The sequence below is a fragment of the Gallinula chloropus genome (genome assembly GCF_964237585.1).
Source record: "Gallinula chloropus genome assembly, chromosome: 3".
Classification (NCBI taxonomy): Eukaryota; Metazoa; Chordata; class Aves; order Gruiformes; family Rallidae; genus Gallinula; species Gallinula chloropus.
The window spans coordinates 52,196,394-52,483,408 of record NC_140087.1 but is presented as its reverse complement, the minus strand read 5'-3'; the positions used below and the strand labels follow the sequence as shown (position 1 = coordinate 52,483,408).

The 287,015-nt window shown below is 48.6% G+C and overlaps 1 protein-coding gene across 1 annotated transcript; it reads left to right on the top strand.

Moving 5' to 3' along the window:
• Positions 1–64,128: 64,128 nt before the first annotated feature.
• On the top strand, positions 64,129–203,247 carry MDGA1 (MAM domain containing glycosylphosphatidylinositol anchor 1; the record flags this gene model as incomplete). Its single annotated transcript, XM_084261932.1, has 17 exons — positions 64,129–64,255; positions 109,598–109,737; positions 111,884–112,058; positions 116,443–116,639; positions 119,484–119,616; positions 124,647–124,916; positions 125,310–125,639; positions 128,929–129,222; positions 152,728–152,997; positions 156,321–156,472; positions 174,337–174,514; positions 175,135–175,158; positions 182,795–182,947; positions 184,235–184,369; positions 200,804–200,934; positions 201,722–201,830; positions 203,156–203,247. 17 exons carry the CDS (start codon positions 64,129–64,131, stop codon positions 203,245–203,247), a joined length of 2,910 nt encoding a protein of 969 aa, XP_084118058.1.
• Between the last annotated feature and the right edge of the window lie 83,768 nt (positions 203,248–287,015).

The window sequence follows — 287,015 nt, the reverse complement described above, 5'->3', positions numbered from 1 at the left end:
GATTAAACAAATGGTTCGTCTAGCCCGGAGCTAGACTCCCTGGCAGTGGTCAGCAGCCCAAATTCGGCCTGCAGAAGTGGCCAAAACAAAGTGCTGGGCCTGGATCCAGAGCTGGGCAGTGATCTTACTTTGCATTTCTGAATATTTGCTTGCTATTTTGATGTCATATGTGATCTAAAAAGCTCTTCCTTATTCCCATCTCCAGAATCTACCATTCCTCCTCCTCCATTTAGCTGATATATCAGCAATTACAAGGAAATACATATATATCAGCACCTGAAGGCTGCATCAGAGGGAAGAGCCAAGGGGCTGGAAACACACTCTGCCCAGGGAATGGTACTTGGTGCCAGCTTTTACCTGACTCACAGTAGAGCAGACTTTCCTTATCACCCAGATTAGGGAAATTTAGATGCAGGACTTAATCTCCCATCTCTTTTTCCTATAACACAGAACATCACAGGTAACAAAAATATCCCTGGATGTCCAGGCATTCCTCTCACCCTGCTCTGAAGCCCTGTCTGGACAGTAATTCCTACAGGGAGCTGCTGTCCGCCTTTCTTCTGTGGTGGGCTCCTCCTTTCCCTTTCAAAGTTAACAAAGTGCCCCAGCCTGCGCTGGTGTTAACTTCCCATCTGGAGCATAACCCTTTCTGCTTTCCAGGCTGGAGCATAAACATTACAAATGAAATCTCCAATGGGTAAAGAATGAACAATCACTTTCTTAATTTTTTTTTAAAGGCACTTTAGGGCTTTTATCAGCAAAGCATCGTGTCCATTAAGAAACAAATTAAGTCGTTCTGCAGGCAAGCTAAGTGCTGTTCCCATGCCAGAATTAATACTGCCTCTTTCCACCGGGGATGTTTAAGGGTCCCTCCCCCATGCCCTGGGATTACAGCTACTTTTAGTTCGCAGAGGGAGGATTAATCAGTGGAGCTCCTTTGCAGAGCTCCTGAAATAGAAATCACAAATCAGGGAGCCTGGGAAGGAGCCTGGGAAGTGACAAATGTGAAATTATGTTGCACTTTGTTTGGCGGCTGTGCGGGGAAGATGACTGCACTGACTTAGAGCTGCTCTCCTGATGCGGGGTGCGGGTACTTCCTTCGGAAGGAGACCCGGAGTTTGGGGCGAGGGGGAGGCAGGGCAGAGAGGGTGGAGGGACAGCTACAGATTTCAGCACTCAAACAAGGAGTTGTGAGACGCAGCGGGGCTCTGTGTAGGAGGAGATATTTAGAGGCAATAGTTGAAACCACCACATTGTTCTCTGCCATCAGGAGCAGAGATCCTAATGCCGGTGTGAGACCAGAAGCTGTAACTGCCTCTTTCTTTTGGGGCTGTCTTGACACAGTGCCCCAAATCAAACTTCTTTTCCACACTCTTTTTCCTCAAGCCCAGAGATGCTGATTCTCAGTCTGTCCCACTAAGTGCAAGACCAGAACGTAGGATGGTCTGCCTTCTTCATTTTATCTACTTACACTTGGACCCATTTAACTCTGTCAGAGGGGTTTCGGTATTTCATCCCCAGTCCATCCCCTGGAGATGCTGCAGCTGTCCAAGTGTAATACAGGTGTGCGGAGAAGGAAGAATTAATGCAGTTAATTTCCAGGTAAGCGGTACCATTATAAGTCCCTTTATACCAGTTAAATTGTGTCTGTGGAGGAGGCGGGAATACTACTTTAATTACAGTGGCTTTGAAGCTAATATAGTTAAGTCAGTATGAAAAATTATGCGCAGACTATCCCTAAGGGTCTAAATTGAAACAATTCCTATTGAAGAAAAAGTCTAATAGAGAAAACCATTGACGAAATGGTGTAAGAAATGATAAACCTTCTCCCAGCTTCCCACTCGGTGCATTTTTCCCAGCTCAAACAGTTGTATGTGGCTATACTGTGTGGGGCTGAACATCTCCGATAGCTTAGCTCAAGGGAAGGCAGTTTGGCAGGGAGTATCTTGGAACTTTGGTTTGGTTCCCTTGGGGTATTACTTAGAGCAGGATGAGGTGATAGTCTGACCCCTAAAAGAAAAGGTATACCACCACTTTACAAACGTGTCTGAAGTTGCTAATTGGGACTCATGACACTGTCAAGAAAGTCAAACAATTGCTGCTGGTGATACCTGACCACATGTGGGGCTCCAGCACTTGCCCCATTAGAGCACCAGGGGAGTTTTGCATTAGCTATTGGGTTTCCCTGAAAACTTAGGAATTTCTCTCAGAAAATTGGATCAACCCCAAACATACACACAAAACCAAGCCCCAAATGATTCTTAGTCCTTGCTCTTTTCAATGCGAAGTAGAATAAGAAATTTGTCGAGAATCTCCCTCAGTTTCTCCAGTCTCAACTGCTTGTAGCACCAGGTACATTCATTTAACCCCATCGTCCTAGACAAGAAGGCATGTTTGAGACACCTGCCTTCCCTCAGGGATGGTTTATGCACAGAACCAAAAGACTCCCAGGTGTGTGTCAATGGCCAGGCACACTTCCACTCTGGGTATAAGTGCAGAAGAAAGCAGGTGCTCTTCCTAGGCTTTCAGGGGACAGCAGATATCCTGATGTGCTCTGCCAGTTGCATAAGCCACATCCATCCATGCCAGGTCGGCGTGGAAAGCCGCAGCAGTACCTGCCACCTCCCTTTGCCTGCACCTCACAAACCTTCAGTTGTGCCTGGGGAAAGATGGCTTCTTTCTCCTCCCCTGTACCCCAACTATTTACAGCAGGTACCGAGTCACAGGCACACGTAATCCCAGATACAGACACCCTTGTGCAAAACTCATAGCACAAATACAGGAGCTTCTTTATTTTCTCTGCGCTGTCTCATCATAGAAACATAGAACTGTCATGGTTGGAAGGGACCTTTCAGATCATCAAGTCCAACCACCACCCTAACCTGCCAAACCCACCACTAAACCATTCCCTAATCACCGCATCTACCTGTCTTTTAAATACCTCCAGAGATGGAGATACTACCACCTCCCTAGGCAGCCCGTTCCAATGCTTAACAACTCTCTCAGTGAAGGAGTTTTTCCTAGCACCCAATCTAAACCTCCCCTGGAGCAACTTGAGGCCATTTCTTCTTGTCCCTGTCTTACAGGCAGCTCAGGTTTTTTGCAGTGTGCACATTCAGGCTGGCACCTTCTGCACATGGCTCAGGGAGACCCAAGTGTCTCAGACTTTCAGCCATTTTTGTCTTGCTGTGAGGATTGCTCTCCTGCCAGAGGAGTGTCAGAAAATGCTTCCCCCAGTCTCCAAGGGAGTTGAAGATGGGGACAGGAGGGGAAAGCATGTTTTCCAGGCTGTATGTGAAGATATTAATCAGGTGGCTCATCCCCTGCTGTCAGGCCCACATGACCGTCCCTTTACACTCCTTTGCAGCATCTCTTCATCAGCTTTCCACACTCAGCAGCGGTGCATAGGTGGGAGCACAAGGCATGTTTATTACCCATTATATGCACAAAGTGGGAGATTTGTTTGTGCCACAGCAAGAGGTGAGGTCAGGCCTAAGAGAAGGGGAGCTGTGATCTATGGATGCACACCCAGCTGCTGGGATTAGAGGTGCCTTATCCTTGGCAACCTTAAGCAGAGAGCTCAAAGGCAGAGACACGTGAGGCACTAAAGCAGCCACTCTCCAGAGCAACTGGCTTCAGTTTGGCTGCCCCTGCAGAGCGTTTAAGGAGCCTCCTATCCAAATGTGCCAGGACAAAGGATCTGGGTTGGCTTGACCCTTGAAAGGAGTGGACTGGTGGTGCTAAAAAGACTATTTTAATTTTTATAATGCTATAAATACACATGATGCTATGCTATTAAAAAATGTGGTGGAAGTTTTAGAGTTTGAAGCAAAGGTTTCCAGGAAAAGACCCCTCTTGGCACAAGTGCTGATCCAGAGTGAGTACACCACAGGTTGTGCCTGATGGCCTCCCAGGAGGGAATGTTGTGCTTCATAAGTAGTATCAGTGACTTTGGGGGGAGCATTTGTTTGAAGACCAACTGTACTTCCAATTAAAGTTGGAAAGATGCAACACAGCAGCTGCAGTCTTGTGAAAGCTGTCTAGGCAAATACAGCTTTAAGCAAGGTTTGTAGCCCTGAGTTCTGGACTGCTAGGGGTGGTGGCCCCAACCACTTGGCTCAGTACCCACAGTCTTACACAGCCTTGGCTAAATAAAGGGACCTCATTTTGCTGCTATACTGCTAGTTTCCATTTCAAGATCACCGATGACTATGTTAAATAATATGACTTGCTGGTACTACACCTTATTGTATTTCACTAATGGTGTTTTACCATAATGAAAATTGGCTGTTTATGCCTCTTGATTTTCTTTCATTTTGCAGCCTTGCTCTAGTTTATGATGTTGCTTTGCCTCTGGCTACTTAATTTATGCAGTTCTGTCTTAAGAAAGACTTTGTCAAAACTTCTGTAGGAATCCAATAGCCTGTGGCAACCAATTCTCCATTGCCCTTTTATCGAAAGAAGTCCATCCAATAGACCAATGAAACATGATTTTCCTGCGTTGAAAATGTTCTTGTTAGACCTGAATGTATCTCAATCAGTAGCACTGTAATTATGTTTTAAATTTTCATTACAAAACTTGTTTATCAGAGTAAGATGTATTGATTTATATTTCCTGGGATGAGTAACTCTAGTGTTGCTGAAAACGGTGGACTTGATGTTTGCCCTCTTCCAACTAGCTGATGTTATTGAGAGATTATGTATTTTCCTTCAAAGTTTCTTTGTGAGGAGCCTTTGGGATTTTTTAGCCTGGGCCATCAGAGACCAGCAATTTACAACTCTTTAATGTAATGCATTTATTCTCCTGTCTTTTCTTTTGACACATCAATTCCTGACAGTGTCTCATCTTTATGTGCAGATTGTTAGCCTCACCTATAATTAAGGTTGTCCAGCATTTCCCATCATAAGATCTTATTTTTAGTTATGTAAGACCTTTTCTAGGCAGAGATTTTTCATGGTTACTCAGGCTTCCTTTTTAGGGTACATGTATTTGTGACTGCTTCAGCCAAAATGATGTCACAGTTTTCAAGAATGAAGACAGAAAAAGGAAAAAAAAGAAAAGAAAAAAAGAGAGCCTTGTCCATGTTAAAAAATAAAGATAACCTTTTTTTTTCCTTTAAATGTTCTGCATCCAGCATACTGTGGAAATAGGACTTGAAATTGAGCAGTTGGTTAGTCGCTGAGTTGGGAATATTCCCTTTGTCTCTCCATGAACCTGCACCAAATCTGGCCTCCAAAACCTGCAGTTTGCACATGCCTACTGGGAACTACTTAGACTGTAGAAGCAATGTTCCCAGAAGACTCTGTCTGTTCTGGTCGAGTTTGATGCCCCAGGCTATGCAGAATTTGCTGTACATGTGGAACCAGCTTTCAGTGTCTGCTCTGGAGGGGGGGAGCAGATTTGCACAGGAGCCTGGTTGGAGCTTCACCTGGGTGAAAGCAAGAGAGAGAGAAAGAAGGAAACCAGCCTGAGATCTGGAGAAGGGTGAGAGAGCGAGACACGGTGAACAAAGAGACTGGAAAATAGTCTGGATGAGGGAAGTAGGATCAGGCAGTCAGGCTGGGACTGGGACTGTGGAGACAGACTGTCTAGGTGATGGTGTGATCTCCCCCTCCTGGCCACCAGAGTGGCATTCATTTTGCATAGCTTCGTACGCTGTTTCTGTTTATAGGCAGTGGCACTTGCAGGGCCTTTATTTTAAGTCTCTGCTTAGGATGAATCATTCCCCAGGATTGTGCTGTTTTCTCTGCCTTGACTACAAAAGGCTCATCAGATGATTAGTTCAGGTGGACACCTCTGCATTTGATCGTAGATGGTGGCCAGGCTCACAGCCTGCAGGAGGGATGTCAGCTGCCAAGTCCCCTGGGTGTCTTAAGCTTTTGGAGGCTGATGAGAACAGGGGATCTGTCGGTATTGCAGAGACCTGGGCCCACACTGGCATGCAGACAGACCCTCTGTAGGGCATCTCCCCATCTCGCAGTTCAACCCCTGCAGCCACTGGATGGAGTGCAGACTCCTTGGTCCTTCTGTCCATCTCCCCTCCTGGGGTCAACAGAGGCTGGCTGGGTGAGGGTCTTGTGGGAGGCCAGACCTCAGTGGCTCAGGTTGGGTGGGTGGGAAGATAATTGTGGGACCTTGCAGGGATACCAGCAACCCTTGAATGTGGGTTGAGGGGGATATAGAGGAGTTGAGTTTTATGGGGCAGGGTGTCTCAGAGGTACTGAAGGGGAAGGGGAAGGGGCAGCAAGACTTGGTGTTGAGTCTAAGGAGAGGATCTGGCATGGGACACCAGCAAGGGAAGGGAGTATAGCTGGGAGCACAGGGACCAAGAAAGGGGAGAGGGGCACAGGAGGTGAGGAAGCCAACCATGCAAGCAACAGAGTGAACGCCGAGGAGAAAGGAAATACTGAAGTGCTATTTATTAAGTTAGCGCTGCCTACCTTATGCAGTGAATAAAACAGGGCGCTGCAGGGAAAACACTGTGTAGCCATGTAGTTAACGCATAAGGGAGCAAACTAATGGTTGCCTGAAGATTCCTGCCTTTCCCTAATTTTTCAGTGCTTGGCTTTGTACTGTCATTTTAATAAGTTTTGTTATGTGTCAGATGTACGTACTCTGCTATAATGTTTCTGCAGTGAGTGATGTGCATCCTCATTTTCATCCTGTTGCATCTGACAGTGTTTCTGTGTTTAATGCTTGGTCCAAAAAGCAACTTATCCCTCCAGCCCTTCGCTGCTGTCCTACAAGCAGGTACGAGCTTGAAGGAAAATCCGAACCTCTGACGCTCCTGCCTAGAGGCAGGAACATTGCCCACTGAGTTGCACTGTCACTTAATGCCTTACCCTAGATGCAAATGCTCATGTGGTTTAGAGAGCACATGCTACAGCAATAAAACACAAGCAAGGAAATCAAAGGCATATCTCTGCTCTGGTTTTTTGTATTACCAGTTGTGTTTAATGCAGTGCACTTAAAACGCCTCTAGAATACATTAGAGTGTTTTTGATGGTAAATTTAACTGCCAAACTATTGCCTGCCTCACTGGGATCCCTCCTCATCTTCGCATCCACATACTCCTTGTCTCACTTCACCACTAATGGGAGAAGGGTGAAATGTGCCGCCAGCCTAGCGAGAGCAAAGCCTGAGGAGTTTGGAGTCGTTCCTGGGCTGTTCAATATCACCCAGGAGACGAGGCTCTCGCCTGTGCAGCGAACATCGCCAGGTTAACGCAAGAGGACCGGCGCTGACCTACTATTTTCTTCTTTTGGCAGACCTCTCTGAATCACACAGTGCCAAAGTCCGGGTTCATCTGGTGATTTGAGAACTAGATGCCCTGATACCAAGCAAGGCAGGCCAGAAATAGAGATTAGAGACTGTCAATATCTGCTCTTCCCTTCATGCCCACAGCAAGCCTGTGATAAATGTTTTCAGATTCATATAACTATTGCCCAGGGACCACCACTTTAAGTGAAGCACCAAGGCTACCAAGGCTCAGGCTTAACCCCCAGTACAGCTTTTGCTGGAAATAAGCCTGCCCAGAAAATACCAGAGACCAATAAAAGTATTGCACAGCAATTCATTAAAAAAATCCCATGAAAGAAACATTCTTAAAACCAAGGAAAAATCCCCTTTGGGGGCTCGCAACAGGAACGTTACTCTGTTAGTGCACAAAATTCAGAGTAAACCTGACTAGAAACTGAAGTGAAAGCTGGGTGTCTGTTTTCATTGTCCACCAGAGAGAAATGCCAAGGAACAAGCAAACAGCCGAAAGTGAAAAGCAAATTGGATTCCGAAAAGCCTCGCAAGGTTAAGCCTTTGAGGTATAAATCAGAGTACGCAACGTTTAGCATGCCAGCATCCATTCAGGTTAATTAGACTAAAGTCCTGTGCCATTAGCTGTGTGAATAAGCAAAAATCACAACAGATGAGCCAGTGGTACCCACAGTGTCACAGGTGAAAAAAATACAAATGTGGATGTGATGGGGCTGGGAGGATTTGCACCTTCATAGATAATAAAGATGATGCTTGCATGCACTGGTCAATTGGTTGCAGAGAAAGTGTTTCTCACCTGCACGAGGCTCCTGGGAGTGCCAGTGACCAGCCTCTCCTGCACAAACCAGCTCTCAGGCTATGCCCGGCACTTGTACTCTGTGCTACGTATCATTAGCACGAATTAGCATCATGCATTAGGAATTGCTGGGTTTTTTCCTCCACCCTCCCACCCCCCCCCCCCCCCACTGTAAAACAGATCTGTGAGTAGCAGGAAGGGTCTGTCTGTGGGAATGCAGAGCGGGCAGTGTGATGCAGTGCCTCTCCAAGCTCCAGAGCAAGATGAGCTGTGTCAGGGCTGGATACCAGGTCTCGAGCACAGTGAGAGTGCTGGGCAATCTGGAGATCTGAGGTGGCAGGCTGGGTCTACCACAGGAAAGGAGCGTGTTACATGAAAGGCACTTGAACTGAGGATCTTCAGGAGCAATTCTGTTATAGCTAGTGATGAGGAAAGGGATAAAATTTAAAGAAGAAAGTGTCTTCTTGCAGTAAACAGAGTTTTAATCATCATGGAAGTGAGGCAGACAAAAGGACTGGATAGCTCAAGGAAATGGTCTGAACTGAGTCGAGATCAGCGGTGATTAAAAGCTGCTACCACTTCATGGCAGTTTGGGGGATATTTGAGATGAGCCGATAGATCTCCGACCACAGGCATCAACATCTTTGTAGCACCACCTAATTGGGTCCCACGTTGGTAGTCTCAGCAGTGATGCCATGGTTTAAAGGGGTTGTGGGGAGTAAATCCACAGCTCTGGGTGGGGAACAACCCGGGGTGCTCCGTCAGAGCAGGGGATGGAGGCGTAGGTAAACTTGTCGTGCCAGTGGCTTTATTTTCCTTGCTCTGAGGAGAAATAAAAGCTCCCAGCAATTCCAGCCCTGAGCCCGATCCTGCTCGGAGAGCTGAGATCTTCCCAATAAAGAAAGCCAACAGCAAGGCAAGAATTTGTAGCCCTGCTCCTCTAATTGCAAGGCTCTTCCCCAGCCCCATTAATTTCCTGTGCAACTGAGAAGTTTAGTCAGCATTAAATCTGAGAGCATTGCCTTCCACTGGGGCTCTCAGTTATGCAGCAGACAGGCTTACATTTTTGCTGTGACAAATATTTTATTGACATTGATACAATATATACATTGCGAAAGAGCATTCAGGATAAAGTATTTCTCTATTTCAGTGGGGAGACATGTTTGCTATACAGATGGCTGGAGTAAATCTGGCCTCACAATTAAAATCTGTTTAGAGTTTGTAGCAAAGTGACTGATGGATTAGGCTCAGCGCTCCATCAATCCCCCCACCCCATGCCTCTCTGTAGAACAACATTGATGGCAGGTCATAAATAGCCATTTGTACAAAGTGCGGGAACTCTTTAAGTATCATTTTATAGCTAGTATATATATTCCAAGTGGCTGGCAAAATGCAAAGTGCTCGGGGTCTTTAAGTAGCAAGGGCAGCAGACCGTGGGTGGCAAGCAATACCTTTCTATTTGTACCAAGGATGTGCTGTCACATGGAGATGGGGATATTCTTAATATTCCGATAAATCCGTTGTTTGCTGCACACAGAAAATTCATGTCCTTTCCTAAAGAGAGTAGGCCACCAAGCAGAGGTTCCTGGCCACATTCCTGCCCCACTAATTACAGCCCTGCTCTCTAGATCTCCCTAAAACTTGTGAGTAGCGGGTTTTCACTTTGCTTTTTGCCCTATACTCTTGCATAATTTCAGTGGACACCACTAAATGGCCACTTAGTTCCTCTCCACTAGACACTCGTCTCAACTCATCTTCTCTCAAAGCTGGGGGCAAATTGCGTGTTACATAAGGGCAGGCGGGCTCTGCCCACTGTGAATTATTTCTGTGGCACTTACCATTGCTCTGAAAGGGGCCCGTGGCTCATCAAAAAGATGTTAAAAACTAAAAGCAGGGTAGGAATGTGAAATTTGAAGGTAAAAGCATTGCAGCAACAGTAGCCACACGCTATAGGCAGGGAAGGCTGGCAGAGGCATGGAGCAAAGTCCAGATGCAGCTCCTTGTCTCACCAAGAAGTGCAGCATCCTGAGCAGCCCTGAGTGGGCAGAGGTGGCCTGGGCACCTTACTTGCTGCAGCAGGACCGTTGTATGTCCCCACAGGTAGGGGGGTGTGTGTGTGTGTTCCCAATTTATCCGATTTCTAAAGCAATCACAGCCAAGAAGGTGTCTCTGCAGTGCCCCCGGAGTGCAGAGAGCTCAAGCACAGGACTACAGGCTACTGCCCAGAGAGAGGTGGGTGCTAGCAACACATGCATCTCCATGGATGGGACACAGGCTAGGCTCCCAAACTGCCTGTCTTCTGCCATGGTGTACAGAGACCACGGAGACTCCCTTCAGCTGCCAGAGAGAAAGCAGCCTGCACCAGAGGAGGCTCTGTCCCAGGGAAAGCTCTCCTTTCTGGGCTCACCATGGAGAAGCAATGCTCACATTGCTGGGAAATGTCCCCACTCTTCAAACTGATTCTCACCCAAGATGTAAAGCCAGGAGTAAATTTCCTGGTGATCAGAAACTGGATCACAAGGTATAGAGCTTTTTGAAAGCACCTACAAATGAAGAGAGCATATTGGGCTGCAGCTACCAGCAACCCCTGTTGCCTCCTACTGTGGTGGTAAAGGAAGAAGAGCTTCAGACAGAGGTTGTGTTTCAGATCCCATGGCTTTACTGAGGCAGTGATGCTCTGTTGAACACTAACTTTCAGGTGCTTCTACATGGAAACGTATGCATTCAGCTCACAGGCACAGTGCTTCCAGACATGTTGTTGCTAGATTTGCCCCTAAAGCCAAGAGTAACCTCTAACAGCTTCTCCATGGGGGAACCTCGATGGTGTCTGAAGTGGGAGAAAACTCTGAGAAAGGTCTGCATCTTATCTTCTCTGTGATTTCTGGCTTAAAGCTTTCCACTGCTTTAAAAAGTAGCAGTGACACTCCAACCACTTGCAGTTAAGGGGCAAAGATTACTAAACACTAGTGTAAATTAAAAAGAAGAGCACAGGTCCTTTTCCCACTCTGGAGTCCTGCCATTTATTAATTTTCTGTAATACTGAGTAATATTTTCTTTGAGGCACAGAGAGCAATTCTCTTCCCTGACCTGTTATGGCCTGACAACAGCAGCAAAGCTTAACTGAGGAATAAACAAGGAATTATTTATTTGTTCTTGGCTCAATTAATTCCTGGCTTGGAATCCTAATGCAGAAATCAGGCTATTTTCACATATGCACTGTAGTAAAATCGTGTCAGCCTGAGCCATGCCTGGCAGTGCCTCATGCCTGAGAATTAGGAGGGTACCATTATATTTGGAAATAGATCGAATCCCATTATGGCACTGGAAAATACATTCCCTTCACAACAGGATGCAGTAGTCTCCAAAAGCCCAGGAAACCCAGTGCCAGGAAAACCCATCTGCTTTCCTAGGATGCTAGTCCAAGGTGTAATCACGGTTGGTGTTAATAACATATCTGCAGAAAAACATGGAAATCGAGTTTTAGGCCCTATCACTTAATACTAGCTAAGATCAACATCTCAGGAGCACCCTGGAATCTGTCTCCAACAAATGCATTTGTCTCTTTTTTTCAAGGATCACTTTTTCAGTCGTTGGATGATCAGTTCAAGTCCAAGCCTGGCTGAACACCTCCTTACACACCTGGTTATGGAGAGCACTGCAGAGAGGACACACACACACACACACACACACATGCAAATGTCTGTGGGCAAATACCTGTCCTGCACAGAGGAGAGTGAGGAGCAGAGGGCTCCCGGGCTCCAGTGGTGGTTTGGTTTTCAGTGCTCTTGCACTGAGTAACTGTACTTGCTGCTGTGACTTGATGTGAGAATGAAAATAATCAGTTTGCTGCGCAGATGTATAGTGTAGCTGGTTTCTCACCCTACCAGAGGCAGCTGCATTCTAATAGAAGGAAAAATTAGGAAAAAAAAAGATGGCAAGACATGAAGGGACTGAGTATGTGGAAGGACTTTTACAAGGCCAGACTGAGACATCTTCGAACCAAAAGCTCACACGTAAAGGATGCTGTGCATTCATCTCCTGCTCTGGCTAACAGACAGGAAGCAGTTCATCAGTCAGATGCTAGTCACCTTCAGTGCTGCTCTAAAAGTGTACAGCAAAGAGAAGGCTGTGCGACACTGACCTGTGGGCTCCCAGCTACCACAGAACTGAGCTAATGGGACCTGGGAGTAAAATAGCCTCAGACACAGCAAGAAGCTCGGAAGGTTCCTTTACTATGCATAACACACAAATACCCTGTACATCCCCCTTAGGCCCAGCTTTGCTAAACAACACATTAACAATTCTGGCAACCGTCTGGATGAGCCTTCTCACTTTCCCTTGCTGCCACTGAGGGAGCCAAAGCAGCCTTAGTAACAGTGGGAAATTTGGGCCAAAAAAAAGGCCTTGGACTCTATTTGACATCAGGTATATCGGTTCATTTATTATTTGTTTGGTTGATTGGCACTAAAGGGACCGGAGCGAGGCTCACAATGGCATGTTGCTGCTGCCGCAGGTCATTCCGGGCTGTTAGCATGGACAGAAACAGCCATTCCGTGCTGACGCCACAAGATTTTCAGGCATCTGTAACATTTAAGCCTTTTGCTGTCCACTGTGAAAAATAGCACAGGGAAGACAGGTAAGGGAACAAATCCTTTGGCTCCTCTTAGCAGCTAGGAGAAGATGAGAAGGCTTGGAAGGAGGGATTGCAGATGTTCTTCTCTTCTGTAATGCTTCACTTCAACGAACCCAGCGGGGCAGAAATCCAACTGAAAAGCCCTATTACATCCATAGTTGCTAGTAAGAAGGTAATCTTCCCAGCCTGCCAATGCCCAAGAGCCAGAGCTCCAAGGGAGGAAGGACTCTTCAATCCACCTACTCAGGTAGAGGAGGAAATTACTCTATTTCCATTTGTATGGATTCCCTACCCATAGTGCTCTGTGTGACAGGGCAATAAACCACTATAACCTTGGATTTTAAAATTAAGAATATTTCTTTTTTTAATCACAGAAGACATTTGCGTTTGGGGGCAACAGTTAATTAACTGCCCACTCGGCAGGTCTCCCTGGATGCAGGTAAAGGGACAGTGTTGCTTCTACCTTGGAGGATATTGTGTTTACCCATGATTTCATTGATCTGGATCCTTGCTTTGCTAAGCACTTTTAGCTTTCATCCTGTAAGGATTTGCTGCAGAAGATATAAATCAAGCAATTCAGAGAGCCAACATAGGCTGAAAGCTTAACAGTGACAGCTGTCACAGAAGACTTTGAGGTCTTGAGATGATGGTCAGGCCATTATTAGAGCAGAAATGCCTCTGCTAAATCCTCCTTGTATGGATGCTAATTGAGGTGAATAATTAGCTGGATTAAGAAAGTGAAGACAGGTGATTTTGTGGGGATTAGAGGAAGACCTGCAAAGGAATACCTTAACTGATATGCTTAGCCATGAGTGGAGTTTGGCAGATGGGTGTCCAGAAGCTGTTACCCATAGGACATCCTCATCACTGAATGAGAAAGGAATTTGATGGTTGACTCTGTCATAGGGGTTCCTGGGAAACTGGGGGTTTAAGTCTTTCCTGGCACTAGTATTCTGTATTTTCCTCAACTGTATACACGTGTTCTTCCTCTTGAGTATGTTTTCCTTCCTCGTACAGCTAACACCAAGGGACAGTACATTTAGCTTTATGATCACCAGGACTGCAGTGAAAATTGGCTTCTTTTGGAGGGCCAGATTCACCACCATCAGGAGGGGGAGGGCCTGGTGCCAGGCAAGCGCTAGCCAACAGCAATGGTTCCCTCCTCTTAGCAAAAGGTCCCAGAAGGCATGACACGAGGAGGCTTTGTCTCCAGGACTGAAATTCTGGCCAGTCTCTCAGCATTTGATATTTCAGGTGGTCAGGAGATGTTATTGAAAATGTAGGAAATCTTGCTTTTTATTATCCTGCCGTTTTCAGTAATGACTGTGCAGTAGCCCTGGACAGAGACATATGGTTTACAGTAGAATATCCATCTCCATAGATTTCTTTTCCATGGTTATTTATCATATTTGTCCTTCTTTAGCAGTACAACCATCAGTTATACACAATGTAAGAGAGGAGGTAATAAAGTGCCAAGTGCTGTGCTCTTGTCTTGCCAGCATCAGGACTGCTAACGGGACCATCTGGCTCCAGGGCTCTGTTTACTACTAAGGGACACAAAGGGACACCTCAGGGTGAAGGGTAAAATCCCCTGTAATGGACAACTGTGAAATAGCAGGCCCAAGTCTGCCCTGAGCACTCCTGTTTCATCCATATTACAGATGTTATAGATCTGTTTTCCACTTCTGCCCCTCAAAGATTTCATCACAGTGTCTCTTATGGCTGATATCAATGACATTGCTGGTAGTTTATCATTGAGAGACTGCACATTGCCTTTGGAAATACCAAGGCTAGGTGCCACAAAACCAGAGTTTTTCCATCTTCTACTACTCAAACAGTTCCTCCACCCCACTTGTTAAAAAGCCACTGACGACTCACATCACTGAATCACCACACAGCTCTTATGGTTCTCATCAAACCGTGCCAAATTCTTGCTTCGCTGAGGACTGCTCTACCATGCTTTCCACACTAGGCTGGTCAGCAGACAAGCTTCAACACGCCTCCGCCCTGACTACATGGCTCATCAAGGTTACAGGCACATGTCCCTGCTGCTCTCAAAACTGTTTTTTTCCAGGAAACTGGTAACCTTTCTGGGAACCTCCTTTTTATGGGGAGAAGAAGAAGAGAAGGAGCATCTCATTCTCTGCATGGCAGAGAAAGGCTGATGGTATTTCTATCTTTTCAGTGGCATCTTTCAGGGCTAGAACACCAGAGCTGATCAAAACAAACAAAATCATATCCTTTTATTTTTTCCAGTGTTTTTCTGGGTCTCGTGAGAAACTATTTGTAGATATGGTGTGATCCTGGTGACCTCCTCATTTTGGTGACATAAACTTTGGTTGTTCTTGTAGCTCTTCTGCTGTTTCTTCTTTGTGTGATCATACTCAGACCTTCCCATTCATCCTTCACGCACAACTGCTTCTATAACAGTTTTCTACACTGTATAGGGACTAGATAGTTGTCCCTTCAACTCCATCAGGTGCCTATCCTGTTACTTATGTCCTGAGGCAACTTCAGTCAGTGTTACAGAACTGTCTTCTACTCCAGTCTGTGACCTCCAAGCTTTTGGCAGGTGCATTCCTGCTACTGGCACTTCTCTGCTGCTCAACCCTGAATCTTTCCGAAGCAGAGACTGCCATCATGATGGTATTCTGGTGCCTGTTAGTAGTGGTCAAGATGAGACCTGGTGCTAGCCAGGATCCATATATGCAGAAGTGAAAGGCATTAAACTCTCCCGAACAGGTGCTGGCTCTCATTTCAGGCTTGGTGGCTGCTCCATCACTGAATGGACTCTCAGATTGTTTTCCAGAGAGAAACCGTCAACAGGCTTTCCCCTCCACTCCTAGCTGCAATCTGCTGTTTATTTGGAAGGACAGAAGGAATCAATAAACTAACTGCATGAGAAGAGGCAAAACCCCAAAACAGCCTGCCTGAAACTAAAATTCTGGGTGGTTAAACTGGACTCTGCAAAAAACACTGGGGCACAAAGTGAAAAAAACGAAGTCTACTGCCAAGGAAGACAAAAGACTACAGGAGACATAGATAATAAAGGCAAAAAGAACAACCCTGGAGGTGAGAGACAAAGGGAGAGAGACCACAACCTTTTTGATGCTGAAGGTACTTCTGAAGATAAGGCTTGCTTTTGCTGTCCACGTAAGGTCACTTCCCAGCTTGCTTTCTGAACATTCGGTTTTGTCTGTTGGGGTTCCTATGGGGACCATCAGTTGCAAGATCAAGGGGAACATGTGAGCATAATCCTGGTCTTGGTAAAGCAGGCATAAAAGGTTTTCCCAAATCTGGGAAAATTGCTCTGGCTTTACATCCATACAAGTAAGAGCAAAATTTTACAGATGATAACAAATGATTCCAGATTAAACTGTGAGTCAGATGCTAAGCAGGAGGCAGGTGTGACTTACATCTGAGCAGTGGCAGACAGCCAGTCTTTAGGGGGAAAGGAATTATCTGCCAACAAAATTAAGAGCCCAAGGGAAGAGAGAAGACCACTTCATTTTAGAGAGCTAAGATATTTTTGGGAATGGGGATTGTCTGGGGTAAGCCCCAAAGCAGAGTCTGAGAAAGAGGAGGAAGATAAAAAAGTCTACTCAGGAAATATGTGTGAGAGGGTAGTGAGGGTAACTTTGAGGCTAGAAAGAAATAATTTTATGGTATATTATTTACTTCTAATCCAAACCCTTCAAAATTATTGGAAAGTACTTTGTTGTGACAATTCTCTTGTAGTATCAGAAGAACACTCTTGCTCTTTGTCTTCCAAACTTGTCAGAATCATACCCAGGTCTAGACCTGCACCAAGCTGAAGGATATTCAGCTGATAGACTTTAATTTAGCTTGAGATAAGGGAGGGAGGTGTTCACCACTCTACCTATTGCTTCTGCAATGGAGGAGTGAGAGAAGTCCTGGAGGCTTGGCTGCTAAGACACCTGTGCCCTTTTTTGTGTAGAGGAAACCTTGTTAGACTGCATTGGTGGGTGGAAACCACTCTTGACTATAAAGTGTCTTTCCTTCAGGGTAGTAACTTGAGTTGTTTGTTTGCTGGAATTTCTGTTTTCCTCCACCTGAGAACCTCCTCTCCTCCATGCAATGCTGGTATGGGAGGAAGCTGTTTTGTCATTTAAAAGAAAGAAACAGATGGAATATGTGGCAGTGTTAAAAAGCTCCAGCTTGTTGCCATGGTTACTGAGGGGGATATATTTTTTAATTATTATTTTAAATTCTTCATTGTCTTCATTAAAGGTAACAATGATAGTGGAGAATAAACAAAGTGATGCCCTGCTGTGCAAACCAGTCCCTCAATAAATAAAATTAAAGGAGTGCTCTGCATTGCAAATGTTTATACAGCCATCAGAAGGGTGGAAGGACTGCAGGTTAGCTGAGGATGATGAATTATGCATGCTGGGATGTTAAGGACATGTTAGAGTCATTTGTACCTCTGCCCTATAACTTCTGCTGGATGGGTTAGGATAAGTCTGCTAGAGCAAGGGACAAAGACCCAGCCCTCCTGAATCAGGAAATTATCACAGAATCATAGAATCACTAGGTTGGAAAAGACCTTTGAGATCACTGAGTCCAACCATACCCGTCCCCATATCCCTGAGCACCTCATCTACCCTTTTTTTAAATACATCCAGGGTTGGTGACTCAACCACCTCACTGGGCCTGTTCCAATGCCTGATAATCCTTTCAGTGAAGAACTTTTTCCTAATCTGAATCTTCCCTGGTGCAGCTTTGTTCCATTTCCCCTTGTCATATCTCCTGCTACTTGGACAAAAAGACCCATCTCTCTACAAACTCCTTGCAGGTGATAAGGTCTCCCCTCAGCCTCCTCTTCTCCAAGCTAAACAGCCCCAGTTCTCTCAAATGCTCCTCATAAGGTTTGCTCTCCAGTCCCTCCACCAGCCTGGTCGACTTTCTCTGGACACACTCCAGGACCTCAATATCTTTCTCGTAGTGAGGGGCCCAAAATGAACACAGTACTCAAGGTGCAGCCTCACCAATGCCAAGTGCAGGGGCACAATCACCTCCCTGGACCTGCTGGCCACGCTATTTCTAATACAAGCCAAAATGCCATTAGCCTTCTTGGCCACCTGGACACACTGCTGGCTCATACCCAGTCTGCAATCAACCAACACACCCACGTTCTTCTCCACCAGGCAGCTTTCTGATCAGCCTTAGGGGTCAGAAGGGAATCCTCACAAACCTTCGTCATAAGGACCATTGGCCAAACAAGCAAGTGCAGTAGCTGTTTGCTCCTTTGAGCTGTTAAGCAGCAGCACTCTGGGATGGAGGATGTCTGACATCCTGAGCTGATCACCTGAGAAGTTATGCCTAGGTATATGATGAATGAATGTCTTCCACCCAAGACATCTAACACATGAGATATCTAACAAGCTTCACCAACTTACTACGCTTTACACATACTGGTATTACTCTGCCCAGCACTGAAATTCAGTTATCTCATCTTTTCAGTTCATAGCTACACACCAGTTAAGAACATGAAGAGCTATTCTTGGCCATCTGAAACTATAGAATAAATCCGGAGTGGGCTGTAACTCTTCTGGCATGGAATTTGGCCTGGGCAGGGAAATAACAAGAGCATCAATACTAAACAGACTCAACTGGGGTTTATGAGACATTTCATGTTAAAGAAAACATCTCAGGCTGCTTTGACATTACTTGTTGACTCAACCAGAGTTAGGTAGGTGTGGTTAGGCATCCACAGACTAAAGAGGTAGTTGCAAAGGGAAAGTGCTTAGGTGGCTGAGTGAAGAGCAGGCCACCTTTGGAAGGAAAAGTTTTCCTCTTGATGAGCCCAAGGTCAGTGAAGAGAATGTCTGAACACAGCTCTAATTTGATTGAGAGATTACATTTTGTGATAACAAGTTCATACACAGCAAAATCCCTGCTATTACTTCTTCTGACTGTGTTTGTTATTGCTGATGGAACAGATTAAAAATACGTCCAAGCCTGGGGAGATTCTCCCTGGGGATGAGAGTGGGTAGAGGTCCTCCAGCTTTCCTGCCTTTGCCCCCAGCCCTAGTCCTTTCCCAGACTTTACGGATGCCCAAGCATCCAAGCGTGAGGGAGAGACAGCTCAGATGTGGGATCCAGGGCATAGGCAGCTGCTCCCTCTTCCCTCAGACGGCAGAAATGAATGTGATCTAAATTTAACACTGCTTCTGCTCCCTACATTTCCAGTGAAATCTGAGTCTCCACGGGCCGTGGAGTTGCCACCAGCAGGGACGGAAGAGCAGCCCTAGCTCTCCCCAGTCTGGAAGCCTTTGGTTTGCTGGGCAGCTCCTGTCACAAATTCTCTTGGTTAAATAAATGGACAAGGGAGCCCATGACCCTTTGTCTTCCATGCATCCCCACTGGGAGGAGCACAAGTAAACCTCAGAAAATTAGCATCCTTTCCCCCTCTGCACATAACTCTGTATCAGCAGGACGGGGTCAATTATTAAGGCAGAAGCAGCCTCTGGAAGATGAGAGCTATTTCTGAAATCATACGAGCAAGAATGAAAATCACAGTTTTTACTGGCTTTACTAGCAAGCAACCTGTCTCTTCCAAGTCCCCTAATGAAACAGAGTTGTCCAGGGGTCCTCTCCAATCAGTTTGGTCCTACTTTCTTCACCCCTACAGCACTAGCAGCCCTCTCTCCCTAAGAGCCAGAAATGAGGAGGTATCTGCCTGCTTGGTTTCTCATGACTACAAATGCATCGGTCAGTCACACCATATCACTCCAGCAGTCTTCCTGATGCATGGGGAATAGCATTATCCATTTTGATAGCTGTTCACATGTCATTTAATCCTGACTCTTTTAGTAGGTCTAAGTATAGTATTAAGCGTAAGAGAAAGTAGGAAATATTATACAATAATCATTAGAGATAGAATACGATAGGAGTATAGGTAGCAGTTTCACACATATGAGTACCCATTACCAAGACAGCTTTTGTCAGCTCAGCATTAGGTAGGCTAAGTGGAAGTTAAATGTCCAGGAAATATTGGAGGTGTGAGACAAATGACTTAAAGCTTTCCATGGGCAAAAGGTCACGAGAAATTGCCTTATTGCCAAGAAACCAGTGGATAGAATTTTTTACTTAAGTTATAACATAACTGAGGACACAGTTTAGATAAAGATTAGGTGGTCTGATTGTAACTGTATTGCATTGCTCCTGATTTACTTGTGGTATCACATTGTAAGATCACTAAATATATTTATTTCTACATATTACAGGAAAACCTAGCCTCATAGAGGAGGTTCCTTCAACCTTTTCCTGCTAATGTCTGTGGGGATATAGGGTAGCTGGGTCCATCTCTTCTGAACGATGTAGTACCAGTCCTCATGCACAAACATGTGCTTCTCTCTTCCCCTTTAATCTAAAAATCCATTTGATTTCCACTTGATACACATCAGTGCTGTGGCTTTCTGAGAACTGGCTCAAGGAGGGCATTCAACTTGTATCTGGGAAAGAATGCTTGGGTACCTCTCTATTTTATCCTATCCAACTGATCCTTGTGGTGATAGCCCCAGTCAGAGAAGGGCTATGTACACATCTCACTCGTTTCTTCTAGAGGTCCTGATCTCTTTACCTAGCCACTACTGACAGACACAGCAAGGATTACTGGTCTCTCATGACTGTTGTTGATAGCTTACAGTGACTGAAAAACACCAAAACAATAGCATCCTGTCAAATATACAGCCTAGAGAAAAGAAGACTAAGGGGGGACTTTATTAATATTTATAAATAACTTAAGTATGGGATGCAGGGGGAAATGGCCAGCCCCTTTTCAGTGCTCTGTGGAGACAGGGCAAGGGGCAATGGCTGCAAGTTGGAGCCCAGGAAGTTCCACACCAACATGCAGAAGAACTTTTACACAGTGAGGGTGACAGAGCACTGGGACAGGCTACCCAGGGGGACTATGGAGTCTCCTCTGGAGATATTCAAGACCCATCTGGATGCCTATCTGTGCAATATGAGCTAGGGAGCTGCTTTGGCAGGGGGTGTTGGACCCGATGATCTCTCAAGGTCCCTTCCAACCTCTATGATTCTGTGATTCTGTGATTTACCTTGGGAAAATACCCTCTGTTTTCTTGATCTGGGTTTTGTGACTTGACAATCAAGTCACAGCTGCTGATGGGCCCATCACACTACTGATGTGCCCGTTGCAGATGTTAGAATTTCTGCAAGGTCAGCCAGGTGGAGCTGTCAGGAAATGGTATCCCACCCTCCAACCATTTTCAGGATTTCAGAAATATCCTGTCTTCACAGTGGGGAAAACAAGCAAAACCATTCAGCCTTTCATGATTTTTGGTGAGACACAACAGGCTGGAAGCAGACCTTCGGAATATCTTATGTGACAGAGGTTACAGCGCTGATCACAGATGAGTAAAACTGGGGTCCAGGTTGCCAAACCTAATCGGAGAGGCCATGGTTTTGAAAGGTGGGCCCTTCCCATTGAGCACGGCCTCTTGTTGAGCACTGTGAGCTTTGTATATGCTCTCTTGAGCTGCCTCTCTCACATTTCACTTAGAAATCCCACCCAGGAGCCAAAAAGGATCACTCCTGAGGCTGGGAAACTCTCTTCTGGAGAGTTGAAGTTTTTCAAAATTAAAAATTTGTTACCAAAAAAAAATGTTGAGCTAAAAAAAATCCCACCAAGGCCTGTTTATAGCAATCCCCAGTGAGTGCTATTCATCCCTCCAGAGCAAGGCTGACTTTGGACTGTAACACCGCTTTAGGAATTGGACTTATTCCTGAAGGGAGGAGGAGATCACAACTTTTTCTTTCTATGAAGTTAGTTTTAATGTTTTTCTTGTGCATATCTGAAACATGCACTATATATATTTAAAAAAATGTATAATATTGTAGATATGTGTGTATATATCTATATACGTATGAATGCATATATAGATATGAATACATATATATTTATATATACACATACATATACATCTCTATATATGTATGAATGCTTGAAGTCCACACTGAGCTTACCCTTCCCTGAAATCAGCATGTGGTCCCTCTGTTTCAGCATTCCCTCGCAGCAATGAAAAAAGCTCTAGGGACAGAGATAGATTAGTCTTTGTATGATTGTTTTTCCTGGTCCTCATTTCCAGGAGGGCCCATCCTGTGCATCCATCTGCCCTGTGAGCTTGAAATTTTCCATATGGACTCATTCTCCAGGTCCTTCCAGCATGGTACTTGCTGGGAAGTGCAAAGGAGTGAGCTGGAAGAAAAGAGTGCATCCTTGATCTCTTTTTTCCTCTGACCAACTTCAGTGAAGGAGCAGTTTTCAGAGGGTGGAGCATCTGACCTGTCTAATTTTATCTATAAGGATGCAGATCTATCTTTTCAAAGCTGTTTTCAAAGTGACTCTGATAACAGGACTGCCTACAGATAGGGCTGCAATGATTATTCAAAGCATTAATCAGGGAAAAAATTATGCCAGTTACTGATTAACTAATTACTGCAATCAAATATTCACTCTTCTCTTTGGAACGATGGGCACGGCACTGGGAAAAGATGACAACAACAACAACGAAACCCCTCAAAACAAAAAAAAAGTTGCTTTACTCTTTCATGAGCTGGGGGAAGGGTCCAGCTGCAGGAGGCTGAAGGTGCTGAGGGAGGGAGGGAGGGCAGGGGGCTCCAGCTGGGGCCCCTCTCTCTGTTTCCACCCCAGCACATCTTTGCTTGCTCCAGCTTGCACTTTAATGAACTGCCAGGAAGGAACGGCCAAAGCTTCATTAAGGGAGAAGACTGAAAGTGATCCCTGCTAATGGCAGCGAATTAGAGATTCAGCAACTGCCACTCAGCTCCCTGCTTCTGCCCTCTGGAAACCACAAGGGAAGGTGCATCCCTGCAGCAGCGGAGGAGAATCCTGCACTTGCAGAAAGGAAACTTTCCAGGAAACTCTTCCATCCAGATACCCCCCAGCCCCGCGCCTGGCAGAGGGCAATGTGGGCTCAAGCAGGAAAAAAGACAACTTAGCCTTGAGTTCAGGAGGGTGTTGCACACACCCCAGCGTGTTTCAGAGGAGGGCTGGAAAGTACACACGGAGGCAACATGTAAAACAGGGACAGGGAGACAAAATACAGCAAACTGCCCTATTCAGTCTAAAGGCAAATCTTGCCAGAGAATCTGTCTGTCTGGGGAACAGTCTCCCAAGGAAAGGGGTGGAAGATCCTTTGTGTTTATCTTAAAACAGCCAGCACAGAGCCTATTTGCACTACTTGCTTAGTTAATACACCTCAGGATCAAGTGGCCCGTAGCACCACTACTTCTTCTTCAGATGTGAAACTCATAGAAGTCCTGCAGCAACAGTGCTTTCTATTAAACAGAGGTTAGTACTGAAAATACTCTGTTCAGAGGCTTTCATACCTGGCTGAGTACCAGTCCAGCTGCTGCTCTGCAGCCAGTGTCTCTATTCCGTGTACATCACCGCAATGGTTTTCAGTCTGAGCTGTGCAGATTCCTGGGGGTCCACAGACTGTTCCTACAGGACTTGCAGGTGATAACAAAGAAACATGAATGTGGTCTTCTTTGGGACATAAATAACACTTACACTGGAATTTTTTTAAGGAGTTTGTAAATGAAAAAAGAAAAAGTATCATTCTTTGGTGTGGACATTTCATCTCATCTTCAAGGTTTTTTTCTATCTGTAGATGTTAGACATCCTGACTGCAGACATTAGAGGAAGATGGGTCAGAAAGATGGTTTTCCAGTGAAAGGAAATGGTATCACCCAAGAATTAGGTTTGTTTTCTTTGGTAACTACATTCTCATTGAGTTTTCAGTGCTTGGTCTCCCACAGTACCAACACAGAACTGGAAAGGTGACCTGAAGCTCCAGCTCTCCATGCTTCATTTCCACACTGCATTTGTACAACTTCCTACACCTGCTGCTTCAGATGAAATCTGGAGACTTAAATATGTGCCTGCATCACTGGCAATGAATTGCACAAAGGTGTTGAGAGTGGAACATGGTCAGCAAAACTTTGCCACAGGTCTTATTGAGCAGCTAAATGTGGCAGTGAGGCACAAGAATGAGAAGCTGAAATAGAAACCAACTGCAGAGTCAGTATGGGATTTGCAGGCATTTTGCACTGCAATAGATGACAACCCATGGGTGGTCAGTGCATGTCAGTCCAGGAAGATACAGCAAGATCTCAAAGTTGTACAACATGGTTTGGATTTTTTAAATTTTTTTTTTCATTAGTGGTGATGTAGGGGTCTTGACATTCTCTTTGGAGGTATTTGAATTTTAGAATGGCTTAAGGTTCTCTGTTAGCCAGGAGTTAAAAAAAAAAAAAAAAGAAGAAAAGAAATAGCAAAGCCTTAGATGTTAATTGCTATTTATTCAAAATGTAATAACTGCAGAGCCTGAAATCATACCAGATTCAGAAATGAGATCACGCTTCATAATAATTGCTATTTCATACTGTTAGCTCCTTAATGTTTTTTTATTTTAAAAAATCATCAAGAATTCCTTTCTAGTGCCACTGACACCCACTCAGCCACCTACTCACTTATATCCCACATGCACATACACACACACAATTTGCCCTTAACTGTTACTGAACATTTAAAATTTCTTCACTCTTGATAAATTTCAAATATTAATTATTTCAAATGTTTCCATTTGTTTGGTATAAAAAGAAATTTTGCCTGACACTCACCAGTAAACTCTCCCTTTTCTAACATGCATGTGATGCATAGCACAGAAACGCAGAGGACACATCCAGGATGTGGATTTATTGCGGGCAAATCTGGAGAACTGAGGGAAGTAACTATTCCCCTCTATCTGGCACTTGTGAGGATGTTATCTGGTGCCCAGTGTCTGGGCTGTGATTTCTCAGTAGAAGAGAGAACTTGGAAAAATGGAGGGAGGCCAGTTCAGGGCCACCAGGACGGTTGGGAGCTGGAGCACACGGTGCAGAGAGAGAGGCTGAGGGAACTTACTTTGTTTAGTTGCAAGTATAAAAAGCAAAGAGGAGATCTAATTGCTGTTTTTCTACTACTTAAAATGGTTGATGGTGAATATGCTTTTCCCAAAGGTGAGAAGGCACGAGGAAGTCACCACAAGTTGTAGCATGGAAAATTCCAGTTGAACACAAGGAAGAAATTTTTCACCATGCAGGTGGTCCTGAGAGATGTGCCCAGGCAGGTTGTGGGATCTCCATTCTTGAAGATAGTGAGAACTCAAAGCTTTGAGCAATGTAACTCAGCCTTGAAGCTAACCACTCTATGAGCAGGAATTGGAAGGTCACTTCAGTAATTCATTATTTGGTTCCTTTCTCCTCCCTCTGGCTACTTGTAGGTAGCCCTAGATTACAAAGAAGAAAACTAGACCATGCTAGCACTTAGAGAGGAAAGAGGGCTGCAGGAACCCCATAGGTGTCCCGTTCCCTACTGTATGTCTCCTGTGCACAGGTATTACCTGCCCAGCATGAGCATGGCTCAATAATTTTGGCTTATAATCACAACTGATAATCAAACCAGGGGAAAAGGGTCTTAAACCCAGAATGTGGAAAACTTCCCCTTTCTCCACACACAGACAAAATACTTCCCCACACACATACCCCAGGTGCTGGCTGCTGCACCCGCCAATGTGCCCGTACGGCCTGCATGCCTGTCCTTCCCTCTCTCTGGCCAGACCAAACCACTGGAAATCTTTCTGTCTCTTTCCACTATCCACAATTCATTTTGACCCAGCTTGGTCACCTATATTCATCATACTGGTACTGGTCCGTGCTGGGAGTTCTGGGATGGAGCCTGGGACCTGAAAGTGCCTGGGGAAGAGGAGAGCAGAGAAACTGTCTGGAGAATGCAGAGTTTTTGTGGGAGAGAAGTCGTCTGTGCACCCTCTCTCCACATGAGGAATTCCCAGACAGAGGGGAACGTGGACTGTGTTGCAAAAAGTGGAAATTGATTTTATTTAATTTTAAACAGAGTATTACTCTATTACAAATCCATAATCTCCACATGATCCTGCCTGTGGAGTGAAGGGGAGTAAGAATAGGAAGTGTAGCCATAGCTACTGCTTAAGCAGAATATATCCTCCCAACAGGGCCCCATGGGGTTATGGCTACGGCTGCCCACTGAAAGGACTCCCATGTGTCTTGGGTGTAGCTCCACGCTCACCATCCCAATGGGGGAAGAGGCGGGGGGATCTTTGCCTCTCCGAGCCACATTTTGCATCTGCCCTTTATGCACTGCTCCCTTCTGAAAGGCACTGTAGAAACATTAGGGATTATTAGAGAGGATGAAGCTGCATGACCAAGTATTAAATATTTATTCCCTTGTATTCTTCATTTGGATTATTTGAAAATCCTTTCCTTAATTGTCTTGTTCTGCTCCAAAAGTAGGGCTGTGCTGCTGGCTACAGCTCCCACTCTTCATTGTTATTCTTACTTACCTCTCTTGTAGAGCAAGGGCCTGGTCAGGACTGGGACAGATTGCACAGGGGACCCTGCAGATACAAGTAAGAAGACACTGTCCTTTTGCTGCTGGAAATTCACAGACTGTAAAAACAAACAGATGGAGCGCGGCAAAAGGGGTCACAGTGTACAATCAAAGCGATCAGGGCTGTTGCTGGCAGCCACTGGGGCAGCATAATTATAGGCTCTTTTTGGATTATTTTTTTTTCCCCTAAAGATAACATATCACTTGCCCACCATTTGGAAGGTTCATCTGTATTGCTCAGAGATGGAGAAAGACATGTTGAGGCACTTGGAAGGACAACAGCAGAGAGAGGAGGAGTTGGCAGGAGGCGGGAACAATGGTTGGGGTCAGGTAACCATCAACTTAGACAGATACAAGAAGGAGAAATAAAGCCACGTTCAAACTGCTGAGATGAGGAAGGAAGCTGAGGGAGTGGTGGTGCTGGGCCTGCAAAAGGCTGAAGAAGGCTGCTGGGTATATCTTCCTCCTTGACTCCTGACCTAAGGCTGCCATGCATGCTGAAGAAAAACACCAAGATGATGGATCGCCTCTGACTGCCTTTGCATGTGCAGGAGCACCAGTGTCTTCAAGCATAGTCCTGTGCATGGAGCCAGTGTGGCCCCAGAGGGAAGAAACAGAAGGGGGGTATGAAAGAGAAGGGAGAAAGTGAAAAGATATGGGGACATATCACACTGCGGAAAAGGGTTAGGCCCTGTTTCCTCACCCCGGCTGGGAAAGGCTGGTGGCAGTGGAAATGAAGGGGGTGGTGAGTGGGGAGTGTGGAAAGAGCTGAAGAGGCAGAGGCTTACTGTGGTAATAAAGAGGAAAATGACAGATGAAAACTAAAGCCCTAGAGAGGGATGAAAGAAGTTCTTTAACTAATCAGCTTGTCCAGCTGAGCAGGAGGGTTAATCCAGCTGTGATGGACTGAAAAGACTAAGCACATGGGGCAGGGCTGTGGCTGGAGCAACACCATCTACTTTCCCATCCAGGGCTGGAGACAGTGGGACAGCAGGGCTGGGGCAGGGCTGTAGATGTCTCAAATACCCAGAAGCTGGGGTGGCTTCCCTGACTCTCTGGGGAGCAAGAGGCTGCATGATCTTTGTGTGGCTATCACCCTCCCTGCCTGAGCAGCAGGCATCACAGACCTTTCCTTCACAGCTGGGAGAAGATGGTCCTCTTTGGGGCTCATAGCTAACTATCTTGGTTTGGTCCTAGGCAAAACAGAAGTAACACCTCAGGTATTACAGAGTAAATGGTGAATTTGACCAAGGTATCAGGGCAGCTGGCAGAGATCCTGACTCTCTGTAGGAGCTGGAGGTAATCCCAAGGGGGCTGCCTGTGTGCTCGGCCATCGCCCCAGCCCCTGTGCTAGGCTGTCACCCCTGCAGATGTAGTTTGTGCTCGGGTAACTCCAGCTGATCTCAAGTTTGGGGTGGCTGCTCATTTCAAGCTGCATTTGTGCCCCTAGGATGTGTAGCCAGGCAGACTGGGGAAAGGAGGAGTTCACAGTAGATTTAATAATTATTGTTCTCACAAATGATAATGGGTTTGGTTTGCTTTGGTTTGGTTATGATCTGCTAGAGTTCCCTTCAGTTCTCCAGAGTGCCTTCAAGGTAAGGGGGTCCCATTCCTCCACCCAGTTGTGACTGGGCCACACAGGGAATTGGCTGCTTCTTCCAAGCAGCTGATGGTGAGAGCACGTGAAGGAGCAATCTCCCTGGCAAGAAAGAAAAAGAGGAAGGATGGATGATGCCTTTGGGGGGGACAGTTGCCAAAGAAGTAATGTGAGTCAGTCAGGCAGGCAGTCTGCTATTTCTCTGGCAGCAACCAAAAGGGACTAAAGCCTCTGGCAGGGAACAGGGACAGGGAGGGTTATCATTTTGCTGTGCTTTTGCTGGGTTTTACTGTGATACCTATTGTCAGCTAAGCTGAAAAGGCAAGATTTACAATCCTGACTTAGGATATGTGTCCAAAACCAGGATAATATGGGACTGCTATGATCCCTAACTATGCCTAATGTTGAAGGGTAAGATGTAGGAGATGTGATTACTGGTACTACAGTATTTCAGTCACCATGCTGGAGGGAAGGGTTGTCATCTAGAGGGATCTTGAGAAGCATGAGATGTGGGCCCATGCAAACCACATGAAGTTCAGCAAGGCCAAGTGCAAGGTCCTGCACATTGATCGGCGCAATCCCAAGCACTACTACAGGCTGGGCAGCTTCTCTGAGTGAGAGCAGCCCTCAGGAGAAGAACTTTGTGATGTTGGTTGATTAAAAGCTCAGCATGATTCAGCAATGTGTGCTTGCAGCCCAGAAAACCCACCATATCCAGGGCTGCATCAAGAACAGCATGGCCAGCAGGTCGAGGGAGGTGATTATGCCCCTCTAGTCTGCTTTCATGAGCTGACATGGAGCTGTTGAAGCAAGTCCAGGGGAGGCCACAAAGATGATCAGAGGGCTGGAACACCTCTCCTATAAAGATGGGCTGAGAGATTTGGTGGTGTTCAGCTTGGAGAAGAGAAAGCTTCAGGGAGACCTTATAGCAGCCTTCCAGTACCTGAAGGGGCCCACAGGAATGATGGAGAGACTCTTCATCAGGGAGAGAAATGTTAGGACAAGGGGTAATGGCCTTAAGCTGAAGGAGGGTAGATTTAGATGAGATATTAGGAAGAAGTATTAGGAAGAAAGGGTGGTGAGGCACTAAAACAGATTGAGCAGAGAAGTTGTAGATGGCCCCTTCTTGGAAGTATTCAAGGCCAGGTCAGATAAGGCTTTGGGCAACCTGACCTAGTGGAGGGTGTCCCTGCCCATCTTTGAGGTCCTTTCCAAACCAAACCATTCTGTGTTTTATGATTTATTTTTTAGCTTGTGCTACAGAAGATGTGTGTGAGAATGAGCAACAACTGGGAGCAGAAGTAGCCCTCCAGAACACAGCATTATGGCCAGAGTGCGGTAGGCATTGTGATGCAATGATGGAGAGGAAATGTGTTCTGCAGCAACTTGAAACAAAGCGCTGGATCTTAGTAACCAGAGGCTGCATCACCCTGTGTGCACAGAGGACACGGCCCCGTGGGTGACTTTCAACACGCAAGTCGCTCACCAGTGGATAATGCACTATTTTCTAATAATGGAGCCAGCAGCTGAGCGCTAGAAATGTTTCTGAGCACAATGTCGTGCTTCTGTACTTGCAGCCCGGGAGGCATGAAGCAGTGAATTAGGATGAGAGCCTCAGCAAGAAATTCTCTCTCTGGGAGGCAGGCTGCAAGAGAGACAGCTCCTCTTATTGCTGTTATTACTTCTTCTCTGCAAGGATATCAGACCTTCTCCATCCTAGTATCCCGCCAGAGGGGATGGGTACCTGACTGCTTAGGAGTTCCCCATACTCAGCTGTCACAGGTCTTCTGGATTAGGTCATCATCCCCAGTGCATCTCCTGGCACTGTGCATGTGAGGGATATGAGAAAAGTAGGGAATCACTGTGCTTTCACTATCCCCTGCTGGGTGATAATCCCTTGAGGATTACCTAGGTTTGCCATTTGGTGACCCCCAGGATTTCTCTTCTCCACCCCAGGACCACAATCAGTGAAAAACTAGTCAGAGAATTACTCTGGTTTAGCCACTTCCTTCACGGTCTGAGTCGTGAAAGCGCATCTGCAAATCTGGGTCAATGCATTATCTGTCCTTGCTCCAAAAGTTCTGCAGATATATAAGCAACGTCATCCTTTCTTTACAAAGGGAAAAACAAAGGGCACAGACGGTGTTTTTGCCTGATGTCAGTTGGTAAGTTGGTGACACAGCTAGGATACAAATTTTGCTGTCCGGATACAACTTCACCATCCTCATGACATGGTCCTTGCACTTTAATTAGAGGTGGCAGACAGTGGGTAGGAGGAATGAAAGCCACAGGGATTTAAAAGAAAAAGCTCCCTGTCTTTGTGTTTGGTCTTGAAGACTTTTGTGACAGCAAAGAACAATACTAAGGCCTGGATAGCACCAGCGGGACTGTGCAGCAGGTGGACTTCATAGGCGTGAAGCTCTGAATTTTTGATTGAAAGTCCAGTTACTTTATATAAAATTTTCCATAAAAAGCTTGGGCAATCCTGTGGCCCTGTGAGGCCATATTGCCATTGCTCATAACAGATCAGACTTTGGACTGGGTCTGCGAGACCTGGAGGTTGCGGTTTGCCAGGCCTGCTCTGCCTGAGCTTTTCTTGACCTGCCTGCAGATTTGTTTTACTTGGTTCAGCTCTAGCAACAGCTTTGCCTTGCTAACTGACCAGGTAGCTGTGGCCAGTTTCTTTTGCTTTTGTTTATTTTTCCATGGTATAACCATATTTCTGACTCTAACACCATGACGTAGCACAGAGAAATGTTAGGTCTGGTTTGACAGCAGGCCTTGGGAAGTGGGGGCAAGGGATGTGGTTTAGAAGAGTGCAAGTATGGAAAGGCAAGAGACAGGGCACAGGCTGGTGCTGGAAACCACATGGCTGCAAACAACTCCACAGCAGCCAGTTAAAGGAATGCAGCTAGATAAATGTCCTGGAGCTGGACAAAAGCAGTTATTCTGGACCACAAAGAGAACAAGGAACAAGTATCTAGCATATATAAAATGCAACATACATAATAAATTTGGATGTAATGTGGAGTAGCAGATCAGTGGAGAAAAACAAGGTGTGAAAATAGAGATATTAAAAAAGACCCCAACAGGACCCCAGAGTGAGGAAGAAGAAATCGTCAACATCATGTTCTTCCTTGTGAAGGACTCCAGATGCTGTTGACACACCGTGACAACCCCCATCTCTTCCCACCAGAGAGAAACCACCAACATCAAGACCCAGAAGAGCAGTGGAAGGGTGAGCATAACACCAGGAAAAGGGGTGCAAACTGAGATCAAATGCATCATTTCTATTATTGAGAGGGTTTTATTCTGTACAAAAGTATACTTCAATTTTCTGTTAGAGTCAAATCTGGAGCATTATTCTTGGATTACACTGTTAAGATTTTGATTATATGAACAACGAATTCTTGGCTTTATATATACATTTATATATATACACATATATACACGTATTTCCACTGTGCCCATAAACAAGAACTTGGATATAATATCTGATTTTGACTTCCTGCAGATGGAAGATTATTCTGGAATTTAAATGTAGTCCTTTTGCTACAGACTAACTAATGCATTCAGCCCACAGGAAAATCCAAAGAGGTATTACATCACTAAAAGAAGAAACCTGGAAACTGAAACGAGTTTAAAAGGTAAACTTTAACTGCTCTTTTTTTTCTTCTTCCTTTTCTTTTTCTGAAGATAATTGAGTAGACTGTTTCAGAAAGTGACCCTTGCACTTTTTTCTGAAAAGACACGGTTATATCTAGGTGAACAGGAGCAAAAATCATCTGCATAAGAGCTTAAATGGAATAGTCCTCAGCCTCATGCAAATTGAAACATATGTCATTTAGCCGAGATAAATTCCCTAATACTCCTTAGTTATTTTGACACTTAAATCCTCTATCACATGCTTCCGAGTCCTTCTGTCTGGTGCTGGGAGGAGTCCAAGTACACTTGAGCAAGATATGCCAGGCCTTGCAGTAGGCTTTCCAGGACCAGAGTGACCTATAATGAATTTGCCCTGCTGCACCTCAGTGACTGAGCAAGGGAATATTCTTGAACAAAGGATGCATAACTACAACCACATCCAACCACCAGTGGTTCACTTAGGATTGTTCTTCCGATTTACCTCAGCAGCAGAACATCCTTACTGCCTTATAGGAGGCTGCTCCATAGCCCCAACAGCTCTCATTGCAAATCTGTGTGGCTCCTGAAATCTGGTGGGATCTCAGTGCCGTGTAAGCTGGCTGCAGTGACAGCAGGGACCTGGAGCTGGTGCACTCCAAACACCCTCTCTCCTCCTTGAGCTGACTGACGAGGAAGTAAAGGGCTGGGGATGTCGCTAGATCTGTTTGCCATCCACACTCTAGTCCAATCCTCCTTTCTCTTTCCCTGGTACTCCCAGCAAAGCCAAGGTGCCATGCAGGGAGGGCTGCAGTACTGCCTTTGTGCAAGCAGGGGCTTGGGGATTGCTGTAAGTGCTAGGTGCTTGATCTGCTGTTCCACGCTCCCACCCAAATGCAGTGAGCCAGATGGCTGAGCCTCTTCTGCCTCCTGTGCAACCACCGAAGCATTCGAACCATGCACCCTGTCACTGTAGCTGTGTATGGAAGCTGGGGAAAGGCAGGAAACATAAGGTTCAAGCTTATCACAGAGACTCCTCCAGATAGCAGTTGAAACGGGCAACATTTGTGCACAGAATGAGCATGCATGTGCTACTCTGTATGCATTAATCATGAGGTGGGGAGCAGGGGGATCCCAGTGGCTACTAAATCTCCACTCTCTCAGCTGGAGCGCTGTTCTGGCTCGTCCTTTTGAAGTGTGTGATGGAAAGCTGTGGTGCCTGGTGCCTGGCACGGCCAGACAGTGGTCAAGATAGCTGGCCTTTGCCCTCAGCTTTGCTGCTGACTGGCTGAGTGACTTTGCATATACCCAGCCAAGAGCATCCATCAATCACCTGCTTCATTTTTGGGGGGCTGGCTATATGGGACCCGGATGCTCCCTGGGTGTCCTTCCTTTGGTATTGAACAGCCTCTGGAGCAGAACGTGTTACTTTTAAAAGAAGCCTTTCTTCTTCTGTCACAACACACCACTTGTCAGCCAAGATGAGAGGGAACGAGCACTTGTCAGCACGCCGTGCCTTCCTGGCAGCCCGAGTGTGGGTGAGTGTGTGTACATGTGCCTGGGAAGCACTGTTAGGTGGTAGCTTACACTTCTCAAAAAAAGAAGTCGTGTGTTACCTCAGAAAGGTCTCCTTAAATCTCTAGATAAATAAAGACTCTAATGTCTGTTATCTGACTTCACAGCCTTTCAGTTTCATTAAGTTAATAGCCTCCATCAAGGGGCCAGCCCGGATGCTTGCAGTTGATTTAAAGCCTGTGAAATCATCAATCCCAAATTGCACTTCAAGCAAAGTCAGCGAACCGCACCCCGGGGACACACGGAAACCCTGATGCTCAGCGTGGGACTTTGATGCCAGCACGACAGGGACCAGATAACCAGGGTCCTTTGTGCAATCCTTATCTGGGCTTGTTCAGCTGAAAACTCCCATCGCTGTGCTGGTCAGACACATTTCCCTCATGCACGGTGGGATGATTTGTCTTTGCAGGCAACAGGGTAAGCAGACAGTCACGGAGGGGGCTGTTCTGGCAGACAACCGCTTACAGATGCATGAGCAGAGGTGGACTGGTCTGGAAGATGGGACAGCTAAGCATTTTGCGTTGAATTCTTAGTTTAGGTTTGTCCAAATTAGCTTCCACTCTTGCAAAGACAATGCTGGCTTCTCTTCTGTCACCACATAAATATGGCAAAGGTATCCTTGCTATTTCCTAGAGGCTTCTGAGAAATGCTTCTTCTGCAGATAGCAATGTGGCTCTTTGTCATAGGATTTCTATGGACAGGCAATTGCCAGGACCATGGACAGGGATAAAACCCCCAAGATTCTGGAGCAGCTTTGGAAATGGTACTATTCTTAATCTTGCTGAGTATACCAACAACATAAAGTGCATGCCCTTTGGGTAGGCTTAGGCCCACCTGCTAGCTCTGGGCTAGCAGGTGAGACCTCAGCCAGCTTGTAGTTGACATTGCATTGATGTTGCACTGCCAGTCAGGGCAATATAAAAACAGGCAATACGAGTCACAGAATCACAGAACATTACGAGTTGGAAGGGGCCTTGAAAGATCATCTAGTTCAGCTCCCCTGCCAGACCAGGATCACACAGACTAAATCATACAGGAACGCACTGAGGCAGGTTTTGAATGTTTTCTTAACTCTCAGGAAGGACTGTTAGAAGAGAAGCCAGGTGTATCTATGGATACATAGGGACAAGCAACATTAATTCTACTTCATGCCTTTAACTATTTCAGTCTAAATCGAGAGGTTAGGACAATCTCTGTCCTAACTTGACTGAGATTTATGATTTTTCATCCTTTCACTTCTGTGCTTGTGCAAGTCCTAAGTGGATCATTGAGACCTGGAGATCATTGCAAGTTAGCAAAGGTCCCTCCTCTCAACTCTGAGACATTTTGGTACTCATTAATGAAGCTTGTAGTTCACTATCAATGCCAGAGGTATAAAAGTAATCATTGTCTTTTCTGGATATTTTCCCATTTTTTAGAAGTTCTCCAGCCTCAGTCTAAACTCACTGCATGGATTCAGAGGGGTTTTGGGTGCATTAAAGAAACAGAGTCAAAATGAAGGTAGAGCAGAAACTTTGGGGTACCTTCAGTCTTGGGTCCCTTGGGCTGTTGGTATTGCATCTTTCAACAGGAATAAAGAAACCAAAACTAAATCAGAAGGAGAGACAGAGAAACGGAAGGACGGAGAGGCAGCCAACTCCACATCTCCATGTACAAAGCTCCTTATTTGAGCTCCAGTTTCTGAAAGTGTTCAGACAGAGAAGGAAGAGTGATATGTGTCTGTGTTTTTATCCCAGCTCTTTCTAATTTGTAGTTTGTAATGATATCTTATTTTTTATTCTTGGATGCTTTCCTCCTTGCCGAGTCCTTGCTGCTGCCTGCATCTCATACATAGCAAGGTCCTCATCACATCAAGAATTCATAATCATCTGAAAATATTCAATAGGAATATAAAATATTTACATGTGAAAGACCGTCAGACAGAATGAATCACTTGTGTTACTCTGTTGGAAATTGTTCGCTTAGAGAGGGCATGGATTGTGCCAGGGCACAAGATCGTGTGATCCTGGATGAGCTCTCTGGGCACGGTGTGGATGAAGCCCCAGGGTTCGCGCAGCTCCTGCCCTTGGCTGCTCTGTGGTGCGTGAGGGTGGCTGGGAGCCAGGTGTCTCTCTTCCAGGATGGGGCAGGCTCCAGGTGTCTTTGCATTGCTGGCCAGACCTTGTTCTGCCGAGCGCAAAGTAACACTATCAGACAGAAGGAGGCCAGGTGGCCAGGTTTGGTCCAGGCATCTGACACAAACGGTATTTACAGCCCAGGTTCTCACCTTCTTTTAAGTGCCTTGCTGATTCTTTTTCAGCGAAGGTGCAGTTTCACTATCCTCTGTTTCTGCACTGAATCTGGCCCATGTACGGACCTTTCTCCTGCACAGTGAAATCCCCACAGAGACTGTTTCCAGTCTCAGGCTCCTTTCTAAGCTCTGCTCATGCTCTGACTTCCTCGACCCAGCCCTTCTCCTGCTCAGGCTCCTAGAGACTGTCAGTAGCATACTCTTGTAACTGTCTTCTTTTTCAATAAACGCAGCTGGATGCTGTGTAGTTGCCATGGCGTGAGCTGGGAGGAAGGCGATGACTTTGGCAAGTGACCCGAGGGCATGTCCACAGCGCACTGCTGTGCTGGAGTGCTGAGAGCGCCCGACAGCAGGGTACTGCATAGAGACATCAGCTCAGGTCATGGAAGTGGCATAGCAATACTGGCAGAGTGCTCCCAGCAGGACCAACTCCCTGGAGCCAGCACCACACCGTGCAGCTGCCGTGCCTTTGAAACCATGGTTAAGGCATGGCGTGCAAGCCTGGAAATCTCTGTGTGAGCTGCCCCGCATGATGGACGTATGCTCTCTAGTGTAAGTGAGAGCAGAAGATGCCCCATGTTTTTCAGCACACACTCTAGGATCCATCTACATGCACTATCACAGCAGTGAGTAACTCAGTTGTAATTCTCCTTCTGAGCACACCTGGCTACCGTATGAGACTAGCCAGCTAAGGTCTATTTATAAAGCCAATGTCTAGAATTAATTGGCAGGAACCCAGTCGTGAATCAAACTGGGCCATGTCTGGGACAGTAGTCCTGGCCATTTTACATACTCATCTAATGCTTCTTCAAAGCTGAGGGATTTCAGCGTGTCTCTCTGGAGGAAGCTGTATAGTCCAGGTCTGTTGTAGCACAAGAGCTGGTAGCAGGAAGGGGGAGTCTGATACGAAGCAGTGTCTGGTAATTGCTGCTGGCTGTTGCAATGCTTTGTAAATACAGGGTATTGGAAAAGAAATAAAATGCATTTCTGTAAACTGGTCATCCCTAGTGTAGTTTCTGCTCCCATTCCCATTCAGGTACTAAATAGCAACAGCTGTCAGAGCGCTTCTCGTGAGGCTACGCAGGCTCCAGTTTTCATCTGTTTGTTGATTTCATATTGACACAAGGGAAAGACCTATTCTGGAAGAAATACCATCATGTTACAATACTGGGGCAATAAATCCAGCACTCTGGCAATTTAAAAAGGGAGAGAGGGCTAAGAGGAGATTGGAATCCCGAGAAATCTCTGCAATGCAGGATTTGATTAGGACTTCATATTCCTTGGATGACCAGTTTGAACCCAGGGTTCCTCTGGTCTTAGTGCATTGGTATGTGACCACCACTCTGTTATGCAGAGATTCAATGGTAGTTGAGTTTTACCAGTACCCAAAGAGGCTTTGAGGGATTGGGTTAGAAAGTAGGGAAGGATCTAGACTCATTTCACCAAGTGGGAGATTGGAAAAGTCACTTAATCCCCCTGTGTCTCAATTCTCATTCTTTAAACAAAGGCAAAGTTGCCATGATGAGTTCTCAGGGAAGTCTGCTGTTGAAAAGGTGGTGGTCATCTGAACAATACCAGTCATGTATTAGCATTAGGGCAAGGAAGGAAGAGAACTTTCTTTGATCTGAAATCTCCCTTGATCTGAAATCACTGGCCCACAGAAATAGTTATCTCACAAATATGATTGCAAACTCTTTTTGCCCCTTCCCTGATGAACACAGGGAGCCTGGAAGGTGCACATTCACACTCATGGAGGCTTTTTTTCTATGGTGAAGAGACCATGAGGTTCAGAGCTATGCAGCAAAATGGAAAAGACTTAGGGATTCGTATTTAAGAGCAGGGGAGAACAAGGCCCCGGGAGGGTAAAGGGGGGAAGTGCGGCAGTCACTTAAGAATATATTCTAGAGAACAATCCTGTGTTGACAGAGGAATGAACTAGGTGACCTAATAAAAAGTGTTGTTACAGATTTTTTCACTTCTGTCACATAATAGAGGACTTCAGTCTTCAGAGCTGTCAATCAGACAACTTTCACTGGCAGAAGTATTCACTCAAAAATAATCTTGGTGAAAGGAGGGAACCTCAGTTAACTGCTTGCCTGGGGCAGATAGAATGCAGCCAAGAGGCTTGTTTGGCAAGTAATTATAAATGCACTTTTGCTGCCCAGGTGCAGGAAGCACAGCTTAAGCTTTTATTCATTAACATCATTAAAATTTCCATTTCAGCTGTCGCTCTGGCATTGACAGTGCTTGCAAAATTGTGACCAGGTCAAGTCAAACTTGGCAGTGAGCCTGATGCTGGTCACCATGAGTTCAATTGCTTAAAAGAGCCAAAAAAACATTGATAGAAATGTTAAATGATTCACTGGTACCACCATGCACTTTAGATGACAGGAAGGGTGGCCTTGAGGATAGAGAGAAACAGAGGAGAAGGAGGTTCAAGAACAGGGGAAATGCCAATTCTGATCTGGCCGATTATCCATTTGTTTGGTATTTTGACTTAGATACTGGCAAGTTCTGGAAGATACAGAGGAAGGCTGGCAGGATCTCACGCTGAACAGCTAAGGATAACCATTGCTTAGGGAAACATCCTCCCTAGCACCCTCATTAGTGGTCGGCTTACATGCTACAGTGTGAAGCTTTTGTAGTCATCATTTGTATTTTAACTTCCCTATTGTAAATCTGGAAAATTTCAATATCCACAAGTATCTTCTTCTTATTTGAATCCTTCCACACCCTGCACCTCAGAGATATCTTGTAGCAGAGACTTCCACAGGTGAATGAGGATGCCTGAGGAAAAGTATTCCCTTTGATGGAGTACTTTCCCTATCGCTCGGTTTAATGAGATGTGCCTTTGGTGCTGGAGTGTGAAAGACAAGGTAAATAGGAACATTGAATTTGCTTTTCTACATAATTTATTCCAACTATTTTGAATGCCTATTTTATTCATATGATTTCTAAAATAAATACACCTGCCATTTAATTTGCTTCCTCCATGGGAGTCATGCTATGCCTTGAAACAATCGTGTTGACTATTTTGGGACCCCTTTTATTTCTGCTATAATTTTCTTTGAATACAGAACTGAACACAACGTTCTGGACATAATGTACTTACACACTGATCGCACACCAGCTTAAGTAAGACGCTTCACCCTATTCCATAGGCACGCCCCAACAAGTGGAGAGCACTGTTTGACCACAGAGGAGCACGGTGCTACAAGGATGTAGACTGAAGCCTTGGAGGGCATGAAATCTTTCCTGGCTTGAACCTGGGAACTTGTATGGATACTAATTCTTCCAAAGTGCATTTGTTACTAGGAAAATCTACACTGTTCTGTGACTGAGATTCCTCATGTCTTTCTTTAGGTTTGGCAAAGAATACTTACCATTTACAAATATTGCCACCTTATTGAATATTTGCCTTGGCCACATTGTCCATTAATCTACAAACCAACACAGATCTTTCCAGGAGCTAGATGCACACCGCTATTAATATTTTGCTGCGTTAGAAATGGCAAACTTGATGCTAAATTACATATTTATTTTTTCAGACGCTTAGCCAGCTTGTCTGCTTGCTGCAGCATGATGTTCTCATTAATTGAGTACCTGATTGCCTACCCCCTTGTTTGGGTCTTGTCGAGAATGTTTTGAAAATCCGAGTGAAAACAGGCAGACAATTTTCATTTGTCCCATATTTGCTGACACGCTCAAAGAGTGCTAATAGATTGGTTTTGCAAATGCCCTTCCGGAGTCCCTGTTATATCTGCAACTTTCAGATATTTTGTCATTCCAGTCTTGTTTTCATCGCAGGTAACCAGCACTTCCCGCTCTGCTTTCCCAAACACCTATTTCAGAGGGTGGCCACAACATCTGCCACCCCCTCGTTCTCCGTAGAGCTGATAGCAGCCATTCTGGGTGCTTTCTGAAGCAACTTCACAACTTCAATCTTAAATTCATTCAGACCATCAGATGTACTGTGCGACTTCTGTCAAACTGCTTAACTATTCTGTGTTGCTGGTTCCCCTCCTCCCCTTTGTATAATAAGGTAAGAGTAGTTATCTCCCTCACAGTGGGTTGGAGGAACTTAATTCATTCATTTTTGTGAAGTCCTTTGAGTCCTACAGAAAGAAGTTGCTACAAAAGTGCAAAGTACTATTATTCAAGGACTTATATATACATACACACACACTGTAGAAAATTTCAGTCCACCTTTAAAAATGTGACTGAATGCTTCCGTGATCAGCCCTGTTTCTAATGCATTCACATGATACTACACATAGGAAAGAATTGCCTCTATTTGGATGGGTGCTCTAGATTAATTGTTTTATCCTATCTGTTCCCTGCAAACATCCCGCACATATTAATATGTAATAGCAAAAGGATTATGATACCAGGCCAACTGAAAGCTCTGGTTTCAATTTTTTTTTCATGTAATCTCCCCTTTTTTTTCTCTCCTCTTTTTTTTTCCCCAATTCCATTTTTAATGCTTTTCCTCTTTTGTTCTTTTCTGCTTGCTGAGTAGATTATGTGGTTTTCCCCCTCCCTGAATTTCCAATTAAGCTGAAACTAGGGTATGATTGCATCCGTGACAGCATCCCAGCTCAGAGAACAGGGCATTCCCCACCACTGCACACACTGGGCTTTGGAAGTTACTCTAGACTGTCCCAGCCTCCCTCACCCAAAGTCTTCTCACATTTTCTCTCTGTTCCTCTGCTCCTCGCTGCACGTTCCAATAATCCCTCCTTTGTATTTATGCATTGCCAAACAGCTACCTTTTGACCCCAGAAGTAATTTCTTTTCTGTTGTCATCTCTACCCCTCTGATAATTGCTGTGGCATTTTTTTTTCTGGGACACCTTCTTGCTTTGTTGTAGAAATGCTGATGACCATCACGTCATAGCCCTGAAAACATATTGCTTGTTAACCAGATGAATGGGTCTGTGGCATTCTCTGAGCCTCAAACAGACACCCAGTCAAGACAGATGATTTTCCATCCAGCCACACCCATCTCTGGGGCTTCTTCCAGGAGCCATTTCTAAACTAATGGCTCTTAAAACTGGGAAATCATAGGCTCATTAGCCCTGAAGTCCACCCACTCTGCCTGGGCTATCCACCCAGCAAGACATCCAGTTATCAGTGCAATTTAAATATGTGTTTAACTGTGATTAACACACTGTATCAGTATTGCTTCATCATACAGTGCTGCCCAAGACCGTGCTGGATTTTAAGAAGCTTGTTCCACTCTCGGTGCTTACCCTGGCCCTTGCTCCACAATAGCTCAGCAAGTTCACCTTCCTGTGGTGCCTTGCAGAAGCTTCCCAGACCACAGTTCACTGCATATTGTTTCCCCGGACCTCAGAGGGTGGATATATCTTCTACAGCTCTTACATCAAGGGTATGTTGATGTCCTCAGAGGCAGGCTGGGGTCGTGGTTGCAGGGAGACCTTCAGCTCCCAGTGTGCCTTTGCCCCATGCTCTCCAGCTCATGCCCAGCCAAGCTACACCATCCTCAGGGACTGGACAGCATTAGCTCAGCAGTTGCCTTTTATAGCTTTATGCAGTAACTCAGTAATTGATGTCATCATCCCAGCTCCTCGAAGAGATGTTTTCTGATCCACCTATCCCTCTCGCAAGTGGGATAGATGGGAGCAGGAAAAGCCAGGTGTCTGCAGCACCAAGAGGCAATTTATAAACTGTGGGTATTTTGTCTGTTTACTTGAAAGCACAAAATTTGTCACTTGTGTGAGTAATTTACTGCTAATTATGAGCTTACAATCTGCAGATAAGAAAATCAGAGCCAATGTGCATTTTCAGAAGAGAAGGAAAATTACTCCGAGTACTATATAATTATGCACTTAGCTGGGACTTGCTCCTGAGCCTTTCTAGAACATTGCTTTTCAACTTGAGCAAGTTTACATACAATTGCATTAGCATGTACGTGGGAAGGGAGAGTAGCATATGCCAGAGAGAGCAAAAACCCAGAAGACTAATGGCAGAAAGAACAGGAGGATAAACCCCATGGTGCTAAATAGTTAAAATTTCCTTCTTAAAATCCAAAAGAACCATAACTCTGGGCCAAGCCTGTGCAGTACTCACACATCACTGCTGTACATCTTGCAACCCTTTCCCTTTTTGCTGTTCAAGCCCTGAATTCCTCATGCATGGCTCTCCTCCCATGTGGCCCACGCCACAGCCTATGTCTTCCCACCCTAAGCTCACGAATGCACACTGCTAAAGTCTGCCCCATATGTCATACTCAGTATGTGAACACCAACAGTGGAAAGGAAAACTTCATTTTCATTCCTGACTTAATGCAGCGTTGGACTGGGGTCACCATGGCTGCCAGGCCAGCATGCTAAGTACTTGCATCATATGATTGCACATCCAGTAGCTGTGAGCTGGTCTTTGCTAATCCAGTATGCTGCAGCCTTATTTTGTCTCTCCTTCGTGGGAGAGTGAAACCCCCAAATTTTCCAGTGGATTAAATCACCCAGTTACTGAATTAATAGTCTAAGGGGAAAGACATGTGAGCCAGAAAGGTAAGAGATGTTGGCAGCTGAGATTTGAAATGGGATGAAGAGTCAGTGGAGCAGGGAGCTACAGGAAGGAAAATGTTAAATACTTAATTGAATTTGCATAAGTGATTCCTTAATGATAAACTAGGGATAGGTGAAGCAGAGAAATTAGAGATGGAAAAGACTTATTAGGTCATGTAGCCCATAAAGCAGTTCAGATAAAACAACAGTCTTTTCTGCTCACCCATACTCCCACTCTTGTCCATTCTTCTCCTTCTCCCTTTGGCATACATATACGAACTCCCTGGATTTCACTGACATCTCAAACCTACAGCAGATATTTTCAGAAGTGTTTATTATTTCTCATTTTTCTCTGAATGAAGAGAATATGGTGTGGAATTAATTAGCATCCTTGGAGATGGGTGATGTTTGCTTGTTCCCACTACAAGCAGAGCAGAGGCAACGCGCACTTGGGTTTCCTTTGCTGTCTTTCCCTTTTACCGCAAAACAGCCTTCTCTGGATGTGGGGTGGAAACTGAACTGAGCCCTGAGGCTTCCCGCTGAGTTCCCTAACTTGGCAGGCACCTCGATGCCAAGCAGGGCTTCTGTTTTCACTATATGGACATTTATTTACCTGGAAATGGGCAGACCCTGACAAAAAAATCATTAGGCGTAGGCCTCTAAGAGCCGTAAAATTATCAGGATTAAGGCGTCCTGCTTCACAGGGATGGTTCCTGGTTGCCAGAGCTCTGTTATTACACAGAGATCATCATCCCAAGACCTGCACCAAGCTCTTGCCAGCAGCTCCAGATGCTCAGAGAAATCTGGTTAACCTTTGCAGCTGTTTTATCTTGGAGCTTGTGGGAAGGGCTATGCCAGTTGTCCTATCTTTCATAAGCTGGTGTGTTTCTGGGAGGATCTGAGCCTGTGGAGACAAACACATATATATGTTTGGGCAGGTAGTGGAATCTTCTGGGATTTTTTTGTTTTGCCCATGACAATAATCAGTCCCTGGATAAAGCATCATCTGTCAGGTTTCACTGCAGAAATATGAATGACTTATGCAGTTCTCCTTCCCACTCATCAGAAGGGTAGTTTGGATCAGTGCCAGCTTCACTGGGGACAAGCTAATGCAATAAACTAATTTTTCATTAATAATGTTCTGAAAAATTTAATTAATATCTTTCATTCATGTTTGCTCTGGTTTTGCCCTCTGATTTGTACCTGCAGAGGATGAGCAGGTTGAGCTGCCAGGTCTACCTGCGGAAGCAGAAATTTTAAGCAATTATTGCAGGAGAATGAGATGTTAAATTTAGATTCCCAGAAAAAAAAATACTTGAGGAGCCAGTCTGAGATCAGAAACCTACTGGGAGATGACCTCCCCATCCGAGCATGTTTCCATTTTATGCAGTAACTCCTTGCCAGAAACTGGCCACTCAAGGGGAACCGTGGACCAGATTTATTTCAGTAACTTCAAACTATAAGTGCATTTGCAAAAAGAACAATCTGGCCATTAATGGCCTGAAAGAAAGGACAAATTAATCAAATGAATGATTGAATATGAATTATTCTTCCAGTCCTTCAAATCTCCAAATGTCGTGCAAGTCCTTTCTAACCCAACCTCCTCATTGAATCTTCTCCCCTTTAAAAAGCTGTTGTATTATTTGCCTAAATTATTCATGTGCTGAAATAAACGTGTTGGTTATGGACTTGTCCCATCTCCCTTTCCTTCTGCTGAAAATATTATTTAACTTAAAGGTGGCAGTTATATAATTTAATCCTTGCCTTCCATTATTAATGAATTTTAACATGAAATATGTAGGCATTTTCCCAATTCTGCCTTACGGAGCATTGGCCATAATTATGTCAGATGGAATTTTTTTTTTCTCCTTTTCTTGAAGAAGTATTTATTAGAAACTGTCCTCCATGGTGCTGACAGAGGAAGTTTAAATGGAAGAGTAATTTCTGCCTCCTTATTTTTAGCCTTCTTGTAGGCCATTTTCAGAAAGGGACCTTTCCAGTGCCTTATGGCCTATTGGCTTGAGGCCTACAGTGCTTTCTGGGGTGATGGATCTTTGCTCTTGCAAGCAATTCTGATAAAATCAACAGATACAATAGCAAAGGTAAGTTTGGTTAGATCCTTTCCTGAGTTTTCTCATGAATTTTCTCACTTGGGAGACAGCTATAGTTCTTGGTTTATGTGTCTGGAAATGGAAGTAGAGTGTGGGGAAAATATACACCCATTCTCAATGTGATTGCTGCCAACAGCACCTAGTTTCTCAGCACCAGCTCCCCCTTTTCTGATGAAACCACCCTCCACTTCACAGCTGCCAGCTCCCCCAGGACCCAGAGCTGCCCACACTGCATCCCCCTTCCACCCCTGGTGCCTGTGTGCCAGGAGCCCCAGAGCTGTCACCATCTCTTCTCCTGTTTTCTGGTGTGATTATTCTCACTCCTGTTTGCACACACAGATGGAGCTCAATGGATCTCTAATAGCATCCTTTACTTAATTAACATGCAATTAGCTTAATGAATATTTTAACCTCATTATGTAGCTACTCATCTTTATCTGTTGTGGGTAAGTCTAGTGCCCGGCTCTGGCCTGTCATAAAGACAAGCCAAATTAGCCTGGTTCCTCAATTATGTTCGAGGGGCCTGTTTATACGGTTCTTTCTCCCTCCCTTTACTCATCACGTCTATGATGGAAGGGTTAGGGTTTATGGAGGCAGAACATGTTTTTTTCTTCGTCTTCCCCTGAAGAAACAGAGTTTTCCTTAGAGATGAGACAAAGGCAGGGGGTGGTGATATCAAATTCTGCTTACTTAATCTGGATGAACCCTGTTATTCTATCCTTGGTTTTCAACAAATTCTCGGCAGCAACATCTCCTGGATGTGTGTCTTTCCCATTTTCAGCCTGCTATTTGATGTGGGACACACTTCATAATGTGGCAAATGCCCTTCTCCATCATGTTCTTTAAGTTCAGGATTTGTACCTCAACAGAAGCAATACCTATGCCTTGCAGGCATGGGGTGGTTGTCCCACAAGCACTGACTAGCATGTGGAAAAACCTCCTGAGAAGTGTCTGAGGCTGGTAAGAAAACCACCATCCTTTGGGCCCAGACAAGGAAGGAGATGGACTCTTGCCCAGGGGGGCAATAAGGAAGGGTGTCTGCTTTCCCTCAGGTAATCTTGACAGATTTCACCCTCTTCAACAAGGCAGGTATCTTAGCAAAGCCTGGCAGGAGCATGCCTTGATGTGAAGTTCTCATCATCACCTCCTCACAGCAGTTAGTCTGTAAACGCAGCTGGGGTTGGGGAAAACCAGTATGAGTGGGGGAAGAAAGTTTGCTTGAGTCAAGAGTGACCTCTTGAGCTGAACACAAAGCAATATGAGAGAGAGATTTGTTGAGTCTTGCTAGATAGGCACAGTGGTGACCTAATAGATCATATCCTGGCTCTCTAAATGGGAAACGCTGCTGAAGAAAGGTGTCACTCCCACCATTCTCTGGGAAGAAAACAAAACTCATCTCTGTGTTGGCTTGTTTACTGTTGGCATCTCAGCAGCCCACTCACTGACTCTTCCTTTTTGTTATGACCTGGGGAAGGCACTCTTGCTTCCTACCCCATGCCTGGGGAAGCAGGTTGGTAAGAGCCATTCAGTCTCAATAGGAATCCACACAGGAAGAGAGGAACGGACTTCAAAGATCTTAACAAAAAGAAAACATCTCCAGTAAAATGCCATTGGAAAGTTAAGAAAGCAGTGAGCACTATTCCCTTCAGGCTATGCTTTTTGTTGTTTTGAGTCAGCAAGGTTAACCAGAGAAATAGAGCAGAAAGTTGAGATTATTTGGAACAGCTACAGTTGGGTTTTCAAAGCTTTCCCACATACATCAAAGGAAAACAACAAACTTTATTTACACAATGCATACTCCTGCCTTCTTAACCCAGAACTGCCTGTGCCGTGAAGGGGAGAAGTGAAACACTATGAGTGTGCTAGCAAAGAACAAGTGAAGGATGTCTTAATGATAGGAAAGCTATGGCCCACCTCCCTCCTCTGCAAAGCCAAGGGTCCTGTACAGCAGGGCTGCCCCTTCTCCTTGAGGCTGCATTTTTCTGACAGGGTCCACCTCCCTGCCAGGCCGGGGCTGGAGCTCTCAGTCAGCTATTTCTAGCTCTGACTTAGCATGTCATGTTCAAATTCTGCCGAGGTATCACCCGGCTCCTGTCCTTACAGAGGAGCAGCCGTGTTCAATGAGGTAATGAGCTGAGAAGATTTGTGGGTGTGCATATTGCAGCAGGGTCAGCCCATGCAATCCATGTAAAGAGCACTAAGTCTGCATTATTTGTCTTAATCTGCCACTCTTACAGAAGCAGCTGTTACTGGGGCTGAATACTGTATCGACAGGACAAACACAGCTAGAACAGTCATCCATCCCAAAGTCAAGTGGACAGGTTCATACCACTCAGTGCTGTGAATGCTGAAGCCTAAGGATCAGGATTAATATTCATTTGTCCTCATCCTTTGGCTTGATTGAAGCAGCCTTGTGTTGCAGGGTAAGGTGGTAGTTCAGTCCCAAACTCACCCTGTACCTGCCATGAATCATTTCCTGTGCTTCCCCAGCTCTAGGGACGGTATGGTGCCCCCCTACTCGAGATGAAAGAAAAGTATCTTTCTGGAAACAGAGGATGTGACTAATAAGATCCACATATTGCAGAGCTAAAAGACCATGATCTCTGGTTATCATTGATTTCTACACAGGGATTCCCAAAAAGTTTCTGCTAGTTGGTGTAACTGAGACAAATTCTCAGACAGGATAAACTGAAGTCAAGCTGTTGACACCAGTGGACATGAGACATTATAGCCCCAGGCAATTTTTTTTGCAAGATACCCTACTACAGTCAGGAAAAGGACTCAGCGTGTTGTTACTGCTGGAGCGGGGGCTATATCCAGCTGGCAATATTTATGTGTGCACCAGAGAGCACAGAGTCTTCCTTTCACCTTAGTCAAGAAGATAAAGGCTTTCATTTTGGGTGTGAAGACCCCACCATGTAAACTTGCTCCTGATCCTTGGGTGTGGAACCAGAACCAGGTGGGTAATGGAACCCTTCATGTGTGCAGCACAAATGTGAATCCGACCCAACCGAATCACAGTTGCTTTCTGAAGGATTTTGGGTTGCCTTTGTAGGAAGGTCACAAGCCTGCTCTGAATCAGCTGGCAGGCTCAGAAGAGGCCAAGGGCTGGCACCCTCACTGCTGGCCCTGGCTGGGGAATAACAGCAGAGCCCTGTGTGGGAAGCTGTCCTTCTCCTTCTGCCTTGTTAAAAAGACGACTTTTTTCACTAGGGCTGTCAATCCAACACCTTTCAGCAGCAGGAATTCTGTTTAGAATAAAACAATACTCCCAAAGTTGATAATCAGATGCAAATTATGTACCAGTATGCAGAAGACAAAGACAAGATTTACATAAAAAGTTTGTATGACAGCAGCTAAGTATCTCTAATTTTTTCCCAGACGGTATCAAAGCACAGAGAGCAGTAATTCCTCACCCAGCTAATCTCCCCTCTAGCACAGCCCTCAGCCTGCAATCCTGTATTTGAGGACAAACCAGTTCACCAGGGAGGAAGGAGCCCCTTGCCTTCCCACGTGCCAAGGGGAGCAGCCTGCTGCGGGGAGGCTCAGGTCAGGCGTGGTGGTGAAAACAGAACTGCTTGTTTCTTTCCTCAGGAATCTCTTTTCCAGGAGGGAAAGCCATTAGCTAAGAAGGTGAAATAGATTTGCCGCTGCTCTTCTCTGTTAGCAGAGCTTGTTCAACAACTGCTCTCTGTGGAGCTTAAAATAGTCTTTAGAGGATAGGAAACCGCTCATCAGCTTCAAACCAACAGCCAAGTCTTGTGTAAAAAGAGCAACCCAGGGTGCCGCTGCTGGCACACTTTCTCTTTCCGAGCAGCCAGCAGTTTGTTGTGTGGTGGGATAGAGTGGAAATGCGTTTGGGCCCTACTACATTTCAGCATCTCCTTCTGCTTCCTTTGTCCATTGGGGTTGGAGCAAGCGCTGGTCAGGGAGGGGCTGAGATGTCTCCCAGAGCCCACGGGGACCATTCAGCAGTGTTAATGGGTAACCAGGAGGTTTAAGTGGGTTTGCCAAGTTTTGCAAAGCGGCAGCTGCCCATCTTTGGGTTGGCAGGTGGAGCCTGCAGGTCCTCTTCAGGAGTGCAAGCAAGGTGGCTTCAGCATGGGTGTCCTCAATTGCTACTCCTCCTCAGCGTGGCATTGGCTCTGGACTTTTGGGGCAACATTTGGAGGATGCACCCTTGTCTGGAGACTGTAGGGGTTTGTCCTGCACAATGCCATCCAGCCATGCTGCGCTGACCCAGTCTAGCCACGGATCAGACATTGGGAAAGACACCATGAGAGGGGAAAGAACTGCTCCTTGCAGGGTGTAGGGGCTGCGCGACTCATTTCAAACCCTGAAGCAGTGTAACACAAATGAAGGGAAAATCTGGGGTTCTCCAGAGACGCCTGTACAACTCACATGAGTCTGACTCATCTCTGGCTGCCCAGAGGCCCTTCTGTCAGACGGAAAAGAGCTGAGTTGTGGCAGTTGCAGCAGCGGCTGCAATGGCAGCAGTGCCCTGTTCTCATAATTCATTGCCATCTGCTTCTCCCAGCCAGAATCTATAGCTATTCCCACCCCTCCAGCCAGTTAAAAACGTGCCCTGTTTTTTTGTTTTCCATGTGGTGTTTTATTTCTGATAATTCTAGACTGTTCCTGGCTGTAGTTCACCAAGACAACTGCAGAGTAGTCCCCTTTCTCCAACTCCATCTTCATGTATTAGGAGTCAGTCACTGATATGTGTGAATGTGGCCTCTCCTCAGTACCCCCTGTCACCCGTATATGTCCCCTGCCTCTTTCTCTCTCTCTCTCCCCCCTCCTGCCCCGGGTGTGTGTATATATGTGAACCAGGGCAAGAAACAAAAAAAAAGATGGTACATGGAACAGATTAGTTTGTACTACACAGCTGACAGGCTTTCTTGGAGAGGGATAGATACAGTGAATTCAGCATTTGCCCTTCATCAGTGATTGATTGTCTCTGCGTCTCATGGGGATCAGAATTCTGCATTTTGAGTCACTCTTGGCAAGTCCAAAAGTCGCAGAAATGCACCTGTGACATGAAATCAGGCCTAAGAAAACTTGTCCTTTCCTTCCTTGGCTTCATAAATGTGACTTTTTCATCTTCATTGCTGGCTACTTGTTTTAAGACACTCAGGGATTGTGGCCTTTTTCATCCTGAAGTACTTTAAAAGGGGTAAAGGCAGTGTTCACCCAGGCTGGACAGACAAACTGCGCCCATGTGCCCAAGACTAGAAACCTCCCATTAACTGCTACCATCTTCTAACAACTCTGCTTGACAATGTTTTTGTGTTCTTTCTGCCACACAAAATATTTTTAGCTTGGTATTAACCTCTCTCTGCTCCTGTGGGTGGATGTGTGTGTGTGTGTGTGTGTGTGTGTGTGTGTGTTATTACTCTTAGTATTAACAACTGGAGAATGCACCTGCTTGATTCACTTTAAAAACAGCAGAAATTGCTGAAAACCCATGAGCTCCATGCTGAACACAGGCCAGGCTGTGCACCTACAAGAAATGAGGAATCCCAGCTATGAGGAATGTGTAATCTTGCATTCACGTTATTGCTTTTAAAATGGTAAGAATAAGGTTACAATCTATTTCTCTTTTAAAGGCCCATTACAGTTCCTATACAATTTTGTCTTGTGAAATGTGTTTGGTTTAAAAAAGACCAGGCTGACTCTGAAATCAAGGGAGAATATTTGTGAAACATCTGAAGGAGAGCTTATCAAACGATATTGGAGCAGTAGTTTATTAAAGATTTAACCCCTTTGACATTTTCCTTTTTGTTTACTGTTTGTTCACATCCCTCTAGCTCACAAATACACTGTTTATTGTCCTTCACATTTTCCGTATCATTAATTCTGGCTGGAGGCTCCAACAACAGCTGTATTTGAAGAAACTAGATTAGAATTGAGAGAAATTATTAATGATTTTCTTGATGCCCTCTACCTTTCTTATTGATTTCACTGGAAATCATCAGCTTGATTGTATTCCCATGGAGCTGAAATGGGGAGGGGGCATATGGATGAATGTCATGATCCCTTGATTGTGTGAGCGCTAAGGGCACAGAAGCTCTCTCCTGCTTGGGGTGGGTAAGCCACCCCCATTCCCAACACCTTTCTTTCCAGCCTGTCATCGTGAGATTGCATCATGTCTACTGGACACAGTTTATAGGGCAGAAGAATTTATTTTATACAAGATAACGCAATTATCTGCATCCTTTCATTTAAGTGGGCGGGCACATTTGCAGCTATAAGATAACACTTGGAGGCTCGGCTTTGCAGATGTACATTTCTCCATCTCATTACAGACAGGACTGGTTTCAGGCATGGGCAAAGCTGCTGGCTGCCAAAGGTGGGAGCCTGCCAGAGGCAACCAGCAGCCCCGTTTGTCAGGGCTGAATGAGCTGGGGATGGCCATAGCTCCAGGTACTGGACCAGGTCATTGGGTCTGACATTGCAAAGAACTCCTCCCATTGCCCCTGCTCCAGTTTGGACTTGCCCACAGACTGCAGTCCTTTAGGGGCATACCTGCTTCAAGTGGAGCCTGATTTGTGAGCCACAGTCTCTCCAGGGGTACACCTGCTGCAGCATCGACACATCCACAGCCACAGTTCCTGTGAGGTACACCTGTTCCAGTGTGGTCTTATCCATGGGCCACAATGCCTTCAGAGATGTGACTGCTCTGGCATGGCCTTATCCACAGCCACAGTCCCTTCAGAAGCAAACCTGCTCTGTTGCGGGCTCATCCGTGGCCACACACACAGAGGTGCTCCAGCATGTCCTCATGCACAGCTGCTGATGGTTTCAGGTGCACCTGCTGAAGCACAGAAACAGCAGCCATGCCCTGGCCATCTGCCAGCCCAGGCACATCAGCATTCCTGTTATCAAAATGTTCCCAGGCACAGCGCAGTAAGACGATAAGCAGTACAGCACTACAGCGAGCGGCGAAATCAAAAACACAGCCACTAATGAGCACTAGACTCTAATATATGGTAAAGCAAGCAAGCCCCATGGCAAGCACAGAAGCCTGTCAATTAAAAGCTAAACAGCAATAACAGCTATAAATTTGATCTAGCACAGTCCAATCAAATCTGTCATTACTGTGAGCCCTTGGTGCGCCACCTTGGGTGTCAAAAAGGACAGTCGCGGTTTCACCTCAGCTGGCAGCTCAGCACCACCCAGCCACCAGCTCACTCCCTCCACGGCAGAAGGGGAGAGAATCAGAAGGGTAGAAGTGAGGACACTCATGGGATGAGATACAGACGGTTTAATAGGCAAAGCAAAAGCCACACACAAGCAAAGCAAAACCAGGAACTTATTCCCCATGGGCAGGCGGGTGTTCTGCCATCCTCAGGAAAACAGGGATCCATTACATGTAACGGTTACTTGGGAAGACAAACGCCATCACTCTCAATGTCCCCCCCTTCCCTCTTCTTCCCCCAGCTTTATATGCTGAGCATAACACCATATGGTATGGGATATCCCTTTGGTCAGTCAGGGTCAGCTGTCCCAGCTGTGTCCCCTCCCTACTCCCTGTGTACCCCCAGCCCACTCACTGGTGGGATGGGGTGAGAGGCAGAGAGGCCTCAGCTCTGTGCAAGTGCTGCTCAGCAGGAACCAAAACACCCCTGTGTTATCAGCCTGTTTTCATGGCCTGGCACCAGCTACTGTGAGGAAAATTAACTCTGTCCCAGCCAAACCCAACACACTGCAGCCCGCACAAGCCAACTGCCCAGCCTTTCCCCCTGAGCTGGGATTGAAAAGGAGAACTAAATCCTGGGAGAGACCCTCTCTGCTGCTGCCACGCAGCTGAGTTTTGCCTGCCCGAGGGTGAAGAGAAAAATCTTTGGGCTGCAAAATTAAATTTTGCCTACCCTGCTGATAAGCCCTGAGCCAACTCTGATTCTAGAGGTATCTTCACCACCTCCTATTTTGACTACAAAGAGAGGCTTATTGAAAGGTTGATTTTGATCCCAGTTAAGAAAAAAAATAAAGGAGAGAGACATAAAATTCCTCTTGCTTCAAGATTTTAGATTTAAGTCTCACTGACAATACAATATTTTCTGCAAGTGTTTAGTTACTTGAGGAGGAATGTTTTGAATCTAAAATTATTTACATTACCTCCATTTCAATATGTTTGCAGCATTTGCCACTTCTTTTGTGACCCTCCCTGGGTCCAACATAAACACATTATCTTGCAAAGTCTTAAATAAAGGTAGGTTAGACACTGCTTCTGCAAGAGGCAATTTAGTAAATCAGGGATGATAAATGTAGAACTGCGCTTTGAAAATGAAATGTGATTCTCCACCAAGACAAGCAAGGGAAAGAAGGAAAAAAAAAAAGAAGAAGAAAAAAGTGCTAATACAAGAAATTTCTATTGGTAATTTCTTGATCGGCCAATGCTCATTTTCCACAGAGACAGGTTATCTCTGGGTTCCTGCAAAATACTATTTCTCAGGCATCTTCCATCAAAATATCTGCTGTTTTGGAGGTCTCAAAGGTAGTTTTCCTAGACATGGTGAATGAAGAATATTTAACATGAGACATCTCACATGGGATGTTTGGAGCAGGGACAAACACACCCCTGTCAGCTGAGGTGGTGAAACTCTGTATTATGCCCAAGATCAGGTGTGCCCAGGGCAGCTGGACTGGCTCCTCAGACAGATGAAGGCAGATTTCATCCTCTACCTGTCCCACCTTCCCATTGTCCCCTCCAACCACTATGACTCCCACCAAGAGCAGGACCATAAGGGAAGTCTAGTGACAGGGGGCCAAAAAGTGGGATGGAGACAAATAAGGGATGACTGGGCAGAAAGAAGGTGCAAAGCTGCCAGAGTCCTGAGGACCCTGACCTGCTCCCCTGGCCCAGGGCTTCCCTCCACACCACCCATGGACCTCATTTCAGCCTGTCCCTTTGCCATTGATGCCACAGCAATGAAGGTTTACATCCTGGCTTTCCCCAAGTTTCAGTTGTCCACTTGCCCATGCCATCTTTTCAGCCCCTGCTTCTCTTCCCATGCTTCCAACTGCCCCAGTGTCCCTCTTTCACCTCTCCCCACCGGGCACTTCCCATCCCTCCTTTCTCTGCCTGCCCTCATTACTTCCTGAGTCAGTCCTGCCCTGGCTTCCCACCTGCTTCTGCCTCTCTCCTGGATCTTGCTGGTTCCCCTGAAGCAGAGTGGAGAGGTGACTCCCATCTCCCTCAGTTTCCCTCAGATGCCAGAGTCCAAGGAATATCAGAGGAGGAAAATCAGAGGTATTTATTCCTCAGTGCCAGCATCACATGCCACGAAACCTTCGAGCAAGTCCGATATTGCAGTTTACCTGCAAATCTGAGGGCTACTGAACAGCTGTAAATCTGATCCCAAATGCGTATTGTTCCTTCAGAACACTGGTTTGTGCATCCTGATGGAATATGACACCGCTCTGTGTGAAATACAAATGAATGGTTTATTATCAGCTTCTCAGAAATCAGGGCTGGAGGTTGTTCCTCACAATGTGCTCTGATTAGAACAGGTCAAACCAGCAGTGTTTCCTTCTGTCTCCGTAATCTATGAATGATTTGGTCCATATAAAGATTACACCATTTCCCACTAATTTTCCTGCTTGACTTTGCAAATAGGGAAGTCTGCTGTTGTTATTCTTCTCTGGTTTTCCTGGGGAAGTTTGGATGCAGGGCTTGGTTTAGCAAGGAGAATCACTTCACCCTTCACCGGCATGCAGCCACCTGGGGAGCTGCATGGAGAAACTTGTTTGGAAACCCACTGGGTGAGTGTGCAACACTCCAGACACAAAGGGCCGTGCATGGAAATACTGCAGCACCTGGTGAGCCCCCCGAGGGAGGCTGCAACAGAGTGGATTACGTTCTCAGGTTTTAAAAAACCATGCTGCCTATGCAATCGGTAAGCCAAGCCCCCTACCTTGGCTCCAGTGGCCCTGTACTTCGTTTTACCTCAGGTTGATATTCTGTGTTATGTTCCTCCCACTCTGAGAGGTACTGAGCAATGGTGTGTGGTCACTCCCAACATCTTCATGGCTCAGTGAGGTCACCTGTTAGGCACATGTGCCCAGCGCATCACTCTGGAAGCAGTAATAGCCATGGCCATCAGAGTCCCCAGCTCTAGTATCAGGCTAGCACGATTAGCTCTTTTTCTCTTTCTTCTGAGGACTAGATGTAACTAAGAAATCAATCAAACTTCAACCTCTGCCAGCCTATAAAGGGTGGAGGAGGTGGAGGTTCCCAGCAGGTTGTATGGTCTGTCATTTCTTCTCTGGTCTGAAAGACAGGGAGAGGAGAAATGTCTTTGCTCCACATTCCTGCTAACTTTCTTGGCATGACGAGCTAGCCAACTAATAAGCAAGTAATTACACACCAGAATACACAGTTCAGTGGCAATTCTGTCTGTCTGCAGCTGCACTGAGAAACGAGGGAGGAAAGCACTCTGTTCCAGCTCTGCTCATGTCTCTGTCTTGCTGTCTGAATTTGGGTGAGTCACACCTTGCACTTTATTCTCCCCCCCCCGCCTCACACAGGGGAGCATCCCCCTCGATACTCGCTTTTTCATCAGGTGTGCAATCCATGACTGAGGCGGCTACGCCAGCAAAAGCTACCCACCTGAGTATGGATCCGTTTGTCACTTTGCTTGGAAGCAACAGGGAGACAGGTGATCCTGGCAGGAACAGCTCTGCTGGTAAACCGTGCTGCTCCACCAGCCGCGCTTCAGCGCTGCCCAGCACCCGCACGCTCGTGTCGTGTCCCTGGGTACCCCCAGCCCCAGCTTTTCCTAAAACGACTAGAGCAGCCTAAATGAGAATCACGTCGGTGAATGCAGTTGGTGCTTCTGTAATTTCCTCCCAATAGGGTTCTTCTGTTAATCTCTTGTACGTAACACATCTCGTGTTAATTAGTTTTACTCTGTTGGTTCTGACTCTGGTTTGCTGGAGAGCTGTGTTATAAATAGTCACCGTAAGTTGAAACAGAGCCTTTCACCGTGTTTTTCCTAAACCAGATCAAGTTGCAGGGGAAAGACAAGGATGCCACTGTGCCTTAATGTGAGTATACTTCAAAAGAGAGACAACATGGAATTGTGTTTCAGACCCACCTCAAAGACAGGGACCAGCAAGCCTTGGGGGATGACGAAAGTGTTTTAGAGCATCCCTCCAGCAGGCACAGTTCCAAACATTTTCTCTTCTTTGCACACTATTTTTCCCCCCAACTTCTGGATTTATACAAAGAATTGTCTAAGATATTTTGACTTGAACAGAGGGGTTGTTAAAAATGCAACCTTAGTGGGTCACTGGACAAGAGGGAAAAGGATGTGTGTGTGTGTGTGTGTGTGTGTGTGTGTGTGTGTGTGTGTGTGTGTGTACAGGTTTATGCAAAGACAAAAATCACTGGATTCTTGAGTTGGAGCTCCAGCAGCCAACACCACCCGAAAAGGAAGAGGCAAGAGTAACTTGTAAGTGTAGCTCATAGACAGTATATACAGCTTCCAACAGGGAAACTACTTCTGCACAAGTTAACCATGGAGGTTTCATTCTCAAACTCACTTAGAAGAGCCAAGCATTGTGGACTACTTTTGCACCAAGGGCTGGATTTGAATCCTGAGAAGACAGTTGCTTTTGGATTAAGTCAGATTGGCCATCTACGCTTGTTCTTTTGCATTCCACATTTCTCTTGACAATTGGACTTGAGGCATACAAATTTCCTTAAAGTCATATGGGGAGATGAAATAGTATGTATGCAAGTGGTTATCTGTGCAGAGACTGATGGGGAATGCAAATGAGGGCTGTGAGAACCAGAGTCCTTGCAGATGAGCTCAGAGGGTCCACCCTCGTGGGGGTAAGACTTGCAGCATTCTATCCCTTCACCAGCTTACAGACCCAAAGAAGGAAAGTCTGGAGGCACTGAGACACAGATTTCCCCATAAGGCAGCTCCTTACTTTCTCTCCTTAAACCTGGAAACCCTCTGATGGATTTACCCACCACCCTGCTCTACAGGGAGAAGCAGAGCAAGGTGTGACAGTGAGACAGGCCATAAAAGTTATTTTGAACTAAAACATGAGTGTTCACATCCAGATCTGAGTACCTCTGGAGGAGATAGGTAAGCTGGGGTCACTACATTTACAAGAGCTCTGGCTCCAGGATTTCCAAAGCTCAGGTTGAAGCTGTGCTTGTTTATAATTCTTCTGGAAGGAGTCTGAGCAGAGGGAAGATGGGTCAGGCTGGAAGAGTGGATTTGTGGTAGTGGAGGGAAATAGGGATCAGTTAGAGAGCTGCCATAAAAAAGAAAGCAGGAGGAAGCTTCCTGTCCTTGTTCTGGTCAGGCCAGAGTTAACTTCCCCAAGCAGCCAGCACAGGTGAGCTGAGTTAGCCAGGGCTGTTTCCACACCACCTGACATCACTTCTCCATAAAAGCAGCTGGTTGAGAAAGGGCATGGGTTTGTTGCTTCCAGGACAGTCTGAGTGGGGCTGGGGTGTTGGGCCTGTTGGCTTCTGCCATTGGGCAACACACTGTAATTGTCAGGTCAGTAAGGTACTCTGTGTTAGCACTGGTTGTGAGTGTAATTGGCTGTTATTCTGTGTTCACAGTGATTTTTGTCAGCAAACTGTTTTATCCCAACCCCCGGAGGCTCTGCCTGTCTCTCCTGTGGGAGTGAGTGGTATGTGGTGCTCAGCCACTGCTTGGGGCTGGACTGCCACAGTCCTTTTTGGTGCCTGATGTGGAGCTTGAGGAATTTGAGATAAGGACAATAATTGGATGAGGGAATGGCAAGTGCATACTGAACATAGCTGTGTGGTGGAATAATTGTAGAGAATTTCTGTTGGGATGAGGATTTTAAGGATGATTCTCATATATGTGAGAACCAGGACACTTCTGCTGGGAACTGGGCTGGCTCAGGTATCTCCATCTATAACAGTGGGTGGTGCCCAGGTGGGCTGGGGACTGCATGCCCATTCTCCTGAGTGGAACAAAGCCCATACCAGTAAAGGTCTGTCTGAGTTGTTTGGATGTTAGCAGTGCACTTAAGCTCCTGACAGCTTTGGATTTCAAGCATTTTTTCACCAACATGTTCCACTGAGAAGCTGGTGGAGAGCTGCACTGCTGATGGGCAATGTATGGCTCCCCAAGAATGTAGCAGGGCTGTGAATTGCATGCTCTTTCAGCAGCCTGTCTGGCACACTGTTGAGTCTTTCTGTAATGATCTCTCCAAACTCTTGTGGTCTGGGATCAGTATCAAGGGGGGGGGGGAGGTTCTGACAGAAAACTGGTTTTCTCTACAGATTCCTTTTTACATGAAAACACAGACAGTTACTTTCCCAAAGTGAGGGTGGCTCTGCCTGGGAACAAATAAGGACTTGAGAACTTCTTGGGAATAATTTTAGATCAATGGATTAATAATAGATCAGCTTCCCAAAACCAAGTGTGGCCACTGGGCAACCAAAGTGAGGTGGTGCCAACTGGGCTGTTTTCTCACCGACAAGAGGTCTCGGGGCATGTAAGCTCCCAGCCCTATCTCATGTCAGGCTGTGGGAGACACAATGTGCTGTCTGTGGCCAAAGCCTGTCTCCAGCAAGGTCTCATGTGAGAGCTGTCCTATGTAGATTTTACTTTGATTCACACCAATCCATCGTCCCCATGCTGTGAGTTGAATTTAAACCCTCTCAGGGGAAATTCAAGTAGCACAGTCTCCTGGGAGTGCTGACAACTGGTTCAAACAACCCTCTGGCTGAAGGTATTTGCTTCAGGAGTAGCTCCTTTACCATCCCCAGCATCACCACCTCCACCACAGGGCAGAGATCACATGTTTCAGATTGTCTGCCTAGTGCCGACAAAATAGCAGCTGATGCACCCTTTGCCACCGGTGGCAGAGAGCATGAACAGGGGAGAATCATGCCCAAATCCTTTGTATCTGCTCTCTGTGAAGAAGCATCCCTCTCCAGTGTACTCTGGGAGATATGTGCTAGGAGAGGGAGGGCTGAGGCAATGAAAGGGAGTGGGGGAAAAAGGGAGAACAAGTTCCTTTGACCAGCACCAGCTTGACATTTTTTCAACTCACTTTTTATACATGAAAAGGAGGGTGGAAAAGAAGAAGAAAGCATGAATGCAGGAGGAGAAGGAGGCAGAGAGGGAAAAAAGATCAGAGAAAGGGTGAAACAGGAAAAAGAAGCTCCCAGTGATGCTGAGACACTTGTCTGTGCCCCTACACCAGCCCCAATCTGTCCTAAAGCACATGAGCAAAAAAACCAGCAGGATCTCTGGCAAACTAGATATATAGGCTAAAAATCATAGGAATTGGTAAAAAATGTTGAGTTAAAGGCCTGTGGGTTTAGTGGCATGGGGGGAAATGTGTGTGTGAGCTGAGGAAAGAAGAGTGGCCACACATTGAGATCACAGGACCAAGGGATTGTGATGGCTTTCACATAAGCCTTAGCCCGGAAACAGAAGTTTATCAAAGTTGAGTAAAGGCAGGAATAGCAAAATCCAACACAAAAGCAACCAGCTGCCAGAGATCCCAGCATGGCCCCAAGACTGGCTGCATCAGGGAAGCGAAGGGAGGAAGGGTGGTGAAGCTCAGGCAGGATGGATGCCTTGGGTGAGGAAAAGCGATGGACTCCCTCTTCATCACTCCTTTCAAGCACCAAACACTCTGTGTGATGAGGAGAGCTAATCAAAAAGGTAGCGAGTACACAAGAGGCTCTGAGGTACTACTAGTGGTATAGAATGCATCTGGAAAGAAAGCGAACACAGCATAGGTGTATTCCCTGGAGTGGAGATGAGGAGGACTGAGGACAGCAAAGCAGAGACCTTGGGATTTATAGCCCTATCTCGGCCAGCTTCATACAGAAAATAGGAGGATCTGGGATATAAGCAGCACCAGCCCAGTGTTAAGGATGTGCTGCTTTTTGTTTTTTTTTGAAGGGGAGGATGATGTGCCCCCTCAAGAGATGCTGCTTCCAGCACTTCAGAATGACAAACTAGCAGCCAGTGGACAGTTTAAATGAATCCTGTCATTGTAGCTTAGCTCATGCTTTCCCATCTTCCAGTAGCTGGTGCTTTGCAGTGTACCTGGTGCTGTTGCCCCTGGTTCATTTATAGCAGTCTCACACACATGCTGGCTTTCCCTTGCCATTCCCAGCTTCCCCTCTTAGGCTCTCTTGCTGCCTTATCTCACTGCTGTGGGTCGGACCCTTGCCTCCGTGTCTGCCCCATCTCAGCCTGGCACCACAGCATCACAGGAGCAGCTCTGTGTGCTCCTCTCCTTGATGCAGACCTGTGCTGCGCTTAGAATCCCCTTGTTTTCCCATCTCCCTGCTAACATCTCTGCTGCAGCTCTAGAGAGTCCTCTGGCTTCCCCCTTCTCAACTCTCCCCTCTCTTGAAGCATTTGGAGTCTCCCAGGCTTTGCCCATTGCCATCAAGGTGTCCTGTTTTGTTCCTTCTCCCTTCTTAGTTTCGACTTCTACCCCTTTTTCAAAAGCCATAGGAAGGGAAGCACTGCAGCAAAGCTCCCAGCTGGGCTGCACTCCCTTCTGTGTGTGCAGGGAGGGAAGGAGGGAGGAGGGGGGAGGAAGAGATCAGACCTCAAGGATCTCAGTGACGTTCTTGGATGTGGTGTCGAGAAGAAAATGAGCAGGAAAGAGGTGACAGAAATGTCAGGCCGCAAGCTGAAGGGATCACTGGGGCCCGGGGTGGCTGCATCATCCCAGGGAAGAAAATAACTGGCAGACTGCACTGGGCTAGGGCATGAAAACATTGACACAAAGAGAATTAATGTTCTTGCAACTGGACCTTGGCCTCACACAGCTCTTGAGTCGTCTCTTGCCTGGTGACATTGTGCTATATATGATTTGCTCTCTTTGAACACCACATCTGTCCCAGAGACTGTCTACCTCTTAACGTAGCTGTGAAATATAGATGATGTAGTACGTATAAATATTTCAAAGAGACAGGACTCATTTGACAAGTGGGGTCTTGAGAAGTGACCGGAGTGACTGGCTCCCAGACAGAACGATGGGACAAATATGTTCTGGAGAAACAGGTTGGGAGGGGGTGTGGGGGGGGTTGGAAGGGGAGCGAAGACATCCCTCATCTTTGCTTTTTGACAAGCAGAATCCCTACAGGGCATGGTTTCCTCACAAGAAGTAGATTACTTAGCAAGTGTGCATGGCATACTACTGGCTTGTAGTCACCCATTGGAAATGCCATACTTACAAATGTCATGATTTATTAGGCCTCACTCAACCAATAATTATTAATTACCTTATATAGCAAATGCAGTTATGTATTTGGGTTTTGGCAGTACTTTTTTTTTCCCACTCAGAATATACGTGGACAGATGACAGCTCTTTCTAATTATTTATTATCCAATTATTTTTCCCTTTAATTCAATGGACTGCTCACAAACAGCCTCACTTTATAGTTTTTTACCGTTCCCTAATTGGATGAGTTCAAAGGTACCTTTGGCACAAATACTTTTATTTGCTAAGAGAAAGCTGGGTTGTTTCACATCCTTTGGCAGTTTGCTTGGAAATTCAGTTTTCACAAGCATTTGTGCCAGAGAAAAATGAGCACGTGCATTGAACATTAACACAAAACAGGGGTGTGAAGCACATTTTTTGGGATTCATTTTTTTAGACTCAATATCCAGATATGTAACTCATTTAGAGGCACTAATCCAGAATCCAATGAGAAACCCGGGAGGGGGGGGGGGAGATAATGGAAAGGCAACAAAATGCACCATAAAATCCTTAGTGCAAAATGACAGATAGAAAAAAACAAGACTTATTTCTCCATGCTTTCTCTTCTTTTTTTAATCACTGTGAAGTTTCCTGGACCTGCAAACATCTCTTCATCTCATTTCCTTGCATCGCTCTCAGCCTGCTTCGTGCAGATGTGAACAGTTTTACAATTTTACTTTGCTTCACCGTTGTGGAGCCCCTACATCCCCCCCAAGCCCTGGGAAAGGGGCTACTCCGCCTGTCCTCCGAGTGCCGGCTGCCGCCTTCTACCTGTACATCCTTTATTAACATTGCCGCTGCCCACTGCGGGAAGGATTAAATCTCTCTCAGATAAGGGTTTATTGTATTAAAAAAAAAAAAACAAACTGGCTTTCACTAGGTGCTCTCGTAAGTGCCCTGCTCCGCGCTGCCAGCTTTGGAAAGGACACCTCAGAGCGCGAAGCCCACGGTTTCTTGGCAAGTGTTTCCTCAGCTCAGTTAAAGTGTGTGTGTGTGTGTGTGGGGGGGGGGGGGGGGTGGAATGCAAAGCGGGGAGAGGGGAATCCCAAACCAAACAAAGCAGCTTTCTACTGGCGGCATCCTGACAAGCGAAGGAGCAGGGTGCAGCGGGAAACGCGGCTGCCGTGCCCCCCCTGCGCGCAGGGATGCTGGGCACTGCCCCGCGCTCCCCTCCTGCTGCGCGCTATCGCTTTCCTCTCCCGCTGAGCACCGCTTACAATGGGAATAACCGCTTAGTAATTAGCGGCTATATCTATTAATTGCTTGTTAGAGCATGACTGAGCAGCCAGTCGCTTTCTGGGCGCGCTCTCTCTCTCTCCATATATATTTATTTTATTTTTTTTAATAACATTTTTGTCCAGGGAGTGGCTGGCTCACCCGGCGATCCAGTGCCTGCGGGGGCCACGTCTTCCCATCCGCTTTCCCTTCGGGCGACAGCGCGTCTCGCCAGCCGCGGCGGCGAGCGGACACTGATGCCGAGCGGCGGGGCAGGGCCAGGAGCAGCAGGAGAGCACCCGGAGCGGCGCGGGGCCCCCCTGTCCCGGGGGGGGGGGGGTAGGGGGTGGGGGGGAAGGCACGCAGGAACCAGCTTGGGGGTCGAGGACCCAGTGTCGCTAAGGGACGGGGCGTATCAGTCCGGGAGTCCCGCGGAGCCGCGGCGAGAGCAGCGCCGGGGGAGCGGAGTGCCGGAGCCCGCCTGCTCCCCCGCGAAGAGGGGTTTCCACGGCGCTGGCTCCGCTTTACGGTCTGGGCTCGTTGCTGCCGCCCCGAGCCCGCCACGAGTGGGCTCTGCGGCTCCGGAGCCCCGCGGGGCGAGCGGGTCTAGGCTTTCCCCGAGGCTGCGCTTCATGCCCCTAGCAAAGCAGGTGGAGATAGGGATGGTAAAGCAGGGCTCCGCACCGGCGCTCCCGGGGCGCTGTCGCAGCCCCCCGGTGCCGGTGGTGATGCCCGGGGCGGTCGCGCAGCATCTCCTTCCTCCTCCCGGCCGGAGGTCTCGCCCCAGGCCCTGCGTGGGGCGTGAGGAAACACACACTTCCCCCCACTCCGGGTTTAATGTACGAGCATCAACACAGCTCGGGGCCGGCAGTCCCGCAGACGTCGACGACTCCCGCAGCCACGCACCAGGCGGGTGAGCCGCACAACACCCCCCGCCCCACCTCTCCCGAGCAGCATGCACAAGGCAGCCCCACCAACCTGCGACCTACCTGAGGGGGCGGGGAGGGGGTGTAGGAGGGTGGAACTTTGCTGGCCCCAGCCAGCGCTGGCACAGGAAATCCCCCTGGTAACCTGCGCTGCCTCCCACCCTAGGCTCGCTGCCCATGCGAGCCAGGAAGTCCCCTACCCCGAACCCACCGCTGCCCCTGAGCTTTTCGTATCTCAGGTCCCACCCTGGAGAAGCCGACCTTGCCGCGAGTGTCCTCAGGATGGAGGGACCCCGGGCTGACGGTTGATTTCTCCGCCCGAAGCAAGTCCCTTTTTCTCCCCAGCCCTGCGGTGTTGTCTCTAATTGGGCCGGGGCGAGGGGAGGCTCGCAGAATTGGGCAGGAGGCAGGGCTCTTCCGAGCACGGCTGCTTTAATTGGCTCCTTTTCTTTTTTTTCCTCTTTTTTCCTTTTTTTTTTTTTTTTTTTTTTTAAACGAAGAGAAATTAAATGGTGAAGAGGGGAGGGGAAAAAACCTGGAAAGCCGAAGAAAATACGGCGCGCCCGGCTGGAGCCAGCAGGCGGGGGGGAGGCGGCCTCAGGCCAGCCCGGCGCCGTGTTCCTCGGACGTCCCGTCGGGGGTCGGCGGAGCGAAGGGCCCCGGGGCCGGTTGGGGAGCGGTGACGCTCCCGACAACTTTTGCAGGAGATTTTTGGAGCTTGAGGAAAAAAAAGCGGTGGGGCAGGGACCTGCCAAGCGGTTTCCAGCCGGCGTCTAGCAGGAGTGACCCAACTTTCTTCAGCCGCTTGTCACTCCTCGTCGCCTTCCCTATTAGTTCCCACCTGGAGCTCCGGCAGCCGTCGAGGGAGAGCGACACAGACCTCTTCACAGCTGCACATCATCTGCGAGGCGGGCGGAGCAGGCAAGCGGCGGAGGCGAAGCACCCGCCCGAGCCCGGCACACAACATCAGGGAAAGTTTTGAAGGAAGAAGGAAGGACCTGGCTGGCTGGGGACAAGGCGAGGAGAGCCAGGCTGAGCTGAGGCGCAGGCGAAGCGAGGGTGCGTGGTCTGTTTGCTCCTCGTTTGCTTCTCCCTTCAGGCTGGCTGGGGCGATGCAGTGCAGCTGGGGGAGCTCTTGGGAGCCGCTTTAAAAAAAAAAGAAAAAAAATCCCTCCTGGATTTGATTAATTACAACAATCCCCTCCCCAGAAGATCTGGGAAAGAGGAGAGAGAATCACCTATCCCTCCCTCCCTCCGCCTTTCAGCAGCTGGCTCCTACCCCCCACCCTCGCATCCCCCCTTTTTCTCCACCTCCTTCTCCTTCCCCCCCGTTCGCTCCTGGGGCTGTGGCCAGAGCCTCGTCGAGAGGAGGGAGGGCGAGGACTCTCCCAAGTTGGCCCCAGTTGGCAGCACTTGGGGCAGCGCGGGACTTGGGGCAGCGCTCGGCGGCTCCCGCGGAACAAAGAAACCCCCTTTCCCGCAGCAGCCGGGGGACAGCACTGGGCTGGCCCGGGCCCTGCCCCTGCCCCCGGGCTGGCCTTTCCCCGTACCCCGAGAGCGGGCGAGGCTGCCCGTTTTCCTGGAGATCCTTGAGCAACCTGGCGAAGGGAAGCAGCGCTCCGCTTTACTGCCCTCCCTGTCTCCTTCCCTCGCTCTCTTCCCTCCTTTCCCCCCACCCCTTCCTTTTTTTTTTTTTTCTTTTTTTTAATTTTATCCTCAGGCTGTCCCGGTGTGTGGGGGGTCCCTTCATCCGCCCGGGGGGCGCCGGTGCCCGGCGCGGAGCGGGGCGCATGGGGCGGCGTTTCGGGAGGCTTTCGCCCGCTCCTTGCTCCCCCGCCGGATGCTGCCTGGGCTGTTTTGGCTGCTTTTTTTCGCCGGCGATGAAGGCTCTGCCTTGAAGATGGAGATGATCTGGCTTTTATTCCTGTCACTAGTGCCGGTGTACAGCAGGGGACAAGGGGTTTACGGTAAGAAACGTTGTCGCGGTCGCTGGGGTGTTTTTTTTTGGGGGGGGGCGGGGGGAGGAGGGCGCGGGCGCAGACGGCGGCGGTGGGATCAAAGTTAAAAAGCACCTGCAGGAGAAAGTAAATGATGCCGGCGAAGCTCGTCGCAGCCTGAGCGGGGAGATTTATGTAGCAATAGGGCTTCCAGCGCCTGTAGCTACTTCATAATTCCTCGCCGTAACCCCTGGCCGCCTCCGATTTACGAGTCCGCCGAGATGGCACGCAGGGACCGCTGGCGAGGCTGCCTCCGAGCTGGCCGCGCCTGGAGCTGGGGGGAGCGAGAGAGAGCTGCCGGGGGGAGCGAGCTGCCGGGGGGAGCGGACCCCGGCGCTGCCTCCCTTCTCCCCCACCCGCTGATGCCGGCGTGAGAAAGGCGGCGGCGCGGCTCTGGGAGCATCTCCGAGTTGCAGTTTCTTTGGGGCGGGGGAGGGAGAAGGGGGGAGCGGGTGGCGGAGGATCCCCTCCCCGCGCTGCCCTTGCGGGTTGGCTTCCTTGCAGGAGCCCCGGTACGGGGAAGCCAAGAGGAGGGCGGCCGCCGCTGCCTCGCCGGGCTCCGCGCCGGGTTGCCGGGGGTCTCCCTTGGTGCCGGGGGCAGCCCGCTCCCCGCCGCCGGCGTGCGGGCCGGTTCTCGGCGGGGTCGGCACCCCGCCCTGCCCCAGCTTCCCCCACGGCAAGCCCCGCGGGGGCGGGGGGGGGGAGGCTGCTTTTACACCCTATTGAACTTTGCTGCCGGTTCTCTTAAGCCCGTGGGGGGGGTGGATGGGTGGGTGGGTAGCGGTCTGTGGTTTAGCTGATGTCGAGCTGCTTGATTTTTATTTTTTTTTCACCCTCTCTTTAATTATTTTATTGTTATTATTGCAGTTACGGCGCTTATTTCCCCTCCGTGTTTGCAGGCAGGGTGGCAAATGGCAAGCTGAGTGTCCCCCTGAGAGGTTGGGCTCCCGCAGCCCCTCATCTTCCGAGGGCAGAGAGGAGGGCAGGGGGCAGAGGCTGGGGGTGGCACCCCGTGCTGCCGCCGAGCACAAGCCCTGGGTTGAGAGAACAGCCGGGATTTACTTTAGCCAGCCGCGCAGCCCCCCTTTCCCTCTCCCCAGCCCTCTCTTAATTCTTGCTTTACAAGATCTGCATTTCCAATACACTGGGAAAAAATAAATAAAAGCAACCCACAGGACTTGCCTCTCATAACAAGCCGGCTTTATCTTGGCTTACAACTCAGTTGTGCGTTGCTGCAAAGTCCTTCTGGAAGGCATGCCTCTGCCTCTAACAAGCCAAGCTCTCTGAGCTCTGAAGAGAGACCCCAGTGAGAGAATCCAGCCCCCCCGCTCCCCCTTTTTTAACAGCACGCAGCCAGTCTCTTGTGTGAGCTCTGGCAAAGATCAGTTCAGTCTCACTGACTATGGGTAAGTCTTTGTAGGTCACTTTTTAATGATGTATTTCTTTAATGGAAACAATTCCTCCTTTCTCTTTGAGAGCTGGGATGTTAATTTGAGTTTGGGTCCATTTTGTAAAATAACCATTTTAAATAGAGGGTGTTTAGCTTTCTCTTTTCTTTCTTCCTCCCAGTATGTATGTTTTCTCCCAGTCTGCATGTCCGGAGGAAAATTGTAGGATGCTCCGAAGGCCAGAAAGACAAGGAGTAGAGTGAATTTGTGGTGCAGAAACCTGCTTAGGGCAGGTTATTTAGTTCTTTAAAACAGGTGATCTGCTTCTAGCCAAACTTTTATTATTTTGGTTTAGTGTGCTAGCTGCTGAGTGGCTGTCACTTGCTGTGGAATGGTCTCTGTGCTCAGGATCGTAGCAAGAGGAACAGAGCTTAAAACTGGTTTTGCTTAAATGTGCCTTAGAAGGTTGCCTGGTTTATTTTTTCATCCACTTCAGTGAACTTGCGTTTGATAGAGTTGATGGTAAATTAGATCTTCAGAGTAACTTACTGATGTTCGTGTCGTTTTCTCTCAGAGAGACCAGAGAAGCTGTGTACAAAAGGAAGCAGAGATACAGGGGTGCACTAAGATGAAGGCATCCTTTTAAGCCAAAATGGTACACTACCTCTATCCTTTTATTTAACTGTACAAAGGAGAAATCCAGTCTCTTCCCTCCCCTCCTTCTTCAAACTCTGTTGAGCCCGTGGGGAGCCTTGATGCACAGTTGTCTCTGAGTGCAGCCCAGAGCAGCGTATCTGCAAACTTCTACAGTGACTAATAGTTTTCATATTGCCTTTCCTCATCCTGCTGTACCCTGTGCTGATATCACGCCTTGTGCAGCCAGTGCTGTTTGTTTGGATGTGAGATTGCTGCTGTCGATGGCTCAAGCAGAGCTGGACTGATAGTTTTATTTGTAAGGATAACTAAAGCAGGGTTAGAAGCTAGCCCTGTTCCACCCCTCCACTTTGGTTTGTCCTAAATGTTAGTCTCCTGCCGTAGCTTTAAGCTGTACTTCAGTGTTGTGTGTTGTGAATGTCAGTCTCATGTGGCACTTTAATGCAGAAATTATGGGAGCTCAAGTACCGTGTTTCAGATCTGTTTTTCTGCTTTTGAATATTTATTTATGGCGATGGAGATGGCAAGAGGCATCTATATGAGTCTATAAATATATTTCACTTTAGTAAATCTGCTGAGATTAAATCAGATTAAACTAGATAAAGTATCCATGTGATGTACCCTTTAAATAATACACCCACATGGCTGTGCACAAAAGACCTCTGTCTAGGAGAGCGGAGTTGTTGGAGAGGTTTATTGAGATGAATGGTATAAATAAAATCTGTGTAAGGGGGTTTCTGGGAAAGGAGCATTTGCAATGGAGGTGCAATTTAATTAGGAGTCAAGGTGCTTTTAGCCTGCTACCTGAAGAGGCTTGTTATATAAATTGGCATTTGTTGTAATGACTGAAGTGTGTCTGAAACCCTCTTCTCATTAGCTGATCCCATCCTTTCAGCCTTGTTTGTTGCAGGAAGACAAAGATGGCCTGATAGGGAAGGCAGTTCAGCAGACTGCCAGAAGGCAACTTTTGCTAGCCTTTTGTGGTACCCCCATCTCCTGAACTGCACGTGTCTTTGAGTCCTGCTGCAGTAATGCTGCTGGTCGAGTGGAGGAGGAAGCTGTAAGAGATCTCTAGGAAATCTCAGAATTTGTGGGTGGGGGTGAGGAAGAGGTAAGGCGAAAGGAGACTTGCCTTTCCAGGCTTGGAGTTATCAACACTTAAATTAGACTGATGGGGAGAATAGGGATGGTTTCCAAAGAGAAGAGTATGCTTCTTGCTTGCTAGTCAGCCTTGCAGGCTTCAGGACTTGAGTAGCTCTACACTGCTTCGCTTGCCTCATGTGCAGTATATAACTAACACTTCTGGGTTGTCTTGCAACTTGTACAGTCCAGCTGATCAGCAGCAGCCTTTCCTGATGTTTTATCCGCTGCCTCTCGTAATTCACCTGCAGAAAAGGCATTTCAGGAGCAGGCATCACAGTGTGTTGCAAGGGGCTACAGCAAGGTGATAGAAAGCGAATAAAAGACATGTGTAGGCTGGTCAGCAGGGAAAGCTGCCTGGCACCATGATCAGGGGGCTGGGTGGGCTGAATTGCATCAGGCACTTGACCCTGGTGGGGGTGAAGCATTTAAAATATGGACTAGCCCTGTCCTGGCCTCTGTGGTGGGGAATAAATGACCCAGTAAAGCTCTTTAAAGAAAGAGACACCATCACACTGAATCACCTGTGAAATGCCACTACAGCCAGCCAAGAAATCTAGTGGAAGAATGTTTTCTTGTGTCTGTGATGGAGGAGTGTCATAGTAAAACATATCCCAGGCTTAGGCCATAAACATCTGCACTTTTTCATTTCATGTCCACGTGACATGATTGGTTTCTTGCTCCTTTTACCTGTAGAGTAAAAGCCACTTTTCCTTGTGTTTTTAATGTCGGACGGATGCTTCGCACCCTCTTGCAGCCTGTGTGTGTGCCTGTCTCTTGCTGCCAGTTTCTGGGGGCACAGATGCACTCTAATGTTAAACCCTGTGACTTGGATCTGTCCTTCTCCCCTGCCTATGGCTGTTTCGCCAGGGGAAGCAGGAGTCCAGATGAGCTCTTCAGCTATCTTGCTGTTATCCCAGGGTGCCCTGTGCCCGACCCCATGCCCTTGGAAATGGGTGAGCAGATCGCTGGCTGAAGTAGTTGTGGAGCTGGCTCCTGGGAGCCACTTCTTGGCTGATTCTGTTTGGAAAATGTGATGTATAAGAACAGCAGTCCTACAAACTATTTCTGTGCATGCATATATATATATATATACACACACACATACACATGTACACGTATCCTTTCTGCTCAATTATCTTTGCTGTCCAGCCCTTAAATCTATGGCAGCTTAGGCTGCAGACTTCTGGTTACAAAAGTGAGTTTTGCAATTGGAGGGCTGTAGAAATAGTCTTCCCAAAAGACAGGGTCGGTCCAAGATTTGTATGGTTCTTTAGCAGCTCTTGAAGGTCAAGGCATTAAATCTGTCCAGCCCTGTGCTTCGGCGTGCCGCCCTGTTCTTCAGCGGTAGCGTGTCAGATTCACCCTCCTGTGACACCAGAGCCTCTGTTTTTAGGTCAGGTCAGTAGCTTCACACACCAGATAAGCCCTCAATTGGCTTTAATATGCAGTACTAGAAAACTGACATTATCCTCTTGACAGGTTGTTTGCAACTTGCTGGTAGAAGTCAAAATATTTCACTATAGGTGTCATCAGAAACCACCATCCTATGCTAATTTTTGTGGGAACATGAAGACAGATGTTGAATAATTTGACAAGAGCAGCATAGCTTTTAAAATTATCACCGTGTCAGGTTTGCACTGGATTTTTTTGAAATATATATATATTTCAGATGAGTTTGAGAGAGGGAAGTGAGAGATAATAAGTGGCTCCTGATAAGTGGGAGATGCAGCAGCAGATGATGGCCTTGGAGGTTCAGACAGCAATTCAGCAGTGGCAGTACGGGATGCTGTGCTGCTGAGGCTGCTGTTCTTATTTTTAAGGTGCAAGACAAAGTGAGTTCCGTGCTGGAAACTCAGAGATCTTGTGACGCTTCCCATCAACCAGAAGCCCTACTGTTTTGCCTGTGTTTCTGACTGAAGCTGCTGCTCTTCTGCTTTCTTGAATAGTGCAGCTTCAGGCTTCCCAGTCCCTCCCTCCACACCTACTGTGCTCTCTTTGTTTGTTTAAGCACAGTCTAATCCCAAGAACTTTACCTTCCTGCATATGGCTTGTTAGGAGAAGGGCACAGTTGAGGGTTGGGGAAAAATGGCATTCTCAGTGGGCTGGCAGAAGTGATAGAGATGTGTTTCTACTACTGACAGACTGATAGGGGTGGAGGGTATTTCTTACTCTCTTTGTGGAAAAGTCCCAAAGCCTACCTGTGTTCTTTAGCCAGCAAGTGAACTGGTTTGCCCTGTGTAGCTTTATAGAGACAGTTCATTGGTGATGTTCTCATCAGGGTAGGTGAGATGCTGGTATTTTTTTTTGTGCAGAGGGGTTGCTGTGTTGTATTCTCAGAGGGGGTTGCGTTTTGCTCTGGGGAAGATGAGAGTTCAACTTGTGATGGGCTACTTCCAGACAAGATAAGGTGGAAAATGTTGGTTTCTACTCAAAAGTTCTGTGAGTAACTGCACCTGGTAATAGAATTTGGTTTTCTTTAGGCTACACTTGGTAGCCCAGGTCTAATGTAGACTGAAACTGCTAAGAAAACTTTGAGACCACTTCTGCTCTCAAGCAGTTAAGGTGAACGTGTCAGACGTTCGCGTCTCTGCCACCTTTCGCCAGTCATCAGCTGCTGGTGTTACACAGGTCTAAATTCAGGAGGAGAAAACACACCGGTATCCCCCAGGCTTGTGGAGAAAGGGGAGGGATAAGGCACCGGTAAGCAGAACGGGGATCTGGCAGGGCCTCCAGGATTTGCCAGAGAAGAGGGTGTGTGAGTTTTATCTCTCTGTGCCCATGTTTAACTGGTGAGATCTCCACTTTGTTAGGATCCAAACTAAAAGAAAAAAAAAAAAAAGCTTTCATTTGGCCTTTATTTGGGGGAAGGGGTCAAAGGAACAACAGAAGTTTGGTTTTATTTTGTAGCCAAGTGCTCGCTTAGTGTTTAAAAGAAGAAATTAAATTAAATTTGTGATAACCCATAGAGTTGACGATCAAAAGTGCTGCGTTAAAGATCTAGGAAAGGAATAAAGAAGCAGAGCCAGGAGCAGGAGATCCCAGATACCAACTCATCTTGGCTCAACAAAAGTTAATCCCGAGAAGGGACGTTACCACCAGGAGAGCTGGCGCAGGACTCGATGGGAGGCACTGTTAGGCGTTCCTTGGAACGAAGGCTTGGAGTCCCCGCTTGTTCTCCTGACTCCTGCTTTCCCTCCCGCCCAGGGGAGTGGGGAACGGAGCTGCCCCTCCTTCGCCGTCCTGCCTGCGGGATCCTCTCCAGCTGCGGCGGCACATCTGGGCGGCGGGGCCGTGCCGCTCCGCCGCTGCCCGGTAGAGGGAAGCGTTGCACCGCCCCGGAGGGGGCGAGGGGGATGCCCGGGGGTGCGCCCCTTCCCCCGGGGATGGGCGGCGGGAGTGCCCAGGGCGAACCCTGTTGCAGACCGAAACCGCGGGAGGCGGGCGCGGCGCTGGGTGCCGGACACGCGTGCTGCGGGCTGGCGGCGCGTCCCCGAGGCGCCGGCCGGGCCGGGCCGGGCTCGGCAGCGTCGGCCGAGCGCCAAGTAACGCCCGGAGCCAGCGCGTCCTCCCCCCTCCCGCCTTGGCGGACTCGGGGATAACCTTGTCTGTCCCTCCCGGCGTCTTCCCGAAAGCCGGAGGGACGCCGGAGTTCAGGGCAGCGAGCGCCCGGGACGGGGCTGCTGCTTCCAGTTGGCTCGGTGCTGGCTGCCCGGACGCTGCTTTGCCCCCCTCTGCGGCTTGTTTTAGGGTCTGTCACGTTGTGCCCAAGCATTTCATTGATCCTTCCCCTCCCCCTCTCTCTCCTACCTGTGGAGCGAGGAAGTACAGCTCTTTCCTTCCAGGAGCATCTTGTGTGAGTTCATGACTCTGGGGTCCTGAGTTAGCTTTCCAACGCCAGTCTCAGTTTGGCTTTTAATTCGTGTATCCCTGTGGTTGGCTGTTGGGTGGCTTTATTTTTTTGTTGTTTGTTTGGGGGTTTTGTTTGACTTTGGTTTAGAAGGAAAAAAAAGAAAGGTAGAGTTAAAGGACTCTGAACAGATATGAGGGGAGAGGGACCCTGGTGCATGACCTTGCAGCAATGGAAAACAGCAAGGTGGTGGTTAGTCAGAGGGGCCTCTAATGTCCTCAGGTGAGGGTGTTAGTGCTGGGATATATATATCCCCTCGGCTCCGTGAGGCAGCATCTCTGAAGGTGTCACAGCAGAAGAGTTTGGTTGATGATGGTGCTTTGGCCCTTGGGAAAACCTGACTTGGGCCCTGGTTTAGTGCAGTGTTGTCTTCTGAGCTGCCTATAGGGAGCCCTTCACACTGGTGCATTGGCTGTGCCATATCCCAGGTCAGATTCTGACTACAAATGCTCTAAGTTTCAATGCCCAAGTACTCTGGTCCATGGCTGGCCAAGGGAGATAGATGTCTGAAGTAATTAGACAGAGACAGCTGACTATGAAATATTTCTTCAAATTTTCTACTTGTTCTTCTAGAGTAGGCAATATGGTTACTCCAGCATAAGCTTGTATGATTGTATTCCCAAAATCTACAGAGAGCTTTATGGTGTAGTAATATTTAAACTCCTCTGAGAAGGATACTCCCTTTGTATGCTTCGTAAAGCACTCAGCATTCTTAGTATCGTGCTAGTAATGAGCAGCAGCATAGATGCAGTTGTGTATTTCAGCAGTGGACAGTAAGGTGGGACAGCCATGGTGCTGGAGTGGCCTGGTGGTTTGGAGTCACCAGCTCTGGTCTATGAGAGCTGCAGGGAGAGGGTGCAGCAAGGTGGTGGGCAAGGGTCTCGGGCAGCTCTTATGGACCTCTGGCTTTCTTGTTGCTGTTTTCACTCATATTTAGATCACTCGTGGACGTGGTGTTGGCAGTTATCCCTTTGCTTTAACTTTCATAGGGGCGATATCACTGATGTAACTAAAAACACGCCTGGCTGTGATGTGCTGGCATGTGGTTTCTCTCTGCTGTGAGCTGTAGTGCAGGACAAATGGCGTGCAGATACTTTTGCTGGGTTCATGTAAATGAAAATGATGGCAGAGTGGGGATAGCAATCGACAAAGGTGCAGTAAGAACAGCAGTTTCTGAAGACAAATTAGCAAATGCCACCTAAAGAAGAACTGGCATAACGCTGCAAGCTAAACTCAAGCTGTGAGAAAGGCTTTAGGATGTCTGCAGGTGGACGTTTAATACAAGAGTAGCTGCTTGCCATTGCTGCTCCTGTTTTTGGAAGGAAATGGGCCTTCACTAATTGGCATAAATTGTTTTGAAATAAATGTGGATGGGAATCTTGTATGTCTCTTGTGTGTCTTTGTGATGGAATAAAAAGGAAAAAACAAGGATGTGATTCGGACAGATGTTTTGAGGAACGTGGCGAAATGGCTTTCACTTCCAAATGCCGTCTCACCTTCTGGCGCTTGTGGCGCGCCTCGCACGGTGGAAAGAGGCATTTGCAGAATTAGAGTGAGGAACGGCTGCCTCTCGCCAAGTTTAATAAATGGATTATTCTCACTCAGATCATCCCCTGGCATAGCGGAAACGTGAGTGGCTGAGGCTCACAAAAGTAACCTGAGCAGCCAGATCCCGGTGGGGATGGGAGACTGAACTCCCCAGGCCAGACCAGTGAATCCAGCTGGGTTGTTTAGGAAGTTTAACTGGCCTGGGGTGTTTTCCACAGCAGTTGTTGAACCCTGAAAAATCTCTCTGAGTGCACAGGTAGGACTTGTTAGGGACTTACATGTCTCCCATCACTGTAATATCTATGAACTTCCACCTTTACAGTGCCCCTGTTGCCTAGAGTTACTCCGCTCTGCATGTGGGGAAATGAGATGGAGATTAAGTGATTTGCCTGTGGCAGAATGGAGAATCGAACGCAGCAAAGTTAACCATCCTTTTCTCTCTGGTAAAGTGCAGGTGGAATTAAGTGCAATCCCTGTGGCTGATAGATCCAAGGTAAATACATCCTTGATAAGAGGGAATGAGCCATTGAAAACAAGCTCTGATCCAGTTACCTCAGCATCAAGTATTCTGGATGCCAGAGCGGAGCACAGCTTTTTGAAAAGCAAAAGGAAAGTCTGAATATTCCAACACGTTTTGTTATTTTAAGTATGTGCTAAGCCATATTCCTGTTTTTCTTACAAGTATGAAGATAGGGAGAAGAAATCTCTAGTGTTTGTTTCCCAAATGCTGATGAAGGCCAAAAGGAATTCATGTCAGTGGTCTTGAGGTTTTTTGGTTGGTTTGTGTTGGTTTTGGGGTTTGGTTTTTTTTGAAAAAGACTTTTCTTTTTATGCTTAGTGCAATTAAAATTCACAAGTATGTGTTTAAGAAGATTACATTGCTCAATCATCAAACAATGGTTGAATAAGAAGACCTTCTAATGTCTGGAAATTGGGACTCAGAAGTGGGCTGTGGTGTTAGCTGCAGGTTGGGAAGATCCCCATTCTGAGGTGCAGTGAAAGATGGTGCCTTACTATTGCCTCTACCTCTACAAATGAGAAATACTTGGAAATTGGGTTAAGATTAAAGGAGTTTTCCAGCGTCTTGAGATGGTGGGGTTAGGGGAATGGTTTTGCAAACAAATGGACTTAAGGTGCGTGTATGCTATGGTTATACACAAGTAAGGCTAACTTGGTGCACTCAAGCTAGCTTTAGATTAGCTGTTGCAGCTGCTGATCACAGTACAGCTGCCCCATGCTCCAACCATTTCCACAATGTCCCACACAGGCCTTTTCAGCGTGTGACAAGCCCCCTGCACCCAGCTGTCACCCCGCAGCACCGTATCATGCTCAAGTCCTTGATAAAGAAGTCGTGGGGCACCTACACCAGGTTCACGCTTGCTTTTTGGATTGCAGCACAAATAACTATACTCAACCCCCGTCTGTGCCACCAGGTAGTGATGCTATAAACCCAGCTAAGGGTAATACTTAACGTGGGGTGCCATTTGGAGCTTGAGGGCTGCAGCAGCTTAGCTATTGCAATCCAGTAGCTGCTAACTGTCGCACGACCAACTCCAGGATGGTACTCACTCCATGGTAGCATTCAAGGAAGCATAGTTTCCAGTGCAGGGATGAAGCTAGCTTCATGCAGCTTGCTGTTGTGAAAGAGAGTCTCTAGACAACAGGTCTAGAATTAGTATTTAATTTTGAAAAAGCTATTCCTGAATAATTCCTTGTGTAGACAAGCCCTGCATTTAGCCGTGATTAAGTTTCTAAATTGTTTTTCAAAATGGGATAGTCAAGCTCCTGAACCATGTAGCTGCATCTGAAGACGTTACCCATAGAAACTAAGCTCCAGCTTTGGTTAAAATAGTACAATAATAGTTTGTTTTCTGGCTGGTCAAATGATAAGCAGCTCAAGACTTTCATCCTTATTCCAGCAGAAAAATGCAATCGACAGTAGAGAATGACTGTTTACTATGATGTGCATGATTAATACCATAAATCTTTCATGTTGGGATGTTGGGTAAAAGGCATGAATATCACCACAGCAAATTGAAAGGAGCAGTTCGTTACTTATTCACGGCTGGTAATCAGTCTTGAAACTCCACGTAAAAGGAGAAATTAGCCAAACTGAACGGTAGTTTCTGAAACCAGAAACGGCTCTGGCGTTCGCTAAGCCTTGGCAGAGATGCCACGCGGATTTTTGCAGATCACAATGAGCATATGTACCTACTTGTGGCTGATGGTTATTCCAAGTGGCCAGCAGCAGTGTGTACGCTATTTGACAAACAGTTCTGCTTCTCAGATTATTATGGAGACATTTCAAAGTATGTTTGCAGCATATGGCTTGCTTTAAGGAGATGGGTTTAGATAAGAGACATTCGGTAAAACACAGTAGATCAGCTGCTTATCACTCTGCTTCAGATGGGTCAGCGGGGCATTTTGTGCAGACACTTAAAAGAGCAGTAAAGAAAAACGAGGAGAGCACCCTGCATCGCAGCATCGCAAACTTTCTTTCCTTGCAGAGAGCAGCGTGCAGGAAAGCTCCAGGAGAGCTAGTTCTTAATAAAAGGATTTTAATTTAAGAATTGCATTTGATTGTCTCAAAGCAAGTCTAAAGGAAGTAGTAAATGAGGAGGGTGGGGGAAGGAAACCACCGTATTGAGCTTTTTGCTTGTTAGGCCTAAATAAAATCTTTGCAGGAGGAGGAAGCAGGGGAAGGTGCTAAAAAGCACTAGGATCTGTGATATGCTTGGTGAAGTAGACAGGGAAATGAGAAAGAAATGTGTCTAGCTATTGCTGGATTTGAAAAAAAAAAAAAGAGGGAGAAAAGAAATGGATGCTGTTGATGGTGTGTAAATTCTAGGAGTGAGAATATTTCTCTCTTTCATTGGCCTCGTGATAATACCTGTGACATTGTTGCTGTTGAAAATGAGGGATTGGAAGAACAAGTGAGAAGCGTCGTCCCTGCCATGCAGAAGCCTTGCCTGAACAGGATTGTGCATTTCCCAGAGGCCCATCACTGTAACTCCAAGGTCACGTAAAAGGGGGGTAGTCTTAGCACCCCTGTTGCAAGGAACAGGAGGATTTAATGTAGCTTTTGCATATGTGCTCCTATACGCTTTGATTTTTTTGTCAAGGACCTGGATGCTCTATGAGCATTGTCACTGTCTGTGGGGAAACAGCTGTGGGTAACACAGATCCCAAATCCCAGGGTGGTGTGGAGTGGGTGACGGCTTGTAATTAAGGGGCTCATTTGCTGAACTAACTCCTTCTGATTTTCCCTCCTATTTTGCTTCTCCCTTTTTGTCCTGAGCGGTTCAAGTTGTTGCAGTTAGGTTTTCAAGGCATATTTGGCTGATTGGATTTTTTGTCTGTCTTCTCACACGTGCTTCACTACACCTGCTTGCCTTGCTGACACAGGCGACTCTTGAGTCATTAGCCCAGGAGGAAGCCAGGCAGCTACGTGGTGTGGGCAGGCAGCGACCCCAACATGATCCACCAGCAAAAGCTGGTGGCCAGACCCTGACTCCAGCCTCTGCTGCCGTCTGGCTGGGAGGGATGATTGTGCTTCTTCAGATCCGCTGTGAAAACAGAAGTTAGGAACAGGGAGGGGGGGAGGGAATCATAGAGGATTTGCTTTCCTGGCTATGCTTTTTGGCTTGGCTGCGCTACTCGTGTCGATAGCATTTTAATTCTAAGGCAAGGGAGTTAAATCCAGATGAGCTGTTGCTCTGGTAAAAATCTGGCCTGAAATGCTGCACATAATGGCTTGGATCCTGTCACTGTCAGGCCGTCTTTGTGACTAGTTTTTTTTTTTTTTTAGAGACTTCAATGTAAGCCAAGTATGTTTAAAAAAAGCCTTAAAACAAACCACAGAAAACCCTGCCAGTTCTGTTAGTTTCTCCTGGCCTTAGGCTTGTGCAAATGGAAGGTGCTGCCATTTGTCTGCCTCGGGCAGGTGTTTTGAGGATGAAGCTGGTGATTTTAGTGAGGTATTTCGATCCGGGTGTGAAGGGAGGGCGCAGATAGGCAACCTCAGTTTTTGTGTGGTGTCCTATCCATGAAAACCTGTGAAATACTAAAACATCTGATTTTTTTTCTTTTCTGTTTTTTTTTCCTCCCCATCATCATTAAATTTTGACTTAAGACTTTATTTTAGTTTTGCAGCAGTTTCCACTTTGATGCATTGGTGAGCACCTTTACACTGGCAGCTGGTTGCTGTGGTCACTGAGCTGCTGCCACTCTCTTGGGCAGCCCCTCGGTGAGCTGCTGGTGGAGAATCTGGGAGCAGATCAGTCATTAAAGCACAGAAAATCCTCGAGTGTGAACCCTGTTCGCAGAGCAATGGGGTGGTTGCTTTGTACACCCAGAGCGCAGCGTCTCAGCTCTCAGCCTAGCTAGGTAACATGCTGCCAAAGAGCCCAAGCTCCGTAGTCAGGGTTTGCTGGATCTAATCCCTGATGTGGTGGTTTCTGTAGGGGATTTCCTCATTTCCCTGGGCTTGAAAAGGGTCTGGGCATAGGGGTTTCAAACCCTACTCTGGAGGACTTGGATTATGCTTGAGATTATTCCAGCACGGCATATTCCTTGCTGTACTTGAACTAGAGCTCAACTCACAGCGAGTCATGCCTCTGCTCTTGCTGGTCAGTCTGGAATAGTGGGCAAAATAACCTTTCCTGCCCTACAAGTATTTTTATTTTCTCTGGTATGCAAGTATTACTTGAGTATACTTTCCTACAGACTGCAGGCCTGTTCCTTTTGTGACCTGCTGTCTTGAAGTGAATTAAAGGTAGCTGGCAAGAAATTTTTGGGTTATGTTTGTGGGGTTTTTTTTTCCTCCATCCTTTGGTTTCCTGCCGGATTGTTGTGTTGGGATGAGAGGAATTCTTCCTTCCCGTTGCTTAATTGCATTACACTGGTTGAAATCTTTTCTCCTTGCCTTTGTTACCTACATTTGTTCCCTAACTTTTCTAGTGGCCTCAGAAAGTATAGCTGGAAGAAAGTGACATAAATAGAGTTAGTGTTCAGTATCTCACTAGGCTTTGGAGATAAGGGCCTGGTGGTGGGGAGTCTTTGTTCCATTGTCCTCACCATCTTCTCTGCATTCTGCCTTCCCCTGGTTCCTGTACTTTCACCTTCAGAATCCTTGCTGAATTCACTTTGTTTAAAATAATATTTGTTTGAACGATAAAAGCTGTATTAAAGGGATACATTATCACTTAGTTTAAACACACATATTGGCTCTTGCAAAGAAAACCTTACTGTATGCTTCTGCACATACAATGAGTATGCAAACAAGATCCTGCAAGAGGTCTGCAACTGAAGAAAGCCCTTTTCCCCTGCTTCCCTGCATGCAAATATCCAAACATGACAGCAATTCCTTCTGCTGAAGCAGCAGCAAGAGAAAACCAAGCAGCATGGAAATGCTGCCACCGATACCTTTATACTGAGCTATAGCACTGAAGGCAAACAGCAGCTGGACACTTGGTTTGATCTTTTTGTGTGAATTAAGTTAGGTAGCAGGCATGGTGCTGGTGAGGGGTGCCTTCCTGACCCTCTTCTACAAAGCTTTTGAAGGCTTCTGGAGAAGCACAGAGTATCTTCAGCACCTGCTGAAGGAATGGCAACTGTGCAGTGCTATGTCCCTCTCCCTTACTGGGGTATAGGTCTACCTTATGGTCTTCAAGCATGAGGCTTGGCCAGCTGTGCTTGTAACTGGTCTTTGGGAAGGTTGATACTTGCAATTTGAGCCTCCTGAATGGTTGACTCGTAAGGGTTAGATACAGACCTGTGGCAACTCTGTGTGTGTGTGGCAGTGACTGCCCTTAGAACCAAGGGATATTCCCTCAGGTAACGTCTTGCATGACAATCTTCTGTCCTTCTCCACCTCCTGACATTACGGATGGTTTGTGCTGGCTCATGTGCGTGGGAGGCGTAAGGGTCCTCGCAGTGCTGTACGTCCTCATCCTGCCTCTGCTTTTTGTTGTTTTCCAAATACCCTGTATGCTGTGGAAGCTGTGCCAGTGTGTATGGGCCTACAAAGTTGCTGTGAATCTAGGCTCTTTCTGTCAAATGTAGCCAGGCTGTATTTGTCACTCTTGGAGAAATATCTGAGAGAGACCAAGGCATAATGCGTTTTGATTGCCCTGCTAACTGCTCTAGAGCAGGTGGATTTCCTGCATGTCTATCCTACTCCTTTCCTTCCTGTCAGTAGTTTTGTAACTGTTGATACGTGTTTGATGTTAAATGTATCATCTTGCTGGGATGAGAACCTAGCTTGGTGGCCACCAGGGAGCTGGGAGTTTGGGTTCAAGGGTCAGTCAGCTCCTGGGTGTCTTGTGTGTGAGACCAGATGTGAACTGCGTAGTCACCCTAACACGCTCTGCTCTTATGTTCACTCTGCTGGTATGATCTGTCATCACTGCTTCCGTTTTAGAGCAAGGCTGAGAGAGAAAACTTACTTTCATCTGGTTTTGGGGTTTTTTTGTCAAGTAGCTTTTCAGATTCCCAGTGCTCCCCCACTCTACTTTCCTTCCTATGTAGAGACATCTTGCCAGCCTCACCCTCTTCTTTGGCCAACTAAGTGTGTGGATTTATGTATGAGAATTCAATCCATGATATTCCCAACATGGGCATTATTGTCGTCTTTGTCTTTTTTCTTTTTCTTTTTCATTTATTACCTCTTTCTTGGGCAGATACATTCCTGCATTACTTGTCCATCTTCTTGTCACCCTCCGAGAAGAACTGTGAACTCAGGGTTTGTCAGTACTGGAGTGCCTGGGGGGTTGGTGTGTCTCCTGGAGTGCTGCCCTTCCTAGTGGGGGGGTCACATGGGCCAGGGACCTGTCAGCCCAGTGCTGACACTGAAATGAAGCCAAAACTCAACTCCTCCAAGTTCAAGGGCACAACAGCCTCTGAACACTAGACTTCCCAGGATGGAGGGAAAAAGCTGTTTCCTTGTGATACTTGCGTGTTCCTACTTAAACCTTTCTTTCCTTTCAGTCTGTTAGGGATATGACTCTTCCCCTTTCATTGTTGGTATAGATGTCCTCTCCTGTATTTGGTGGCTCTCCCCCAGGAGCACGCATGCTCACAGATGAGAGCAGCAAGGTGCCAATATGGTTGTAGGCACTGCAGCAAAGGCATCATTCATCCGTTTGGGGAAGAAATGCTCTTGTCTCTCTGGTAATCTGCTCCATTCCCAGGGAATCCTTGCCTGGGGAAAGCTGTGACCTTTTTTGCATTGTTTTGAGGAGTTCTGCGGTCACCTTCCCTGAAGCTCTTTCTGGGTTTTATGGCCCTCGAGGAGGGAAACACTACAGTAACTTCATAATGGTGATAATCAACAGTGTATACAGAGGGGAGAGGGAATTCTGTTTGTTTTTAAAGGGATAAGCAATAGTACAATTTTGTTTCCTTGGGACTAAGCTTATCTAATTTGTGGCATCTTTCCATTCCCTGTACCTTTTTCTGGGAGACAGTAAGGCCCAGAGATTTATCCCTGTCCCAAAGTAACAGAGTATTCAGCTTGAATCTCGGTGCAAGAACAGACAGAAATTCCTACTGCCTGGGCTGCAGCCTGGTTTAGAAGCCCATAACCATCAAACCCCTTGTATGTCTCTCTCAACACCTACAATAATGGAACAAATCTTTAAAAACCCAACCCAAACCAAAAAACCCAAAAACCCCTCTCCTCTCCAAAACCAACCAAAAAAACCCAAACAACAAGCCACACAAAAATAAAGAAAATCCAATGTCCATGACAGTCCTCCTTGGTTTCTTTTTTTTTTTAATTTTACCTTGTTTCTAGATCTCTAAATTGAAATCTGTCAGCTTAAGTCAAGGTGTGCCTGTGTACTTTTAAGGTGCTATGGCCTCCCTCACTGGAGGGGACAAGGGCACAGAACAACCCCTCTTGTCTAGGTACCAATCTAGCATTTTCTTGCCTTGATTACTTCATTTGATAATTGAGGTTGGAAGGTACCTCTGGAAGTCACCTGGTGCAGCCCTCTGCTAAAAACAGGGCTAGCTTGAAGTTAGAGCCAACTTCTACGTTAAGGCAGGTTGCCCAAGACCTTATCCAGTTGAATTTTAAGCATCCACAAGGATGGAGCATGAGTACAGTCTCCAGACTCTGCTACTGCTGTTTGACCACGATGAAATATCTGTTGTCTTTCTAGCCAAAGGAAACTTCCCGTGTTGCATCCTGTGGCTTTTGCTGTTCTCTCACCATGTACCTCTGAGGAGAGTCTAACTCTGTGTCCATCTTCCCTCTCCCCAACCCCTGTTAATTGGGTAACAGTAATAAGATCTCCCTTGTCTTTTTTTTTTTTTTTTAAGGCTTTGGGGGGAAAAAACAAATAAACCAACAAATAAAACCGCCCAAACTTTCCTTCACCTTTCTGTATGTGCCATAAGTCTCACCTGCCTTGCTGTTGTGGTTGTCCCCCACTAAACTTGCTCCAGTATGTAAGGTGCTGCTTAGAGTCTTTCCTGGTTTTCTTTCAGTGAGATGGTCCTTGCTACATGGTGTTTATGGAAGGGATTGCTTTATAGTCTACCCTTCTCTTTAAAGTTGTTTTGATTAATGCTGCTGCAATTAGCACAGTCCTTGGCGTAGCCTCCCAGCAGAGGAGACACACTGGTCAGCATTTGTACTTCTTTTTTTCCCCCCTTATGCACGGCGTAATCTCTGGTAATGGTTGTGTAATGTGTAACAGACATTAAACTACCATGGGGTCAGAGGTGTTAGAAAAGGGTAAAAAAAAAACCCCACTGCATTGACAGCATACCACAGGGAGTAAAATCTCTGTGTGTCTGCATATATTTATATATATATTTGTATATATATGTATATCTGTGTGCACACGTGTGTGTGAGTGCATATATATTATGTGGGCTGCTATATTTATTACTCTCACAAATGCATTCTGCAGGGTCTCTCTTGGGATACCTGGTCTGTGTGCTTGATGAGAAAGCGAGGAGCTTGCTTTCCCAGTACGTGCCCGTGGTGTCCTCTGCACCGTGTCAGGAGGGGAGGGGTCCCCGTCACCGGCGTGTGGCAGTGAATGGGTGGGAAGGAAGACGCGCAGTTTCTCAGGGAAGCTTTGTGGAGGGGATGTCAGGTCCCACTCAGACGCTTCAGTTCGAAGCCGCCTGCTGCGTGCTAATGTGACAGGGGGACCTCATCTCACGTCGAATGCTCTGGGGTTTCTTTACGCTTCGAGCTCTCCATAGGCACCCGGCTGGTGGCTTTGCTTCGCAGCGTGACGTGCTGGAGCAGGAAGCTGAAGATTGAGCCGTGCTTTCTCTCTTCATTTGACACAATTGTAGGTGGCATGGAGAGTGGGATGCTGGGGTAGGAAGTAGAAGGCTTTATTTTACTCCCACTGAATTTTATCTGGGCAACATGCCCTACGTGAACAGTTGGTTTGGTAACTTTTTTTTTTTAATGTGCTTAGTATCTGCGTTCTTTTTCTCTGCCTCTCCCTCTCTTGTAGGGCCGTTTCCAGATTAAAGTGAAATAGGCTCTAACCTAGCAAGAAGGGATTGGAAAGTTGGGAAGGTCCATGTGTTCAGCTGCCAGAAACAGCGCTGAATCCCTGTGAAAGGCATCAACTTTGCTCGTTACCTCGCTGGTGAAGTCATTAAGAACAGGGATGACTTGTAGTGTCTGTCACTCTGTGCATCTGAAATCTAGCCCAGGTGTAGTTACGCATCTCCATCGCTACCCGTACTGAATGAAAGGGCTGAGCTGCTGCTATTATTATTATTTATTATTCATTTTAAATTTTTATTTTGCAATGTGGAAGCCTCACTGCTAACCCCTTGGGTTTATCTGAAGGAGAGTGTGCAGGCAGTCCCCACTCCTGCTCTGCAGTTGGGGTTTTTTTTTTACTGTTTGTGTATGGCTTTTTTTGAGGGGGGGTGTATGTGAAAAATCTCGCTGTTGCTCCCGAGCTGTCTCCTCTGAGGGAGTGGCTGTGCTGCAGTTTCACTAGGAAATATTAATGCATGTAAACAGTTTTCAAAAGGCATTACATCTTCCTGCACGTACTTTATTATATTCCCACAAATCTGACTAGATTTGATAGATTGGTAACCAGGGAGCAAGGACGGGGGAAGCGTGCTGGAGAGGGAAGGAGGGAAAAGGGAGCGAAGCAAACACAAACCTGCTGTAATTCAAAACAAGGCAAAATCAGATTGTGTGCTTTGGCTAATTTTCTTATTCAGGTATTGATCCAATGGCTGCTCCAGAGTCTATTAGCAGTCAGCCAGTGAAAATATTTCCCATCGGGGGCTCTGACCTAAGACGGGGGTGAATCTATAGCAATTTGTTCAAACAGAGGAAAGCTTTTTCCTCTGATTTGTATTCCAATTTGCACAGTATACAGGGCGGGGGGGCATGGGGGGGGGGGGGGGGGGTTGCAGGGTGGTGCTTCTCAAGTGGGAATTAAGCTTGATCCAGGTAACTGGCTGAAAAAAAAATGTCTGATTAAGCTCTGCGCTGGGCATCCTCCCTCTGTCTCTTTGGGTTACCCAGGCACTGCAGCAGGCTCGCCTGTCAGGGGAGCGTGGCAGCCTTTTGCATCCCCTTGCTGGGAGGAGGTACAGACCTGCCATCTCAAATCCTCCCCCCCAGTAAGAGAGAGGAGGTCCCTTTCCTAGGAGGATTTGTGCTATTAGAGCATATGCCTTAGCTCATGTACTCCTCTATATCCTATTGGCTTTTCATGCTGAGGTGTAAGGTACCAGCCTGGCAGCAGTCTTGGAGTTTGAAGTCCTCTTTGCTGGAGTTTAGTCTGCTTACATTTGCCTGCTCTGAAGGACAAGGCTTGCAGGAGAGGGTTGAACCACTTCCTTCCTTATAGCCTTTTAACAAGCTGGGGAGAGGGCAAAGGTGGTCTCTGCCTACACCTTCCCTCTGCACACTGCTGGTGCTGGCTGAGGAACAGGTTACCATGGATGGATGGATCCACCAGCAGGCTTCACTTGTGGGCCAACTGGTCTCACAACTGGTTTGGCCCAATTGTTCCTGCTGGAGAGGGACAGTGCTGTTTCTCCAAGAGCCCGTTGCAAGAGTTGCTGAATCCTGATGCTTTCTTGATCTTAATAATAACGAAAAGCAAGGTTATCAGGGTTTATTATTTCAGTGTCTGTGGGGTCACCGGCAGGTCTGATGCCATCTACTTCCGTCTGGTCCCTGTGCCAGCCTTGAGACCTCCAGGCTTGGGAGTTAGCCTGCCTACGTTGGTAAAGAGACAGCTGTAAAGTTGTGGCTGGAGAGATGGGGAGGTGATTTGGAAAGCCCTTGTTTATGCATTGGAGCATGCACTCTGCCTCTGAGATGGCCAGAAAAGTCAGGGTCATGTCTTGAAACGTCCCTTCCAACCTCTACAATTCTGTGATTCTGTGAAACGCATCACCTTGAAGTATGTAGGAAGGGGAGGAGGCCTCTAGCCTCTAAACTGCAGCTGTGACCACATTGGGTTTCCATATTAACCAGTGACACCATGCTGTCTGTTTTCCACCACTTGTGCAAATACAGGAGCCTAAGGTGGAAAAATCCTTTTAGTTGAGAGGGGAAGAAAACTTTCCTTTGTATAGAAGCAAACGGTAGCGATAGGATGGGCTTTTTCTTATGCTGGTTTTAGCTTTTGAAATTGGCTGGAATTCTCAGCCTTGTTATACTTGCTTTAATTTAGTGATGGTCACAGAGACGCTTGCAGGGAGGTAGAGGGTAGGACAGCAGAAATAAATAAGCATCTTAAATCTTAAGTCTCTGCAATTTTTAAGCCACAAGTTTATTTTTGACTCAGCCATAACTTTTTGGGAACCAGCCGGGGTTCCAGGGAGAGCAGTAACTCCAGCTTTGAGAAACAGTGGGAAAGTTTATGAGATTTTTAAAGCAGTCAAGCAGAGGTCCCTGCAGTCGATGGCATGAGGGGAAGCCTGTATGGGGACGACGACAGCAGCATTTTGGAATATTTAAGAGGGTATTTAACAGCGTCAGGTCTGTGGAGTGTGCTGTTGCTGCTTTTATGGACAGCAGAGGACTTGTTAGGGTGCTGGCGGGAGAGCAGGCTCCTCTGCCCAGCTGGCAAGGGCTCCAGCTGCTGCAGGAGGGCTGCCCAGCCGCACAGCCAAGGGAAAGAGAGCCTTGTTCCTCTAGCTTGTAGTGGGGCTTTCTGGACAACAAGCAGAGCAAGTGCTGTGCCAGGCTTTCTGAAACCACACAGGCTAGAGGGAGACAATTAAAATCCAAGGTGCCACTTGCTTGACAGGAACCAGCGATTGGTTCCCATCAGGTGCAGGATTTTAAGCCTTTCAGGCCAGCTAATTGGTCCGATCCCTGCCTGAAGCATGACCGGTTCCCAGGGCTTGAGCAGAAAGGAGAATGACTCATGAAACAGAGTTGTCAAGCTGCAGGTCCTTGGCATTGCTTTGGACGCGTGTTGCCCTTTCATTCCACTGTCTCCCTCCTCCTGGGCTGTGGCACAGGCTGTAGGAGGGATCTGAACTCTTCCTGTTGCCTTCAACACTTTGCCTGTCCTCTGTGGCATGGGTTCTGGCCGTGAAGCCAGCAAGCTGTGCTTTGCCACTGTGCCGAGGAGACAGAGCAGAGCTGGTGTCGGTCCAGTTGTGGGCTTGCTCCTGTGGGGGTTGCTTGAGGTTCCTGGGGAAGGCCATGTGGGACTGCTTTGCCTTGGTTGTAGGGAGAAAATGCTGTGAGTGACCCTCACCTGCCGAGGGAAGGGGGAATTGGGGGGTGGGGTAGTACTCCCAAGTTATCATAAAGACTGAGGCGAGCTGTTTTCTCCAATTAACGTTTAAAGTTTTGTAGCACATGTTGTGGAGCATGGCTTGGAAATGCCTACTGGGAAAGTGTATGAGGTATCTATAGAAACCTAGCGTGTCCCTGGGATGCACAGCAGTCTGTGGCAGGTCCCCAGAATAACAGCCTCTTGGTGTCCCTGCTGTTGTGCAAGACTGATTCATTGTGTTTCTCCTAGAAAGCGTTATTGGGCTCTGTCTGGTTCAGGACTATGGAAAACAGCACCTGCCTCTCAGTACTGTCTCTGGAGATGTGTATTCTTGTGTGCTTCTTTAATGGCTTGCACAGTGTATTTTTTTAATGAGGGAACACCACTGGCAAGGTGAGCTCCCTGAAGTGCTGGAGTTCCTTCCTTAACACCTTCCCTCCCATCTGCCTGTTTATGTGCTTGCCTGTCCACCTTGCTGGGGGCTTGGTGTGACTTGGCAGGAAGGGGTCCCATTGATTCGATCTCTTCCAGCTCTGAATCTCATGCTGGACAACCTGTGTGAACCAGTGGGCTCCAGGGGCTGCACTTCCTCCTCATCTAGGGGTGATGCCACAACACCAGAGGAATCAGATCCCTCCGCTGGTCCTTGCTGCTGACCCTGGCAGCTCTCCTTGGCGTGAGCAGCAGTTTACATCTCAGTCCTCAGACCACAGATTCCATCAAGTCTAGTGGTAAATTGGCGTCAGTGTGGGGGGTGGTCTGTATTGTGGTCACCAATGCAGCAGACTGTGGCCAAAACACTGGCTTCCTACAGGCCAGGAAGGACTGATGATCGGAACTCCTCCGTTCTCTCCCTGTGAGTTAAGGGCAAGTGTGTATGAGAAGCAGAGGGGACTGAAGTGAGCAGCTTTGCCAGACAGCGTGCTCTAGCCCAGACAGCTTCAGTGGACTCAAAGCTGTCTCTTTGGCCCCTGCGCATTGCAGGGAGCTGAAGTTTTCGAGCTGCTGACTTGGATGCTTTCTGCTTCTTCAGCAGCCTTGCGTCTGCAGATGAGACTTGATTCAGTTATGGAAGGGATTAGTGGGATGGAGGGAAGAAGTTTGAGAAATGCAATCCGAAGAAAACCGAGATAATTCTCACTCTGCAGGATGAAACTTGCTCCTGTACCACATCCGTTCCTGTCTTGGATACAGAGCACAAAACTGAGTTTTAATTGCTCTTTGGTCTTTGAACAAAATACCATCCCCCCAGTGAGCAGAGCCTTGCTTTTCCCCAGGCAGGTCTGGTGCTGCTCCCTGATGTTTCGGCTCTGAGAGTAACTTTAATTCTCTGCAAACAACTGCAGCAGGCTGCTCCTTTTTTTTCCCCCCATTACTCTTCACCAAAACAAACCCCATCATTTTGCTGCCTCGTTTGGGCTTGGCAGGAAGGTGTTGGAGGAGGGAAAGCAGCATGTGTGTCTCCAGCTAGATGAACCTGTAGTTTCCCCTTGTCATGGTGCCCTGGAAAAGCCATTTACAGACCTGGCCAATTCTGGTGGCCTCCCAAGGCAAGTCCTTCTTAGAGCATACTCACACCCATGTGAATGCTAACAACTCATGATGAGGCTGCTTCTGGGCTGAAAGTCCCCTCCTCAGCCCCTGGCACACCAGCTGTCCCTTACAGCTACTGAAAAGCTGCCTTACCTGGGTCTCTAACCTCCGCCTTGTATGCAGGAACTGTTGTAAAAGCATCTGCCCAGCAGTGCTGCTGCCATCAGTGTGTATACAAGGGCACTCTGCCATTAGCTACCAGTTTGGTTTTTCTTTTACCCTGTCTGTCTTCAGCTGCGTCAAAGTCGGGCTGTGCGCATCCTATGCAGTGCTGTGGGGCAAGAGCACAAGATACTAGCAGGAAATCCCAGGTTTGGGAACAGATGGGGCTATCTCCCAGTACTTTAGTAGCATCAGTGGGAGGTGAATGGCATAATGCTGTCTTGCTCGCTGTGCTGGTGTGAATATCCAGTGTTGCATTAGTCTTTTGGCTTGCCTGCTTACCTAGAGATATAAATAAAAAATGAAAAAACAAACCACCATGGGTTTATGCTCTATTCTGGGCTTTTTTTTTTTTTTTTAATTTTATGACTGCAGAAGGATTTTAATGTCTGATGTGAGACATATTTAATGTTCCTCCTTCTTGTGCCCTACTCAAGTGGCACTGCAACACACCGTTAACTGCTGCTGGGCTCTGCCCCCGCCTGGATGCGTTTCTGTGGCAAGTAGACTGCTTTGGGCGAGACAGACCATGAAACAGCCTACATGTGTTTAGTTTTATGAGGAAGGAGGGAACATGCCAAGGGAGAAGTGGTAAATGCTAACATGCAAGGATCAGCCTCCACTTTGAGGAATCTGGCCCGAGGGATGAATAGGAAGGAGTCTGTGCCAGGCTGTGTGTTTAGTGGCCTGAAACCTGTTGTTGAAGAAGCTATGTTGGAGACCACCTACCTTCCCTGTTGAAGGATCCAGCCTACTGTAATGTGCATTTTTGGGTTAATAGGAGGGAAGTGCTGGCTGTTATGGTGTCAGAGGACCTCCCCAGCTGGCTTTCAGTGCTGGACTGGCCACATGTCTAGCTGGAAAGGTTTGCTTTGCTCCTGCTGCTGCACCAGTGTCCTGGGTCTGCAGCTGCCCCTTCCCCTTGTTCCCCTCCTTCCCATGCCTGGGTGTTTCAGGCAATGTGAAACTGTATCCCTTCCTGACAGGCAGCACAGTCTGCAGAGCTGGTTGGTGGGGGGGGTGGGGTGGACAGTGAGACAGGGGTCCCCAAGGCTGAGGGGCTCTGTGTCTGGGCAGTTTGGAAGTGAAAGATCTGCAGCTGAGGAGGCAACTGGCAAGGGTGTGTGTGCTCCAGTGGTGCTGATGTTACTCCAGGAGTGCTGGCTTTTGCCTCAAGGCACTGCTTTACACCATAAATGCCACCACTGCCAAGGAGTTGACTAGCAGATGCTATTTTAACAAACACAGAGTAAGCTTTCTGTCTCCATCTCCTGTCTGCTCATCGCTTCTCTCCCTTGTGTTATTCCTCAGGGGCTGTATCTCTCCAGCAACGAATCGGGCCGCTTGTGAGTGGAGTAAAACCCTCTGTCTCGTCTCATCGCACCTCTTTTTCAAGGCTGTTGGGGTGTTGTGTGGCACAAGCTGTTGTAATGAGCAGTTACTGTAGAGCAGAGATGCACCAGCCAGACCGTGCTAATGTGTGCCGGATACCACACGGAAAACACCGCAGCCCTGGGGGCCTGTTTTCTGCACTGTGATTCCCTGTTATGGGAGGCTGGTAGACATGTAACTGGGCTGTCACACTGGAAATTGCAAGGACAAGCACCAGAGAGGCTGTTCCTCACCCGATGTTGCTGAAGATTGCTACAGCTGTGGGAGCACCTGAGTGTAGTAAGCTCCTGGACCGAAATGCTGACTTTCTGAGCATCTCAGTCACTACCTCTCTGTGCTTGGTTCCCTTACCCATGCGGCTGCTGACCAGTCTGCTGGGAGGGTACAAGTGTCTGTGCCTTTGCAAATGAGAGGTCTGTGTAAGGCTATGAGGAAGGGCAGTGATCAAAATCACTTCAGTCTAACTGCTTGCCCTTCAGAGAGAAGGGATGATGCGTCTGTTTCCCTTCTCTCCCACCTCCCTTTCTCCAGATATGGTGCAGTCTCCTGCAGGGTGTCACAGCACCTCTTTTTGCTGTCTGTCTGTGGAGACAAGCAGCAGACCACAGCAGAGCATGTTCCCTGAAAGCTGCCTTGGCTCCCCGTCCTAGTGAGCCACCATCACTATGTCCAAGAGACACCAAAATGACGCAGTTTGTGACCAGTGTTCCTGCTAAACAATCTAATTTCTGCGCAGCAGGAACAATGCATCACCCAGGTCCGCAGGGTCCACTGGTATTGAGTTACTGTTAATGGAGAAGGGATGCTGAATTGAATGCAGTAACGCTTGCTGAGTGCTCCCCAGAGAGGAGGAGAGCTGAGGCTGTGTCCTGCAAGGAGAACAGGGATTGCAAGCCAAAGTCTTGCTTAACCACTCTTAATCCATCTTTAGGACTCTAGGGCAGCCTTTCGGTCTGGAGCAGGCATTGCTGCTGGGATGGCATTTTGAGGAGAGCCCTGGTGATCTCCCAGGCTGTGGCTCAGCATGGCTCTAGCTTCTCCTCCTCACTGCTGCATGGGGGAGAGGTGGCACTCCACATGCTCTTCCAGCATGGCGAGGCTTCCCATGCCACAGAAAACGTTAAATGTGTTGGGAGAAAAGGAGGAGTTGCTTGTCCTCGTGGCTCAAGTCTTTGTCCTGCCCTCTCCATCAAACTCCCCAAGCTGCCAGGTACCTGCTGGCTCCAGCAGCAGCCTCTTGCTCTCAGCTTGTGCTAGGAAGCTCAGCAAGGAGAGCACAAAGGCGGAGCAAAGTGAAGGAGTCTTCCCATTTCCCAGGGGTGCTTAGATCAAGGTGCCGAGGCCCACTAGTGAAATACATATCCATGACCCTTCTTTGCTCCTGTCAGGCACTTCACAGTCCTCGACGTGACACCCACTAAGTTGCAAAGCCACGTCTCGGCAGGTGACGGCTGCTCCTGCTGTCGTTCTCACTCTCTCTGTCTGTTAACAGGATCTCCTTAAACACATCGCTGCGTTTGCACTGTGACAAGCAAAGCTTGCAGAGTAAAGTCAAACAGCTTGATGTGAAGCATGGGCTCAGCTCTTAGATGGCAATTGTAGCTCTGTGTACACATCATCCCCTCTGCGTCTTGCCCAAGAGCAATGGGGTAGCGATAAAAATATCCCTTAGGCAGCAATTCTCATGACATTAGTCCCTAGCCTGGCTGGAAACGTCCTGATCTGCGACGTTTCTGGCCTGAGGTAATTTAGCAGAAGCCTGTGATTGCGTTGAGCTCCAGCCACCCCTGAGCTTTGTTCGGTGAGGCAGTGTTTGTGGAATCTCAAAGACTTCCTTATCTTGGGGTTTGCTGGATTTTTATCTAAAGTTATGTGGGCTGGAAATCTTGCCAGCCCAGACACCTGAGATCACAAAATCAATTCCGCCGTCTATTAAATAGGTGTAATTCCCATCGACTGCAGGGAAAGTTACAATTTTGCAGTGGAAGGTGGAATTGGATCCATACGTATTAGAGACAGAAAACCCATCATTGGCTTTCTCTGGACCTTTTTCCAAGGTCAGTGCAAGACACTTTCCAGGCATTTGTGACCTGCACTGCGCTCAGTGTGCAGCGGACTGGAGATGCCAGCCTCTCCCACTGCCTGCTTTACCATTAAGAACTGGAGCATAAGAGAGAGTGGAGAGCAAAGCTTATACTGCTAATGGTTTCCTTTTCACTTCTTCAGTACATGTTTAAGTGTTTTAGCTTGTGGAATTTCTCTTTCTGTGGATTTTTCATGAAGGCTGCCTGTCAAAGCTCTCCGAAGGTAGGGCTGGTGATGACTGCCATGGGGCAAGCCCCCTCCACAGGGGAACAGGAGAACAGGCTTTGCTTTCCAGGGTCTTCTGTGAATTCCAGCCTGCTCCTGCTGTGTCCACACTGGGAATAGTCAAGGCTCAGACCTTGTCAGATCTTGAGTTTTGCCTGTTACTCTATAAGCAGGAGCAGAAGGGCACCAACCTTGTCTGTACTTGTTCGCAGGTGTTTGCGAGGTTGGAGGTGGAAAAGGGCCAATCTGGCATCACTGGCAGTTTTTTGTGAGCAGTGTATTACCCATGACCTGTCTTGCATACAGTCTTCATGTGAGCTGCAGGCAGCTGTGTAGTCTTTCAGACCAGAGTGAGAGTCTGGCTGTCCTTTAAAACAGACCAGATTTGGCTTGGCTGCCTCTCACAGCTTGTAAAATACCAAGGAAGCTTCAAAGTAACAGCATGCCAGAGCTAATGAGATTGAAGGCTTTGCAGCCTCTATAACGCATGCTTTTCTGGTACCTTCTCACTGTGATGCTGGGTCTGCCAAGAGCAGTGCTGACACATGCCTTGTGGATGCAGGTTTGACCGAACCCTTTGTCACACGCTGCTGTCCTGCTGCATGGACACAGAGCTGTGCAGCCAACAGCTGGCCATAGGAAACCCTCTATTCTTTGGTGGGTGCTTTGTGCAGAGCTTTGAGATGAGAGTTGTGGGATATTCTGAAAACCAGTGGGCTGCAGTTGGCTGGTGAGGGCGAAAAGTCTGTATGTACTTTATTGAAGATTTGCTGGGGGATTTTAAAACTTGTGAGGCTCAAGAACTGAAAATCTGCGTACTCCAAAGTTTGAGGACACCTGAGTGATGTGAGACACTATGGTCCCTCTAGCAATAATTGACAGCTATGTTGGTGTAAAGACAGCACATCTTTCTTTACCTCAAAGGTGCTTCTTAAAGAGCAGCACTAGTGTGAACAAGATCAAATGCATGCCTGTACCACTCTGGAAAGGAATGGAAAACTAAGTTGCTGATTGTTTATGGTCATTAAAGACCAGAATCACACTTTCTTCTTTTTTTCTTTTCTTTTTTTTTTTTTTTCCCTATGAGTTCTGGCCAAATTCCAACTTAGGTAATTATATTCTGCCTCTCTAATTCCCTCTGAAGCTTCAAATCAGTTTAGATTGCTTTTCCCTTTCTAGCCCGAGCAATTAGATAATGTTCCTGAGTCCTGTTAACTAGCTATGTTCCTCCTCAGAGGAAGCTGTGCTTTATTGCTCATAGAAGCAGCCCCTTCCACCCACCTGTGTACTTACAAAGTCTTTCTGATACGATAAACATTAGCAAAAGTTAGATAAAGTGACTTCTCATAGCTGGCGTGTCTGGCATTTCCACTACTAAGGGCAAGCTGCTGGAGGTGCCAAATTCTCTGCTTGTTCTGCAGCGCTTGCTGGCTGCTCTGGGTGGTTTTGATGAGAGTAACATGCTCCACAGCCATGCAGATGGCAAGGGGTGTTGCTTGTGTTTCAGCAGAGGGAACGGCACTTGGAGTAACAGGCTGCAGAGGAGGAAGGAGATAAAGGCGGTGTTGAAGGGGAGGGCAGCGGGCATAGCACGGGGAATTATGAACAGCAATATGGGGAGGGGGAGGTGTTTCAGGCAGTTCTTCCTAATGGCTCCACACTGCATATATGCATCCAATTTTCCACATTGCACTTCCTAGCAGAGCAGCTGGCGATGCTAATCCTTTGCCCTTGCCGGTCATGTACAGCAAGGATTAGCAGAGCTTCCTCCAATGAAGCGTACCCTCTCCGACTCCTCCTCTGTAAAACTGAAGATGGTGAGGAGATGTTTGGCTTGATCCTTTGCACCAGTGAGAGAGAGGAGAAGGGATGTTACTTTGCTGCATAGTGCCATTTTGTATTCCTGTTGCGCCTCCAGGAAGTGGTTTCTCAGGATTTAAAAGTGAGTATTGAGTGGAGCCGCAGATGTGAGGAAGGGTGCTTGTTTAGCTTCTCATTCTCCCACCCCATCGCTTCCTCAAGTGGCCGTAGTCTTTCTTGTGGTGCTGTAGTCTGCTACCCGTCATCACTTTGAGCCCTCTGAAGAGAGGGTTGTGTGTCTTCCTTGCTGTGGTGGTGTATCGTGCCCAACCACAGTTGTTGATAATCACACCTATTACTGCAATATGTGATGTAAGCTCAGATCCCCTTGCCATGTGCCTTCAAGTGATAAACGAAAAGATGACAAGCCTGCTACAAGACAGGTGCTTTGGGTGCTGTTTTTCCACCCTGTCTTAAACTCTCTGTCTGTGGGGACAACTTGGGCTGAATGCCAGAACAAATTCCTTCATGCAAACATGATAGTAACTGTGGAGATGCTTCTCTGGGGACACTTTAAAGCTCGATCAGGCTCATCACTGTGGAGCAGGCTGTAGGGAATCCTTGCAGATGACCTGGCAAGTGCCATGGGACTCTCCTGCTTGTAATATGTGTGGTTCTTTGAGCTCTTTCTGTAGCTCCTCGGGAATTTTGCTGTTGGTCCACTTGCTAATGGAAAGTGATGACATATCTGTACACACAGATGCAGGAAAAAAAATCCAGTATCACTTTCATTGCTTTGGTATTAACCAAAGAGAATTGGCACTAGAAGAAACCATGTGGGCAAATGCAGTAAATAAGAGTGAAGCCTAATTAATGGCTGCGCACAAAAAAAGTCTGTGCTGCTTTGGCATCCCGCTGATTTTTAGAGTCTCCCAGGGAGCTGCTGTTGCATCCTGTGTGTGTAAGGGCAGGACAGCCCGTGCCTCTACCACTGGGTACATGTGGTATGTTTGGTATCCCTTGCTGCAGTGAGAGTCGTTCTGGGGTACCTGAGTTCTGGTTATCCAAAATCAGCTTTGAGTTTAAGGTATCATTATCACCAGGAACAAGAAAATACTTGGCAGTGTCTTGGAGACTGATGGTATTTGGCTTAATTAATGGAGAACGATTTGTCCTCACATGCATCCGGCCCTGCCTCCTCATCCTTCCTATCAGTATCAGTTTAGGTTTGGTTTTAATTATTTTTTTATTAAGTGTTGCACAGAACAGTAAAACCCACATCGGATCACTGAGGATATTAATCCTTTGAGCTTCTCTAGCCCATTTCATCCGATGACAGAGGTTTGCTTTACAGGCATTAATTGCGAAGCTTCATAACCCCCCTCTGAGGAAGGTAATAACCACAATAATACTTAGCACTCTTATGGTGTTTTGCATCTTCAAAAAGTTGTATAAACAATAAGCTTTAAAGTACCCTGTGTGACATGGTAGTGCAATTATTCAAATGACACATGGGGAGATGAAAATACACCAAGGAGAGAATGTGCTCACCCAAGGTCACACATCAAGTCAATTATTGCCTACTGCTCACTGAAGATTATTCTTAGAGTAGGAAAGAAACCCAGGAACTCTGTTTCCTTTGGTGTCACAGTTGAGCACTGACAGAGCAGTAGAGGATGAAGGCCATGAATCATTAGGTCCATGTAACTGAGCTAAAATACAGGATGCCATGTCTCCTGGGTAGAGTTGGGATAGTTTGGCTGAAAAACTTCATGGTTAGCGGGGTCCTGAAGAGCTATTTGCTGTTAGTGCCCGATGGTGGCTGGTGGTTTGGAGCACTTCTGCTGCAAGTGAAATCCTTTCGTGTTTAGTGAGTAGCTCCCCAGCTTCTTCAGTTGGCTCTTTGCCCCCTTCCTTGGCAGGCAGAAACAGGGAAAGTACAAGGCTGATAACATGAACTTTTTTGTTCCTTGCCTGGTTTAGGATATGCTAAAACAGGGAGAGAAATCTGAAGGCATGGTGGCTGTGAGTGCCAGAGTGGCTTGCTTCTGGATGTTCAGCAGTACAAACCCTTGTTGTCCTGTGGAAGGAAGAGCAGTCAGCCCTGGTTGCACCCATTGCTGGAACAAGGCACAGCTTCTCTTATTCCTTAGCCAATTTCATAATCTTGTGCAGGCCAACTTTTGTCCCTCAAGATGAGCATTTGAAAAACCCGTGTTGTTCTTGGTTGTTTCCCCAACCAATCTTTTGTCACACTGGCCTTTGAAATGCCCCAAGATAGGTGTGCTGACAACCTCAGTGAAACAAACTGGTGGTGCCTCAGTAACCGGTGATGTGTCTTGTGGGACCAACGCTGGGAAATAGTTCCACAACCCCTGTCAGCTGTCTGTCTGGTGGGCTACTGGAGAGCTGCACCCCTCTGGGGCATAAGCAGATCTGTACTCTCCTTTGTGTAAAATTGGAGCAGGCTGAAGCTGGGGACAAAACTAGCTTTTAAAAGGTAAACCAGTTCCCTGCCTGGTGGGTGGCACAAGAAGCTTGCTCCTCATCTAGAGGGGGTGGCAGTTCGAGTTTGCACACTGTGGAGGTTCAGGTGTGTGTCTTCAGAAACCGTGTCTCTTTCCCTCTTCAAACACTGTTTTTTCCCTTGTAAACGGGAAGCCCACTGGCTAGTTTTGTGTTCATTTGTCCAAGGGTGCTCTGCAGCAGGCTGGGTTGGTTGAGGCGGTTAAGAAAGGAGGCTGGTTTGAGGTGTTGCTCTCCTTGGGAGTTTGCTTTCTTCCCGTCCTCTTCAGAGGCCAAGGGACTGTCTTGTTCTCCGTGGGATGGGCTGCTCTGTGTCATTCCACAAACAGCCGAAGGCCCAGGAGTGCTTTAAATAAAATGAAACTTCTTACTAATATCAAGAGGACATCAAATGGAGCTGAGGATAAGTGATTTTAAAATATGATGAGGTCTTAGCCTGCCCTTGGCCTTGCTTAAGTAGGCCAAAGCCTTTTCTCTTGCAGAAGAGAGTTTGAGAACAAAAGTCTTTAAAGAGCTTCCCTCTTCAGACACGCTTCAGCTTTGAGGCTGGTGCCTGTCAGCATTTCAATCTCTCCGAGCTTTATTTCCTTAGTGTCAAAGATCATCTTGCTTCCTTTGCAAGGCTGTCAGCTAGACCCCGTCTGCTTTGATACGGCTGCGTTAGTCCCTGAATCCCCTGTTGAACAAGCTGCTCAACAATGTTTGCACAAATGCATGATCTCGGGTAGAGAATTAATCTCTGTCTCTACCCCCTGTGCAGTCAGCCAGCTGAGAAATTATTTTAAACACCATCCCATGTGCATTAGCGCTTCCCCAATTTCCTCTGCGATTCTCTGGTGTTTCAGATGATCTTTTGACTCCGCACAGATGCAGAGTAATAAATTCATAATCTTGCTTTGTGGAACTTTAGCTCCCAAGTTCATTGCCAGCAGTCTCTCACCAGGGAGCGGCCAAGGCGGTAGCAAGCCTGCCTTGCCTCTTCTTGCTTGTATTTCAGCTCTAATCAGGTTTTGTTGAAAAACTCTTTACCAGTCCATTTTCCTTTTCCCCACCTTCTTTTTTGTGTGTGTGTTTCTTTGTTTCATTGTTCTTTAGGTTTGTTTTCTTTTTCCCTTCCACCAAACAGATTGAGCTGCAGCAGAGGTTTGTCAGAATGAGCCCCATCGATGTAGCCGGGACGTGGCAATGCCAGAGCTCCTCTGGTTTTGTGGGGGGTTGTGGATGCTCCAGAGTCTAATGCCTGGCACCTGTGGTTGAGCAGAGCTCTTTGTAGTAACAGCCCAAAGCCCATCCTGTTTGAGGGAACAGCCTTGCAGTACCAGGTGAGCTAATGGCACGTACATCCAGAGAGTGGCCCTATCTTGCTGACGAACAGCTGCAGAAAGAAGGGGCACTACAGGAAGCAAGAACTGGCAGCTTGATGCTTAAGGTGCTGGAAATGGGCTTGTGGTTTATTGTCTCTGAAAATTCCTGGACATGCAACATGTCCACTGGGCTTTTGCTTCCCCAATCACCTCCTAAAGTCTCCTGAGCAACAATAAGCAGAATATTGAGCTGAGGAGTACCTGCCCAGGAGAGGCAGGGTGGCCAGATGTTGCACAGCTGGAAAGAAGTAGATGGATAAACTATTAAAGGGAAGCAATGCAAATTGTTTGTTACGGTGTCAAGAGTATTTCACTGCGTGAGCAGCATGTGGCAGATGCTGAGTGACAGCAAATGCTCCCTGTGTGCAGAGCCTCAGATGTGCAATGAGGGGTTCCCCATCTTTTGCCAAAGCAACTGGCAGGGGTTACCCCGAGTCTAAGAGGGTCACGAAAGACCCTCCTCCAGAACTTGCTTGTAAGTGGGGAGAGAGTGTAGCAGTTACCACATCCGAATTTCCCAACCTTAAAATGAGTCCTAAAAGTCTAGTGGGCAGACTCTGGTATGTGCACCACTGCCCTCTCCTGTGTGCGTGGGGGGATGCTGGTTGCGAACAAGGCTGTGTTGCACACCTCTGCCACTGCTGGGCTGTAGGAGGGGTGCTCTGCCCTCTCCCGTGATCCCGAAGTCCTTGGGTGCAATTGCAGGTGGGGACCCCCTTTGCCGTGATGCCCTGCCTGGCAGGCTCAGAGCGGTGACGTCAGTGCTTTGTGGAAATGCTGCTCTGCTGCTAAGGATGGACTTAACCTCACACGTAATCTGGGAATCCGATCTCTTTGTTATGTGTGGGAAATGCAGTTTACCCTCTGCAGGTTTACAGCACTCCGGTCCTCACTGGAAGAGTGAGTTAGCAGAGAATTTGCAAGTCAATCTATTAATTGGCATGAATTAAGATTAATTTTTTTTTAAGTGTCCTCAGTAAGGAATTTAGTGTTTGTCAGTCTCTTTCTTTGTCTGGAATTAACTTAATAATGCAATAGCACAGGCTCTTCAAACGTGGCATGTAATTAAAATTCATTGCAATCTTATGTCTAGGCTAAATTTGAAGAAAATAGGTTGTAATTAAACTAAGTTATTAACATTTACTATATCTAATTATTGTGACTACATAGCTTTGCTCTGGGTCAGGTGGGAGATCATTATCCCAAACTCAAACCAATTCAGGACTTAAAATAAGACGTAACAAAGAGAGGAGGAATGCACAGTTAAGGCAGCCCCAGTAACACCGACTCTTTGCAATCGCGACGCCAAACACCAGCAACACTACGAGTAAGCTGCATCACTGCCATTGGCTCCATCTGAGATGAGACTGAGGTTTAAAGATTATTTAGAGAGTACTTTTTCTCATTCTCAACCTTAAGCAAAACGAGCAGAAGAGAAATAAAAGTGCTCTCCCTTACCCTGCTACACCTGGATTCTAGTATTATTTTTTTTAAGTATGATCTTAAATTAATTTCCCGGATTAGTTATTCTTGCCCCAGGGAATAATTGCAAGATTTTTGTGCTGTTTGTAACTCTTCAATTAGCTGTGCATACTTCTGAGCTCAGTTTTGCCTGGTTGCAGGTGTTGCAGGGTGTATCAGAAGGCTCCTGAATCCACATCTGCGCTGTATTACGTGGGTGCTGGTCACCAGTGTGATGGCACTTTTTTCAGGGGAGGATTTTTTCTTCTAGTCTCTGCCCCTCCTTCCTCTCCCCTCTGTCTTTATTAGAAGAGCAGAAGGGAGAGAAAACAAAGGGTTGACAGAGATGAATATGTGCTATGAATCAAAGCCTCTGGAAACGATTCTGTGGGTTAGTTACCTTCCTAGTGAGAGAAGACGACTTGTATAAAATTTCCCTTCAACCGTTCTTTCCCATCCCTAGAAAAATGCCAGGGAACTTGGTTGAGAGCATTTTAAATGGCATCTATCTAGCACTCCTTTGTTGCCTATTTTGCTACAGCTAATTAAAAGAGAAAAGCCTTTTAATATTTAAGCACCATTAACTCAGCTGAATTATTAAATGTCAATTTGCATTATGTGCATAAAAGGATCAATAAACAAAGAGAATAAAACAATGGAGGTGGCTGGGGTTAGGGAGATGTCAGCTCCTCTTATCGGAACCAGAGGGAATCGCTTGCTTGTCTGCCAGGTTGCGGTTATTAATTATTGGTACTCGAGAGGGGATGAACTGGGGACTTTCTAGGACTCCGCACACCAAAGGCAGAGCGGGGATGTAAAGGATGCTGTCAAGATAAAACATTACTTGGCTTGATTTCCAGGGGTGTCAGGCAGCCCCCGTTGCCTCAGCTTTGCTGACAACTTGCTGGCATTTCCTTTCAGTGCTCTCCCTCTCTCTCTTTTCCTTTGGGGTGGAGTTGAGCTGCCGTGTTTGCTTTTCCCTCGCTAGGTCATTTTGCTTGCCGGCCATAGTTTCCAGGCTCGAGTTTCTTGTGCTGGCAAAAAGGGATAGGGGAGAAAATCCAGAGGAAAACATTATTTCTTGAGTAAACCCTTCTGTGTTGTGCAAGAAGTTTCCTTCCTCCGCTCCCTGTGACTGTGGATTATCTTAGTGCTGTATTAGGCAGTGTTGGAGGCTAAAGCTTGGCCTTTGCATTATAAGGTGCTAGACTGGAATTAGGTACAGGCTGATCCCTGGCTGTGCTTCAGGCTTCCCGCCCGCCGACGGGCAAGCCGTTTCATTTCTTTATCTTCCCCGGCTGGCAGCGTGCAATAGCAGCATTTCCCCACCTCACAGCACTGCTCGGGGGATAAAAGCATCCTTGTTTTGTGAGGGCCTGGATGGGAGCTCATTTAAGCACAAAGGCTTCTTTCCACTGAGGGGCTGTATCACCAGCAGCACCCTGTCTTTAAATCCTGCTCTTGCCGGGAGCAGATAAGCCCCCAGCAGAGAGGCGCCAAGTCCTGGCTGTCCCCCGGGTCCTTGGCATCACTGCTAGGGTTGCCAGGGAGTGGTCATGCCAGGGTTTGCGTCGGAGCTGCCTGTCGCCCACCAAATGTCTTGGGGCTCAGAGCTGGTCTCAAGCAATCACTGTGCTTTCATCCCGCGGGAACTGACTTCGCGGGGGGCCTGGGGTGCCTGTGGGGTGGGTACTGCTGTGCAGAGCTTCGGACAGAGACACGTCCTTGCTGCCCACCACTTTTCAGTAGCAAAATTGGATTTTAGACACGTGAATTAAGAGCAGCTTTTGTATTTCCAGCTCTTTCTAACTATGGGGAGAACAAAACGGGCTTTCAGTGAAATTTTATTTCAGTCTCTTTCTTGTGGCTCTTATCACTCTCTGACTCCTGCAGTGATTTTTTTTTTTCCCCACCCCCCACCCCTACTTCGTTTCACAATTGAAATAGCCTTTCGGTTTCTGTGGAGGCTGGGTATAGCAGCAGGTAAACATGGCCATTTGTTGAATCTTTCCTCTCCTACGTGGAGGGAATGTTTGCACTGCCATCACGCCGTGATTGCCCTCACATCCCCAGCTCCCTCTGAGCTGCCTAGATGGGGGCCTGGAAGCAGCGGAGCGGTGACAGGTGAGAATTTAGCATAGATTCAATGCTGGAGTGTTTACCCAGCTTCTCAGGTGGGCTTTGTGGTCCGCACCGAGCTCTGTGCTTCTGCAGGAGCTTGTCTGACAATGGTGGAACTGCGTCAGTCACATGGACGGGGAAAACTGCAGGGGAGCCAGGGCACCGGCTAGGCAAAGCCCCAAGTCCCTTGCTTTGCTAACCCCACAGTCGGACACCCACCCTCTGGGGTTAGCATCCCTGAGCATATGATGTCCCTTTTGGCTCTCCATCTGGAGCTAAGCCCTCTCATTGGATAGCTCTTCTCTGCCAACCCTTCTCCTGCTCACCAGACCCTAGTTTTCCTAGTTTATTGAAGAATTTGGACCTCGAGATTTAGCATGGCTCCTATTCTTACCCTACTTGGGTTAGGGTGCTCTGATGGCTTGCTGGTTTAGCTTTTGTTATATTTTTTGTCTATTGGTTTTAATACACTTGGAGCTTGGATCTGTCTCTCTGTGTTTCCAGGAGTGGTTTTTTATCACGTGTGTGACTTTGGAGTCCCCACCAGCACAATCTGAAGCATCCTGCCAGCCAGGGAACCCAGTCTGAAACGACTCCCTCTGCCCTTCCTTGCTTTTCATGATTCTGTAGCCACAGCTGTTGCCTGATGTGGTTTGCTTTTTTCCCCTCCTTTTGATATGAAAAGGAGCCTGTAGTTACTCATTGATTAGAGTTCATGTACCTTTGCTGATAATCTAGTCGACAGATGATTAGCAAATTGACATTTTTTTCCTCCCTTTTGAAGGGATGAAGTGTCTGTGTTGTGCTCTCCTTTCATCTCCTGTGTTAAATGGTCCAGCAATGAAACAACAGCTGAGTTTCAAAGTACGCTGGTTTATAGATCTGTGTGCGTGAACCTCTTTGTTGAAGAGTCGGTGTTGTACCAAAGTGGTTTAAAGTATAAAAAGGAGGTGGAACAAGCAGCACCAACGGTGACTCTGGGAATAAGCTGATCTTGAACTCAGTGAAAAGGGAGGGGCAAAACCCTTGGGACCATTCGAGCAAAACTCATTGCCAAGGTTATTAGCAGCAGATCCTGGGGACATTGCCTGTTGGGCTTTACTACCTGCACTGACAAGCTGCAGCATGCCCATGAAAGGCAGTTTTCCTGGCCATGCAGCTTCAGTGGCTCCTGCGTGCTGCAACAGAGGAGTGAGCAGGGAAAGTGGGAGTGTGAAATGCATGAAGAGTACCTGACTCTCGTCCATCTGAGGCGGGCATGGCTCTCCTGTCAACCGGCTGCTCGGAGGCCCCTGGTGATGGGCACGCTGAGAGGACCAGGGCTTACAAAAGCAGGAGGGTCAGCAGGTCTTATGAATGCCTGTAACTGTTTGCTGTCCTCTAGAAGATGATGGGTGCACGGAGCTGCTGGAGATCAGCTTGGGGGACTGGAGACCTGGTGGGAGAAGCAAGGGATCAAAGCTGCTGAGGAGCCTGGTGCTGGCCTGTCCTCTGGGGACAGCTCCTGCAGCACATGGGCAGGATAAGTGAGTGTCTGTGCAGTCCACGTCTAGTTGAGCCCTCTCTTTGCAGCCCTCTTTTTGTTTCCTCTGACTGGACTGTTTCATTTTACCAGCTGACAAACAAGTCAGTCTGTCAGTAGCCTCCAGAATGGAGGATGCCTGATTTCTCCACCAAGCTGCTTGTCTCCTTTGTGTTTTCCCCTAAAATGCTTAGGAGCTTTGAGTAGCAACCAGACAAGAAATGAGTTTTGAAGTGCGATGCTTTGAGCACTGAGCTTGGCAGGATCACCTCACCTGAGCGTGACTCTCCGGCTCGTTGGGATTTGCAGCAGGATTTAGAGACAAAGGTCAGGCTCTGAAGCTAGCGCGTTGGCAAGTGGGTGGCGAAAGATGATGAAGTCTCTTTTATGGCCATTATGAGGAAGACATGCTTTTCCCATTTCCCAGCCAAAGCTGGAAGCTTGCAGGACAGTATTGCTGAGGTGCAGGCTCTGAATGCCACCACATCTGGAAGCTCTAAAGATCTACTTCCCAGCACTGGCACGGAGTCATCTATACTAGTTCCAGTCGGGCACATGAGTTGTGCAGTGATGCAGAGTTTTGCCAGCAAAACATTGTGTGTGTGACATTTGTCCCTTGATTCCTGTCAAAATTGCCAATTGGTTTTGCTCTTATGACTGATACTCTCCAGTTAGGTGTACCTACATAAGAAAATTTTGGGAACTGGGAGGGAAACTACTGAGCTGCTGCAGGCAGGGGAGTTGGGGAGGGGTGTCAGTGTTGTTGATCTGGTGACTCTGCTACTCTAGTAAATCCCACAATACCACTTCAGTTTGAAATCGAATGAAGGTCTCAGGAGCAAGTGGTGTGGTCACTGGGGGTTGTACCTGCTACTGAAATCTCATATGATTTTGTTGCATTTTTCTAAAAGAAAGCAGGCTAGAGATGCTTGAAGGAAGTGGCATTGATTAAGCAAAAAGTTATTTTAAGACTGTGCAAATCATCTGGCTGAGCTTTCAAAAGGAAACTGTTTCTGGAGATGCAATCAGCCAGAGATGTAAAGACAGTCTTGGTCTCTTCCAAATAAAAAAAAAAAAAAAAAAATCCCATGCTATTTTAAGTAGCCAAGTTTCATGCTCTGTGATTACATTCCACAATTCTGTCATTTCTCTGTGCACTTCCATTGAAAATTATATTCTTCTTTTCTTGTTCCAGAGTGCCGTGGAGTGTTGTGTAGGGTTAGACGTGGATGCTTTGCAGATCTCGGAGCGGCTGTGTTTCTTTTGTGGGTGGATTGATGTTTGTGTTTTAGTCATGATCAGTGTACAAATACCAAAGGAGTCAGAGACATTTTGCTGCTGAAATCTGACATGTTCCCTGCTGCAAATTTAGGCTGGGAGTACAGTGAGCAGATTTCTTTGGATTTTTTTTCTTCATACATGGTTTGGGCTTCAGTGAGAACACTGATGCATGGGAGCAAAAGAGCCTCAATGGAGATCTGTCTTGCTTGGGGTTGTAACCCTTAGTGCCAACATGCAGGGAGGACTTCCTGGTGGCTTTTGCTTTAGGACAGCATTGTGGCAGCACAAAGCTGCCCAGGCAGCACACCATGTTGGAAGAGCCAACAGGAGGAGCTTGGGCAAGAGAGAAAGCTAAGAAGTGGCAACACACCTGGGACCATGGATGCGCTTTCCTCCTTACTTATCCCTGGAGACTTCTGCATTGCCTCCCTCTCTGCAATGGGACTAACCTGGCCTTGTGTTAAAAGTTGGGGCCTAATGAGGTTGAGCTGTACTAGGCAGCTTCAGCTGGGGAAGTTCCTGCAGGGAGTGTGGATCCTTTGCTGTGGTGCTGGGCAAAGAGGCAGGGAGTGGCTGAGGTGAGGAGGAGGCTCTCAAGCAAGCACTCAGGGTTTCTGTGTTCAGAACGTGGCAGTGACAGGGGTTCCCTTGGGCAGGCTGCCCGAAGACATCCAGTTCCTGGGCTCGATAACACCCGCCCGCTGCTATCTCCCCTTCCTCTGCTGTTGTGCTGGTCTTCACTGCTGATAGGTGCGGGCGGTCTTTCTTCAGCCATTAATACGCTATTGATCCACAGCCCTGCTGATGATGTTAATGGACACTGATTGTGTATTATTATTTCCATAATTGTCCTCAAGCTGGAGTGAATTTTCCTTTTCAAAGGGCCCATCAATATCATGCCCTGCATTGTGGGCTGGAGCTGGCCTGGTTAATTTGTTTTGTTGAAAGTTTCAGCAAAGCTTGTGGTCTTCATCCACAGCGAAGCAATCAGTGAGGCCATCTGAATAGTGATGGAGCACACAACAAGGCAGCTGCCATCCCCTTCCAGAGCACACATGACGAAGGTGTTTGGACTGTCAAGGATGCTGCCCCGGCAGACCCTTCACGTCCTACTAGACCTTCTTCGCTCCTGCTGAGTGTTGCTGGCATGTCTCTTCCCTGTGTGCTGTCTTCAATTTTGTACTCTGCTAAGAGGACATGACCCCTTCCTCAAAAGTCTTCATGTTTGTATGTCCCTGCTCTTCAAGCAGAGTTGTGCATTGCATGAGCAGATGGGATAAAATGCTAACTGAAGCAGTGACTTCAAGGCCTGAGCTGCTCCCTGGGTGCTTTGCTGTGCAGGGTCTGTAACTACTGGTGCCGCAGGGCAATTCCACCTGTGGACAGGCGGTTACTGAGAGTGGCTGTTCAGCAAGGAACGCCATGTGTGCATCTCCTCAGTCAAATACGTACTCAACCCCCCATGCTCCATAAACACCAGGTATTATTTCCCTTTCTGGGAACTGCCTTCAAAGTGCATCCCTCACATGCTGCTTGCTAGTGATGGGAAGGGTGAGGGAAGGAGACAAGCAGGTTCTTGAGGGGTTTAAGCAATAGATTATGAGCCAGTGCTGCTGCCTTGCTCCCAATGCAAGTTCAGAGATTCTGTGAACAGGCATGGGGAAGGAACCTGGCTTGTTTGCTTGGCTTATGTGCGGAAGAAGCTGGATTATAATCACAGCAGATGTATGGGAAGGCATCACTTGACTCCAAAGCAGGGTGGTAGATGAAGCCTGAGGAAAAGGGAAAGCTGCAGCTGCAGATTTCCTTCCTCTTTACCATGGAGGTGGGTGGATTCAGTGTCCCTGTGTGTAGCTGCAGGTATTGGGTCAGCAGTTTTGGAGGTGAATGTTCTTCATCCTTGAGGCCATTTTCAGGACGTGTACAGGTGGCAAAGGTGGTGGTCGGCCAGAGTCTAACAGTGATGGCCTATGTTCACTTGCTGAGAAGGCAGCAGTGAAGTGCAACAGATGCTGTGTTGCTAGCGGGTTGAGCAGCCTGCCCTCACAGTTGCTGACTGACTGAAGGAGTGTCAGTGCAGTATCTGTCAGTCATCAGCCTTTCTGTGAAGGAGCTTTCATCACTGCCATTGTAGTGATGGGGTCTCAGGCTCCAAAAGATGCATGGAACAGCCTGTGAACCAAATACAAATGACTCAGACCTCTCCAAAATACCATTCCTCTCTCCTTTTCTTCATTTTAATGATATTAACAACCACTAAGCACCAAGTGTCTCATAAACTTTCCAGACTATGGTAATAATAACATTGTACAGTACACTGCACTGGGAATAAAGTGATTCTATTCACTCCAATTTTCTTTTGTTTTAATATATAAATATATCAAGTGAAAGCATAGTAGGAAATCTCAGTGTAGAGGCCAAACGCATTGCAAGCCAGCCCTTTCCTGAAGAAGGGCTTGAAGCTGCAGGTTCAGAGCTGGAATTTTTTCTTTTTAAAGCATCTGACACTTGATATTTGGCTGGCCCAGTTTCTCCAGAGGATTTTTTTATTGGGAGCCTTCCTTAAGTTGATCTGTCACCTGGAAGTGGAAGGAAAGTGATGAAGCATCTGTCCCTCAAAATGTTTGGGGGAAAAAGGGTAGGGAGCAACCTGCCCTCTTTCCCTGCAGAGATCATCAGAGGCCTTTCTTGGACCTCTGCTTTGGGGTCATAAGTAGAGGGTTTGTGTTCCAGCAGGACTTAGCAGGGCAGGTTGTATCTGCACAAGGGTTTTTCTCAGAGGAGCACTGCTGAGGATGGCTGAGATTACTGCTTCATCTCCAGCACCTGGCCTCCTGCTCTGGCCTTTCTTTTCCCTCCTAAGGGCCTTCTGTGAAACTGTTTACTCTGACAGGCACAGTCCTGCCGTCCTGTTATGCTGGCAGCACGCAAACCGTCTGCATGCTGAAATCCTCCAGGAGACCTGGGATGATGTCAAACAATAATGTATTCTTTCTGTTCAAGCACATTAAAAGTGCAATTAATCCTCACCATGTCTCTGCCCATCTGTAATGCGGTGTGAGGTGACTTTCCCAGCCTTTGTGTGCTGTGGCAGGCTAAGCATGGAACAGACCCTCTTGGGTCTCATCTTGTGATTTAATGCAATCCCCTAAGAGCTGGGTTGGTTTGGGGCTCAGCCCCCACCTCTCCACTAATGTCAAGTTGTAACCGAAAAGCAGGTTTTGGATTTCTATGCCATCCACCTGTATGCTTCTCTACCTAAGACAACCCCAGGCTGTCTGGGCTCCCTTTTAAGAGATCTGTGTTCAGATGGAGCTTAAGACGTAGAAAAATGGTTGTTGCTCTGATGGGGGACCTGGTGGTGTAATTGCAAGAGAGATGTTGCAGCTTAAACAGTGGGGATTCACTTAAAAGGTGTGTCTCTTTCCAGTGGAGGTAGCTGAAAGGTATTAGTGATGGTAACACAAGCAAGACAACAGCTATGAACAAAGCTGGATGTGTGTATCCTTTCTCATAAGCTTCAATGCAGCCTGGGGTCCCAGGTAGAATCTGGGGGAAGAGGACAAAACTGATACAGGGCTTACCCCTAGGGTGGTTGTTTTGCCTTAGAATAGTGCCATTATAACACTTTGTGGTGCCAAATAAGGATTAGTTTAATATTTCTATTAAACTCAGAGACACCAACAAATTACCACAAGGTATTTTGGCACCAAAGTAGTTGCACAAAACTCCTCTAATCCTGTACCACTGTACCTAATGATTTCGCTGTGGAAATTCCCCATGTAGAAATGCCTTCAGGCAAGAGGCAGGAAAGGGTTACAGAAGACAGGTTAAATTATGGATGTTGGATGGCCAAAGGAAAAACAGTCTTAGGTTGAATGATTTGGGCTGTATACCATGTGGGGTACAGCAGAGCGACTTAAGGAAACATTTAACTGGGAGCTAGAGCTGCGGACAAATACTCTGATTCTCCTTGGGGTGGCTGGAAATTAGTTTTTGCACAAGGTCATGTTTGCAAAGGGAGAATAGAGCCCCCAGCAGGCAAATGCAGCCCAGAGACTGTAAGAGAGATTATAAGAGCTTTGCTGCTGCAGGGTGCCAGGACCCCACAGAAATGCAGGCAACACAGGTTGGTGATGGGGAGGAATATGGTGCAGGTGGAAGGGACAGAGTATCTCTTTGAATCATCATAGAGCAGGGATTTTTTTTTTCAGCATCACAGCCTGGGTGTTGGCACTGTGAATGATGTTCTGCAGTGCACATGGGGTTAAGGGTATGATGGCAAGTTTTCAGAGGACTGATCTGAGAGCTGAAACCGCATAGGGGACTGTCATTTGGATTAAGGTATATTGGCAAAGATTACATAGGCTTCAGGATTACTCCCTGCCACTGTTCACTTGACAAACATTCAGATGTCTTTTCCTGATAAGTCATTATTTTACTTAATGTACTTGCATACCTGTATGGATATCTATACGTGTATGTGTATACAAACATGTGGATGTATACAGGTTTCTGCTTTTTCATGGCTTCAACAAGACTCCTCTACTCTCCAGGCACGGGAATGTCACTCATCTGCTCAGTCATGTCAGTGAAGCTTTGACAGGCAGTTTCAGGTGCTCAAGTGATGGTGGGCACAGTCCTGGGAGCCCAGCAGAGGCGCAAGATGTGAGAGGCTGTAGGATTCATCTGTGTTTCTGCCATCGTGTTATTCAAATACACATTGTTTCTGTTACCACAGTTTGGACAGTAATGGGTTCAACAAAGTGCCACCGCACTGGGAAGATGGAAGAGATGCAAGAAAGAGGGAGTTGCTTGCTACATGTGCAGTGCTGTTGCCTGGTGTTGGGTGGCCATGGCAGGCTTGGAGCTCCACCAGCAAGAGCAGTTTGCTGCTCACTAGCCCACTAGCCCTGTGCCCCCTCTTGTGTCACTGGTGCTTGGTCAGGGCATGGTGTTGATATCAGTTTGTATAGGTTGACCTCAAAGATAGATCCCCTCCGCTGCTTGAGCGCAGCCTGCCCTAGGTCTGTGCTGCTGGTGGATTAAACCAGCATAAATCTGAGCACTTCCCTTGCCAAGTGATTGGGCTTAGAGTGTTTTGGTTATGCTAAAAGAGCAAAGGAAAAAAAAGAGTAGTCTGAAGCTCAACTAACCTTGAGGAAAGAATGCATGCTCAGTTCAGCTTCAACGAGGTGGTGCAAAACCTGTGCTTGTTTCAGGAGGCTCACTAAAGCTTGTTGCTTTAAACTCTTTGATCATCTCCTGGGTGTTTTGTTCGTTTGCGTTGTATTTCGCTAATGGGAGCTAGAGCTGTGACTCCAGAGCTGGAAGTATCCTAGCAAGACGGGGAGGTATCCTGGGGGGACTGTCAGTGCGGTGCCGATTCTTAGACGCGTTTGTGGGTTTCTCTGTTCCTTGAAGTGCAACTGGAGTTTTCCCCTCGAACAAGCCCAGGTGTCCCATTGGGCTGCACAGTCACCTTCAATACATCTCAGCCCATTTCAGTGATCACACAGACACTTTTGGAGTAGAGACCCAAGGGCTGTTTGCACAGGACTCTGGAGCTGAGATATTTTTCTTTAAAAAAAGAAAAAAAAACACAACCAAAAAACCCCAAGCAAGCAAAAAAAAAATCCACACAAAAAAAAAAAAAACCCAACCCTGTGTTCCTAGAGCTTGTCTCTCCCTGCTGTTGGCCAGTTCTACAGTGGGACATAATTGCCATTTGAGGGGGCATGAAGTTTTTAAACTTTGTTCTGGGAACCTTCTTTCCATGTATTTTTCCACAGTACTGGCCTTCACTTGTTTTGCTGGCAGTAACTGGGCTCTGCTTGGAGCCCTTGCTGGAGACGTTCCTAGAGATTACAAGTGCCCTGATCCTTCAGAGGCTGTTCCCTCTGGCTCAGGGCTGAGGTAGGTTGCTGTGTAATTTTGGAAAGACTTGTTTCTCCTGTAGCCCTGTTCTAGGGATGTGTGCTGTACAGAGTTTCATGCCCCTTTCTGTGTCTGCTCAGTAGTTATCCCCATCCCCTGCAAGGTCAGTCATAGTAATCAGGCCTGGTTTTAGACAGGTGTAGAGCAGTTACGAGTTGACCCCGTCCCTGCTTTAGCCACTTTTACTTGCTTTTCTCTGGGAGAGGTGAGGCGTCCAGACAGGTCAAAAGTTTTAGAACAGCAGTTGACACTAGCTGCCCTGGAGATGGGGAAAATGACTTGATTTTATATCTCCTGAGGCCTTTGTGTCTCATATCCAGTGCTTCTTGGCTCTTCCCCTCTGTGGTTCAAGAGGTGGCTTTTCCACACTGCTGTGGGAGCAGCTACGCTGGGCAGTGGGCATAAGGGGCCGAGGTGTTGTTTGTTTCCCTCTTTACCTCTTTCCTCTCCACAGCTCCTGCTCAGGCCCAAATCATCCATGCTGGGCAGGCATGCGTGGTGAAAGAAGACAACATCAGTGAGCGCGTTTACACGATTCGGGAGGGGGACACGCTAGTCCTGCAGTGTCTGGTCACAGGACACCCCAGGCCACAGGTAAGCTTTCAGTCTTGCCTGTCACCCATGTTCTCCATGGCACTTCTTTGTGACCTCCACGTAAAGGCTGTTGTTAGTGCCTACAGGCGTGCTGAACCAGGGCACGGTTCAGCCCACCCTGGGACAAAACGTGGTAGGAGTAGCAGCTGGTGCGTACTACATGGCTGGATGTGCCAGAATACAGACGAGGCAGCCAAGCATGATACGTGTGCCACCTTGGCTCCCCTCCCCGATTCTGCCAAAGATATTTGTGCTGAGAAGTTACACGTCTGCATACACCAATCAACACCTCTGTGGAGTTGCTTGTGAGGAGCTACTTGGCTAAGAGGCAGTGACAAAGGAGAGGGAGAGAGACTCAGCCAGCAGGATTTGAAATGGTTTATCTATCAAAGCATATCCTGGAAACAATAAGAGGGAAACGATGTGAGCCAGGCCAGCAAAAGTGACCAGCCTAGGTTTGTGGAAGTGATAGGCAGATGATAGCTGTGAACTTCAGAAGCGAGGAAGATGTCCCTGCCTAAGAACGTTGAATGTGTGGGGAGGTGCTGGCAGGATGTGGGGATTTGAGCCTGAGTAGCCAGAGAGGTATCTGGAGCAGAGCCTGATGCAAACAGCATGCTAGTGGGCAACATCGGGGCTTGTCATTGCCCAGACATGTACGCAGGACACCAGAGCGTGGAACCAAGTGTGACTGGGAAAGCTGGAACCTGTGCCTATAAAACATGGTGTGTGTCCTATCTCTGCCCTCCCTGCTCACAGATGGATTTCTTCCCCAGCAAAGCTCTTATCCTAACCTTTGTTTAATCTTTTCTTTTCCCTTCTATCAGCCAGTCATTAAAGCATGAAAATGTGGCCAAAATACTTAAATGAGATTGAAATTGAGAAGATTAAAGAGCTGGCTGAAGTGTCCTTGCAAACAGGAAACTCTGAGAGTCCTGGGGCCCTCAGACAATTTCATAATAAAGCCTACAAAGGCTAAATAAATCCATGGTCATTAGCTCTGAAAATGTGCTCAGCCTAGTGCTATGGGAATGGGATGTAGACACTCCTGATCTTCCTAGAGTATCGTAATCAATCAGGTGGTGGCAGTGAGCTTTAGGCAAAGTCTGGAGGAGGAATCAAAGTATCTGGTCCATCTCATCTGTGACCAATGTTGATTGGAAAGTCTGTGTCCTTCCTGTTGGCTGATTTTGATGGATCTCACTCCCAGAGTCTAGATGGGCACCAGACTGGTCAGCAACCTTTAGAAGGGAGGCTGCAGATGCAGGAAACCAATGGGCTGAGAAAAGCGCTTTCTTTCATTTTCTGGACTGCAGAAAACAAGGGGGAAAGCTCGTACCACCGCTGCTAGGACTGTACCTTGTTCCAGACATAAGAATAATCAATCAATCTTTAGGAATTCTGTCCTCTTGTCACCAGTTACCATGAAATATCATGCGGCTCCATGGCCCCTGCAAGCCAGGCTCTTAAGACACGTAACATAAAGACAAAAAATGCAAGATAGCTTGAAATCTGAAGGGATTTTTTTTCTTTTCCCTTTCTGTATCTTTAAAATCAAAGTAAAAGCTTGTGTACTGCAAAAGGATGACTTATAAAAATAACATAGGGGTTCCCTGTGGGAAAGGAGCAAGAGCCTGACAGCAACTGCATTCTCTCCCTCTTACTTAGAAAAGCAAACAGCAGAAATAGCCTTGCTGTCCTGAGAAAGAGGAGAGAGTGCTGATTGCAATAAAAGCTTTGTACCTGTGAGCTGATGTCTGCTGCTGTCCTACCAGCCATATGGGGTTCCAAGGCTCAATGCTGAAAGTCCTGTGCTATGCAGGTAGCACTATAAAACCAACCAGGTTCCTGGGTTTTCAGGACCAGAGCATAAGTGGTAAATATATGGTGTGTGTCTGGGTGAGGCGAGGGCTTGTCCTGGACACTCGGGCGTGGAGACTGGTGATGGATAAGAATAATCAGCTGGTCTACTGGGACTTACTCAGATCTGCAGTTGAACTTTGGTGAGGTCTGGTGATGCTGTATGGCCCATTTTTGAGAAGGGGTAGGCAGAATGGGGAAGAGGAGCAAAGGGAGCGCTGCTGTTCCCTGGGATCTCTAGTTTGTGTCACTGATGGCTTTCATTTCTCTTGCTCTTCTCATGCAGGTGAGATGGACCAAAACCGCCGGCAGCGCATCGGACAAATTCCAAGAGACGTCAGTGCTTAACGAGACCCTTCGGATTGAGAAGATCCAAAGGCTGCAGGGGGGCCGCTATTACTGTAAAGCAGAAAATGGGGTTGGGGTCCCTGCCATCAAGTCCATTCGAGTAGATGTGCAGTGTAAGTCGTTTAGCGGCAACCCAGACCTTCCCACAGTTCTACTGCGTGTCTCTGCCTCGCTGCGGGGCCGGCAGGGAGCTGCATTGCCCTAGGATCACACGCACCTGATGCAGGAGCAAAGGGACTGTTCTGGTGTCCCCAGGGTCCCTTTCTCCTAGGAGATTAGATCCATCTGCAAAAATAAGATAGCTCTGCCTGTCCACAGGGGTCATTTTTATTTAGGTGCCGTGATGTTTGTCACTTCCAGAGGTCCCTAGCACTTGTCTGAGATGTAGCGTTGTAGATGACTTCTGTTTTCTTTGTCTTTATTTTGAAGCTGGCAATGCTTGAATCAAATGAATGCTTCTTAAAATTGGTAGTGCCTCAGATGCTCAGATGTTCCTCAAATCAGTACCCCCTTCCCACCATTGATACCTCTGCAGAAACAGAACAAAAGACTCTGGAATGGACCCAACAAGGCTGAGCTGTGAAGGGGTGAATGTGAAGGAATCTGAGGACACCTTCATTTCAGTGACTTGGTGTTTCTCTGGCTGGTTGCAGTGTCCATCCTTGTTGTGTCCTAGAGACACTGTTAGTGGTTCTTCACCTTGGCCACCAAGTTTTCAAAGGGTTTCTCGTGGTGATTTGATGTTGTTTGTTCTTGGGCTGCTGTGGCCAAAAGGGAGGGAGATTAAACTTACCCTGTAACTCCAATAATAGGAGGAATCTAAGATTTAAGGTATTGGCAGCTTTTTTCTATTGGGGAAGATTACCCAACAGGGTAAGGCTTGTTGTTTTGACTATGTGCCATTCCCATTTTCTCCAACATGAGAAACATTAAATCCCCCTCCTCACTCATATCTTCAGAGAAGGCCTAGCCAGCAAGAGGTTGATGCTAAAAATATATAAAGTCTGTTAAAGCAGCAGGAAGTATCCCTGAAACCATCATCACCAGTTCCGACGCTCTTAAGCAATACAGTCTTCTGTGCTGAGGTGCACTGTGGCTATCCATCAGTGGAACAACCTCCAGGCTTCAAAACCCCAGTACCTGCCTGGACCCCAGGCAGAGCTTTGCTGACAGAAACTGCTGTCTGACTGCTTCCCCTTAGTCCTAGTGTCCAGCCCTACAATGATGTGACCCTCACAAAGTATGACATAGACTTGAGCATCCTTAGACTCTGGTAGGTTCATGATCCAGAGTTGTATTGCATGTCTTGGCACAGGTACCATCTCAGTTCCTTCCTTGCCCTACCCTGTACTGGAGTAGTGTCCTTCAGGCTGGAAAAATAGACTGCTTCAGCAGCAGTCAGTTTGGATAGGATGAGCATTTCTTCACGGGCTTTGTTTGGTGGTGTTCTGACACCCATCTAGATCAGCTTGGCTCTTCTGCCCCTTACTTCTCCTACGTGTGGTGGAGACATAAGATAGCTCTCCAATGCAAAGGGTATGTGCTTTTCTCAAGCCTCAGTATGACACCTTGACAGGACCTGTCTCTCTAGGAACAGGACTGTGGCATGAATCTTTTTATGCCCTGAGGGTGCTCCCTTTACTTCTGGGGTGCAGGCTGGAGCTAGAGTGATGTAGTGTCCCGTGGTCCCTCATGCAGCTCTGACCTGTAGAACTATGGGGCCAATGGGGTGGCCAAGGGCTTTCTCATACTAACATCTACTCTGCAGATGGACTTGGTAACGCACCTCTGTTCTGCTCGCTTGGTTTTTGGGGAGGAGAAACTATTTTCTGCTGGTATTTGCAGTAGGTACAAGGGAACACATAGGAAAAGCCACAGTTTTTATTGAACGCTCACCCAGGCAACCTTCAGCTGAATGAAGTAGAATTTGAAAGCAACCCCCTTCTTTCCCTGCATCCTAATTTGTAGTTGGAGGTAAGTAATCACCCTCGTGTGAACCTTGGAGTATTTGACAGCTCACTCATACTTCTAGTTTTAGGCAGCAAGATTGTGCAGAGGGCACCACAGATGCTAAGATGCCAAGAAGATATGAAACTGGAAACAGTAACCTGTGTAGCAAGTTATTCCTTTGCCCCAGGAGGACACCAAATGAGGCTTGAAAACGCTGGTCAGATACTGGCAGAAATGCAGCTGCTTGTTGGAGTATTTCCACGTGGGAGAGAGGGAAAGTAAAGAGGAAGAAAGAATGGATGTTTACAAGCTTACACCGCGCATGAAACATCCCATGTGATCATCTCCATGAGATGCCTTGGGCCATATTTATCATTCGTGCAGCTCAACTGACATCAGTGGCGTTGGTCGTACATCAAGGACATACATATCATCGTAGGTCTTATTTTAGCTTTTCTCTGAAGGGCTAGACTTAGAGCTGACTGCTGTGAAAGAAGGCTGAAAAATTCGAGGGAGGAAAGGTTTAGCAACCGAAAGGAAGATGATGTTTTCTGTGCGGGGAGTAGCTGGGAGCCAGGAGACCTCAAGGGTGAGTCTCGTCTTTGTTCAGTAAGGGAAGTGTTTTTCCATGCATCCTGCTGAGAAGTGCAGCCTCTGAAGGATGGTAGCTACTCAGTTACTCACGTGAAATGCGAACAAATCACGAAGGGTTAAGGACAAAGAAGGCAGGGAAGAGGAGAGGCTGTGCCCAAAGCCCTAGTCCAAGACAGTTTGGTGTAACATTTGGTCACCCTGTGGCCAAATGGAGATGGCACTGTGTGGAGAGGAACCTTTTTTCTCCACCTGTGTATCTTTTTCTTTAGCCTTATTTCTTTTTATGGTTGTGGGTTTTTGGGTTGGGGCTTTTTGTGTGCCTTGTCATCGTTCTGTTAATGGCTCTACTCATGTCTCTGAATTATGATGTGGTCAAGCTGACAAATCTCAGGTTCCATTACAGTTGCTGTCTACCAAGCATACATCTCATTAAAATATACAAATCCATGAGTTCTCACTTGTGATTCAGCGGAGAACATCCATTACTGGGATGACACGTTAGCAGAAACTCATCTCTACTTCCGCTTTCCTTTCTGAGTGTCAGGTTTCCATACTTACACATCTCTAAAATGAAATATGAAAATTAGGTGGCATAGGAGAGCAGGAGGTGATGAGCACGTGTCCTCTTCTATGTTAACATATGTAGAAGACAGTGCTGGCAGCACAAGGGGATACTGGGGGGGTGTGCACCTCTGTTTCCTTGCAGTTGAAGGTGGGGACGTAAGGCTGCTAAAACCCTAGAATTGCTTCAAGTAGGGTCAATTTTATGACATGCTTAAGGGCATGGGGAAAGATTTTGGTTTCAGAGGGTCAGTTAGTCCCATCTTGTCAAATGGGATCTTAATATTTAATCCTGATCAGTCTCAAAGTGGCTCTGGGAAGAAAAACCCCTCTGAGGTTTTTGCCATGCTTCCTCCGTCTTTAGACGTTGATGCTTGGTGCAAAAGCCCGAGAAAATGATCGGGTTTTTTAGCTGAAGAGCAGCCCTTGGGGAGCAGTGTGCCCTGGGTGGATAAAGTATGGTCTCTGTATGGCTATTGCTTGTATCCTTCCAAGTGAAGTGACTAATAACCATGGATAGAGTTGTAACAGCTGTGTGTCTGGTGCCAGTGTGGTGGGGGAATTGGAAGGAGTATTTTCTGTAAATAGAGAAAAAGGAAAAGCACTTTATCAGTTTAGGTGTAGGTGATAGGGATGCAGTGAGAAGTTGCTGAAGAGAGGGAAGGTCAATACAAACCTTGAAAAGAAGAAAATACACAGAGGACATTTTAATAGGAAGAGGGAGAAATTGTACATACCTTTCACAGTGTTTAGCATATCGTATTCCCATGACACCCCACGAAACTGTCTCCTGTCTAAGAGATAACTGACACTCCATCTCAGCTCCTTGATCTTGTTCTGACCTGACTACTTCTTTCACCCCTCGACTTGAAGGTTTGTTACATCCTTTGTATGGGGATCTCACAGCCGTAGGCTTAGCTCTGTGATTTCAGGAGGAATTTGGGAAGTAGAAAGTGGGGACAGAGAAATTATCATGGAGCAGAGTCTTCTGGGATCCTTCTGACCTTTCACTGAAGGACAGAGCAGTGATTTTGGGGGAGTGTGGGGGGGGTGTCACTGGGGAAGGTGAAGCAGCCCACTGCTCTGAGAGGCTTGTGGCAGGCAGGCACCGTGCTTGGGGACCACATAGGATTTGCAAACCAGAGGGTGCTTCCTATTCTCTGAAGGTTGTCTGGTGAGAAGGAGAATTTTGGCTTCTCCTGTCTGTTCCTGTTAGATATTGTTTGTTTTACCTGCCCTCAGATCAGCTCTTAATTCAGCAGTTGTCATCAACCAAATGTGTGGGAGCTTCCTCTCTCTTCTGTGGCGCCTGGAGCATCATCTGCTCTGCAGGCCTAAGTGCAGACCAAGCTTCTCTAACAACTGCTGCGGCCCTCCTTACCTTCATTCCAGATCTAGATGAACCTGTTCTCACCATTCACCAGACCATCAGCGATGTACGTGGCAGCTTCTACCAGGAGAAGACTGTCTTCCTCCGCTGCACTGTCAACTCCAACCCACCAGCTCGCTTCATCTGGAAACGGGGAGCTGAGACTCTTTCCCACAGTCAGGACAATGGTGTGGACATCTATGAACCCCTCTACACACAGGTGATAAAATCCAAACCTCCACCCTGGGCACTCAGTAGTGGACCTTTTTTTTCCCACGTGTGGATTATGATATTACAATGCTGGGGAGAGGATCATGGCCACTGCAAGAAGCATGGTCTCCAAAAGGGCTGGTAGATACTGATAATACTGATACTACCTCTGTATGTGTGTTCCCAGCAGACAAGAAGAGCGGAGCGGCGGGAGGGAACATGACAGCCTAGAAGCCCCTTCCCCTTTTTGACACTGTCCTTGGCAGCCAGTCACAGTTCCCCTAATGAGGTTACGTGGCGGCTGGATTGGCTGAGACTAAAATCCAAGCAAACAATTCCAAGACTGGGTCTCTGTCTCCTGTTACTAACTTTTTTTTTCCCCTTAATTAAGTGCCCGAGCTCCATAAATCGGGGGAATTGCTTCCTGCTTAGCAATGTGAGCAAAGGGCGGGAATTGCTGTGGGATCCATGAGGCAAATGATGAAAAGCTTTTCCTAATGGCCATAAGCACCAGAAGCAGACCAACTGCCTGGGCACTTTTTGACTGTCATCCTGTGGCAGGGTGTCCGCATCCTTTCTGCTTCTCCTGCTTGCCTATGTTCGACTTGTCCCTCTGAATGCCACTTTCTTCACAGTAATTAGCTCACCAACGCAGTGGGAGACACTTGCCAAGGCATTCTGGGCATGTTATCCTAAGCTGAGCTCTGCCTCTGAATGTCCTTCAGATGCTAACCGGCCCCAGTGCTTCCAGCAAGGCCGTTCGCAGGCATAAGGCAGCAATGGGTGGGGAAGGGAGGCCTGAAAGGGCTGCTCCCCGGGGCACCCGTTTCATCCCATGCACCTCCTCGCACTCCCAAAGCTGGGCCCCGCGAGCACGTTCTGGCTGAGTTTGATTTCTGAGCGATGCTCCAGGCAACCTTTCAGTTAATGTAGTCGTGTTCATGTTTTATTGAAACACGCTGTCTCTGTAGGTCATAGAAATGGGCAGCCAAATGGAAACATTCAGGGGGATGAAGAGGGAGGAGAGCGCTGCAGGTTAGTAGCAGATTTGCAGAGACGCCGTAGGTCTGCGTTGCTGTTGGGCCCTGAAGAGAGCTCTGTCTAGTCCAGTGCTGTGTGGCATCCAACTGGGACATCACTGGCCTTAGAGGAAGCCACCGTGGGCTCTTCCAGCTTTCACTAAGCTCAGTGTAATTAGCGGGAGACATTGCTTAATGAGAGGATGGCTTAGGACACTGAGATGTTTTCTTCAGCGAAATAAGGCATCTGGCAGAACTTCACCATTTTGCAACGTTAATGTGTAAATGACCCAGCATCCTGCAGCTCCTGTCAGGCAGCGTTCCCACCGAGATGGGTTGTTCCCAGCTCTGAGAAGAGGGTGTTAGGACTGCTGTGCTCACACAGGCGTGCCCTTATGCTCCTCTCCTTAGCACCAGCATAAACCTGTGAGGTTGGGTTGGTAAGAGGAGAAGTTAACAAAAACACAGTTCTGCAGCGCTACTGGGAGGGGAAAATCTTGCTGGAGATCAAATGAATTACACACAACAAAGCACCCCTCACAGAGGGGTGCAATATTGCCTTAGCGATGAACTGGTATCAGTGTCAGCTTTGGGTAGACTTTTACATTAAAAATGAAGACTCTCCTGCTTAAGCTTTTGAAAACTTATTTACACTGAAGGTTTTGTACACATTTACCCAACATTTACTTATCAATAAACAGGATATATATGACCCTGTCAGTGAGTAGCTGACACGCACACTGTAAATGCCATCATTTGCATGACATAGCAACAAATCTCAGGGGACAGGGCTTTCATAGGGTTATTGGTCTCCTAGGTATTTACCTTTCTAATTTACTCGGTTCATATCCTTGTTCTCTGCATATTAGCATGCCTGAGCTCATCGTCCACTCCCTTGAGGTTGTCCTCAGGAGGATTTGTCATGCTGACACCTTCTCACATTTGCAGGCAATTATGGAATGGTTTCTCCAAAAGAGATTTAGACAAACACAAGGAGAACAACAGCAGCAAGCTGTCATGGGAAGACATATGAGTTGTAGGGTGTACAAACCACAGGATGCATCTCAGAGCTTTCCACATTCCATAAATAAAAATCTACAGAATGCATTTATTGTTAATTTAACAACTTGATTCTGTTTCTGTAACAGGCCAGTAACTAATGGAGTGCCAGGGAGTGATTTTCTTTGTTACCATAGTATGAGAAAAGGCTATCAAAGTCTGTGCTGTCGCTCTGGATTTATGCCATCATAAGTGAGTTTAGAAGCTGGAGATGAGAGATCAGAAAGTTTTGGGGGATCTTTGAGCATTTCTCTGAATTTATCGTTTCCTCCCCCACACTCCAAATTTTTATGGTGTAAATGTGGAACTTGTCATCTTTAGAGCAGCATTAGTGTCTGAATCTGCTCTGATTTACTTTTATTTTGCAATGTTGAGGCCCCAATGACATCGCTCGGGTTCCTACTGACATCCCGATGTGAGATCTCAGCGTCTGTTCTTGAACGTTTAAGGTCTTTCAAGCTCTGTAAGAGGATTCTGACAGTGACAAGAAATTATGCCCAGACCTGTTCTGCAGTCCTTTCAGGTTGAATGTCAGTTGGTTGCTCTGTGTTTTGAGAAATCCTGGAGGTAGACTTGCCACTCCAAACATTCTGCGTCTACTTCATATATTGCTTAGGATGTGCTTGGAGTCTGTACCTCAGTTCCCTGAGGTTTTGGTAGAAGCTGCTGATAACCTGTAAACTTTGGTTATGGACTTGCAATGATGATCTGTGCTTTGTATACCTGTGTACCTGTGTTGTTTTTTTTTTTTCCTGACTTATTTTCCCAACTCCCAGGGTGAAACCAAAGTCCTGAAGCTGAAGAACCTGCGGCCCCAGGATTACGCCAGCTACACATGCCAGGTGTCCGTCCGCAATGTCTGCAGCATCCCTGACAAATCCATCACCTTCCAGCTCACAAACACCACAGGTAAGAGGGGATGCAGAGGGTCCCTGCAGCCCTCAAACTTCCTGCTTGCTCAACAGCCATTACCCCTTCAAGAGAGTAACACAGCACCCTGTCCAGGGCCTGAAGCACCTTGCACACACTGCTGCTGGGATTACAAGTCCTTCACCCAGAAGTTTTGTGCTCTAATTTCTTGTGGCCTTATGTACAGCTGGTGCCTTGTCCAGGCCTGTCGTGAGGTCATTAAAACAGATTTAGCTGTAGGTGTTGAGGCACAAAGTTTTTAATCCAGACACCATTTTATTTATTTATGATTCTAAGTGACTTCAAAAATAGACTGGATACATTCTAGAGCGGGGCAGATGCTACAGGAGTTCTTACAAATAATTCATTCGTGTGTGACTCTGCCCTGGTTTGCTGGGCTGCGCTCTCAGCTCTGCCCAGCTAACAGGCTCCGCTGGTGCCGATGTGTGTGGAAAGCAAACATCTCCTGTGACTTCCCAGTAAATGAATTTTACACTGATACTCTTCCTGGCCGTGCTTGAACACGCCTCCAGTAGCGAGCAGAATCAGTTTGGTACCTCTTGCTTGGCCTGCAGTAACCAACTGATAACTCAGTACCATGTACCAAATACTCACGAGGTCCTGACTAGAACCTGTCTGTAAAAAACCCCCAAAAAATACCCCCCACATCCACCAAAAATCCCACTCACAATGCCCCCATATGTGCTGAATATTTTCAAATAATAAGTAAATGTCAGGAAATTGCTCCCAGCCCTGGGGTATTCCATGATCAGAAAGAAAGGCATTGTAGTCATTTGAATTATTCACCTCTCTAATGTAACACAAAGCAGTTTGCATCCCTTGTGTCATCTCTGTGCAGTGGAAACAGAACTCTTTTGATGTTACCAACTGTTGATGGGGGTATTGTTGATACTGTATAAATTATGTTTATTGATCTGACTTTAGCCCAAGGTGCTGAGCAATAGTTGCCTCATTTTATATAGAAACTAGAAAACTAATGAGCTTAAGAAAGTTGAACTATAGCTAAAGTCAGAAAAAGATATTCTCTGTGAAGTAAGGTCTCCACACATGTCTCAAGCAACTCATACCACCACTGCCTGAGTTTATCTCAGGATGAGACTGTAGCAAATGCTGGAATATTCCCTTTAAAAACTTATCTTGTGCTCATGATGAAGAAAGGGATTTCATACAGCTCTTCTTCCCTGTTGTGCCTTTACCTTTGAAGAGTTGGAAAATCAAATTTCTCTTCATGTCCGCTCCCCCCTGCCAGCTGAAGCACAGGGAAACTACCCTTCATTTCAGTCCAGCCCCTCTACTGAGTGAATGGGGAAAATGTGTTTTCAGGTTGTAGCCAGATCAGAAGCCAGGGATACTGTCGAATTTACACCAACTTCTTTGGTACTTACCTCAGCTCTGAACCTGGTCCATGTAGCACATGCATCTCGTTATTTTTTTTCTTGTTATTTAGCTATATAGTTACAGTGAAGCCTGACACCACAAGCTCAGAGGGGCCATGGAAAACGCGTTCCTAGCAAATTGTATTAAAAGCTGGAGGTGAAAATGGAGCTGGCATTGAGCTGGGAGCAGGGTTTGTGTTAATATTTCACGTTAAATATACTTGTTTTATCTGGCTTGTTTGCCCCGCAGGTAGTATTGTGCATAGATGAGAAAATATTTAAAGTAAAAATTCTAATTCTCTCCTTTTTTCTTTTTTCTTTTTCCTTTTCTTTTTTTAAATAGGTCTTTTTTCTTTCCCTCTTGCACTCATGCTTTAGCAACCTCTGTAGCCTTGGCTGTGCCCAGAATCCTGAGCAGTTTTGTTCAGGATGCCTTCGCCCTTGCAACCGAGGAGGGCCCAAAGGCTGCTGAGATACATGGAAATTGATCTCTTAAATATTTATAGACCCAGCTACTACAGACCTTGAGGGGAATGGGTGGGTCAGGTCATGTCAGGCCAAGGGAATCTTCTCCTCCCAGTTCATTTGCTGTTCCTCAGCTGGTTTGCTTTGGCTCCTCTGGCAATGGCCTTTGGGCAGATCAGTCTCTATTGAGGGGATGTGCTTCTGTCCAGCTCTCCATCAGCTGCTTGGCCCTTGCAGCAGGGGATGGGTTCTTGGTCCACAGTCTCAATGGGAAGGAGGTTTCCCCTGCCCATCCTCTGTCCTGCTGATGCTAAGTGGGTCTAGACCAGCAGGTTGGGTCTGCAAGAGCTACAGGACCTACCTCAGCACCGGGATGTCCTCACCTGCTCCAGCAGGGTCAGGCTCATGTTTTCCCCTTCCTTGATTTCTGCAAAATTAAGCAGCCCAGCTGGTTAATTCTCCTGCAGTTTTACTGCAGCAAATTGGACTTCAAAGGGAATTGAAAGCGACTCTTTGTTTTTAATGGTCCCCTTGCTGCTCGGCAGCCACCGCCAGCAGGTTTTCTGAGCCAAGAACAAAAGGAATTGCCACAGGTTACAAATAAATGAGATTCATCTCCTGCATAACAATGTCTGCAGTCTGTTAACCTCTGTGTGCTGACAGGAGTGGGAGTGGGAGCCTGCACGCAGGCTGCCACAGCCAGGGCTCCATTTTGGGGCGCATCATGGGAGGTGGCTGCATGGAGCTGTGCGAGTGGCAGCTTCGCAGTTTCCCTGCCTCCCTCTTGCGTGCACACACAACCTACCCCGAGGCAGTGCTCACACCAGCATGTTGCTTTTTTTCTCTCCATGTTGCCTTGCCCAGAACGTGTCACTGCCAGGCATGATGAATGTTGTTCAGGTATTTGCACATCAAACGCCACAAGATCCCTAACTCTTCACCAGAGCCCCTGGGACCTGTGGTTTTCGCTCCCCAACTCTGACCAGCGTAGGCTGGTCTCAGCCTTTCTCTTGCTCTGACTGGGATGGGTAGAGGTTCCCAGGCAAGATGCTGCATCTGTCAGCTTGTCTGTGTATCCTGTGAAGCTGAGACCAGCTCAATGTCAGGAGGCAGGAACAGCTATTCCATATCAGCTACGTTCACCTAACAGCCTGCTAGTGACAGGAATGTGTCCTGCCCTGCCAGACCACAGTGAGTTGAGCTGTTGTGCTCCTGGGCCTAAGTGAGTGTCCACCAGGAGCTTGGAAAGGACATACAAATCCTTCCTTTGCCAATTAGTGTTCACTAACCCTTGCACGTTGTTTCCAGAACTCCACCAAAGAGACCTGTTGAAGGCTCTGAGTGCAGGCTGTGGCCTTCTGAAATTCAAGGACCACAACCACCGGCCTCAAAATGACCAGTGCAGGTGGCAGAGAAGTCACCTTCTTCCTTGGGCACAACTGGCCACCCACCCTGGGCACAAACAGCATGTGCTGGGGCCAGAGAGAGGACGTTTGGTTCAGTGCACCAAAGCAATATGCCAGCATGGCAGTAGTTGCACTGCTAAATTACGATGCCAGTGCTGAGGAGGGAGCAGTCCTCCTCGCCTTGTTTGTATGGACTGTAATTCAGAGATCCAACACAAATCCAGCACAGCTCATTAACGCAGGGTCCAGAGAGAGAAGAGGCAGAAATAATGATGCTGTTAAATCAGGCTTCATGAATATGGAACAATGTCTTATTTTGCATTGTTATGGCTGTTACTTAAAGCATACTCCCCGCCTTTGTGCTGGGGACTGCTACTTCCTCAACTCTGTCTGGGTGGAGACAAGTGATGGTGCTGACAAGCGCTTTTAAAAGGCTTGTCATGGGATAAATAGAGAATATAAAGGGGAAGGGGGTTTTGATCAGTTCCTAGAGGTGGAGGTAGTGACGTGGGTGCAGGAATAAAATAAACCAAAACAGATACTAGGGTACTCAAAGGAGAGGTTTAATCAGTCCCAGTTGTTCCGTTGTACATGAAAGCCAATCCCTGTGACCTGGTCTGTAGCCCACAGGTCTGTAGAGGTGGAGGTGAAGGAGGTTAAGAGTGGGTGCAGAGCTGCTGTCCATGGTCTTTTATGGTGCAGACAGGTCCTGGTTCTCAGTGTCAGGCTCTGAGCTGCAAGGGCCAGCTGCCTGGCAAAAGCTTTGTCCCTTAAAGACTTCTTGGTGGGTCTGAGAGGCATATCATGTGATAGCTGACGTCCTTTTTTTGATGATAGACCATCTCCAAAACTCCTCCTTGGGATGGCAACTCTTTATAGGTGGAAGGCTTAATCCCAACTGTCCTTGAAAATAAACAACTGTTGGGTTCAAGCAGGCTCCTCTGAATCTGTCTTTTCTCCCTCACCTCTCCATCAAGGTAGAGCTTTGATGGAGCAGAAGGTGCAGGCTGTGACTGAGCATATACATGGTTCTCTGTCTGACCTTCCCTTGGGACGGAGAACCATCCAGCAAACACATCCAGAGAGCTTCCCAGCACTATTTCTATTGGGTCCTGATACACTAAGCCTAAGCTGTGGTTGCAACTTCCTGTGCCTTATGGCAGTGCATCTCTTGTTTTTTGGGGTTGGTTTTCTTTTCTTTCTTTCATTTTTATGGCTGGGATCAACCCAATGTACTATTTCTGTCCAAGGCATAAGCAGACTGATCATGACTCATATACAATAGTGTTTCAGTAAAGGAGATACGCGTGCTCTAGTAGGAGCTTTTCCTAGTAGGTGAGCTTTTTCTCCAGTGAAGCTTCTGCAGGGCCTGTCTAAAGTCCAGGGGAGTTACAGGGACAAGAAAAGGCACTGTGGTATCTGCAGGGGAGTGCACTGCGTGCAGCACAGGTAGGTGTTGCAGAGCCACAGCAGCTTCCCTTTGCCCTTCTGCTTTGCTGCAGTTTTTCGCATCAGGAGTTGAGAAGTCTCTAGCCCTGGGTTTTCCACTGGTGAATTTTGTCTGCTGTAACTCAAAGACATGGTAATGACAGTGCTTTACGTTCACAAACACCTTTCATGTGTAATGAATTCATGGATCCCTCCAGCTCCCCCTACTCAAACCAGCCATCTTCGAAAACAAATCCTAGGAAGTATGAAACTGCAGAGACAACTGCGTGGACCTTTGTTAAGCTCTGAAGTGTCCTTCTTTGTGCTCTTCCAGCCCCACCTGCTCTGAAGTTGTCTGTCAATGAGACACTGGTGGTCAACCCTGGTGACAACATCACTATGCAGTGCTCTCTGACGGGCGGTGACCCACTGCCTGAGGTGGTTTGGTCTCACTCCCCTGGCACAATGCCTCCCAACAGCCTTGTGCAAGGAGGGAACCTCACCCTATGGAGGATCCGCGTGGAGGACTCAGGCTACTACAATTGCACAGCCATCAACAATGTGGGGAACCCAGCAAAGAAGACTGTGAACCTGCTGGTGAGGTGTAAGTTGCCCTTCTCAGAGCATGGGTTTTCAGGGTGGAGGGGCTAGATTTGTATTTCTCCTGGCTGTTCTTGTACAGCCAAGGGTGAATGTGACAGCATAGATTAGTATTTTGGAGAAACCACTGCACAAGCTTCTTTTCTTCCAGACCAGCAGCTGTGCTAGCACTGCTTGCGGTCTCATCCCAGACTTTAGCACTGTCCTGGACTAGAAGAGGATTCCAGACTGCCAGGTGTGAGGCCATAGGGACTTATTGTGGGAACATGTCTGGGGGAGGTCTTGAGGCAGGTTTTGCATGGAGACGTTGCTTTTCTGAGGAGCAAAGAGCTGTTATCCTGTCCCATGCAAGACACTTTGCTCTCCCTAACCAGTTTTGCACTTGTGTTTGTTCCAGCCATGAAGAATGCCACATTCCAAATCACCCCTGACGTGATCAAAGAGAGTGAGACCATCCAATTAGGGCAGGACTTGAAGCTCTCATGCCATGTGGATGCGGTACCCCAGGAGAAGGTTGTATATTCCTGGTACAAGAATGGGAAACCAGCCAGGTTCTCAGACCGATTGCTCATCACCAGGAATGATCCTGAGCTTCCACCTGTGACCTGCAGCTTGGAGATTATTGACCTGAGGTTCAGTGACTATGGCACCTACCTGTGTGTGGCTACCTTCCAGGGAGCACCCATTCCTGATCTCAGTGTGGAGGTGAACATCTCCTCAGAGACAGGTGAGCTTCTCTGTGGCAGCTGGGGACCCCAGTGTCTGGCATCACTAGCTGCACCCCACCTCCATCCCTCTGGCTTCTTTGAAGGACCTCTCATGAGTGTCTTGAATCCTGATGGGAAAAAGTATCACATCCTCAGGCAAACATTTGGCTGATACATGAGATGGGTAATAGTTACAGATCCTCAGCCAGATGTGTTGTGCGCCAAACAGATCTTCCTTTATGTTCTCTCCCCATGAAAGTCCAAAGTGCAGTCCAGTCACAACTAGAGACAGCTTTAGAGCATGATTGCTCAAAGAAGCTTCCAAATTGTGAAGGAAGAAAGAGGGGATGGTATTTCACCAATTTTCAAATGTCCCTTTGCTTAGAAGGAAGTAAAAGAGAAATAAAGCTGCTCTTTCTTCTCTTTGGCATTTTTTATGAGGAATGTCCTTTTTTTCAGATCTGTGGCCAGGAGATTGGTATCATCTGTCACAGCAAATTGTGTGAAGAGCTTTAATGTTTACTGGATTGCAATTGCAATCTGTCTTGGGTGCTCTCTGTAGGATTCCAAGTGTTATAAACGCTGCCCCCTTTAAAATCAGGGTCAAAGCTTCACTCTGTGGCTTGGTGAGGGCAGGACTAATCCATAAGTGTGTTTGTCAGTCACTTTGGAGTCTGAAATGCAAGGTCTTAGGGCTTCCATTTTGCTTTTGGAGAAGTGGTGGGTTCAGCTCTTCTCTCCATTACATCCATGTCATCTTGCTGCTTTTCAGGGCCTTGAGGGTACAGCACAAAGCAGTGTTGGGCTAGTAATCTGGTGAGGACTCCTGAGGGGACCTGTTGCCCACATGTTTTGTCCTGAAGAATCATAGAAAGTTTCTTCAAAACCACTGCTTGTGATGGATCCATTGGTCAGGCAGATCCCAGTCTTGATTCTGGACACTCCTCGCTTCTTCCCTCCAGCAGAAGGTGCTGTGACTGCATTCGATGCTTTGGGAGGCCCCTGTCTCTAAAGAGAAACGCTGGGGCCAGCCTGCTCCCAATGGGACTGTGCTCAGTAGCAGCCTGGAGACCAAGCCCTGACTCTGCCATGGACCTACTAAACGCTGAAGGGTGGTGCTGGTACCCCTGGCAAGCAGGGTGCGCTTTGTGCCAGCAGACACCATCCCTGTTGTACCAGAAAGGAGTAAAACCTGGGGACCACCCCCCCACACCCCCCCGAATCCTGGTGCAAGGGCGGCTCTCCTGAGCTTGTGTGGCAGCTGCTGCCAGGAGCAATCCTTTTTGCCCAAGATCACTAGATGGCAGAGTGCATTTGTGTTTAAGGCTACAAGGGTAGGATCCTGTGAAGGGCCGGGAGACCCTGGATGATCTCAGCAACAGCCTGTTGGTGCAGGTGTTGGTCCCGGTGCCTGCCGGCCGTTGCCTCAACAGAGGTGTTCTGGTGGCAAGTTGCCCCATGCTCTGGCCAGGCTGGTGGAGGCTGAGCCCCACATGTTCATGCAGATGCTGCTGACAGGGAAGGACAGGAGGGTAGTGTGGGGCATTTTTGTGCTTCTGGCATCCTGGGATAGCAGGACTGCTTTGCGACCCAGGGAAGGAAAAGGACCTTCCCGCTGGAGCAGGCCTCCATGGAGCAGGCCTCCATGCAGCAGCTCAGGCTGTTCGGTGTGTGGCATCCCCATAAACAGGCATGAGCCACTTCTAGCATGTGATTCCTGCGAAAAAAACCACAGTGGGTTTTCCCCAGGTGGCACGATCAGAGCGGGAGGGCAGCAGTGGTAGCTCCATGTTTCCCCGCTGAGCAAAGCCTGAGCTCACCAAGGTGGCTGCCTCCTCTGAGCAGCTCTCAGGAGATACCTTTAATTAAAAAAAAAAAAAGAGGGAAAAAAAATTCTTCCAATGCAATTTGCAGCTTTTTCCGGTGGAGAAAATTGCTTCTCCCCAGGTGAGCAGCTGCTGGCAGTGCCGGGTGCCAGGAGCGCTGTCGTCCCTTCGTGCTGTGCGGGACAGGGTGTGATGAGATTCCCCAACCCGCAAGAGACCTGCAAATTGAAAAATGTGGCCTCCCTGTTGCACAGGGAGGTCACTGCAGAGGGAGATTGGGCTGGAGCCATCCTAAATTTGCTCTTAAAGCAGATGTGGGCTGTAATGTGTGCAATTACCACAGCACACTCTCCTTTGCCAAAACTGAACTGAGCTAATGTTGGTCTGATCAGCTGGTTACAGCCTCTGTAGTTCTAAACTTTGATTTCAATATAAACAAAGTATGTGGCCCTTGCAGTTATGGAAGTGTCAATCCGAATGTTGTCGCTGTCAGCAGGAAGGGCTGAATGAGGAGCGTTCAGGAAATACAGATGGCCAGATTTAACTCAGTTGAATTAACTCTGAAGCCTAATACAAATAAAACGTCAATATTGCATGGGCCCTAGTACATACAACCCCTTCCTCAGTTCTCAGTGGTTTTGGGGATGTGAACAGAAAAGCTCTTCTGACACCTCTGCACCCTTTAGCTGCAGTCACTGGGTTTCTTTTGAGCTTTGCTTATCAGCAAACGGTTTTTTTGTCAGTAGATAGCTGGATATTTCTTGAGCATTACTGTGCCTCCAAGCTCTAGCCCCAGCTGGGCAGCAGTTCTGATGGGTGAGCTGTTCCCAGCCTGGCCTGGAAGGAATGCCTGAAGTGATCTTTGCTGGGACCCATCTCTTGCTCGAGTGAGCCAGTGATTGCTACTGCACTATGAATCTAAACGTAAAATAAGCAAAGGCACTTAACGGGGCTGGCTCCTGGCTGTGATTTAGGAGCAAATAGAGATCCTGGATGTCTGATAAGGCTGGAGATGCAATCTACAAGTATTAATCCTGTAATTCTTGGTTTCGGTCTGACCTGTATAAGGGAACTAGATACCATGGCAGATATGACTCCTGTTTCTTGGTCAAAAGATTGCAGTTCCATTTGGGAAATTCACTGACTGGAAGCCGAGAAATGGATCAAAGAAGCTTTTGCCTCTGTGGTAGCCCTGCTGCTAGGCAGGGTTTTGCAGCCTGAGTGGGGAGAGCTGGGAGAATGTCCCAGTGCAGCTAGTACTTGTCATTGGGATGCATTGTTGGGTCTTCCCTGATGCCCTGCAGCTCCAGACCCTGTAGGATGACTTACACAGGCAGTATGTTCCTATAATGGTTGCACTGTGTTAAGTGGAAACCTTTGGAGTTCAGGGCTATTGGTGTGACTTGAACACAAGCATGTCAGGAACATTCCTTGCTTGCTGGAAATTCACTGTAAAACAATTCCTTTCTTGTCTCCCTTTTAGTGCCACCCACCATCACTGTCCCTAAGGGTCAGTCCACAGTCACTGTCCGGGAGGGCTCCCGGGCTGAGCTGCAGTGCGAGGTTCGAGGGAAGCCCAAGCCACCCATCATCTGGTCCCGGGTGGATAAGGAAACCCCCATGCCTTCAGGGACAATGACGATGGAGACATACGATGGGAAGCTGCGCCTGGAGAGTGTGAGCCGAGACATGAGCGGGACCTATAAGTGCCAGACAGCCAGGTACAACGGCTTTAACATCAGACCCCGGGAAGCCCTGGTGCAGCTCAACGTGCAGTGTGAGTATAACCATGCAGTGCCAGAGCTCCTCTCTGAATGGCTGGGTACACAAAAGCCTTGTGGGAGAAGCAAGGTTAACACACTCAGTGCTGCTTTCAGGCAGAGCTGACCTATCTTACTGTCCAAGCAAACACATCTCTCTTGTCTGTGGGGACCTTAGAAAGGTTTATAATTAATTTGTCTGGCTACCCAAGGCAGGATACTGTATGGCCAGAATGGTGCAGGTGGAGAGGAGAGGTGTTGTGTTTGTGTGTAATGCTTTCCATTTCCCTGTCAGTGGACAAGTGCAGAACAGCAGCTTTACCAGGTGTGTGTCTGTGTGCATTACATATGTGTTAGTCAGTTTGTAAAGTCAAGCACTAGAAAGGTAGCAAATGAACGTTAGTTAGACCGTTTCCACTCCACAACCTTTTCTTCAGCTTAGTTACCCCAGCTGTCATTTCTGGATGTACCTGAACCACTTTTCCTGAAAAGCAGCAGACCCTAATGAGGACTGCACACTTGCAAAGGGTTCCCATACAACAAAGCTAGCTGTACGTGATGGAAAAATGATTCTTAGCCTGTGGTGTGTTGAGTGATTTCAGCGATGGGTGGTGCGCCCAACCCTGCTTAAATGCACAACGTTGAACACAGAGGGAGGGGTGCTGCTGATGTCTGCCTTGGGTGACTATCGCCAGGCTTTCCCTGCATCAATTTCTCTCCCCCTCCAGAGAAGTGAGTGCGTGCTCAGCTCCCCTGCCATGGAGGCGTGTGTTGATATGCCGGTGTCTGTGCTCTCTCCTTAAAGAATTTGGATTGGACGGGCCCAAGGCAGCTGGGTAGAATGCTTTGGTGTGGAAAGAGTATAGGAGTATCCCCCCCTGCAGACCTCATCCCATCAGGATAGTGTGCCAGGAATTGCAGGATGGGGAAGTGTGTGCCCATTGCCATGCAGGTAAGCATGTGTGGAGAAGCTCCCTTAAGCTGGGTGGAAATGTGCGTCTTGGCTTAAGATGTTTGAGAAGGCAGGCCGGGTCAGGTGAATGGGGCATTGTGGATCCAGGACTCACATCTGATGGTGTCCCCATTGTGGTGTTGGTGTTTGAGAGCTGTGTGGTTCTCGCTGACCCTCACTGTCCCTGCAGAGGGAACAGCAGTGCTGAGCCAGGGATGAACTCAGGCTTTTACTAGGTGGTCTGGAGGGGGATGGCAGCCCTGAATCCTGGGCTGGAGCTGGAGGATGTGCATCCCCATGCAAGAACAATGTAAGTGTAAGTCAGAAGCTGTTCTGGGGCAGCGCCTTTGATATGACCCTCAGGAAGGCAAAAATGTGATGAACTTCTGTGTAAAGAGCAACTCAACATCTGCCACAGCAATTCTAAAGACCAAGCAGTGCTTTACTGTGGTCCCACCCAAGTAATGGTGGCATGGTCCATGTGGCAGCCCATCTAAACCGCCTTCTTCCTTTCTCCTTCCGCTTTGTGTACCCTTCGTTGGAGCTGGATGCGTACTGAATGTTTGTACACCTGAGCTGTCTTCTCCTGCTTAGAGAGTGTGGGGACACCTTACAGTGCCACTGCTTGCTCTGTGCCTGAGTAGGCAGCTTTGGGTTTGGGGCTGTCCATTTGTTCCTTCCATCAGCACGAGGAAAGAAACTGTGATCCAAGAAAGAAGAGTGAGAATTTCCCGTCCCCTTTATAGGCTGCCTGTCCCGTCCCCCCACCCCCTAGTAAAAAGGCCCCAGCAAACAGCGCAGTCCCTGTTTATCCCTCTCCTCCTTGCTCAGGCAGCTGGAAGGAGGTGGGCGCTGCAGCGGGGGCTGCTGTGGTTAATTGAAACGCTGCTCTCCCGCGTGGGTAGCTCATTAGTCCAGTGGCTTGTTCTGGAATTCTCATCTTGTTGGAAATGGGGATCGTGTGGCTCCTGCAGCCTCTGTGATGAGCACTTCCCTCGCCTCCCCCAGCCCGGCATCCCACCGGAGACCTGCTTAGGTGGGGTGTGCACGTGTGTGTGTGTGTGTGTGTGTGTGTGTGTGTGTGTGTGTGTGCAGGCGTGCCTGTTTACGTGTCCGCGTGAGCTCCTTCTGAACGGACTCACTCAAGGGAAGAGCGAATCCTGGGTGATAATGTGGTTGTTTCTCTGATTTGCTCCAAAGCTAAAGTCGCAAAATCAATACAGCAGATCTGATTAGATGTCAGAACCTGTTTCTGTGTTTCTCTTTTCTTTTCTTTTTCTCTCCTCACCCTCATGCATATAGTGCTGTATTGTAACAAACTAGCCCAGAAATAGGCTTTGCCAACTGCACTGCAGTAGTGGAAAGGGAATGAGAAGACAAAAAGAACAAGTCAGCTGTCAAAAAAAAAAAAAAGTGTTTGGGCTTTTTGTTATTTTTTGTATTTTGCAAGCAGAAAACTTGCTCTCCTTTTATCTTACAAGCTGTAATTGTCCATCGTCAGCTCTCTGACAAGCTGGATGGTCTGTTCTCTGGACTTCTTGGTCTGAACTGTAGAGCTTTGAAAGATTAATAAGTTCATGAAAGTCCTTGCAGCCTTATAGCTCTGTAGTTAGGATGAAGAAATGTTATATACTGGTTAGAACGAGAAATGGGGCTTGTCAGAACTCCTGGGAATCTGGCTACCACTTGGAGCGACAATTTCTTGTCACCTTGTCCCCTGCCTTCAAAACAGGAATGAAACTGACCCATGTCTTCAAGGATTTATGAGGCATAATGAACACAGTGCTTTGAAATCTTGAGATGAAAATATTAATGGAAGGGCAGGGTGCTGCTGTTAATAGTATCAATGCTATTGCTAATGCTGTTGTCAAGGGCTTTTTCAGGAACAGGTACTCGCTCAAAAAAAAATCCCAGCAGCTAAAGGAATCCTCTGCAGAGGTGGGTTTAAAATCAGGGCCGGGTCATGTGTGTAGGTGAGATCACGTAAGGCTGAACACACACCCTGGGCTTGAAAATGTGCAGCACTCTGGGGTTCAGAGTACAAAGTGTCAGTATGTATGAAAGGAGGAATGAAAGCAAGTGTGCATGTGTTGGTCTGTGGAAAGGCTGCTGCCTACCTACAGAATTAGCAAGTACATAATAACAAAGTGTAAAAAATAAAATAAAACAGCCATGTATCCTAAAAACCTGGTCAAAATAGCATTTCCATGAATTGCAAAGGCTGGTAGTGACTCTAAACTCCAGCTGTTGCTAGAACTGACCTCTGAGATGACTGTCTCACCACGGTGTGATATTTGCCCTGTTAGAGCCTGCCCTGGATCTGGCCACGACAGTTAATTCTCACCAGGAGCTAGCACAGGTGAGCAGAGTGGTAGTTTTTCTCCATGCCACTTAACATCACACCCCTGTAAAAGGGGCTGGGAGGGGAGACCCAGGTCCATAAATGCTCTGTGTTATACCTGTGTGTGTACCCTGTCCCAGGCGCTGCTGCTGCTGCTGCTGTTCTTCCCCTCTCGGTGTGCTGTGTCAGTACCTGTCCTTACCCCAACCCACAGGGCTTTGGTGCATTTCTCCCTCAGGAGGGGTGCTCAGCTGCCCCCTGGGGCTGCACCATGACAGAGCCTCCTGTAACAAACAGCATGGTGTAAATCACAACCCCTCGTACCTTATCCTGTGTCAGCTGTGATGCTTTGTCAGTCCTGACCAGCATAGCATCAACTACTGGACAGTTCAGTCAAAGTCCAGCTCAGCCTTGCATTCCTCCTCATACCTGATCCTTGATATATCTACTCCAGCAAATGTAGTAGGTGTTTTCCTACAGGTAGGTTTATCCTCCCTCACAGCACTCTGTACATGCAGTCTCAGGCACGTACAATCACCCAAATGGGTTTTCCCTCTTTGGATAACTACCAGAGCCTGGTAGCAGAGCATTCATCTCCTCTGTTGAGAGATATTAATTAGTCCACCAAATTCTGATGGTTTGATGAGCAGACTTTTGCTGGTGCCATTTTTTTTCTTTAGCAGAAGTCTTGGTGTCTCTTAAGTGTCCAGAGAAAGAAGGAAGAGGATACAGTTACGTGGGGTTTGCCTTGTTTTTGATAGTCAAGTCTGTGAAAGATGATAATGCTTCTCATCTTTGGGTGATACCTTGGCAGGAAGAAAGACTGGAAGGGGAGTTGAGTGTCACCTTTCCTGGAATAACATGGTCTGGAAATTTTGCCCCTTTGGGATCCAAATAATAGTCCACAATCATCTAAGATTGATCTCCAGAGGATTATGTTTATTGCACTTAGAGTTTTGCCACATTAAGGAGACAGTGGATTGTGCTTTATCTTCAAAGCATATGGGAATATTAGGTATAAACAGTAGAGTGATGCTCTCTTTAGAGGGGCAGTCATCATGGTTAACAGGACTGCAGGAGCCGTTGCATAGTCCTAGACATGGGCATCGCCACAGGGCTGGTGCCCAGCAGGTCTGGCTCTGCCCTGACCTGGAAGGCAGCCAGGTGTTTGCGTCCTGCTGGGGCATCTGCTGCCCTTGTCACTTAAACTAACGTTCAGGTGGGCACAGACAGGTTTTCCTAGCGAAGCTCACAGGCTGGCAAATGTTATTCCTGGTCACACGCTGTTGATTCATTCCTCTTTAAAATCCTGCTGAACCCACTGGCAACGCTGTACATCAGGCAGGCAATAGTCAGCATCAATTTCCCATGTTATCTGTGTAGCAAAACAGAAGAGCAGGGAGGAGACGAGGGGGTGATACTGTAAATAAGTAAGAAGCATTGCTGGATCCACACAACTGGAAATGGAAATGCATTAAACTGTTTCGATCAACTGCTGAAGCCATAGCTCAGCATCCATGCTCTATGCTGGTTGCCGGCCCCTCTGAAACATAGGCTTGGATATTAACTGTTCCCTTAAAAGCACTCTTGAGACATGCTCCTGGCATGGAGAAGTTTCTTCAGAGTGGCTAGGACTGGGCTCTTGGTTCCTTAGAGCTCCCTGCAGCTCTCCCTGCCTCCCTGAAGGGAGTCTGAGAGAAATGAGGCTGTCTGCGGCCACGGCTGACCCATATCTGTGACTGAGCTGGCTTATCTGTCTTGCTGCTTGGCCATGTGAGCTGGAGTATGGAGCCATCTGCTAAGAATTTTAGACTTGGTTGTTTTAATTTCTGAGTGTATTTATTAATAGTGACTGTTTTGGGGGTTTTTATTATTTTCATCAGTGAAGTCCATCCTGCCACCCTCTTCCGAGCTGAGGAGTGCAGATGTGGAGCTAACCTGGGGGAAGAAGATGATTTTTCTACCCTCTGGTGACCGAGGCTCTCCTGCCCTTCCATTCATACTTGAGTACTGCTATTCTATGTGGTACATATCTGGCTCCCAAGAGAGGCAAACCTCAGGCTCTTCTACCAACCAGACCTCTGTGATGTCTGGCTTGTCCTGGTCCATCGGAGCCTTAAGAGTGAACTGATGTTCCAGGGAATGTGTGCCTGTATTCAAAGCCACAGGAAAACTGTGCCTTCGGCAAGCTCAGTGTTTGAAAACCTGGAGGCCTTCATTAGTGGAAAAAAAAAAAAGAAAATAATTTGTAGTCATGGGCATGACCTCGAACCACCAGTCTGAACAAAGCATGACCTGGCTTTTAGGTCCCCACTTTGATGGAAATCCTCCCTATTTATCCCCTAATTTAGTTGTACAAGGGTTTGTGTGACTAAGCCGAAAGTATTAATGTTATTTCTGTGTTTCTGTTAGTACACAGACCTCCCCTGCTCCCTCCCCCCGCCCCCCAGCACCCCGCATTAAGAGCAGAGAGTTTTGTTCCTGATTGTCAACACGCTTTCTGCTTGCAGTGTTGTATCTGGGATTGAGTTGCTTAGAGCTGGTGTTTGTGCACAGAGCCCTGTCCTCGGTGATACAGCGTCAGGATTGCTCACTCCACTACTCAGTGCCTGGGCTGCTAACAACTAATTAGAGTTGTCAGTCTAAGGACAGGCTGAAGGAGGAATCAGTTTCGCTCCATCATGGCTGTGAACCCGCATGGCCACAGTTCAGAGCACAGTAACAACCACAGAGGCTTTGGTTCAGATTATTTTTTTTCCCTACAAATTACCATCTATTGGTCCTGGGGCCTGGCAGATGGGGGCTGTGGCGGCGCAAAGGTTGGTTTTGGATTGGGCCCTAAAATGGGGATGTACCAAATGTAGCCAAAAAGAGGATGGCCCCGGTTTCTCTAGCACTTGCTGGCCCTTCCCTGCTGCCAGCTTGGTGGTGCCTGAGGGGCAGCTAGTCTAACATGCTAAGGATGCTTAGCTAAAACTTTCATTGTGACCAAGGGTGAGGCAAAGTCCCAGGATTCCTAGGGCTGCTTTTTTGTAGGAGGAAATGCCGTTCAGATGGTACAAATTGTGGTACAAATTGTGTCTGGCCTGAATTTTCCCCCTCAGAATGTAGCAGTTAGGACTTGATGTGCAGGACCCTGGTCTCTTCCCTGCTTGTTGCCTTGTGGGGAAGGTTCCCCTGTGCTGCCACTCGCTGAGATTTTCTTGGGAAGTCTCCCTTCTGCCCCAAGAGCTTTTTGGATTTACCTCTTTGATTGAAATCGGTCTGACAAAGCATGTCTGCACACTGTGGTGGCCAGGAGATAGAAGAGACCTGAGACATAAAGCAACATGCCCAGATGGCAGGGAGAATTTGCAGGAGCAGTGGAGGCTGAGGAGCAGGTTTTGCAAAGCTGGCATGTTCTGTCTGCCGCACCACACGTCAGATGCAAAGCACTGGGAGGCCTCCTTGCTCTGCCCTGGGCAAATGACCATGAAAGAACAGAGAATGATACCCAGATACAGGCGTAAGAAAGGTGGGAGCCCTTCTTAAAGAGAGGACCTGGCTCTCCTACATGAGACTGCAGCCTGTCTGCTCTGCTGTTCAGCCTTTGTGCAGCCCATTGCTCATCTCTAAACACCTCTGTGGTTGTAATGATAGGCTGATAAAAGCTTCTGTGAGAAGCTTCTTGCCTAGAGAGATGAATTTGTTTGTTCAGAAGAGACCTGGTTTAAATCAGCTAATCCATTTCTCAGATATTGTTGGGAGAAACAAATACACTTTCCATAAGCTGACATTATCCTGTTTTTTGGCCAGACACTCCAGGAAGAGCAGCTTAATTTTATCAAGAGAGACAGACATCCAAGCTATACAGTTCCATCAGGAAAGGAGAGACGAGAGCTGTATAGACATAGTGGATGACAGATAGTCTTGGTCATCTCTCTGTGGACAACTGCTCGGCCCTACTCTAATTCAGACAGTCCTTCTAAGGTTTTCCTGCGATGGCAGCTATTTTCCCTGTAGGACCTAGTTATACATCAACTTGTTGGAATAAAAGACAATTCCAGAATCCTCTCAAACCCCTTGTGCTGGAGTCCTGCAAGGCTGTGCATGTTTGGATCTTGCTCAAGCGTGTCCTCGTCTTGAAGCCACAGGAGCATACTGCTGCCAAAGCACTGTCAGATGCTTTCCCAGTGCTTCCCACCTTGCCACTCTGAAGAAACCACTTTGGTTTTGAGCCCTGTTGTTGTCCAGGTTTAGGCCATAGATGAAACCACCTGTATCAAAGATCTCTGAACTGTGATATAGCTGGTGGTACCCAAACTGCACTGAGGCAGCCTGGCTGGAAGGAGAGGTTGTCCTGGCTCTGCTTCTGTTTGGATGGGGATGGTAATGCAGGTTCTTCTCTAACAGCCACTGTACTTCTGCCACACACCTCCCTCCAGTGAGCAGATCAGAGATGGTGAGCTTGGCACATCAGCTGTTGCCAAGCTTTCTCTCTTGGTCTGTGCAGAACCAAGCATGTCCAGGGGATGTGGAAACTGGGTTGAGGCATAAAAGGGTAGCAGGATATTCTCTGCCAGAGGTGATGAATGGGACTGGGATCTGAGTTTTTGGGGAATGTGTTTTGGGAGCAGAGATGATGATAGCTGTTTATATGAGTTGGGTGTTGTGAGTATATTTGAAAGAGAAAGGCCAGCAGAAAAGACTGAGGATATGAGAGCAAAGAGGACGGGAAGGCTTGTGTATACATTCTAGCAAAAGAGAGCTGCTGCTGACACCTGAGCAAAGTAGATTTGTGAAGGCATGTGCTGTATGCATTAACACTGCTATTAGGAGACATGGGGCAAGGGAGGCAGCAGATGAAGTGAGTTAGAAAACTGCTGTCAACTTTCATACTTTAAGGCTGGGGTCAAAGGACAGGACAGGAGGGAACATCCTGTCCCTATGAAATTCGGCCTCTCGGTGACCAGGAAACCAGCATGTTGAGTGCCCAGCTGTGGGGAGAGAGATAATATGGACCAGAACTGACTAGAACAACCAAGAAGATACTACACAGGCAGAAACAGCAACTCATTGTCTTGTGATAGCTCTCAGCCTCTGCACAAGAGAGTGAGGGACAGAGAAATAAAAGCAGCTGTCCACACCTGTCAGGAGAGCATAGGACATGAGACCTGACACAGGACCTGTGCCAGGGGAGCAGAGACTCTTCTCTAGCCTGTTTTCCAGAGAGCACCATGTGGTGCTAGGGCATCCTGTCTGTGCCTTTGCTTTTCTCCCATGATTTTTGGGCCATAGATCATGCCAAGAAGCGCTGACGAGGGTGCAGGAGCAGGCTCCCGTGCTGCTCCTCACCTACACCCTGCCCACTGGCACTAGAGAGCAGTGCTGTTTTCTCCTGCCCCACTTAAGGACTGTGGTAGGCACAGAGAGGCGATGCACAGAGCAGTGATGCTGCTTTTGAGGAGAGACAGCTTATGCAGGAAAGACCCTGAGTCACTCCTGAGCAGAACAGAAGCCCCAGTAGGAGACTGAGCATCCAGAGGGGGAGTGTGCTTAATTAGCTGTGACGATCCTGACCTCAAGCCCTGAAACAGCACCAATTATGTTCACTCCTAGAGGAAAACTGAGTATGAGTTAAATTCCAGAGGTGCTCAGGGTTCTCTGTGTCCCAGCAGGTCTTCTCACTGCCAGTTCTGTGCTGGGACACTGTACTGGGAGGCTGAGGGTTCAGTTTTTAGGAAGGGCATAGGCATCTTTTGGAGCTTTCTGTGGGTAAACAACAGTTCAGCTACTGGTTTGTGCCTTTCCACTTGGGCTGGTCTCTAGAAAGAGACTTCTTTTTTTGTTGTTCTTTGAAGGCAGGAAACAGCATTTTCTCAATGAACAGAGATCGCATTTCCAATGTACACCCCTCTCACCCTGTTTCACTTCAGATACTTCCTGATTTCTATTCCTCTTTGCCTCTCCATCGCAAACACAAATAAGCATGTGTGTGCACGCTCTCCTACCTTATCTCAGCTCTTTCTTTTTTTTCTGATTCAAATTTAATTTGCCTCCAGGACTGGAGGCAAAACAGTCAGTTTTCTTTTATGAACCCATTGTTGAACTTGCAGAACCCTCATTGGTCCCAGTAATTGACAGACATGCTTACATTTCCTAGTTGCATGCAGACCTGTTGCATTTTGTATGATTTTGGAGTCGTCGTTTCTAGAGTCTTGGGTGCTCGCAGGGAACCATGGAAATGTTTCATTACTGTTGACCAGGAGGAAGCTGACTTCTGAGACTGTTTGCTTGTTTGACAAGCTGCAAGGGAATGAACAGGATGTAGAAGAGACTGGAAATGACTCCATTTCTGTGGCAGAGAAGCATCTGGGATAGATCCCTGCTGGCTAAAGAAAGAATGGCGTTCGGAGGCCATTCCAGACAACCCTTTACAGGCTCTTGCATCTGTTGTGACCTGCTCTTGCATCTGATGAAACAAGTGCTGTAAATCTCCTACACTACAACTTTGGGCCCAACTCAGCCAGGCATTTGATGGGGGAGGAATTCGTTGGAGTGCCAGAACTAACAGGGGTTCCCGACAGTGGGCTGTGATTGAGGTCAAGCAAACAATAAATAATGGTGTCATTTGCACTGAACTGGGATTTTCCTTTCCAGTTGCTGATTGCAAAGAGATATTTTACTGTTCTAATCATAAAGCTAGAATGCAGTAGCTAATAACAACTTTATGCAATATAGATGGGCTTAATAGTGCTAGGCCTGCTGGGATTTTCTGAGCGGTTCATAGCTTATGCATAATACAGGCCCTTTAGCCAACGTCTTGGTGTGCTGTGAAGTGGGGAACTGGGGCTTGAGGGAAAGGGAGCAGCCTTCCATCTGAAGTGGTTTGCTGGAAAGAGCATAGTGGGTCCAAAGGGATGAGAAGAAGGTGGCGGCAGTTAGCTGGGTCAGAGAGAAACAGAGCAACGCTCAGAATGGGGTTTTGTGGTTTGGGGATTTTTTTTTTTTTTCTTCCCTTGGGCTGCTTGTAATGAGGCCTTGCAAGAGTCCAAATCTATGCCCAGAAGTAGGCAAGTTTTCATTCCGATTAGCTTTCTAGGAACCAATTTGTGTGTATAAATGGAAAGATGCAAATGAAACTACCTACAGGTTTTAAAAAGAGAAGGAAAGATGGTTGGGTTTTGTGGTGGGTTGTTGGGTGGTGTGTTTTAAAAAAAAGACATTTTGGAGAAGCTTACGTGCTCCAGTCCACCCACCCAAAGTGCTGGTACTCCAGCTTCCTGATCATTATGAGAAAGCAAAAGCTCTTTGAATCTCTTTCTAACCATTTTGCGCTGCTTGTCTAGACATAAGAGTTAGTTATGCGCCAAGCATAGTCTCTCTCACTAGTGGAGCTTAGGAACAAGGTGAGTTTACTTTTGTGGATCTAAACGTGGATTATTTGTACATTTTCAGCACAGCATCTACTCACAGACTGAAGTGACAGGGAATTCAGTGTGTGCCTCAGTAAATTGTTCCAGCATATTATTTTTTTTTTTTTTACTCTCATGGTTCAGTTGTCATGACTTAATCTAAGCCTGTCTCACTTCAGCTTCCAACTACAAGCTCTGTTTCTGCCTTTGTCTTCTCACACATACAGATATTTGTTATCAGCGGTCTCTTCCCTGTGTAGTATCAAACACCAGAACAAGTAATTTCTTAGCCTTTTTTCAGTATGCAACCCAGAAAGAGTCTCTTTGGCCGTTCACTGCAGGGCATGTTTTCCAGCCCTTGGTTCATTTTTAAAGCCCTCTTCTCCATTTTGGGGTTTTTTTGGTGTGATGGTTTTGTGGGCTCTTTCAGCACCATTCTGACAGCAAGCATGATCACCTGCATGAAACAGATTTTCAGAAATGATCTCACCAGTGCAGATGTGATGTCCATCTCACAGTGCGTTTAGTAAACTCTGGCTTAATCATCCAAGGATTTGGACATCTTTGTACTACAGAATCAAGTTCAGTGTTCACTGGGTTACATCAACTCAGGCTCCTCTTGGGATCATTATCTCTTTCTTAACAAGAGTGATACGTTCTTTCCTCAATGTTTTTCTTTCCAGACCTTTACATGGACAAAGATAACTTGAGTGCAGTTAGCATAAGCCTATTCCATCAAGCAAACCAAATTGTCCTGTGTTGAAGTATCTCGTTAGTATGTTGTTTACCTGCTGCATGTTTTGTCCTCTTTTGTATATCTTACCCTGACATGGGCTTTAAAGGATGGTGGCTGTCAGTTATTGCATATTAAAGCAACGCTTTTTTTGTGGGGGAAAGGAAGCAAAGCACATGGAGCACCCCAGAGCTGTGCCAAACTCTGCACCCTTGCATGCCAGCTGCAGAAGGATGTAAGGTCATCCAGACACCAAAGGTGGTTGTGAGTGATGTTGACTACACAGCCTGAACGGGGGATGTTACAATTTATATGCTTTGGCTATGCCAACCTGCCTGCTGGATCTTTGACCTTGATGGAGATGTGAGATAGCATCAGTTTAAGAGGTTTATACGGGCTCTCACTAGAGAGGTCTTCCTAGAGAAGGTCTTCCCTTTCACTAGGGAGATCTCAGTGGTGCCTGCACCTGCTTAAAATTTCTTTTTGAACTCTTTCAGTTAATGTGTTTTTAATCTGCTTAATGTGGGTTGCATTTGAATAGTATTACATCTTCAATTAGTCCATCATGTGGAAGCAAGCCAGGATCTTTCTAATGCCTGAGGATGTTATGACAAGATAGTTACTTTTCGTGTTGCTTTCTCAAACACTACCCAGTTTGTCTGCCAAGGACCCCTAAAAGTATATTAATCATCATTCATTTTTAACCTGTGAAGTTGCATCCCACATTCATTTTCCATGAGTGTTTTTTTTCTCTGGAATCAGTGAGGAATAAAAAGGTTTACTGCTGTTTGTTCTGCGGTCTCCTCTGCTTACATTGACCCAATTGGTTCTTGTTTGTACTCCTGTAGGCAATACGTACACAGAGGGTACAGAATAATCTCATCTCCTCTGGTGTTCACATGATCCTATCACCAACTTCCCCCCAAAGGCCTGGCTGGATCACTCTTTCCCCCATCTTTTCCTTCTTTCTATTACATTTTTAAGATTTTTATGATCTCTTGTTAGTCTGTTATCCTGCCATTTTTGGACTAATGAGTTCAGATCTGGTTACACAGATCCAACTAGTCTTATAAACAGGACACAGAGAAGCCTGTCTTTCCATCATCTGTCTCTTATCGCAGATTTAGCCACAGATATTCCGAGATTTAAGTCCATGCAGGTTATTTCCAGAGTTGTACACAGAATTATACCCTCTCTCTGCCCACCACAGTGGGATGGCTCAGCAAACATTGCTGAAACTTGTTTAAAATGTTCTTTTCGCCCAGGGTATCCGATTCTGGCAGCTGTTATTATCTGTCACAGAGAACCTGGAAGGAGCAGGACGCCACATTACAGTGTGTTCTGCCAGAAACCCTCAGGCTGATAATTGCTGATGGGCTGACTCACACTAGGATCCACCTTCAGATCTTGATGCAATAGGTGAGAAGAGTGGAAGGTAACAGCCTTACTTTTTGTGTCCCAGAAAAGTCAGGAATGCAAACAGCAGAAACTTTATGGAACCGTCTTCAGGTATTTATCTGCTGGACCAAAATCCAGGCATCAGGAGAAGAAATGGAGTGTGTGCTTCCCACTTGTCATGCATACCACCTTTGTTGCAGCCTAAGTGCTCCTCAGTCAACATGAAAAACTGTCTACGTGAGATAAGCATGTGCCTGCATTACAGGGATGCTGCTCCTCCAAACGGTTGCTGTAGTGCTGGCCCAATTTGAGGTCAACCACTGAAGCAGCCTGGAAAATAAAATATCAGAGCAGATTTATCCAGTGAGCAGGACCATTAATAAATTTTCATCTCCTGGTCCAAGTCCAGAGGAGATGGGACAGAGCTGATAGCCAGATGGGGAGGTCAAGAGAGCAGGCAGCTGTCCTTGCATGATTGCCAGTTCTGTCATTGGCCTCCTTCCTGTGCTCTGTGTTGCAGAGGAGACCCCAAACCCCGGAGAATGATTTCTGGGAGCCCACACCACCCATGGCCATCAGAAGTGACAGTGCTCTTCATAATGCAGGGAGAGACAAGAGCTGCACAGTAGTGTCCAGTTCAGCAGCGAGGCCAGTGTGCTGCTGCTTGGCAATGTAGAGAGAGGACATGAGGCTCTAAGGGGAGAGGGGGTCCCCCATAGCTTGAGTCTGTGCCCTTCTCTGAGATGGATAGTATCATCCAGGCCTGAAAAAGGGGGACTGCCAAATCCTTTCGTGTCTCCATAGGTGATTAGCAGTTTGGGTAATGAGGTGCAGGGAGATGATTCTCTGTAATGATCAATCTGCTGAAGATACAGTCACGAAAAGCTGTGACAGTTACTGATATGACAGATAAAGCATTTTTTTTGTAATTAATAGAAGAAGAGTTGGATACAGGTACCTATGCAATTCATGCATTTTACATGCCTGCAGGTAACTGTGAATGAGGAAGGCAGGACTTTCAGATGGCAGAGATGGTGGCTATTTGGCAGCTAGCTTTTTGGAGCTAGTCACTGTTCTGAAAGACCTCAGACATTTCATCTGTTGGACCGTCTGAACCTATCCTCGTTTTTCCATCCTTTGGCAATGATTGATTTGATCTACCTTGAGTCATCTGAAGATGATGATGATGACAATGATGAAGAGGTAACCATCTAGATAGTGACAGCAAAAATGCTTACAGTAAAAAATGTTCTTGCCTCTCCTTTCTCTGTGCTGTATAGACTGATCCTGTGTTTTTAAATTGTGTGCATTTTCTAAGTTCCTGTATGCACCACCCCCCTTGTTAGATTAATTCTTATGGGAAAAATTGCTTTGATATCTGTTGACCTCAGCTGCTTCATCTATGAGACTGAGTGTTTGACATAAATCTTCTGGTTTGAGCATCCTTTTATCCTCTTTCTGAACAGTTACGTTTTCATTGTCGTCATCTTCCTCAGATGAATCAAGATCAATCAAGGGTGAAGGATGGAAAAATGGGGTGATGATGACAGTTAGTGGAGCAGGATATTAAATGGCTGGCAGCAGAACTCTAAGGCAGCAGATAGAGAAGTGATGGAGAACTGGGTGTTGCTCTATGCTGAGTTTTTTCTCCTTGGTCCAAATTCCCTTCTAGGTCTGAAGGAAGGGCTGAGGAAGAGCCTGGTTTGCATGGGAAGGCTTGTCCTCTTTCCTCTCTGTAGGTAAGAACCACAGTATTAGCTCTCCCTGGCCTAGCTGTGCATACTAGTATAGGCAAATAATTAAAAGTAAACATATTAAGGCGTGCTGGTTAATATTTGATTATCTTAATTGCCCTGGATGACCCTCATTCCCCTACTAGGCTCTTTCTGGCTCAGATCTCTTCCCTCTCCAGCCCTGATCCTACCATGCCATCATTAAAGCAGGTCTGATCTTTCAATCAACGTTTCTGCTTTTGGCTATGCTGCCTCCTGCTTTGCCTGCCTCTCTGGAAAGCAGCTGTGGAGGGATCACCTACTGCTCCCAATTTAGCTTTCAAACTGAAAACAGAAGGTGAGGTAATGCTGTAGCCCAGCTGTGAGCAGAAGGCTCTGACCACCTGTGGTCCTGACAGTCATTGCATTTCTAAAGCAAGGACTCTTCTCTGCTTTGACAGGACTGCAGTTCTGGGAGGCACACTCTCCTGCAGCCTCCCTGCTCTTAACTCCGTGTTCTTTTATTAAAACGTATGGAGGTGATTTGAATTTCTCAGGCAGGTGATGATGGAATAGGAGCCTGTTGCTGTTTGATTGCTGCCCAGAGTCAGCAGTCACCTCCTCTGATTGTGGGTGAGACCCTCCATAGAAGGCAGGGAGGAACTCAGTCGTCCCCTTGTAGGTGACAGCTGCACACTGTGGAGGTGAGCCCTAGCCAGTGGCACTAATTGGATGCTGTCTTTTGGTCCAGATCTGTATCACTGTATTTGCAGGCTGGTATCTGCTTTCCTTCCTAGGGTAGCTCCATTGTGCCACGCAGCAGCTCGAACACAAGATGTATCTCCTATCCAAGAGCAGGACATGCTGCCCAAATTTCAAATGCTTGTTATGACTCAGCTTACTGATCAAGTCATTAAATAAAGCACCTGAGAGCTCATAGAGAGGTTTATACAGAAGGGTGACGCTGGCCCCTTCTGTGCAGGTGTTGCGTAAGCATTTACTTTGGTCTGCGTTCATCCCACACAGCAAAGATGTGAGGGCTTGGATCACCATAGGCTCCTGTTCAGGCACAGGATGGAGGGACATGTTGCCAGCTATGGATTCCTACCACCTGAGCCATTCTCTGGAGATGGCCCTCTCACTCAGTGCCTTTGGAGAGAGGTGGCATTCCTAACCCGGGTGGCTCAATGAAGAGCCTAAAGCTAGATGGGATAAATTTGGGCTTTACAGTCCTTTTCCAGCTGGCACTGGATTTGCTGTCAAATGATGACGATGATGGACATCACACATGGGCTGTTTTCCCTCTATTTTCCCTCATTATGCTGTGGATGGAAGCATAGGGAATGCATTCTGATGTAATGGGCCAAGAAGCTCGCACTCTGCTCGTGAGGTTGCAAATGGTATCTGTTGATCTCTTCCCCGTTATAGGCTTGTCGCTGCCAGGCACGCGAGGAGAGGCAGAGCTGTAGATTCAGGTTTCTCTTCTATTTTCTCCTTCCCAAAACTCTTTGCATGAGAATCTTCTGACATTTAAAACTCTAGGACGGTATTTCTGCCCAGAGAAAACAAAATCTATGTGGGATCTAAAGCTGAGCTTCTGCCACCTGGAGAGCAGAGGAAGGAGAGAAAGGGGAATTGTAAAGAGATATATATATATACATACACACATACATATATAAAATGTCAACATCATCTTGTCAAGGACAAGAGGACTAAAAATTCTCTCCTAGTATTTGTTGAGGTTGTGGACTACTGGGGATAGGACAGAGTTGATTACCAGAACATAAAAACACCTATGGGGCGGGCTTGCAGTAGGTTTAAGCTGCAGCAAGGGAATTAGGTTAGATGGTAAGAAAAACTAGTGATAAATTCTCAAGTAAGAGGAAAGATGCGAGTTCTCTGTTTTGGAAGAAGAATCTCATTTGTTTCTTTTTTGTGGGCTGATACTTTTATTTTTTTACTTTTTTTTCCCCCTCTCTTTTCCTTAGTTTGCACTGGCAATGAGTTGCTTTATTCCCAGAACTACCCAGCTGAGTAGCACACCTATGAATTATTGAGCAGTAAGATAACTGGTTCTCTGCCAAAAGCTAATGCATATGGGATGCTTTTGGGGAAAGAGTATCATTGGCTGACTGTTAGTGAATGTTTGGATCTAAACTATTTATATGCTATTGGGAGCAGCATGTCACTGCCAGCCCAATTTGTTAAACAGAAGCATGTAATAATGGATGCATGGTTATGAGCTGACATCTCGTTATCTTCTAGAAGATGTGAGGCAGAACCTGAGCAGAGAGTTGGTGGTCAGACGCTGCTACACAGGGAGGTGTCCCCTCCTGTGGGTATGCGGGTGGGCAGGAGAATCCCAGACCTACCCTAGCTGTCGTCCTGCTTCACCATGCTATAACTGGCAAACCTGACTGTGAGTTAAAGACAGTATTTTCCTGTTAGTCTGTGGCAAAAAGAAAAAACCAAACTAGATTGGGTTATGCCATCGGTCTGGCAGTAAATGAAGGTATCTGCTCTGCAATGCCCGCACTCTCGCCCTCTTCATTTCTCTCGTGCATAACTTTGCTAATTGGGTGGGTACGTGGGTGGGGGGAGGATGATCAGCATGCATTTCACATACAAATGTGTATGTGTCTTCTGTACATCCACCATCTTTTCCCACTTATCTTTTTCAATTAGGGGAGCGTACTGTTTTGAAACCAGGCACTTGAAGGTAAGTGAGGCATGGGAATGAGGTGGCTTTACACTGCAGGAGAATACTTGTCTTTGTAGTGTCTTGTTAGCGTGAATTAATTGGGCAGTGAGTCTGAGTGGAGTTCCAGCATGTCTGGGACAGATCTCTTTGAGGAGGCATATCTGTGAGGCAGAAGGTCTGGAAATTCCCACCCAGGATGGACTTTCTTCAAACCACTCTGCAAAGTGAGCCTGGGGTCTCATGCATTAATCGGCACAGCACAGTCATGCAGAAGAGGAAATCCTTTAGTAAATCCCCCTTTATTAAAACAAGGTGAAGACTAGTTCAGCTAATTGGCTTGGAAAGTTCAGAGAAGAGGGAAAGCAGAAAGGCTGCTAGTGAATACATCTCATTTGCTCTACTTTTCAAAGCAGTCAACTAGTGCAGAACTAAGCTGCCTCTGCTCTGAGCCCCGCTTCTCTGGTCTCTCCACCCAATTGCCTAGCAGAGAATGTAGTCAGACAAATTTGTTTTGTTTGAAATAACAATACTTGTAACTTGGCTTTCAAGTACTTTGCAAAAAAAAAAGCCCACATTTTTTCTCTATATATGTGGGTAGGCTGAAGTGCAAAGGCCACAGGGGTAAAAAATGAGATCCTGGCTTTTTAGCAGAAATAGGTTAAGCAAGCCTTTCTCCATCTCCCCTCTTCTAACTATTCAATTATGTCATCTCTAGAAATAAGAAGATGAGACTGGGCTTCTAAATATTAGTTGGATATTTGTCTCTGCATGGAAAATGCTGGTGCCTAATGTGCCTTCTTGGGGTGTGGGTGCAGTTGCAGGGAGCAGAATTGCTCGGCTGTGATTTCCCAGCCTTTTGACAATAAAAGAACTTCCTGCTTGCTCAAGTGGAGACCTCTGGTCTCTCCTGGAGCTGCAACCATGGAGTTACCTACCTGCTGTGAAAGCAGGGGTACAGTATCTTTGACGCCTATAACATCTTTATCACCCTAGACTGTGGAACCAGTGGCTGGATAAAGAAGGTGCCCTTTGTTGGGATCACTTTGGTTGTCTAGAGAAGATTAGGAAAGACTGCAGAGGGTGTTTACCAAATTTTAAATGAATGCTAGATGAGGTCATATAGGTCTCATAGGGCCTTAATAGCAACCCATGCTGATTTGCTTTCCAGAGAGAGAAATTACACCTGGTGTCATTAGCTACTTGGGATAACAAAACATAGCTAATAGCTGTAACTAACCGCAAAATGCAGTCTTTCCTAACAGGTTATTGGTGTGTCCCTTGCACTATCAATCCAGTGAGTGAGTGGTCAGTTAGCTCTCACACAGGGAATAAGGTGAACGCTACCAGGAGTCAAGGTGGACACACAAGCAGGAGTGCCTCTGGTGCTGTGATTTCATGGCTGAGCTTGGAGGGAGTCCTTCAGCAGAGTGAGATGAGAGCTGCTGAAAGGAAATTTGCTTTCTGATCTTGCAAAGCCTGCTATTTTCCTCACTTCTGTTATGTGATGCGCTTTCTAGATTTAAATAAAATATAAAGAATGACTGACTCTGGAGGGCAGAGTAGAGGGTCTCTTTCACAGGGAAGGAAGCCTGAGCTAAGGACAAAAGTGAGGGTCAGGATACACGATCGCTGTGCCGCTTCTGTCTGATGCCACTGGTCTGTGTGACCTCAGGCAGGCTGGCTTTCTGCCTGTGCCCCCCTTTTTCTGCCTGGACACTGCTGCGCTGTGGTTGTCTCTGCAGCAGTGGATGCATTGCAGGAGGTAAATCCTTGTTGAAAAATGGGAGTGCAGCAGCCCGTGGCAGCTGTATAGACCAGCAGTACAATGTGGGCAGCTGACCAGCTACAGCGATGGCTGTTGTCAAACGCTGGTCAGGGTGGCTACAGGGGGTAGAAAAGGCCTGCCTGGGAGTCAGAAAGCAGGTTATGAGCGAGTTCCTCAGCTCTGACAGCCCTTTCAAAATGGACAGCATTTGGGAATACACCAGTATAGGCTATTGATATTCTTCAAACTACTGTGGGAAAGCAGACCTTGCCTGTCTTGCACAGTAGGGTTGTACTGAGGTGTCTAGGATTTTTTAACCTTCTTAATTCTTGCCTGGGCTCTTAATGCGAGGTCTGTTCGCTCAGTGTTCCCTGTTCTGCAGATGCTGGTTTGTGTTTAAGCTTGTCACTGATTTCTGCATCAGTCCACTCCAATCGATATGAGCCTTTCTTTGCCTTTCATCCATATCAGATTGAGCAGCCTCATGACAGCATCCCCATTTTTTAAAGCAGAAAAAAAACCCAACTTTTTTTCTTTTTCTTTTTTTTTCCCCCTGTATTTGGGGAAAAATTTTCCATAGTGCATCACTTCCATCCTGGGATTCTCAGACTTCTGCTGTCCTGGGATGCTCAGACTGCATCACTGGTGTAAGAGGAATCTGTGCCTTCTGAAGGCATCTGAATTTGATGGGAACCTGCAGTAATCAGACAGCACTGCACGGTTATGCCACCTTGAGCTGTGCCTAAGCAGGACAGCACAGTAACAGTGAAAAGATACAGCAGTCTCTCCTGCAAGAACTTTGGCTCTTGTAAGGGAGAACACTCCTCCCTTCCTCAAAGCTAAAATAAAACCAGACTTAAATACTTACACTCTTGGGCACAGATCAACAGCTAGTGCACTTCTCACTCATCTAGCAGGTTAAGCATTTCATTCTGGTTATTTCAAATGAAACCAAGAAAATAAGAGGCTATTGGGGCACAAAGCAACACCCCTTGACAGTTGACATTTCTCTGTTATGCTTCCCTCACTCTTTGCCCTTCATCATTGTAAACACCGTGCTAGCTTAGCAACCTTTCAGTGTAGAGCATCTGCTCTGGCTCACAGCAAGGGAGCTGCCTACAGCCCAGCTTTGCTTAGAGAGTCTGGCACACTGGAGTAAGTTGCCTGCGTTTGGCTGATCTGATTTGCTCCTAACGAGTCGGTGAGTGATTATGTTTTCTCCTATTGCACAACAATTCTGCTGTGAAGGTAGGCTGCCTTGCCCTGTGTTTCATAGCAGCAGCATCTTAACAAGGTTGCTGGAAGAGCCTCGCTCCTTCAATGTTGCTTAAAACGGTAACGTGCTGCCTCCTTTCACCCCTTTCATCACTCCCCCTGCCAGCTAGCTCTTCTAGAGTTAAGCTGTGTGCTCAGAGAAAACAGTAATTGTCTATATTTGTTTGCTGTATTTCTTACCAGGGGATCCTGAAGTCTTGTATATGCAGACAAGTTTTGTACCTCCTTGAAGCATAGCAACCTGCTGCCTGCAGTGTGGCTGCTGCTTAAAGAACACTTCAGCTGCCTGCACTGGAGTTCAGGGCAGATACAGAAAGCCAAGGACCTGCTTTTGGAACTGGGCTAAAAGCTGGGGCTGATACCCAAGTTCCCCAAAGAATGCCATGGCAGCTTAGTGATCCAGAATAGCCAGATATACTGCTCCCTTATAGCCAGAGAGGATGCTGCTTCCCTCTGTGTTTTAGAGACATCTGGAAAATCATTATCATTTCCTATGATTTCCTCCAGGTTGGAGGTCTCTGTTCTGGACAGCCACTATCTCAGGTGTACTGGAGCTGTTCAGTTCCCAGTTCTGAAGAGCTGGAGCACTGGCTTACTTAAACAAGCTTTCTGTTGCATTTAAGTCAGGGATGACAAAAGCCCGTGGTGTTATCTGTGAGGAGTTGCAAACTGAATCCCTATCTTGGTGGTGGGTCTCTCTTTTGTGTATAACCTACTTGAAGAGTGGCCTCCCCACCCTAGATGTTGGAGGCCGGAGCGGATGTCTGGCTCTGTAATTGCTGTTGACCTTTCTTGGCTTTCGTATCCTCTGGCAGCCTTCAGGATTAGCAGCCCCTTGGTGCAGTACTGCATGCTTTGCAGTGATGGGATGACCTGCTTCAGCTTCGTCTCTCCAGAAGACCCAGGAGCTCCAGGACTACCTGCAGAGTTAATGCTTGTTTGGTGTTTCCTAGTACCATGGACAAGAGGGGAAAACAATCAGTTTTTACTGTATAGGCACTTTGAGACATTCTCTTCTCAAGGTGGTAACGTAGGTCCAGAGCCTGTCCCAATGCAAATCAAGTAAATCCCTCTTCCCAGATGAAGAAGATTTAATATCTTCTGCATCCTTGGCTGCCTTGCCATTCCTGTGACCTAAGGAAGCATGTGGATTGTCCCAACCCTGCTGCTTTGTGACCCTTTACCAGCCCCAGACGTTCCCTCAGGAAGGCACTTTCCTTACAGCATGTGACCTTGCAGGGGACACTTTGTCCAACTTGAGGCTTTTTCTCTTCCTCTGTCCTTGCTCTGTACATAGGCATTGCTCAGTACAGTGAGGGATGCTGCTTGATCCGCACCTCTCTTCTCCTGGATTGCTTTGGGTACATCTGGAGCTGCTGTGCCATTTCCTTTTAAGCCTTCCTTTCTCTTTTTTTTTCTCCCCATTTTCTTCTTTTTTTTCCTCCTACATTACCAGCTGGCCTTGATTATAAAGTGAGACCCCACCGGCTTCAATTAAGGAGCAGATGTGGCCCAAGAAATGGGATAGCAGCTAGGGATGGAGATGACACATTCATGGCACTAGGTCTAATCAAACAACTTCTCACATTATTCTCACCGTGAGGTGGGAGACGTGTGAGCCAAAGGCAAGTCAGCACTTGGAGCACCCGCAGAGACACATTTTGAGCAAAGCCATCTGTAATGAGCTGACCATGCCACTCAGCACGGCAACGTGAGCTCAGTCAAGGGCTGCTTTTAATCCACTTAAGCGCAGCAAAGGGCCTAGAGGCTGAGAGTTGAGAACAGGTACCTAGAAAAACAATCATCCGCTGTCAAACAAGGGCTGCCGGCGGGAAGGAATGCTTGTACGCTGCGTACACACAGATGCATCTGAGTCCCTGGGAGAGGGGCCACTGGGCATGCAGTGGTGGTACATATGCCAGCATCATCTGTGATGAAGGTGGAAATGTCTCTAGTGTTAATGGAGCCATAGGTGAATCTTGCTGGGGTCAGGCTTTGGGAAGAGAGAGACCAGTGCGCTGGAGACCTCCAGGCATGGCTGTGTTTAGGGCAGCAGGATACTGTGTGATCCTCTGTTCTTGGTGGAGCTGTGTCACTGTGTCTGTAGTGCTGCAGGTGCTGTGTGTGTGGCAGGTTTTGCAGCCCTGCAGACATTTAGAGAAGGTAGGTGCTCTGTAGATAGGTAGTGTGTAGACCACGGTGGAACAGCCAGTGCTTAAACCTGCAGCAGGTGAGTTGTGGTTGTGCTGGAGCCACTATAAATCTATTCTGTCCCTTTTTACATTTGGGCTAACAGCTGTTTTGTGTTCTGGAAGCCTTCCTTGTTTCAGAGAGAGCTCCTGATTATTTCCATGCTGTACTGTTTGAATTAAGAATTTAATTCAAGTGAAACATGTCCATCAAATACCTGTGGAGACTGAAGTCGTCTGCCATTGCATTAAATAAAGGGTAACCCAGGTGGTACCAGTCTGGACTTTCTTCTTGGTTTGCCACCACCATGCCCAAGTCGTGAGGTTCCTATAAATCTTTACAGGTGCTAAAGAACAAGACTGAGGAGCCTCCCTTTGCTAAGGAGTTGTCCACATCTTACCATTCTCACACTACCAGCAGAGAAATTGACATGGAGAGACATGACTTGCCTCCTAATGCTGAAAAATTGTTGACAGAGATAAAAATAGGACCGAGAGTCCCCAGTAGCCAGTCCCTGATGTGTTGTATTGATGTGTTTGGGAGAGGCCCTTTAATGCCCCTTCAGGTCTGTGGGGACAGCCACTGCATATTTCTCCATCTGAACATGGTGCCCCTGATAACCCTGTCAGATGTTGCCTGGAAGAGCATGAAGCATACCTGCCTGCTCAGGGAGTGCAATTTATGGTGGGTGTGAGGGCTATGATGATTCTGATTAGGATCTGAGGGTTGAATCCAAGGTGCTGGAGCTGTGCTTCTCACATGTAAGAGCAGGGCTTGGTAGCTCCTCCAAGGAGTGTCTCACTGTGGGATAAGTACTTGCTAAAGGCCACCCTTGTCCAATAAATGGGTCGAAGGTGGGAGGTGGCTGCAACCCAGCCAGAAGGGGATGTCAAATGACTTGCTGCTTTTGGTTTGATGAAACCTTGTTCCTTCTAGAAAACAACTATCTACTTGGAAATCATATGTGTCTGTCTCCTCAGAGGCACCTCTGGGGTGACCATGCCGAGTGAGACAGCTGTTCCCTGATGGCATCCCCATCTGTTGCTTTGTTTGGTTTCCAGTCCCACCGGTGGTGGAGCCGGCCTTCCAGGACGTGCGGCAGGGCATGGGGCGCAGCGTCACCCTGCGCTGCACCATGCTGAAGGGCAGCCCCATGAAGGTGGCCACCTCTGTCTGGCGCGTCAACGGGACCCTTCTGGCGCAGCCTTTGGCAGAGCAGCAGGACTACTCGGAGCTGAAGGTGGACAGCGTGAGCAGGGAGACCAGCGGTAACTACGAGTGCAGCATTTCCAACGATGTGGGGGTCTCCACCTGCCTTTTCCAGGTGTCTGGTAAGTCACAGAGCACACGTTGGAGCAAGCTGTTGGATATGGTCGTGGAGGTGGGAAGTTTGTGCTCAGCAGACTCGGGTCAGTGCAAGAAACCTCTACTGCCTTCTCTGTGCACAGTGCTGTGTTCAAAAGGGATGACTTCCCATAAGCCAACAGGGAGATCTGCCTCCATCATTCAGGCAGTCCTGGGATGCATCTGGGGCAATCAGTGCCAGCCACTGGTATGTTTTAGCTGTGTTTGACCACTTGCCTGAAAGATACAGGACTGGAACTCAAGGCTGCCATCAGCTTTCAAGCTTAGACAATCCATATCATGTCTAGGGAGAGTGAAAGGGGGAGTGAAAGGTCCCAGCAGGCTCCAAACCATCTAATTTCCCCTTTAAAAAGCAAAAAAACTGTATTATGTATTCCTGTACCTTCCCTGTGCCTGCAGTCTGTCTGCATCTCACGATGCCTGCTAGGACAAGCACAAGCCAGGGATGGGTACTGGTACTCAGTGGATTTGCTGCTCACAGTTTTCTGTGAATCCAGCAGGTACCATAACAGGACTCCTCTTCAGCACCTGCAGCTGCAAAGAAGGGTTGTGGAGTTACAGCATCTAAAACCACAAGCCTGACCTAACCCCTCCAGCTTGATCATTAAATCTGCTTTTCCCATGACCCCAGATTTGACTTGGGCACCAGTTTCTAAATAAGCTGTCTGATGAAGTTGCCTTAGTAAGCAATAAATTCAGCCAAAATACTGGGTTTTCAGTCCAGGGCCAATTTATAATACTTTTCAAGTCAGGGCTGAACAGATGAGAATAAATGACATCCACAGAGGCCTGACTTTGAAGCAGATCTTTCCTAGGGTTTGGAAAAGCTCAGGTATGCCATAACTTTGAGATGGTCTCAGAAATGGGGAAGCCCAAACCATTTCTACTGCTTGGGCCCCATAGAGGACCTTGATGTCAGCCCTTGAGGTTTCCTGGAGTTTGTCTGGCAGTGGATTTTGCTTTAGAGCTTTGGCCCTCTCCACCCTTTCTTCACACGCTTGCAGCTCTCATGTTATTAAGTGATGGTAAACGATCTCCCAGTCTGAGCAAGCCACCACTGCAAACCGTGTCCCTACCAATCCTGCTCCCAGGGTCTGAATTTCTTGCTGAAAGCAGTAACAAATGCATATTGTCACCTGATGTGCAATGCTGTACCCCATGAGGTAAGATCCCCTCTGCAAAAAGCAGTGTTCCTCCCGAGAGAGTGTCCATTGGGAAAGCAGCAAGCATTGATTTCCCTGCATCCTTCTGTGTTTCCAAGGCATTGAGGTCTGATGGTGGCTTTTTTGCACCAGACATCTCTGCCTGTGTCCTGGACAGTTACAAACCAATTAGACCTTCTGAGCCTGTCGAGCAACCTGAAAACAATCCAGTTGTTAGAGCGTTGTGCTTGGGCTCAGGACCACTGGAGTTTTAATTCCCGCCAGCCACAGCCTTCCTGCATGAGCAGGGGGCATGGCGATGTCGCCTTTTGTTTCTGGTCCTTCTCTGTGAGAGGAGGACCATAAACTTTCCTATCTGACAGGGAGGCAGAGACTCATTTGTGACTGTGAGGTGTGCAGATGTACTGGAAAGGGAGTACATAAATCTGCCCAGGATGGGATTAGTTCCTTCTGTGGATGGGAGATTAGTTTTTTGAGACGTTTTGGAAGGACAGTGAGGCATCCAGCCCACTCCCTTTCAGTATGTTATCAGGGCAGCCCCCATATTGGTTAACTTCTGCACTCCCACTAGCCGCAACCACAGAAAAGCCCTGAAAGATGGAGTGAACGACATTCAGCTCTGCCCATCAGATGTAGGCAAAAGTCAAAACTTTCCAGCAAAAGTCAAAACTTTCCAACAACAGTCAAAGTTTCCAGAAGGAAGTTCCAAAGCTATCTTGATGTGCTGCATTTCTATTACAAGGCTTTTTTTTTTTAGCTTCCGTTTCCATCTTAGAGTCAATTAATAAGGAATTAATATCATGCAAGATGATGATTATCATCAGTTCTGATTTTATTTTGGAATCCATTACCAAGCTTGACTTCCACAGTCAATACAAGTTGAATAAGCAGCAATTAGTCTCTGAGGTGGTTCTGAACTTCTTGCTTGTGCAAAAAATTCAAGTCAATAAAAATAATAAGAAAAAAAGGACTTGGAAACAAACATCAATATTATCCATCTGAGTTCATAAAAAATAAGCATTGAATCCTTTCGAGCCTAATTATGCCCACACAGAATGGCAGGGCCTGTGATTCAAATGGAAGGGTGCAACAGACCGCCTGGGGAGATAGTGTTTATGCCTGTTCTGCTTTCCAGCTGCCCAGACATCTTTCTGGTCTGTGCAAATCCAGATTGGACCAGAACCCCCCAAAAGGAGAGTTTTGGTTCAGGTCCAGCTCCTGCCTAGCGCAGGACAGGACCTGCCAAAAAATGGAAGTGCACAGGGTGAAATGAAGGTAACCTCAAATAAGGCAAAACCAGTTGTGGGTAAGACCTCGAGTTGCTTCTGGGCCGCTTCCATTATTCCACCAGCTTCAGAGCTGCATGGCAGTAGCCTCTGAATCCTGTTTGGCAGTGGTTCAGGCCAGCAGCAGCTGGGGAAATGATGGGAAATCCCTTCTTTGAACTTTTTTTTTTTTTTTTTAAAAGGGGAGACATGGGTTTAGAAGAAGCTAACTCCACCCCTGCAGAAGGTCCTGCTGTTTTTACTAGGGCTGAGGTCAGCATCCTCTTTGCTGCTGGGTTGACCGTTGTGTTACAAAGAGGCTGGAGAACTGTGTTGCCGAGGCAGGGGAGATGCGGAAGGAGCAAGGTCTTCTTTTTAATGCCATGGTCCCTGTGTGATAAATAACACTTTTCCCGTGACCTACTGGCCAAATGATCTTTCCTCAGGGTTTGTTAGCAGGAGACTCTGTAAAGCAGCAGATGAAACGGGAGAAATGCCAGTTTAAAGCTGTTACCTCAATCTAAAATACGAAGCAATAGAGAAAAGATTAGAGCTGGTTCCAGCTGGAGAACTAAAGCTGTTCCCACCTTTTCTGTTGTCGGTCGTGCCCCACTGGTGTTGCAGGGCTGCTAACCCTCCCAGTAGTTTAGCTGTGAAAGCAGTAGTGATTCACAGGCAGTGATGGCACAGCAGTGCAACACTGGCTAAAAGAAGTCAGTGCCCATCATGTCAAAGGCGAGTGGGTAAGCTGGGCAAGTGGAGCTGTTCCACTCTCATCACATCTCTTTGTAATTTATGTTCCCCTTTATTCCCCTCTTAACTTTCCTCACTCTTTTTGGTTTTTTTTCCCCTGCCTTCCAGCAAAAGCATACAGCCCAGAGTTTTACTACGACACTCCCAACCCCACCTTGAGCCAGAAGCAGTCCAAGAATTACTCTTACGTCTTGCAGTGGACACAGAAAGAGCCTGATGCTGTGGATCCCATCCTGAAGTACCGCCTGGAAGTCCGGCAGGTAAGGTCTGCTCTTCTGGAGCCTCTGCACATGCCCTTGGGGAGGGGACCTCTCGGGTCAGTTACATCAATGTCTCTTTGCTGACTAAGAGATGAAGGTGATGAAGTTGCCAGAACCTGATGGTCTCATATCTTCCGCACCAAGTGGAAGAGAGAGGCTCAGTGCACAGCTTGGCATTCATTTTTATGTCTAGTGTTGGGTATGATGGAGAGCCTTCAAAGCCCTGCAGCCTCCCATCAGACTGCTCGTGCTCAGTGTTTTGAATGGAGTTTTAATGTGAACAAAGCCCCACAGTCATTAGCAGGTATTGTAGATTTTATAGGCCAAAGATTCAAGCGAGTGGAATTCCACCCTCCTCACTTGTATGAAATAAAGGGAATAAGCTGAAGAGCTCTCCAGGCAGGAACTGCAGGGAGAAGTCACTGGCTGTTTGTGTTGTGGAAGAGCTTTCATACTGTCACAGTAATGAAGCTATTTGGACTATATAAACTCTGCAGGGGAAGAGAAGTGGGTTTCAAGGTTTCTGAGTCTAAAGATAAATCCTACCAGAGGGTCGAGGTGGACAGCTGAGGGAAAATCTGAAGAGATGACTGGTTGGAGAAGGTTGCAGAAAAGAGTCTGATGTTTCTAAAGAGCACATTAACCTACCAGCAACGCCGGGTGCTTTCATCCACACTCAGCAAAGTGCCCGCAGTCAACATTTTTTTTACAAAATATGGACACTTAGAATCGGTGGTTCTTGCCATTCAGTGGTAGCCTGGAAGCAAGTGCATTTTGCAAGGAAAAGTTTGTTTACTGTAGATAGAAAACAAAATAATTAAAAAGATCCAAGTGTCTCTCTCCTCTGGTTCTGCACAGTAGGCTCCAGTTTTATGTCTCTGTTTGATTGTGAGCTCTCAGGGGTGGGACAGCCTTTGTTTGTTACTCGAACCATGTGGAGCACATTGTCAGTGCTTAATAATAATCCAGGACACAGGGGAGCCTCTAATAATGAGGGCAGTTTGTCATAGTACCCCTTCCCTCTTAGCCAAATTTTGCTATTATCAGCACTGCAGCTCAACAAACTAATTTGTGATTTTTATCCTCCTCCAGTGAGGTTGAGGTGGTTTTTTTCTTCTGCACAGTGTCTAAAAGTAATCTTGGATCTGTTCCTTGTTGAGCTCCTACTGAAAGGGATCAAGCAAAGGGAAAATCACAGTTCTGCTTTAAGTTATGACACAAAGGAAGATGAGCACCCATGTGAATTTAACACTACCCCCCTCCCCTTGTCCATACCCCATCAGTTACTGCTGCTAATGCTTCTTCTGCAGCGTTACTCCAAAGCTGTGACTGTTCAGTGGTGTGCTTTAGAGGAGTGGTGTATTGTGGCCCTTCTGTATCCTGGTGTTCTGCATGGACAGTGTGTCAGAAATGGCTACAGGTGCCATTGTGGTGGCACCTGAATAAGGGAGGGCAGAGGCAGGAGGAAGCAGAAGAATTTTAGTCCCACTTTTGTCAAGTTTAAGCAAGAAACACTCTGGAAAAGCCTCCTCCCAGCCCTCCTCTGATGAAGATACTTGCATTTCATGGCAAGTTCTCTGCCCCAATGTACCATATGCTGAGGTCTCACTGAACCCGTTTCCATTCCTTGTCCTAGACGAGCTCTGTGACACCTCCCAAACTGTCACTCTTTCCCCTCACACCATCACCCTCTTCCACATCATGCCAGTTATTTTGCTGCTTCGTTGCACTTTCTTCTCCGTGCTAGGGCACCTGGACTAAGCTTCATCTCCTGCCATTTCATCACTGGGCTGCAGAACGTGGTGACGTTACCAAATATAACTGTGAAAAGCTCAAAAGCTTAAAAGCATTGCTGGCTGGAGAGCTCTTAAGAAAGGGGATTTGTCTGCCTGAATGAGGAGCCGCTGTTTGTCAGTGTGCACCCCTCACTGGGTACACTGGCTTCCAGGCTCTGGCTGTGGCAGCTCAGAAATCCTCCTAGAGAGCTAGGATTGAAATGGAATATTCTCCCTCAGATAAAACAGGCCTTACATGCAGCCAGTCGCGACTGATTTATTGCCAGCACCAAGCTGATGAAAGCTTACCCAGCCAGCCGGCTCACCTTCTCCTCCAGCTCTGGGAGCTCCCCAGCCTCAGTGGTCGGTGACAGGTGCTCTTCAGCATCTTAAGGATGAGCAGAACAGCAGTGGGAGCAGCATGTGGTCTCAGGGTGATGAGGGGCTGTCTGGAAGATATTAACTGTTGCTGAGCTGGAATCCAAAAGGCAGTCAGCTGGGATGCCCGCCGGATATAAAATGCTGTGCTGGTTTTCATTTTGCTCTCCCAAGTTTGCTTGAAGAGCCCTTGGCATATGTCATATGAAGATCCCTAAATAGCAGGATGCTTTGCAAGGCACCTGGGAACCCTTGGATAAAATTTTCTTGCTGCAGCTGCTGAAAATGGGGCTGGGTGAGAGTCAAAGTGCTGTTTATTATTTGGCTGGTGCTGTGGCTCCTCCAACTCTTCCTGTTCAACAGCTTTCCAAGGGCTGGTTGGGCATTCCCAGGAGGGGGTTGCAAGCAGTCTAAGGGAATTTGGTTTCCTGAGTGATGCATGGAGGCTCCCAGCAAGGCGGGCAAGTGTGTTTCAGTAGGAGCGGGTTGTTCCCAACACTGAGGAGCAGGCTGAGCAGCACAGCAGACGTACCAGTTCCAGTAGAGTAAGAATTAACCTTCAATTAAAACCAAATAAACAGCCTGACAGCTTGGAGCCACTGACCCAGGCAAAGCACATACGATAGCAATGTGGACCAAGCTTCTTGTAAAGCTTCTGGTTTGTGTCTTGACAAATAGGCTGTTTCCTGGGGTGCGTCAGTCAGGTGGGCCAGGTAGTGGCTTAATGGCAATTCAGAGGGGAAATCATCCCCACTGAGGGGCTCCCAGGGACCTCACAGACATTGTCCTTGATGGCTTGGGAGGTTTGTCCTTTCTTGCTCCAAGAGAACTGATCCAAATGCTAACCACCTTACTTCACCTTAGCCAGAGTTTGCAGCCTTGAGTGGTTTGGCTGTAGGCAGGTGCCACAAGGCTTCTGGGATAGTTGGTGAGGATTTTCTTCTTCCACTTACACACTGCACTCCAGCTGAAAATGTTTTTCATTCCTTGGGGATTCAAATCAGCCTCCCCAAACCTGATCTTTGCTTAAAAAATAAAAAGCCTTTTAAGTTGCTTGTTTCTTCTCTGTGTATTTTATCCCCTCCCAGAGCTCTGCTCTAACATTAAAGAGAAATGAAAAGCCATCTAATATTGCAAGCAGGTTGCATCCTGGAGGAAAGATCTGAGCTGGCCTGGTGGTTACTGTTACAGGGGATAGTGGCAGAATTACTGTGCACTTAATGAGCTGGAACCCATCTGTGACCTGAGGCTGCAGGAGAAAGAGGAAGAAGAAGGTATTGGTGCAGTAGGGAAGTTTAATCTTCGTTGTGCCCCTCAAGGAGACCCGAGGCTGCTGTCTCCTCCGTACCTCCTGGTACGCAGGCTCGGGCCAGAACAGGACCAGCTTAACACCTTCATGCCTTTACCCTCCTTGGAGCAGGTTTAGCTCTACCTGCCAGACAGAGTCCTGTAATTTGCATCGGGCCAAGCCCCAGACCCATTTGCTAAATTAGCTCATTGGGTTGTCACTTCAGATTAATTCCTGTCAGGGAGACTGTCTTTAATGAGACTGGCCCTGTGCTCTGCCTGAGTAATTGTATGGTCTCTCTTTGTTTGTACTTTCATCCCCTCCATGTTGGATAAACATCCCCTGCTGTCTACAAAACTCATCTGGGCTCTGGAGCGGGCTGCCACTTGCCTCATCAGCCAGCCAGAGCAGCATTAATGAGAGATGCAGCAGTGGGGAGCCAGGCTCACCGTGTGTGGAGGTGACAGATAACAGAGCTGTGTGGACAGACATAGGACAGGGGCGTTAGCAGGAATTTAATGATTGTGATTAGAGCTGAAGGTTAACTCCACTGATGGCCATCGCAACGCAGCAGGAGAAGTTTTATGCTGAGGCCCTTGGGCTGTGGATCTGTATTGTTTCATCTCTACCTCTGAGTCGTTCTTTTGCTCTCCTCTGAGGCTCCTTCAGCAAAAGTCTGTCAGCTGCTCTCTCTATTTGGCTTCATTACCATACAGGGACAGAGGCCCCTCCAAGGGCCTGTGGGCCAGGGCAGGGATGTCGTGCTTGCTGCCTTCCCACCAAACTGGGGCGGTACTACTCAAAAGGGAGGATGAAGGAGCAGTACCCCAGCCTTAAGTCTTTTACATAGATGTTTAGCTGAAAGCACTGTTAACTGTTAAGCACTGCTGTGCTTCCCCTATTCATGTAACAGTGTGGCTTGATGAACCCATATGTGTGAGAAGGACCCAGCCTAGTGAAGCTGGATGCTTGTAAGCAAACCTGTGATAAAATAAACAGCTAGTTTGGGCAGCCAGGGTAGAACAGACTTCCCGAGCAAGCTGATCTACCCAGCTCAGCACTCATCAGGAGAGAGAACATCTATGCCAAAACCTTGTCTCCACCCATCTTCAGCTTAACCAGTGCCTGGAGAAGAGTACAAAACAGGCCCACACACAGAGTGTTGCTTTCTCTGCCTCTAAATGTTACAAGCCCACTTGTTTATTAGGCCCTCAGGGTTAGGAAAGCCTAGGGACACAGAACAGCTGTGTTCCTGAGCAGGTCACAGTGTACTTGTGTGGGTGGTGGCCCTGGCAGCCCCCCAGCTCTGTGCTCCTGGAGGGGGAAAAAAATCCCTTTTCTTTTGCAGATCCAACTTTGGCTTCAGGTGAAGCTTCTTGAGAAACTGAGCAGCCAGTGCCTCGGGGGGTGGCCTGAGGGCTCTGCACTGGGGCTGGGGGACCCCGAGGGCTAGGAAAGAAGGCAGCTCTGTGCGAGGCAGGCGGGGTGACTGCTCAGTCTACAAACCAAGAGGCTAACATTTTGCTGACCGTGGGGGATTGCATGCTGTCTGGGCAGTGCTGCCATCACCAAGGCAACTGCCTGATGCGGGGCTGCCAACAGGCCTGGGTCCATAGCCCTCATCCCACAGTTCTATGGGGCACCGTGCCCCCGTGACCCCATCCTGTGCATCCCCCACTAGTGCTGCTGTGGGGTTTTAAGCTGAGGGATGCTGCAGGAGCTGAGCAGGTGATAGTGAGGTTTTAGGACAGCTTAGCTAAGAAGCAGTCAGGGCTATCCTCCTAGCTCCTTTTCATGCTTGAAGATGAAAACCTTAAAGGATGGAGTTGTGGTTTGTAAAGTGGGGCGGGACCCATGCTGCACTCACCTGATGTTACCTGGAAAAAGGGAAAGGGCTTGTGGTGCCACATATGAAATCTTGTATCTGAGAGGCTGTTTAACCAGACGGCTCAGTTTGATGCCCCAATGCAGGGCATGGACAAGGCACATGGAAAAGGGATGTGCGAGTCACTTTTCCTTTCCTCCTCCCTGCTAGAGCATCGCATCCCCAGCCGGCTGCACAGAGGAAGGGCGTGTGACTTGTGTGACTTCCCATGAAGCAGCAGATGGTGGCCCTGGCTGCATGCGAGATGCTGCATAGATCAAAACTCTTGTGGGATGTGACAAGTAGTGTGTCCCTTTACAGTTCATTATTTCTCTTCATAGAGTTGTGCAGGTCCTGTCTCGCTGGTGTTGGGACTGGGGACTGCAGCGACTTGGCCTCCCAGTGTTCCCAGGACTGAATCTCAAAACAGACCTTCTGTTGTAGAATGGCTTCTAAGTCACATGTGCTGGAAAACCTCTTTATTCCTACCTTTTTTTTTTTTGCCTACCTTGGCTGCCAGTTTGATGTCTGATCACAGGCTGCTGTTGTATGGGACAACGTCAAATCAACACAATTCCGCCTACCTGCTGAGCCATCCGCTGCAGCGGGAAAAGGTGTTTTTTCCACTCTACCTCTCCCCCACTGATGCTCTTTTTTTTCTTTTTCTTTTTTTTTTTCCTTCTATTTCAACTTTTGTTCAGACAGTGAGAACAGGCAGATTACATTTGTGCTCTCAAGTCAGTTGCTTTTGGTTGTGCTAGTGGCATATGTGATGCTCTGCAGAATTCAGCCCTGAGGGAGGTGGAAAAAGGATGCAGAAAGAAGGCAATGTGTCAACAGGAGATGTGCTTGGTGGAGGATTCGAACAGCCATCATGATGCAAAGCCAGGGAAGGCAAAAGAAGGAGAGGTGACATTGCCTTTTTAGGCTTCAAGAAGAGGAGAGATTTGGGACATGCAGCAGGATTGAGTGGCAGCCATGTGCTGGTGGATATAGAGCTGCCTGATCAATAGCACTTGATAGACAAGCGGTGCTTGAAGCTTAATAAGACTTCTGTGTAGGGCCTGGGGGTAAAGCAGCAACTTTGCCACAGGCATTTGGGAGCAGAGAGGGCTCTTCACTGCCCAAAAATGGGACACGACATCAGTCACTGCAGCTGACAGCACATTGAGACATATCTCTTTTCATCCCTAGAAATCTGTCATGGGGTATGATGTGTTGAAGAGGCCTGCTAGAACAAGGTCTTTTCAACCTGTGCTGTAAGTGAAGACATCCAGGACAGCTGGATGTTTGGTGGGGATGGGAAACGAGGAGCTTTTTCCACATTTCATGTATTTCCCACCCAATGGAAAGGAAAAGAGTTTCCTCCTGGCCATCATTCATTGCTGGTGGAGGCGTCTGCCCAGCCACAGTTGTTGTTAGCCCTGTCAGACAGAGGATCAGAGTGATTCCTACAGGCCTGTCCAGGGAAGCTCAATACAGGCCTGACCTGCCCCAGTGGGTTAGGTGAGTTCAAAAGAACTATCTGGGAGCTGTGGGATGAGGCTTCCCTCTTAAGTTTGCCTAACACCTTCTAATGCCACTATTGAGACTTCCTTTTGCCTACGAGAACAAACGATGCCTAACTAATGAATTGCCCTGACTAATTCCGTCTTTTTGCAAACCACTTGTCAGTATGATTCACAGTTTTCCTGAGCCGGTTATCCCTGCTCCACAGATCATTTAGTTGGGAAAATGGGTAATATGAGCGGCAGGGAGTTAGTTACACCTCATGGTACCATTTCTCTTCTCTGATTATCCAAAAGTACATAGGGTAACCTGCCGAAAACAGGGTAACTGAAGTTTTTACAAGGTGGCTTGCTGTTCATAAGGTTCCTTGCAGCAGAGATTTTTGTCTTAATCTTTTCATAAGAACTGCTCCTCATGCAATTCAAGTACTTGATTGTGCAAGAGAGAAAGTGGGATATTGTTTCGCTGTCCTAGTATGAGGGAATAATTAGAAGCCGTTTTCCCACTCTTAGCTCCGTTTGCAATAGTTACAGTGCCTGAGAAAAGCAGTACAGATAATCTCCCTGGAAAGACTCATATGATCTTAAAACACATCTAGTAGCAAAATCTTATCTATCTCTAGCTCTTAACACCACTGTTCAGTGCTTATTCAGGCTAAGGAGAATGTGAGAGAAGAGATAATCACATTCCCCCCAACCAATATACCCCTCGTATCAGCCTTGCAGGCTTGAGATGTTGTTTTCACACCATCGTGCTTGTTCGTATCCAGCAGGCTGTTGGCTTGTGTTTTACAAAGCTGAGCACAGGATGAAAAATGCTTGCCAGGTATCAAAGATAAAAGTGAGTCCTTTATGTGCATCTCTTATCCGCACTCCTTTGGTGGCTTCAAGGGGTACATGCTAGTTATTGAGTCTTTCTGAGAGTCCCTGTCAATAAGCTGTGATGCAGCTTCCTCCCATTCACTCTGCTCAGCTGTTGTTTTCAGCAGTCAGCCCATGTTCCTCCTGCTGCTTCAGAGCCTTTTCTTCATGGACCTTCTTCCCCTTCCCTGTTCTCCCTCCTCATCTTTCTTTTGTTTCCTTTGCTGTTTCCTTTTTTGGTTTGGAGTCTTATTCCTGGCTCTCATTTCCAGGAACATGTTGGGAGATAAGAGGAGAAATGTGTGATGGGGGAAGGGGTTTGGAAGAGAGATGTAGCCTCTCCCTTAGCTAGTGACGAACAGGCAGGAGGAGGCACGAGATAGATGTTTTGGCTGTGTTCTGTAAGGACACGAAACGTACACTCATGCTGCCAGAGCAGGCAGCGTGGAGGAACGTGAGACCCGTTACGCCTCTCCCTGCGTGTGCTGCACTGCCTGCCTCCTCTTTACCAGAGACAGGACTGTAAACACGGATGAGTTAGAGGTGACCTACAGGTTCTGGAATGATGCTCACCTATATATCTTCATTACATGTCCCAGACTGGGAAGTCCAGACTCTCACACGAAGGCCATTTCTGCTCCAGTAAGCAATAGTCCTGTCCTTTCATTAAGTGTTGGTTCTAAGAGTAAAGGTGCCTTAGCAGAAGGCTCTGCCAGGGTCTGTAGAGAACCCAAGGAAAAGAAGCCTGGAAGTCTGGGAGATGGCAACTCCTTCCTGCTAGTGAAGCACATCACCACTGGTAAGTGACAACTACGTAACAGACAAAGTATCTCAGAGCTCAGCCTGACTGCAGTTGGGCAAACGTGGGTTAAGCAGAGCCACAACGTGCTTTCTTCTCGGAGCCAGAGGTGCTGACAGCATGGCATCTAGACGTGTGCATGGGTCTGGCTGCAGGCTGTTGTATCCAGTGCAAGGACATGGATGGAAGAGGAGACTGTGCTCACTGAGACAGAGATGGGTTTAAAGTTGGATCCAGTAAGAGACTGAATGGTGCTAATTTTCTGATGTGAGGTTCAGAAGAGACTGGAACCATTGCTTTCTGCAGCAGGGGGCTGTGGAGCAACGGGAGGGATATTGTCCCTTACTCAGCTTGTGCCCGTGCTGCAGACAGAGGTGATTTCAGGCTCTGCAGTGCATAGTCACGTACAGGTAGGATCTTGCAGATGCAATATAGAGCTTTCAGTCTGAACAGAAGGGGAGCACGTGCTTTCAGGATCGAAGGTACAGCTGTGAGGCTGTAGGAGGGAGATACCAAGCATGGCCAGGCATACACGTAACCTGCCTACCTCAGTACAACCCACAGTGTCACCAACACAGGCTCCTTGCACAGACTGCGGAGCACATGGCACTCCCGCCTTTCCCACCTGTCACCAAATTCTAGGTGCTAGTTTACCACTATTTTTCTCCAGCTCCAGGGTTCTTCTCCTCGGGATGTGCAGCTGTGCAGTGCCCCGTAAGCCCATGGCTCATGGAGTTGCCAGTCATGCTGTTGCCTGAGTTAAGGCTTTTACTTGACTGTCTCCCTGCCTGAGTGAAGATTAGGTCTTAGACCGGGGAACATATGCTAATAAAATACATATTGCTTTCTGATCAGCCTCTAATGAAAGACATTATTGAAGAGTGTGGAACAAGCACTTACAGTAATTCATGACAGCACCAATTTGGCTTCTCTGGAAAGCTGTAAACCGCTGCTCTTGGCACCTAATGAGGATGGGCAGCTGATTGCATGTACAAGAGGAAGAGAGAGAGACTGTCCACTGGTTTGCATGACTCCAGCTGTCCCCAGCAGCTACTGAAGGTTACAGTTTCTCTCTTTGGAGCTGGGGATGTTTCAGCCCAGAAGAGGAGCCTCCTGATAAAGATAATTTAGGATGAAAAGCTTCCAGGACTCCTCATTTAGACTGCATAATAGATTTGCTTTGGCCATCCATGCATGCTTAACCCCAGGATCTGAACAACATAGGCATGAATTTCAGTTCACTGGTGTGCTTGTCCAGCAAATGCCAACTTGATGTTTGCAATGAGATTATTTGCTCTGGGAACTCCTAATGAGTAATGGTTATCAAGCAAGGAAAATGAAATAAATCTGAGTTTAAACTTACCCTAGCTCTTTAATTGATGCTGTTAGTGTTTGACATCATTTCCATCCAAGGCGATAATGAAGTACTAACCCAGAAAAATGTTTTAATCCAATCTGACAGGCACGGGAAGTTTGGTGAGAGTTTATAAAGAAACACCACAGGGACTGTCTTCACATCCAAACCAAACTTCTCCACTCCCCAAACTTTACCCAAATCACTTCTCCAAAGTGGGCAGGCATCTTCCCCAGCCAGTCAGATCAGAATCCCTGATTCAGACTGTGCTGCTCAAGTTTTGTGCAGCTGACGCCAGGCTGGGAGGCGATGCCACCTCAGGATACTGTAAGGAAGATCTGAAAGATGGAAAACTACTTGAGTGGTTCAGGTGGGATGAAGTGCCGTGGTACAAATGCAAGGTCACTCATGTGGAGAGTGCTGTCAGAGGAATCTGCTGCAGGCTGGGAGCTCATCAGTGGGAAAACACTGAAGTGGAGGAACAATAAGGGTGAGTGAGTTGACTCAGAGGAGATCCTGGTAAGATGCAGGTGTGAGAAAGGGCAGATGTACTTCTAGGTGAAGCCTGAAGTACTTCCAGGCGAGGTGAAGTGCTGCTGCATCCTAGATGCAGGGCTGGGATACCAAACTCAGGCAAGTTGGATCATGCAGAAAAGCATTATAGAGTCTGTCAGGGACAGCGAGAGTCTGTGCTACAGGAGGAGGCGCGGAGTGCTCAGCTTGTTTAGCCTAGCAAAGCAAAGGCTGAGAGGTGCTGTGATTGCTGTCTATAAAAACGTCAGGGGGTCAAGCAGCAGGGAGGGAAAAGAGCCATTTAAGCTAAAGGACAATATTGGCACAAGATCAACTGGGTGCAAGCTGCTTATGAATAAATTCAGTCTGGAAATGAGAACATTAGGGCGGTCAGGCTCTGGAACAGCCGTCTGGTGGGAGGGGCAGGCCAAACGGGAACGGCTTTTAAGATGGGATGTGGTACATTCATAAAATGAATAAGCAGAGGTGTAGTCCCTGTGGTGAGAAGGGACTGGGCTGTGTCAGCCAGGAGTATACTTCCCCTGCTGTGTCCCTGAACGTGGCTGTGCTTTTTTCCCTCCTCTGAACTTCTGGAGGATAGGAGGGGGCTGCCAGTGCAGAGGGGTTTTTTCCCTCTGCCAAAATACAGAGAGCAAGAATCGAATCTGTGGTGTTCAATGTGAAACACAAACCACCTTCCTTTGCTCTGCCCTGTGGTGCTGAGGCAGCTTTAAGGACTAGAATCTCAATCCATTGCTGTGTGTCAGAAAGTGAGCAGGAAGAAGTAGGAGAGAATGGCCAGATTTATGGCACATTCTTCCATTATTGTGAAAACTATTTGAGCCTCGGGTTCAGGAGAGGTTCCTAAAATTTCTTGTTCCCACCTCCTTCTTGCCTCTGATTCTGAGCATTTTTCATTCCTTTTTTTCTCAAGGAATTTGCAGTGATCTTATTTCTACTCCTGGAACTCATCTCCTGGACTTTTCATTCCCCAGCAATGGAGAATCAGTCTAGCCCTTGGATAATTTGCTCTCAGTCTTCAACACTAAACTCTGACACACATAAATCCTGTCTCTCCCCTTTCCCCCTTTTGCCCCTTTCCCCCCTTTCTCTCCTTTCCCCTTTTCTTTCTTCTTTCTGAAGTCATTGGCATCTAAACACTTTGAAGTTACCTCTCTGCAAGGCACCCTGTAGCTTGGAGGTGCATTTGGGGTGGAAAGTGAGGGCAAGGCATGCCTGCTGAGAATATTTTGCATTGCAGAGCCCCATGTTCATCCTAGAAGTTGTTATTAGTGGCAAAACAAAGCTTAGCCCCTTCCAGTCACCCAGATGGGGTACTTAGGACTGTCTTTCCTATCTGTCACCGGTTTAAGGACACAGACACTGCCAGTCCCATCACAGGGAGGGCAATGGTGTGATTGTTTCTGGTCTTTGACGCTCCCTTTGGAAGGGAGCAGCTGTGTCTTAGCTGGACTTTGTTGGGATGAGTTCACGGCAGTCACAGCCACAGGGGAAATCTGACATGAGATGATGTCTGCAGCACTCTAGAACAGAGATATATATAATGTGTCCGACTCACATTGGCAAACAGACTGAACTGGTGAAATTGGGAGGCTCTTTAACACCCTGAGTGGCATTGCCTGTCAGAAGAAAAGTGCCGTTCTGCTGCTGTCACCTTCTCCTGGCCCCTGGACCACGCTAAAGAAGAATGCCTATGCCTGGTGAGAAACTCAGCAGCTTGGCTGAGACTGACCATTCTCCTGAGCACAAGACAGACAGAAGGACGCCCTCACACCTAACTGCTGCCAGGGCACTGAGCTCTGAAGACCACCTTGATTGCTGGTTGCTTGAAGAGTGCAATCCACCAGCTGCATGGGCAGTTGAAGATTATTTTGTCCACGTTTTTACCCCATGCTTTTTTCAGACCTTTCTGAGATACCTGTGCTTCCTTTCCTGCACCACCAGGCTCCCCACAGCTCCTGGTCCTGTGCACATCTGCCATCCAGAACATCCTGGCTCTCAGAGATGAGAGAGAAGGGCCGGGTTAGGCTGGAGACTCATTGCCACATAGCATTTGTCTGTTGTGCTCCTGTACAGGGAGCAAGGAAGCGCCCATAAGAGGGAAGGAGCCTGCATGCAAGGTTGCTGTGCCACACCAGCCTGCCTTTGTCTGCTGTCTCCTCACCGTTCGGACAGCCCAACATGGCTGGGGATGGGAGCAGGGAGCTTTCCCAGTGTCCCACATCTGTGGTTAGCCAGGGAGCACGGAGTGGGAGTGTGTGCAGCCGCCTCCCCTTGCCTGTGCTGCAGGAAGGAGCAGCCAGAGGAATTAGAATGAGGCTGGAAAAAAAAGGGAGAGAGGGTGAGCGTACATGGAAAAGATTTGGAGGGGGATACTGGAAAGCAGAGCTAGAGCTCACACCCTGAGCTGGGAAGTTGCTGAGGAAACAGGACAAGTAGGGAGAGAGTGGTAGGAGTGAGTAGCAATGCTGGGAAGCTGGATGCCCACAGAGAAGTTTCTTTACTTGTTGGAGAATGTGCGTGATTTTAATATTCGTTTTTCTTGCTGGTGTTTGCAACAATTCCCTGGGGCTTGCTGATGGAACACGTTTTCTTTCTAATTTCTCCCTCAAACAAGCAGGCAGCTGTTTAATGTGCAGTTGGTTGTGAGACCACATGCGTGGCTATGCAGGTCACACCAAGTCCCAGCACAGGCAGGTTACCGAGGTCTTGTGAATCCATGCTGAGGTTGTGAGCAGGACTGCAACGTTGACTGTTGACAGATGTGTTTATTAATATCCTTTGGCTTTATTATGTCTATTGGCTGATAAGTACCTGGCTTAAATATCATTCAATCTGAAAAAAACATCCTTTTTTTCTTTAATAACCTGCATAAGCACAAAGTGGGGATGTGCCGGTGTCATACTTTGACCCCTCTGCTTTGACAGCATCCCAGCTGGGATAGAAGCAGGGGACATGGGTAGTGTGCCGTCCTGCTTTTCTCCCTGAGGCTCTTGGTGTGGAATGCTGGACTGTGAGCTGTCTCTGCTGGCCACGGTGGGACAAGTACTCTGTAAGCATCACAGGCCAGCGCAGATTGTAAGACCGGGACTGGGCAGATAATAACCTGCCAACTGAACCTGCTGGAGAAAGGAAGGAGAAAGGGCATACCTAGTTTGCAGGTCCTGGAGGCTTGATGGATAAGTGCACATGCACAGGTGAGCTTGCTCTCCCTTGGTTGCTAACACAACAGGGAAGGGGACAGGTTGCACACCGTGCATACGAATGCATACATCCTGCGTGGAGCTGATTTTGCCCTTTGTAAGGTGTTTTTAGGGAACACATTCTGTAAGAACCTCTGCAGCCTCTGTGATACTCGCAGCCAGCTGGTAGAAACTGTGGGTTTGTTTGTTTTTTCCCTTCCCACCCCCTCCCTCTGATTATTGGAAGTGAAAGGAGGTGAAGGCAGAGATGAGGCTGTGTGTTGCGCTGTGCTCTTGTTCTGGCCCCACTGGCAGCATCCTGAGCCTGGTGATGAATGAGCTTGTTGCGTGAGATCCTCCACTGAGGCTTCAGCATCTCTGATAAGGTGGCCAGCATTTCACTGTCCTCTGCGCCTGCCTCTGCTTTATTAACTGCACCGCAGCAATATTAAGCTGGAGCACTGGGCCAGCGTGATCAGAAGGAAGGAGGCTGAGGAGGGGGTGGAGGGAAGAAGATACCTGGGTAGCATGGCAGAAGAGCACACACAGAGCAGAAGAATGAGTGCAACAGCAGGTGATTGAAGCAGAGGATTAAAAAGATGGGTTTCCTGCTGGACTGATGTGGGCAGCTCTGCAGAGACCTGCTGCTGGCAATCAGGGAGGCAAAGGTTGTTTAGGTAGGCAGAGGCGGGGCAGGCCTTGGCCTTAATGTCTCTGTTTGCTGGACCTGTGCTAGTGACTGCAAGCTGGCACCTGCTCTGCATGCACACAGCAAGTAGCTTGGCTGGAGCTCTCCCCTTTTTCTCCCTTGCACTAATTTCATGCCCTTTAAACTGTGCTGGCAGCACACCTGGCCCTTCCTCCTGATGGCTGCAGCTAGCCCAGGGGAGACATCCGGCCCGTGATGCTTTTCACCCAGAAGAGACAGTCTGTCCAAAGACATCCCAGACCAGTTCTGTTGGGATGCCAGGCCTGTAGGGACTGTAGTAAGGGTGCACGGAGGGCAGCCTTGCTGGCAGCCCGTTGCTCTGTCTGTCCAAGTCTCAGGTTGAATAGACAGAGCAGAGGCTGAGAGAAGAGTTGGATCTGATGTACTTGGTAGAGGGAAGAGACCCTTGAAAAACTTGTCCCCTGTGTTCCAAGGTGAGGTATGTGTTGATCCCAGGCTCTGCCTTTACTATGACCAAGTGAGCCAGGTCTCTCCTGAGAAGCAGGACAGTCGTGACCCATGGGGGGGCACATGTACCTTGATTAAATTTCTGTTTCACAGACAAACCTGGGTGGCAGACATTTATTTGGTTAAACCCACACACCCCTGAGGATAGACTCAACTGGGGGATCTAGAGCTTTGCAGTCCAGACTGAAGGCTGATGTCTTGGTTTGTCCTGGATTAGGTGATGTAGGAGAGTAAGTGATTTGACATTGCTCCCAGAGGCTTTAGATACCCAAATTCCACCTAACTCCCAGCTGAGGTGGAATTTGCACTGTCTGCATCTCACCCTCAGGCTTCTCTCTGACTCTCCATTTTGTTTCTCTTCTAAAGGTTATGTCTAGACAAGGGAAATGGCTCTACCCCCTCCTGTTTGCTGGCTGCCTCCCCAGCGACCCCAGCTCCTGGCAGCCTGTGGGGAGGAGCTGCTGACAGCCCTCCCTGCCACACCCAGTCAAGTTCTGTGCCCCAAAACACCCCATGCCAGGAGCTGTACCATTCCAGCCTCGTACTTCAGGCTTGTGACCCCTCCTTTCCTTCAAGATAATTTGAGGTCTGGTGCTAATGATCCCAGGTGAGGTCCCTGCCGCTGGGAGCGAGCTCTGCCCTTGCTTGGCAGAGCAGCAGTGCAGAGGGATGGCAGATGGGAAGGCTGAGTGTCAGGCATGCCAGTTGGATCAGCACCCAGCTTGCGTGCGTGCAGATGGGGTGTTGTTGATAGGAATCGATCCTGGCAGCATCCCAGTGCCAAGTTCATGCTTGGTTCCCAGTGGCGCTGCCCAGCTCCTGCCTGCTGGGACCGCTCCCAGGTGCCTTGCAGGGAGGCACTGAGCTGGGAGAAGGCACCAGAGTGGTTCCCAGCCCTCTGACCCATCTGGCCCGGGAGAAGAGGGTACAGAAAGCAGTTCCTAAAGCTACTTGCACCCTAATCTATTTAGGTACAAAGGTCTCTTTTAGGTACTATCAACAAGACAGGTATAAAATTGTTTGCTGTGAGAAGCACATGCAGCCACGTATTGCCAGGGGCCAGTCCCTGCCCCAGCACGGTACCATGGCAGGATCTGGTCCAGCCCTTCCCCTTCACTTGGGAGCACCATCCAAACTGTCAGCAGATAAACTCTGGTAAGGAGGTGGCTCCTGGCCACGTTGGAAATTAACAGGGCACTGTCATGTGAAGCTCTCTGGTGTCAGACATTGCTTCTGAGTTTAAACTTACAGTTATATACATTAGGGCTGGAGGCAGACAGAGGGATTGCATATGCCTCTTTTTTACCAAGCACCACATCTTCATTGCTCCCCTGCCCTGCCTTGCCGATGGCCTTTGCTCCTGCCATGCCCTCGCTCCATCTTCTTTCCCCACACTCTCCACGCTGACAGATTTGCTGGAAATCCTCCTCCCTGTGTCCTGCAACTCCTGTAACTTTGGAGTTAATGATGAACACTGAGCCTGCCTATCAGAAGAGTTGCCTTTGCGATGAAACCCGTCAGCTTAGAGGATATATCAAAGGGAGAGGGAGGGTCAGCAGCTGGGACGGTGAATGCTGGGCCATGGAAAGCCCTGCCAAAAGTCTTTTTACTGGGACCATAATCCCCAATAATATGCTGTCCTGGTTTTGGTCAGGATGGAGTTAATTTCATTTGTAGCAGCAGATGAATGCTGTGTTTGAGAGTAAAATGGGAGTAGTGCTGATAACACCCTGATGTTTCTAGTTGCTGTCAGACAGTCAAGGACTTTCTCAGCTCTTCATGAGAAAGGAGGGGCGAAGCCAGGACAGGTGACCGAACTGACCAAAGAGAGTATTCCATGCCAATTACGTCCTGCCCAGGATATCGGGGGCTGACGGGAGGAAGGCCTGGGGCGGCTCCGGGACGCGCGGTTCTTGGGGGACGGTCGGGTTCTGGGACGGCTCTGGGTGGCACGGCCTGAGTTGTGTGGTTTGGTGAGAAACTGCATTGTGTATCAACAGCTTCATATATTTTGCTTTGAAGTTCTGTTAGTATTGTTACATTGTATCTTTCTATTATCTTAGTAAACTATCCTTATCCCAACCCACGGGCCTCTTAATTTCTTGATTTGGGGGTTATTTGCCCCTTTCTCTTCCTTTTTCCCTTCCCTCACTTCTCACCCCCCTTCCCTCTTCCCTTTAACCTGCTCTTTTCCTTAAAGGAGCAGGCAGCTGCGTGGATCTTGGCCCTCAGCCGGGGTGAAACCACGACATATGCCAAGACCAAATCTGGCCACAGGGATCCAGGTGCTGTACAGCAACAGGCAGAGAATTGTACCATCATGGTGCAGTCCTTCCCCTGTGAGCAAACATGACTCTGGCAGGGAAGTTTCACTGACACATAATTCATCATTTTTAGTGGTGGTGATTTTGACAACGATGTTTTTCCCGTTGTTTTCTTGAAACTTCCCAGCTGCCTTAGCTGACTGGACAATGTTCAGGCTGGTATGGTTCAGCTAGCATGGTTCAGCTCTTTCTTCAGTGGGCACCACAGAAAGAGGGAGCCTGTGGGTTACTTCAGAGGACACTTATTTCAGTTAGACCTCTTGCTCTGGTCTGTGGAGTCAGTGTGGGTTTGAATTCAAGGGTGGATCAGCTTGAATTCAAGGGTGGATCCTGCAGAAGGGTGCAGAGGAAGCATGGCAGTAGACAGGTCTCAGTGAGGCATCAAGTGAAATGCCACAGATTTCAGACAGCAAATGGATGAACTCTGCAGCAGTGGTTGTGAACTGAAGGGTATCTTGGCAAAACATCATGCTGTGTGTGCACAGAACCTAATGGTGCAGTAAGGGAGATGAGTTGGGTTCATTGCTCCCCTCTGGAGACATCAGTTTAAGACAGAGTTGCTCCAGGACCTGTAGTTCATGTTGTGGCCCCAGTCAGGAGGACCCCAAGGCTTTCCTTCAGGGAGAGCTCAGGCTCCTGTCACTGTTCTGTACCAGGGGTGGGAACTTTCAAATGAATTCTGCGTGAAGATCCTATTGATAAACCGGGTGAACTTCTCTGTATAGGAAGAGGAGGAATAGGGTGTTAGATGGTGGATAGATTCCTGGAGGTTTCCAGTTTCAGGACTTCTGTAACACTGTGGGTTCTTTTTTCTATACAGCTGGCTCAGAGAAGCACCATCCAAACCTTCATTCCTGTGCAGAAAATGGAGAAGGGCCTGTTGCTGGAGCACATCTTGCCCAACCTGAAAGTTCCTCACAGCTATGAAGTTCGCCTGACACCCATCACCAGCTTTGGGGCTGGGGACATGGCTGCCCGCATCATCCGGTACATGGAACGTAGGTGTCTCCTCCTCGGTCCTGGCTACAAGAGCAGGTCCGAGCCTCAGGCCTAGGGACGTGGGCAAGCATAGACATTGTCTCCTGTCATCCTTGGGTGGATCTCTCTGCTCTGTGGAGTTTTGGTGGCACAGCACTATGAGATTTGGCTACGTTTTGGCCGTTGCCCTTGAGGCAGAGCAGTAGGTAGAGACCTCTGAGGGCCCAGTGCCAATGTGTCTGGTGTCCCCAGCATACCTGTTATCTCAAACTTCCACAGTATTTCAAACCATTTTGGTGTCCCTCTTAAATACCAAGCTTTGGTATCTAAGTGGGTGCTGTCCCAGTGGATGCTCCAGAAAGAAACTGCTTGGGTTGCCAGACAGACTCCCCTGTGCAATCCTGGGATCACCCCTTAGGTGGAGTTTTCTTAAGGTCTGTTGCTGCTTGGATCAGAGACAGCATCTTGTCCTATCACCAAAGCAGACACCAAGCACTGCTCTTTCACAGGGATGCTGCTAGGAGATTTGTGCATCTATGACCTTTCTTGATGTGTTTGCTTTATTTTCAGATTTAGAATGTCATTTGCAGTTTGAGGGAGTACTAGCTGTTCTGACTTGTTTTTCTGTTTCTTCTTCCAGCAATCAACTATCCCAACCCAACAGGTAAGCTACAAGACCTTTGTATTTATGTTTTGAATGTAATGCATGTTAGTCAAGTGCTCCAGCAGATCAGGAAAGCCAAACGGTTGGAATACACAGATGGCTTTGCCAAATCTTTTCTCCCTAAAAGAGGATGAAAATGCATAAACCAGTGGTTCCAGTAAGTAATTCCATGTGTTGGACCTCAAGTTATTGCCAGGAGATACACATCAGACATATGCCTCAAACTCACACCCAGTATCTCTGAGACTGGAAGGGCTGTGATCTTGAACCCATCCTCTCCCTAACACTAGCAATCTGTACCCAGTGAGCAGGTTATTAAATGTTTTTCAAAATATCTGTGTTTGAGGGATATATATTCCCCGTGCTCTTCTGACCAGGAAAGATACCACTTGACATCTCTGCAGGCTGGTATGGAGCATTATCCAGCTCAGATCTGGTTCTTCTTGCACACTCCTTGAGTGCAGTCTCTTTCTTCTTTCCCTCTAGTGCCATCAGCCTTTACTTGCTTATTTAGCTTCTGGCCATTGCTGCTGAGGTGCAGGCCCATCCTTGTTGAGCACCCAGAGTTCCCATTGAATTGGAGAGCAGAACACACAAGTGCCTTAGAAGGATGGTCTTTAACAAGAATGTGATGGTGCCCATTGAGCATAAAAGAGGATTTCTAGTGTGCTATAAGTAGTGGTGGAGTGATCTTCAGGGGGTGAAACAAAGTCCCTTTACTTCAGCTGTTGCATACAGGCCCAGGCAGAGCTCTTGGGCAGAGATGGGCAGACTATTTGCTGGTGGTCCATTAGTAGCTGTTTCATTCTCCCTGTTTCCAGCTGCTGAGTCACCATTCAGCCTTTTTACCTATTACTCTGTTTGTGTAAGCAAGTGGTACTGCTGCACTGCTGGGTTGCAGAGGGAAAGAAAAGCCAGGATTTGGCAACAGCAGGCAGGGTATGGAGTTATCTTCTTACGACAGCCACGAGGCCCTCACTCTTGCAAGTTCCCAGTCTCAGGATGGTTTGATGAACCATACTCTGCCTCAGAGCAGGAGGTTCTAATACAGTCAGAGGTATTTTGTGGCTCCTGACTCCCTTTGCTTTGCTTTCCCCCACCTTCTGATCCTCTTTAAACATTATCGATAGGAGATTCACTGAGAGACACAGAGTGTATTTGCCAGGGACCCACTCTACAATGTGTCTCTCAGTACTTGCTGGAGGAGGGAAGCATCCCAGCCCACGGGAGGAAGTGACAAGATCTGGCCTTTTGCCACGTGCATTTACACTACATAAATCACTGGTAAAGCCACAGCAACTTCAGTCCCAGTTGTACCGATCTCCTGAGGGTCTCTGGAAACTGAGCCTTCAGACTGCTCATCTGGGATTTCTTGACTGAGGCCAGAACAACTGCATGAAATCTTCCGGTGGTGGAGGATAACTCAGCCAGGTTTGCATTTTCATGCAGTAAACCCAATACTTAGGGTCTCTCCTCGATACAAGTTACCTAGCCTGGGCTGGATTTTGAGACCTCTGGGCTCACCAGTGAGTTCATGCCTTGAGATTGACTGCCTAAAGTTGCTCCTGCCACAGTTGCTTTCAGAAGTGCCCTTTCCTTTCAGACCTGCTGCCTGTGAAATATCATCCCAGAGGCTCTTAGCTCTGTCTCCAGGCCACAGTTCCATTTCCAGTTTCTCATCCCAGCAGCGTGGGAACCCCTTCTGCTACCTCTTCTTTCCCCTGCTACCATCAGCCCCAGGGAAAAGAGTGGGGACAGGATTGTAAAGGTATCCTCACGCTAGGCTGCCCAGCCAAATTCTGGGAGCAAACATTGAGAGCTCTCGAGTGAAAGGCAAAGATTAGATGATTAATGCCTCTGGCAGCCTGATCCAAGGGCATGCACAATGGTGATTAATTTACAAACTCTGAGAGTCACTTAATACAATTATTTCTTCATGCATTTTCTCTCTCGGCCTAATAAGATGTTAATGACATTGGGGCAGGCATGCATGTGGCTTGGTTACAGAGCCTGGTACCAGGGTTATACAGCAAAGTAAAAGCAGAGGAAGTGAACAAAAGGCATTGAGGATTTCAGGTATTTAGAGGTTAGCGGTAGGACTGACTGTGACGCTTAGAAATCAGTTAATCTGGTTCTAAAAAACAGAATTTATCTTTAAAAAACAGTCTTAGAATTATCTTGGTCTAAGGTATTACCTTGAAGATCTCAGAATAACCAATTGTTTTAATGTCATGACTAAATTCCAGTGCTGGGGAACCCGCTCTGTCCTTCTTACATCTCCCCTGCAATTTAATTTGGATAAAGCCTTCACTTTCTAACCTAAACCCTGCAGTGCTGCCCCACAAGTTAGTCCAGCTCACCAGCAGTGGATGTTTTGGTTTCCCTGGTTCTAGCAGATGTAGCCTCACAACCTTGGTGATGGGGGTTGTTAAGAAGCATATGGGATTGACAGGTTTTGTTGTTTTCTGTTGGGTTTTTTTCTTGGCCAATGTGCCTTGCCCTTCCAGAGAAGCAACACTATTTCTCATAGATCTGCAGTCTGGCTGTGTGTGGTGCTGAAATGCTTTGGGAGCATGGAAAAGGGTGGTGGTGGGTGTTGATCAGTACCAGATGTTGGGTTTTGTAGATCAGCCTGGCTCGTTCCTTATTGTCTAGTGCTTGTGAGTCCTGTCTCTAGTAACGCCTCACAGTCTAGAGGAATCTGAGCTTGCCCTGGTACAAATGTGTGGGAATGAGACAGGAGCCTGGTGTTTAGAGCTGGATTCCTCAAATCCATGCCCGTTCCTCAGAAATGTGTGTGATGCAAAGGTTAAAAATGGTGACTGCCACCAGTGCCTTGTATCGGGATGGCAGATAGGATTGTCTGGGCCATATTATCCCCTTGCTGCAGGTGGAGATATTAAAGCAGATGGCAATCCAGCATGACCCAACCAGCCACAGTACTGTGCAGCTTTCTTCCTTTACTGGTTATAAATGCTCTAGAAACTTACCGTAGAAAAGGCTATTAAACGCCGTTTCTTAGATCCAGATGTACTCTGAGGTCTCAATACAGGTTTCATTGTCTTCATCTTCTAGATGAGGAAACTGATCTCCAGAGAGAAGGGGATAGCCTGTGGGTCACGCAGCAAGTCTGCAACAGAGCTGAGGCTCAGAGCGTGGTCCCTTATGCTCCAAGCCAGCTTCAGTCATCAGACCACAGCTAAATGACAAAGGCAATTTTATTCAAGTGCACTCCATCTGCTATTCACCCATAGTCTGCAGCTAGAATAGGATTATTATTTTTTGCATTCATCTGGCAGCCAGAATTTCAGGGCCAGGGATGGATTCCCCCTAAGGACTTGAAACGAAAACCTCCATTATGTTTCTCAAGAAGGCAAAGCAACAAGAAATGCTAATAGCCATGGCAGAGGGTACCTCCCCTGGGAATGCAGGGACGTGTCTGTAACCAGGAGCAAACATCTCTGCACTTTGAGCTGCTGCCACTGCAAAGCCTGCCAAGGAAATCTGTTTGGTGAAGACAGTGCTAACTCCAGGCTTTGAGGAACCAGCTCCCCCGCCACCTCCACCTTGCCTCTAACAATCCAAAGAACAACTTCTGTGTTCAATATTTAAATCCACTGTTTAATTTTTAAACAGGAAGCTTTCTTTGCACCGCAGTGCTGAGCCAGGATCCCTGGCAGACAATGTGAATCTGCAAGAAGGTTTGCTTCATGCAGCTGAGGTCAACAGTTGGATCACTGCCGTGGCCTCTGAGACACAGCAGGTCATTTAAAGGTTTTCTTTTTGACTGGATCTGCCAGGTTTCTCCTGTTGAGCCTTGCTGATAACCATCCAGAGGTGCTGTGCTATCAGTGTCCCAAACCACACTGAACATCTCCTGGTTATTCTGGAAACCTCCACTTCTAGCTTGGAGAAATGCCTGATCTTTGCTTCCCTGTGGCTCATTTTAAACCAAAGGACTAGGAGTCAGAGCACTTGGGTTCTGTTTTCAGCGTTGGCACTGCCTGCTGTGGCCTTAAACATGTTTCTCTACACTTTTGTGCACGTTTCCCCACCTGTAATGCAGGAGGTATATGGAAAGAAGCATTGCTAGCCCGTAGAGATGTTAAAAAGCCTTGTTCATTAGTTGTTGCAGTGTGCCTTGAGACCCCAAGCTAAGCAGAGGCAATGTGCTGTAGCTATAAAACTCCTGCACCACAAATGGTGTCACACATAAGGCTGATCATGTTGTGGTATCTGTGCCACACAGGATCCTTCTCTCTTTTTTTTATGCTCACTGATAGAAGTGTTGCCTTCTGGAAGTAGCTATGTCTGAACAAGAGGAGAGGATGGAGTCAGGGTCCTGTTTTGGCATTAGAAGAGTTCCCTTCAAATTTCTGATCCTTCTTCTCTGAGCAGTCTCATCCCATGGGTGTGGGGGGCTTTTTACAAATGAGGCACAGAAGTCAATCAGCTGGTATGACCAGGCTTTCACACTAAGCTGGGAATACTGCTCTCAGTCCTCGTGTCTTGCACAGCTCACTCTGATCTTCACCTGAGCTTGGGCCTTCTCCTTGTGTAACCCAGCAGGCAGCTGCCACAGCCACACAGCTGTTCATTTACTTGCTACCCCCTCAGAGGGATGGGGAGAGAATCAAAAAGAAAAAAGAAAAACTCGTGGGTTGAGATAGTTTAATATGACAGAGAAGATAATAATAATAGTAGTAGTAGTAATAATAATAATAATAGAATATACAAAACAAGCAATGGAAAGCACAGTTGCTTACCACCCAGAACTGATGCTCAGCTGGTTCCCCAGCTGCCCTGCCTCCTGACCAGCTCCCCCAGCTATATACTGAGCACAATGCCATATGGTCTGGGATATCCCTGTGTCCAGTTTGGGTCAGCCATCCTGGATGTGTCCCCTCCCAACTTCTTGGGTGCCCCCCACTACCTGTTGGTAGGTCAGTAGGAGAAGCTGAAAAGTCCTTGATGGCTTGGCAACAACTAAAAACATCAGTGTGTTATTGACTTTATTCTCATGCTGGATCCAAAACAGAACCCAGTACCAGCTGCTAGTGAGAACGTTATCTCTATCCTTGCAGAAACCAGGACACACTTTCAATCTGCCTCTCCTTTGGTTTCTGTGCCTTGTCCTTTGTGGGTTTGCTCCCTCTCAATCCGTTGCCTGGCAGGGTCAAAGGTGCAAACCATCCTGGTCCCTTTGATTGCAGGACAGTGACAGTGGATCCTGCTGTGTAGGATAATGCCATTTTAAGAGAAAACTCATGTCTTCTAAGTGCAGCTGGCAAACCTGTGAGCTCAGCCACGCAAATATTTGTCTTCTGTCCAATGAAGAGAACCTGGGGTGTCAGACCAGCCCAGCAATACCAGAAAACTTTGTGGGTTCCAGCCCCTACTCTGGGACCACTGGGTGTGTGGTGCAACCACAGAATCCCTCCTCTCAGCCATGAGGGCTGGGGAAGGACCCTTAAAAGCTGCTTTCTCACCTTTTCTCCCTCCATCTCCTTGTGCTGGGGACAAATGCCCCTCCCACCCCCCCAGCCTACACAACTGCCTTGCCTCAGATCCCACAGGAATCTGCCTGGTCCTCTGCTGCCCACTTCTCCCTCCTTTTTTCAATTCCAGCTGCCATATGGGCCCCTGCTCTCTGCACTCCGGAGCAGTGGCTAATTTGGATTAGGATGCTAATTAGAAATGAGCGGATTGAACGGAAAGCACTTAGCCAGGGTTAATCAGCAGTTAAGTGGCCAGCCCAGCCAAGCTCCCCACGGCTGTGCTCATCTCGCTAGAGGCATTTCCCGCTGAGTTTACAGAAAATCCAGCTGCCCTGGTCCATGAAGCAAGGCTGTGACTTGCAGCACAGTGCCCAGCCTGTGGTGGCAAAGACTTTTTGTGGGCCACAGCAGAAGATTGCCTCCTCTTTTCTCACTGCTTTGATGAGATGCTGGAGTGAGGCAAGATGAGGGAGCAAAAACGTGGAGGCCCCATTTCCCTACCACAGCTTTTGAATGTCTGTTTGGATGATGTTTGTTGTCACTTCCAAATTGGAGGTGATGCAGAGGGCCTTAGCTGCAGAGTAGGAACCGGCAGGTGGGGCATCTCAGCGTCAAGATGCTGTTCACCTGATGGGTAGTCTCTCTTCTCTGGTACAAGAGAGCAGATTTTGGTGTGTATGATGTAGGTGCAGGAAGCTCCTACCATCCCACCATACCGTGTCTGCAATGTTTGGTCCTGGCATTGCAGAAAGCTTCCTTTGCCCATCCCATTCTTGGCACTCAGCCCATAGCTTGCTGACCCTTCTCTGCCCTACATGTCCTGCCAGAGTCACCCAAGACTCCTGTCCAGGAACCAGAGCAAACCACCACTGAAGAACCATCTTCTCTTCATCTGGCCAATGATAATAGGATCAGTGCAGGAGTAAACATCAAAAAGTTGAGTCTTGCCCCAGCATGGCATGGATAAGGTTTCTGGCATAGCCCAAGCCCTTAGCAAGAGCTTCATTTTCCTTTCTGTATGATTTCTTTCCTGGCTTTTACGTAAGTTCTTTATCTTTCAGTTTCATAGCACACGTCCTTGCTCTTAGAGAAAGGCAGAAGGTAGATCTGTGCTTGCAATGTCTGCACCACTCACTAGGCCTGAGATCCCACTCTCAGCCTGTGCTCCAGCTGAGATTTCTGCCCAGGGACCTCTCAGAACACAAAGGGTTTTTCACATCTTGGACCTTTTTTTCCTGTTTTTGTTCTTCCTATTTCATCCATCCTTCCCCTGCCAAGCCAGCAGTGCAAAGCTGGTCCTTGACTTTTGCTTTTGTGGCCCAGGGATTTCCTTTTTTACCACAAACGTTACCATCTTCAGCCTGGTCAGGTCCAATTCATTCCAATCTCTGCAAGTCCATACTGGGTTATGACTTTGCACCAGATTTTTCACCTGCCTTACAATATTGCTGTAGGGCCTGAGTATCTTGTGGTGGTAATAAACCTGAGCCCTGTTGCACACGTGGTTGATCCTACATAAAAATCTGTTACCTACATGAGTTACTTTGTTAGGGGAACCAGCATAGGCTGCAATGTCAGATGTGCCTTTTAGCTGGTATAAATTGGATGTACTCTAGCTAGATGACATATTTGTAGCACTGAGCTGACCTCTTCTCCACAGCTGATTCTTTTTTTCATGTATGCCATAGTTTAGTGTAATACATAGCCCAAAGGGGGGGTCATCTGCTGGCCCTTCCTCCTCTCTCCTGGGGAAATTATCCTGCCATCAAGTTGTTCTGGTGTAAAAGCCTTTGTGACCTGTTTGCCTTCGAGTGTCTTTTCACACACACATACACACACACCCCAGACCTCCCAGCAGAACAGCGCTTTCTCTTTAGCCCTAAACAGCCTCCTGTTTCACCAGACCACATCCACCCACCAACCTGGATTAACCCTTCCAGAATTATACTAATCACACAGAGAGATATTCTTTTTTCAGCCTCCTCCTTTGGCCAGGGGCTGCCCATCCTGCTGCAGAGCCCATCTTGCCCGGCTTGCCGGAGAGCCTCGGCGGTCACTTGCTGCAAGCACCCGTGGCGGCCGTGAGGAGGGGGTTTGAGAAGCCGAGGCTGACCAGCCCCTTCCCTTCTTCCCCGCAGATAACACCTGCCGCTTTGAGGACGAGAAGATCTGTGGCTTCGTGCAAGACAAGATGGACAATTTCGACTGGACCCGGCAGAACGCCCTGACCCAGAACCCCAAGCGCACGGTCAACACGGGGCCCCCCACGGACATCAGCGGTACGCCGGAGGGTAGGCACTTTGGGTTTCTTTTGGCTTGTCAGGAGTCCTGCGGCTCTGGGAGCTGGTGGAGCACTGATCTCCTTTCCGAACGGCGGGATTCTCCCCCTGCACCGGGTGCGAGGAGCAGGCAGTTAATTTGCATGTCACTGATTGGCATTAAACACACAATTAAAACGCCAACGACTTCGTTTAAGGGAATAGTGTGAGCATTAGTTCTTGTTACCGGCTAATTGCCTGCTGCCTAATGCCATTGTCCCGTTTGATGCGTGTTTTGAAGTCAAAAAAGGATAAACAAGTAGGAGAATGTGTCTTAACACCCAGAAAGGGCCCTGCTGTGTTCAGCCAGCTGTTTACTCAAAGAAGGTCTCCGGGAGGCAAACAGATCTCCTCCGCGCCAAGCAGGAATCACAGAGTTGTAGGGGTTGGAAGGGACCTCAAGAGATCATCGAGTCCAACCCCCCTGCCAAAGCTGGAGCAGGAGTCCCGGCGGGAGCTGCTGGTGGGGTGGCCGCAAGTGCCTCAGCTCCAGCTGGAGGAGACGGGCGTGCGTTGCTCACGCCAGCCGGGCATGGAGTAGGTGCTCCCGTTGTGGCTGTATGTTACTTTCCCCTTTCTCTAATAAGGAAAGTAACTTTATATGCAAGCACAGATTTTCCAACTCGGGAAAAAAAGAAAGGGAAACCGCCAATGGCCGGCTGAGGAAATGGCCTTTCCCATTAATGTTCAGCGCGCGGCCTGATTGAGCATTGAAAGTGATGCCAACAAATTAAATAGCTAATCTGTTCCTCCCCGGATCGTTAACACCTACTTTGGTATTGTTCTCTTTAGATAACGGTATTGTTTTGACCAGATATATGTAATCCTCTCTCCCTCTGCTTGAGGCGGAGAAATTCGGCTGGAATGGCTCTTGGCGAAGCTCAGCCAGCTCTGGGGCTCCTCGTGGTGCAGGAGGAAGGCTCGTTGTGCATCCAGGCAGATGCGTACGTGTGTGTGCACGCTCAGGGACTCGTCTGCTGCACGCACTCACGGCGGGTCTGCCGATGCCCGGCTCTCCTGCTCTCACCAAACACTGCGCCGGCAATGCGGATATCCCGCAAGTGCCTCACCAAATGCCGCAGACATCCCCCTCTGTGTGTGGCCAGATCACAGTGGGCGTTGGGCAGATGGGAAGAGCAAGGCCATGTCTCTGAGAGGAGGAGGAGGGGTGGTCTCCCAGCCTCCAGCAATCCCATCGCTTGCAAGTGAAGGAGAGCCAGCACATGGCGCCTTTCTCCACCTTTCCCTCTCGTTCTGTAGGTTATTACATGTTCATCGAGGCATCCCGGCCCCGGGTGACGGGAGACAAAGCCCGGCTCATCAGCCCTCTCTACAACATTACTGCCAAGTATTACTGTGTCTCCTTCTACTACCACATGTACGGGAAGCACATCGGTGAGTACCCTCCGGGGAAGCATAACCCCAGCCTAGGGCGGGCTGTGGAGGAAGCCTGCAGCCCCCTCTCTGCCAGCCGTGCCTGCAGCCAGCGATTCTGGAGTCCTACTGCAGTGCTTGATGCCGTGAAAAGCTGAAATCAAACCTCAGTAGCCTTGGTGACTCTGAAGCAGGTATTCTTTATTGCCACGCTGGGCAGCACAGGGGATTGCTCCTCCCAGTGTGTGTGCTGGAAAGGGTCAGTTACATGGCTTGTATACAAGACATACATGCATATTCACATTAGGCTTACTCACCGGGTTGCCAGGAAGTGCTTAGGTTTTTTCCATTATGAGAACCCATTAGCACCCACCCCCACGTACATTATGGTGGGTTTGGTGGGCTTCAGAGATACTGGGTGGTCATTTACTTCATTTATTCCTCTTCCTTACAGGTCCTTTGGGTGAGCTTTAGCATTTGTCTTTCTAACAAAGCCAGGGAGCTGGTTCTGCAGACTTGGGTGCCCCCCTGTTCTTTCTCCCTCTTACTCTTTATCACTCCCTTCTCAGAGATAAATCGTTTCTCCTGAGGTACCCCAATGCACACAATGTGCTAACATTCTAGTCTAACTTTAGGCAGAACTTTGCACATCCTTTACATAGTTAATTGCAGACCAACTAATATTTATCATGTTCCCCCTTCATGCTCAGAGCACCAGGGTGGGCTGTTGCTGTTGGGTACTTGTCCCTTACCCACAGCAGGCAGTGTCAGGGTTGTGAGGCTGTTGCAGCCCATCCTGGGGTAGTATCTTGCAGTCAGCCGTCACTCCTTCCCCTCTGGCTCTCTTTTCCTCTAGCATAAGGCTCTGTACCCTCCACAAAAGAGCATCGTGTTTCTGTGCACACGTTTTCCCTGCTCACAGCCACAGCCTCCTTTTTCCAGGCAGCAGTCTCCAGGTGAAGAGTTTCTCTGTTGGAGGGGGGATGGAGATGGAGGGGCTTTGTGGAATGAAATGGTTGCTTTTTAGTGGGTGCAGCCGTTTTGGGGTGGGCAGGATGTGTGTTCCCTCAGCTGTGGAGAGGGGCTGTCTGCTCTGCCTGACCCCCTCCTCTTTAACCATAAGCCTATGAGTGCAGTGAGCACCTCAGAAGCGCCTGGCACACTAATGAGTTTCCATATCCAGTCAAGGAGCAATTGCTAATTCGTCACCTCTTGATTATAATTTCATTAATTTGAATAATAGATGCACTCTTCCCAAGCACACTGGGTTATTAATCACCTGCTGGACTGGAGCCTGACTGAAAAATCAGGGCCCAGGCAGGAATGTGTCCGCCCTTCAATAAACGGGGTTAATTAACAGCTCTCTGCCTTGGCACTGTTGATGTCACTGGGAGGGAACATGCTCCCAAGTCCAGCCATCACGTCTGTGTGCAACGTGTGGCACAGCAGAGAGGTTAAACTGCAAAATCTGGATGCCCTTCTCTTCGAGGGGATGAGGCTGAAACCCTGATGCTGTGGGTGTAAGGGGCAAGGGCCAGGCTGCGGTTCACTGAGCAGGTCTCCATCTCTGTACTTGCACTGAGGGCTCATATTTGCTGTCTGCACTCCCAAGTCTGGCTAGGTCCAAGGTGTTTGCATGCACAGGCAGGCTGCCCTGTGCTGTCTTCATGCCAGTGGTGGGAGGTTGCTCAGGCAGAGCACTGTCAGTGCTGGTTCATACCTGGTTTTTCTGGAGCTGCTGTTAAAGTTGGCTAGCAAACTCCCTCGTTCCCTGCAGCTGCCCATTGTGGTCGGTCAGCCTTGCTGCATAATTCCTGCACATCTTCTCTTGGAGGCTTGGAAGGAATCTCATTCTTTATGGTTGCAAAGAGATGTCCCAGACCGGTGGGAGACTGGCAAGGAAATAAGATGAAGAGGGAGGAGGCATCTCTTGCTTTGCTTCCTTTAGGAATACAGCTGTGTGTCATACTTCCAAGTTCATTTCACAGGGAAAGTAAAGGCCCAACAGTTTTTGCTTGCTTTTGGAAGAGAGCTCTGTTTTACAGCTCTTGTGGTGATCTGTCTGGAGGTGGGGTGGAGGAGACATCCCAGGAAATAATTTCATTATAGGTTTTGGCTTTTAGCATTTTAACTCCTTATTTGCTCCACCCACAAATTGCCCAGAGTAAAAATTACAGTAACTTCTGAGACCAAGGAAAGCTGCTGACTGCCATTTGCTATTCCTTGGCTTCAGACACCTTTCATATCTGTTGATTTTTCCCCTCATACTCTGTGTTGCTGCCCCTGCCTGCTCCCCATTTTCCCCTCATTGCACAAAGGGTCTGATAAATCTTGTGCAAGGTGGGTAGACTCCCTAATGCCTTATGATGATTTCCAGGGTGGGTGCTGCTGAGCTGAGAGTGAATAAATTATTTTAAAATTAGACTGACTAGAGACCATCAGGGAATGAAAGAGAAAGAAAGGAGAAAAATTTCTTTTTCTTTTGGCCTGTGGAATATGTGACTTGGTCTAGCAAACCCATGATATATCTGTCTGCAAATTGAAATTCAGTACCTTGTATCTGCTCTCTACTCCAGAGTTCCCTTCAGGGCCAGTCACGATATTCTGTAATCATTTTGGCTTTTGTTCTACATATTGGGGCATCAGGGTGAAACTGAGACCTCTCCAGGAAAAATCAGAATGCCTAGTAATCCTAAAATTGTCTGGCTTTCATCACCCCTGCTATGCTGCTTACTCTTAGGCCCCTTGGTCTTCTTCCTTACATGCTGGCAGCATTCTGGCATAACCTGCGTTTGGGACACACTCAGCAGCAGGTCTCATGGCTTGGTCTACATTTCTGATGCCCTCTGGTTACTCCCTGGGTGGTTTTGCTTGTGCATAGGTTATAAAACTCTGCCAGAAAGCTTTAGCTTGTTTGTATGGTGCTGGGCTCAATGCCCTAGGTGGCTGAAGTCCTCTCAGAGTCCCCTGGGGAGGTGGCAGCCTGCCTGAGGGCAAAGCAAGTTTCCTCAGGTCTTCTTTAGGCCCAGATTGGAGGAAAGTTCGTCCTCTCAGATACAGGGCTCCTGGCTAGGACTTCTCCTGTCAAATGAGCTGACAGACCCTGGCCTCCTACCTGTATCACATATGCAACAATATGAAGGTAAAAATGGGGTGGCTACAACCCTGGTCCATGTCCTGCTTCCCATATAGCCAGCTATTCCTGATGCCTGCAGACACAGACACAGCCCCCGCTCACCTAGTGCCAGCCTGGTCCTACCAAGCCAGATGTCAGCCCTGTGGAGCCAGCTGTAGCACTTACCAAGAGCAGATCAGATGGCTCCAGTTGGCAGATAATGCCAGCAAGAGGACACATCCCAGCCCAAGCCTCTTCTAGCAGCTCCAGCTCCATCGAGGAGCAAACCAAAACTCTGTCACTATGAAAAGAAGCCATATAAAATCCCGACATTTATTTATTTTTTTAATAACCCTTTTATTACCTTCCCCTCCCCTACAAAACTTGAAAGCTGGTTTACTCTCACAATTTGACTATAAAATATCCATAGCCATCCAGGCAAATCTTCCCTGGGAGAGTTCCCAGACACTGCTCGTTTATAATAGATATGACGAAAGAGAGAAACAGAATACAAATGGAGCGTTTGTAGCCATGTTATAAAATATTCAGCAACTAGCAGAGCAGGGTGATGGTGAATATCTCTCAACTGATGAGAGAGCAGGGTGAAGGGGAGCTCCCTAGAGGCAATCCCCATTCTTCTGGAGTTATTTGGTCATCGGTTTTCCTTCGTCTGTCTCCCTCTGGAGCGGCGTTCGCATTGCCCTATGATCCTGCCAGCCCAAACACAAATATCAGAGGAAGGGGAAGGAAAGAAATTCCGTTACCACCAGGCATTCAAGAATGAGGATGTGTCGCTTGCAGCAGGCACAGATACATCAAACAGGGAATTGCTTGCTTGCTTCAGCAGAGGATGCTGGCCACGGCAGGCAGCGAGCAGTTGCCAAGTTCAAAAAGCCTCTTTGTCGAGTTGACTTGGTGAGTCAGCATCGCAGCTGGGAGCACGTCCTCAAGTCCTTGCTTCAGCCATCAGACTCCTCTTCCTCCCTTCCCAGGGGCTGCCTGGGAGGGGGATGCTCTAAGAGGACAGCGTCCCTGACAGACTGCTCCCACTGCAGTCCCCTGCCCCTCTTTCTCCCCTCCTAGCTTAGTGGTAGCCAGGTTATGATCTGCACAGCCTCCTGCCTGCTCCTGGATGCTCTTGAAGGTCCTGTAGCAAGAGATGCCTTTGAGGTCAGACTGTGGGTGGAAGGTTGCTCAGAGGGATGAGGAAATTTCAGTCACAGTGGATTTAGCTTTTTGTGTGGCCTTTCTGCCCCCCGTGGCACACAGTGATTGCTGATGCTATGGCTCCCTATCTCATGAGCCAATGATTATACTCACAGGGAGCACACTTGGGTCAGTTTATTTGCTCACAGGAGTACCTACATAAAAGCAGTGGTGTGGGACGTACCCAAGCAGCAATTTTTTATCCTACTCCAAATTTGTGAGGTCACTAATGGACCATTCTCAGACTACACTTGCTGTGTTTTTAATAGTGGCAGTTCCTGCATAGAGGCTTATGATGAGATATGGCCTGAAAGAGGGGTGATGGCAAAGACAGCTCTTTGCCCTGGGGCACCTCCCTAGATGGGATGGTTCAGCTGCTTCCTGCAGTTAAACTGGGGAGTCCTGGGATTGAAGAGACCTGCTCTGAAGACCCTGCTCTTGCCTTGCAGTTTTTGTACTTTGAGCCTCCTTTCTGCACTAACAGTGTCATGGTCTTACTTTGGCCTGTTCCAGGAGCCCACTCACACTGGTGGTGTCATCGCTGATGCCTTTGTGCTGAGTAGGAAACACACCTGGAAGGTCTACCAAACTGAATTGCTGCTTTACTTCTTCAACTCAAATAAAGCAACCAGTGCAAAGGTGCGTCCAAGACATCATTGTGGATGATCACACGTTGGAGACAGTGTTAGAGCGTTAGAACAGATGCCGTGTGGCTGCATCTTGTTTCTGACAAGTAGTCAGAGCTGTCAGGTCGCAGAGATTGCTAGGTACCAGCTGTGTCAATGTCAGCACAGTCTGAACCATGAAGACGCCCTTTTTGTAAGATTCAACATGGCAGTTCCCTCGTTCCTACCCAAACGTTGCTTGTGAACACAGCACCCAGCTACTGCCCACAGTTGTACAGGTGGCACCGTGGAGGTAGCTGCATTCTGTTGGATATATGAAGTTTGCTTTATACACAAACGCTTCGTTCCTGAAATCCATGCCATTATCTCCAGTGTGATAGCTCTACTCAGTAGAGATTACATCACTGGATAGATTGAGGGAAGGCTGATTTTCCTAATAAGTATGATTCACTTCCCTTCAGGCTCATGAAAACAAGTTGCAGTTAGCTAAGTGAACAGTTTGTAATGAAAAAAAATCTTCTTTTTTTTTTTAATAATCTTTCTTTTTCAACTTAGTTGGATGGGTTTTTGGCTTTACTCATTCCTCCATCAATAGGTGTTTTATGCAGACATCCAGCAGCTACCTGTGGGCTACAGTATAGACCCTTTGTGGTCTCTTGTGGTAGTATCAGCTTGGGGTTTTTTTGGAAGTTAGTCAAACACCATGCGTATGAGCAAGAATTATAAATACCTGGCAAGATAACCACATACTTGTAAAGTGTCATTCAGTGTCTGTAGGTTCGATACAGTGGCTTTGAACAAAAGACTGTTGAAGTCATTGTTTTTCTAAAGGCTCAAGTGAATTTTGGATTAGAGCCATAGATTTAAAGATTATTAAGACCAGATGGGACCAATACATCATCTAATCAAACTTCCTGCATAACCAAGGGCAGAGAACTCCTTTCAGGTACTCTTGCTGGAGCCCAGTAAATACTATGTGTCTATATCTTCATTGGATATTTACTTATGAAGATCACGAACAGCATGCTTGAAGAGCACAAAGACATTGCAGATGTGGGACTGAATCATCCCAAAGACAAAGGGCTTGGCATGTAAAGCTGAAGAAGACATGGAGAGGAGGGAGAGATATCCAGATGTGGATTGGCTATGTGTCACTTTTATTCCATTAATAATGAGTCTTCATGTTGATGCAGACGTCCTGCTTAGTACTTTGAATCTGGGTGCATTGATCCCCACCTTTTCTTGTTCCTTACTGAGAGGGCATCACTGAATCAAGTTCCCAGTGCAGACAGCCGTGAAATGTTGCCTTCTTCAAAGTCCTCTTCTTCTGCCGTATCAGTCATGATTCCTGAACTTGTTGGGAAGGTTGTCAGGGGCACAGATTGCTGACACCAACTGAGGCCCCACAGATCATCTTTGCTCCTGCTCAACTGATTTGAGTCTCTGTTACTCATCTGGTGGGAAGCTGCTGTGATCCCCCTCCCTTCCTTCAGGCTCTCAGCAAAGCAGCTTTCCATTCAGCCTTGGCTTACAGCAGCAGCCGTGTACAAAGCCGAGTAGCTGCAAGGATATATTGCAACCTGATCGTCTCCGGAGACGTTAGGTGTTGCATCAATTATTCAGGCCCTGAAATTGCTAGATACAAAACTTAACAGACAGGTAGGAGGAAACAGGGGCTCTGAGTGCATATACAGCTACTTCCTTAGCACTCCCAGGTCACTCTTCTGTTCTTTCTGTGGACCACTGTTTCATCAGTACCACAATCGTGCAAGTGAAAACTGAGGTTGGTCATTCCGGGTGCGCAGCTGGAGACCCTCCTGAGTGCTCTGACAGGGTAACGGCTGTGGGGCAGAATGTACATCTATCTTGCACCACTTGTGCAACCATCCCCATCTGTTCTTCAGCTTCAACAGGACATGACTTTGTAGCATGTAGTGAAATGCTTCCCAGAAGATCAGAAAATGCTCGACAAGTGCTAGTCATCACCATTACTTCCAGGAGTAACTGCTTCTTCCAGAGAGAGCTCTGCAGGGATCACAGGCACCCCAGAACTTGAGTTGAACGAGTTTGCATATCTGGGTTGGGAGTATCACTGTCTCAGCCCTAGAAATTTTCTGGTGAAAGTACAGCTGGGCATGAAATGTGAAAGGAGTGTCTTGCATCCTGCCTTGAAGCTGGGAACTACTACTACTCTAGCAGCCTTCCTGCGGCATACCACTTCCCAGACCTGAAACACTCACCCCTCATGTCTCCTTGGGTCAGGCAGAGGAGGAGGAGGCCAGAGAATGGATTTTGGGTGGTGCCTTCAATTCAACAGGAAGAATATGTGATCTCAGCTGCTCATTCCTGCTGTCTTGCTGGCTTCAGGATCGAACTGAAACAGCCCATCTGCTCCAAGCCCTGCAGCCATGCAGCTGCCCCGTGCTTGGCTTCCGGGACTGAGAGACCACAGGCTGGGTGATGATGGGGAAATAGGTTGTTAATAGGAATAGAAAAGAGTCAGAAAAAGTCTTCCTCAGCAGAAGTACATCTGCTTCTGCAGGGGGTCAGGAACCCTCCTACACACACCACTTTTATTTTGGGTGCCCCAGGAGGCTCTCTGGTCTCTGGCTGAGGTCTTTGCAAAGCGTGCCCACAGAAGGGAGGTGGGCAGACCCCACTGTCTGGCTGTTGTGCTCGTACAAACCTGGCAGTATCTATGAAGCAGACTTCTGTTTCAGCACCGAGAGATCTGAGGACAGTGCACACTCAGTCCGAGAGCTGAGCACATGAACCGTGCACAGGACCCGGCTGTCTCTGGTGGCAAAGATGAAAGGGTCCCTTATCAAAGCTGGGAGAGGAGAGGGCATTTGCCTGGAGGCATCTGGGCATGTCACTGAACAGAGGGTGAACAAGGAGCAAGCAGACCTCACAGCAACTATCGTTCACTCTGCTTCTCGAGCCTGCAAAATTGGTGGGAAAAGTTGCCTACACATGGATTCCTTCTATGTTCCTTGTACTCCCATTTTCCCCCAGGCTGACCTCTCCTCCCTAAGGTAGTACCAGCATTTCTGGGGACCACCAGGAACAGCAACAGTAAGAGGAAAGGAGGTGCCTGGATGCCTTCAGATAACTTAATTTCAGAAAACACCAGGGGGGTGGAAAGATGGGCTGCTGCAGCTCAGACACTCTGTACCTTTAGTAGTATATCTTACAGAATTTCACTGATGAGGTTTTTTTCTGTTAAACAGACAAAACCAATGATTTGATCAAACTATTTTATCCATTCGGGCTCAGCAAGGGATGCAACATTGCTGTCTGGGAAGGGTCTCTCTCTGCCTGCTTTGCATTTAACATAGATTGTATTGTTGAAGGCTTTTTTGGAGAGCTTCCAAAAAACAAGGACAAACTCTGTGGCTTCATAGCAGTGGCTATGGAAAGGTCGTAACTCCTGTCTTAGGGCTGGATGGATAGGAGTTGCACAACTGCATTTAGGCCAGGATATATCTCATCCTGTTCCGTGGCTTCTGGCAGGCTACATCCTGTGTGTGTTTTTGTAGGGGGGAATCCTTCCTAGGAGCAAAAGGACAAGCCCTAGATAAGAGGTGATACAGGTTGTTCTCAATCTCTAGAGATGGAGTTCTGCTCAAAATGTCCATGAGAGCTTTCTGCAGCTACATTCTGTCCTTCTTAGATGGGGAGGTCTCTTAGGGTGCACATCCCAAGCCTTTACAAGGACCTCAGATAAAAACAAGCTGTTGAGGCAGGATTGGAGTACAAAACAACAGGAGATCTTTCCAACAAATAGATGTTTTTTCTTGTAATGCAAATTCCTCCCTTTGGGGGCTGATGGTACTTCCTGAAGAGTGAGAAATCCCATGAGAAAGAATCTCTGTGTTGAGAGGTATATGGACAGACAGATGCTGTAAATTATCACACATATTCATAATGGAGGGAATCACAACAGGCAGCTCAAGCATCACCCTGCTCAGTAAGCAAGCAGGGCACACACTCTAAGACCCTTCCTATCGTTACGAGGTGCTTCCCAGTCCCATTGATGTGGGTCAGTGGCCACCTCTCAGGGAAAGGTTTTTCTGTCCCTTGAGCTGAGGGTGAGGAGAACAGTCTCCAAAGAGGGTATCTAGTCCCCACAGGCTGAGAGCACACAGTCCCCACCAGGCTTGGGGAGGCAGAGGGACGTGTACTGGAGAGCAGGTGTTTGGAGACTCACTCAGCTCACACTGCCGTTTGTTTTCCACTTTGCTGGGCTGTAAACAAGCACACATCCAGCTGAGAGAGTGGTAGGCATCATCCTGCCTGCTTGCCTCCCTCTGCCTGGAGGTCTTCAGACAGTGCAGGGGAACTGAGGACCTGGTCACTGTTCAGTTGAGTGTCTGGACTGAAGGCAAGTGGGACCAGGGCTCAGCAGGTGAACCTGCTCCTAGCCTGATCCTGTGGCCAGGTCTACTGTGAATTGCCACGAAGACCCCTGTGCTGGCCACGGGCAGGCACTGCAGCATGGTGGGCTGGCACACAGGAGCAGGGCTCTTGTCCACAGCAGCTTTTGGGGGCTCTGAAAACACAGCTGGGTTTAGGGCTGCATTAGACACCCCGTTTGTCCTGTAGGAAAGGACATAGTCTGTCCACATTGTCCCCTGCAAGATGTTTAAGTATGGGAAAGGGATGTGATTAAGTGAGATGGTATGATGAATTGGGCATGAAGTTGGCAAAAAGCCCAAGGACTCATGCCTCTTGTCTTTTAAATGCCAGTCTCTGTACCTTCCCTGTCCTGTCCTGGCTGTGTATTGGATGTGCCTTTGTTATTCTGAGAGAGTGTAAATTTAACATTACGGAGCATAGAGGGTTTTTTTTCCTTCCTTTCTTGAATTCCTTAAACCACATCCTGTTGTCCACACATAAAAAGCCTGTTACTGGTCACAACCTTGGAGGGAATTTTCCATGAAAAGCAGTGGCAGGATTTTGTTCCATACCCACAGCATCAAAGATGGAAGTCTTGTATCATTCATCTTTCTATGCTAACAATTTCTCTAATTAGACAGTGGATCAAATGAGCAAAGGAGCTCAAGCATAGCTTCGTTGCAAGTCTGCTTCTACCATATCACCATCTGCTCTCTATGTACACAGACAGGTGGGGATATGCTGGAGAGAAGGAGCTGTAGCTGTAGTTTGCCTGCCTTCTTCCCTCCCGTTAGCATGCGCATTTCTCATCACAAGGCAGACATGACCATACCTTTTCATTTACCCCTCTGCATGCATGCTCCAGGTCCCCCAGCCCAGCATGTTCCCCCCATCAGGGAGGGGTCCAGCCACATATCCACATTGCCTCTTTACAGTGCAGTGTTGTTGCTTCTCTGCTGGTCTGTTCCTTCTGTCCCGAAATTCATATGCATGCCAGACAGGTGAGATAACAATGCATCATAGATCAATCTGCGAAATTGGCTTTGCCATGTCAGGGGATATTGCTTCAAGCCCATCCTCATTTGATGGTGGTTTAGGAGGTCAGGGGTGGAAATGTGTTTGCTTCTTTTGACTTTTTAAAGCCACAGTAAAATCCAAAGAAAGTTCCCTGTAGCGAGATATAAGTCGTTTTCACAGTTTTGTTGTAGGGGAAACATAGGCAATCAAAACTTACCATATTGCTGTTTATATCCCCAGAAAGTCCCGGCCACAGCAGGGAACTGGAGGCTTTGATTCCCTTGATCCCTTTCACTATAGCCTCCCCACTGTAATGAAGCAGAAAGAGAGTGTCCCATAGCAATTAGCTGGCCTGCAGCATAGTGCTGAACATGCTCAGTGCCTCCCTGAAGCTGATGGAGATGCCTTGTGAGTAGAGGTGGGGTAGTGGTGCTTTCCAAACTCTGACCAAGACTCAGTTTTCTCACTATCCGTGAGCTCTCTGAACCTCCCTGCTTTGAGGTACTGAAGTGATGGCTGCAGGAAGGGGTCTATGTGCTGACCCTGTACATGTAGCTGAGATCAGTTAAAGACACATAAAGTCCTCTGTAATCAGCAGTGGAAAGGAGCTGAGAAGCTTTAATTCTTATTCTGGATATGTTAATGTATGAAGCATCATTAGAGACTGTGAGAGAGTAAATACATCCTATCATGGCACAAAGACAACTTGCATTCCTAGAAATTATGAGTCAGTACACGCTGATATTATTTCTCCATCTCTATCTGTGCTGCAATTATTTTTCCACCCTCTGCTTTCTGGCTCTCAGAGCAGTAACTTTCCCTCACAGCACTGTAACCAAGAACACCCGCCCGACACTGACTGCTATTCATTAACATCCAATTAACTGAGAGAAGGGAGAGAGACCTGTGTGTTGGGAGGATTATGAGCAGTAATAGATTCTTTCTGGGGACTGTCGTTCACTCCGAGGATTTGCCTGCACTAAGCTTTGGGGGTTTAGTTTGTGATCGGTGGCATTAGCACTAAACCACACTTAAGGAAGTGCTCAGAGCCCCTGTTAGAAAGGAAAGCACTCTTCTCCCTGGCCTGGTTTTAGCTCTCTGCAAGTGACCCTGCCAGGCGATGGAAGGTCTGAGTTCTCTCCACACCGTGTATCTCTTTCCATCCACTGGACATCTCTTGCCATGAATCAGCTTCACCATCTTCTTCCCCTGGTCTGCCTTGCCTGCAGGTGAAATGCCATGGCAGTTTCCACAGGGGCTTTCAGTCCTGGATGCCCAGTTGGGTGCCAAACCTAAACTGGGTCTGCAGCCAGGATTTCTCATGGATAGCTGGTCTCCTGAGATCACCCCGTGCTGGAGCAGGGATCCTACAGGAGCACAGCTGGGAGCTGCAGTGAGACCAGCCTGTGTATGAGCCTACGGCCAGCCCAGCTGCTGGCTGTGGATCCCAGCAGCCTTCCCTACCCATCCCACAGAGCTCTGCTGTGCTGGGCACAGCACCCTGTCTCTCAGCGTGCAGCATCATCCTCCCTTTGCTTCTGAGCTCCTCCGGCTGCCCACCTTCCTTCCAAGTCACATAAACCAAGCCTTTCCCCACCCATCACCTGACATTAACCAGTTCCCCCCCAGAGAGATCTGGAGGAAACCTCTACCTTCTCTGCCATCCCACAGGGACTGTTCCCACGGCCCTGCCCTTTATAGACCCTGCCTCCCTCCCAGCGCTGCCTGCTCCAGCTCTTCCAGACCTACACTGCTATTCAGCGTGACAGTGAAGTCCCCGTCCTACGGAAACCGAGAGAAGACCTTTTCTTGTTGTGAGGAGGTAACATTTAAAGGTGTCCCTTGGGCTACTCTATCTGGCAGCCCAGCTGGTGCTCTTTTGTGTGAGTGCCACTCTTTTGAAATGCCAGCTCTGGTTTTAAAGGCAGCCAGCAGAAGGTACAGCTCACTCTCCTTGTAATTGATTCCTCATCACTCCTCACTAGCCTTTATTCTCCCTTTTGATTGGGAAGAAGGGATAATACAGATTACAAGACAAATGCAAAGATTGCCTTGTGTGGGGAGAGGTAACAACAGGGTTGCTGGTGTCCTGGGATTTCCCTTGTGTTTGTGTGTCTCTGGTCAGCTGGAAAGATTTAGCAGCAGATAGATGGTCTGTCTTTGTGTGTTCCTCACCAGCAGGTGCCCTTAGGACATGCCAGATAAATCCGATGAGGAAGGTGAGGAAGGGGCAACAGTCAAAGAAACAGGTAACAGAACTGACCATCTGGATTTGGACTCTGATACAGGAAACTAGACGTGATTGTAGTATAAAACCAGGCAGAAGGGGTGGCTGCAACAGCTGGTGCTGGAGAACATCCCGCACGGGCCTTTTACATCCCCACTGATGGAGGCACAGGGTTGGACAGCGGGTCCCACTTTGGTTCTTCAGTTTGTGACCGCTGGAAAGATCAAAGAGCTCAGGGGCTTCTGCTCCCTAGTGTCTTCTTCCTCAGGTCTCGTAAAATGTTTGCTATGTCTCCAAGTTCCCCTCTGAGCGAGTGAGTGAGTGAGTGTTATTATCCTTCTTGATTCTCATCATTGTATCATGTCAGCAGATAAAAAGGAGGTTTGCTAAGGATTACGTGGCAAGTCATTTCACAGCTGTGAATGTGCTCTTCACACCACACACCTATGGGGACCATGCATTGGCCACCTTCTGCCAAGTGGAGTTTTGCTAGATGGAATGGAGGTGGGTATGGGCAGGTGTGAATTCACCAGAGGTCAGGAGCTGCGGATGTCAATATCTGCATAGGCTCTACCTCCCTCTTTAGTCTGAGGCTTAATATATGGGTTTTCCTGACTGTAAGTGGGATCCTGGAACAATGTTTGATTTTACAGCAGTGGACCAAACCCAAAGCCTTCCCTTGGAAAACACAAAAGCCTGCAGCACGTGTTCCATCACACAGTTGGCTTCTGGGGCCAGACTGAAAAATGGAGATAAAGAAACACCGAGCAATTGAAAAGATGACTTGTAGCTTTCTGTGGACCAGGACAGCAATGCTTTTTGGCTCTGTCTGCAGCTCAGAACTGAAGGTTCATTTCCAAGTACCTCCATCACGTTGCTACATGCCCTCAAACTTGACTGGCAGCCTGTGGCAGACTGACACATGGTAGAAGGGAATAAAGTGGAAGACCTGTTCAATCTTTAACATCTGCAACATTGTGAACCCAGTTAAGATGGGGTAGGGAAACCAAACTCTGTTTGGTTTGAGGTCTCTGTCATGCCTCCCCAAAGCATGTTCCCAGTGACGGTATTACTGGGAAGGGGAAGCAGTGTGGTTCTCTCCCAGCCTCAGGGAGGCTCTGTAACTTAGTAGGGATTGCAGGTAGAGCTGAGAGATCTGATTCCCCTTCACAGCTCCAATTGATTTGTAAGACAGTCATGGGCATGCTGTTCGTCTGTTTTGACCTTCCGTTTTCCATGTGTAAACAGGGGTGGTGAAACATTGCGTGTTGTGGGCAGATAAGGGAGCTTCCTTTCCATTTGCAAACCATTTGAAGAATGCCTGCTCATATTCAGTATTGTTCTGCTAGGGAATTCAGGGGCCAAAAGGTTGAAACTTTTTTCCTGATGCTGCAAGGACACGCAGCTGCCAGCATGATATTGCTCAGGCTTGGTTTGGGTTTAGGCCAGGCATTCACAGGCAGTGCTTTGGGGGCACTAATTTACATTCCAGATGCTTCTCTGGGTCTCTTTCTATCTCGCCTTTGCTTTTTTCCTAGGGCATCAAAGTTCATTTGCTGCCTGATTTGTCCCAGTGCTGGCTACTCAGCCAGGCTCTTGCACGGCAGCTTCTAGCTGCAAGTCCCCAAATGAGGGTAGAATAGACAATGGTTGTTTTTAATCCTTTCTTGCTAGCAGCTTCATATGAATTCTTCATTCGCTCTCAATCCCTAACCTCACCAGCTCTGGCGCCTGTAATTAGCTGCTCTGAACACACTCCTGTTGACATTGATATATGGGGTTATGCAGTTCCTGTGTGGGCCATCAGTCTGGCCAAGGGCCTCCGTGAGGACTAGTTATCCTTCTTAGTGAGACTTTCCCTCATATGGAGCTCCTGAGGACAGGGAGGACACCAAGAAACCAGCGTCTCAAAGCTGGCCTTTGCTGCCAGCGTAAGTTCTCTCATCCTTGGCACCATGTTTCCAGGAAGGAGATCCCACTCACTTACCTCTGCCTCCTCGAGGTCATGCAGTGCTGGCTGATCTCAAGGGAGAGAGAAAGAAGTTACATCACTCTTCATCTTGGGTTGTGGTGTGCATCCCAAACTGGGTACCACTGGGAAAGGGAATTGGATATGCTCTCGCTGACAGGCCTGTGTCTAGTTTTCCCAGCCAGTCTCAGTGCTAACACTTCTGAATATTTCCAGGCAATAGCATGCCCCTCTTTACTCTTTTCACTAAATTATACACATATTTCATTCTCTTAACCTTTTCTTGTAAGTCAGCCACTCAGAATATAAACATTTTATCATCTTTATTATGCATCTCTGAACTCCCTGTGATGTATCAGAGCTTTCTGACAGCGAGACGCTCAACGGGGGTACTTCCAGGTCCCTGTCCTTCACACGGTGCCCCCGAGGCTGATGTGCCAAGAATGAAGAATTTCAGGGGATCATTAAGGAGGGAGGTTATGTAGGGAAGTCTCTTTCCCTTTCTCTTCCCCTGACCTCTCACTGATGCCTTTCAGAAGGGCTTCCCCAGGTGGGAATGCAGCATCCCAGGTGCAAATAGACTACGGACATATAAGTAAGGGTTATTATTGCTTCTGTGCTCTCAGGTGTAATATGTCTGTGTATGGAGACCAGAAACACTGATGAGCAACAGCATGACTAGAGTTGTGATTGATTTTTTTTGTTCGCCAGCTGAATTGAAAATAAAAAAATAAAAAGAGAGTAAGTGTTTCAGGTCAACCCGAGTTAATGTTTATTTTTTTCAGTGAAGCAAAAAAAGAAACAAAAATCAGCTGAGGGGATTACTAAAAAGATGCTGCAGAAAGACAAACTGAGATAGTTTTGTTTGGGTATGGAGGGTGGGAGGTGGTGACACTTTTCAAAGTGAGAACTGGAAATGTGTTGAGATTTGTTGGCTTTGGTGTTGGTTTACCAGCAGGCAAAACCTGTGGGGAAGTGCTGTGTTTGAAAGAACTTTAAGTCAGGTATTGATTCACAGGGTCCTTTGTGTGTCCCTCTGAAAATGTGGGGCTGGGATGGGACAGGCAGTGTGCGTGGTACAGGCAGTGTCACTTAGCACTAGCAATGAATGGCTGCTCACTCCAAGGCTGCTTCCAGGGCAGTTGGAGACTAAGGACACAAGTCGTATCCCTGCAGCTGATGGCCAGGACCGGGGCAGGGAGAGGGCTGTAGGCTGCTTAGCATACATCAGGTATTAGTGGTGAATGGGGAGAGGGAAACATGTTCTGGGCTCCCCAGTTCAAGTAGGATGTAGAGAAGCTGGTGTGGGTCCAACAGAGGGGCATCAGGATGTCAAGGGCCGGGAGCAGAAGTTCTGGGGAAGGGAGGCTGAGGGAGCTGGACTTGCTTGGTCTGGCAAAGAGAAGGCTGCTCTCAGCCTTGGCTCCAGTTGTTTGAAGGACAAAAATCAGTAGTATTAAGCAATGTAACAGGGATCAGTCGTCACAACTGGTAGTGCTGGAGGGAACATATTGGACATTAGGAAAGGTTGGTTTCCTCAGGGAATTTCAATACTTGGCCAGGCAAAGCCATGCTATCCTCATGTAGAGCTGGAAACGGCTTCAAGCAGGAGGTTGGATGGGGTGTGACTAGAGGTCCCTTGCAGGTAGCATTTCTGCCACCCTCTGCTTGTGCTATGCCGTAGACTGCTTCTTCCTCATCCTGTCCTTTCTGTCTTCATCTGGGTCTGCAACCTCCCTTGGATAGCCCAAATGGATGAAATGTTGCCAGCAGCACTCACTCATCAGGCCAGGAGAAAGCTGACTCCCTCCAGAGGTTACTGCTGGGGCTCTACAGGATGTCCCTGGGCCTGCTGGAGCCCACAGCTGTGGCTCAAGGCTGAGTTTCTCTCTTACAGGCTCCTTGAACCTGCTAGTTCGTGTGCGGAACAAGCGAGCCATTGACACCCAGGTCTGGTCACTCAGTGGGAACAGGGGGAACATGTGGCAGCAAGCACACGTGCCCATCAACCCACCCGGGCCCTTCCAGGTAAGCCAGATCTACAGCCTGGAGGCCACCTGCCACCTTTCCTGCCCATATGCCATGGGCCATAGGAGACTTCCCAACAGGCATCTGCCTCCCTGGCACTGGGGCTGGTTGGGCACAGGGAGGACACTGGGAGCTCTCTGGGGCAGGGCAAGAGCTTGGGGGATGCACAGAAGTCAAATCCACTTCTCTCTGAAGCCATACAGTGTTGTTATGTGCAAGCATCAGCTTGGCACTTTAAATTTTCTGATTATTGCTGGTCTGGAAACTACTTGTCAAAGAGCTTCTCCTGGTACCAGGTTTGTGTGACAGGTCTCTTGGTGTTGAGCAGCTGGGGGATGCTAGCCTGTTGATATAAAGCAAACCTGAGAGCTAGAAGTTTCTTCTGCAAGAGCCCACACCCACTGTCTTCTTGGTTTTGGACTGTAGGACAGCTTGGGCACTCTGGATCTGCTCATCTAGCTGCGTGTGCCCAACATGCTACTCTGCTGTTGTAGGGTTGTTTGTGTGAGTTGGGCCTGTGCAGGCTGGTAAGTTGTGGCACTGTGGCAAAATGCCCAGCTTGCTTTAGGGTACATTAGAATAACAAATAAGAATTGAGTTACCCGTGAGCAGTGAGGTCTGGCTCTCAGGTCCTATGTGTCCCAGAGGAACAGAAAGGAGTCATTCACTTGGGGACCTGGTATCGTCTGGTCTGCACCCTGCTCACCTCTGTGGAGCCCCGCAGCACAGGAAGGGTCCTCCACGAGCGCAGCCTCACGCTGGGCTCTGCCGCATGCTCTGTTTGCAGATCATCTTCGAAGGTGTCCGGGGCACGAGCTATGAAGGGGACATTGCCATCGATGACGTCACTCTGAAAAAGGGGGACTGTCCCAGGAAGCCAATTGGACCAAATAAGGGTGAGAGTGTGCATGCCTCAGAGGAGAACGGTGGGAGCACATACACAAGAATCATAGAATCATACAATAGTCTGGTTTGGAAGGGACCCCAAGGATCATAGAGCTCCAACCCCCCTGCCACAGGCAGGGCCACCAACCTCAGGCCTGGATCTACACAAGGTTGCCACACAAGTGCACATGCTAGGGATGCACAGCTAATTTCAGAGCACACTGACGTGGTGGTACTCAGGAATGGGTTGACTCCATCAGCAGAAGGGCTGTCGGGACCGTGAACTTGCTCTTTATAGTCGTGATTAGCAAGAGCTCAGAGGAACAACCAGATCCTGTAGGGACTGTGCTGCCAGGCATAAGCAATGCTGAAGCCTGCACCAGTCTGTTGGGTCGGGGATGTTGTCCCCAGGAAGCTAAAGGCTTCTGCAATATCTCATTACCTGGAAGCCATAGATACAGGAGCACTAGAAAAGGAAAGACCTTCTGCAGGTGCTCAGGGCCTCTGCAGCAGAGAGGCACAGCCAGGCAGGGTATAGCACATGCAGGATGGGAGCAAGCTACTATGGTATATCTCCTCCCTGCTGATCCTGCTAGTGGGTGCTTGAGCTAACTTCCACAGTCCCCTTTCCAGTCCATCCACATCATCCTGGTGTCAGCATGGCTGAAACAGAGACAATCTCTCCCTCACTGGTGTGCTCTGTAGGTTGAAGCCATAGCAGGTGCATAATCAGTGCGTAGGCACTAGTCCTTGGGTGGGAATCACTGGTGGGCCTCATGCCTTAGTCCTGCCTGCACCCTCGATAATGTGCCTCAGGTGGGCAGAAGAGCAGATGTTCAGATTCTGCAAACCAGAGCCCAGGCACTTGTGAGCAAGGTTCAATTTATTTTTGAAGAAAAAAAACCCCACTTGTTGAGGGAGCAACAGTTTTCTTAACTCCAAAGATGAAGGGGGAAAAAAAATCAAAATATCCAGAAGACAAAAATTATGAAGTGCCAGGAGCAGTGAAGTGGCCCAGGATGGCCACACCGTAACCAAAACACAAGCAAAACCTTTTTCTTGTGCTGTTTTTAACTCAGGTTGAATCTTCTGGGGAAGAAAGGAGAGTTGGATTGCAAAAGTAACTAAGATTCAACCTCTTCTCCTGAGTTGGAAAAGAAATCGTTCTGGGAAGCCTCGAGAATGTCTAGGGAAGGCTAGAAAGACTTTCCATGAGATCTGGGAGGTGCTTCATGGTTCAGGATGGGGGGGAGAGGCTAAGACACATAGCTGACTTGTTTGATGAGGTCTGGATTCATCCCACCACTAATTATTTTTCTCTCTTCTTTGCCGGCAGCGGTTGCTCTTCCAGGAAGCAGTGTCCCAGCCCTGCACAGCCCTTCTCTTTGTGGACCATTGACTTTCTTCCTTTACGTGCTGCTCAGATGATGGCAAGCGAGCGCTCCTGTCTTCGGACCGAGACATTCCTGCTCCTTTCCTACTCAGCCACCTCTGCTCCTCTTCCTCCCCTCCTCACTGGCACACCAAAGTGTCCATATGTTACCAAAGACTGACAGGCATGACCACGCAAAGGGATCTGGTTCAGAACTGGAGCACTCCTTGAGAAAGTCATAATGTCTAGAACAAAATTAAAAAATAAAGACAAACGTTTTTTAAAAGCACGTGCATGAGAGAGAGAGAGTGAGAGAGAGAGAGGAAGGAAAGAAACAGAAACAGACAGAAAAGAAGGAATGAAAGACAAAAAAATAGGAATGAAGAAATGTGAAGAGCAAATGAAGGAGGAAAAAACCACACCCATATTTCCTTGGGAATGTCGGACAGGGCTTCCTCAGGGAAGTGGGAACTTGTTTTAAACAAACAAACAAACAAAAATATATTAAAGCACAAATTTCTACCAGAACAGTTACCTTCTTTACTGCAGAGCCCACAGCTTAGTGGATGATATACCGCAGTATTCCCCTGGTCTCCCCATGCTCTCCCACTGGCTGGGGCCACCCGGCTCTGGCTGCAGCTCCCTGCAGTAACACCGGCCTTGACAGTGGGGCAGCAGCCACCCCGCTTGCCGGTGGCCGGAGCATCTTCCCTCGCACCGCATGTGCTTCAGTGTCTCCATCCACTCGCACCTCCCAGGCTCTCATGTATTTAACTGCCCCCTGTGTGGTTTGCTTTGGTCTTTCCCAACCGCTCTGTGCTTCTCACCCGCCAGCCTGAAGAAGATGGAGCAGGAATGGACCCGTCACATGGACCACGCTGAGTGGTGGAGAAGTCCCAGCTGGATCCAGCGGCAGCATTGGCCTCTGAGCACCTCTTTCTCTCTCTCAGCGCTCTTGCTGGGTGGAGAAACTCTATGAGAGCAGGTCTGAGCTGCAGACAAAAAGGTGTCTCTGTGGGGCTGAGGGATGGAGCAGGGTGGGATGGGAAGGGAAAGGGAGGAGCAGTTGCACATTGACTTCCTCCTGTGAATGCAGGGATGGCAGTCACTTCAGCCAAGGATTGCTTCTCTGCCTCGTTCATTACCTATTTGTTTTGGTCTTCTATCTCATTGCTAAACTTCCTCCATCTCAAGCTTTTTGGATCGTGGGAAGAGTCAGGCATTTCAACCTTCTTCAGCCAGTGGGTCCTGTGCCCACAACAAGCCCCTGGGACAGCAGTACAGGCAGCTCAGATACCACCCTCTCACCTCCTGAGGCCTTCTAGCATGCAAAGTGCATTAGCAGCAGAGTGGGCCCATGTGTGTGGCAACAGCTTAGCTGCTTGGGGGAGAGGTGGCTGAATTTTGTCAGCATGTGAGGTCTTGCAAGCACTCAGCTTCCTCTGCTGAAGTAGCGGGCAGAGGAGCTGAAAGGTGGAACAGGCAGGAAGGTGCCCCAAGAAGGATGGAGGCAGGAAGCTTGACCCAAAAGAGGGGCTTTGTGCTGAACTGTGGCCCCTTTTGCCACTGAAGAACTGATGTCTCTCTCTGCTACAGGCTCGCAGCAAGGGTGGCCCGACCTCCTCAGGGTGGAGGCACTTGCTGCTCCAGATGAACTCCCAGGAGAAGGCTCTGCCCTGCACTGGCCAAGCAGGAGCTGATTGCCTGGTTGCAACTGTCAGAAGCTCTGGGCATGAGTCAGCCCCACAGGACTGTGGGCTAGGGTTCACTCGCCCATGCTCTGGTAGTTTAGTTAAGTGGGACTCTAGCCCCTAAGGGACACCCCATCCATATCTGGGACACAGCAGATGTGTGATGAGCTCTTTCACTGGAGCCCCCAGTACCCATGGCTCCCTCCCCTTTTCTAGTGGATATATCAGCTTCTCCAAGACAACTGTGCTTGCCTAAAATCACCTGAATGTATTAGCTGCCTCCTGCATTGCTCAGCTTCCAGTGACAGCTGGTGCCTCATTTTCTCCACTGATGGAGGAAGAAAGCCCTTATTTAACTCCCAAGGTGTCCAGTTTGAAGTCTTGAAACCCAGCTCGCTCTAGCTCCTGGAAGGGCATTCACCTACACTAATGCTCCCCAGTCACCGCTGGAGAGAGAAGGGACATCAGCTCTGAGGGACCAGAGAGAGGGATGGTACTGGTCTTCCTCACTCCAGTCTACTTCCAGAAATAAGGGGGACTCTGTGTTTTCTGTTTCCACTCCTTCCTCCAGAGCCCAGACCTCAATCACATGACGTATTTAACCAGGAAACCTGTGGCTGTCTCTCAGGGCCAGGCAGTGTTGTGTGATGTTGTGGGTGCCAGGAGTGATTCTGCTTCTTGCTGTCATGATTTTTAAGTACAGCCAGTGCGACTGTCATCTTTTAGGTGAGCTCTTTCAGTCTGATGCTCTTCCTTCCCTCCATGCTTGTTGGAGGCCCGGAGTCATCACCCTACTCCTGATCAGAATCCACTTTTACTCCTAGGGGAGAGATGGTGCTTTCCAGGGGCCCTTGGGTGCTTCGTGATGGCTGCTGATCTATCAGCGGTAAAACATTTGTGTTATGTTGCTGATTCCAAGGGACTTCTGCTGGGCAGAAGGTGGAGACAGGAGCATTTCTCCATGGGTAAGAGACAGCCCAGGCAACCATCTCACCTTCTAGGCTCTGAGGCAGAGACCCTTGTGGCCTTGCTTCTACTGGCTGCTTAGCTGTGGTTGCACAAGCATGTTTTGCTGATGCTTGGTGGGCAGCAGAGGCACCGTGGGGCTGGGGAGGTGCAGCCTGAAGGTTCGGCATCACAGGTAAAGGGTTTCTTTTGAGGCAAGTGCCAGCAAAGGGGCACTGTGTTTTTAGAAAGGGACACTTGCAGGGAGGGTGTCTGTGCCAGCTCCTGCGAGGGAGAATGTAAGTGCCTCACCAAGCTGACGCACAGTGCAGGTAACAAGAAGCCCACTGGTGGCAGTGGGTCCAGGGCAGAGCGAGCAGATGGCCCCAGCCAGAGGTGGAACCTCCTCCTGCTCTCAGGCATGGGCCCATCAACTTCAGCAAAAGTCTCAGGGACCCCTTTCTACTTAGACCTCTGCTCCTTTATCTCTGGCTAGAAAGCAGCTGGCGGTGAGGTTGGGGGAAAGTCATTAACCCAAGTGCCTCCGCTTGTCAGATGTACTGAAGACAAAAGGAAGGACCTCATTTCCCTGGCAGATGCGCTGAGAGAGTGTAGCAGAGGAAAGAGGCACTTCAGCAGCGAGGATGAGAAGCTGTGACAGGGTTGGGGAGAAGCAGTGTCCCTCCTCTCTGAGGGCAGTGGTATTTGTGGTTTACAACACCAGCCTCATGCTTGAGGGGGCAATTCTCCTTGCAGTGGCAACGCATCCCAGGTGAGATATAAAGCCATGCTCCTTACCCTTCGCAATTAAAGATCCCTTCACACTTTTCACAGTGTTCTGGCTAAATTACAGTCCTTAAACTTAATTACAGACTGTCTTCTTAAATATCTGTTGTAGTCCCAACTGGGTACATTGTGTTTCTCTTCCTGATGTTTTATGTTGCTCTGTGCCTATCGAGTAGCTGCTTTATTCCACTCCAGAATTGGCTGCATTTCACTGATGGTGGAGATTATTCCTGTACATAGTATGAAAGTCCCCGCAGAAGAAGAGTGCAATATAAATTTAAGAGACTGCTTTTATTTACAAGGAGACCTCTGCTTGGTAGTTGTAGAAATACATTAGGAAGAATGCTGTGTGGGTGTTAGCCGATATATACTCAATTTCTTTTTTCTTTTTCTTTTTTTTCCTAGGGTATAAACCAGAAAAATATGTGAGTGTGCAGACTCCTGGGTATAAGTTGTAGATATTAGAAGTAGTGAATGCTACTGTGTAGTTACAAGCGGGGCTTACAAAGAAACTTCCATCCAAAACTTCCTTTTGTAGTTGTTCGCTGTATCCTGAAAAATATACTTCTTTTATTATAATTTCCCACGGTTCTGTCCAAGTCCTACTAACAGGTCATCAACAGGACTTCAATCCATGGCTTTTAACAGTATGAACATCAATTCCTGCCGCTCGCTCTGAAAAGCTGCTCCTGGCTGCCAATAGCAATAGACTATTTTTCTTCCACATAGGCCAGCCACTGGAAAGCGATGGAGCTAGTATGTTGCATTTGATGTGGAGTTAAGTAATTCGGGACGCCTGAGCGCAGCTCTTCCCAGCCGTATGGGAGTGAGAAAAAATGTTTCATCTCTCTGAAAAACTTTGCATACTGCACAAACGGTTCGGAAACTCCTTAAGTGAAGCGCTGTGATTGGTATGCGTGCAGAGCTGCCCCAGCAGAGCCCCGCAGCGCGCTGCCTGAGGAGCAGCTGTAGCAGCAGCAATATGGAGCCCTTCTTCTGGGAAGTAGATTTAATTCTGGAAGGAAATAGGGCGGTAATCAGGGGAAAAATTGGGGGGGGGGAGGTGTCAGATGTTTAGGCTGGTAAATTTCTTGAAAAAGAAAAATAATTTATGGATGTATGAATGAGTGTAGTAAACATTATACAAATTGTATTTTATTCCCTATTGCTATATGGAAATTTAATTTCTTTCTATACAAAAGGCTGTGGGTGCGCTACTCCAGAGTGACATGAAAATGCTTTAGTACCAAAGGGAGATGAGGATCTGGATTCCTCCTCCTCAGCCCATCTCTATCACTGTGTGCCAGGAGAAGCACCCTGGGTTAGTGCCCTGCGCTCCTCAGTGTGGGAGGGACAGTCACTGACAGCAGTAAGTGGCACTGCTGGGAGAAGCATCCCTCCATTGCATTGTCGCAGCTCTCCACCCTGTCTCCAGCATGAATTTGTCTCTGTGTGAGTCCTGCTCCCCCCTAGCCCTCAGCAAGGCTGAGGCAGGAAGTTTTGCCCATGAGAATTAGCCAGGGCGTCCTCCACACTGCCCTGAGGGACCCCATTTACCCCAGACAGTGACAGACAAAGGAACCAGGGCATTTCCCCTCCTAGACAGGGTAAATTATGTCCCCTCACCCCATGCGAAGAGATGAACTTTTGCCTTAAAGCAGAGAGCTCAGGGTGTTGTTGCCTCAACCCCCTTTGTCAGTCGGAGCCATGCAGGTGTCCGTCTTTCCCTGGGAATGCTGCAGGACCCCTCTGCCTCCTGTGTGCCTTTGGACAAGCCTAGCAGCAGTGTCGGGGGGACACATCACTGCACACTATGTGCTTTAAGCTGAGCACAGTGGGACATGGTACCACAGTGCCAAGTGCTGCCCAGCTCTTGCACCCTGCCTTTTAGCAAGGACAGGAAGTATCTCGTGCAAAAAGGTCTTCTCTCCTGGCTTTGGCAGAGACCAGTTCTGGTCCCTCGCTCTTTCCCTGATGTCTTTCCCAGGCTGCCCCCAGTGCAGGTGCACCCCTGTCAGTAGAACAAGCGTGCAGCAGCAGAACCCTATGCAGGCCGCAGGAGAAGCCGGGCGTTGCCGCCATTTGCTTTTGCTTAGGCCCCACTGGTAACTGCTTGTCTCACTCAGCCCGGGGAAGGCACTTAACACACAGACAAAAGGCATTTTCAGAAAAACAAGTGCTGCAGAGCTCTGGAAATTGCATTTTAACAGGACCAATTTACGCTCTGTAGTAATAACTGCTGGTGGTTTCCAGCAGGGAGCTGAATAGCCCCAGTACACTCGGCATCCCAAATGATAGCTGTGGTATTTTTTCAGACGCACACCCATTTGGCTTGCCATCTGCCACCACCTAGCCTACCTACAGGGGAAATCTGGGGTCTTCTGATGGCTACTCACAGCCTGTTGTGGTCATCTCAAATCAGAGGCAGCTACTTGTGTCCTGGAGGCCTTAAACATCCCAAGGAGTACTGCAGGACAGCCCAGGGCCACCTTCATCCAACATGCAGTTTCGGGGGAGGATGTGCAGCTTCCAGAGAGCTGTAGTCTCCAGGACACCTCTTGTCAGTAAAAGAACAGTGCTGTCCTGCTCCATTTGGACTGAGGAGTGTGCTTGACAGCTAGACCCTGGGTTAGGCCTAAGGTCCATGCTCAGTTACTTTGCCATCAAGCCTCCTTCCTGGGAAGGAGAGAGAGCTCCAGAGACCAACAGCAGGTTAGCAGGGCTCACCATATCCCTGTGCTGTGTGGGGATGCCAGGGATGAGGGGCTCAATCCCACAGATAACTGCCTCTGGCTCTTGTTATACTCTGCATTGCCTATGTATGGTCTGACACTTTCTGTCTTGCTCCACCCAGCCCTGACACAGCCTGACAAGCTGGTGAGGCTGCCTGGGGGTGGTAGGGGGCAGCCACATAGGAGCAGCACTTCAGGGCACATGTTGGCTCCATCAGGGACCCAGTGTGGGTGACATCCTGGCTCCCTCAGAGGCAAAAAAGGGCTGACAACAGTCCCACGTGTGACTGAGAGGATGGAACAGGGCTTGTTCGTGTTCTCTGTGAAAAAGAGAGGGGAGGTGCAAGCTCCACGCTCCACGTTCATTTCACTGGTGGCAGGCAGCAGGCTCTCACCTGCACCTATGGAGATGAAAGAAAAGCCCTTAGACTAGATCTCCCAGGTGGACCTGTACTAGTAAAATGTGCCGACCTAGCCCCATATCCATGGCACACCTATGTGCGAAGAAGCCCAGCCACCCCCTGTACCCACACAGGTAATCCCTCGGGAAGCTGCAAAGGGTCCCAGAACACGAGTACTGCCTTCCCACCACAGCCTTTCACAGGGAGGGTTCTCTAGCATGGGGCAGAGAACAAGGGAAGAGGAGAGGGAGGGATACCATTTTTGCTGACAGTGTTACAAAAGGAGAGCTGAGCAAACAGAGGGTTTTGTGGAAAGCTGTGAAGGTCTCTGGTAAATCCAGGTTTTGCGTGGATTTGGTATGGCCTATAAACCATTTCCTCCTGTGGAGGGAGGCAAAATTTTGTTTCCATCAACTGTTGTCCTAAAGGAGAATTTGGCTATGAATGCTTGGCTTACAGTAGGATTTTCTTATTCCCAGCCTAATACAGGGGCAACAGGACAGCCTTCACACAGTGCCAGAACCCCCAGCAGTGCCGGCACCCTGAGCTCACAGCTCTGGCTGTGCTTTATGTTATAATGGCCAGGTCCTTGCCTGAAGTGTTGAGCCGAGTGAAGGGTACCTGGCTGCTCTACCACCCAGCACACCCATATGTCCTGTCTACCAGCCAGGTCTCTTCCATAGGAAAAGACCTGATGCTGCTGCTAGCCAATGGAGGTTTACTTTGGCTGAGGGAGCTGGGCTCTGATCCTGACATTCAGGCAGCAACGTGACTTCCAGTTGCTTAAAACCCAGCTGCTATAATGGAGAGTTGCTTCTAGGTGTACAAAACTTGCAGAACTATGGCGTGCCTCAGATCATCAGCAAAGGCAGGCCCTGGGCAGGAGCTGGAACATGCCAGACGTCAGCAGCCCTGCTCAGCGCGTTGGGAGAACAGCAACTCCATTGCCCTCAGCGTTAACATCTGCTCACGGTTGATCCCAAACCAGCTAAGAGTGAGCACAGCCCCACTTCCCCAGCTGCATCACAGCCTCTGCGGGCAGGCACCAACTGGTTTCCTTCTCATGACCATCAAGTATAACACGGCACTGCGATGAAGCTGGATCTAGGTATCGCTTGCCCTGTGTAAGTCCCATGCTGGTGAGGTGTTACCTTAGCAGCTTGTAAGGAATCAGAGCTGGAAAATGAGGTGTGGGTGTGCTGCACCAGCAGGGCAGCAATGGGGAGACAGGACTTGAGAGCCCCTTCTACCACTGTCCACACTCTGACCCCAAGCAACTGCCAAGGTGGGGGCATTTGGTATATCTTGTGTCACTTGTTCTTGAGAACCAGCTGTGGGTATCAATAAACAGAGCAACAGCCAGGAGAGGCCACAGCAGCATGGTCAGCTCAGACAGCACCTAAATTGTGGTGAGAGGAGAAAATTGATTTTTTTCTGTCTTTGAAATGCCAAAAGCATTGGCTGGGGTCAGTATTTTAGGTCTTTTGTGTAAGCAACATCAGGTATGGCACAGAGGCTGATCAGTGAGGGACTTGTGAGCACCAGAGGTTTCCCTGTGAAAATTCAGGTGCCGATGGGGAAATGTGTTTACAAACTAGGAGCAAAGGAGCTTTCCTGGTCATTTTCTGGTTGTTTCCTGGAGGCCCTGGTATGTAACATCCTGGGACAGGAAGACTCTCTCAGAGTTTGCTGGAGGTGACCTCCTGCTCTCATCAAACCTTGATGTTTGTCATCCTCTGCTGCCCATCCCCAGCTTCTCTGTGTATTGATGTAATCGGAGGCATCAATGCCGGGTAAAGTCGCCTAATGTCAGTGCTTTTGAATAGATGATCTTGGCCTGTTTTCCACCTTCTTGAGATCTTTGAGATTTACAGTGTCACCCAGAGGGCTCCACAGCACACATTCCTCTCTCAGGACATTCTCCAAAAGTCGTGGATGCTACAGATACACAGCTTTTCTTTATGGTTTTGGTCACAGCCCTTGAGAGACAGCATGGAAACACTCTCTAATCTATGGGATGGAAATTCTGATGCTAGCATGGTTTTGCTTGCATCTTTTTTTCCCAGCCAGAACCATCCTGCCTGTATTGTAATGTACCTAGTGGAGGACAGGGGCCATCACCCTATAAACGGCTGTTTCATGGGGACACAACTATGGCAACTCCTGCCCTTGGCCAGAAGTGAGTGTCAGACAGCATTTCCCACACTTCCTCACTCCATCCCCCTTCTCTGTACCTGTCCTCACCAAGTGTTTCATTTCCAGCCTGGAAAGATCAGCAGCAGGCTTCATCCCTGGATCCCATAGAAGGGGATCACACCAGAATCCTGTCCTCAGCTTGCAAGGGGCAGGGAAAACCAGCTCAGGCCCAACCGTGAGCCACTTCAGTGGGATCCAGTGCCAGTGGGACTATGCCACCCTCATGCTTCCAGGTCGCCAAGGCCAGTAGAAAGTATACTTTGACCTGACAGAAGCATTTAGACACACAGCCCCAAAAGGAGCTACGCATGGACTCTGTATTTGGGGATACTGTGGAGGAGGGGGAGGTTCCTCTGGTGTCTCTTGTTTCTTTTCCCATCGGTATCCTGTGTGGAGACCGTGGGATGGAGCACCATTCCCCACCCACCTCCCTCATCGCCACCGCGTCTTGTCCCATCCCCGCCTCATATCTCATCGGGCGCCGTCACTGTCATCGAGCAGAGCTGGGACCCTCTCACCACCGCGATACCGAGCTGTCCACAACGTCAAAAGCACAAAACACAAAGGGACTGAATGGAACCTTTTAAACAGGGTGAGATGTTTTATAAGCGTTGCCTCATCCATACCCCCACCCCCCCCGTCAACCCCGCTGTGGCCGCCGTGTAACCTATAGAGTCTCAACATGGATTGTTTCATTCAAATAAAGCTGCAGTACTCGAGCGGGTGAGCCTGTGTGTCCCTCTGTGCTGGGCTGGGGTGACAAGGTGCAGCCTGCAATTTGGGCTCACAGGGGCTGGGACAGGGAGGAGCTCATGTTGCTGCCTAACACTGAGGCACGTGCCCATGTTTGACCCTTAGGTCTCCCCAAAACATCTGGTTAGGTCCCTGGGGAAGACCTCTCATTTTTTTTGCTCAACCCCCACCATGGTGGGTGGGCACAGGATGTGGCACAGACAGGTTTGAGGCACTTAGTGCTGGGTGAGCCTTGAGAAGGGAGCATGGGGTGGGCAGTGCATAGCTCCCTCTGATAGGCCCTTACTCAGCACTGCAGCCACCTTTCCCAAACCTCTCCTTTTCACCCCAGGCCTGAAGCCATTGAGGCTACTGCTGCCACTAGGCAAAGGTGGTCCTGTACTGTCCCTTGCTCTTAGCCTCTCCTGCAAAGGGAGAAGATGGGACAGCAGTTCCAAAAACGAGCACGTATGAAACAAGCTGGCAGCTGTGGGATATCAGTGTGGCACCAGGTCCCCATGTCCCAGTACTTCCCTCCACCTCAGGGTCTCAAGCATGGGTCCAGCTATTCCATGGACCCATCAGGAAACGGGCAATGCCAGCCATGGCCCGCACAATGCCTAAGATGTTCTTGGGTGAAGGTGTCTTCTCTGTGCTGCGAGATCTGCAGGGCTACTCAGCTAGAGCCTAAGGAAGAATTGCCTCATCCCAGCACTGCAGTTAGTTTTGTTTTACATGTCAAAAACTCTAACTGTTGGCTGAAGCTCCACAGATGCTAAAACATTAGAACAGCACCCACGTACCCACCCTGACTGTAGGCGAATGGACCACTTAAGCTACAGCTCCTCAGCTTCTTCTGGTGGTAACAATGAGGAGTCAGTGGCATCTCGGGCTGCTTGAAGAAAGTTTGGGACAGGGCTCAAAGGAAGGGAACAAGTCCCCAAAGCCATCCCAGCATGTTTGCCTCCTGTCCTTCTCTTGCAGCAAGGAGCTGTGAAACCCCAGGCAAAGTGGATGGCTGGTTCCTTCAGGGGAAGGCTGCCATGCCTAGTGAATGCTTCCATTTTTTATCTCTCATAATGAAAAATAACTGCCCTGAATGGGAGTCTGGAGGGAGAGGGATACTGGGATTACTGTGGAGCTTAAAGAGGGAAAGCACTATTAAACAAATACACATATATGTATACATAGGCAACATGCATATATACACACACACAAATATGCATGCAGGTAGAGTTCAGCTCTGTCACTGTTGCACAAGTTCAGCTCGCCCTTGTCATGCACGCATTGAGACAGAGTCCAGCTCTGCCGTGACTTCTCTCAGGCACTGGCTGCTTTAGCACAAAGGCCAGAACAGCCTTGGGGATGGGCAGGGCCTGGGCAGGAAAGCAGGCTGAAGGCTGCTCCAACCTGGCTCCATTTCTTGCACAGGCTGGGACATAAATGGGGTGGGTGTGTAGTCAGAGAACGAACACGTAAGGTTGTTAAACACCACCCAGAGAGCTGGAGTCTGCTCCAGCCACTGATCTTTTGACCTGTCGCTTCGTAGTTTTGTCATTACTGGTTAATTCCACCGGTTCCAGATGCCCGAACATTAGGGTTTGCTTTGCAGAAGCTCTCACATCTTTCAGTGTGTTGTTGGCTATAAAATAATACATACTCCAAAAGCAAGGGCTCTTGGAGTGATGCCCCTCAGGCAGGGCACCACCACTGAGTTACCTCTGGTAACCCAGGCTTCAGCTTGCGACTAGGCCTCAGACTCGCGCACTAAGATATTCCTGGGCTTCAAGCTGCAGCTCTTCCCTGAGGGAGGGGAGGACGTGCTGGCAGATCTGAAACGAGATGGAGACCAGGCTGTCCCTGCACGGTGCTCCGTACTATTGACTGTGCAGCTGCGACGGCTCAGCCCCTCCTGTGCCAGCCACGAACAGCAGTATCACCTCCAAAGGGAGAAGCGATGCTAATTTTGTTAAAGCTTGATCACTGGGAATGCCCACAGAAAAGGCCACAAGGGAGCGAGCCGCTTTTGTCTTCGGCTCAGTGACTTGACGCTGTGCAATAAATAAAGCCTGGAGCCAGACAGTGAGCGATGAAGATCGAAAGGGGTATTGACTGCATGCTCAAGTGAGTACAGCCCTTCACGTGAAACCTGCAGGAACACCAGTTGTACCGTCGTTTAGAAAAGGACCGTAATGCGGATACACAGGGATGCTTCGCTGCACTCCTGTGGGCTCCAGGCTGGCTGAGCACGAGAGCACTCCCTCTGTACCATCACATGCGCCTCTATTGGCAGGCTCATCATCCCGTGCAGGGCTGCACTCATACCTGGTACTTGGCAGAGGCTGTTTCCTGCTGTGCCAACACACAAACCCAACTCTCCTAGTTTCTCCCCCTTCCCCAGGCAGGCAGCAGAGGATAGGTGGTGCTCCTCCCGGATGGGGGCCCAGCAGCATCTTGCAGGAAGGGGTGAGGAGCACAGTTGGGTAAAGATGTGGCTGAAAAGGTGTTCCTGGCACTAGGGAGCATGGAAAGCCACAGAGCACTGAGCTGGGATGGCAGGGACCAGGTTTGGGTGAACAGCCCTTCTTGGCAAGGGGGCATATAGGAACCACTCGTGTGGTTCCGACAGGCATCTGGGGATGGATATGGGCATCAGGGATGGAAGGAGGAGGAGATGCAGCTCCGATCTGTGCAGGGTTGTGCCTCAGCAAAGGCAGGTGTGGTGTGTGAAAGCAGGGAAGGGAAGGCTGCATTCACGTAGGTGCGCTGGGTGTGCTACATGTATAGATGGGATTGTGCATATGTGGGGGGAGCTGTGTGAGTGGCAGATCATGTCAGCACATCCTTTGTATTCCTTTCCTCACCTCCCCGTTCTTCTCCCCCTCAAGTTCCCAAGCAGTACTGTCTGGCCATGAGTCAGTGGCCATTTCCCATCGAGGAAGGGAATACTTACTATGAGCCAAAACTGCAGAAAATGCAACAATCCAGATTTTAAACATTCTGACCCTGTTATTCTAACAATACCAGGGAAAAAATAAATGATGCTGACTGGAGAGGAAGATTTATGGCTTGTATGACAAGGCCAGGATTTATAAGCAGAACAAAGTGACCTAAAAAGCAGAGAAGATTTAGAGATATAGGCTGTAGCTACAGCCCACCACAGCAGCATCACACCAGCCCGTGTGAGCCCCAGAGCAGAGCAGGGTCATGATTCTGGCTGGGAAAGCCCAGTCCATCAGCTCAGCGTGCAGGGGAAAGGGAAGGCATTGCATTAGATTATGCATGGGTATTTGGTGATGGAGGGGCACTTCTCTGTAGCTGTCTTTCTCCACATATGCTGTCATGCTCTTCCATCGTGTGGTCCTGCATACCCAGCACACGTCCATCCCCATGAGGGCTCTGACTGTCCCTGACTCCCTCCCCAGCCCTCTTCTATTAGGGATAGCCCCATGCTGATGCCAGCTACAGATCTGCTCCTGGTTCTCTGGTCCTATCAGATCTCTGGGAAACCTTCCTCGTTCTGTGGACTGCCACCAGCACTGTCCCACCTTGTGTGGGGACAACCATCTTGACTCCCTTCAGTCTCTCATGGCTACATCTTCATCCTCTTTCCTGCCCTAGGGCACTCTTGATGGGAGGAGACAGATGGTGCAGCCTGGTCCCCTGAGCTCACTGCCTTGTCCCCTGCTGCACCAAGGGCTCAGGACACTGGAGCCTTCCATGTTAGTTCCACCACCTCACCTAGCTTAAGGTAAAATCTCTGCCTGCTCCCTGCACCTCAGATTTGGCATGGAGCTAGAACTCCCCCCTGCCATGTAGAGGGAAGAGGGATTAATTAGCTAACAACTTTACACCACCTTGAGGAGAGAGAGGCTGGCCCAATGCCTGATACCTCACAGGGGATGGATGCTAGGGCAGGCTGGAGGCTTTTGGTAGCTGAAGCTCAGAGCTGCTGCACTCATCTCTTCTCCCCGTGGGACCGTGCTGCTGGCGAGGGCCATCGCTCCCTCTGGAGGCGCAGAGATGGATCAGCCTTCGCTCGCTGGCCAGGCTGGTGTGTGTGCACGGCATGGGAGCGCACTGGGACACACGCAGCCATTTCCCAGGGAGCAGGGTGCTGCATCTCTCATGGCTGACAGTTATATTTATGTTAGGGCTGCAGCTCACCAGAGGGGCAGTGGGTTGGGGGGGGGATGGGTAGCCCCTCATGAAGACAGCAGTATAAGGCTTCTTGCTGCTCTGGCCAGCCCAGAGGTGCCCCCGACCTCTATGCAAAGCCCTCAGGTGGGTCCTGCCATGCAGCCTCTTCTGGGACAGAGCAAGCCACAGACAGGCAAGGAGATGCAGCAGTGATGGGGTGTGTAGGACAGGACTGTGCCTCTAGCAACTCTTTTCCTTCCTCAGTGGCATCCCCTTCCTCCAAAACTCTTTTCCCTGTGGTCTGGCCATGCACCTTTCCTGTAGCTCTGTGATTATGTCCATCATGACAGCCCAGCCACAAGTCCAGAGACAGCAGAGCCTTTCCATGCCCCATGTGAGGCCCTGTGCGCAAGGGAAGAGCAATGCAGCACTGATTGCTCCATGATGTACCTCTGGGGGCTTTCCCTGGGCTCCTGTGGGTTGCAGGGCTACAAGTGAAGTTTGGCAGGAAACCACAGAACAGATGAAGGTACCACCTCCTGCCTGCATGAGCATCAGAAAACACTGCACCACAGAGGAGGACACCCCATGCCTGATCGCTGAGCTGCAGCCCTTGGCCAGGCTCCTGCCCTGTGTCAGTCTGGGTGTCAGCTCACCTGCCCAAAGTGCCAGTGACAGTTTTTATGTCTGGTCTGGCTGTTCTCCGCTTTGTCTGCCTCTGAAATGAGCCAGACTGTGGAGGGAAGTCACTGGGAGGTCCTTTTTCCCAATGGGTTTACACTCACAAGACTCAACCTCTGCTAACCCAGTGTCCTGAACATGTTCACAGCATGCCTCAGCCCTGAGCCCTGCTGTCAGGATTCCAGCTCACAGTATGTCTCCCATGCAGCTCCAGCTGTGCCTGGTGCCCCAAGCCAGAGCCAAAACCAAAGCCAGAGCTAAGCCAGAGCCAGGCAGTTGTCCTGAGACCAACAGTGGCTTTCCCAGCAGCACTGACTGTACAGCTCCAAGTGACTCTCTACCTCCCCATGCTCCAGGTAGGCCTGAGCCTCTCCAGAGAGGCCCCAGCATCTCTCCAGAAAGGGCTGAAGGCTCATAAGGAGATACAGGAGGCTTGGACAGCTGCAAGTGGCCAAGGATCTGCCTGTTGCATCCTCCAGATATTCAGGCAACATGTCCACAGAGTAGCACAGAGGTACCAGAGCTGACCACAAACCGCAGAGTTTGGGCACTGGAGCAGACCATGGGCAGCAGAGAAGCCAGCAGAGAAGCCAGCACTGCTGCAGGGTCTGCCCAAAGTGAAGGGCTGCAGCTCACCTGGCTTTGTACAGCCCCACTCCCAGCGACCTCAGACAGCAACCTCTCCCCGTGCAGGCAGCGCTGCAGGCTGATGTCCACCTTCACCAAAACCTGCCTCCTGCTTCTGGTGGCGAAAATGTTCCCATCCCCAATCCTGGCCATTCCCTGCCCCGAACATGGGCTCTCTCCCAGTATTTCAGTAGCTCACCCTTACCCTGCCTCCAGCTCTTGCCCAGCACCCTTTGCCAATGCTGTTTCACTCCCACTCCCCCCCCACCCCCTGCCCCCTCTTCTTGATCAGGAGCAGCTTGGAATCTATGCCTGGGTCTTCAGGAAATCAGGGACCCTAAAATCATTTGGTCCCTTCTTCTGAGAGAACTGACAGCGCCGCCATAAAAATGAAAAATCCCTAAAATAACCTGCACTGTGGAGCAGCCGTGTGCCTCTGGTGCCCACCGCCTCTCCCTCCCGGCATCCCTGGCTGCCTGCACCCGCTCATCAGCCTTCCCCATGACTGTCTCCATGATTTATGGTCTTAATAACTGAGCCTGAATCCTGCTGCCCCCTCCCCCCGGGGCTCATAACCAGCCGCCATTCAAACTTGTCGCGTGGCATATTTTGGTGCAGTCCAGAGTATCTCTTCAGAACAGCCCACCCCTTGCTCCTCTCCTCGGGAGGAGGTCTCTTTCCTGGAGGAGACCTCCAGACAGGCCTTCCCCTTCCCTTTTTATAAGACACCTTCTGTTACCTTTGGATGGAAGTCCCCATCAGCCCCCTTCAGCAGCAGGGGTGCTTCCCCACAAGGATGTACATGTTCCTCCCCTGCAGCACATACCAGAAAACCAGCTCCCCCCAGGCACATAAATGCCTCCCCACGCATGTTCCCACCCGAGGAGAAGGTACAGAAGAAGGCAGGGGGTCCGTTAAACACCATGCACAAAGGCTTCTTACCGGGACTAAGCAGGTGGTGTGTTATTTGGGGTGATGGGGGAGTTAACAGCTCTGACCATCCAAATCCTTTAGGCTTTGAGACCACTGGGGGGTATGTTTCCACCTGAGGGTCCAATCTACCCCATTTTCCCCCTTTACCCATGAAAGGACTGAGCAAAGTGCAGAGGCCTGGCAGAGAGGTCAGGCTATATGTTTCGGGACTCTGTGTCAAGGGCAAGTGAAAGAAACAAATGAACGAATGCCAACCTGAGGGCCCGGGCATGGCAAAGGACACAGCAGCAGGGAAACTCTGAAGGTGATCATGCAGGGTCTGAAAGCTGGGGGGTGATGTTCTAGGGATGATGCACCACCCCATCACAGGAGGGTCTGTTCCCAGTCACAGAGCACCTCAAGCCCATATCTCCCAGGTCTCTCTTTGTTATGCCTCGGGTTCCAGGGCACCGATAAAGCCCTTCTGCCTCCCTGCATCTGGCAAACTAAGTGCTTCCTCTTCTGCTTGCACTCCAGAGCTCATAGCTCAGAAGCAGCTAAAAAGAGGTGAAAGACCCCAATTAGTCTCCAAAGAGTCTGCTTGTGGTTTTGATAGTTGCATCAAGGTCTCCTGGCTCCTTGGAGGTAAGGCTAACCTCTTGGACTAATTGACAGCAAGGGAGAGGCACAAAGCCAGTTCCCCCATCTCTGATCCAAGCTGCACTCCAGCCTGCCCCTCAAACTCAGCATTTCAGCCATGTAAAAGCAACTCAGCAACCTGCGCCCCTCCTGCCCTCCCTCCTGCACATTAACGGCTCTCTAATTGTGCTTTATCTAGCGCTGACAAAGGTGGGGTCCTTTGCTCATCACAGGGGACAGGGAGCAAAGGACTGGCACAGGAGCATCCCTGGAGAAGCAAGAGCTAATAAGCTACCTGACTTCAAGAATTTGCTTTGCTTGTAATACCTGGTTATAGGCATTGCCCTGGGGGCTGGCTCAGGAGGATGGGGCACAGGGAGAGGTGAGGATGCAATCACAAGCTGAAAACTTCTGATTCTGAGCAAGTGTCATTTCCACAAGAGCTGAGTGGCCACCCCGATGAGCGTGAGGGCTTTGCTGAGTGACAGAAATGAAAAAGCCACAGCCACAGCATGGGGTGGGGGAGGATGGGTCCAGCCAGGAATCGACTTCTGAGGTAAGAGGTGGGTGCGTGTCAGTCTGTGGTGCAGTCTGTGGACACCCACACAGGCAGAGAATGGTGGGGGTGGGGTGCAGGGAAGGGGAATCTGCCTGCCCTCTGTGAAGAGGTACAAGGGGGAATAAAACTTCTCCCCAGTGCTGACTGCAGCAGGGTGAAACAAGTGCACTGTCCCTGGAAATGGGTGCTCTGTGTTCCCCAAGTCATGGCAGGGGTCTCCTGTCTTCCTTACCGTCTCCTGCTCAGGGGAGCAAGCCCTGGCTGCAGCACAGGAAGCAGCCAACCAGCTTGAAACAGTTAACAGCTCTCCTCAGCCACCACAGCATGATGGATGAGCCCTGCCCCATGGAAATGTCACTGTCTGAACTGAGCATGAGCTCATTCCCCTCCGCCTCTGATCTCAGCACGCAGCCAGCCGAGACAAACCGCCCCTGTCCTTGCTGAGCAGGCGATCTGCCCTGGCCTCCTGTCTTTTGATGATGAGGTCCAGGCATGAGAGGCAAAAGGAGCCATGAGTTTTCAGGGTGTAACCCCACTTACCCCAAGGCATGCTAATTAATATAAGAGGGGCTTCCCTCCTCTGCCAAGGAGAGGAGGATATGTAAATGGATGAGGGACGGTCTGGTCAAGCATTCAACCTTGTTATCTAATTTGAAAAATGGGCAAATGAGGTAATTATGGTGAGATATCGATTCATAGAAACATGCTCCATGAATACCATAGCAATAACTCTCAGCACTGCCACACAGCTGCCCCAGCCCTTCCTCAGCTGCAGAAGATGAGTTCAGGCTTTTTGTTTTAGCCTGTACACGTTCAAGAGACAGAGCCGGCCATCATAGACAGGGGCAAGGCCACCTTTTGCCCTCAGGATGGGCCTGAGGCTTCTGGCCAACACTGGACAAACATTTCAAGGAGCTTGGGTCTGCTGGTCAATGTTTCTTGCATCAGTCATCAGTCAGGCCCAATAAGGGCAGCAGGTGGGGAAAGAGGCAGTCACATTGGTGGAAAAGGTCAGGAGGCAAGAGAAAGGCTTCACTAACTACCAAAGGCTTCCTCAATGACTGTGGCCAAGCTGCTTAACTCTATCCTCTCCAATTAGGGCCTGAACCCTTTCCCACTGCAACATGGATATTTTAACCTTTTTTATCTGCATCTGGAAATAGCCATCTGCACAAACTGCCTTTTAGGAAGTTGCCTGCTACATTGGCAGTGCCCAGGTAAGTTCCTAGTAGGCTTCTTAAAGATATAAGTAGAGATGGGTTTCCCCTATCAAGATTCCATTTAAGTCTGTATACTTTGTATGTATTGAGCACACTGTAACATACAGTCTGCAGTGTGACCCACAACTGTGTGAACCTGGGCCACAGCTGCTTAATCTCTGTTCTGCTAGCATAGGAGCCAATGCAGACACAAGTTATAGACAGATGGAGGTAGCAGGCCCCAAGTATTCACCACACTCAGGTCACACCAATCCCCCTTGGTCTGGCTCACTCCAAGCATGTAAGCCTGTTTCTCAAAGCAGGTCTGCAGCTGGGGCACCTCCGAATGGTGCTGAACCCACCTCATGTCATGTTCTGTCATGTCACTGGAGCCAGAGTACATGGGAACACACTGCCCAGCACAAGGCCTGGTGTTCCTGAGTCTGCCCTAGAGATAGGCACGCATCTGCCTTCCCCCACCTTCAGGAAGGTGCAACAGGTACCCCCTGAGCACCCCTGGTGATGCCAGCGGCTTTTTCTGGCAGCTGCTGCAGCTGTTTCCCTCTCAACCAGTGACTTGGGTAATTGATGCTGTTGGAGGAGGAGAGTCACAGCTCTATTCACAGCTCAGCCACTTACCCTCCCTTTCACCACGTGTGAAGTGGGTGATCATTATAATCCCCTACCTCCCTGGGGACATAAAGAGTCAATGAATAAGTCATAAAAAGGAGTGCTTTGAGATCCTTGGGTAGAAAGTATTTCAGGGCTGTTATTGTTATTGGTAATGGCACATACTTATTCCACTTACTGGCACTTCAAGCTACATTAAAGTCATTCCCTAGATGCTGGAGACTTCACACAAAATATATGACCTTCTGTTCCAAAAACACAGGCACCTGCCAGTTGTACTGAAGCAAATACTACCGTCTTCCTTTCTCTGGGCTCCTTCATGGACATCATCTTGCACCCCCATTTTCCAGCAGTACCTCAGCTTCATCCTGCCCCTCCAAAGGATCCTGACCCCATTTCCATGGCCAAATCTGAAAGCCTTTACCTTGTCCCCATCCTCCCAGCTTTCACCACTTCATCAAATCCTGCGTTACTCCCTCTTTCTCCAGACATGTTTTCCCTCAACCTTTGCCCTATGCTTGTCTCTCCTGCCTTCTCTGCTTGCTTCCTCAATAGCTCTTTTATTCCTAGACTCTTTCTTCTCCCTGCAGCTTCTTCTTCTGCAGAGAACATGGAAGTCTCTGAGATATTTCATGACTCAGTTTCCCCACTCCCTTTGTACCACCACTCCACCAGGTATGATGGTTGGGGATTCCTTTCCCAGGACAGTAAGTAAGTAGGGATGTCTCTCAGGGCTTGTTACCACAGGCACAAAGTTACCTTGGAGCTCTATCAGAGGACCATCATCTGGGCCATTAGCTTCAAATAACTGCCCAAAGGAAAAGAGGCTGAAGACACAGAACATGGGAAAACTGTATGAACGGTGTCTGGAGGCAGCTTAGGATGCTTGGGGAGAGTGCTCTGAGCAGATACACCACATGTTGATTGTGCTTTGCTACTCTGGCATCGTGTCACTGCCATCCAAACAGATAAGGAGGTTGTGATTCAAAAGGCCTGTCCTGTCATACAGCAAACTCACTGGGAGGGCCAGTCCTGAGGGACCCACACTGGTCTGATCCCACTGAAAGAGCCACAGTGAGAAAGCAGATGGGTGCACTTCTCCCTTGCCCACTCCTCTCCTGCTCCAACGCAGTCTGTCCTGGGCATCTCATCTCCTCGGGTGATCTGGGCCTGTGGACCTTTTCTGGCCAGTTGTGCATGTATATGGGCACTGCCATATCTTTTCCTGGATGTCTTACTGGTGTGGGAAGCTCAGTGCAGTCTTAGTAAACTGCTTAGTAGGGACTCTCAGTCTTCTTGCAGCTTCTTGTCCCCAAGAGACATGTCCATTTCCCAACCCCACAGAGCCACGAGGTGCATGGGTGTAGCTGTGGCCCCTCCATCCTCCTCAGCATCCCAGTCCCACCTTCCCCAGCTTTGTCCCCCCACTCCTAAGGAAAGGACCATAGTTCTCCAGCCAGACAGCACAAGCTCTCCCAGTTGCTTCCTGCAACCCCATTGTGGCCAGGAGATGTCTTCTCCTCCCCAGTAGCTCTCCTGTAGGGCATGCTCTGATTTCGGTGGAGGGACACCCAGCAAACTCACACGGATCTTTATCTCTTGCTAGTGGGTCTTTCTTGAGGTACAGGGTAGGGAGACAACTCTCACCTCTCTTTGTCCACCTATAATGTAGACATTTAATCTGGGGTGTCCACCGAGACTCTCTGCCTTGATGGAGAAAGAGAGGAATCTTGGGGCAGGAAGGGTTAGTCTCACCTCACTTAAGCACCTGTCAGAGAGGTAATTAATCTCCTTTTCCCCCACTGACTACAGCAGGAGAGCAAGGAGCTGGTCTAAATTCTGGGTGGCTGCTGCAAGGGGGAAAGAGCCCACACTCAGCACCCTGGAAGGGCTCGAGCCCACTCCACAGCTCAGCAAAGGTCGTGCAAATGCATCCTGGAAAGTAATGGCTCCCCCAGGAGAATTCAGCTACCAGAGGGGAAAGGCTGGGAACTGGTTCTCTCACATGTCCCCGTGAGGGTGACCATGACGGTTACCAGGTTGCGCTCAAATGTCTCCTCAAGCTCTGCAGGCACTGGCTGATGACTGCTGCCTGAAATTTTAAACCGCTGAACGCTGATTAAAAACTACCCACTGACAGAGAAAATATTTGTTAGTTTACTTCAAGTTTATTAGATGTTAGACCTAATTAAAAGTTCCAGTGCGTGGTAAATGCTTCTTTAATTACAGCAAGACAGGAACATTAGAATTGTGGTTTTGTAGAGAAAGAACATCTAATTAGCCTGGTATATTTAGGGCATTATTTCTATCTGTTTGAAATACATTGCACTACATGTTGCTTATTCCAGTCAGAGCTTTACAGAAATGTGTTCCAATCAAAAAACCACTTTTTAAAATTTCCTCCTACGTTGTTTTTTTGGGTTTTTTTTTTTTAATGTTTAATTTATTCTTAATGAAAGAAACAAGACTGAGAGTCCCCGGAGGATGAATTCCCTTGTTTATGCACAGAGCAGATAACAGGCACTGCATGGATCAGTACTGGGATCTTTGTTAGCAGCAGCTGGGGAGCTATGAATCCATTGGTCAGGCCACCTTCTCGGCATGTGCATCACCAACAGGGAAGGCAAGTTTTTAGGCTATGGACCCTTGTTCTGTGAGACTGAGACAATCTCACTCAATTTATCCACCTAAACACATTTCTATGTGGTTGTATTGCCAGAGGCACAATCCTGCCCTTCTCCCATCTCTCCCAAATGCTTTTTCTGTCTTCCAGAATGTCCAAGCTCAAAATCCTCTGCTGGCTCCACAAAGGCCATTTAACCTCAGCTTCATGACACCCAAACCTCAAAGACTCTTTGCATGGAAACAGCCTTTTGTCCCCACAGCCCCACCTCACAGCAAGACCTGGAGAGCAGTGGTGTAGGTTTGGCTGGTGTAATCCTTCACCTGCAGATCCACATCATGCAATGGGATTGCCCCAGCTCCAAGCTGCTGCTGTGGGGGAGCGGAGGGTTATAACATGTATGAAGGGGAGAACATGTTGGGGCGACGGTTTTGATCACGTAAGGAGCACTTCATGAATTTGTGATTAACTGTGGGCTTTGCTCTGGCAAGTGAGGTGTGACAAAGTCCCCTGTACTTCAGTAACGCGCATCAGGACGTGGCTGCTTTTGCATCATTTGTATGCTTTCCCAGCCTGCTAAAAACTTTCTGAGCAACTCTGCAGCTCTTTTGTTGTTGTTTCAGGAGCAGCTTTGAACTAGGTATTGCTGCTACTAAAAAAAAAAAAACCAAACAAAAAAACCCCAAAACCCCCAAACCAACTAACCCTGTTTATTGAAGAAACAGTTACACTAAAGTGGGGGTAAAAAAGGCCAAAAAAACCCGCAACAAACCCAATCCAAATCTCTGTTGGCTGCCAAACTCCATGTTGACAACCTGGAAGTTTTCATGTAAAGGTCAAGAGAGTGCAAGCATTCATGTGGCCTGTGAACGGGCTTTGCTCTGTGTTCAGCGTGCTGAGCCAGTCACCCCAAACCAAGTACCAGAAACCACAAAGCTCACACAAACCAAACCAGGAGGCTCAAGCAGCCCAAGGAAGGATACTACCAATGTGCCACTGCCCCTAGCTACCCCAGGAAGGGCAGGGATAACCTGGGGGGAGGGGGGAACAGGACTGGGGGCTTGCTGAGGCATTGCTTTGGGAGCTCCCTCTTGCATGAGCACTGTGGCACATATCGGCACAGACGCTGTTGCTGGAGCATGAGAGCGGTGTCCCAGCAGCAAATAATTCTGGGCCTTTAAAAAGTCAGGCAGCATCAGCCTAAAACTGTAAATCACAGCTTTCAAGAGTCCCTAATTACCTCCCTGAGATCCAGAAGGTTCACACCAAAGGCCAGGAGAAAGAAAAGAGAAAGGACTGGTGCATGAAGAGATCATCCCTGGAGAGCCAGTAATTTATCTTCCCAAGGACTTCAGTGTAGCCGGAGTGCCCAGCCAAGTCTCGCGCATCATGAGTCCCATGGACGACCTGCTGTCCTCCACTGGGCTCAGATGCCACGCAGTGACACCGCAGCCCTGACCCCATGATGCAGGCAGTCAAGGAGTGAAAGCCACCTCCTCTGAGGGCTGCATCAGAGCGTGGAGGGCAGACGGATTGGGACGGCCCTCACTGCACCACATGCTCACCGTATGTGTCCCAATCCAGCACCATGGTCCCCCGCGCCTCATGACGAGCCATGTGGGGCAAAGCCCCCGTGCTAGCAGAGGGGAGGTGTGAGCAGAGGTCTGGCAGCAGCTGAGCAGCCCAGCAGTGGGCTCCCTGGGACACCTCCATCAGGTGGGCAGGCTGCAACTGCTGCTGTAGTGCTGTAGTGCTGCGAACCTAAACACATTCCACAGGCCAGTGGATCTGTGATCTACGGGCAACGCTTTTGCAGCAGGGATGTAAAGGAATACACTGGTGCAGGGTGTTCACCAAAACCAATTCTTTGAGGGAGGGCATGAGGGGAGCAGAACAAAACCATTTCCACTCGCTGGGCATGTAATCCTGCAGCGGGGGGAATCACAGAAATGGCACTTGGAAAACACCTGCACTTGTGTATATGTATGTGCACGTGTGCATGCAAGGGGGCAGGAGGTCCCAGACCAAAGCCCCACACCCCCCAGTGTGTTTGGCAGTCTCTATCAGAGGAACTGAACTAGCCACGAGCTGGGAGGTCCTCCATGGTTTATGCTGCCACTTCCCATGGAGTGCCAAGGAGAGGGAAGGTCTTTCTCAGGGCAGTCCCAGGTCCATATCTAACCAGATCCATGGGGACTTTTCCCAAAAATACCTATCAGGTCAGAGTTTCACCACCGCTACTTTGGCAGGTGACCACCTAAGCTGCTGAGAAATCTTCCTGAAAACCGGGAAATTTTCCTGTGCAGGGAGCCCAGAGCAACTGTCACTTGCAGCCAATTAACACTTGGAAAGTTTGTTTCATTTCATTTTTCTCTTGTTGCTTAATTTCCTTCTGCTTTGAGTATGAACAGGTAGTGTGGGTTTTCCATGAAGAGGTCTATGCACAAGAACTGTTAATCCCACTCTGGTATCTTATGTATCATCATGTTAGGGACTGTCAAAGGTCTCTCAGGGTAACACTGCACTCCATCAACTTGCTCAGTCAGTCAGTCCCAGATTCTTGTAATCAGCTTCTGGGATCCTTCCTCAAATTTATTTTCCTTTTTCAACAGTCTTGCTACAGGCAGAATGGAGGCAACAGGATCAACGTCTAGAGCACTTGTAAATGCTGGTATAGGCCCTCTTGTTGGACCATGTAGCATTGTGGGTCCTTCCATGACTATCTGTGGCAGTGGTATTTGGGTCACCTGGTTTGTTCTTCACACTCCTGCTAATCCACCCTCCAGGAATGATCCCTCACAGACCAGAAGAGTGGTGGCAGGTTTCTCCAACTGTCTACCTACACTTGAAGGGAAGTTCTTGAAACTGTGGGGTGGAGAATGGTTCATCCCTCAATTCATGGCAATTAGACATAGGTAGAAAGGATATAGTCCGGACCCACCAGGAGCACAGGGGTTAGGGACATAGCTTGCCAGAAGGGTTGAGGAGTCCATTGTACACCCAGAACAGAGGAACCGGGGAGGGAAACCAGCTGGGCTAGCAAGTTACATGAGTGAAAGTCCTTCTGGCTGCAGCATCAGCCAGAGGAAAAATGACAAGGGCTCTCAGTCTCCTGATTTCCATGTGTAGGCTGATCAGCAAATGGGGTCTGGCAGGAAGAGCCCTCATGGGGATACTATCACACCGATGCCCAGATGTGTTGTGAATATTGCTTTTGCAGCTTTCTCTGGAGCATCTGATATCAGCCACTGTCAGGGTTGAGATAAGGGCCTAAAGGGACATTCATGTTGTCCGGTGTGGCATCTTCTGTGCTCACAGCGGCTGCTTTTTCTCCCTTCCATCATCATGCCTTTTGTTCTGTGCTCAGTTTCACAGCTCACGTTTTTCCAGGCAGCGACTGCCTCATTCTGTGTATCTGAGCAAGGCTGGGCACACAGTGGGCATTACTGTCGTGTCAATGCTGGTCTCCTGCTCCACGCACCTCCTTTCAGAATGACCAGTGCTCCCTCGCACTGCTGGCCTGTCAGGGAGGGCAGCAGGCCTGCTAGCGGCCTAGCTCTCTTCTCCCAAGATTTAGGCTCTGACAATATCCTTCTGTTCCCATGAGACAGGAAGAATTACTCATGCTGAGAGGATCTTAATAATCATATTCTCAAAACACAGCGGCCTGGATGATGGGGTACAGGCTACCCTAAACCAAGAAGCAGTTATGGGAAGGTACTTGGGAGTAACGAACATGTTAAGAACCAGGCATAATAAGATGGTCAAAACAGCAGGTGTGTGGATGCTTTTAGGCATCAAAGGTAAACTAACGATATTTAGCTATAAGGTATGTTTATCAGGACTCGTTATAATTACTAACCAATCAGTGTGGTGTGAACAGTGTGTGTAACCAATTAGCAGTTTGTTAGCTTGCCACGTTTGTAGGAAGAAATGTATGTAATCTGTGTGATTTCACCCAATAAATGGCTTCACCTAAAATTCATATCGCATTGCGTGTTGCTCATCGCTGTTCTCCACACTGCCCCATGACCACTGCTCCTTCCCACTGCTGCCCCCTGTCCTGGGGCTCTTGATCCCCACAGCTCCCTGCAGATCTGTGCAAACCTTCCTGTATCCCCACCGCTCACTCACCCCCTGCATCTGTAAACATCTACAGATCCTTTTACCCACAACATCTTCATCTCAGAGTTTATTGCCTGAGAACACAGCTCCCTCCCCGGGCCCATGCTGCCTCCCCTTGCATGCTGGAGCCACCTAGCACAGTCCTTTTCATTTCCCCTTTCCCTCCCCAACCATTCATACTGACCCAGGCTTCACTTACCATGGCAGTTTAAAAAACATGAGCAAACCTTCTCTTCTGGGGTGAACGTGGGGTTCAAAATTCTCCAATTTAATGCAAAACTATCACTGGCGGGGAAATCTGCTCAGGATGCCACGGCATGACGAGATACCTAGGCCCTGTGAGCTGATTTTCCACCTCTGCTTCCCTTCAGATGAGAGTGCTCAGCCTTCTTGGAATAGTTCCTCTTCCAGTATCAGACATACAAACCACCTCCTTCACCTGGCAGCAGCTCATCTTCAAAGAGTTATCATTTATTTGAAAGACAAGGCTCTAAATGGATAATACCCAGCTTTGATAGCGAGCTCTGTACTCAAATGCACTATAAAATGTTCAGCAGACTCAATAGCTGCCTTTCTGCTCAGCCACAGCCTCAGGGCTTCCCGCAGCTCAGGCATGCTCTGCCATAGCCCACCTCCCCCAGATCTCTGGAGGTCAAGATGGCTCAACAGAAAGCATTAACCAGGAGCTGAAAGCTCTCCAGAGGGACACTGGAACTGGGATGTGCACAGTGTCACCACGCTCATCATATCTACTCAAAGCCTGGGGGCTGAGGGACCTTGGAAAAGTGCTTCCTCCTGCTTCAGTCGCCTCTGCCTGGGAGATCCACCTGGCTGGTGCAATGCTTCCATTTTATGACACAGGAAGAAAGGCATTTTGTGCCCAGCTTCTCCACGCTGAGCAATACCACAACCCACAGGTCTCGCAGGTCAGGCACTGGGGGCTATGCATCTCACAGCCACAGCCCATTCTGTGCACCCATCTCCTCTTCATCTCCCCATCTCTCCAGCCTGTGAACTGACCACAAGCTGCAGAAAGCACCAGAAGGAGGGGAGCTGATCCAGGAGTAAAATCCCTGTGAGGGGAAATGTAGGGTGAAAGCAGTGGGACCACACAGCAAGGAGTGGGGAGGTGGTGAGAGGACTCAGAAGCTGTCCTGGAGTTGTGCTACTTGGCCAACCATTTGAAGGTCCTCACCAGCCAGCCTGCAAAATGTGAAAAGGTGGTAAGCTCCTACTGGCTGGAGATGTCCAGGCTCACAGAACAGCCAGGCATCACCTGGCCATCAGCAAGAAACCCAGGCATGGGGAAGGAGAAAGAAGTCCTTGTAATGCCTCACCTGCTCCTTTTGGAGCCAGCCTCCTCTTCGAACGTGCTCCAGCTAAGGCAACAACCTTCACAAAGGCCACCTGACTGCCGTTTGTGGAACATGGAAGTGGCAGTAATGTGCAGGCAGCTTAATGCTGTTCGAGGCATGGCAACCCCTGGGGTAACCAGCCAAGATGAGAGTGCTAGCCCACACCATGCAAACCCACAGCAGGAATCAGCAGAGCTCCTGACGTAATTTTGCACGACAGAGAAGGTGGGGAGAGGCCCGGGTAGCATCACACGAGGTGACAGTACAGGTCTTCCACCGGTATGGGTGCACAAAACCATCCCTTTGCAAAACTGTAGGCACAGACCAGCCCTCAGGACTTAGAGCCATTTCTTCCCCACTGGATTTTTTGTGGTTCAGTCCTACCCTGTTCCTGGGCTGCCGATGAATGGGGAGAGCCACGAGACCTGCTCGTACGGCACGGGGAGCTGCGTGGCACAAGCCTGAGGCCGTGAGTAAGCTACTCATGGAGAGGGAAAGAGGAAAGGATTAAACATGTCTGACTGCCTGGGGAAAGGGGGCTTTTCCACTGCCTCAGGAGAACACCACTCCCCTTATGTTGTGAGACTGAACAACGTGCAACATGTATAAAAAAACCCCGGCAGTGTACTGACCATAATGGGGGATAAAATTTATAATCTGCTGCGTAGCCTCACAGCGTCTCTTAAATCTGCAGACAAAGCATTTGCTGAGATTGTGGAAAATCTACAAAATCACCTATCCTCAGAGTCACTGAGGATGATAGAGCATTCCTGTTTTTATAAAGAGAATCTGAAAGAAAATGAACATTTCTGAAAACGTGGCTGGAATAGAGAAATGGCCAGAGCCTTGCCAGGGTGCGGGGAATATAAATGATGCATGAAGGAACCCAGTACTCTGTGTTCAGGGAAATAAAACAACCCCCAACTAATGGTTATAGACTGAGGCTGATTTGACCCCAAACCTGCTAAAAAAAAAATAATCAGAATATCACCAGGAAACAAGTACTAAAGATGCCAGGGATTTGTGACAGCATCATATGATCTGTGCAACATATTAAGCAAGAGCCTTGCAAAAAGCATAGTGTGGACAACTGTCAAAAGCAAAGTGCTCTTGTTGCAAGAAATGATGCCCCTATGAAAGTGGTGTCTGTTCTCGCAGGAACAGCTGGGGACTGTGTCCAGGTGAGTGCTGAAAGCATCAGGCCACAGAAGCAATGGGCTCTGCCCATAGTCCAGTGGAGGGCTATGAAGATAATTAGGGGCCTGGAGCATCTCCCCTGCAAGGAAAGGCTGAATGATCAGGGGCTGTTCAGCCTTGAGAAAAGAAGACTGAGAGGGAATCTTACTAATTTTTATAAATATCTTAAGTGTGAGACATGGGGAAATGGCCCCTTTTCAGTGGTCTGTGGAGAAAGGACAAGGGGCAATGGCTTCAAGTTGGAGCACAGGAAGTTCCACACCAACATGCAGAAGAACTGTTTCACGGTGAGGGCGCAGAGCACTGAACAGGCTTCCCAGGGGAATCGTGGAGTCTCCTTCTCTGGAGATATTCAAGACCCATCTGGACACCTACCTGTGTGACTTGTCCTAAGGAACCTGCTTTGTCAGGGGAGTTGGACTCAATGACGTCTGGAAGTCCCTTCCAACTCCTATGATTCTGTGACTGTAACTGTGACTCTGATGGCAGAGCCCTCTGCTCTGCTTCCAGATTTCAACCCGTACTAACAAAGACTCGCAACAGCAACAGTCTGGCTGTAAAGAAGGGAAATATTCCTGGCTTCTCATTGGTTTAAGCCCAAGCCTGAGAGTACTGGTGGGAGGAATGAGGTGGTGTCTGGTGCTGGCTGCAGGCAGCAGTGGTTAGATGCAAGGAAGAGGAATCAGGCCTCTCACGCACTGCTGAGGGGTGCCATGAGAAATGCTGAGGAATGATGCTGCTAGAATGGATGAGATAATGTCTGTGTGCTAATGACTGCCTTTGTCTCTGTTTGAAAACAACAGTTAAGTGTCTGTCAAGGTTGCCTAATGCACATCGCTCTGTAACGCTCCAATGCTGCTGCATGTCTGTGAGAACATCCTGACCAGGAGTTCTGTGTGGTTGGCCAGAGACTGGCACATGAATGGACAAAACATCCTGTCAGAACCTTGTTATGCCCTAAAGACCCCTGACAGGCTGCTCTGCACCCCGTGCATGGCCCAGGTCTGTGCCAGCCCATCTGGGCACCTCCAGGACATGTGTGCCCCTTGCAGCTGCTGGGTGGTAGGCAGCTGCCTACGCTTCAGCTAGTTGGGCACAGCATGGGCAGTGTGGGGACGAGCATCTCTAGGGAGAGGGCTTTCTCAGCAGGCTGTAAGTGACAAAGGGACACGTCCCTTCTCATAGCAGGAGACACGGATAGTATCGAGGAGAGGACAAGTTCAGTAGGATGTTTTACAACAGGTTCACTGTGGAAAAGAAGCTCAAAGCAACACCAAAGGTGCGTGAGCAAGACTCGTGACCTTGCTACTAGTGACCGTAACAAAACAGAGTATAAAATTGTTCCTGTAGCTGTACTGGGAGAAGGACACTTTCTTGCACACACTGGTGCCATGCCTTTAAGATGTGACTGAGAAAGATACCGTACACCTTCTCTCTGAGTGCTTTAGTCTACTGTGTACTCTCAGCAGCTTATGTGCCTCTCTCTACCTTGCCACCCTCTTGCCCTTGGCACCCCATGAGGACAGCACTGCTCGAAACACAGCTCAAGCTGCAAATGGGGCTGGCAGTCATCATCCCTGCTAGCAGGGATGATACCTACAAGGTAGTGTTACTATCACAGGGAGCACTGGGAGACCAGAAGTGCTGGACTAGGACAAGACACCCTTTTCTCCTGGTCTGAGAGACCTGTTTTCTGGTGAGGAAAGCGAGCAGCATAGTGTGGTACTGACATCCATGCAGCTAAACTCTCTTCTCCTGAAGCAGGATGGCTTCACCCATACATCCTGCTGGCAACAGTCCTGAGACCATGCTGTTCCTTGAACTCAGCACTGAAGTGTTTTAATCCTGTGAGCCCCGCCAATTGAAAATGCAGAAGAGATAATATCTGAGAGATGTTTGGACTTAAGAAGCTAAAAGTCAAAAGAGAAAAGGAAAGTAGTGTCTGGAGCTGATGTGCTTTTGGAGTCCAACCAGCTTTGGGAGTTTCATTCAATTAAAGACCTTTTTATTTGATAAAATGCATTTGCACTCAGGCTGCATACAGAAACAGACGTATGGCAGAGAGGCAGAGCAGCTGGTCCCCAGCAACGGCCTTCTTCATGCCACCATGAAGCCACTTCTGTGGTACCTTCCACCTCAAAGGGGCTCCCACAGGTAACCAGGTCCCTCAATGCCACAGTGTAGCTGCCCCCAGAGTGGACTATGAGGCAATGCTTGCAGAAATTGGGCAAGGAATGAAGAGTATCAGCCCCAGCAGGAAGCTTGGAGCACAAAGCAGTGTCACAAGCTTTGTGGTTTGGTGACAAAAGCAGGGCTAGAAATTGTCAAGGCATGTCTGAGGTCTGCATTTCAGGACTCAGCTACAAGGCCGTTCATCATGCATCACCACACCAGTGATGCAGAAAGCCACTCCTGCTTGCTTTAGCACTTCACATCTGCCTTTCAGGCTTTCCATGGGGACACTGACCAGGCAAAATCCTCCTTATTTTAGGAGATCTGGTGAAGTCAAGACAATGGGAAGACCTTCTGGAGACTTAAAATGGTTAAAAGACCTAGTTATCCCCCCAAAGCAAATGTAGTCCCCTCATCTATCACATCAGTCTGAAACAAACAGCCTCTGAAAACTGCTGGGAAGCTCAGCACTTACCACACAGTGAGGAGGTGACTTCACTAGGTAGGACCGGCAACAGACACCCACACAAATTCAAAGCTGTGATTCAGCTGACTTCCTCAGAAGCAAGGGTGGCAGGGAAGGGAGAACCTGTATTCCAGCACCTTCTGTGCCCATGGCAGGAAAACCAGCTGTGGGTCAGGCGTTCCCATGGCTTTCACTCCTGCACCAAGCAGGCAGGCACAGCTACTGCACAGTGGGATTCCCCAAATGAATAGTGCCACTGAAGAGCTCTTGGGAGATTATTTGAAGCTGTCTTTACTTCCACTAGAAGCTGGGAGCTCCCATGTCTGAATGGGGATCAGAAACTCACTGGTTCAGTCTGTTCTGGAAAACACAGCTCTGCTCCCCACAGCCAAGACACTCCTCCATTAATTTTTACGAGGGAACAAGGAGAAGAGTTGAGTTACAGGTCTCATCTTTGTGATTTGCTTCTGTAACCAGGGGCAAAATCTTCCCCCTCCAGCTCACCTTTTGGATGACCGCTGTGCAAATGCCTCCATGTAAAATAATCACCCCAGGATCCCCTTAGCATAGAAGAGCCATTTTAAGGACAAGAGAAATCTCATCTATGCCAGATAAAAAGAACAGATGAAGTACCCCCTGAAAATGCGTAGCATGAGTAACATTCTGTTATCAAGACCTTAAGCCTTGGCTTTAATGTTATATACTTCTTCTTAATATTTTTCCTGATGCTAAGTGGGGTCTCCAGCAGTCCTGACAAGCCCAAGACACACTGTTCCTTGAGCAGAGGGAAGGAAACCAAACAAAGACCAATGTGCAGACACAAGAAGCCTGAGAACCAGATACAAATTTTTAAGCAGGTTGCAGGAGTTGCTTTGGGGTCCCCTAACAGGGGATGTTCTGGTGTTCCTTCTGTCCCCCAAACTTTTGTTCTAAGTGGCTTTTGTTCGATCTGTCTCACCTGAAGGCAGCTCAGCTGATGAAAAAGTCTGCAGGAAACTCACCACACTGGGAACAGGGTGCAGCTGGCTTTGATATTGTAGAATAATACAATAAATAATGAAGTTTCCTTTTTTTTTGTCACTGCTTGGGTTCTGTGATCAAGAACCATAGACTTATTTAGCAAATATAACTCAACTGATTAATAAGCCAGCACACAGGTATCCAGAGGGACGTGCAGCTAACAGTCAGTGCATGTGAATAAAGAAGCACAAGCTGAGAGCTTTCAACTCATTTGACCCACAGCAAGAAGGGAAGCAGGCAAAAAGGTACCTGTGGTGCTCAGTGACCCAAAGACCCCCTTGGTAAGGGGGGGCTGCTAACAGATACAGGAATCATTTGGGGAACTTCGATGTTGAGTGTCCAAATCCTACATAAGACTGTTAGATAAATGTCTACATTGTCAGCTTCTGGGCTGGGCTTTTCAATATAAAAGGAGGGCAGGTGGTGGCTGAGATCCCACGTAAGACTTGCAGTCTCTGGTAAGAGATAGGTAACTGGGATTGTTGTATATCTACTCATCAGGAAAGGGTTTCTAACCCCAACAATAGACCAACAATGGGTCAGTACACACCTGACATTTATTAACTTGCCCTAACACCAGCCTCTGGCTTCTGAGCTACCCCAAGACTATTTTTAGGGGTTTTTTAACATGATGTGAAATTCGCTGGTGTTGCTCAAGTACCCTTCCTTCCACAGGCTATCTCAAGGCAATCTCTACTCCCTGCTTCAACCCTCAGTCTTAAGGCTTTTAAAACCTTAATGTAACACCACAAAGAAGATTTCTTTCTAATTCCCTTGTCTGCTGAGGTATTCACTCCCCGTTGCTCCCTGTTGCCCTTGAAAAACGATTCAGGCCCGCTGCGGACTCCCAATCCCTAAGCAGACTTTCCGAGCTCTCTTTCAGTGTGCCTATTTAGAACTAAAAGCAAAACAAACACACAAAAGTCCACAAAAGCCCTGTGTGTACCTTGCTACCTAGAAAGCAATTCAAGCCATTATATTTTCTCCAGTAGCGTCTCAGGGGTTGGCGCAAGGAGCGTTAGTCATAAGCTAATCGGAAACAGAGGTGCTTAAATAATTCATAGGCCGCCTTTCTCCCCCCAGAACCTGAGTACACAGCCCTGTCATGCCATCAGTGCAGCACTACTGAATGTCAGCTCTCACTTCACAGAGGGTGTCAGTCAACTCCGAAATGACAGAGGCAATTCCTGTGAAAAGCTGTACCCGAGGAGATGTGGAGCAGCCCAGGGAATTCCGGCTTGGGGAAGCATGTCTTTCTCCCCAGAGGAGCTAGGGGAGGGCTCTGCTGTACCTCTGCTCTCCCAAGCACTCAGGTAGCTTTTCGAGACACAAAACCAGAGTGATAACCTTCAGGTAAGGACCAAGCTTAGGACCATCCCCAGGTGACATCTCTATCACAGACCCCCATGGGTCTTCCACACACCTTGGGAGCTGGGAAGAGAAAAAGAGGGTACTGCCATCGCGCAGTGCCAGCCAGCAAAGGCAGCCCATCTGCTGCCCAGTGCAGGGCTGGAGCTGGGCCCCAGACATCGCTGGGCTGAGCTGCAGGTACTCATGGCACAGATGTGCATGTGGGCTTTTCCGTGCCAGCCTAGACTTGACCCTGGATCACTGCATCCCCATTGCCTCATAAAGGTTGCTTTGTTCTGAGAAGGCAGTGTATGGCTTGTATGATGGCGAAATATCTGCTTGCTGCCAAGAGAATAATGTCTTTGACAGGGCAAGGACACTTCTGACCTTAAGGGAAGAGTTGCTGTAAGAAAAATTGATGCTAAAATTAGAGGCTAAGTCGAAAAGGAGTGTGGCCGTCTGTGACTTGCAAGGAGGGGAAGTCTAAAGCCAGTGTGTGCTCCTGGGACTGTGTCAAGGGAGGGAGACCAATGCAACCTCTGGAAGTAGCATCTGATAAGGAGAGGCCAGGAGGAAGGCAAGGAGAGAAGGCAGCGTGGCACCAGAGAGGTGACAAGGACACAAATGATGCGCAGCGGAGGGGAAGAAAAAGACAAGAGCCCAGCTCACACCAGGGAACTCTGCCTTGAATCTGGTGTGCAACCATAGTGACAGGGATATGAAGGAGGCAGCCGAGCGGGCAGCAAACAGCATCTGTTTGTCCCAAGTCGAAGGGCAGTGTCTGACAAGTGCAATGTTTGGGATGAGGGAACTGGGATGTAGACAGAAAAGGACAAGGAGAGTCTCCTGGCAGAAGGGCAAGGCATGCCCTTGACTCTCAGGACTTAAGAAGGCCACAAATTCTCCCAAAAAAACCACTCAGGCTGCCTAAGGGGCTTGAACTGCAAGATGGTGGTGGTGAGCTTACTGACAGCTCTGGGAAGGAAAGAGAAGTGCATAGATTCCTGTTAGCTACATTTACACAAGCCCAACTCTCTGACTCAGGATACATCACCCAACCAGCATCCCAGAGATGAAAAACACTTGTCACATCTGTCTAACCCCCTGCTAAAGAAGTGGATGCAAACACAAACATGCCTGCAGCAAAGAGGCATTTCTTCAGCAGGCTGGAGGGAAAAAAGAAGAAAAAAAAAAAGCTGGGAAAGACCCCCAGACCTAACAGCCAGGAACGAAACTCCTTCTTGTGCCATGGATCACAATGCTGTGCTATACACATGCGGGTTTGCCTAGCTACGTGTCTCCTTAAGCTTTGTTAAGCTACACTGATTGTTTCCAGGAGAATTTCTTGTGGCAAGGGGTTCCACTGCTCGGCACACGCTGTGTGCATCCGCACAGCTTGATCTGCAGCATTGCTTTGCCTGGAGGAGCTGAACCTGCTCTTATTTGCACAGTGAATCCTCCTTGCTCTCCACAGGCTGAGGATAAAGGTGGGTGTGAGCCACCCGTTAGCCCACAAACCTTGTGGGGCTCTGCTGCTCAGTCCCCTCAGGGCTGCTTGCTTCCCAGCGCTTGCTGGGCAGAGCCAGCAAGGGGGTTCTGCAGACCTGAGGGTGAGAATGCAGCTAGGGAAAAGCCTCCACACTAAATATGGCATTCCCAGATAATCGTACCAGGCAGCCAGTTTTTGCCCTAAAAGGCACCTTTTAGGCTTGAGGTTCCAGTGGATTACTCTATAAACACTGTTTTTTCATCAAGCACCTGAGTCATCCAGTACTCAGATACAGGCTGAGCGCAGACCACAAGCTTCTCCTGCAAAGGAGCTATATTAGTCTCATTCCCAGTATTAGCACACAGGTGAAGGGTGCCTGGGAAGCAAGGGCAACCCCATCCCTATGTGCTCATAATGGAGTCTGAGACTTCACAGGCACCTACACCACCTGTGGTCCCCAAGAGGCTGGGAGGCTGGTCGTGAGCACTGGGGAATGATGTGCACCTTCTGAATGCAGCTTCAAATGCAGCACTTGGAGACAGCCCCGCTTGCTGAGCCCACCAACAAACTGAGCCTGTGCCTTCTCATTATAGCACCATCCCAGGAGTGCAGCTTCCTCTCTGCCTAATGTCAAAGCCAGATTCATATTTCAATATTCACATGACCTATAATGGCCCTTGGTAAAATCAATCAATAAGCTTTCCCTCATTTCCCCACGTCTATCTGCTTAATGGAGGAAATAGCTGCTGCCCAAGACCTTGAAATTCAATGGGTCTTTTTTCCACTACACAAATGTACTTGACCGTGAGTTCAAATTTATAAAAAAAAAAAAAAAAAAAGGCAGAGTCTCACAATGATGATCTTTTTCTTTTAGTTTTTCAGAGGGAGAATGGAGTGGGCTGGGTGGCTGATAGAATATGAACAGGGATCTTCACTGGGGTAAACCCAGCTGGACAGCACAAGGATTTTTTCCTGCGGCCATCAGGCCACCAACCTGCAATTCCTCAGATTTCAGGATTCCCAGAAAAGGTCAGCAGTTCAGAGGGGTTCGCAGTTTGACTCATCAGTTGTCACCTGTCTCAGGATGGTGAGTGGAGATAGGTTGTCCCTCTTCTTCTACAGTGTGGGAGAAATGTAGGGATGAAGAAGATAGATTCATAGCCCTGTCACCTTCATGTTTCTTACCCTCTACAATTTAACTGTGAGGACCATGATAGAGATCCCTTTATTCCTTCATAGAGATACCAAAACACTGACCAAAGTGCAGATGGGATGGGATGGGACACAATAGGACAGGATACAGTAGGAGCAAAGCTGTCAGATCAGGTGAAGCAATAGATCTAAGTTCCCAAATGTTTGGAAAATTCAAAGGAAATTCATGAAGGTCAAATGCTTAGCCAACCTGTTGGGTCACTCCAGACCTCATAGCAGACAATAACAGCAGGCAATACAAGACCAGCAGCTAGGAATTAATAAATCATCAGAAGGAAAAGGCTGAAGTGCAGTTAAAACACTGGCTGATCAGCTGGGCCAAGCAGAGAGGAACCACGTCTCAGGGTGATGTGCTGTTGCAGGGGTAAGCCGATGATGGGACCATCGATGCCAGCTAGGCCAGTTGCCTGTTGAGGCTACATGTACAGCAGCAGGATTGTGCAGATGCTGTACTCTGCAGCCAGCACTCCCAGAGTCTTTTATTCACACAAAACCCATATCTCCATGCCTTTTCATCTCCACCCACAGGGTGACCTCTCTTACCATCCCCTTTCTAGACCAAGAAATGTTTTTTTTTTTTTTTTAATGCAGGGCCATTTGATGCATCTATCCACATAAATTCAACTTCCCTTTATTCTCTTGCACTTCTCCAGATTCCCATTAGCACAGGTTTGAAGCAGAACATCAGCTCTTACAGCTCTTTACCAGGTTGTTTACTGCAGCATGTCTCTGAAGTCAGAGAAACTGCAGCCCTGGTGTCAAATTCCATTTTAACTACACAATCAGTTATCAGCCCATTACCATAATAAGCAGATTAAAAGCGCTGAGGAATGCACAGTTTACTCATGGCTGGGGACTTTGCTGCTATTCTTCCCACTGGTTCCACTTTGCTCTGCCTGTCGCTTCCCCCCAGGATTCCTGGGGAGCAAGGCAGCAGGTGGAGGGGATGGGCAACACCGTGTGCCAGTGGAGGCTGGGGAAGGTGATTCCTCACACCCAGAGCCTCTCAGAGCAACTAAATCAGTCCAGGTAACCTTCCTTGGGCCCTTGAACACCTCCTTTATTCTTTGAAATTGTACTTGAAACCATAATTTGAAACATCTCTCTGCCGGCAAGGTTGTTTCTTGAGGCCTGTTCCCCTTGCACTCATCCTTCTGCCTGGCATTCTTCTGGGACCAGCCTGGGAATCATTTCAACCTTCCAGAGTAATCTTAGCTGGATCCAACCCTATTTCTGCCTCCTGTGTGCAGAGGGCAGAAGACAGGGTTTCAGCAGCATATACTATTGCCCACGGATTTCTACTTCAAAGAGGCCCAAGGGATATTTCTGAAGGAACAGATGTGCTCCAACACAACAGGGGGAAGGCAGGCCGGGACCAGGACGCTGATGGAAGCCTCCTGTGAGCATTTCTCAGGAGATGGCAGGCCAGACATGCCTCAGGACTGCAGTAGCTGAGCACAAGCACAGACCAGAGCATTGGCTGCGACTCTGAGTCACCTGCTGCCATAAGCCAACGTCTCGCTGAGAGGAAAGCAGTACCTGCACAGACTCCAAATTTATTCCTGTGGTATCACCAGGAAACCTTCAACCATTACATTGAAATCCAAGCATTTCACAAAAGCAATTATCTAACTACCAGGTTGCTGCTATTTTATGTAAGATCAGTAAAAGCCGGATTTGCTTCCTCTCCCCAGACTGCCTGGTTATTTTCTGATCAGCTGCTGTCTTTCATTCCCACCTCCCAGTCCTATCACTTCAGCCCCTCAGTTCAGGATGCAGGGAGCCCTCGCTTCAGGGCTGAGAAGCTGCATCAGGGCAGGAAGGATGGACAATTTTCCCTGTTTGAACACTAGCAAAGCTGCTCAACTCCCTGTCCAGGTCATTGACACAGGCAAGCCAGGTGAGCTGGCAGCAAAGGCTCTGTGAGCCTCTGCCCGGGGCGTGTCCGAGCTTGAGAATAGATGCTGGGGGTAGGGGACAGTTTGGGGAGGTGAGGATATTGCCAAGCAAACACCCACATGGTTGTAACTATAGCAATGGAAACAGCTCTGACAGCACAGGAGGACACAGTCGCTCAATACTTACCTTTACCCGGCACACAGCATTTTCTCTGGCCTGCAGACCCAGAACACATCTGCTGCTGCAGCGTGAGAAAGGACACTGTCATCTCAGGATCCAGATCCTGAGCCAGGATGGGATACTCACATTAAATTGCATGGGCAGAAGGAAGCACTTTATCCAGGTTATTCACTAATAGTGGTGTAACGCTGGCATACTGCAGAGCAGGCACAAAACTCCAACTGCAGGTGAGCCCTAAGTACCCCTCCCAGGTTTTACAGCTTTACTTCCTGCCATACCACCTTCTGTCCTTTCCTGTCCTATCCTGTGCTGTCCCTTCCTGTCCTGTCCTGTCCTGTCCTGTCCTGTCCGGTCCTGTCCTGTCCTATCTCATCCTGTCCCATCCCGTCCTGTCCTGTCCTTCCAACCATCTGCTCCAAGCTGGGCTGAGCTGCATTTCAAGAGGTAGAACGGCAATTCATAAAAACACACAAAACACACACACACACTCACCTATGCTGACCCAGAAACTTCTAGCTTTACTTGCTAGCAGAGTTTGACACCCCCCTCCCCGCCTCAGCACCAGCCCTACAAGGCATTTCTGTCATTTCCAAAAGTATTACACTAATGCAAGGAGTGGTCCAGGAGCTAGACATGATCCAGGAGAGGTTACACTGGAAAGCAAAGCTGCACTCAGCAAGGCAGATGAGATGGAAGCAGTTTGCTGTGTCACCCTGAACAAGGGGCTTCACCAGCCTGGACTGCATTTTCCTTACACACACATGAAGTTTTGACTCCAAACTTTCCCCTGGCAATGCTTGGCTTTCACCAGCAGTGTGATTACAGTGGTAGAGTATCACCCTAATGAGAAGAGTCACTGGGCAAAAGATGCTTGCAGGAACAAGCACAGGGTCTGCCTGAGCTGTTTATGTCTGTGCACGTAATTGAGAGGAGACAGCAACAAGTCAGAGGGAGGGGAAAAGCTTTTCAGGGTCCCTGAAGACCATGGCATCTGCTGCATGTCTCCTTCCGTCTGGATTAACCGCTGCCTGGTCCCAGCAAGGCTGAGAGTGGGGGGGTGAGGGGTGTTGATGTTCCCCAGGGACGGTTTCCTCCTGCACCTCTCTAGTTAAGATATCAGAAGTGAGATTTGTCACTTAACCATCTGGAATAGGCGATCGCAGGAGGCTGCTGCTCCTCAGTCTGTCACACTCTTAAACTGTGCTAATGTCATTCAGATGTTTCACAAAGCAGCCCTGACAAGCAGGCATGAAATTGAGATGTTTGTGGAGCCGGCCAAGTGGGAAATGATGACGGGGGAGCAGGGAAAGGCAGAAGAGGGGGACACATTCAGAGGCAGCAGGCTGCACGGGAGACTATTTGCTTCCTCTGCCTCCCGTGGATGTGCTACAGCTTGGCCCAGCTCAGATAGGAGGCCTGATGCAGCAGCATCCCCATGCCAGGGAAAGCCAGGGACCATCTCCCCTGCTTGCATCTTGCAGCTCTTGTGTTGACCTGCCTCAAGTCTGAACCTAGGACAACCCCTCATGTCCTCACTGAACTGGGATGTCTATCCAGGGGGTAGAAATCGATTCCCAGGGAAGCACGGACATCCCGTGGGACAGTCCTGTTTGGAAACAGGCTGAGGGAAGGTGGGGTGGCAGGAGGCCGAGGGCACACTTAGAGCCCCACAAGGCTGCAGCCCCATGGGGTTTCTCTGAAGGCAGAGGACCAGGGATCCCTGCAGTAGGTGCTGGGGCAGCTGGTTCTCATTTCATCCTGCAACACAGTTTTATCAGCAGGGAGTTGACGTGGGGCTTTAAAACACTTTCTAATTAAGGAGCAGGCCAGCCTGGAGAGCAATTAGGTTTGATGCATCCCGTGTTTGAGAAAGACTGTGTTGCAAGCTCTGGAAAACATCCTGAGCTCAAGTAATTAAATCTTCCCCTTCTCATTCCTCCCTGGCCTCCTTATTTCCAGAAACACCCTTGGTTCCCAGCTCCTACCCCGCTGCCGGGCAGAGAGGGTGAGGTGTAAATATACTGTGAGGTGTAGGAGAAAGCACAGCCCAGTTTAGACTGGAAGGAGGTAATTGCCCATCAGGCGAGCGGCTATGGCTGCCAAGGTTAACCCACCCTCAAAGGAAGCAAAACTGTGGTCCCCTCTGTCCCCTGGGCTTTGCAGAGCTGGAGAGCTGCTGTGGCAGATGGGATTCATGGTCAGCAGGGAAGACATTCGGGCATGGGACTGCCTACAAGCCATGACTGATGTCTTGCTGTCCTACAGACCCACAGCATGCCTCTGAGCCGGCCCACAAAGCTGCCTGTGCCTCTGTTTCCCCTGCTGCAGGACAGAAGTGGGACATGTCCCACTCTATCTGAATTCATCTTTTTTTTTTTTTTTTTTTTTACTTTGCAACCACAACAAAAAATAAATCACTTTCTTCAAAATAATCCATGAAAATATTTTGCTTTTTCAGTCATATCATTTTTGTTGAGCTTCCTCTCTTTTCCCCCATGTGGAAAAAGGGAAAGAGAAGTGAGTACATATTTGTTATACATATTTGTTATTTTCTTCCATCTACAAAACATAATGTTTGACAGTAACAACAATCTGCTACCCAAAAAAAAAAAAAAAAAGTGTATAGGAAAGGGTCGGGTTTTTTAACCAGAAAATATTTCCAAAGGAAACAAGCCAACCATTTCCAATTAGAAGTTCCTGAGAGTAGAGCCTGCAGTGCTGAGCTCACCCCAGCGCTGGTCAGCTCCTTCCCCTGCCCTGCAAGCAGGGAGGGGGAAGCAGGAGCTAGAGAAGGGTTTAGGACTCCAAAAGCAGGGGCAGAGACAGGGAGAGAGAAGGAAAGAAGGCAGGAAGAAAGAAAGGAAAAGAAATAAAAAGGAAGGATTATTTTTTAAAAAAGGAAAAGGCAAAATAAAGGAAAGGGTGGGGCGGGGGGCTAAGGAGTGGCTGAAGGAGACTCTGCTGCTCTCGCTGCTGTCAGAAATTAAAATAAAAATCTCCCAAATTAGAAAAATCTACCCGATGCTGCCTGAGCCAGAGGAGGGAGATGGCTGCAGAGGGGGAAACTGGGGGAAGGAGGATAACTCGAAAAGCAGTGTGACAGGAGGGAAGAGGGCTGGAAGAAGCAGGCAGCCCCAGCGCCCCAGCGCAGCACGCCCCAGGGAAGGGGCTTTGCAGCGCTTTTGGTAAGCAGCAGGTCTTCTTTTCTCATCCTCCAACATGGAGGCATCACTCTTCCTCCATCACCCCTCTCCTCCCATCTCCCTCACCCACATTCCTTTCTCTCTCCTCTCCCTTTCTCTTTTTCTTCCTTCCTGATACTTTCACCATATTTCCATCCTGTTTCACCCACACCTTTCTTCCTTCCCTCCCTGTCTCCTCACTCCCTTCCTTTCCTGCTGCTTCTCTCTCCCTTCCTCTCCCCGCTCCATCCCTCTCACTTTGTCTCCCCTCCAGCTCCCTGCGGAGCTCTCTAATGACTTAAATGAAACGCCAGCCTTCTTTATCTTCAATAGCCCTCCTTGCTGGATCCCCAAGAGGACCCAGCCATGCACAGCAATTAGGAAACCAGTGCCTGGGGCTGCTGCATCTGCAGTGTCAGCATGGAGATCCTCTCTGCCCTCTCTGAGAAAAGGAGGTCTCCATAAAGTTGGGAGAACGCCAGCACGAGGACAGAGGCTACAGCAGAATCTCAGGAAGGCTTTTCTCAGCCAGCCAGGTCCCTTCCCTTCTCTTCCTGCCCTCCACCCTCCTCCTGGCTGCCAGCACGTCTCAGCCCACCAGCAGTAGGGCGCTCTTCGCGTTCCTTACAGCACCTACGGGCCTTCAGAGCCCAGTCTCAGAGCCGACCCCAGAGCTGGAAACATGCAACAGCCCCAGTGTGCCCCAGGAAGGGCAGGGCCTGGCTGAGGAACTCTCTCTGGGGACACCAAACCCAGTTTCAAACTTCATGGAATACAAGACTCAGTACTGGCAGGCAGCAAGGAGGGTCACAGCCCCCCGCCACCCCACCCCACGCCCCCCCACTGCGGCGTAGCTGCTCAAAGCCCCTCCTCATTTGCAGATTCAGCAAAATCATCACAGATGCTCTTTCCAGCTCCCATTGAGCTGCCAGTGCGCTGGCCCCTGTATGCAAAGCATTCAGACCCCATGCTGGGATGTGAAGTCTCTGGTCCCACATGGAATGGAAGGGATGAGTAACAAAAAGTTTGTCCTCTGCCCTCAGAGGTGTGAGGTGCCACTCTAGGGCCTTCCCAGACATGCACAAGGTTACTCCCCAAAGCCCCTGGTTCTTTTGCACCTGCCTTCCCAACCAAGCTATCAAAACCACCAGTGTGCCAATGGATGCTCCTTAGCATCTCTTCTGAATTTCTAGGGAACTCAGCTGCTGTATGACCCTTTCAGCTGCGGCTGTCTCCAAAGTCTTGGTTCTTCATGCCCTCATTCCTCTCGCTGAAGCATCCCAGACAAAGCCAGACAAAGCCAATGCCTCTCTTGTGTGCTGATGAAAAGCCTCTTTTGAAAAGCCTCTTGGGAAATGCTTCCCATTATAGTTGATTCCGTTGTTCTTTAATACTAGCTGCCCCTCTCCTCCGCTTTGTCTTGGTTAGTCTCTATTTGTGGGAAAACAAGATCTCCGAGCAGGATTCATTTCACTGTTGTTTTTTTAATCTGAGCAAGTCACCCCGGGGTCTCTGCTTACTCAGTGAAGAAAACAGACTCTTCCATGACGTAATTTGTCTCATTCTAAAGTCAGTGTCTAAAACAAGGTAGATGAATCAGGTCCTAAAAGCACCTTGTCCTCTCCCCTAGGGAGAAGGGGAGCAAGCAGAGACAGACAGACTGAAGATGTCTGACGCAGGCAGTGAGTCCCTGCCAGGTCTCCTGAGGACCTACCCCAGGGACTGTCCTACACCCACCCTACCACCAGCAGCCTGTGGATACCTGGGGGGAGTGGAGCCACAAGGAAGGGGCCAGGGTGGGACAGGGCTGCACACTAGCACAAGCAGCAGGGAACACAGGGGGATAGTCCAAAACCTCAGGAGGAGAAAATGAGCCATTCATGTCCCCAAACCTCCAGCTCCTGGCAGCCAGTGGACTCTCTTCCCCACCTCAGTAAGAGCCTTTGCAGTGCTGGGGACGGCAGCTTTAGGTTCGCTCTAGCAACGAGCAGAGAACAGCTTTCATGAGGCACCATCTGCTTCTTTTTCTTTTCCTTTTTTTTTTCTTTCTTTCTGCCACTGATGGGTCATTTCTGATGGATTTAAGACTTGTAAGTCCTCTTTAAAACCAGTTTTTATCTCATGCACACCCTGGCGTACAGAGGCAGCAAGCTCCCTGCTTCCCAGGCAGCCCTGGGACGAGCAATTAAACAGCCGCACACCAGATCAGGATTAATCACTCTCATGTTTGTCTTAAGACTTTTCTAATTGCTCCTACCTATGCCTCTCTCCTGCCTCCCCCATCCTAGCCCTCCTGTCCCCTCGCTCTTCTCACCCCAGCCTAGCTCCCAGGTTCCTGGACAAGGAGGTGAGGAGCACAGGTGAAAGCCCAGTGCCTGCCTCCAAAAAAACGCCCCATGTGACGGGGGGATGCCTCTGCTGACAGGTGTCACTCAGAGATCCCCAGCTCAGCAAAGCGAGGGATTTCTTGGCTGGCTCTGGCACACAGGCGTTCGGGAATTCACAGGGAGAAAGATAATATTAAAAGTGGGGAGCACGAAAACCAGCCAGCGCTGGCTTCAGCTGGAGGAGGGCAGAGAGCAGGAATGAAATCCTAATTTCAGAAGCTCATTGTAGGGTAATTATCAAACAGCAACAGTAGGCTGGGCTGCTTGCTAATTAGGCCACATTCTTTATGACTAGTTATTCTAAGATGTCATATGACAGACTTGGGGGGGGGGGGGGGGAGGGAGGAGGGATGCTCACATAAAGTTTTTAATTACATTTGGTATGCTAATTTCTGATATAAAATAAATATTTACCAGAAGCAATATTTCTTCATTTCACGCTGACTGCACCGTGGCATTTATCGAGGGTTACAAACAGGCTGCTATCGCCCAGCCCTCCCTGCCAGCATGCCTTCCCCTCTCTCCTCCCTTCACCCTGAGAGGGACAGATCCAGCTGTGGCTCAGGAGGGGAAAAGAGCAGAGTGGGAGGCAGCAGCATCCTTCCCTTTGCACAGTGACAATGTGTCTTTTTCCCTGCTAAATGGAAAGGGTGCCCAGGAGAAGCCCTTGGCCAGCAGCTGGCTGCCCCTCCAGGGCTCAGAGCCCACCCCGACACTCCTCAGAGGAGATGGGAGATACCCAGACAGCCCGGCTCTCATGTGGTGAGTGTGCAACTCCAACAGCCCCAAGGACACAGACCTTTATTCACACAGTCTCCTCAACCTTCAGAGCCTTCATGGCTTTTTATTTTTCCCTATGTATGAGTTAACTAACATTTCAAGAATGGAAAGCTGCTTCAAACTGAAAGCCCCAAATATTTCATTGTGCTTTTGACAATCTGGGAAATTTTCTTTCTCTACAAATGCATACTCTTGCGCTGATATTTTTTTTCCTGTTCACTGAAGTCAGCTCTTACTGCTACACACTGTGGGTTTCAATAAATTGGAGCTTTCCAGTGGAAAATCCCATTGCTGTGGCACTTCCTTGATCAATCTTTATCTCAAACTCTCTATATTTTTGCAAAGGATGCTCGTCTTCCTGACCTGGTGCAAAGTAGTAGCTCACTGCTTGACCTGACCTAGGCTGTCCACCAAGTGCTAACATGATCAAGAGACACCTGCAGTTCCACATCACAGAACATTAGAAGGGACCTTGAAAGATCATCTAGTCCAACCCCTGAGGTTTCTGGTGCTATATGATGGAAGAAGTCAGAGTCACCTGGTTTCAGGCACTTGGATCCAGACAGCTTATTCCCATCACTTATATGGTTTTGATTTCTTTGACAAGTATTGGACTTCTGTAAGATGGAGGAAGGTCATATTACCACTGCACCACGTGAAGAAGTATGTCAGATGCTTTGAACTGTCCAGCAGCTGGAGAACCACCTCACTGTAACCAAACCACACTGTTCTTTTCTTGCATATGCCAGCTGTCTCTCAGAAAACCCCTGCCCTTTTGCAGCATCGGTATTTGAAATGAAAACATTCAATAACTTACTTTCTCAAGGCACTGAGGGAAAAGACAGCGAGTGTTGTGGGCTGGAAAAGGCTGTCAGCAGGGGGATCAAAAACAGAGGGAGCCCACCTGAGGAGCACAGAGCTCTGGGGGTGATTTTGCCTCGCATTGTGTGCATAAGGGTATAACCCACCCTGGACCCATAAACCACTGTTTGGCAGATAACCCACTGAGGAGCAGGTCAGCAAGTTTTTATGCCCAAACTGAAATTTCTCAAAAGCACTTAATGACTCTATGCTGCTTCATATTTAACACGTGGTGTCCCTGGCATTTGGGCTGGTGGCACAAGCAGAGTGCACTTGGTCTAATGCCTGGGTATGCAGTGGGCACAGAGCAGGAGGATGGAAGCCAGCAGCATGGCAACAGGTGAGTTCGCTGATGCTGTTCTGCCTTGCAGCTCAGCAAACAGAGCAGAGCCAGGGCTCGATGGTGTTTCTTTTTCTAATACCCCATTCCCTCCAGGAGGGCTATTTGTCTCTTCCCTTCAGACCTGTGCTCCTTTCAAGGAGGGACTTACAGAACAGGATGCTGTGATGAAGATGACCCATTTAGCCCCATCTGGTCCATTCCTGGGTACCCAGACACGGGTTGTTCCTCAGCATCCTTCCACTCCTATCACCAAGCACCCCAAGAGGAGTACCCCCAAGCCTCATCTCCTCAGAGGGGCCAGGGAGAACGGTTCCAGACAGGCAGCCTTTTTGCTCTACCCACGTTGACTCCCATTGCTCCAATCCCCCCAGTTTTGCCTCAGCCTCCCTGGCTGTGCCTCATTCACAGCCCCCAGCATGGCACAAAGCCTTTCCTTAGAGCCTTTTCTATAGTTCTGCTCATGATAGTGTTTGAATACCACAGGTATTAATGAATTATTCATCAGCACTTTCCCTGTTGAATCGGGTGGGTTTATTATCTTCATACCTGATGAACTGAGGGACAGCAACAAAGCCAAATTCATTCAAAATTGTCATTAATGTGGGATGCTAGATTTGCAAAGATCTTAAAGTCTGATTTTTCAGGGTTTACATGGGATTTTATGTGTTTGAAGCATGAGTCCATCTGGTTATAACGGACAGCACAAATCAGGCTCATTACTCATAAGAGGAGGAACGAGTTGCTCCCAATGAACATCTTACCTTACGCAACCTTTCCCTGATAGCAAAGAGCTCAGTGACAGAGGAAGAAAGAAAGCCAGTCCCTTGGGGTGGGCAGCGTGAGATCATCCCTCTGCTTTTTGCATTCCCCTGATTTACTCCTTTCCCCTCATTCTCCATACGAAGCAGCCAGGACGGCTCTTGGAGAGGGGAGCCATCATCTCCTCCTGCCTTACCTCATCCACCCGCGCTCCCAGGGGAGACTCCCCCTGAGCACAGTGGGGTGGGGACAGACCTCTTAGCAGTAAGATGCTTTGTGGACTGGGAAATTTACCATGATACAAAGAAACATCTGCATTAAAAAAAATTAAAAAAAAAGAAAAAATGAAAAAAAGAAAAAAAGGAAAAAAAAGAAAAAAGAAAAAAGAAGAAAAGAAAAAAAAGAAAAAAAGAAAAAAAAACCCACCCTGTAGATGCAGAAAGTGCTGTGGAACTGGACTGCAGGAGCCACGGGAAGGCAGAGCCAGCTCAGTGTACACAGGCACGTTCAGCTGGCAGGGTGGTCCACCTGCAACCGGTCTCTACAGAAAACAGATGGACTTGTGGGGTTTTCAGAGATGCATGGCTTCTCACCGAGGCAGCTCTAGTTAGGCTGAGTGGTATTTCACAAACATCGATTCCCGCCTCCAATACATGAGCCTGCACTTTGCAGCCACCCATCTGTCAGAATTCTGTTCGGTGTGGTCAGAGCAGCGGTGTTTGTTTTTTCCCTAATCTTCTCCTCAGCAACGAATGACCCACTTTAGATGAAACATTAAAGCAGCCCAAGGCGTATTTCCAGCTCTGAAACCCCCAGCTTGCACAGCTAACGTGCGGATCAACTTTTGAGCCAGCACAGAGGAATCCAGGTTTTCAAACTACTGGGTCTAGTGTAGCAGTGAGGCTGGATTTGAGGAAAGGATGACAAGAGTCAGGCTAGCAGTCAAGCTGTAGGATTTCTAGCCTCTCTTTTTGTACTGAGTACCGCAGATGTGCCATTGTGCTGCTGTTGGAAAGCTCAGAGATGACACAAAACCTCTACTGCACCAGAAGGCTTTGCTGGCAGAGCATGGAGATCCCCAAACACTATTCCCTTTGCTCCCTTCTCTACCAAGGCCAACGCAGGCTCCAGCTCTGTTGTGCTTTGGTTCCAGGCTAATTTTTATTTCTTCCCTCTGGAGAGAACTTCAAGATGTAGGGAAGACCTTACCTTACAGATTTCCCGTGTTCATCCCTATCTTCAAACTTCATCCCCTTACTCCTTATAGTTACCCTTCTGTCTGATTGAGACAAGAAGCCTGTATCAGAAAGAACCTGCTTTCTCTCTCACCGGGCTGCCCAGCAGAATTAGGATGCACCAGAAACCCTCTAACATAACAGCCCTGGCTCTACCCATCTTAGCACTTGGATTTCTGGACATCCAACACTCCTGGCTACAACAAACATCTGAGACAGAAGTCCTTGTCTCAAGTCTGCCGATGCTGCTGTCCCCTCAGCAGATGGCTTGTCCCTCATCCCTTGCTGTCCTCCCATGACCCACAGCCCTGGGTCAGCAGCAGGAGACTGGGACACAAGGTGGACTACCCAACTTTCTGGGCTTGCTGGGATGAAACATCAGCAAGCAGGACACCAGGCAAGGTGAGGTATCATCTCAACAGGGTGAAGATTTTTCCTCTTGAACTGATAGATTCGGGGTCTCTGGTTTTATAAATTCCTACAAAAGAGTATGAGCTGGGAAAGGGGAGTCTTTTCCAATTTTTAACTTTCTTCACTATGCTGCAATTACTGGTTATGCTGGACACAGACAGGAGATAAGTGGAGTAGGGTGGAAAAGGAGAGAAGTCACAGAGACAGCCCTGGAGAGGAGAAGGGATGGAAATGTTTGTTTCCACCTCCCACAAGAAGCAAAGAAATAAGCAGGAGGCTTGCCAGTGGAGTGGGATGGATGTGAATGGGAACCCTTTGCAGAGGTGATGTAGGCCCAAAAGGATGTTCACCTGGGAACACACCAGAGGCAAATCACCCAGTCACTCTGAGGGTCCACACCAACCTGTTTGTGACTGGAGGGTAGTAAGTGTGTGCTGGGGCCAACCAGACCAAGCCAGACCAAAGATTCAGTACTAAGCTGGCCAATTTTATGTCAGCTCCAGGGAGGGAAACCAGAGTATTGCCACCTGCTTCATGGGTTGGGAGGAGGAAATAGACCTAATCCCACAGACAGCTTTCTTCATGCTCCAGGAATGATCCCCCTTGGTTTGGAGGTTCTCCATCCCCCACATTATTCTTCCACTTCGATCTCTGCCAAGTCTCATGCCATTTGAATTAATTTTAAAGGCACTCTTTAAAGCCTCTCACAAAGGGCTTCATAATGTGTTCCAACAGGAGCCATTGAAGAGAAGAAAAAAAAATAATCCCCTCCTTTATTATCCCAGCTGGAGAATGCTCCATTTCAGTGCTCCATAAAACGGTTGTGTACCATGCCCACAGGGTCTTTGCTGCACATTAAAGCCCAGGGTGGGTGAAATGTCAGCTACAGTTCAGCCAAGATGGGATCCCTCAGGGTTTGAAATGCAGTCTGTGGCTCCTTTAATGTCACCCTGTCCTCCTAATGGGTATAAAAAGGACACAGGGGGCACCAAATGATGAGGAATTAACATCAGAGGCTATGTTCATCCTTCCTCAGTCTGGAGTGTCATTGCTCCTAAAGCATTACAAACTGGTAGACAAGTCAGATACAGGGGGCAGCTCTGTTAAGTAGAAGCCTGAAGGCACACGGAGAGGACAGGTATCATTGCCCCATGTGTGCTACAGGCTAATTTCCTAGGAAAACTCACAGAACTTTACAGGTACCATCTGGTTAAACCAGAAGGTTCATAGCTGGGATCAACCCTCCTGCAACTCTCCTATTCATAAACCTCAACTACTCTCCTTCCCAAGCAGGATTGCTCCTGGAATGCCATGAGGAGAACACAAAGCATGTTGAAGGAAGGCATCTTCTCTTTAACAGTCAAGAGGCAGGGAAGAAAAGACAGGACTGACAAAAGCTGAGCTCCTGTCCTCAGCACTAGACTGTGGCCAAGTCAGAGCCTAGGAGATCACTCCCTTGAGCCTGGCTGTGACATTGTCCTCTCTGAAGCCTGGCCCAACGTGCTGCCTTGGATGTGTGCCGGGTTTAATGGATGGGACCCACTGTCCTCTGATGACAGGAGACAGACATGAGGAATGAACCTCACATGGCTAATCCTCTACCTTTCAAGTGAACAAAAAGCTCTGTCAACAGCCCTCAAACAAAAGGAAAAAATAAAAGGATGGTTTATATTTAGCTGATGTTGCGGAACCTGCAGGCTGCATGCTAATTAGCTGGGAAAAGTAACAAGCTCAACTTGAAGCATGGGGAAGAAGAGAAGATTCTATCCTAACTGTTGAGACTGCAGAAAATTATTTCTGCTGGGTTGTTTGTTTGTTTCCTTGACTTGATGGGGGGAAAAAAATCGTAAGGGACTTCAGTGAATAGTGACAGTCTGGTAAATACCCAGTCCCCAAAGAGCTGTACCATTTAACTCTCACTGTTCCTGTTTGGGATTGCCATTGGATACCTCATTGTGTGGAGAGCAACAAGGCCATGAATTGGTGCTGCTGACTGTAATCACACAGCATAAGCAGATTGTTTCCTAAGCCCTTTATTTAGATCAGGGCTGTGTGTCACCTCCAGGGAGGAGGAAACCAAAGTTAGCATCTGGCACCAACCACAGCAGAAAAGTCACAGTCAGTGTTGTGATACTGATGGGCACCATTTCCCATCAGTTGTTCCCAGAATCATAGAATCATGTAATTGCCTTTGTTGGAAGAGACCCTTTAGATGAGCAAGTCCAACCACCATCTCAACAAATTTATGCACCCAACATGGGGCGAGATACCTAAGGCATCAAATAATGGGTAAGGATGAGCATCTGCTTTCATTTGGCTTTTACTACAGAAGGAAAACTAGTGTGCCCCCCCCGAAATGCTGTGGCATTGTGGCAAGCTCTCCAAGGAGCGATCTCACCTTAGGGAGATCTGCACCTGAGAAGACGGCCCACTTCCCAGGGGAAGCAGAGCAGGACTCTTCCCAGAGCCACTGGAAGCAGGAAAGAAAGTGGCTTTCTACTCCCCTTAACTCAAATATTAATTCAAGTATGTGTACTCTGTTCAAGTCAGGGTAGGTCTCCACTTTGGTCTGGCTGAGGCCGGTCTGAGGAGGTCTGTTTGAATCTGCACTGGTCTGGTGGTAGTGTAGCTTTTTCTGGGTTTATGAAGTTTGGGTTACTTTGATTTGCTTCAGCATCCCTCAGCAACTCATGACCAACAGTTTTTGCCAGACTGGCAGGTTCCTCCACATGAAAACCTGATGAACAAAAAATGAGAAAGAACTTCTTTCTGAGCAGGCTCAAAACCACAAGGAAAAAAAAAAAAACAAACCCAAAACACCACTAACACCCTTAGGATAAAATCAGATCATTGCAACCAGCCAAGCTAACAACCAGCTTGGCAGCAGCCTTGGAAAACCCAGCACTGATCTGTTAGGAATGACAATAAGATCAGCTGCTGCTTTAATCAACAGATTGAACACAGTAGGGGGCTCTTCCAATTTGCTTTACACTGACAGCTCTCAGAGCATTTCCTCCAGCAGAATGAAACACAACCCCTCATTTTCCTACCTGGAGGGGGAAGATAGGCATCCCCTAAGGGTGCCACCATGGGTCATCCACAGCTCAGGGGGGAGAATCCCTTTGTCTGTCCAAAGAGCTGGGGTGAGACCACAGAGGACACCACAAAGTTTTGAAAAACCCAGTCTAGGTTGACTATCTACTGGACTACATCAGAGTGTAGCAGGGATGAAGACCACCATGTATGTGTGGTCCACCACACACTCAAGTCTCGCATCTCCCAGCCACATCTAGCACGTTCCAGCCTTATCTCAGCTCTCCACTGCCTGGTGCTTTCCTCTGTACCTCTCTCTCACCTGCCACAGAAGCAGGCAGGTGTTTCTCCTCTGCCCATCACTGGTGAAATAAAAGGTACAATAACAGTAAAACTAACCCCTTATTCCCCCTCCATCTGCCAAAGAAATGATGTGGTGTGTGGGATTCGAGTAGCTCTGAAGTCTGCAGAGCCACTTTTTGCACTGTGTGAATGTGGCTACCTCACACTAACACAGGCTTAGGAGCTCCTTGGGTTGCAGTGACCTTGCTGCCGGTGAGACAAGAGTCCCAGCTCAATTTGAGATGTTCTGGCACTTTGTACGCTGGACCAAAGCAAAGGGAATTGCAGTCTAATGAGATGCCAGTCCCAACTGGGATGCTGCTCAAAGAGGGAGAGAGCAAAGGAAGCTCTGTCAGTAAAAAGGCAGAGAAATGAATGGGAAGAACGTCAAGACAAAGTGACAGAGACCTGTCGCCTCCCCAGATAACGAGGGGCAAGGAATGGAAATGAGGAATGGGAGGCACAGGGATAACGCAATAGAGGTCGATGTAGACGGGATGCTGCCTTGAACAGACAGTGCAGCTAAAAACAAGTGAGCAGCTGGTACGCTCTAGAAAGCTCCATGATTGCTGAACCAAGAGACAGTGTGGTGTGGGAGAAGCTGCTGGGAACCCCGGGCCACGGGATAGAAAACATGAGCTGCAGTGGGTGGGAAACTGCAGCCCTGTGACTGCATGTGCAGACTGTTTGGGGTACACTCCAGTTGGTGCTGATCGTTTGCCCAGGAACAGGGTCTCTGCCAGGTGCTCTGCCACAGCTCAGGGCATCTCTTCAGCAGGCAGTGGTGGGTAGAGAGGCCAGAGGAGAGTAGACAGTGAAACCAGGGTGCGAATGGACTGAATCCAGAGGCCTTCTGGAAGTATCCTGCAGCAGAGCAGGGCTGGGGGTAGGGGCATTGTTCTGGAGTTGGAGTAGCTGTCAGGACAGAGTGGGACTGGTGCAGCAATCACACCACCTGTACAAAGAACAGGTTTGGACAGAAAGCCGTGCGTGGGGCAAGGGGACAGCACGAATAGGACAAGGGCTGCACTCACTGAGCACAGGATCCACTCCCTGCTTCCAGCTCTGGCTCCCACACTCCCAAAGTCTCCTGCCCCTGGGATCCTGGGCCAGCGTGGTCCTGAGGGGCATTTTACAGGGAAGACCTTGTCTGCAGCAGTGACTGACCTTGGGAAGCCACATTTGGCTCATGACTCTCCACCCAACCTTTCTCCCTCCCTCCCTCCACACTGGCCTCTCCGGTCTGCACTTGCTGCCTGGCTCCTTTCCTGCACAAATCATTTTCTTGAGCAAACACAATTTACAGGGATGGCGAGGGGGGGCTGTGGAAAGAAAGGCTATTACGCTTCTCTCTGGGTAAAGTGGGCCTCATTACGAGCTCTCTCCATGGCTGGTCAATACCGCTTCCCCGGAGGCTGAGGGACATTTCATTATTCTCCACATTACCTTGTTCATCTCCTCCACGTTTCAGGGGGTATTTATTGAACGCTTTGCATAAGCAGCTTTGGAGCAGAACAGCACGCAGAAAGCACGGGCAGAAAATACTCTCAGCTAACATGGAGTAAGGCAGTGGGGTCTCCCAGCATCGTTCCCCCAGCCAGCAGCTGCCACCTCCTGCTGTGGGAGGTACCACCATCCTTCTCCCAAGCTGGTGGAGAAACCAGGCTTCTCCTCCCACTCTGCCCTGGCACTGCATATAAAGACAAAGGTGACAGTGAGGATGAGGGAGCAGAGTCTGTTTCTGGCTACAGTCCCAAGCCACAGAAAAAGCCTTTTGTCTACACTACAGACAGCACACCACAAGCCCCAAGATGGGGCTGAAGGCAAACTCATAAAGCAACTTCTGTTCAGATTACAATAAAATGTGTTAAACTGCTGTTCACCATGATTATTTTCCAATTACGTTTCAGTTTAGCTCAATTACTTTCCCATTGCTGCTCAGTGAATCTTCTCCATTTTCCTCTTTAAAAGTCTGCTCCGTGTTTCCCATACACACACCCCGAGGCCAGCTCTGCCATCTGACCCTGGCAGGGCAGCACAGACCAAGTCCTAAGCAGCCCGTGGCATTAAGCCAGGCACTTGCTCCCAGAGGGGCTGGGAGCCACCTCCTTGGGGAAGGAGCTTCCTTTATTCACTCTTACTTAGGCCCTGGGAGCTCCCCCCTTTCCTCATTCCCAATCCAGGGTCCCTCCTTTCCCTGGCATTGGATTCAGTGTCCCTTGATGCCCATCCAGGAGGGTCCTGAGCCCAAAGGGCTCAGTACAGCCCATCCCCGTGCAAAGCAACAACAGATCTCAGTTGACATTAATCCCTCTTTCCTTTTGCTTAATAACCCTCATCTCTCCGTGCCTTTGCACAGGCCTGGGAGACACAGGGATCTCTCTTTGTTTTGGATGCATCCCTCTTTAGGAGGTTAATTATGAAAACTGTAATTCTATGGCCTTCCTAATGTTAAATGGAACAAAGGTTAATTGATGTGATTACGGCTCATGAGCTGAATTGCAGTCCTTAGTGGGATGGATGATTTCAGGCATATGGGCTGCAATTATTTCTCCCTCTTGGCTCATCGGGGTTTTGCTAAACCCATAGTAGGGACCTAATGATACTTAATGGCATGAAGATAAAGCGGTTAATAGTTACATAACTCTCTAAAGTTTAGTATTCTTAAAGCTGAACTGACTGCCACAGGGTGGGTTTTTTTGAGTAATGGATGTGAAAATGCAGTAATGGTCATACCAGGTAAGACCAGAGACCTGTCTCGCTCAGCAGCCTGTTCCAACCAGGCAGGGCAACCCCGCCCCAGCATTTCCACAGATTATTCTCTGAGCCACCTCTGGCTTTGAGACATGGCATTTCTTTCTTTAATACTTCACGAAGGATTTTTTTTTTCCTCTACATACTTGTCCAGTCACATTTGGAATGCTCCAGATGCCCACAGCTCAGCCATGCCCCTGCTGTAGAGCCACCTCCTCTGGTCTCCTCTGAAAATCATAATCATAGAATGCTTTGGGTTGGAAGGGACCTCAAAGCCCATCTAGTCCCAGTCCCCCTGCCATGGGCAGGAACACCCTCCACTAGCCCAGGTTGCCCAAAGACCCATCCAACCTGGCCTTGAACACTGCCAGGGACCTGGCTTCCACAATCTCTCTGGGCAACCTGTGCCAGGGCCTCACCACACTCATAGTAAATAATTTCTTCCTAATATCTAATCTAGACCTACCCTCTCTCAGCTTGAAGCCATTACCCCTTGTCCTATCACTGCACTCCCTGATGAACAGTCCCTCTCCCACTTTCCTGTAGGACCCCTTTAAGAATTGGCAGGCTGTAATAAGGTCTCCCCGAAGTCTTCTCTTCTCCAGGCCAAACCAGCCCAACCCTCTCAGTCTGTCTTCACAGGAGAGGTGCTCCAGCCCTCTGATCATCTTCATGGCCTCCTCTGGACTAGTGCCAACAGCTCCACGTCTTCCCTGTAATGAGGCCTCCAGAACTGGAGACATTACTCCAGGTGGGGTCTCATGAGAGCAGAGTAGAGGGGCAAAATCACCTCCTTTGACCTGCTGGCTATGCTGTTCTTGATATAGCCCAGGTTGCACTTGGCCTTTCTGAGCTGCTAATGCACACTGCTGGCTCCTGTTGAGCTTGTCATGGATCAGCACTCCTAAGTCCTTCTCCTCAGGGCTGCTCTCAATCCCTTTTCTGCCCAGCCTGTAGCTGTGCTTGGGATTGTGCTGACCCACATGCAGGACCTCGCACTTAGCCCTGTTGAACTTCATGCAGTTCACACAGGTCCATCTCTCCAGCCTGTCAAGGTCCCTCTGGGTGACATCCCTTCCCTCCAGTGTGTCGACCTCACCACACAGCTTGGTGTTGTCAGCAAACATGCTGAGCGTGCACTCTATCCCACTGTCCGTGTCACTGGCAAAGACGTTGAACAGTGCAGGTCCCAGTACTGACCCCTGAGGAACACCACTTGTCATGGACCTCCAGGTGGACATGGAGCCATTGACCACAAACCTTTGAGTGCGACCATCCAGCCAGTTCCCTATCCACTGAATGGTCCATCTGTCAAATCCATGTCTCTGCAATTTGGAGACAAGGATGTAATGCTGGACAGTTCCCTCTAACCATCCCCCGTCCTGATGCTTGGACAGAACAGTTGTTCCTTGTTCTCCTTCTGCACAGTACTCATTATTTCATACATAGCTCCTCACCTGTCTCTTCCAGGCAGGGGGGGATTGTAGCCCAGTTCATCGCTTTTCACACTCAAGCCATCCCTCTCCTTTGGTCATCCTTGCTGCTGCCCTGCTCCGAACCCTTTTTTAGCTCTACTCTATAAAAAGCACTGAAGTTGAAGAAGCCAGAGCTGTATACCCTACTCAGCACGTGGGCCAGGGCATAACGATGTTCTCTGCTTTCCTTTATTTTCCTTCCTACGGCAGGACTGGCAGGAGCTTCCTCCTCCTGCCAACCACCTCATTCAACTGCCACGCAGCGGGCTCAAAAGGATCACATCGGGTTTGCAGCAGATCTATGGCCCACTGTGGTGTAAGGCGTGGATAAAGAGCTTCAAGAGACATAACAGACCCTCCTAGCACTGAAATATGAAAAGAACTCCTGCCCTCAGGACTTCCAACTCAATTAATAGTGTCCTCACAAACAGCTCAGTCGTTGCTGTCAGTTCTCCGTAAGAGCTATAAAACAACTTGAATTAGAGCAAAATATGCCAGAGCGGTGCTGAGCTATGCCCAGATAGCATTATTACAATGTACACAAAGCACAGTTAGAGAAAAACCTGTAGATTTTTCCTTGGCCCTTTCCTCTTTACTTTCAAATCCTCTCTGGGCAGAGAACGAGCACAGGGATGCTCAGCCCCAAAGGGAAATGGTATGAGGGGAGGAAGGAAAACTAAGGAACCGCCCTTTCACAGCGGGCACACCTCAGCATCACCATCACAGCCACTCACCCTGCTGCTGTAAGGACACAAGTCACTGTTCTGGATATACAAACATTGAGATTCCGTGCAGCCTTTCCACGGGCTGCTGGAAAGCCTGTTTCCTCCAGCCATGCACTAGGATTTCAGATGTGTTCCTCAGTTTCAGTGGTGACCATGCAGGTGAACAAAGTAATGCACATTTTTTATGGCACATTTGGCTAGAATGTCATTAAATTTACAAGAATAAATTCAATTAGAGGAACCATCCACTCCCCTGCATTTAACTTATTTACACTGAATAAACACATCAGACAAGCCCCTCTCTTGAGATTGTGCACACACGCCTGGCAATGGGAACGCACTCCTTGGTGCATGTGAGTATAATAGAAGGAAATGAATAATTTTTCTGCAAAATAGTAATTATTTTGCATTTACATCAGAGGTTATACTCAAGGATCTCAAAGCACTTAACAGATGAGGTGTGATACAATGCTGCTATTTTTTTAGTCTTGAGGACTTACTTGTACGGACTCATACCTGTAGCATCAGATATGTTACTGGCTGCAGTGCACAGGCAGCTGCAACACAGGACTCCAGCCATCCTGTGGGCACCTCTGCCCCAGCAAAGGCCATCCACGACCACAGATGCCACAGAAAAGGGCAAGCAGACCTGAGGGCACGTGCTGGCTCATTGCTAGGGCAGAGCTTTGTGCAGGGAAACTGCCTGGATGGTGCTATTCCCACCAGAGGAAGAGTGATAATGCCCTGAAGTCCCTGCCAAACTCTCCCAGCAGAATTGTCTCCAAATCCAGACATTTTAACCTCAGAGGGCTTTGGCACAGAGAGGTGGGGAGTCCAATCCAATCATATTTTCCATCCTTGTACTTTTCTTCCTCATTCCTAACAGCAACCAAGAGCTGAGATAGCCTCACACTCAGCCCCCTGTTGCCCTGTCAACAAGGCACGATGGTTTTGCTGGGACAATATGCTCATCCCCATGCTATTTCCTAACTGCCTGAAATTTCCAGGAGCTCGACAACCTCTGCAGTCACCTTTAGATTTCTCTCAGGTCTCTCCTCATGCCCCCTGCCACCTCTGCCTCTCCTCACTCCCTGCAAAAGCTGTCCTGCTCCAGAGGAGCAGAAACCCCAGCAGATGCTCACACTTATCATACTGGGGCTGAAGGAAGGAGGGGGGGGGGAGAGGGAGGGGCGGAGAGGGGAGAGCAATGTGGCTGGGGAGAGCGATGTGGCTGGGGCTCTGTGAGCTGCTGTCTTCGTTAAGCAATGCAAATGGGGCTGCTGGAACTCATTTCACAAGTGGCTGTCACGGCGTGGCGGATTGATGCGTCGCAAGGGGTCGCTGAACCTGGCGGTGGAGGAAGAGCTGGGTAATGCAGAGCGGCTCTTCCCGCCCTGCTCTCTGCCACCGAGCCTTTTGTTTTCAGCACCACAGGCCTCGGCTTTGCTTCCAGCTAATGGCTCCTTTGGCAGGTCCCTTCGGTAGGCTGCTTGAAAGGCACCGCTCGGCTGCAGAGGGAGGATGAGATTAAACAGGAGGGAGAGGCAGGAGGGAGGGTGAAGACGGCAGGCAGAGGGAGATGGGAAGGAGAGATGGAGGGATGAGAAAGCAGGGTGCGGAAAGGCAGTGAGGGAGGGACAGAAGGAGGGAAGGAAGGGTCCTTTCCAACTTGTGGACAGCATGGTCCTGAGCATACCTTCCTAAGGATGCCCACAGACACCAGGGACTTTGACCAGGAGTAGAGAGGGAGGCAGAGGAGGGGGACAGGCAATGAAGCTATCGCCCCAGTGGCTGGACGAACAGCCCCTCACAAAGAAATGCTGTTCTCACGCCTGCAAAAAAAGGTGCTGATCACTCAGCGTTCCCGTCTCCAAAATGAGGGGGTCCCTTCCTTTCTACCCCCGCCACAGAGCTGATCCTGTTCCTGCACCACCCCCAGCCCCCAGCAAGAAGGGTGCCTAGGGGACCCTGCTCTTCCAGGTGCCAGCAGCGCTTGGAGGGAGGACAGCCAAGGCAGAGCAAATCCCTGGGCTTTTCTGTTCTCTGTCTGCAGGTTCATTTTCTCACTCGAGCCTTGGCCACAGCTCAGCAGAGATGCCCAGAGTCGCTTTATCTCTCCTGTTTGTTTGGGCAGCCAGTCAAGCAGCTACTGGCGGAAACAACGGGATTTTCTCTGTTGTGCGTGTGGGCAAAATTAAATGTGATTTGAACTCACGGCTGGATCTGCACCAAATGAGCCCCCCAGGGCATGCATGAGCTGTCAGACAGCTGAGGGGGGCGGGGGCAGCCCTTCCCAGCAGAGTGAGAACTTTCCCTGCCAGAGCAGCACAGGAGATCGCCCCCACTTTTTCGGATCGCTTGGTGCCTGAAGGCTGCCAGGGCTGCCGGCCGCAGAAGAGACTAGCAGCCTCCATCCTGCTTCCTCCTCCACCAGCAGCAAGAGCAAGAGGCACGGGACGCCCACCTCTGCCAGCTCAGGGCTGCCCCTTCAGCTCACGTATGCCCGTGCTCACCCCAGCCTCCCAAGGAACTTGGGTGCCCCCCACAAACTCACTGTACTCAGGTCCCTTTTCACGACTTCTTGATCAGCATCATCGAAGTGCAAGGTTCACCTTGCAAAGAGTTCGGCAGCGGCTTCCAGGAGTCCGAGGCTCCCTCCTCCCGGCTGACTGCCCTGGGAAATCCGGTCCCTGCCTGTCTCAGCAGCCGACTGATGCCTTGCTACGCTGCGCCCTGATGTCTGCAGCAAAGGACAGGTGCTAAATATGGATCTGCTCTCTTCAGACATGACTCACGCTCTGGGAGAGTCATCCTGCTCTCTCTACGTGCTCAGGACTTGCTTTTCTTAGCCCACTGTTTGACCCTGCTGCCCCCTTCCTACCCACCCACCCTCCTGCCAGGGCTGCCTAATATGATGGTGCTGACAGTGAAATCTCTTCACGTTGTTACAAGCATTCCTTGTGCACAAATTTCCTGTTTGAAACAGCCTGCAGCCCTCGCCATGACTTGCAGCTCCTGGCCTTTCCCAGCCAGGCTTGGTCCTCGGCCGCTCACTCCTTACACCCCTCCTGCCTGCTCTGCTGGCTCCAGTTGAGGTGCAGAGCCCCAGGACTAACACTGACATTACCAGGCTCACAGTGTGCAGGTGAGGCGTGCAGGCAGGGCACCCCCCCAAGACAAGCAATGGTCCAGACAGGTTGCATCAGACTCTGCTGAAGATGCTTTGCTCTGTGACCCCAACCTTGTGTCAGTCCCACGTCTGTGCGGTTATGCCGCGGAGCAGTTGGCTGGGAGCCATTTCCTCCTCCAGCCTCCCATCTCCCATGCCAGCTGCCAGCAGAGGGGCCTGAGGATGCCTCAGTCTCTAGGAGAGCTGACAAAAAAATCAAGGAGTGACCAGGTCACCAGGGTAGGCAGTGAAAGAAGCGTGCTTTGCCAGCTCCATTGCCTGGACGAGCAGTCCCTCCTCTCCCAGACCCAAGAGAAGGAAGGGGTTGACAGAAGCAGGCCTGGCCAAGCCCTTCCTCACCCACCTCTTCACCTCAGTGCCATGATGGCCATGAGGCTAGGAAAGAAGTCCAGGGCTTTTTTTCCAAGCACGTCACATTTACAAGGCAGGGAAGCTGCAAGACTCTCAGGGAGGGGTTCAGATATGTCCTAAGGAAAAGCCTCCCAGGCCACCCTCTGTGAGGGACCCTGACTGGGGAGGGGATTGGGCTATGAGGACCCGTCCCTCTTTGCAGAGGCATCTGTGGGAGAGGTTTAGTTGGAAGGAGCAGCACCTCACAGAGGGAGAGAGGCAGCGAGGAGGAACTCATTAGGGAGAAAAAAATCAAAGCAGCGTGTATGCTAATGGGAGGATGAGGTGAGGGAAGGCAGCATCCCAGACACGAAGGAAGGTCCCCTTCCTCCCGCTCCCTGGGGGGTTCATTACAGGCTGGTATTTGCGAAGCGGCACAGCCATCCGATCCGGTGTCACTCCTCAGCACCCCGCATATCGACAAATCCCCTCCCACGGGAGCCCAGTTAATTTGCTTCCCGTCTATTGATCCCTGTGGCAAGTCACCATTAGCCACAGCTCCGCCTGCCTCCTCCTCCTCACTCTGCTCGGCGCTGGGGAGGAAGGGGAGCGGTGAGCTCATTACTGGAGAGAGGCGTTTGCAGACAACCAGAGATGAAAGGTGCCAAATTGCTCCCTGGGCCCACTCCCCATCAGATGGAGACCCTTCTTATTTATAAGGCCGGCAGCATCCCCCTGATTAGCAAATGCTTTCAGGCTCCCTCTCCCCTGCACTCAGCATATTGATTAGCCTTTGTTCGCTGCTTTATGAACCGGTTCGTTAATGGGCTGGGAGCTTGTAAACGCGCATTGGATTTCCTTTTGAATCCGCCCCAACGAGGGAGCCGCTGCGTGTTCACAAGGGGGAGAGTTACAGTCCTGCTGCCAGCCCCGGCAAGCTACGCTGACGGTTGAGAGAGGGGTGACCCCTTCCCCCGCATCACACCCCCACCCCGCCCCACCTTGGCTCCTCTTGGCCCTGGAGCGCTTTGCTGGGGGAGGAGGGGGGACAATTTTCTAAGCAGCTGACAGAAGCAAAGCAGGTAGTAAAGGTGTGGAAGGGAGGGCTCCTTCCAGTGCCATGGTGCCATGCTGCTGTCCTTCAGCAGGGCAGGAGAAGGTCTGGGGGTAACGCCAGAGCATCGCCACAAGCCATGGCAGCTCAGCCCCTCTGCAGTTGATTCTTCTGATGCCACTTAAACCCCCCCACACACACTTATCTCCCTGCTCTGCAAGTCACTGCCATTCTTTGGAATGCTAACTGGATTCAGAGAAATGGCAGATGGCTGGCGCTCCCCCCCCCAGGAGGAAAGGAGGGTGAGTCGCCTGATCCATATTGCACGTTCAGTCCTATTTGCTCAGCTGTACATCTGCCTGTCCTGGACTTTACTGGGCCATCCATCCTTTTGCTATCAGACACAGCCAGGACACCGTCGCTTAGTCCTAAAACTGATAAAGCTGACTCCTGAGCATTATGGCCCAAGGTGCTCCTTCCACTGGTTAAACCCTCCAGTCTCAGGTCTCGCTGCCTCTGCTTCTCTTCCTCACGGCAGTTTGATTTATGAAGCTGTAAGGTTTCTTCTCAATGACACCGGAGTGGATATTTCAGGGTCATTTTGATCACAGACTTTCCACTTTGGAAGAGTTGGATTGTCCCTAACAGAGCTCTGGTATGAGGGAACCTCCCTCGTACCACAGATACATCTCCATTGTTTGAGCTGAGAGTCATTATTTCAGCAGAAAGTCAGTAGAAAGCTATTAGGGCTGCTTGATCTGGCAATTGCCAGCAAACATTATCGCTTGTACTGAGCTAATGTATTGCTTTTTCTCGCGGTGGTCCAATGTATTGCTCCTGCTCACAGTTCATGGGGTCTTTCCAGGGAGCCACAAGCCCAAACTAATATTGCAGATGGGTTTTCCAGGCACTTCCCTTATTCAGAAAGCGGGAATGGGAAAGTAATAGGCTTGATGCAGAGTTGTTCGTACAGGAAAGCAGCAATACAACCAGGATTCTCCAGCCTCCGTGTCACCAGGACAGTGGAAATCTGATTTATGTCATGGGCATGGTTCAGAACTTTTAGCACTCTCTGGGGTCTTGATAAAGAAACATTTCTGAGGTACGGGAGCAGCATCCCTGTCAGCCAGCAGAGTCCTACCTCCTAGTCTGGAGTCTTGTCTAGTTCAATGAATCCCAGTTTGGCCAAGTCCTGTTTGACTCAAGTATCCATTGGTGACCTTCTGCCTTCCCAGCACCAGAGACCTTCATCCTCATACATCTTGCTCAAATGCTCAGGATACAGCACATGGCAAACAGCAGAAATCCCACCCAGAGGGATGGGAATGTCTTCAGTCACCACACTCTCTCCCCTACCACTTGCCACATACCCAGCACACGCCAAAAGCAGAGACATTTTATTGAGGTATTTCTTCCCAGTTCACAACCACCCTCATTACTATGGCAAGACACAGCTCCCAAGGAGCTCCCATCATCCTCTGTCTCTGCTGTCCTAAAAACCCCACTGTGGAAGCAGTTGGAGTTCCGTGGTTTTTTTCTCTCCAGGGCTGCATCTATCCATTATTCCTGCTAAAGAAGGAAACTTGCATCATACTCTAGCCTACGTGTGCCCATATCCTCAGCTGAGTCCACACCTGCCTCTGGGGCAGGAAACCTGCCAGAACACTGGAGCAGCAAGAGGCAGCCTTGGGGATTGAGCAACAGGTATTTCCAGCCTGGTGGGAGAATCCCAGTACTGACTTGTGTGTCCCAGATCTGCTTTAGAGACATCTTATGCACCAGTGTGAAATTATAGCATTGATGGTTGATAACCATTCAAGATCTCCTGGTGTTTTCTGAAAGAAGGGCTTCAGTGCTCTCATGAAGCTATGAGTGAGGTGTTGACCCCATAGAATCCTGATGTTTGTCACAAAAGGTGAGGTGTTTACTGGGTCTGCCCTCAAATCAATGTCTGATAATTTGGGTTGGACTCGATGATCTTTTGAGGTCCCTTCCAACCCGTACAATTCTGTGATTCTGTGACTCATTCATGGGGAATGGAGTATCACATCAGTACAAGGGCAAATATAAGTCAACGCAGAAATCACGCTGCAGCTAAGACAGAAGATTCACAAGAAGTTACTTATCAGGTGTCATAGATGCTCTGGGCTTACAGATGCTCAAACTCTGTTAAGACTCACAACTCACCCTTAAACCCAGAGGAAATAAGACTGGAAGAAGCTTTGTGGATCAGCAGAAAACAAAGTCTTGTGAAGGCTTGCTGCTAGATCAGCAATGCCCAAGGGGACCCCAGAACAATTTGGGTTGGAAGGGACCTCAACAGTCATCTAGTCCCAACCCCCCTGCCATGGGCAGGGACACCCTTCTCTAGACCAGGCTGCCCAAAGCCTCATCCAGCCTGGCCTTGAATGCTGCCAGGGAGGGGGCAGCCACGGCTTCTCTGGACACCCTATGCTAGTGTCTCACCGCCCTCACAGGGAAGAATTTCTACCTAATATCTCATCTAAATCTGCCTTCCTTCAGCTTAAAGCCATTACCCCTTGTCCTGCCAGTACATGCCCTTGTAAATAGTCATTCTCCAGCTTTACTTTTGGTACTGTGAGGCTGCTGTAAGGTCTCCCCAGAGCCTTCTCTTTAAGGATTTTTCATTTTCCCATCTGGAAACATAGAAAAACAGAGTTGAGACCTTCAGTGCTAATTAATTTAAAGCTGGGACAGAAATCCCTAGCCATCCGTAGCAGAACCACAGAAAAGCCATCCAGTGACTTGTACTGGGAAGGCAGAGAATGGACTTGTGGCCCTTTCAGTGCAGTTTGCCTGCCCTTTGCTATCTCTCAAAAAAGATCCAGGAGTCATAAAAACAGCTGCCACTTAAATGTTCCTTTACAGTGCATAAGACATGAGGAAGAGGTATACTTGTGCACAGATAACCCAAAATCCAGAGAATACTGAGATGCTCTTTTGGAGGGGTCCTGGCTGGAACCCAACTGCATTTTTATGAAAGGTTCTACCTCCTGAGCCTTGAAAAACTTGCTGCATTCTCTCAAGGGCAACTCCTTTCCTAGAAGCCGCAGCAAGGTCTCTGGAATAAGCTCCACCAAGGCAACGCTGTGATTTGTCAGTGCCTTCCTTTCTGTCTGTAGCCTGTCCCGCTGCAGCGTCCCAATCCATCCACCCACGCAGCGAGTCACTTCCAGGCAGCAAAAAGATTGCACAAGCTCCAGGGGACCTTTGGAGCTGACTCTCTTAAGAGAGCAGGTTTGTTCTTTACACACGTTTATTTTGCTTTGCAAACAAGATCCAGAGAGACGCCTCTTGCCACCGGCCTCTCCACAGCACTCCCTGCCTCCGAGCGACAGCTGACAGAGGTGAGGCCCCTCTGAAGTCCACGACTTGGCCCTTTTGTGAGGGTGCTTCAGAGTTATCACCATCAGGAGAGGCCAAGATCAAAAATAGATGGGGTAGGGAGAGAGAAATAGCTCAGCTGCTGGAAGGCAGGGCAAAGGAGAGAGCAGAGGAACACCTCTTCTTCACCAGAGATCACCCTGGTCCCTGCAGTTCCATTCAGGAAGACTCCGGCTCAGGAGCTCCAAGCAGTCACCACGCCACGTTCAAGGTGGAGCAGCTTAGCTCAGGATTCCAGGCTGGATATTGCCCAGGAGTTGCTGGTCCTGTAAAAAAGCAGAAGTATAAAAGCAGCCAGCACAGGAACTGCCCTTGCACTTCCTTGGAGATGCCACACAAACGCTGCCGGCCTCTCATGGGACCGCTTCCCACCTGGTTAAGTCCCTGCGAGTGATGGAAACACGGCAGGACATGGATGCAGGACTATCTCAGGAGATAAGGGATAGCAAAGGGGTAAGTGAATAGTATAAGATTAGAGCATAAATTTGATCAGAGTAACACAGAGGTGTCCTGAGTGCTGTAAAATGCCACAGATGGGGAGGCAGCCACATAAAATGTAGTGGCGGCGTAAAAATCAAAGTCTGGCACTAACGGCTGTGATCTTTTTTAATCTATTGATTAAACTAGTGATCCTTTCCAGCCCTAAACGCTACTAATCTGTTGCCCTGGGAATAAACTCAGAGCTGGGAAGGAATAAGTTGCCCTCTCTGGAACATTTTTCAAGGCTTTAGTGTATTTAGCATGCTGAAACAGGCTTTTGAGCTTTTCTCATAAAGGAAAAAAAAAAAAAAATCATGGAAAAGGTGACATTCTCCTAATAGCCAGAGAGTCGGAGTACATGGAGGGGAACAGCACACCCCAAGTTTAGCTAGTACCCTCTCTGCCAGGTCAGGGCACACTGACTGCGCCCCAGATGTTTCTCCCAGTGGGGCTGTGCCACATGGTAACAAGCGTTTAGGAGTGACAGGAGTCACACAACACACATACAGAGACAGAGAGACAGACAACCTGCTGAGACAGACGTAAGGTCTTGGGGCAGCTTCACAGTGCTGCCCCTTGCCACACATCTACCTGCCATTCCCAGGATTCGCTACTTCACGTGCTACGGCGGCGTCTGGGAGCCACGTTCGGCCTGCGCACAGGAGGTGCCTACCCTCCCCATGGCACCTCGTTCTTTCTCCAGGCTGTGCATGGAGCAAGGCTCAGGCAAGCAAAGGACCAGAGTCAGGCTGAATTGCTAATCTCACCCAGCCAGAGCAGTCATAACATCTGCAGCAGCAGAGACATCCTGAGAATGACAAGAAGGAAGGGGACTGGAGTCAGCACGGAGCGGAGCCGAGACTCCCTGTCAGTGGAACTGAGCCCCAATCTGGACACACTGGGATCACCCATGTGGATGTAAACATTCCTAGACACTTCCCGGTGACAAACACGCATGTGCAGGTGTTGTCCAGCATGAACATCCCCTCTGAATCATCCCCTACAAATAAAGATTTGTTTTTCCTCTCTCCCTCCTCTTGCTCTCACTGAAGTCTAGGATCACCCCAGCTCCCTCCCTCCCCTCACGCCCGGGCCAATTTAGAGTGTTAATTAGTGATGAATTAGCAGCACAAATCCCATTCGAAGCCCCAGACCCACTATGATGAATTCCTACGAGGGACCTGACAAATCGTATGTTAGTATCTTCCTTTTCTTCATCAAGCAATTACTTCTCACTTCATTTGTCTGCAAAGGCTGAGCCCACACGCTCAGCTCGGGTGCTGGCATGTGTGATTTGACTTTGTCAATTAATTATTGAATGGCTTATTTCACGTTGTTAGGCTATTAAAGAAAAAAAAAGAAACCAACACCATAAAAAACCGAACATGTGAAAGCACGTCCTTCAGTATTACATTCCAACACACTGGGCATTAGAGCTGTGCCAGGGAATACTGACACCAGCCCTTCCCCTCCTAAAACTTCCTGCCATCACCACTGCAGCTGGGTCCCTGCCTGGTTATTTGAAGCACGGTGGCACTTCACCTTGCCATGCAGAGAGTGTGATGAGTCCGGCGCTGATCCAGAGCCCACAGAGAAGCCAAGGGAAATATTTACATCGTCTTCAGAGGGACCTGAGTCCTTCCCAAAGGCTGATGTGCTGTTGGTGCTTTAGGGATCTACCACATTTCTGATAAGAAACATCAGTACTCTCACTAGGCTAGTCGAGACCAAAGCTCCTCCTACACCAGGGTGATTCGCAGAGGCGCAGGGCAGAAGAAACATCTGATTATACCTGCCCTTCTTAATAGCACAGCTTGTCCAAGTGCAATCAGCAACCCTTGAATTAAGCCCAGAAAAGCAGTGTCTAGGCTTTGTTGTTGGTGTTGATCAACGAGCTAAGTCCCAACCTTAATGCTACTAATTGTCCATAGACAAAGGGAAACTATCTTTTTCCTCTCTGCCCAAGCTACCAAAGGGCAGGATTCAGTCCCAAAGAGCCTCCTGTCCCCATGCTCCCAAACCAGAGACTCCAGCTCCTGGTACCTCTCTCCCTTGAGTACCTCTCCTCCAAGAGGTGAACCCATGGCTGGTGACTTGCTGAGCTTGTAAAGAACAAGGTTTTCAAGCAGATGTTTCGCTTGTGCCTGTCAGCTCTGCTCAGCATCCCACTGGGGAGCTGTGGGCAGAGCCCTGAGTCACTCTGCATCAGCACTGCATCTGCGGCCGACCCACCTCTGCGTGCTCTCCAGCTGACTGCAGCGTGACTGGCAGCTTCAAGTGATGGGCTGTCCCAGGAGGCTCAGCAGTGGTACTCTGTCCTACGTCCTTTCCTGGCTTCCTCCAGGATCAGTTGGAGAGAGAATGGTCAGCACAGGAGCCACATATGTACCTCTTACTGACCCTCCACTGTCTGGTTTCACCCCTTCCCCCTGGAGCATTCAGCAGATGGAACCATCTCAGGGCCTGCGACCACCATGGTCTTGCACGCCCACCTCCCTCTAGCAGCAGCGATGCCTACACGGCAGCCTCAAGCATGGGGCAGCTGCTCACACCTCCTGCCGGCGTCTGCTCGGTCCCAGCCCAGCTGCTGGGACCACCACGCTGCATCCATTTTTCATGGGGAAGCAGACCTGACAAGCTGTTAGGAGCCTTGCCTGGCACAGCTAAACTCCAGCAAAGGCAGCAGGCGGCTTCAGAGGAAGAGACTGGGATCAGGAAAGTGCTGTGGGGACACCTCCAGCCTGCTCCTGCTTCCCTTTCCTATGCGAGCAGCTGAGCCCAGGGCTCCCACCACAGCAACACCCACAGCCCAGCCCTATGCTGTGGGGTGCCCAAAACAACTGCAACAATTTAGGGCAAAGAGTGAGACAAGCAGGCAGCAGGGAAGGGTTGAAAAGGAGCAAATACAAGTTTCAGAAAAGAGCAAGTTTCAGAAAAGACTCCCACCCCCCCCCACCTCCCACAACGAATTGAAGACCCCAGAGCTGTCTGCCAAGGAGCTGTAGGCAAGGAGCATCTGTCAGAGGCCCCAGAAACTGCAGGGTTGGGACTTGCAGGGCCTTCTCTTTCTCTGACTTCCAGTCCCGAGCAACAAAAATGCCCCTCTGTTGCCTGCAGCCACTTTGCAAGCCACAGCCCTGCACATCAGAGAGAAGTGAGCAATTAAAGAGACAAAGTGCTGAAAAATACATAACAGAAGCCCTGCAAATGGGTACTGGGGGCCTGGAGAACAAAGGCGACACGTGTTAATGACGAACATGATTTGGTGAATTTTTAATAGTCCATAGCAGAAGCAATGCATGGGAGAAGCAAGAGGGTGTCAGGCAGGAAACTCTCTTTCTTCGGGCATCCTCCTCATCGGAGAAGACAGCTTGCCCTTTTCCTTTCTCACCAGGGGACTGTCTTCACATCTCTGACCCAAAAAGCTTTCAAGGGATGCAGTACAGACGGTGTCCTATGTATGAGCTCCCTGCACCCAGAAATGCAGCCCGAGAGCCAAGTCTGGCAGAGGGCAGGAGGATCTTGGCTTGTGGTGCTTTCCAGAAGTTTAAGCTCAAAGGCTTTGCTGCTTGGCCAAGGATGAGGATATGTGCACCATGGAGCTTGTGTGGGCACCTCGCCTGGCTGTCTTGGTGCAGGAGGCGTATCACAGCCGTGCACATGCCAGGGATGTGCATCCCTGAGTTTGCATCAGATATTTCTAGGTATCCCCCCCGTCTTCCCTCTCCCTGCCCTCCATGATCATGTGAAGATCAAAAACACTGTCATGCCCAACCAAGAAAGGAAGAAGGAGGGCAAGCAAGACTTCATGGCCAAAGGGACAGGGAAAGGGACGGGTTTCCCTCTGTGACAGAAACGCTCTCACCTCTGTTGGCAGCTGATGGAAACACCAGCCCTGACCATGCAAGCAGGGCAGGACCCTTCAACACCACTTTGGGGTGACATGGATGGATTAACAAGAGCCCAGGGCACTGCTTCGGTGGCAGGCAGCTTTGCTGCAGACCTGCCCCTCAGGGAGCCACTCCCCACTCCCTGCACACACAGCCCTCTGCTCACAATCCCTTCCCTTCACATGTAACCCCTGAACAGACATCGCCAGAGCCCCTGCAGCATGCCAGGTTTGGGGACAGAGTGGCCCTGAAGACATCCAGTGCTTTGCATAGCTCCCCAGCTTCTCTGTGATCTTCCCTTCAAACCTGCACTCTTCCCTGCTCCACAGCTGCACCCTGTGAGAGCCAATGTGGCTCCAACCCTGACTCTTTAACTTGTGAAGCCATTTTTTTCTGCACTAACCCCCCTACAAGAAAAATCCCAGATGAGCTGAAGTAAGCCAAGTCCTGGAATTTTGGACTGAATCCCCCACCCCATCTCTGCTAGGAGGGTGGATGGTAGGGGGGTTGTCCTCCAGCAAGTACAAAGCAACACAGACAAGTCTGACTCTCCAGGCTCTGCTTACAGCACCAATGAAAAAGCCCCACACATCTATACCCCCCCGTCACCCAGCAGCAATACCCCATCCATTGCCCCGACCTCTGAGGCCGTGCAGGAAGGCAGGGGCATGGCAAAATGCAGATGGGGCAGGGGACAGACAGCTGGCCGTGCATCTGGTCTGTAAGCATGGACCAAGAGTTGACTTTTGGCAATGGGACAGCCACATCCTGGAGAGCCACGAAACTTGGGATCATCAGTGAAGCCACTTAGGTCAAGTAGGAGTTTGGCATGGTCATCACACCCAGCCCCTGGGAAAGACAGTCCCAGAGAGAGCCCATCACCCAGGCACGAGCCGCGTGCTGGGGTGAGGAAGGCAAGGCCAGCTCACACAGCGCTCACACGTGCTGGTGACGCCCTGAGGATCCTCCACACGTGCTGATGTAACCACCCTGCTTTCCTCAGCTCTCACCAGGTGCCAGAGCCTCCAGGAGCACAGGCCAGGCAAGGTGGCCATCCCACTTCCACAACAGGAGAAACTGGCGCCGTGGGTCCCAGCCGAGGGGGCTGCAGCAGGCACAGGAGAGGGAGGGGGTGCATCCTCCCAGGAGCTGCAGCCTGGTGAGGTGCTGGGGAAAGAACTGTCAAAAACTAATTTAAAAATGTAGCGCTCCGCTTGATTTCATGTCTCAACATGTCGCTTAACAGCAATTTAGTCATCCCCCCACCCGCCTTCCGCTGAGGCACTGACACTTTTTTAATAAAAATACGTAGAGGAGCTTCAGGCACTTTATTAAGCACACAGCAAGGGTGCCAGCACCCATGTCTCTGCCCCATGCTCCCTATTAGTGTAATGAGAGCTTGCGGGGGCACGGGAGCCAGCGGAGCCCCTTCCTCAGCTCCAGCTGAACGCTCACGTCCTGATTTCCCTGAGCACATGCTTGGCTTCCTCTGGAAATCACATCTTCAGCTGGTGCCCAGGGGTGGGCCTTGCCTAGGTGAAAGGCATCCAGCAAACCTGATCTGCCAGCAAACCTAAGTAATTATTAGAATTTATAATTTTTCTCCCCTTTTTTTGTCCTTTTTTTTTTTTACTATTATTATTTTAGTGTCCCCAAGCCATGTTGCGATGCAGAAGCTGCTGCTGCCATGGTTACGCTCCCAGCCAGCCAGTACCCAGCTCTTGGCTACAGGCTGCAGAAGGTGCTGAGCCCTGGGAGCCCCTGTGCCACACCATCACCCTTCCCAGGCCCAGGGCTGCCTGGCACCCATCACTGACAGCTGACAGCTTCTCTGGCCACCCCTGCATCCTATCTCTGTATCTGCAAACGTTCTGGCTTTGAGCTCAATACGGCTCTGTTGCAGTGAGGCACCCAGCACATCGTGGTCTGAGGTGAGTCCTGCACCCAAGGGAAGCAGCGGTGGTACTGCTGGAAGCCACCATGGGAGGGTCAGGATGATGCTGGGGCTGCCCACGAGGAGACAGACTCTAAGCCAGCGCGCTGTGGGTGGCCATCAGTGGGCTGGAGCTGAACAGGCAATTTCCAGGCCCTTGTGGTTCATTTCATAGGCTGCTTATCTCTTGTTCATACGTAAACGTCTCTCTCCTCTTTGCTCTTCCTGAGAGGAAAAGCCTGTGTCACCAAACATCAGCTGGTGTGACTCAAAGGCCTTTTCTTGCCATAGACTGCCCTTTCTCCAGTAGCATGGCTCAAGTTACCAGCTGGTTATTCTGGGGCTCAGGCTCATAGAGTGCAGGTGAGGTGTGCTCAGTGTCTTGATAGCGGTGGCTCAAAGTATAGCCCAGGTCTGGCTATTGTCTTCAGCACCAGGGCCCCCAGAAGCAGAGAGGCAATCTGCAAAATCAAGATGGGTGAACAGTTTAATGGATCCTTCAAGCACCTTTTCTAGTGGCCGTAAAGAGAGATACACTCAATTCCCCAACTAGACTGCCAATTATCCTGGAAATCCTGACCTGACCCTAAACCAGGAATCTCAAGGAAAGCCCTCTTTTTCCCTTAGCTTCCCAGGCCCACATCTACACCACAAGCAGCACAGCTAAGTCTTCTCTTTGCATTCTTGAAGCTTTGCCCATCCCTTAGCAAACCCCCCCATCCTGCGTGCCTGACTGTGCCCTGTCACCCTCAAGGCCATTAGCTTTAGGGTGCCAGGGACACTTTGCTTGAGTGAGTGGGCACAGATAAGGGGCAAAACCTTGGGCAGGCAGATTGATGTCCTCCCTGAGCTGCCCCCCTCTGCCAGCAGCACCCCCAGGCTCTGGGAGGTACCTCTGCTATTCATACCAAAGCAGTGGGCAGCTGCCTGAGCCTCCCTCCTTGCAAGGATGGGGAGTAACTATGGTAACTGTCTCCGGCTGCATCCCGGCTCCATGTTTGCCTCTTCTCAATACTGCTTGTGTTTACCTTCCATGCTCCTTTCACAGCTAACTCCTTCTGGGAAGGCAGAAAGTGTGGTCTTGTGGCAGCCTCCAGCCTGCCCTCCCCGCAGACAGCGTTAACCACACACTATCTGGTCTCCACGGGTAGGGTAGTGCCTCGCTCGATGCCTTCCCCGCTCATCACCTGAGAGCTCCCGTGGCTTGACAGCAGGACTGGTTAAACACCAAAGCACCAAACGAGTGCCTGTGGCCTGGCAGGAGCCTGGAGATGCCAGCGGGCATCAGCAACCACCACCTGAAATGTGGGGCTGGCAGGGCGGCACGCTCACGGCTGGACACACACCAGCTTGGGCCAGTTCCAGAATTACCTTCTGAAGCAATAGAGATGCCACCCTCAATCCCTGTGTAGCTTCATCCCCTGGCTGTAGAGCAGGATGACTGTACTTTCCCCTGCACCCTCGGCTCATCACAGCCCCCGGGGCACAGCTGCCGCTCCGTGCGGCACCGCCTGGCACCGCAACTTACGCTCCCGCCTCGGCTGTGACCGCTCAGGTAGAAATTGTCAGAAGCCTCTAAATGACTCAGACGTTGAAATCGGATTTGGGAGGCACTTCTGAGAAGGGATCTTGGGCTGCTGACACGTTTGAAATGTTCCCCACAATAATTTAAGAATGTCTAAACTACCAATTAGTGCTCGATTAACAATGGTAAATAGGAGCCCTGTGTTCTGCTCGCTCTCTCGCTGTTTCAGCTATCAGTGACAGCTACACCATGGGCTGCCAGGGGAAACAGTTAGTATGGGAAACCATGACTTTTTTTTTTTCTTCTTCCTTTTGTGTTTTAAAAATAAGATTATGACATTTCTTTTCCCTTCTTTTTTTCTTCCCCCACCCCCCTTTGCTTTGTCATGCCAAGCAGCACGTCTGACACCAGCTGAAAACATCTGGAATGGTTCTGATAGGAGCAGAGCCAGCTGCCTTTTCCTATTTCTCTGGGACTGGGAGATATATATCAGATATGAGTGTCTCTCCTCACTAATAATATGTTATCTGAATAAATAACTGGTGGTGGCTCAGACCTGGCTGAAGTGTTTGCTCTCTGCCTCCTTTTGCAGGATTTGATTTACAGTGTCTTCTCTTGCTTCACACTGACTCTTATTTTACTTTAGGGTTGTTTTTTTCTCTTTTTCTTATTCAATCATTTCTTTTCTTCTCCTCCTTCCCCTCCCTTCCAGTCCTTAGGCATTCAATCACAGCTCTCTGCAAGGGGGGTTGCAACCCAGCTTCTCACCTGCTCACACTGCAAGCAGAGGAAACCCGAGAAGCAGCAGTGGAAGCATTTTCTCAGTAGTCCCTGCCCAGAGATCCCCTGAGGATCAGATCTGTGTCTGGGAGGCATGGTTTGGACCTGAGCCTGCCAGTGTAGGGGGAAGGTGGGCGAGATCTGGCCATGCCCAGGCACTTGGAGGTGATGGGGTGACATGGTGTGGTTAGTTACCTGTCCTGGTTTTGGTCAGGATGGAGTTAACCACAACATTACTCCTGGGTATTAGGGGTGCCAGCAGTGCGGTCTCCATGGGAAATCCTGTCCTAGATCAAGGGGACCACTTCCAGTGACAGGAACCCTCTTTGGTACCCCAGGGGATGCAAGATACCCAGTTCCAACCCAACGAAATTGCCTTCCTGCCTGCTGCACCCACTCGCACCCCTCCCTGTGAGCTCCTGTTCCTGCCTGCTGGGAGCAGAGTCCCCCCCCACCCCTGGCACTCAGGCAGTAGAGGGCTGAGCTGCCCAAGCACACAGAGGTGTCCCCAGGCCACCGGGGTCTCCCAGCCTGTCTCCCTTCCCTCTTGAATCAGAGACATTCAGCCACCTCTGCGTGGATGTCCCTGCTACGCTGCGATCAGCCCGCAATGGAAGTCACCGCCGTCGTCTCCAGCTGTCAGAAGCAGGGGCTGTGATGAATGCCTCCTCTCAAGGCAGCTGGGGGCTCTGCAAAACTAGAGAGGCACCCAGCTCCAACGGGCTGTCCCTGGTTGGGCTCCGGCGAGGGAAGAGCACACCTTGGGATGCCAAGGGCACTTCTGGCAGAGGGAGCGGTTTCAGGCAAAGAGGAGAGCGAGTTATGTGACAGTGATGAAATGTGAAACCAGCTGCTTTTAAGGCCTTTCATCCATCATCCTTGTGAGTCTGTGACAGTGACAACAAGAGGGAGGGTTGGACGGAGGGACAGCTGAGAAAGAAGCATGGGGAAGGGAGTTGGCTCTGAAGGCTTGGCATAGATTAAAAATAAATGTCTCTCCCCGCTTGCCTCCACACCTTAACATCCACTCCTGCCCGTACATACAACCTGTCAGAGAGTGACCCTTCCAGTGTCAGCTCTCTGCCTGGGTCGGTTACAGCAGGGCACTGGGTCTAAGAGATGTCCACCAAGCCGCCTTGCAGGTCTCCTCTCCTCCTAAGGCATTGCCTTCCCTTCCACAGGCTCAGATCCCCCCAGATCTCCATACAGGGAGTCTCTTCCACTGCAGCCACCTCTCAGAGCCTCAGCCCCACGGGGCAGACCCCTGTCACAGCAAAACAAGCCCTGCAGCAGTGCACACTGGGAAGCAGAACCTCTTGTCAGCATCGGTCAGGAGCTCTGAGGGCCATGGCAGTTCAGGTTGCTCTTCATCCCCACCAGGGCATGGTTAGATGCACTGACAGCACCACTTTGGAAGGAAAGCTTGTTCCTCTTGCACTGTACGTGCTTCACAGAAGTGGGGTGTTCACCTCTGCTGCTCTTCCTGATTGTCATTAGGAAATATGGGTAAAATCAGGTTCTGTTTTTTCCTCCCTGCAGGAGAGGAAGCGTCTCTCCCATCCTCGCAACGCAACTGCTCTCAGCTTCTTCCAGCTGTTTGGAAGAGTGAGCCCACTGTGGAACAAATTATCTTCTCCTGAGGATCGGAGCACCAAGGGCACTCCAGTCACGCTGTGTAAGGAAAACACCACAGGAAGCACCGTGAAGGAGGTGAGGCCGCTGGGGTGGCTGGTGATGTTCACGGGCCGTTGGCTGAGACCATATTTGATGCCCCTTTAAAAAGCTTTTCCTGGAATAACTGGAGACCTGAGTGTGGATGTCATCTGCCAGAGGACAGGGGAAAGCCAGACATGGGGGCAGCACATTCCATCCTAGCAAAAGGCTTCAGATGAAAAGCAGCAGCGGAGTTGTCATGCAACTGTTTGTTTGCATTATTTTGGGCTCAGATGTTTGCAAATACAGCCTGTTCTAAATTGATCTCTCCCTTTCTTTTTCTTTTCTTTTCCCGGGCTGCGTGTGATAAATGTGTTAATTTTGCATTCAGCTCCGGGAGGCGAGAGGGGGCTGAGGGGAAGAGCAGCTGGGAGAAGAGAGACTCTGCTTGCCTGAAACCTGGTTTAGCCAGCGCCCGGATCCCCGCAAGCATCAGAGGGTGTTTACAAGTGACTAATCACCACCCTGCCCTCCCCAGAGCCTTCCTCGCCGACACGGCTGCGTTCCTCGCGGACGCTAACGAATTCAGCCTCACAGCCCCCCCGGGAAACGGGTTCCCCTCCTCCCCGCGCTCCCCTCGCTCGCAGGAGATGGAGCTGAGACACAGAGGGAGGAAATTACTTTCCCAAGGACAGGCAGCAGAGCATGCACAATCTCTGCCCTGGCTCGTCTCCCCGTGCCTGCCGAGCAGGGGCCACCTTCGCCCCGTCACGGGCTCGAAACCGCTGCATCCTGCACGGACTGTGCGCAGGCTTCGGGCTTAAGCTGCAGGACTCAGAGTGTGGGCACCTCGGGGAGTCTGAGTTGGCGTACAGAGCTAAGCCCTGAGCCACCTACCGTGTCGGCAGGGACATTCCCAGAGCTCTCACCCCCTGCTTGAAACATGCCGCCGTTGAGTGGACCTCCGAATCCACAGCACCCCACTGCTCTGTAGTACTGTAGCCACCCAGCACTGCAAGACTAGAACCAAAATGCTCAGCATCCCCGCTGTCCTCTGCACCCAGCTATCTGGAGGCACCTTGTATGAGCACCACAAAATCCTAGCACCACCAGCCAACCAATCCTGAACACCACACAATCCCTCCTGAACACCACAGCCCCCTCACAAGGTTTTGGCAACCATTGCTGCTCCTGCTTTTTTCCAGCGCCACTTCCCATCCCAGCAGCATGACAGGGACCGTGGCAAGCGCTGGGTGCCGGGCAGCTGAAAGCGTTATGGAAAGCCACTCCATCACTTGAGAAGCAAAGTGAGAAGGACCCTTGAGGAGGAGGAGGAGGTTGAAATGAGGCAGACATCCCTGCACAGCTTTGTTTTCTTAGCAGGCCTTCACCAGGGGAGCAGTGTCTCGGGGATGTGCTGGAGAGCCAATGAGTGGCAAGGACAGCAGTACAGCAGCAGCAATTGAAGATCAGCGTGACAGGAGCATGAGTACATGTTCAGGGTGGTCCTGAGCAGGAGGAGAAGGAGCCAATTACCAGGGTCGCTGTTTCTCACTGAAGCGAAGTTTTTGGGTTGACCACACCAAGTCACTGATCACGGCAAAAATCTGCAAGATATTTCAACCCAGGGGAAGAAAACTGAGAAGTTCAAAGGCTCCATTTCAGCAATTTCTGAATTGCCTGTTTCAGGTCTTCTTGTTGAAATAACCATTCATTTTTACAGATTTCTAATAGCCCATTAGACCCTTTTTTTTAGACTCCTAAGCAGAACATTTCCTTTCAAACTGAGTCATTTACTCAACACAAGATGATTTCTTCTGCTTTTCATTTCAGCAGGAAACTGAAAAATAATGAATTTCACAATGACCACCCCAGTTGTGGGTTTTGGGTTTGTTTGGGTTTTTTTAAATGCTGCTACTCCTGTAGCAAATCAAAGCAGTGCTTATTTGCACAGTTACAGTCAAATGTCACTTTCCTTAAAAATCTTTGCTGACCAGGTAAGAGCAAGAGACCACACAGCTGCCTGGGAATGCAGGTGGCACGCTCTCCTGAGAAACACAGGATCCCAGGATGCTCGATGTCTTAGCTAATTGCCTGATGGAAGATGGTTAGCAGATCTTTTGTTAGCCACTTTGTGATAGGGTGAGTTTTACATCCTGGAAGATGCTGTTTCCTCCACAAAAACATCTGTACCCCAAAGGATCCCAGGCTCCTGTCCCTGGCAGTGGGATATACAAATGTCCAGGGCAGGAATATACAAAGCTTGCTCTTAATCCCTTTCCTCTCCATTCATTTTCAGCACAGAGACTTCCTGAAAGAGTGTCAGCTTCTCCAGGCTTAGTGACTACACGTGGGTTTTCCTCTTTTGGACTTAACGTAAACTTTAGCGTAACATCTCGCAGCAAAGAGCGAGGCAGGGTAATTACCTCTTTTGGGAAGAGATGCCTCTTTTTGCTTCTTTTGACCCCAGCTCCCACTAGCATTACTTGATGCTGCTCGCTCTTGGATGGAAGAATAGAGGGAACAAGCCAAAATCTGGTGGCACTGACCTTCCTCCAGAGATTTTGGGGAACCCTGCAACCTGATTCCCAGCCCTGCAAAGCTGCTTCTGGAATACTTGTCTGGGGTGAGGGAGCAACAGAGCAAGGTGGGGTTTGCATTTAGGAGACCAAAACCTAGGCAGGGATGGGTGCTAGGGAGGATGAAAGGTCTTCCTTGACCATTTGTGCTGGCGGCAGGAGGCAAAATGTATAGCTTGAGGAGCAAGCTCTGCCTGGAGATCAGGAGAGGGATTGTCAGAAGAAGGTCTGGTTATGAAATGTTGCCTTCAGTTAGCAGCAGAGTCAAGCCACCCATAACCAGGTAAGAATTCAGAGTGGAGACCTCTGGAAGTCACCCACTTCAGCCTCCTGTGAATATCTCCAGGATGGAGACCCCGCAGATTCTTCATGCTGCTCTTCCAGTGCTTGACCACTCTCACAGGGATGATCTTTTTTCCCTTTATGCCTGACCAGAATTTCCCTTGGTGCAATTTGTGCCCCCCATCCTTTGCTGTACATCTCTGAGAACAACTTGGCACCGTCCTGTTCGCAATGTCTCTCCTGACAGCCGAAGGCAGCAAATGTCTCCTTGCTTCTCCAGACTGTTTCCACGTGCCCCCAACCACCTCAGTGTCCCTCCTCTGGGCGTACCCCATTCCACCGCACCTCTTCCCAGGGAGCCCCAGACTGGGCCCAGTACTCCAGATGCCCCCTCACAAGCACCAAAGAGCAGGGGGTGCTGATGCTCTTTGCCTTCACGTGCGCTTTCCCCGGGTGTGCAGATGCTCTTTGCCCTCACGTGCGCTTTCCAAGGTGGTCACCGCCGGCATCGGTGCAGGCTCTGCCTGCCAGCTTTGCCTGCCCATCTCCCGCCTAAATTTCTAAGCCATGGGGACAGGACACCTGAAGGTCAGCGCCCTGCTAGCAGGGGTTAACACCAGGGGAGGGCTGGCTCAGACGAAAGCAGGAGGGGACAACTGCAAGCGCAGGCTCACATCCACCTGCAAGAGACCGCGCAGGCACCCCTTGTCCTGCGTATGTGCGGCGGGATAAAGATTCTATCCCACCTCAGACGGGGCCTCTCACCCACTCAGCGGTGGAGATCAGGATATAATGCGAGAGTGGAGTTTCTGACGGGGAAAGTGGGTGTTTTAATGAATCACTTGAGATGCAGAGCCATGAATGTCCAGGCATTCTTGGAGATGTTTTAATAAATAACAATGAAGATAACAATTTAAACATCGCGAGCAGGAAATGCATTATTGAACACGCATAGCACAGTACAAACTCAGAGCCCTTTCCAAGCCTTCAGAAAACAGCCAGGCACAATTCCAACGAAAGGAAGCAGCCAGGCACATTTGTGCTTTAAAGGCTCCCGGTGGCTGCCAGGAGATGAGGGCAATAACACTGACCTGTGGCAGCTTTGCATACCAGCCCACCCGCCTGCTCTCCCCACCCCTCTGCAGGAACATACTTGCTCCCCAAGCCGGGCAGAGAAGTGGGACATGGTCTTTTGCATATCTGCAAGCTGCGCCTCAGCCCAGCCCACCCATCGGACAGAAGGAAGGGGTGTCAGGACTAAGGAGGAGCACAGGAATTTGTTTGGAGCTGCCTCTGGGTCCAGTCTCTTTTTAGACCCACATAAACTTTGGCAGCTGAACATCCTCTGGTGAGGAGCTCCTCAGCTTCTAAGTGCCACAGATCTTGACTGCATTGGATCTGCTTAGAGAAAACCAGGTATTTTCACATTCCTTCTGACTCCATAAGGCATCTGTCCCTTGGGGGGATAGTTCTTGGGATATTTTCAAAGGAAAGGCGGGGGTGATACCAAAAATTCAGGTGGACAGGAAGGTTACTATTCGCAGGGCATGTGGACTTTGAAGCGTGTCACTTCGGTTGCACAGCCTCCTAGGACAGGCAGGGATCCAGTGGATGGTGTTCGAAAGGGCCACGGGCAAAGCAGAGAATTCTCTGCCCCTGCAGCCAGTGCAGGATTAGAAGAAGAATTCAAGGCTTGTGGAAAGTGCCAAGGGTGCTGCATTTCCATGCAAGAGCAATACCAAATTTGAGCATGACCCTTACCTTAAGGTCTCAGTTTCAACATCCAAAGATCAGTGCAACGTGCAGAGCAAGATAAATGAAATTTTGCAGTGGCACAAAGGGATGGGAATTCCTGCAAATGGCTGACAGTCTCTCACTTTTTCTTTTTTTTTTTTTTTTTTAATTTTTAACACCGATAAAACACAGCCTGAGTGATTTAACTCAACACCTGTCATCAGCCCAGAGCTAAAACCCTTAATGAAACTGAGCCAGGCACACAATCTCTGCAGGTCTTCTTGTTTGTATCTGCTACTCCAGAAAAGCCACCTTTCCTTCCAGCCTTCTACTTCTAATCACATCATGCTGCTCCCTCCCAAGAGGAGCGAGAGAGGGCTGTGTTTCCTAGAAGGAGGAGGAGGAGCAATGGATGCTGGAGTTTGGAGGGAAGGTACAAGCCAAATGAGCTAAGGCACTGGCTGTTTGCAGTGACAGAGGACAGAGGTGAGGTGGGCAGCCCGTGCACTGCTGGGCAGGGCCAGGCCGGCTGCATTGAACACCCTCAGTGCAGAAACTGGCCTGATCACCTCCTGATGGTTGTATGTCACCGATACTGCAGCTCTGTATCTGCACAGCCCCCATCTGATTTACAGCTCCTAGAGGTGGGTCTCCTAGAGTGGGCTCACCAGACGGGTGAGATTTTTTAGGATCAGGTTCTAAAAGGTCCTGTTTAATAGTAGTGGGGGTGCCCAGGGTAGCAGGTGAGCATTAGGCTTCTCCAGCAACAGTACAGCGTGCATGTGGTATAGTTAGCTGCGTTCCTCACACATGGAGGTCTCAGTGTTAACCTCCCAGCTTTCAGAACCCATCCAGGGGTTTCCAGGGGCACTGCCTGTGGCCTGGTCATACTCCTCCTCCTTCCTTTGCTCAGATAACCCCTCGTACTCCAGTGGCTGGAGACAGGCAGGTTTCCAATCACTTTTCTTCCCAATGAGCAGTGAGGCCAAACTTCCAAAAGACAGAGGCACAATGTGGAATACCAGGAGTGTCTTGTCCCCCCTAAGCAGGACTTGTAGCAGTTGAGAGGAACCCTCACTGACCTTGGGCTGAACAATCTTCTGCCAGACCTTTGGACTGCAACTTCCAGACAAGGGTGTGCCAATCCCCTCTGTGTGCACAAGGGCTCATGGCTAAAATCCCTGCCGTGGACACATCAAGTGTGAAGCAACTCAACCCCCAGCAGATTCCAGGTGCTGAGGCGTCACAAGAAGCTCAGCTTCAAAGCAGCGTGTCCAAGTCACTCGTGACAGTGGTTCTTTTGAAATAGCTTCTTCTTTGCCAGAGGGTTGCGAGCTGCCTGTTTACAGGCACCGTTCCACACGCAGGCCATCCTCAGGATCCCCCGCTTCCCCAGCTGCGCTGAGTGCTCGCCCCGAGCCCTCCCCGGAGAGCTGCACGGGTTCCCATGGAGGCCGCCCTGCTATCTGCGGCCCAGCCCTGCTGCAGGCCGTGCTTTCCACCCAGCAGCTGAAGAATTTTTTATCTAAAGCTGGCTTCTACCCCCGACAGCCCTGCTGTCTGGGCTGACAGAGAGTATTCCTCAAGTACCTACTGAAGCAGCAATCTCCAACATGCTCCCAAGACCTTATCTTTGCCAACTCTTTTTTAGATGGGGCTTGATTTTCCTCTCGCTTACACCTGCTTCACAGCAGGGTAGCTGCACTAAAAAGACTCCTCATTTACACCCGCGGAAGGAAGGGGAGAATGGAGGCCATCCCCTGCAGGAACAATGCACATAAAACACCGCTGCACAATGTGCTGGGAAGAATAAAAGAAAAACAACCCCACAAAGCCCAAACCAATCCCCCCTCCCCTGCTTCCACCATCTCAGCACAGAAACTCCTCTCCCCCGATGTTGTTTTTTAATAAAAACCCTGACGAAAAGGAAAGTGCCTTCCCCGAGTCGCCCCGCACGGGCTCAGGAGAGCCCTGGGGTTGGATCGTGACGGTATAAACTGGTTTATTGCCAGAACAAGCAGCCGACGCCAGCAGTGTGACACGGAGCGGGGATCTGGCAGTTTGTTCAAACACTCTTGACAGCAGCAGGCGTTTTAGACTCCAGCAGATAAGAAATTGGCCAGCAAAATGCACTGATGGAGTACGTGGGCTGCGGAGTCTACCCTGCCACCTCCCTGAAAATAATGCAGGACTGGGTCCAGCGGGAGCACGCAGCTTTTGCAGGGTAGTGGGGCCGCTGGATCCCGTACAGCCAGTAACTAAGTTTCTGCAAGAAGCCATTGTTTAGAGAGATGGCATCTGCTCTATGTTTGTTTGGGGGTTTTCAGAGAGAGGAAATATTTTATTACTGCATTTCACAGGTGCAGAGCCCTTTCCGAGCCTTTTCTTGGGTAGGAAGGTGATACCTTGGTACTGTGATGATTACCCCTACAGAAATACTACTCAGAGAGGGAGGTGCTTCCATTAAACAGTGCAGTGGGATGTTTTTTTTCTGCTAGAGGTGTGTATAAATTAGTGTAACTGTAGAAAAATGGAGTTTGGAGTGAAAAATACATAGGTAGGTAGATAAAGGTATTCCACCATGTATCTTCTTCCTATTTGCCAAGCTGTCTGGCCAGCATCACCTTGGCAGGTTCTGTCCTCTTCTCACAGCCAGGTGCCTACTGACAGGGCCAGGAGATGAAAGACAACTATTTCATAAGGTCTTCCTGTCTTGAACCCATGCCTCCTTGTAAGTACAGAGCTTTGTGGGGTTTGTAGTTCAGCCTTAATATTCTTGAGAAGCTGAGTCCTCTCTGCTTGGGTTGGTCTGTATCTCCTGCAATGCAACAAGGAGAAGAACCTCCCTTGGTTACAGAGAGGCACAAGGATTGAGGTACATCTAGCTGGGAAGCTGGATCACTAGAGGAGAACAAGGACCACAGGTTCTTAAACTACAAATCAAAGAGGCAATGAGGCTGGATGGGAAAACGCAGTGCCCTACTGAACAGAACTGTACAGCATGTCCAGATGTTTGTCCTTTGAGAAGAAATGGCACAGTCCTTCAAAAACTTCTCTGCTCCCCCCAGATTTCACCCCCACCCGGGGACATAAACAACACCTGAAGTGTCAGAAGTCCCTGCTGACAGCCCGCTCAGTTTTTGCCCAGTGCTGTGCTCTGACACTGCTGGAAGGGGCTCTGCAGCCCTGTAGCACATCTGGACCACAAGAGAAACCAGACTCTTCCTGTTGCAAGGAAAAGCACCTGAAGCAAGACCACCCTGAATCCAAGCCTGCACCCCAGCTTTGGGTACCGGACCATCAGTTTCCAAGTCTCTCTGCTCTTCCTAGAAAAATCTGCCAGCAGTTCTCTGCAGCAAAGCCGTTCACAAGATCTCTGCCCCTTTCACATTGGCTGCAAACAGTTCCTGTTGGTAGCAGGGACTTACAGCCCTGCCCAGAGCCTGCATCTGCTGCCCCATCTCTACCTGCGGCCGCCCTGGCACACATGAGAAACCTTCATCCTCTCTGCAAGCGAGTCCCTGACTGGCTTCCCAGGCTTTGCCGGAGGCGAGCGGCGTAGCCTGACACAACGGCAGTGACAGCCAATTACCGGCTTTAAAAATTACCCCCCAGGTGAGTGGGCTGCCCGGCTGCTGTCAGACTGATTTCAGGGTAGGCTGGAAATTGTCAGCCGCCTGACAGAGACCCCGGTTAGTCCCTGCCGCCCGGGAGTGATGCGCCAGCGCTCCCCGCGCCACCCTCCGCTCGGCTTTTATTCCCAGCCCGGCAAGATCAGAGGGAGGTTTTGGAGAGGGGGAGAGATGCACAACAACTCGCCAGCCGCACTGGGGAGAGGTTGTGCCACGCCGCAGAGAGCGACTGGGCAGGGGCAAGAACCTGCCTTCTGCCTGCAGCCAAGGCCAGCCGGTGCTGGGCAAGTGCCGGGTATCCCGGAAGGGAGAAAGGCTGAGGGAATGGAGGGAAGAAGGAGTTGCTGCTGGAAGGGAGCACAGGCAGAAGCATCACAGCAGGCTGAAGCTGTGGGCAGGCAGAGGGAAGGAAGGTAGAGCAGCCACACAGCCAGAGCTCCCCATCAGCCGGAACCGAGGAGCAGGATACAGGGATGAATGGGCACAAAGCCCGGCACTGTCCCTAAAATGTAGGTGGCAGTGGTACCATCAAGCACCTCATGACAGGGAGCACCAGGAGTGCTCCACCAGGCACAAGAGACGATGTGGGAAGGGGCTGAAACCACAGACATGGACAAATGACCCTTGTGGAGCAGGGCTTCCCAGGAGGGAGGTCTGGGGTGCCAACAGAGCTTGGGCTGGAGATGCTGAGGGATAGAGCAGGGTACGTGCCCCACAACACAGAAGGAGGGACCAAGCCTGCTTATGCCCAGGGCTTCGGATGCAGCAGCAGCAGCCATGGAGGGAGCCTGTGGAAGGACAGGGCAGCCCTGCCAGCACTGCCCACCCCCAGCCGGTGCCGGCGCGGGGACCCACAGCCCCCTGAGTGTCCCCAGCCCCAGCGGCAGCCGCATGTCACATTCGCCACGCCGGGGTTTCCATTTCAGACACTGCGATTCAACTTTTCTCTCCAGATAAAGTTATTAAGGCAAATTTGATCAAAATGACACATGGATTACAGTGTGTGTAGCAGACTCTAATTCTGTTTACTGTTCTGGGGGAATGGGCAATTATTACAAAAGCCGGGACAGAGTGTTTTTAATAACATTTCTTGTTAAGATTTAATTACAGGA